Source organism: Apus apus, chromosome 2 (assembly GCF_020740795.1).
Source record: "Apus apus isolate bApuApu2 chromosome 2, bApuApu2.pri.cur, whole genome shotgun sequence".
Classification (NCBI taxonomy): domain Eukaryota; kingdom Metazoa; phylum Chordata; class Aves; order Apodiformes; family Apodidae; genus Apus; species Apus apus.
In genome coordinates, this window is record NC_067283.1 from 122,386,007 (window position 1) to 122,674,364 (window position 288,358).

The window sequence follows — 288,358 nt, forward strand, 5'->3', positions numbered from 1 at the left end:
CCATAGTGGGAGTTTTTTCAAAAGTGACATTGGTATAAGTTTTTACTAAAATATCAAAACCTGCTGTCTAAAACTGGTAGCAAGTGCACAGTGCACAAAAAACACCCCAACAAAAAAATGACAAAAAAGCTGCTTTCTGTTCCCTGTTAGTGCTGAGGACCTTAGCACTGTGCATATAGTATATAAATAAACCACTGTGATCAACACCTGAGAGCTTATAAATGTCTGAAATGTATGGTGACAATTTGCAGAACTTCTGCATTGCTCCCTCATGTCCACTTACAAACTATTTGGATAATCTGGAACCTGTTAGGCAATACCACATACCATTGTTTGCTGGTCTCCTCTAGGCTTGCACAGGGCAATAATAAACACTGCAAGGAATGCTTCAGTTTACATAGGGGAGCGGCTGAGACATGCAGCTCTCCTTCACTTTTTGTGGTGCAAGTGTGCCTGGTAAAATGAGTCGCAATGGAACCTCCTCAGCCACCTGGCAAAGCCATGCCTGCTTTCAGCTACCGGTCTTACATCTTAGTAGTTCCCTGTTTTCACCCAGATTTGCAGTCTCTTTCATTCCATCTGTCTCAGTGTTTGTATTGCTGTAGTTTTATCACTCAGGGTCTGTTTGCTGCGGGAAACCAGGTCTAGAAAACTGCATAAGTTGGGCTCAGTTCACCTCCACTATAACACTATGGATTCCAGAACAGCTGGCGGCCAAATTCCCCTGAAGCTGTTTGCGGCGAGAGGATGGAAATTCCACAGAGCTCTCTGGACCTCATTCAAAACTGACCTGAATGATTGTTACTCATCAGGTGTAACTGATCATTAAAAGACTTTTAAGTGTTTCCAAGCTGTTCCCCAATTTATCACACAGTTTAGATGGGAAGGAAAAAAAAAAAAAAATCAAGTTCCAATTGAAGCAAATGAACAGCAAAAAGAACAGAGAAGTCCTGTTCACCTTCCACCTTCCTCACTTCTTGTTTCTTTCATGCTCTTTTCCCCTTCTGTGCTTTTTCCCATCCATACTCCCTTCACATATCCCTTCCATCATTAATTCCTACAACACCTAAAATGATTTGGAGTCCTATTTCAGTTCTGGTGCTCAGTAGATGTGAGTCCCACTGATTTATGCCAGGGCTGGAATTTGTCCCCATAGCATACCAAATTGCTTCCGCACACATGGGGAATGCCAAAGCAGTGTACAGGCAAACTTTATAACTGCTTTACTACTCATTTACAGTTGGCATGACATTTATACCATTATTGATGTCATTGCTGAGTCTGCACTGTTATTTAAATTTTATCCTGTATGAAGCTATCTGGTTTAGAGCACTAGCAGTGGATACAGAACCTATCCCTTGTAAATTATTGGCTCAGATTCTAATCAAGTCATTAAACTAAACCAACCAAAACTTCCTTCTGTGCTATGCTGTTGCAAAAATGAGGCTGGTCTCACTCTGAGTTCCCAGTACGCATGTGTTAATGCCATGGTTGACTCTAATTAGCACATTTGCTGGCTTTGAAAGCTTCCAAGTCAAGATTTTAAGCAGGCTGAGAGACTGAACTTTTTGTTCTGGCCTCAGGTCACTGCAGGTTGATGAACAAGCAAGTCCTACTTCCGCCTCAGCTATAGCTGCCTTCTGTTTTCTGGGACTAGGAGCCTGGCACCTTCCACAAGCATGTTGTTTTCATAAAAAACATTTAAGTCTAGTCTCATTGCATAATATAGGTATTTTCTCTCTCTTTTTTAGGGAAGTTTTAGAGTTACTAGGGCCTTGGCCTGAGTAGGGATTACAGGATTTTTACCCCTCTGGGATCTTTGTCCTAGATTTCAGTTTTGGCAGGTGGAGCATTCTGTAACCCGTTGACATTTTAGTGGCTAGTTTGTGAGTCAAATATCTTGGTTTATGTTTTTCTTTTTGGTTTGGAAGAGTTTATACGGGTTTTTGAAGTATTTAGGAAAGTTGCATGAGCTTTGTGATTCCACTGCACCTTCCTTGAGCCAAAGATGTTGCTTTCCTCATTGAGAAATCTCACTTCAAAAGAAGATGTGAAGTTTTTAAATTACTGTTTCAGATGGCTTTTATTTTCAAATGTCTGCACCACTCAGAAAACCTGAATTTATCCTGATTTGTGGTACTTCTGATTTATTTTTTTCCTATTTAGAGGGCTCTTTTTTTATTTCCTTTTTTTTTCTTTTTTTTTTTTAACGTGTCCACTTTCTTCACACATGGATACACACACACAGAATAATAATAAAATTTTTAAAAAATTGGAATGACCTCTGGCCTAACTTCAGTTTGAGGAAAGAAAATAAGAATGTAAAAAGATTCTGGATCTCAGCCATTGCAATGAAAAACATCTGTTGAAGCCTTTGCAAACATGAATTTATCTTACCATGGGCATGAGATTACTAATTAAAATTCAGCTTCTTTTTTCTAAGAAGTTATTTTATCTTTATAATCTGAAAAAGGAAAGGTATTACCCTGTTGCACTTTGGTGCTGTTGTAAAGCAGAGATGATAAAATTTTATTCTACTACCTGATGGTGGTCCAGAGAGCTGGATGATCACACACTGCTGGCTCCTTTGCTTTCTCTCTCACTGCTAAATTACATAAAATAGTTTCCTACTGTTGTGTTTCCATGTAAGCAACCAAACATAGTACTATGGAGGAATTGTGGAGTCCCAAATTGCATGAGTGGCTACTGTGACTGTTAATATAAAAGGCGTTTTGAAGCAAATCTGTAAAACTACTATTCATACTTGAACAAACCTATCATATCTGAGGAATGCAATGTCTCCAGAGTTGCAAGGACACCAAATTCTTACAGCCAAGGTTAGTTTTGGCAGTCTGGCTATAGATGTGTATTACGCAGCCCTGCTGGAGTACTGATCTGTTTTGGGATCTGTGGCAGAGTCAGAACTTGCCCTTGCCTGAGTCATAACAGGGGATCTGGAGAGACAGAAGCACCCAGACCTGGAGGGATGTCAGCTGAGCTGGGCAGGGAGCCCTCAGGAGAGGCTTGCTGTAGAGGTCTCCGTGCTCTCTCCCTAAAGAAACTTTGGTGAACAGGGAAAAAAAAAAAAAAGGAAAAGAAAAAAAAAACACAAACAAATGAAAAAAAAACCACCAACAAATGAAAAAAAAAACACCCCAACCAATCAAAAAAAATCACACAAAAAACCCCCCAAAAACCAACAACCATGTTTTCCTGCAAGAGATCTGACCACACAGCTTGCTTCAACATGGAATTTTTGTAGAATTGCACTGATGAAACTCCTCCCTGTGATTTATTTTCCAGGACTTCTGCAGGTTTAATAAGGAAAATGAACTGCGGTGAATGGATGCTCTGTACAGTTCTGTTCAAACAAAAAATCCGTCTCCTATAGAAAATCCCCTCTTCATGCCCCTGTGTTTCAGTTTGGTTTTGTTGGGGTTTTTTAATCCTCCAAGCCCATATCTAATCTAAAGACATTAATCACTCTCCAAGATACAGGAAATTCAATGGATGTGTTATGCTGCCTCAAACGAATCTGGTCATGGATTTACATACCAATATTTGATAGAAATTGTAAATGATGCCTGTTTTTATTGGAGTGAAGTAACGTTTAAGCATAGGTAGTACAGATGATAAACTTGCAACACTAGCGAACTGAAAAACACATGGGACCCTTATGTGTGCCAATTCAAATACAGCTTTATTAAATGCACCTGATTTTAAGCTACCTTTTAGTATTCTATTTAGCAACTTAATGAGAACCAGTTATAGCTTAGTTGGGGCTTTTTCTGTGCTCAGAATTCAGTGAGCTACCCAGCTGACATGCATCTCCATTTAGGCAGACAGCATCAGAAAAATCCAGTGAAAGCCATTACTGTAAGCCAATATAGGACATCTATCTGACCTTCTAAACTAACACATCATTTACACAGTCTGCTGAGAACATCTGAAGCAGAAGCTATCAGTGTTTCCTTGAGACCTTTTAGCATAAAAATTGTTTAATGAATTAAAGACCTCAAACTGTTGACTACAAGGACTCGGGCATTACGACCAGGGAATGGTACCTAGCAGTGTCCATTCTTACATTAACATCTGCAGCCATTGAAATGACCACTTGCTGCTGAAGGCAGGGGAGCAGGCTATTATGGACATGTTATAGAGTCCTCTTTCAGCTGCTGTTTTGCTGAAGTGCCAGGTGCAAAAGATGTGCTCAAAAAGAGACTATAGAAGAGGGTAATGGCCACATCGATTACAAACTGATAATTGCTCACTCACTATTTCCCCAGTATTCAGCCGAGTAGCTGTTTCAGCAATTATTTTCCTGTTCTTTATTTCTGTTAATGGCGTGCCCAATATTGGGGACTGTTTCCCTCTTTCATAGCTTTAACTTGCTATTGAAATCCTGGAAGTGTAATGTATAGCATTAGCTCGAGTGTGTATGATGAATGTAGTCACAAGTTAAGCCCTGGAAGGAATCCACCCTGTAGTTTACATTAGCTGTTAGATGACCTAAAGTTCTCTCCTCTCCCCCATCCCTGTGCAAAGAACTGGTTACGTATTTTGACTTTTCTGATTGTTCTTACGATTTTCTATGTCTGGTGAAAGAGCTGACTGCTTGCCATTTCCCCCATTCACAGTAACCTTATAGTTCTGAGTTCTATTTTCAGATGCACAGGGATGATGGGGGTCACAGAGCACCATACGTCTTTGTTAGCTTAGCTACTGCCTCTGTGGCTGCTGATTTTTATAGGTTAGAATACAACCGTTCAGAAATATATCCCCAAAAGCCTGAAAGCATCTCTTTTTCTTTTTCTATTTTTTTTTTCAATTGAAAATTCTTTTTTTTTTTTTTTTTTTTTTTCTGGCTGATATATTATGAGGAGTGACACCCTTTATGGGAAGTAATCGCTTTTTAAAGATAGGCAAATTACAACCATTCAATTTATTTAGTCATAATTTCTTTTCTCAAGTAAGGAATCTTGGCTTACATAAGGATTTCAAGATCAAATTCAAGTTGACCATATTTTAGTTAGGCTTCAGAAATATAGATTATGGTTTTTTTAAGAAAAATTGGTAGAGATAATTAAATTTCATGGCAGCATATAACAGTTAGCAAAAGAGGCTAAAAAGAAACAAAACCTGCAATTTCCCTTTCTCGGTAAAGAAGAAAGTGAACTATTTGAAGAGGGCAATTATGGAAGTTGAGATCAATATAGCATTAAAAATCAGTTAGGATGAAATGCCAGACGATGAGAGATTATCATATGAATTAGACCTTTCCTAGAAGGAACAATTTTCATAGCACCTGTTAGAAGCTTTCTGTTGTCATTTCAGTGCAGCAAATCTCCTCCTATCAATGAACAAAACCCTCACTTATATCGGGGGGGGGGGGGGGCAGGAAATGCTAGCAGATTCCCTACTGTTGTAAAGAAGTCGGGGAGCAGTGTAACATATAAAGAGCCAGTTAAAATGTGGCAGGTTGCAGGTGGGGAGCTGGAGATGAAACTGATCAAATTATTCTTAATAGATTTCTCTAGAATATGAGGGTCATCACAGCTATCCACAAAGCTGGCAATATTCATGAGCCCAGAGCCGTTTTCTTGATAGCTGCAAGAAGGTTTTGAGTGGCCGTAGCTACAAGCTACCATGCAAAGTTTTGAGAGAAGGATTAGGTTCAGCCAGTGAATTAAGATACTATACAAATCCCCAACAGCAGCTGGAATAAAAGGTTATTCCTTGCCATACAGATTAACAGAACTAAAAGGCAGAATTATCTGGGGTTATTGTCTTTGTGGTTGGAAGCAGGAATGTTGAAACTCAGGAGCACACAGAGTCCATGCTCTGGCCTCGCTTGCTGCCAGTGGATGCTAATTGTTTTGTTTCTAACCTCAGAAACCCAAGGCTAACAAATATGGGGCAAACTAATTGTCTAATCCTGTGTTTCAATGTTATTCGGACACAAACAAAATTTGCTGCTTGAATCAATCATCATTGCTGATGAGCATTATTAAATCTACTCTGGCTGTATCAGAAATGATCAAGTCACCACTGAACAAAGTAAAAGTGTATCCCTTTTCCACTACAAGCAGTCTCAAATGCCTGCTGGCTCTGAAGGCAGGCATATCCCTACCTCCCCGGGGCAGTTTACTTGCTGTTGGCTGATCGGGTGTTAATTGCCCCTTCCATTCTGAAGCCTGCTCTCTGGCAGCAGCTCACAAGCCAGGGAGAAACCAGCAGTCCTTCCTCATCCTTTCCATGTGGTGCTGTACTGAATTGTACAGAAATCCCAATCTGCATTTCCTTGTGAGGAAGAGAGTGTGTACAGAAAGTAGGTAGAATTTTTCTGGTGGTTATTGCACCCAAATACAGGGCAGGGACCACACTCCTTACCTTGGGGCTGCTGTGCCAACATAGTGGGCCTGCATGGCAATGCCATGGCCTGGTCACTGCATTGTCTGAGTGCCCTAATTGGGAATGCCAGGTCCCAGCCATCTAGAAAAGCCTGCTGAAAGCACAGTCACCTGCCCTGGCTTGGAACTGTCCTACCCACCTCCTCGCTAAGAAATGAACTGTAATCACAGCTAGACCGTACAAGGGACTGCTTGAGGTGAGCACTGTATATGGCAATACTTGGGAAGGGTTTTAAGCCCCTTGTCACAGTTACAGCCAGTGCAGGGGATGTTGTTTTGTGTTCCCTGTCCTTCCTGAACTTTTAACATCATTCAATCTCTAGCCATGCTCAAAATGACAGCCACCAAAAAGGGGGGGCAGGGGAATGTTTTCCATTCCTTTTTCTGTCTAAATATGCAAATATACAAATATACTCAAGCTGGGTATAGGCTTTGGAGCTGCTTTCTCTCCTGCTGAGTGACCCCATCATCCCAGCCAAAGTGGTGATCCCCTTGAGTAAAACGTAGATTATTTTGAGGTAAGATAGTTTATTGTGTGACAAATGCCAAAAGAAAGCAAGAAAGCACTTAGACAGTTTTAATGGGCAATGATTTTACCAATGCTCTCAACTTTGAGCTAACATATGGGGTATTATGAAATAAGTCATCCAATTTTATGTACTGACATTTCAAAAATAGAAAACATTTTCACTAGTTTAACCTCTTAATGTTACTGGAGAAGGCCATTCACTTTCCAGTCCACTTCTTGCTGATTTGTAGATATTAAAAAAGAGAAGCCAAAAATAGTTCTTCACTTTGCCAGTGAGATCCACATCAATGCATATCTGTCAGTACTACCCACTTAGCCTGTGGTTCCTCTGCGTAACTCAACAGAGGGTCAGAGCCATTTTGACAGCTCCACAATGGGAGTAAAGATGTGGTGACAGGCAGTGCTGAGGAGCCGGAGATGTCAACACAATCTCCAAATAACCAATGGCCTTGAAAACCAGAACTCTGAGCTGCAGACAGTAAGTTTGTCTAATGCAGGAAAGGCAATCGTGCATGAAACAGGTCCTTTAGACAGAATCAGAGGATACCTAAAGATACTGGGGTGCCCAAGTATTTATGCATCCTATTTATGGCCTGCTGGACTACCCAAAAAGGACTGAAGTCACCTTGCAGCTGACTATCAAACTTTATCCTATCATATTTTCACAAGTGAGAGTTGGGAAGTAGTAATGTTTTTATACTCCTCTAACAAATCCCATCAGAAAATAAATCTAAATTATTTTTTCTCTATTTGTGATTTTCTCCTAGTAAGTATCTGTGGCACTATATTGTGCGTTTTAAGTGGAATAAAATTATTTCATTTAGCCACTGCTTTCTTTCCCAAAGTGCATCATAGCTTGCAAGGAAGATAAAAAAAGGATGATAATTCTTGGTTTATATTTTGCAAGAACAGGGGTGAATATGGCTTAGAGTTAGGTTTGAAATTTATGAATATATGCTTTTGTAATCTGGTATCTACACTTTTGCCATCTATGCTTGTGCAGTCAAATATATAATTAGGATTTTAGATGACACATGTTTAGTTTTCCTGCTATAGCACATACTTGGTTAATCACTTGAGTTAATTGTTCTCTAGCTTCTCAAATGGTGTTCAACAACAATGGGAGTAATTTTGGATTTCCAGAGTTAAAAATGGGAGGTAATGGTAAGTTCATCACATACAATGTGATGCCTATGATTCTGTTAGCAGCTGGTGGTATGGGCAGCGAATACCAAAGCAGCTAGAAAGACTTGGCATGTTGAGGAAACTTTGAAGAAAAGGTTGACATTACTGCTCTCAGGTATGCACTTAATGCCACTTTGTCTGGGCATTATTATTGCTCTATCGACTCACTGTGAAACACCCAATAACAGAAATTTTGTTGCTCCCTGGGTACTCAGACAGTAGATTTAGTTAGAGCTCTTTGTTGAAACTGAGATCTTGTCTTGGTTAATGAATCAGACTATAAGGTATGTAAAATCGTGTGAGGGCATAATTTTGTCATGGTTGCTGCATCTGATGGAGACAGACCTGAAGCCATGGAGTTAGGTGCAAAATTTCTCATCACTACCAAGGGGGAAAGTCCTGCTCCCATTTTGCAAGTGTCCCTTCTTGCCCCCTCCTTGCCATGGCCGTCCACTGCTTCATTTTGACACTAACCTCCATGAGCCAACTCAATTCCCCAAGCTGATAGGAAAGGCAGCAAAACCATGGGCAATTCTTCTCTGGTTTTGGTGAGTCAAATCTCTCTCCTAATGGACTCTGCCACAAAGCAAGTGTGGAAGGAAGGAAGGCAAGAGATGAGGAAGGCGTCATGGCTCAATGCTGGGCCAGCAATTAAATGAATGACTGATGCTCTCTGTTAACCCCCCTCCATCCTCCTGTAGGGAAGGGAGACAGAATAAGGGAGAAGGGAGAGAGACTTATGGGTTGGAAACTATACTACACAGCTTTAATTGAAACAGTGATGGAAAGGGAAATAAGGAAATATATACAAATATACACAAAAGCACTATTGCGTCCCCTCCCTCCCTTCTCCCCCCCCCCCCCCCAGTAAAGCTCACGTCACCACTGAGGCAGCAGGGCAGGCCCTGGAAAAGTGCAAAGGAGAGCAAGCAGGAGGTGATGCCAACTTAACACATGAAACCACACGGAAACATGTGCTGGAGGCAGAGGAGTACCACTATGCAAAACTCTGCCCAGTTTCATTGACCTAAAAAAAGAAGCTCTTAGAAGATATGCCACTGTATTTGGAACACTTTAATAACATAATCTCTTTCGTCAAAAGTTGAATAATTTAGATCTGGGACAAAGCAAAAGGAAGTTTTGTTTAATTCTGCAGACAAGATGTGGTGTTTACTTGAGTGAGGGGTATTTCTATTCATAAAGTATCATATGATTTGCTTCTTACTATGCTATGGACTAAGGCAGCGGTTCTTAAATATTTTTCAATCTATCATATTCCCCTTTTCACCTCCTGACTTAAAGATGGTCCCTAAAAGAGGGTGCAGGGGAAAACTTACGAACTGCATACAGAAAAGCTTAATTGTCCAGCTGACATTCCACAAGTGTGGTGCAGATGTTTCAAATAACATTTATATCCTATGAATGTGCATTGGATAAGCAGCAACTAAGTGCAAAGTCCCAGACAGAGTGATTATATTTATAACCTTATGGCCAAGTCACCAAGTCTTAAAAATACATTTTAGTATTTCAGTCACTGCTAAAAATGCTTTGCTTATGTTCCTATACTATTAGTTATGCACAAAGTGATAATGTGGTGTTTCTTGCCAGGCCCTGTTTTTTAGGTATTAGCAAGACTTCTGTGCAGATATTAAATACTGTGTGATTTTAAGGGTTAAATGTGATGGTTTCAGGTAAATTAGGCTGAAAATCCCTCTACATAGATCTTGTGGGTGGAAAATCAAACTATCATCCACCATAATCTTCACAGAAAACATGCTGGTTCCATTTTTATACAGAGATATTCAGAGAGAAGTTAGACTAGTGCTAAACCCCTCTCAGGTCCTGCCATTTACTTCCTGTCCACATTGCAATCAGGGGTCTGTACATACGATAGAGCTAGAGTTAATCTCACGTCCTGATAGCAGTGCAGTACTGCTGGCAGCAACTAAATAGGCTAAATCCTGGTATCTCAATGCTGTGGTACCATCCCCCTCTCACCAGCAACTTTAAACTTTGGGATTCTGCAGTTGAACCTCCAGCTGTAGTACAGATGTAGCCTCCAATGGGCCTACTTAAAGTCTTGCTCCCACTGTGCCAGTAGCTCTTCCTCAGGGTAGTTGGCACTGCAGTGATATCCTAAGCAAGAAATCCTCAAGATTTACCTTTATACTTTTCAGATCGACACTGTTGGAAAAACCTTGGTTACAGTTCAGAGTCTCTGTGGCATCTCAGCCCCAGCACGGGTGAGGAGCAGGTGCAGAGTCAGCTGTGAGAAGTCACCTGCTACTCTCTGCAGTGGGAATCATGAAGGGTATCCCATTCCAAATCAGGAAGGGTATCCCATTCCTTTTCCCATGTCCCTGCATTTGCTTCTCTGATGTAGTTGAAGAAAATAACCCATAGGCAGAAGGAAAGATGAAACTGAGTAGCTTTTCCTGAGACCATGTTACCTAGCTGATTTAGTGAAGAGAGGGAAAAGACACATTTATTTAAACTTTATTTATTTAAACTTTTAAACTTTTTTTTTTTTTAATAAACTTAATTTATTTATTTAAACCTTCATTATGTGAGAAAAATCACAGCTGAGACGCAGCTCTTTGGGGTCAGAGCCAAAAGAGCCAAAAGAAGCCTCTACAACAAGGCTTCAGCAAGGCCAGGTCATTGCAGTGGGAATTGCTTTTGCCTCCACTTTCCCCTTTATTCAACAGCTTCATACCACTCAGCTGCAACCCCTCAGCGGGGGCTGGCACAGCTGTTTGCCCTCTCCTCACTCCACTCATGGACCTGTAAAGCAGAAGATGCTTTATGCAGGTCTCCAGGGTTATAAATTTTCTGCATTTAGGTAAGCATAACTAAGTCCCTGGTACAGCTTTAAAAACCTATACCTTGCAAATTGCATAGCTGCCAAGTTAGAAAAATTCAGCTGCAAGAAAGGGTTAAACTGCAGACCATCACAGAGATCTATGTCTCTAGGCCTCATTTGGAAGTGTGCAGGGCTCCAGTGCTCTCTTCAAGTGCGTGTCCATCAGACAAACTGCTGGAGGAGGGGAAGCCAGCATTTGCAAAAAATATGACTGCCTGATTGTTATAGGACATAGGATTTTTATGCTTCTCTTTGAGTTTTAAATTCGTTGGAATGTCCAGCTTCTTCATTTTGAGAAATGTTTTCTGACAAGGGCATTGCTGATCCATCTGCCTGCAGCTCTGAATCTTTTAATGGATACTGCTATGATGTGCAGAATAGCTAATGACTCTTCTGTGTGCAGTGATCTTTTAATGAGCAGCAAGGTCCTGAGAAGAATCAAATCATTTCCCCAAAGCAAGAACTTAACTCATGTTGAAATTAAATTAGAAACCCCAAATGAAGATACTGACTAATCTGTATGAATGTTCTGCCTAGGATGGATGACTGTTTGGTCTAAGCATACTTCATTTAACTGCATGACAGCAAAAACTGCAACAGTTGGAGTACTTAAAGTTTAAAGGGGCCGGTATTTCCCAGATTTATTTTTTTTTTCAGAGTCTTGGTCCTTACTAATTAAGGAAGTCCAGCTTTATAGGTGGAGCAATACCAGAAAAATACCAATAAAATTTTTAAAGCTCTTTAAAACATTTTAATACCTTATTTCATGTGGCATATACAGAGTTATGATGGTTTGTAAAGTATTAAGGTTTTTTATTAGTGTTCCATTGGGAAGACGGCATAACTCAATCATTGCTTTGCAACTCATTTAATGCACATCACCACAGCATTTGACTAGCATACTTATCACAGATTTAAGTCAGTAGTATTTGACTCAGCAGCCTATTACACACTTACACAAAGAGAGAATTAGCTACAAACTAATTCAGGGAATTAGTGGTCACTTACAAAACACAGCATACGCACACTGGCTTTTCTCTACATTATGCTATACTATTCCCAAAAGCTTCTAGGCCTCACAGTGTTTTCCCCAAAGAACATGTGGTACAAAACTGTAAAATCAAGTGACTTCTGCATTAACATATTTTTATGAAACAAATTGTAAAACGGATATGGGAGATATAGCATTCATTTTCCCTTCCCTTCCTTCTTCCCCAAAATTGAGAAAGTTTCACTTCAAATAAGTTAAGAAGAAATAGAAGGTTTCCCTTGCAAATGCCTGCTTGTTTCCATGCTTCACATCATCAGACAAACCCAGAGATTGTAAGAGCTCAGTCAGCCTGTCCCCAAAGTGCACAGTGGTGGTGACACTACACATAGTGCACTCATTTCTCAGGTGGTCACTGCTTTTGATTTCCCTCTTACACAGGAGGCTAAGAACAGTGGGAAAAGTGGGGTGACTAACAGAACATTCCAGGTGGCATCTACATGTGTCCAAAAAGAGAAGAGAGGCTGGTCATCCCATGTTACTCTATATGTCATCAGGAGATTAACCATATTTTCCTTGGAATTACAAAAGTCTTGGTTAAAACCCTTCTCTTTTTCGCCATGGGACAGAGATGGCTGTAGTGTAGTGTTATGATATAGCATACTGGTCTTCTATAAGAAAACTGAAGACATGTGTGTACAGCAGTAGAAAAAAAAAAAAAAATGCTTAACAGGGATTGACCAAAGCCCCACGTATTCAAGTGTTAGTGAAACAAGAATTTTAATTTAAATCTGGAGATATTTAAGATGTAAAGCCTATGTCTTCCAGTAATATGATAAAAAATATTTCAAATTATTTCATTAATATTAGTCTGTACCAGTTGTATTTATAGAAGACACACTTCTCAAGGCCACATGTTGCCAAGAAATGAAAATTTGCTTAGTTGACTTTAGAAAAAACAAATTATGTTGTGGAATTTTTTTTTCATGAAAATACGAGAAAATTCTGCTGGTTACATCATTTACCTGAAATCTAGAATACCAGATTAAAAATGCTGTCCAGTTTGAAACAGGGATATAAACAATAGACCAGAGAAATGTGATAGCCACTGGGGTTATGAAACCAGCCTTGCTTTGGCTTGAATGTTTAATTATTTATACAAAATAGAATATTCCCAATAAGAGACCAAAAACTTGGCAACAGAGAATAAGAAAGTGTTATTTCTTGACATTCTTTTGAAAACCTATCTACAACTGGCTGAAGCATATATATTTGAAAATTGCAGAGTTGCAAAAAATTCCAGTTCGTTGAACAAGATCCATCCTCATACAGCTCTGATATGTCAGCTGGATCAATTGTGTACCTTCCCAGAGCTGCAAGAGGTGTCCCCTGACATTATTTGATATTTACTAAACTGGAAAGAAGGCTGTGTATTAATTGAACATATTGTTTGCCATAAAACAGGAGAAGGAGGAAGGAAGAAACAACCTAGCTAATACAGAAAGTTGCAGATTTGGAAAGAGGCAGGAATAGACACAGAAATCAGGCATGTAGATGAATGAGGTTTATAAGAGTCAAAGGGCACTAGGGTGGCTTAGAAGTAGAATAATGATTTTGAAAAACAGAAGAGCTGTAAACATTCAAATTCTGTCTAAGAAATAAATAACCACCAGAGTATATTTTTCTTCTTCATCTCTTAGTAACTAGTCTATAAAAGGCATGATATCCTACTCCATTTCATTCTAGAAGCTGAGGACCCAAATCTACTATAGACTTCTGCCTGCTGGGAAACATTGATATATTATCAGTTTCTCAATTCTCCTTTTTTTTTTTTTTTTTTCCCAAAAAAATGGGAAAAAAACTTGTTACCAAAATAGTTGAAAACAGATAAAATCTTAGGCCAGCTGCTCCAGCCAAAGTGATGATAATCTGAGAAACTTCAGGATTCTCTATCACCAACTATAGTCTTAAACTTCTATGTGACCCATGCCTTATTAAATGACACCTTAATTTGAGAACTTCTAAGTGCTTTGAATACTTGATCACTGAATCTAAATGTTCTTTTAACTTCTTTTAACTTCCTTCTTAAAAAAAAACATCAAAGTGCAAAACATATTTCAAAGAGCCAGTCCTTTATCAGCAGTTAATAGCTCAGTTCTGCTGTGCATACGCGGGCAGAATCCTCATTGAAGTCAGTGTCTAAGTTCAGAGAGTTCCTTTTCACTGTATTGCTCTAAATAAGGATGAAATTGCTGTCCCAGAAAGTATATGGCTCAAATTAAATTGCTACAGCAGTTAGGTTCAAATACTGCAGCACAGGGACTGGTGGGATTTATGACTGGGTGGGTCCATCAAAGCCATATGATCTGGGAAGCTTAGGAAAGCCGGGGTAGATCTGGAAGAAAACTGGGGGGAAAAGGAGAAAAATTGGGTGTCATTGTGATGATTTAGAAGCACTGCGAAGATCACCTTGAACTTAGACTTCCAGAAAGCTTCACATTGTACAGAAGTAGCTACACATACGATATAATCCATGTAAGGCTGAAGCTGTATGGAAATGCTCACTGAAATGTTACTCCAACTCCAGCAAGGCAAGTATTTCCATTTGTTTAACAAGGAACAATAAGGGACCAAGACCTCTGGCCAGCTTTTGGCCCTGAAGACTGACGGGTTTTCATCCTTTTAACAGAGTAGTGAGAGATGCCTGGAAAGGGGAGACGTGTATTTCCTTCTCCTCATCTGTGCTCCACTGGCATGGTTGCCTTGCAGGGAAGCTGGATACAGCTAGAATGTGTAATGCCTCTAGCAGGGAGGATTTAGCTGCAGCCTGCTAAGATGCTACCCCACAAATGCCTGTAGCTACCTACTCTCCTTGTCTGTCGAAAATAGCTTCTTCCCATATTTACTATTTAGATCTGAAGTTATTGGAATAATGATTGGAGGATCAGTCCTAATCCAGCATATTATGTCAAGCACATGGTGAGAGTGATTCAACATACTAGCCCAAGACCATGACGAAAGTGAGTTTTCTGTCCTACATGGGACTGCCAGGTGGACAGATGAGGCACAGCTCTGCTGTAGTTTCTCCCTACAGACTGTTGCCCAAGGCAGCTGCCTGTGCTGCCAGTTCTCTCTCTCTTTGCCCTGGAAATTCCTGGATGGAGGAGGCAGTTTCACCTCCTTTCAGGCAGTAACTCCTAGATAGATTACCTTGCAGGTATTTGATTTGAGAATACTCTGATTTCAAGTGTGTTCCACTCAGCAAATTATATTTAATACCATAATATGAAAGCCATGAAAGTATGGGGACAGATATTTACCTCCATGGTAAGCAATGGGGTTTTTTGCCATTTTACACCATGGAGAGCAATTTGTAAGGAGAATCAAGTCAATTAACACATAAATAAACTCAATTATATGTATAATAATCTAAACTTTATAATCTTTATTAACCTTATCTTTCTTCGTAAATTATGGGGTTTTTTTCAGAAAACACATTTTCTTGTGATATTTTATATTTACTAGAAAGTGAAACTAATGCAAATATCCACTTCTTTTTACCTATCATGTATAATACATCTTTAGTTTTGAAAACTTGTGCTTTTTGTATTCCTCAGTTTGGAAGTACTGCTTTCATAAAGACTACAGCTCAGTTTAGGTTTTCCTTTAGTGCTCTGGTTAAAGGACTGCTTGGGGAAGACAGTAAACACTTGCAGTCAGATGGATTAACCAGGATTTTAACAGTAAATTGCCTCTGGAACTGGCAACATATTGTGCTCTACAGCAGAACACTTTGAGGAAGTTTTTCCACAGTAGCAAAAATATCATCTGTGAATTAGTACCACAGGTACTTCCAAAGTCAATACGAATTACTCTGCTTTTTCCTTCTGAGGAAACATACAACTCCTATCCCACTTCATACACAGTTTCCCAAGTTCAGCACATGTCTTTAGGCATGGAAATGACTGTCCTGGCCTTATTAAGACATTGACACAAATATCCCTGGAGGAGCAAGGAAAAGCTTAAGCATTGAGGTGAGGCTTGGGATTTAAACTTCTGGAGTTCTAAAACGGTCAGCTTCCAGACATTTTCCTGACTTTTAATATCATTAATAGTAGTGCTGGTAACTGCTTTAAACTAAGTGGATTTGGTTGTTTCAACTTGAAGCTGCTCAACTTGAGATGCCAGAAGGGGCCTGGAGCTTATGGAAACACATGCATCTCCTTTTGAATGGTCTAACGCATTTACATACAGCATCACTGAAACACAATTACCTCTAGTACTGACAACAGCAATTAAGAAGTTGCATAAATGAGGACAGACTGGGGAAGAAGCCAAAGATTTATGTATACATACTCAAGGGCAAATAACAGCTCCTATTAAAAGATTCCATGGTACTCTTCATATTCACTGAGACAAGACCTTATTTTTTAAGCCTGCATCTGAATGACCCAAACACAGTAATCATGGATGCGTGTAATTTTTTCCCCCTCCTCCTGCTTGATCTCAAATTTAAATCATAATGCTAAACTTGTGACGTCACTCTCAATCATTTCCACATGGCTTCACTTGTAGGATCAAAAAGAAGGTGAAGCTCTCTTGTGTCAGCAGAAAGCTGATTTGGGGGATGGCAAGATAAGTCAGTGAAATGTCTGGTAATGACAAGAAGTCTTCAAAGACGCCTACAGGTAAAGTACCATTCTTTTTCAGTGAATATTTGTTCTGCCCTAAATTTGCTACACTGCTAGAGGTTCAATTTTAAAGAGGGCACTGCTGGTAAGGAGATCCTGAGTCTTCATATGTTCCTGTTCCTGAACTTAAAATCCAGAGGTGAATTCCAGAAAATAAACCTCAAGAACAAGCAGGGTAAGATAACAGCATGTTGGGTTGCCCAGCTTCATACTTTCAGTTTGTCTGGTACGTTAGTTTTCTAAAGGTGGCATTTTGGCTCTGATCGAATGGAAGGGCAAAGGTTACTGAATGTGAGGCTGTGGCTGCTGGAAAAGAGAACAACCACTACAATGGTGGGGAAAGGCAGGCCACCAGAGCTAAGCACGGAGAGATGTGGGAAACTGGCAAGGAGGAAGAGGGTGTCATTTTCTGAGAAAACAGGAAATGAGCTCTGCATTCAGGCATTTCTATTTATGGTATAAGAATTGCAAATATCACAGGAGATATTTGATACTGAGATGAGGAAATATGTGTCAGGTCTTTTAGTTTTAAGCCTTTGTCTTTGCATGGGCTGCTTTTGTTCAAGGAAACAACAATGGAAAAGAAGGGATTTGGAAAAAAAAAAAAAAAAAAAAAATAAAGGCTTCAGCTGCAGCATTTCCCAAACTATTTTTCCTGTGCCCCCCTCCCAAGTGAACTCTACCATTTGTGACCCTTCACTCCCCATTTCCCCTCTACTCATCCAACATCCAGCACTCTGGGCTACAGGCCACTCATCTCAGCTTGCAGCACTGCCAGTACCCCTAGTGCTCCCACCCTCCTGCCCCCCTTCTTTCCCAGAGGGTGAGTCCTAGTTTGGGAACTGCTGTTTCCACTGGATTTCAGTTCCTGGCAACCTATCTGTAAAATACTTTGACCAAAAGGGAGCTGTTCCCCAGAGACTGTGATGCTAATTCTGCTGTGTGGCGCTGGTGTGAACTCAGGGTAAATCTTCTGGCTGCACACCAGCGTTGTTCTGCTGGGCTTGTCCCCAAACTTGTAAAATGAGAAAACCTGTACAATGCATTTTTTGAGTGTAGTTCCTCGCTCTTCTGCCCCTGAGGTTAACTTCACTGCTTACCAAAAATGTCTCTATGTTCATTTCTGTTATGCTGTGGCCTGAAAAGTTTTTCTTCCTCCAATGGACTTTATCAATTCAGATATTTTTCCTTGAAGTGTCATTAGTTCTATATCTTAAAGGAAAAATCAAGCATTCGTGGGGCAAAAGCCAGTTTTCACTGTTTTTTCTGGAAACGTTCAGGCATAAACAGTGTAATACTTCTGTGCCAAGGTCTTTCCCAGGGCTAGTTCCTTGTCCCTGTTTTTCATTCACACTGGTGGCTCACCAAAGCGACTGACTCGCTTGCCTGACTGAGTAGCTGTACACGTCCTGAAAGCCATTTCCTCATCACTTACAAGGTGGTGACAACAGCAATGCTCAGCACTATTTGTTTATCTGTCCAAATATAGTTTTTGAAGGCTTATTATACTCATTTGACTTCGAAATATCTTGACCCTAGAATACCTATGGTACTTAAAGACCCAAGTCTTTAAATAAATAGAAAATTCCATGGAAATTCTGCTCTTTTATTCAAAGGTTTCTGAGTTACTCAATCATCTCCTCTCTAAACTGGTGTATCCTTCTCCCTGTGTCTGTTTATTATTTCAAGGCTAAAGCATAAGAACTTAAAACACGGAAAAGAATAGTGAGATGCTTTGGGGAGAGTATAGAAGTGAAGGGAAATTATTAGAAGTTGTGACCTCAGTAGTAATGCCAAATATAGGGCACTTACCTGACCCATGCACATTGACTCAGAGAGGGTGATACCAGCATGACAGGCACCCCGTTCCTCACACCACCTTATGTATGAGACCCATTCAGCTTCCCTGCCATCCACCAAAGTTAGGAGAATTGCTAGCTGTCCTCACAGCCCTTGTCATCCAGGGCACCTTACATGCTTCCCCTCTGTGACTGACAGCAGGTGAATAAGGTTTATGAAGGCAGATTTTTAAATGTTTTTGTCTGAAACCCAAGAGCTGCTGCTAGTCACCGGGATTGAGTCCATCATGAACAAAATATGTCACAGTTCCAACCCTGTACACACGAGAGGTTTGCTGTGAGAGGCGGCTGATCTCCCCGCGGGCAGCTGGCGTCGCGGGCTCTGCCCGGCAGAGGATGCAAAGCGGCTCCGCAGGGACCGTGGAGAGGATGTCCATCACAGTTCCTGTCAGGCCAGCACTTGCACTGCTGTGAGTTGTAGGTGATTGCTAAATTTGTTTCTGAGACTGCTTGCAATATAAAAAAAGACAGTGACAGAACTGCCCAGAAATACGATCTGATGTGAAACCGCAGCGGTTTCTACTTTTTAGAAATATTTGGTAATGTGTTTGAACTGGCCACCTGACTATCTTGGGCTGTGACTGATAATCCTTTGATGTCCTTAACTGGTGTCCTTGATACTCTAAATTAGGTATTTTTAGAAGATTTCAATTTTTATTTTTTGATTATGTAATGGATGTATCGCTGGCTATTTTTCATGTCAGTATGATTAAAATACTTAATCCCCCCAGAGAAATTTGCAGCGATTTAAACCACTGTTCGAATTCAGCTTTAAGATTTAGGAGAGAAAAAAGGAAAGTTAATTTAAGAGACAGCAGTTTTCCAAAAGGTTTTTTTCCCTCTCCTAAAACATTGGGACAGATTCTTTGCAGGGGCAAACTCAGTGTAAGTGCTATACTGATATGGGGGGATGTCATAATAAAACTGGGGTGCCCTAGGACTGAGGTCCCAGGCCAGAATAACATTTCTGAGCAGCTGAAGGGACTATAGCAGTGGTGTGCCCTGGCAAGGTGCTGGGGACGATTGAGAGACTGCATCTGCGTGTTCAGGAAGAGACAAAGGGGTCCAGTTCTTAACCTGTGAACGAGACCTGAGGCTTAATTGGAGATGGGAAGAACTCTCAGCAGTGACTGCTGCTTTGGAAACATGATCAGAATTAAATTCCAATTAAACAGTCTGCAGAAAACCCAATATATGAAGGGCCTTTTCTGGGAGGTCTGTAATGTCATTCTGCATGTGGAAGAAGCTCAGAAAATACAGTCTTTGTGTAAAAAAGATGAAATAGTTTAATCAATACATTCTGTTCATAAAGGCATTCTTTCTGTCACCATTACAGCAACTTTCTCCCCATCCCTGACTTGTCACCAATCAATACATGGAGGAACTTACATAGTACAGCTCAGGATCTGACCATAAGTAATCATTTTTTACTTGCTTAGGTGAGGTTCAAATTTAGGCCTATTTTTCTCAAAAGTATTATTGATATCACTTCTTTTTGATAGGTACTCTATTGTTCAATGTGTATCATAAAGGAGTGTGTGTTCCAGGGAGTTTCTGTGGTCTAAACAAAAGTATTTGTGATTATTAATATTTAGAATATAAAATTATGCTCAGTTCTTTTTGTTTGTTTGTTTGTTTCAATTCTCTTCAGATAGATATTGAAATTTCAGAGTCATAAAAGGCTTTCAAGTATATGTGAGTCAGATTTGTCTTTGGAAAGTTATAGACAGTTATTTTCAAATCCCAGGTGCCAGCAAAGAGTGTCTGGCTTATTAGAATGAATTGCTAAGTTATAACTACAGGTGCTAAGTGTCATTACGTCAAAGCGTGAGTGCAGGAAATGAGATCATCCAAAGGTACCACAGGCACTGCAACAGTAAGAACTGGGAACTGCAACTGTATTTATTGCCTGGATTGAAATCTCCCTCTCTGAAAACCATTCATTAACTATTCTGTTGAATGCTGTGAAGGAGACCAGGCTGGGTGGAGGGATACAATGAATTTGGACTGAGTTTTCAATTTAAGTCCACAGTCTGTTCTGTTTCTGATAATCTCTAAATTCTTTTGAAAGAATGATCATTATAAATGTGTTTAATCTGTTTTCAAAACAGACTCTGAAATAGCCATTGTGTATGCACCTTCTGTTTTTATAACTTCTGTGCTTTGATATTGTAATTGATGCAAGTGGGTGCAATTAAATCTTTATTTGGAAACTTGCACCAAAGCAAGTCATTCAGAAAAAGAGCCACCGATGTGCTTTGACTCTGGATTCTCACACATATTTGCACTTACAATCAAAGCTTTTGTTCTGTTAAACTAACAAGGGCTGTTTAGCATAAGAAAGAGTTAACACAAACTGCCTTAGGTTGTGCTAATTTCAGGAATAACACTTGAATGGGAAAAAATCTGCAGGAAACTATGGTGTCCCAATAAAAATGACCAATTATTATTTTGAAAAGTAACTCACCACAAGTGGAAAGGTTGATTGTTAAAAACAGATAATATGCCAACAAGCACTGTCATTCAGTGATCAAATGCCTCTCTCCTGATTTTCTTAAGTTAATGAGACATTCATGAGAGCAGATCAGGTCTTTCACTCAAACTACTTCTAAAATAGTAAACAAATGCCACTACTTTCACTTGTTGGGCTTTTACTTCAGCACGTGAGACAGGCAGGGATCAAGATCTGCAATTAGCTTGTTAGCATGTATTTATTATTAGTGCTGTGACACAGCTATTGATCAGCTATCAGTTTCCTGCCCATGATTCAGATATTGCTGTCTTAAAACTTAGATGGGGATTCATTTGTGGGAAAGGGTATTGTGTAGAATGGTAGGTTTGATTCTTCGCAGTGAAATGTTCTGTCTGCTTGGTCCCACTGCAGGGCCAGGCTGTGAAAGCATGGACCTTAGTTCAGGCTGTCAGCTGAGTCAGGAAAGACTACAGGTCAAAAGCTTTTATTTTTGCTCACAGACTCCCTGCTAAAAAGGAAAATCTTAAATATAATAAAATATGGTGTGTATATATATTTACATATATATAAACTTTTTGTTTTCTCAGAAATTCGACCATTTACCTCCTATGAAACAAACTCACAACAGCACATAGCGGGTGTAGCAAGGTTTGAAAAACCTTACAGCAGGTTTACAAATCTCTTTATTTATTTATCTGGAAAATACCAGACCTTCTTGAGACCCAAAGAAGACAACTTCAAAAGGGCACTCTTTGGCAGAACATGTCTCCAGCACAAGCCAAGGCTATTTATGATGTTCCCATGTCAGGCTATCTTCCTGGCAGGAAAGGTCAGGCTCCTCACGTCTGTCAAGAAAATACGGCAGTGAGACTAACTTCAGTCTAGGTCTATCATGATGATGAAATCTAACTCAGCTCCACTAAAAATGTGCTTGTTTTCTGATGATTACCTCAAGTGATAATTCAGCATCTCAGAGACAGGTCTCATCTCCTGTAGTAGGATAATTGCCCATTAGCCCCTTTCTGTCCCTAGTGCCATCATTCAGTAGATGATGATTGTAAAGCTTCTCCAGTCTGAGTCACCTGGAGTTTGTGTGAGTTCCAAAATTTTAAGATCAGCTTAAGCACATTTAAGAGGAAACTCTCTCTAAATGTAAAATATTTTCTTCCTTCCCTCCCTTGTTTGTACATTTCTGTGCCTTTTCTTCAGTCAGCTCTAACATTTTCATAACTTTGATGAAACCTGATTGAAATTTAGCCATTTAATTAATTAATTGATTAAGTGGTCAGCTAATGTTTATGTAAAGGAGTCAGCAAGAACAAGAAGCAGGATGAGCAGAACAAGGGAAAAGGATGGATTGTCTCTTCCAATAGTTTTTGATGGATGGGAACCTGCCCTCTGAAGCTGTATCATCTGAGTTGGAGTGCAGCTCCTAGCTGCCTCTGAGGAGGCAGGTGTCAGACTGCATGTCAGACCACAGTCCTTAATACAATTCTTTTTCAAAATCTGATTTTTCAGTGTAAAAATGACTCTCTGGTAGCATTCAATTTGAAGAAAATGTTAGAAAAGCCTTTAAAGTGTGGAATGAAAACAAAATTCAAAACTAGTTGCAAAATGGCATTTCTGGTTTTTTTTAGAACCATGGGTACAGCCTTGGGAGAAGACTGAGCCAGCTAGAAAAAATATTCTAAATTCCCTAGGACTGTACAGAAGTGAGAATGGCTCTGCCTTTTATCCTAGTCTAATTAATCAGGTTCCACCTTCCCACTGATCAATACCAGAATAAAGGAAGAGGAAAACTATTTTTCCCTCCCTTCAACCAAATGTGGAATTCAAATAAAAACAAAATAAACCAGCCAGGAAAATATTACAACTTCCTGCTCCGGTCCTTTTAAAATTAAACTTCACTGACACAGTCTTGGAAAAGATTCAGTACCCTAAGTTACCACTGAGAGTAAATAATAATTATATTTGCCATAAGATGAGGTTTGGGGTAAGTGTCAACCTAAGGACAAAAGATGGGACTATCTGATGTGAGTTTCTCTTTGCTGCTTTAGAAGGTTTAGCTAGGACAGAGAAGGAGAAGGAGGAGGAAGAGGAGGAGAAGGAGAAGGAGAAGGAGAAGGAGGAGAAAAAGGAGGAGAAGGAGAAGAGGGAGAAGAGGGTGAAGGAGAAGAGGGAGAGGGAAAAGAGGGAGAGGAGGAAAAGGGAGAGGTAGAAGAGGGGGAGGGAGAGGGGAAGAGGAGGGGGAAGAAGAAGTAGAAGAGGAAGAGGAGAACTGAAGGGCGATTCAGGCCCATGATGGCATCAGGAGCTGCAAAAACTTTTACAGACAGAATTTCTTCTTGCCTCTTTCAGTCCTGCCCCTTTCCTCTCTCTTTTGTCCCTTCCCTTTTAGTGGTCACAGTCTGGGAAGTGCGAAGGCACTGCCTAAGTAGAGACAGGGAGCATGACTCCTGTGTTAAAGGGTAGTGGGAGAGAGCTGTGAGGAAAAGGAGGAAGACATGAGGATGAGGAACAAGATCCTCCTGTGCCACAAGAGTTGAAGAAAAAGTGCAGAAAGGAAGACTGGTAAAAGGTTCAGGAACCTCTTTTCTCACCCACAGCCTTTCAGAAATGCCACAGCCATCAGGCTCTGCTGCCCAATGTCTTTTTTCAGACTCTGTCTTTTGGGAAAACCTCCCTGAAATGCATCAAACCCTGTTAGCACACCTTTTCTGCAAATATTCCCCTAAAAACTTCCCCTTCTTTGAAGATCCCCCAGCTCCTTGCTGCCCAGCTTGCACACCCTCAACCTCTTTTGCTTTCCTGAAATTCAGCTACTGTGTTCTTGTTCCCCAGAGTACCATAATTTTTCCCATAGTTTCTTCCCCAAACCTTGCTACCACTACTACAACACTGAATTTTACATATTCTTTCTTCATTCTTGGCACAACACAAATACATCTAGTCAATACAGCCAAACAACCTGCTGCTCTGTAGGCCCCTCAGTTGGCATCACTCATGCCTGTCTAACCTAGCTCTGCTTGGGAAGAAAAGATGTTTCTCTTTTCTTTATCACTGAAGACCCCCACCAGCATCAATACAGGACCTGCACTTGTTCTTGGGACTTTTTATGCATCCAAAATGATTGTTCTGACCTACAAAGTAATAATGATGTCTTACAGCAACTCTCCACTCCACAATAACGGTTCCCTCTTGGCCTTTTTCAGTATTACATTTCAGCTTTTACTCTTTTACCCTTTTTTCAGTTTTCTCTACAATTATGGTGTGTTTTTTTTTACTGACACAAGATATGAGCCATAGATGTCTTCAGGAGGTGAATTAGAGGTTTTGGCAGTAGTGTCAGGACATTCTGGGCTTTTGGCACCTAGAAATGGAATGACAAGTGGTTTGGTTTGGTGGGATAAGTATATTAATTTTCTTTTTTTTTCCTTAAAGTAGCCAGCTACATTTGAATTGTTATTTAAAGGTCATGTTTATAATCATACTGTTTTATGATGTTTGTAGTTGGTTTTCATTCTATTATATCCTTTATTAAGGCCAAATAACAAGAGTTTAGATGCAGAACTATGTACATATGATCCTATACATAGATATCTTTTATACGTACATGTTTCATATTCAATTCTACGTGTCTGTTGCAGGCCAGTATTGGGGGCTTCCGGCTGTCAGGACAATATCAATATTATCTGTACCTATCTACATATACTTTTTTTAGGGATGTATATTGGCATTTAAATCATCCCCACATGTAGGAGAAGGTACTAGTGGCACCCAAGACAGCATTGGGAAAACTTGTCTCCAGCAAATGCATTCTCCCATACAATGAATACTGCCTTATCATTCTTTCAGTGGTTTGAGGCTGCATTATGACATTAGTATGTGCTTCCCTTAGATGTTGTGACTACATCAAGATTTATGGTCAAGAGGGCCTTGTGTGAGTCTGCCAGATCTTACAGCTGTGTTAGCCTACCTTTTTACTTGTAGATGCTCTAAGTGCCAGTTTCCTTGAGGTTAATTGTCTTAGTAGGTGCAACTCTGTAGTTATTTATATGTAAGAGGCAACCTAAGCATATTGGCCTGTTTTTTCAGTGAGAACAGAATAAGTGAGATTGAAAGGTCCATTCTACCATATAGAAATTGCTTTACAGAGGTATAGCTGGTCCTGCAATATATCTGGTCTTTCTGCTCCCAAATATTCTCATCACTGTGTCCGAGATGGGATCACAGAGGGGTTTCATGAAGTATTTTCCTAAAGTGTTACAGGATTTGTTGATGCTTTGTTATAAAAATAAAAGGACTACAGGGGCTGTTGCTTCCTTGACTTGTTAGGAAAAAATGAATCTGTATGTTATACTATGTGTATTCCCACGCTCTGTCCAGAACAACATCATGAACATAGCTGCTTTTTTTAGGCAAGTGGTACCTTGATTATGTGCAACATAAGAGGCATACTCAAAGAGGGAAATGGTAAGACTGAACCTTCGTAATTAAAGTTCTACTGATTTTTATGAATTTAATCCACAAGTCATTCAAGTCCTTCATTCTTTGTCACTGCAATTTTTTCAGGTTGAAAGTTTTGCATGAGGACAACAAGGAGAATTATTTAAGGAGAAACTTAAAAGATGACCAGTGGTCATCAGTTTACTAATAATTAACATTAAAAGCTATGAGACTTTCTGACTTCTAAATTGTTGGCATTTTTTCAATTTTTGTTAAGTATTGGATGGTTTACCTCAAGTTTTTTTCAGTAATGAAGTTGAACTCTGTCCAAAAATGTGAAGTCAGCACAAGTTCTGAGAGCACATTGCTTGCTGAGTTCTCACACTTTTAAAGCCTTAAAGACTCCATATATACTCTCCCCTTAGTATTTTCCGTACTGCTGAACATGGGATCACCTACCTTGTGTTGACTGGTTAAGTCTGTTGCTTTTCCTGCATTTATTTGCCTCTATTTTCCTACTGTCTGGTGTGTTGAGCTCTTCCCAGACTCACTGATCACTTGTTTACTGTGCTAGAGTTGAAACTCTTGGCCAACTGGCAGCTGAGAAGGGAAGAACCACAGCTTCTCAGTGCATTAAATCGTCATATTAGGCTCTAGCTTGGAAAAACTTTTGCTGGCTTTGTTTTCTTTTTCCCTAAGCATGACATGACAAATATGTGAGGTTTTCGTTTGCTGTTTTTTCACTTCTTTTTTATTTTGGGGTATTTTTTTTAAAGTTTAGCTATGACAAATCTAACCAGCTCTCCTGCTAGGATAAGAAACATGACTTTTTTGTTATTATTGCAGTGGCCTTGCTTGGTATTGAATTACTATGCAACCACTAATAAGGGAGCTACCTTAGAAGAAACAGTGACTGAGGAGAATTAGTATTTGGGGGGGGAATATAAATGAAACAACACAAATTTGGGACTGAAGATCATTGAAACCATTAGTCTTGTTCTGGGGGCAAGTGATAGTGATGACAACAATCTGACAAAAAGTAAACTCCTGTAATGAATTGAGGCAATTCTGAAATTTTGTCTGTCTCACCTGCACTCTATCCCCTTTTCTGGTTGCTCCTCAAGGAAACTACTTTTAGCGTTGCAGACTGGAGATAAATTGTAGTTGGGTATAACTTCAGTGCCATCTGATTTTGTTGCAGGGAAGATGCAGGAGGGCAGTAAATCTTCCTTTAAAACTTGGAGAGGACTAGACTCTTCCATCCCATAACAGCTATGCACAGGCAGGTAAACGTGAGTCCAGAACTGCACTCTTAGTGCATTACTAAGCAGTCCTTTTGTACCTAGTGTATGTATAGGTTCATATTGAGAGGGTACATGTATAAGACCATAAACATTACCCCAGAAAATACAGAAATTGTTCTGGAACACCTGAACTAGCATCTGTACTTCTAGGATACAGAATCCTACATTTTCCTGTACTTGCACTGTATGTAACTCACTGGATCTTTCGCTATTTTTTACGCTAACCTTCACAGAATCACAGAATCACAGAATCCTAGGGGTTGGAAGGGACCTCGAAAGATCATCTAGTCCAACCCCCCTGCCAGAGCAGGATCACCCAGAGCACATCACACAGGAATGCATCCAGGTGGGTCTTGAATGTCTCCAGTGAAGGAGACTCCACAGCCTCTCTGGGGAGCCTGTTCCAGTGCTCTGTCACTCTCACAGTAAAAAAATTTTTCCTGATATTCACATTGAACCTCCTATGCTCCAGTTTGCATCCATTACCCCTTGTCCTATAACTAGACATCACTGAAAAAAGCTTAACTCCATCTTCCTGACACTCACCCTTTACGTATTTGTAAACACCGAAGAGGTCACCCCTCAGTCTCCTTTTCTCCAAGCTAAAGAGACCCAGCTCCCTCAGCCTTTCCCCATAAGGGACATGTTCCACTCCCTTAATCATCTTTGTGGCTCTGTGCTGGACTCTTTCAAGCAGTTCCCTGTCCTTGAACTGAGGGGCCCAGAACTGGACACAATACTCCAGATGCGGCCTCACCAATGCAGAATAGAGGGGGAGGAGAACCTCTCTTGACCTACTAACCACACCCTTTCTAATGCACCCCAGGATGCCATTGGCCTTCTTAGCCACAAGGGCACATTGCTGGCTCATGGTCATCCTCCTGTCTTACCCATATTATAACACAGAATAATATTGTTGGAATGTTATGTTTTAATGAATGGGTTTGAAGAGGAAAAGTCAAAAGAAAGCTATCCCAGTGGATATTTGGTTGCATGTCCTACAAGTTATCTATTTCTTCTTACTCTGGCCAGATTTTGGAGGAAAGAGTTGATCTTTAACTGTGCCATTCAAAGCTCTCCAAGTTCAGTAGGTGCACTCTGAGAGCTCAATGAAGCAATTCAGAGGACTGAAGTGAAGAAATGTCTGGCTCCTAAATCTTCCCTGGCCTTGGGCACTGGCTTTCAGCATGGGAGAATGCACAGAGGTTGCTTGGGAACACTTTTAAAAGACCATGTTCCTGTGGAATTTAGGTGACCACAGGCTAGAAAACAGATGAATAGAGTTTTGCACAGAATATATTTTGGGATTTAGCACCCAAGTTTTACATGAGTCTATGTCTGACTTCAGAATGCCTACACATATGGAGAAAAATAAAATTAACTGCTGGCTTTGGTAGCAGCTGCTGCATACTCAATACTTTTGATCAGACCATTTTTACTTAGGTTCCTGAATACGGATTTATGAGCCAACCTTTAAAAATCTTGGCTGAAGTTCTTAAAAGGTATTAATCTATTTTATACTACCTATGATGAGGCCCAAAACCTACCAATGGATAAATTCTTTAAGAAAGAAATAACAGCTGTACCACACTAAATCATGGATCTTGGCTTGGCAGTCTCCAAAAATGGAAAATAGTAGATGCTTGGGGTAAACTTAAAGAATAGGACAAGCACAGAGTTATACTTGTCCATGATCCTTCCCAGGCACTTCAGGGAATCCCTGTACCAGAACCTCTGTATTTGTTTTTAATTGCTGTGAACAGATTATTTTTTCCATGAACTTGCCCAAACACTTTAATATGTGTAATTTTTTTTCCTTCAATGCATCTTGCAACAAGGAATCAAAAGTCTTCACTGTGTTCCACATGAAGATGTGTATCTTTCTGTGCTTCTTTGAACCTGTCATTTGTCCTAATGTTTAGAAAGAAAAATTTGTTGATAATTCCTTATTTACCTTTACTTTGCAACTCAGGATTTTAGAGGCCTTTTAATCATATCTAAATTACATACCCAAGCTCAACATGAGCCTCTACCTGTGTACATTAAAAGCTAGAATCTGACCATGGACTTGTCTGTGGATCCATAGCTGTGTTCTAGAACTTCTCCTGTTCCTACATAAACTCTTCAAAACCAATTTAATTCTGGGTAGACTTAGAATGATTCAAGGAAATAAAAATAAATAAATTAATTAAAAAAGCAAAATTAAATAAGTAAAAAACAGATTCTATTCAAACTGGCAGCGGAGATAGACTCAGGTTGCTACAGAAACCATGAAAAATCCCGTTTACTTACTTCTGAGAGCTGAAAATGCTGAAGTTGAGAATTACGTGGGGTTCTTGAGCAGAAGTGCACATGTGTGAATGTGTACATATATCCACACAGGCGCACATCAAGAGCATCAGTGCTGGAGGAAAGGTGATGAGTTTTATCAAGGCAATACTAAGTCAAGCTCAGTGTCCTGACTTAAAAGCCCTTGCTGACTAGCATGGAAACTGATTTGAACTAGTAAGTGAGGGGCATGTTAACTATGGGAAGAAAGCAGGAGCGATCATTTCTCAATATCACAATTAACTATAATTATTTTTGCATATTAGGATTGTCTTGAGGCACTTGCATAAATCATTATTCACTTTGTTGCAAGTCTTATCAGAACATGGTCAGTTTGATCTTAGCAGGAGTTCACAAGTTTGAGAGTCAACTTGAGAACCTGTTTTATGATGTATTATTTTAACAGTATTTCAGGTACAGCTCTTCCAGCACAGCTTTCATTTCAACCTTTAAAACATAAAATCTTTGCAGATGCCAGTCTGGATAGAGAAGCAGCCAAAAAGTCTACTATAAACTGTCACAGCAAACTAAATCTGGCTGCAGTCCAAAGAGTAGCAGCTAAATTATCCTGTAACATCAGCCGTAGCTTTATGTTAAACTATGATCATGAGCAATGTTTGAGGACCATTGCTAACACTTTTTTTGAAGATTAAAGTCTGTACTTCAAGTTGTTGAAGAGTCTTTGATGATAAGTGTGTACGTGCGTGTGTCTCTGTGTACGAAACACACAATTAGGGGTCCTTTTAACCGCATCAATTTTACACTATTGTGATCTGACAGACATCAGCAGAGGCATCCCTGACTTACACAGGCATAAAAAAACAGGGAACTGGGCCTGTACATCATACAAATGCTCAGTATCCTGTTTATGTGTAGTTATACACAGATATAATAAACAATATTGGATAAGAATACACACAGCATGAAATAAAATATTTATACAGCACATAACTGTTGGTCATGTTGGTTAGAAGTATCTAGAGTTTAAACCCTGTTGAGTTTGCATCTCATCTCACCAAAGTGAAATACAGCCATCATGAGCTGAGCTGCATTTCAGACAATGGGTCAGTATAAAGGATGATACAGCGTAATTTTGGGAGCTTTTTGATATTCCAGATCTCTGATCACTATACATTTTTAATGCAGACTTACTAACACAATACTACTAAGAAGTACAGCTAAAGAGAAAACAAAAGAGTTTATTAATATCTCCAGGGCTTTCTGAGTGTGTAAGGTTATCCAACCTGTTTACGGACGACAGTCTGCAAGAATAAAACAAAATCAAACAAAGCCCTTGCCCTGAAGACATAACTGGTGATGTTAAGAATCTTCTGATACCCCAGGGACAGTAGTTGCATCCCTACTTCATCACATATTATTGTCAAAAATACTGTTTAGTCATTTATTTATCTGAAATTAGCAGATTAGGAGGCAGTGCTTTAGTGCATACCCAACATCTGTGAAAGCAGTTTCAGTTTAATAGGTTGGAACAGGCACGAGATAATCACTTTGGGGAAGGATTTGAGCAAATGCAATTGTGACTACGTTCTCCTCTTTTTTCTTTCTTCTCCAGATCAGGTCTGAAAACAGCTAACCAGGCACAAACTGCAGCTCTTTAATCTCACTTTTTATGAAGTATTCACTTTGCCACTAGTGATTCAGAAACAGCCTTGTGTAAGGTATTGAAGAACAAGTAAACCAAATCAACACTTCAAGACTCTCATATGGCTTTCGTACAGCTGGGTAGAGCATGTCTTTTCACAATTGCAAACCTTTCCTCAAGTTGGATGTTAACACTTTCAGAGGAACTTTTAGTGCCAAAACACAAAGAAAGCACAACATCTGTCATAATGTGAAATGTAGAATTAATGCAAGTGTCAAGTCAGGCACTTGGTAATGAGGTAAAAACCCTGGAGATCTTAAGTCTCTCTTCCACGCTATCCAGTTACAGGGAAGGGAAAGGAAAGAAGTGTTTCTTTGGCACTTAGCAGCTTTTCTGTGTCCCTTATCTATCCATCCCGGACATCTTCTGTAAATTAGAGTATTTTTCCTGGCAGTGTCCCAGAGAGGGAGGAAGATGTGATAATGCTTGCTTTGTGGCCGAGAGAAACTGAGGTACAGACCAGCCACAGTCCAGACCTGCCGAGGCACTTCCCAAAGCCCTCAGCCCCTACCTCGGGGTGGGCCCCGGGTCCCCAGGGGAAGGGCAGCGACCCTTAAACTTTCGGGCTGCATCCCGCAAGAAAGTCCAAGGGGGCGCGGCGGTGGTGGAAGCGGTGGGGAAAGGGGGAAGCAACAGGCTACTGGCACCGTTGGGGTGTGGGGATCCGGAGCGGAACCCGGTGCCGAGTCTGGTGCGGGATGCCGGGTGCCGAGTCTGGTGCGGGTTGCCCGGTGCCGAGCCCGGCGCGGGGCGGGTGCGCGGCGCGGCGGCCGGCGCTGTCACAGCAAGGCGCAGCGGCAGCAGCAGCCACGGGGTGGGCGGCGAGTGCTGCGCTTGGCACGGCGGGGAGCCCAAGGTTTTACACCGACTCCCGGGAAGAGAGGGCTCGCGGGAGGGACTTGTAGGTTTCTGTGCAGAAGTAGAAATGTTTGTCTTTTGAATCTCCCCTCTTCTCCCCTCCTCGGTTTTCCGCTCTCGGCCGAAATTCCCCCAAGGCTGGAGGCGGCCACGGGGTGATCACGGCACGGTAAGGAGCTGGGATTTTGGGATGCAAATGTCACATTGCAGTGCAAACGACTCCCACATTAGCATTTTATCAGGATCTCAAACTGCATCTTTTATCTCCTTTAGAAAAGCGTCTCTCGGAGGAGATTGCGCTCAATAGACCTGCCATAAAAAGATTGTGCTCTTGTGCTTCTGTGCATCCCACTGTGAGGGGGTCCCAGTGGTCCCTTGGGAATACAAGGAGTTGTGAGAAGTAACACAACTGGCTACCAGACTAATCCACTCCCTCTACCTTCCCGCTAGTACCTCCCCCTTCTGCTCTTTTTTTCAATAGCAGCCCTTGCTCAAAATCTCAGGTTACTTTGCTAAAGAGTTCTCAGCCCTATAGTTTCTGCCCTTGTCTCTGCCTCCAGCTCCTTAAGAGCCACCCAGCCCCAGCGATTGGATTGGGCAGCCCGTCTTGACACACCACTGTGCTGAGTGCTTGAGGACGTGTTTCAACAGATGGTTGGGGTTAGTGTGTGTCATCACACTTGAGTGGGGATTAGGGGAGAGAGGCAGCCTTGCTGGAGCTGTGTGGTCTTCCCTAAGTGTGAGCTGCAAGCGAAAGAAGAGCTACCTAGCTTTGGGGGAGAAGAGGGAAGAATTGTTTCCAGCAGCTCAGAGAGAAAAATAAAGCCCGACACTTTGTTCAGGTAAAGTAAAAGGCACCTCATGCCTCCCTCCCTCTCTCTTTCTTTTTTCCTTCATGGTTTTCAGAGGAATGCTAGCACAGCACACTTGTCAAAGCCAGTTGCTGCTGCCTTATCAATGCTGCTATTGTACGGCTGACAGATAACAGCGAGCGTAGCCTGATGCTTGGCTGTCTTCATAGAGCTAACACTCTTAACGCAGCTAAGGTCACGCTTTTGAAGGTGTAGATTAGAAAATCTCCTCTGGAGCGGTGCATCTGGGCGCCGCGGGTGCCTCCTCTCCCCCTCTCCCGCAGGCATCGCTCTGTGCTCCCGCACACACGTGCTGTGCCCAGACCTCCAGGACGGGGGAAGCGGCAGCCGAATAATGTTGGTTGCTGTTTCTGCGGGTTTTAAATGCCTCCGGGTTTCAAAAGAGCGGTGGAAACTGCGTGGTCGGGCGGGGGGAAGGAACCGCGGCAGAGTATTTCCTAGGTTTTGAAGAGGATGCTTGAGCAGTGGTGCAGCCTGTCTGGGGTTCAGCTGGGAGGCAAACCAGAGTGTTTTGAAAGTGTGTTGGAGATGTCTGTTAAGTTCGAAGACTCCTTTATAGGGACCTGGCTAGCCTTCTGATGATCAGTATAGAGGTGGTTTGGCTTACACATGGGCTTAAAGTTAAGAGAAAATTAGGAAAGTAGGAAAAAGCAGCGTACGATGTAATGCTGCTCTTGCAGCTGCAGCAGAGCAGATGGATGTAATTCATTTGCAGATCTGTTTGTGAAAGTTTTACAAGTCATTGAAAACTAAGTAGCATCACTATAATGGATCATTAAAGTCTCGCTATGTTTGTAGATTCTAAACTAGCAATCTGAAGTGTTAATTAGAAGTAAGCAAAAAAATTATGTTTAGGAAAGGAGGGGCAGAAATGTAATTAGAAATTAGTTATGGAAGTACTCTGCTATAATTTTCATTTAATAGCTCTATTACACTCATTGATGTCTAGAGCAAGGGAAGCCCATCGAATTAGCTGAGAAGTCAGAAATGTTATCACTAATTACAGTATGTTAGCTTACTGGAGAATTAAGATGGTCTCATTTAAATGAACTAGATAGAGAAAGTAGAGGATGGCTCATTTTCCTTTTTAATTTTTTTAAAATATAAAATATTTACTGTATATATATATATATATACTGTCTTCCTGTGCAGAGTGCCACAATGATTTGTTTCTTTCACACCATAACAGATCTTCACACTAACTCTCACATACCTGTGGTGCTTATGAGATATTGGCCTCCTACTTGTGAATGAAATCTAAGTGTCCTCACCGTTTTCAGGTGAGATATTATATAAATAATACTGTGTATAATGTGTTCTGAAATAAAGTCTATTTACTAGACTAAGCAAGGGGATTTATAGCTGCTGCTTTGTAATTTTGGCATTCAACTGTATAACGATGCCCATAAAACCATGGTTCAGGTTGCATATATATGTTTGCCTCAAACCTTTTTTTTTTTTTTTTTTTTTTTTTTTTTTTTTTTTTTAAGCAGGCTATTTGGCCCCTTTGCAGGTTGTTCTCAGCTTGCATTTTCAAACACACTCTTCAGTAAGAATTTGTCTTCAGAAGTGACCCACAGCAATTTTAAACAGAGAATTAACTAAATCCCTAATGTGATTGCATGGCCAGACCGGGTTATTATGTGAATAAATTTGACCATTTGTTTTGTTCTCTCCCAATCTTTCTCATTGTAAAAAGTGATGGAAACCTTTACAAGCTTAAAAATGAAAAACAAACCCAAAGAAAACCCTCAGTGTGACCCTATGTTAAAACTTTGTATATTGGGTTTCTCCTCTTCACTCTTCCCAGTCTGTCCTGTGAGGAACCAAAAGAGCCAGGTTTGGTGCACAGAGCCTTCCAGCAAAGCTAAGGTGCAGCATTGTGAGCTGCACAGCCTGCTGCTGTCACAGCCTGACTGAACTGCAGCCCTCTCTGTGGATATCTTAAGATCACAGATCAGATGATCTATAAGAAAACATCTTTTTCAAGAAGCTGCATAGCTAAATACACATGCCCAGCTTGTTATTGTTTTACTAGGGGGGAAAAAAAAAAAAAAAGAAAGAAAAAAGAAAGAAAATTTTAAAAAAAGAAAAAGAAAAACTAGTTTCTCTAGCAGTGCCAGAAAATCTTGCTGAGAAACTGGGAACAGCAAATCATGTTTTTCCTTCCTTTATAATGATGGGGCTGTTTAAAAGACAATGCCCACAGGGCAGTCCAACTTCTTGTCAAAACGTAATCTACTGTTCCAGATGGTAAACATTCAAAGACATATTTATGGTGACTTCTACATACCTTCCTTTGACATTGGCTTTTTTTTCCCTGAGAGCACTTGTACTGGGTACACACATGAAGTTCCCATTAGCATCCTAGCAGCTGTAAAAGTGTTCAGAACCCACAAAGATGTTCCTCACAGTGAGATAAAAATAATCTGAGGAAAAGATCTGAGACCAATACAAACCTCAATAGATTCACAAGACGCTCAAGGTGAAAAATTCCAGAGGTGCAAAAAGATCCATGAGCTGCTGCTTGAAAGCTGTAATACGTTTTTGTTGTGGCTAATTCATCTTTCCTTGATACGGAATGCTGAACATACCAGGCATGTCTGTACTATCAACTGTGTTTGTGATGTGAGGGAACCTGCACTGCACAAAAGCTGGTGTGTTTCTTTTTCCCTCAGCTAGTGAAGACTAGGTGGGATACTGAGTGTCTTCACAGAGTTGTTTTCAGAGTGTCACCTTTTTCTTTTTTTTCCTCACTGCTCTGAGCAGCTAAACAGAGCCCAGGAAAATGTTTTCCAGCCAGAAAATGTTCTGCCCTGAATTGTCTTAATTATGTGTCAGTTTATTGCTTGTCAGGGGCTTCCTCTTCTTAGCACTTTTGAACGAGGTGGGTGAGCATGTTCCATCATAATATGCAACTTCAATTTCTGCTGCTTGGCACATCTCCTTGGCCTTTCATTGATTTTTGTCTCAATTTCAGAGGGAAAAAAATAATTATGATTGGTGTAATTTCACATTGCAAAATAAAACCCAACAAAACCCTTGGTGAATTTCCAAGTAGTATATAAATACGTCTTCAAAAAGTAGGTTAAATCAGAGGTCATTAGGGAAAAAAATGTATGTAGGCATCCTGAAGGATTCTAGAGATGGCAGGTATCAATGTGAAAATTGTTCTAACAGTTCTCATTCCTGTCAGGAACTGATAAAAACAGTTTATTAAAAATGTTGGTGATGCTGGGGACAGTGTTTCCAAATGTGGAAGCCATTATAAAACCTACACTCAGTGGAAGTTAGACAGCTAGGGAAAAAAATATTTTTTAAAGATTTGCAAATTCTGTTCTGACTAGATCACACTTTATTGCAGACTATTTTGACAGCTTGTAGTTTATTATCTAGCTTTGTTGAACTCAATGTTACGTTTGTTCATGCAGGATCAGGAGTTTGAGCCTTGTGTAATGACAGGACTCATTCTTACCCAGGAGAGGCTGGACACTTGTCACGCATGTCATGGGAGTCATGGGTTCCACGATTTCCTTAGCTTTAGAAAGGGCTTTGGGGGATTTGTGTTTGAGTGGGAAGGCAGACTGATGCAACAACAATTGAGAAAGCTCCTTTCTGAGTGCCTCGAGAGCTGCACTGTTCAACAGAGAACGAGGGTCCCGTGACAACTCTGCAGTGACACAGAAAGAATCCAATTAGTGGCCACTCCTGCTGTTGTTACTAGATCTCTCCTAAAAAATTTCCGTCATTACCACCCTCATTGTAATCCCATCCACGACACTGATAATGGGATCAAGAGTGTGTTTCGGAATGCCTGTTTAAATTTTAACTGCTGTTTTAGGGGATTTTGATTACATTAAATGAGAAGGTACTGAATAGCACAGCTCACAAGAGAGCTACGTGACACACGTCACCCAGTAGTTGTCTTTCTCAGATTTTCCTATCACCTCCATCACAGGTAGAGCTGCTGTAAGGCTGCAGATGGAGTAGATGGCTGGTGGTGTATGTACATTGTGAATACTCCATTGAGTTGCAAATGTGCCTGCACAGCAGTTACCTGTAGACCTTGTCCCTGTGCAGTGACATGTGTGAAAAGCAGAGGGAGAAGTGAATGGGAGACGATACAATCCCCTTTGCTCTGCCCCAGTACTGGCAGAAAGTCAGCCTGCTTCTTCTCCCTTTAATAAGTCCTAAATCATCGCTCTGCTTTCCCAGATGAACCAGCAGCATAAAATTCTTCACTGCCTCCCTCATTTTTTTTTTTGTCTTTCACTTTTTCTTGCTCCAACACTAATTCACCATTTCCATATGATCAGAGTGTTGTTCTTACCAACTAGGGCGCGTTCAGCACTGTCATGTGCTTGTAGAGGACACTCTACCAGCAAGGAAAGACTTCACCAGTGTCACCTCAGAATGCAACACAGTAATATATTAACTGCCAAGCCAGTCACTTTTTAGCTGAATTATTTTAGCATATTTCAGTTATGTCAGCAGATCCCTTCTGAGATCCCCTGCAAGATTTTTGCTTTAGTATTGCTTGTTCATGCTCAAAAGTTATTGTTAACCAGTGAAAGTTAATTCTTTTTAATTTTTGGTATCTTAAGACTTGTATTTTCTGAGATAACTAGTGCTTGTTTAACCTTCTGGTTTATGCATTGCACACAGTAGATCTGGTATCAGTGATTTCCCAGAACTTTAATTCCCACTTTCAGAATCTGCTTAAAAGGTTTGGTAAGCCTTTGTTACTGTGTGTGCTTTGTTAATCCTGGAACTCTGAGCCTCCCCAGCCTTAACCATCAATGGTGATTTGGTTACAGTGAAGCATTTTTGTAATAGTTGACCTTTTCACCCAAGATTTCACCATGACTTTCTTAAAATTTCATTCCTATTTATTTTGTAGTAAAATTTATATTACAATTGACTATAATTCTACATTTAACTTTTTATAGCTCCCTGCAAAGTGGATAGAATTGCTGGAACTCCAGCAAGTTACTCCAGTAACCAAAAGTTACTGATTTTCACCAATTTTATGACAGGCCAGTGTGATGAGACCACCATTATATTCTGGGAGATTTCTAGATCTGTTACCATGGATATCCAGGCTGGTTTGTAGATCAGCACTAGATTACGCAGAGAATATTGAATGGAGTTGCTAAATGGAAACAAAACACAGAAAGTCAATAATTTTATGTTCTAAAAAAAAATATCTCCTGATGCTGAGTTTAATTATGAAACTGCATGTTGCCATTTCTCTGTGATGTGACTCTAACCCGTTGTAGCAAGGAGAAGATCTGCTCCACAGCAGCTGTATTTTTGTGGTGCTTCACAGGAGGTGAACTCTATTTGGAAAGCCCACTGAGAAGATGGGAAAGCCTTTGGCACTAGAGTGCTGGAGAATAAATGTATCAGGGAGCTGAATATAGGGACTGTTTTTCTCAAAAGCATCCATAAAAACAGAATAGTGGTTGGTTCCAGAATTGTAATTGCTATGTGCCAAGATGTTTGTTATTCTAGCATGTGCACTGTTTTGCCTGTTTTCACTTAAAACCAGAAAAATGTGTTACCAAGCCCATAAATGTCTGCAGATCTGCCAATTTTCCTGACTTTTATCACTAGTCTGGTGATATTTGGCTTCTTAGCAAAGCTTAAATTGTTAGAGGCAAGATATAACATGAGAAGTTCAGGTATCTCCCTTCTGTTTCGTTTTTTGGGTTGGTTTGTTGTGGTTTGTTTTTTTTTTAATTAATCCTCCTGGTTGCTGAGGAAGCTGACTTGCGTGCAGCTCCAGAAACATGAAGGAAACTAATGGAAATCCCAAATTTCACTACATAAATGTATACAGCCTTTGTGAATGAGGTGAGTTTGTGTATTTTAAGCCTGGCAACTAAAAAAAAAAACAACTTGTTTTTCCTGAGGTTTACCATAATCAGCTCCCCTCAAAATTTCTGATAATTTGTCTGATAAGTCCCATTTTGTTAAAGAGGTTTTGTTGCAATGGAGGGTGAGGCGCCTTAATTCCACTCAGCTGGTGAAAGAGCTTGCTGCCCTGGAGAAACCCATCCTCGATCCTCCCATTCTCTGCCTCCAGCTGTGTGTTCCCATCTCCTCCCTCATGCCAGGTTTGTCTCTTGGCTCATCTCCTGGCACGCCGAGTGAGCTCACCAGCACAGCAGGAAGCTGAGTAGGCTGCCTGCCTGGTGAGATGATTCAGCTCAACCAGTGGACAGAAGCTTCACACGGTGCAAGGGAAGCAGCTGGAGCTGTTGTCTTGTGGTGAGGGGGGAAAACGTGGCCATCCCTTTAGAGTGACGTGAGCTGTAAGATCACTGCCTGGTGACACTCCACCCTGCAAACCAGGGCACTGAGTGTGTCTGCAGGAGAGGGCGTGATGTTAGACATTTGCAACTGTGCCAGCATTGCCATGAGCAGAGAGCTACATGTGCACACTTTCAATGAATGTTCACCCGTTTTTATGGAGACAGTTGCTGCAGTGTCACTCAGAATATGGAAAGGTTCCATTTACTGTTTCTGACTTTTTACATCAACAAATGGGCTTTGGAGAGAAGCTAATAAAGAGTGTGGGTAGAAAAAAACAAAACAAAACAAAACAAAAACAAAGGTGCCTGCCTAGCTGCTGCTTTAAAAAGGTGAATGAAATTCTGAGGCTGTGATCCAGTTTGCATAGCCAAGATACTCGAGGTGTCCCTGAGTCTTACATACTTATATGGCAGCTACCTAAAGACATGTCCTCTCTCTGATCAATGAAGGTAGTCCCTCAGAAGGCCTCCAGGCATTGTGGTTAGGCAGGCAGGATTTCTTCTTGGAAACCCTCAAAAGCACCTGCCTCTTTCAGTTGCTCATGTAAGGATGGAGTTTACCCTCTTGCTTTACAAGCATTGTTAAGGAGCTTAGACTTGAGGGACTTGATATTATCTTAAGTTTCTTGGTTAGCCCACAGATGAGCAATGCCATGGATAAACATTGTCTGTATTTGAACAGCTGTGATGCAATTCCTACATAGCCCTTTAAGATATATTCTGTACTTTACACAGAAGAAAGCATGAAGCAGGTCTTTCATTGAGCAGCAGGTACTGTGATTCATGTGAAGAGACTAAGATGCTCATTTTAGATTAAATGCAGTTGAGGTGCTGACTGTAGAAATGGAACTGTACTCACCTAAAGTGCCATCCTTTTCAGTGCTGGGTTATGCCAACAAGAAAAGTGCATATTCTTCTTTTTCTAAATTATATAAGTTACTGGAAAATGTTTTAGAAATCACCCACTGCTGTTACCTGAAGGAGTGTCTCAGAGGCTCATGGGACAGATAAAACTGAAGGAGATCAGAGATGGTGGTGGTGCCTGCAAGCACTAAAGCTGTAATGAGGAATAATGGATGATCTTACAAGGGTATGATATTGGACAAAGAATGGGAGACAGACAGAACTGTAAAAGATGCAGTGGTTTTGGATGTAACTGCTAAATCTTTTGCGAATTATCTCCCACTGACTCAGCTGCCTCAGGGCATGCCACTCACAAATTAGAGAACAGCAGTGCAATAATAAACTGAACAAGATGTAAATAATCAACTGAGAATACCTTCTCCCTATTACTTTTTCCAAGGACAACAAAAATGTTAACAATAGTAGATTTTAGAATAATATTTGGGTTTTGGTAACCTGTCAGCAATAGAGAAGTATGCATTAAGCCAATCTTTGTAGTCATTTTTAGCAAAGATTCCCTTGGTGCCATTCCCCACTATTTTGTTGAAGGCAATAGCTGGACTACCCTAATTTCTGAATGTGTGTCTAGTAAAGCCCACATGAATTTACCTTGTTGGGATCTATTTTACACCTAAAGCAAATTTATGAACTGAGACTGTAACACTATCTGCTTGGCCACCATTGTGTGGATTTAGGGAGACCATTACCACAGTTAGATCAATAAAAATGTTCTGAAGTTAACCCAAGTTTATCTGCCAGGCATTCCAGTAGTTTCTTTTATCTCTATATTGGTAGAGGGTTGGCATTTCTTATCTCACTGAAAACTTCAATCCATTGCTGGAATATAGGCTCACAGAGGAAGACTTCCTGGGCTCCACTGCTCTGCAACTCAACTCCTAAGTGCAGCATTCCACTAAGTTAGTCATTTTTTTGTTTCTTTCTGCTTGGTATCCTCTAAAGCATGGATTCTCTGGTGTGAGAAATGGTAAAATGAAGAGTCTTTAAGGGGTATATGGTCAGGGATCATAAAGCTTCAAAAAGATAACAAATGGTTCAACATAGAAAGATGAGCAGCCATCAAAATGTGTTCAAACAGGTAAATTCTTTTTTAGATATTTTCCACCTTATGCAGCTTACATCCAATTTTCTCTTTCACTAAATTGCTCTGCAAACTTTTATCCTCCACAAATTTTGCACCTTTTTGTACCTCAGAACCTTATGGAAGGTTTGATATGCACTATAACCATATCTCAAGAAATAGATCTGCTTCACAGATACTTACTTTATTCTTGGGTACCATGGGTACCTTTAACATAAAAGAGAAACCTATCAAATCCTGTGAATCCATTAGAAAGAAGAATGGTTGCCAACATAGGCTAGAAAAGCCAATTAAAAATAGGGCATGGTTAGCTAGAACTGAGGTCCACACTGTCTTGGGCAAGTGACATGGTGCAACCATATCCTGACCTTGCCCATTTTGAGGAACCCTCTCTACCTTGTATGTAGATCTGGAGAATCCACTGCTCTTTCTGGCAGCTGAGCAGCATGAGCAGTGTGAGAAGACCATGCGTGCTTTGTTTATTGCTCCTTTTGTGTGCTGTGTAAGAATCCTTGATCTTTGTCAGAAACCCAAGGGATTATTGGAGAAAAATATGTGCTGAGGAGCTTGAGAGCATCCCTGTGTGGTGAGTGCACTCTGTGGTCATGTCTACCTCACTGCTGACTTTCTGCTGGTTCTTCCTTTGGGTATTGGTTCAAGATTGCTTTGAATAAAGCTGTTTTCTACATAGACTGCACTGTTTACTGAGGTCTTTGACATGAGCATCATCAGCTCCAGTTAGGATGAGTGATGCTACTGCTCTGACCTGTCTGCTTCACTCCTCTGGTGGATATTGCTAATGGAGCGCATGCTCACACCTCAAGAGCTCCAATGCAGAGCAAATTTTTTTAATTTGCCACAAAAACATTGGACCTTCAGTCAGGTACAGTTCAGATAATGAGTAACAGTGATTTAGCTATTCTACATTTGCTGCAGATGCTGAACTGTGACACCAGTGCTACCATGACAGTGGAAAAGAGACACAGACATGTATCAGTGTATTGAATTTGTATCCTACTACTTTTAGTGGCCAGAACTTCCACTTTCCCCCTGTCTGTAACAGAGGAGTATACTGGGCTTTTCACTTTGGAATTGATCTCAGTGAAGCATGTATTTATGGGTCTGGGTTTTTTTGAAGTCATAACTTACTGTCAATCTGATCTTTAGAAAAAGTGTTGCAGATAGTTTGGATGACAGCCTAACACAGGGCAGAGCAGGTCTCCAAGAATCCCTTACCCCTCTCTTCCAGACAGCTTGCTGAGTCCCATCTGGTATGAAATGAGGAGTCCATGCCTCAGCCCTTATCTTCAAAGTTCTGCATGGGTCACTCATTGTTTGAAGAAGCTCTTTGTCATGATTCATGAATAATTGACATCTACACTTAATAGAAAGAATGTTACCGAGCAATGGAGGATGAAAATTAAGGTGGGCAATAAACTGCCATTCTGACAGCATGGATACATACATCACAAATGAGTCTGAGTAAATAGGCAACTTGTAAAACATACAGAGTATGCACTTGAATCATGACTGATACATCTCCCAAAGGAAAGCAGACACGATTTGGCAAGTGGGGGATGCAAATAAAATACATTCTCTCCCTCTCTCAGTGGTGTTTTAGTGTACTTCTTGCACATATCTATCGATACCTCCACATAAAAATCTGCTCAAAGTATACTTATCTTTTCTTCCAGGAAAAATCCTGAGCTTAGTATGGCACAATCAACATTTCTAGGACTTCCACTATGGATCATATTCTATTGTACAATGCCTATATTTGCTGTAATGGACATGGGGATGTGGTAGTGTTCAAGAAGATGTAATCTGTTTTCTTAGCAGTTTGGAAATTACATACCTAGTGAACTTAATATCAATCTTACTTTTTGTACTGCTGGAAGAAAATTCTTTTTTCTTTAGAAGTTCCATGTAAAACAAAAATTTTCTATATTGTTAAAGCCACATATGTCCTGAGAACTGTTCAGCTTAAAGTATATGTACATGGAAGTACACAGGATGGGTGCCCCATATGATGTAATTTGCAAAGGCAAAAGGTATTATTTTTCTTTTGCTGATTTTTATGTGTCCTTTGTATTTCTTTCCCATTTTTTATAAAGTACCTGAACTGTTTTCCATTTATGCTTTTATCTTTTGATTTTCCTACTTCAAGATCTAGTGTTCAATGCTGTTGAGAAACTGCTTTAAATGAAAGTGTAGAGTGATGTGGTGTAGTTTTAACAAAACCTGAAAGAATGTGAACTTAATCTTTTTTCATAGGAAGTTTTGTTCTGTTCCATCCGGTGCCCTGCTTAAACACATTGGCCTTTTTTGACTTTTTCCTTGATGAAGGTCAAGTGGGAAGTATCTTAGCCGCAGCCTTTCCAGCTTAACCAGAAAGAATTACCCTAGTTCATGTTTACTTTCCCTGCTCTGGGCAATCATCTTTCTTGAACGAAATTTTTAGACTGGATTTTCAGAGAGAAATTAATAGCTTGTGGCAATGATATTAATGTGTTAAGCCTTTCTCTCTCATGTTTCTAATTCTATTTTGCTGGTGATGGTTTTGCTAGTCCTTTGCCAGAAATTAACAAACCTCAGGAGCAAATCTCAGTTTGGTTACTGGGTTTCTCTCAAGCAACTTCTTTATTGACATTAGGAAAAAATGTAAAGCATCCCTCCGTTTGCATTTTATGAACAATGATTACATTGTTTCTGCAAAAACCTAGAAATGTTGTCATGTTTTTCATCTTTACCTGGGCATCTTTTGCCCCTGCTATAGCATACACTGAGTGAGACAGAATGTTCTCATCTAGTGAGGGGGCTATTGCTTCTCCTTGCTGTGCTGGCTTCAAAATGCTTTGTCAGTCTCCCTGTGGAAGTATTTCAGAGAGAGCAGGATCTGTGTTCTCAGGACACTGCTGCTTTTCATGGAAAACTTTGCTGTGGTCTTCAGTTGTCACACTTTTGAGAGAAGAGCTGGATCTGAACTACTCTTTTGCCTTCAGTCCCAGCAGCACCCATTGCACAGTTTTGCAATTCGAGATGTCTTCTTCTTTTTAATCCCACAACAAATTGTGCTCCATGGACCTTTGTTATGAGAGACACTACAATGTGCAGAGACAGTGTGAGAGCTGATTGTGTAGTGAAGAAAGAACCAACCATTCTTTACTCTCAAATTTCATTTTGGTTCTGTTCTCAGTTTAATCAAGCCACTTACTCACCTCATAAAATGCAATCACATAGTTAGCACTGTATTCTTCTATAAATTATTAGAATATGGATGTTCAAGTCAATTCTTTATCCCTCTGCCAAGAATAAGGAAAGTTACCCTTTCCTTCAGGAAGATAAGACAGTCTCAACCTTACAAACTTATTAAATATTTCATATACTCTTAAAATGATCACAGGAAAAATCAGATTGGAAGGGACTCAGGAGGTTTCAGGTCCTGCTTAAGCTAGGCTCAGCTATGAGATCAGATCCAGGGCTTTATCCAGTTGGATCTTGAAAATCCCAGAAGATGGAAAGTGCATAACATTTTGGGAAACTTTCTGTGCTACTTGGCCTTGTCACAGGGAAGAAGCTTGCTTTTATTTGTATCCATCTTAACTGTCTTTTGTTTCAGTTTATGTCCATTATCTCTTGCACTCCAGCCACACAACACAGCCCTGTGAGAGAGCTTGGCTTTATCTCCTTTATAACCTAATTACAGGTATTGGACGGTTGCTGTGAGGTCCCCCCAAAGCCAGCTAATCTCCTGGCTGAACAAACCTAATTTCCACAGATTGTCACTGCAGGTCAAGTGCTCCATCCCTCAACTACTTTGCTGGCTTTCCATTGAACTTTTTCCAGTTTGTCATTGCTGTTCTTGTGCTGTGGGTCCCTCAAGTGGGCACAGTGATCTAGGTGCCATCTCATGAGTTTTGAGCGAAAGGACATGATCGCTTTTCTCAGCTTACTTGCTATATGGCTGTTAATACAGACCAGGATGCTGTTGGCCAGCTGTGCTTCCTGAGGACACCACAGGCTCATGTTTGGTTTGCTATCTAACATGAGCCCCAGGTCCTTCTCTGTAGTGCTGCTTCCCAGCCAGTCCATCACCAATCTGTACATCTGCAAGGGGGTCTTCCTTCCCAGATGCAGGACTAAGCATCTGTCCTCAATGAATTCCATAAGGTTCCTGCTGGCCCTTTTCTCCAGGGTGCCTAGATATCTCTGAATGGAAACCATCTTCAAAGAAATCCACTGCTCCCTTCAGTTTGGTGTCATCCTCAAACGCGACAGTTGCTTATTTTGCTTAAAACACTTGCCTTAAAATTGTCACTTTCATTATTTACTTTGAATTCAGCTTTATTCTTGATTTTTGTCCTGGGTTCTCAGTGGCTCTGAGTAGACTGGATATTTATAAAAATAAGTATATTAAAAACAACCTTCCATTCTAGCTTGCAATCTGTTCCTGAAACATGCAGTTGCTCTTAATTCACCTTTAAACAAATATTTTTAAACAAAAAATCTTTCACAAAAAAATGCAGGACAAATATTTCTCAAAAATACATTCACATGGAATGGTCCTTTTCCTGCTTTTGGCCAGTCTGTCACTGTAGACATCTTTAAGAAGATCTCTTTCCAAAATTCTCTTTCAAACTCAATGGTTTTCTGTGCAGACCGAATAAACATGATGTTGAACACTACAATTTAAAACATACAAGCTAAACCCATGCAAGATTCTTGGTTTGAGCTTAAGCTTAATTTTCAGTTATGGATTTTTATTGTTTTTTCAGAAGTTTGAGAGGATTTTACCTGAACTTTTTGAGTCCTGAAATAGATCACTTTCAAACAACTGCAGTCCACAGTCTCAAGCATTAAAAACAGCCTTTAAAATATTGCATGTCTTTTCATCAGTGGTATTGCTTCCTCTGAGCTCCTTGCTGCTCTGGCAATGCTGACTTCCCTCATTTTCATGTTGCTTGAAGTTCCTGCCATAACTTCATTGTCAGTTCTCAGTAATGGTGGTTCTTATATGTTTCTGTAACTTTAGAACTGCTAATTAAAACAATTCAACTTTAGACCAACATGCATATCTTACTGATGAGTGCATTTCCCATATAAAATTATTCTAAAATTCTATTTGTTGTTGGGCAAGGAGTTAACCAACAGAGCTGGGTTCAAAGCTACCCTAATTTAGTGATTATTCTGGGTAATATAATTTCCCAACAAGGCTGACACTCCAGAAGGGAGAGTCACACTGCAGGATGACCTGGACAGACAGGAAGAGTGGGCTAGCAAAAATCTTATGAAGTTCAACTCGGAGAAGTATAAGGTCTTCCACCTGGAAACATGTAACTCAGGAGCACAGTTCAGACTGGGATCCACCTGGCTGGAGAGCAGCCATGTGGAAAGGGACCTGGGGGTCTTGGCGGATAATAAGCTCAACATGAGTGAACAGTGTGTGGCCAACAGGATGCTGATCTGCATCAATAAGGGCACCAGCAGAAAGTTAAAGAGGTCATCATCCCACTCTGCTTGGTGCTTGTCAGGCCACACCTGGAGTATTATATTCAGTTGTGGTCCCCACGCTACAAGAAGGATGCAGACAGGCTGGAGAGGGTCCAGAGAAGGGCCGCAAGGATGATCAGAGGACTGGAGAACCTGTCATATGAGAAGAGGCTGAGAAAACTGGGCTTGTTCAGCCTTGAGAAAAAAGGCGGCTTCGGGGAGACCTTATTACAATGTTCCAGTGCTTAAAGGGTGGCTACCAAGGAGATGGAGACTCCCTGTTTACAAGGGGTCACATGGAAAAGACAAGGGGTAATGGGCACAAGTTGCTCCTGAGGAGATTCCGATTGGACACAAGAGGTAAATTTTTCACCATGAGGACAATCAAACATTGGAACAGTCTCCCAAGGGAAGTGGTAAATTCCCCCACATAGGACAGTTTTAACTCTCAGCTTGACGGGGTGCTGAGCCACGTCAAATAAACTATAGTATTACCTAGAAAGGTTGGACCAAATGATCCTTAAGGTTCCTTCCAACCTGGCATTCTATGACTCTATGATTCATTTCTACCAACCTCTGGTAGTATTTTAGAAAACATAGTTTTAATTTCTTCTGTCACAGTTGTGGAGTAAAATATCTGAATCTCTTCTTTAGCAAGAAGGTTGTTGGACATGAAAGAGAGATCAACTGCTGACTTGTATATTATGCAACTGATGTGACCGTCAGCATCATTCAGCCAATTCTTGAATATTTGACATGGAATACATATTTCCTGAAGCTCAGTCCACATCTGAGCTATCTTTTTTCAAAGTGCCCCAGTGTGAGGAAATAAAGAGAAAGGAACTTTCAAGGATTTTTATAGGGCTGAGGTAAAGGGGAAAACTTGTTTCAAATAATTATTTGCTTCTTAAAACCTGATTACTGTCCTGCTATTTTGGACCTTTTCACTGAATTGAGCTCCTAGCGAGCATTGGCTGATTCAGTTTTTATCCACCCTTCTTCAATATCCATCATCTTGCAACTTCTCATAGGTAAGCAGTATGTGATAGCAGTTGTCTCCACAAACCTGTATATGTTTCTGTAACTAACAGCTTATCTACAATAGCATTTGTTGACATTTTAAAGTCAGTGCAAACTGACTTCAATACTGATGCATTGAAATTGGCTCAGTATTCCAGACATAAATGTAGCATTAAACCCACACCAACTTTGCAGCTGTGTGTTAAAGGTACTCCAACAGAACAGATGTGTGTGTGGCCACTCTCATCTAGAGGATGTTTCTAATTTCTTTGGCAGTGTTTTTTCAACCACAAGAGCTTTGACCATGGTTGAGCATCTCCTAGAACCTCATCAAGAGAATGAGTTGTCTGTTCTTGATTATATCCCTTGTGGGATAATTTTGACACACAAGCTCTGAGAAGGCAGAGGTTTCCTTTTTGCTAACTACTCTGCTTAGCAGGGCAATGGGACTGAAATATAGTCTTAAACTTCTCACTTGCAGCTTGGAGCCTCAAGACGGACTTTTTTCAGCACTGATCCATGATCTCTGATGGCTTGGAGTGATACCAGAATCACTTCTCCCAGCTGTTGCCCAATTAAACTCCTGGAGATTAGATGTGCTCTTGAAATTAAAGCTTCATAGCATCCCCTCAACTACTTCAACCCATAGCTCAGCATCTTGCTATAAACCGAAGTAGCTATTCTCAAATGTTAGTATGCTCAGCTACAAGCAGGAGGCACTGAGGAGCTCTCCCATCAAGACAGGCTTCCCATTCTGCTGCCTCTGTTAGAGGGTCAGTTACCTTGGGCAGATAAAACGGTATAAAAAATTGAACAGCTGGAAGAATTAACTTCTGAATTTAACAGAGTATGAATTTCCAAAAAACATGCATCAAGGCCTTGAGTTTTGCTGGTGTTTTTGCTATGGTGCTATCCTATATACAGTGATACTGAGGGAAGAATGTCGATACCAATTTTCTGGTTTTTATGCTTCAGGAAAAGCTAACAATGTACAATACAAAAGATGAATGAAAGAAAGTAGACCCAGATTTGTTAAGATCTAAAATATCTTTTACAGCTTAGACCTTTCACAGCCCTTCATAATGCCAGAGAAACTGAAAAGATTTATGTTTTTAAAAAAAGCCTCCTTGGAAGAGGAGAATTATTGTAGCTGAAGCTTGTCTCTGATCTAATTTAGATTTTGTGAACAGGACATGGAAAAAAATTGGTTTAGTAGGAATTAGTTCCACCATCATGTTTCAATAAGAGAAGTGAATATTTGTTCTCTGTGCATGTATGTGCGTGGGAGGCACAACAACAGACTTAATTCCCTGTATCCCTACTGTTAGAATATTTAACTTAGTTTTCACTCTATTTGCCATATTTTACTTCATAAGTTGCTTATTTTTCAGTTCATGATAAGGACACCCATTAATATAACAAATTACAGAGACAAGAGAAAAGTAGTGCAAACACCCAGCCAATCCATGAGAACTTTCACCTCCATCTTTAATCTAGTTATGCCAATGTGGAAAGATAATATTTTAACAAAACAGGATTTTTTTCATGAGAAACGATATTTAATAACACTCTCTATTGTATAATATATTGAGGATGCAAAATGTCTCTAGTTAGACTGACAAGTTACCTTTTGGACTGATAAAAATATATTACAACTGATTACTGAATCAGGATTACTTAAGGATAATGGTGTAGTAGATACAAATTCATTCTATAATTCCTTTAACTTTAGTAAACATATTGAAAAATTTTAGTGTCTATTGTGGTAAGATAAAGCAGAAGTCTTAATTAATCTAAACAAAACAAATATATAGGAAAGTTTTTAACTGTGTTTCCAATTTTAGAAAAATTTCTCATAAATTCACCCTTTTTCTTTTTTTTTTCACATCTTGAATCAGACATGAGCAAATGTGTTTTTTAAGTGTGTTTTCCTCAAAGCACTGAGAAGAATGTTGTGTGAGAATTATCTTTTCCATTCACAGTCATGCTGCTATTTGGTCATATTTCAATCCACTGGAAGAAAAAAAAGAAGATATCAGGACTTGAAAACACAACCCTACTGTTTAAATGGGTCCAAACATCAATGGTGTTGCAACCCTTGACAGAAGGTTGAGCTCAGTTGTGTCTATGGAATGGTTCCACATTACTCACAAAAAATAAAAACCAATGACATTAACAAGATAACACAAATGTATTACTTACAGTAATTTTTATTTCCTTTTCAAGTAAACTTCTGCATTCTCAAAACCAGAGGCAACATTTCCAGCATGTATTCTTCCTTGCCTTGTTCCTTGTCTTCACATCTTTCACTTTCCTACATTGGTTGCTAAATTTTTAAATAAAAGTCATCTTTCTTTGATTCATTGATTGTAATGAATGACATTGTTCTTTATGTTAAGGGGATAAGAAATAGTCAGTTTTCAAGCCATAGTAATTTGTTGTTTTAAGTGCTGAAATAAAGGAAAAGGCTGTTGTATTAAACCTCTGAATTATTTTTCTGTCTAAAGCAACCTTGTCTGTAGTTTGTGTTTCCCACTAAACAAAAGGCTGTATTTAGCTGCTGAAAAAGCAATCTAGTAGAGCAGTAAGGCAAAGGGAGATGCTGATATTTTATCAACTAAGAAAGCTCACAGATAATTTAGAACTTATTATTCCTCATCAAATCACCTCTAAATTTCCTGCTCTACCTCTCCTTTCATGTATTTTGAGTATCAGTTAACATTTAAAGTCTATTTTTGAGCTGCTAGAGTCTCCCAAATACCTAAACTTGATAGACATCCTTTTAAATGCAAATTATTTGTTTTCTTCTCCTGCAATTGCATAGAAGAAACAAGAATACTTTACACCCTGAGGAGTTATAACAGTTTGCATAACAGTAATTTTTTAAGAGAAAGTGCCTGGCAGGTTCAGTCTATCTAAAGCAGATTCTGCCACCTTTTTGCCTTTTCTAAGATCAGTCATGTTTGCTTTCACTTTCCTCAGTGATTAACTCGAAAGGAATAATGATAATGGGAATATGACCCAAGCCTATGCATCTATTCAGTATTGGCACAGTTACCAAATCAAACTTTTTTGGTTAAATCATAGTAAGAAAAACTGCGAGTTAAATGTAAAGTGGCTTGCTATGGCAGAGATAACTTGAATCTTTTCTTTTAGAACATGCTGGTGTTATTGTATTTTTATTCACTTAATGGTCACATTTTTAATTTGGCTTCCTACTTGTGATTTGGAAAGGAGAACTTCCCCTTTGTTCTTTTCAAATGTAAGAATTGTGTCCAGTTTTGTCACTAAATGGCTAACTAAGCACTTGGAGGTAGACTTGAATCTTGCAGTCAGTGTACTTCTACAAGGTAGCAAGAGATTCAGGTGTTAGTCTAATACACTTTTCCAAACAGAGGGTTGAATACTATAGCAATTTTTAATCATAACCATGAAAATCATGATGAAAAATTGAGTAGAGTCTGTTGTATCAGTAAAATAAATATATATATAAATTAGTTAAATTTAATCTAATGGTTTTGCTCATGCCTTTAAAAGTAGTATTTTACACTGCAAAAAGAGAACACTATGAAGTTTTTCTCTGCATTATTTCACTCTGAAATGGGGGCTGGCATAATTTTATGATTGGTGCTGACTTGCCCCTTGCATGTCCAGTACATTGATGATGGAAGTCCTTTTAGCAAGGAATCTTTGGCAGTAAATGATGGAAGCCCTTCAGAAAATAGTCTACTGAGATAATCCCAGTGATTTATGAATATCTAGAAGATGATGCGACCAGCTTTAACCTTCACTGTTTTGCAAATAAAAAGAAATATTGTACTTACTGATCTGCATAGGGTGATCTTATTTATTATTTTTTTTTTTTAGCAATAGATATTTCCATTGTTATGGCAATGCTGTTGCATGAGTGATGAAGTCAGTAATGTTCATAAATTGCTTGCATTTGGTGCCTTTTTACTACTCTGTCTTCTGAGTCTATTACAAGCAAGGCTAACAGCATGGTAACAGTGCCAGGCAGTGGGAGAGCTCAGTGTACACTGGAGCTCTGTTGTGTGTCAATAATGGAGCTGCAGTTCTGAGAAATATTAGGATATATCCTCATTCAGAAATGCTTCTTACAGAGCTTACTGAAGGTAACAAGGTCAGAGGAGAATTGAATACTTACATAAATTGTGATTGCTCAGACTGCTTTGCAGTCATTCCTATAGATGGTCCAGCAAAAAAAAATATTGGATAACTGTAACTGGATTTTCTTGTCCATTGATTGGCATTTGTAAGGTCAGTCACCAAAATGTTTTGCAAGTCATTCTGTTTTCAATGAGTTACAACTTCAGTTATCTTGCACTTGTAACTTGTGTGTAGAGGATTTTTTTAAAAAGGGAGAAATCATGGTGTCCTTCACTGGAATAAAGTTGTTTCTGGGTGAAATGGGAAGCTGCTGTGTAAGGCTGAGTCTGTAGAAAAGTGTGGGTCTACTGTTTTCCTGTTTTCTGAAAGACCTCCCTTCTGGCATGAAATGGAGTACGTAAATTCAGGACTGACTCAGAGACTGAGTGAATCACACACAGCACTGCCTCCAGTCCCTTGGGTCTTCCTTGGAGGCTGTATTTCTTTTGTGAGCTTAAATAAGATCACTGCAGCTCCAGGACTTGGTATTAACACTTCTGGAATGATTCAGAAAACTCTTTATCACAAATATGTCCTGGGTATGGAAAAAGTCCTGCACATAGTAAACCCTATGTTTTATTGATGATGTGTGTTATATAGGAAGGATTTATCTCATTGTCACACATACACCTACACTCCCAAAAATTCCCAAACAATACACCAACCAGCAGTATCTAAACACCTGCTGTTCAAAGGCAGAACAGTAAATACTAATCTTGCATCCCAGCATGCTATCAGCCTTTCTCATTGTGGAACACTGTTAAGTCTCCATCTGTACCACAGGTTGGAAATGTGCTGTGGCAAGGTTCCTGACTAAGGCTGTACTCATAATTTAGATAGTAAATGGACAAAAAAAAAGGACAAAAATGTAATTGCTCCTTCAATTTCTTTAAACACAGCATCATTTAAGGAAAATAATAGGCACTTTTACCTTAGAATAAAATTATGGCTTAATATCCTCTCTAATCTTAAATCATAATGAGCTCATTTGTGCACCTATTGGAAAGTATTGTACTTTCATACGCTCATAAATGTGGAGAAGGGGGATTTGGAAACTTTAACAACAGTAACTACCATTCCCGTATGTCTTACTCTGCTCTGTAATAGACTAGTTTAATGCCCCATACAGTAAATGGGAAGATTCCTGTCTATTCCAGTGCTACTGCATTCACCCTTCTGTTTATCATCCAGTGGCTCATTTCACTGTCAGTCTGCTTCACCATCTGATATTTTTACCTTTTGTATGTGTAGATAAAGAAGTTCCTATAGCAAAGGTTTCACTCCAGTTGGTGCTATTAGGTGATTCTTGACTTTGCGCTGTCACATGTACTTGAAACTAGCATCTCAAGTGTAAGAACAAAGAGATAAAAGAATCATGGGTCTCTTGCAATGAAAGAAAAAGATATTTTAAACAGTGCTTTTGTTTGACACATGCAGTTGGCTTATTGATTGTGAACAAGGATGATTTGAGGATTGCTTTTCAGGCATCTTCCCTTGGTCTGGTTTCCTGTTCTAACCATTGTTTTCTTTATTAGCTTGTTTTCATCTTGATCATTTGTTTTCTTTATTTTCTTTGCCATTACATTCTTGGCCATTAGAAAACACTTTCCTTCCAATAGTTCTTTGCCCAATTTGTTTCCCATAACAACAGTAATAATAGGAAAAAAAAATACTCTTTTTTAAGCATTTTGAGGGCCAAAATCCATCTTTCAGTATTAACATGCAGTCAGCCTTTCAGTGGGATTTGCACTCAAGTAACTAAAACTGAAAAGCTGGCCTGTGTATAACAGCCCACCCCTCTACGTAACTACAAGCAACTGTAACAAAACACAGAAAAATTTAATTTAAGTTTCAAAATTGAGGGAATAATTTGATTAATCATCTTCTAGTGTTTGCATATCTATCCCTTCTTCACATCCTCTCGTACTGTGACTGATAACTAATCTCCCATTGCACCATGTGCTTCAGACTAGGTCTACTTAATACAGCAAGTGAAAAAAAACATCTGTTGTGACTTCTTGGCCTTTCATTACATCACAGATTTTGTTGGGGGAAAAATTGCTGTAACACTCCGCTGCATTCAACCGGCTCCTGTGAGAAAGGACCTGGTGCACTCACCCATCCCTAACACTAGTCACCCAGGAGTTACTGAACTCAGAAGGTTGGCAGGGCATTGCTGGCTCCGATGACACAGTCAAAGGAGGACGTAGGTGGCCATGGGGACAGATTAAGTTGTGTTGAGTGTGATTGATTGTGAGAGTGCTTTTTAAATTCCTAGCCTCTTGGCCAAAGTGATATACATGCCCAGGGTATCCAGACAGAAAGGCAAGACTTTGTTAGTTGCCCTCCCTAACTTTATGTGACATTATTGGTCACCAAAAAAGGTTCAACAGTAGCAAAGAAACCCTTCAGTCTGATTATCCTAGCTATTACAGCATTGCTAAAAAATTTGAATCAGATCAACAAAAAATAAACTATTAAAAGCTGGATAGATCAATATCTCAAAGAAAGAGAGCAAAAAGATCCGTATTAAGTAATATCATTTTTAAAATATTTTTTTTTCCACATCTCCAATTATTTCATACCTGTGTATTTTTATTGCACATTAAGAGTGTTCAATCTAGATTCTGGGCTTAAATTTTCAAGGTGAAATCCTGGAAGACCTATTGGTTTTCACAGCCACTACCAACCTGAAAACCTAACAGCACATTGGTTTATTTTTTGATTTAGTAGGAAGCAGGTTTAACTGAACTTACGGGCTGAAATCTAAATAAGTCTTGCTGGTTTTCTCCTTTTCACCTGCAGAAGCAGCTTCGGGGAGCTACTGCCCTCTGTAGATACTGCACACTACCAGTACAACCTTTTCAAGAAGGTTATACTGTTGATTACTGTTGATAATTAAGAATATTGCAGTAACAATGTACCTTGCTGTAACCTTTCCCTGCTGAAATTTGGGGGCACAGTCCCAGTGAACCCTATGGGACAGCTCAGAAAAAACAAAAGCCATTACTCTATGCAATGTCTTTCTTACTCTGCTGGGATATGTTCCTAGGAATAATATGAAAATAAATGCAAGATTTTTTTCCTTTAAAATATTACTACATTTATTTCTTATAAATCGTTAATACTTTCTATTGGTTTATTTATTACAGTAAAACAAAAGACTGAGCTGAGGAAAACTGGAAAAATAATGACAATAATTCTTTCTTGCATAAGAAAAAGGTAAGATTTAATGGACCATAATATTGCAAATACTTATTTATAGCATAATAATAACAATGAGATATTTTTTTTTAAGTTCCCAAATACTGGCAGCTTTTTAGTTAAACTTATCCAGACCTTCACAATCTTGGCCACCTAAAAGCTGGTGATCTAAAATTCACAATATTTTCTGATTAACTGTGACAATGAGACCACTGCCAGGTACTATATATACCACTCTATTGACCTGTTCTGCATTAGAGAAGCCAGGGTTACATATAATTTTGTAGCAGCATACTAGGGATGCATGTACTTCAGGTTTCTTGATTTACACTATCTCCATCTTGGGTTTGCTGAAGAGAGGGTTCTCTCTTTCTAGCCCCCCTCCTCCCCCCCCACCCCCCCTTTCCATTTCCTGGAAGCTATAAATATCCAAATTTTAGGGGTTTTTTTCTCCATTCTTTTTTTGGTCCCAGGTACCCAGCTGTGCATGAAATAATCCTCCCCATATGAGTTCATTGTTCCTGTTGCTGGTGTCTGTGCAAGTCACCAGAGTTTTCCTAATAAGGTTGGATTTGACCTTTCAGAAGTTCTCAAATGAAGAATCTAACTGCATTCATTACCCTCAAAACAGATAGAATTCCTTGCCACTGCCCTTATAAAACTGTTGTAGGAAACAGTAAAGCATGCTTGTTCCAAAACCAACGTCAAACCCTAGAGCTGTTTAAGTGTGTAAGCATTAGGCAGCCAGACTTTGGCTGGTCCTTCCAGAAGGGTGTGTGTCTGACAGAGAGAGATCCTGAAGAAGGGAAGCAGATAGACTGACTGAGAAGGACACTTCACAACAGAGGACAGTAAAACCTAGAGAGAGGCCCTTTTGACTGATGGGCTGGCTTAAGCAGGAAAACCCTGGCTGGTGGTTTTAGTGCCCTTGTGTCTGAGGTGAGGGTTTCACGATGCATGTGCTGACTGCTGGAGTAGTGGCCTCCAGTTCTGCTCCTTTCTTGTGACAGCACTGGCAGCAGTGTGACAACACAGGGAACCAGATGACAGAGCTGACCCATCTGAGAACTAACCTGTTTACTGGTATGCTTTCAGCTGGCAGGATTAATCCTTGGTCAGATTACTTCTTTCACCTGGCTCCCCTCAACCATGGGCTGGAGAGACACAACCAGGATGGGAGGGAAAGGTGATGTCGCTTCTGTCAGAAGGCAGTGACAAGTGACTAGTGACTAGTTTACTAGTGACAGTGACTAGTTGAGGCTAAGGGAATGTGAAATTACAGCTCATGTCAACAAAATACTTCCTGTGTTCATGAAAATAAATAAAACAGAGGTATTTTTCTGTCAGTGAAACATTATTGTGGCTGGAGTCACCTATGGATCTTGCATCTTAATCATAGCTCAGATCAGAAGAGGAGAAAGTAGGTATGAAATGATAGGCTCTTGCCAAAGGAAGAAGATGAGTGAGGAGTTTAGATTAATATAGTAGATACTGGTAGTTACATTTCAGTTGCCTAAAGACAAAATGGTCTAATTTGTGTTAATTTATACATTATTTTAATATTACCTCATTTTAAAAGAGAACATATAAATGAATGAACAATTATGAAAACCAGGACAAGTCTTTCCAAAACTGAAAATTCTATTAAAATATTACAAATATTCCCAGAAAATACCCTGGTGAGTTACAGAACTTAGTAGTGGACATTTAGCTATTTGAACCATCCATTAGAATCTGAACCTGGAAATGTAAAAGTTTTGTTAACCAAATAGTAAGACTACACTTAAAGATATACATTTCTGTTAAAATTGATAAGAGCTTTCCCACAGCAAATACCAAAGAAAAGCATTTTCATTTGATTTTGACAGCTAAATAAAATATAACTTATTATTCCTGTACAGTTATTTTATAATAATATAAATTATTCTAGTTATTTATTTATTTGTTTTGCTCTTGTAGAGGAACATCTGCCATAAGTTTTCTTGGGTGTATTAAGGCACTGAAAAAGCAGATACACATTGATAGATACTTTAACAATGAACAAAACACAAGGAAGTCAGGTTCCTTAAAAATTAATGTCTGCTCTCTATTGTCTTAATTATTTTAATGATGGCAGCTTGCTGACTTGTAAGCAAGGTAATTAGACATGGAGAAACTTGGATATGCAGGGTGATTCAGCAAAGTAAATAGGAATGGATAAGTTTAGTTTTGCAAACAAATTCTAAATCCAGTATGAGCACAGCTTGTGTTACAACTAGAATGTGTGAATCCTAACAACTATAAGTATTAACGTCTTTTCCTCTTTTTGCAGATTTTGCCCATAAAAAATTCACTAGCAAGACATAAAGACTTCTGTCCCATGCTATGAAAATTAACCAAGGCACATTAACTGCAGAATACCTTCAAAGGTACAAAAATAAAATACTTACTCAGTAATTAATTAAACTAAACAAACCATCAGCATGTGTTACGTAGCCTAAGTATTATGTTAGGTCAATAATTAAGCTGTAGTAAATCTTCTGGAGCTTCTATTCCACCAGACTCTAAAGGCTCAAGACTAACCCAAGGACCCTTAACATTTTAGTGAGCCAGTAAATGATTACACAGATAGCTTCTGAATTGAAAGTTTACTACTATTAACTTTCTGGTTTTTAAAACACCCAGAAATTGTATGTTTTGTGGTTGTTGAATAATATCCTGTGAACAAAATGCATGCCTTTGTTGAGCCTAGGAAGAAGAGTTACAGGGTTGAGTTATGTCAAGATAAAAGTGCACTTTTCCTTCAGGGAAAGTTATACATTAAGCAAAAAGTAATGGTTTGGAATTTCCATTTGTTTATGTGAACATGACAATTATGAAAACTAGAAACTAATCTCACTGCATGCAGCTGGTCATGGTAAAGAAAAGCACTATGCAAGATGTTTTATGCTACTCTGCCAAAGCAATTCCGTAAGATCTGCACTGGTTATGTGCTTTTAAGGCCTGGCTGAATTTTAGATGGAATTAGTAAGTCACAGCAAGTTGTGTGGTAACCTTGTGATGTGGGAGTTATGGCACTAGGCTGAGTATCAAATCATATGTCTTCACAAAGAAAAATATAAAGCCACATGACAAAGCACAGAGCAGGACACTTGAAATGCCTTATTTTTTTTCCCCTCACTTATATTATATTCTATCACCTCATTTACATAAAATATTTCTAGTTAAACAATTTTCAAATACATGGGATTAAATAGCATGTATTTGGCTTTAAAATTTAAATATTACTAGCAATGAGAGACAGCTGGTATACATCAAGTTTATGTCACTTGAAAGTCTTTGTATGGAATTTTGTTTGGAACCAGTTACTATTTGACATGTTAGCTCATAGTTTATTTTAATTACAGAATATTTAAATTACCAGTTATTCAGATAATGTACTGTAACAAGTAGAATTATTATAAGTTATTCAATCTGCATTATTTTCCCTCCAGATGTGTGAGTGCAGATTGGTCCCATATAAAGTACATGATGTTTGCTTAGACAAAATATATCAGGGTATCCAGGCTGTTTGTATCATCAATCTCATAATTATCTTGAGTTCCAGCTTGATGTTCTCTCCCAACTTTATCTACATTTTCCTAGGTTTATCTATATTTTTCTTAGGTTGCTCTTAAAGAGGTTAATTAGAGTAGGGCCAAGAAAATACATCCTTTAGATTTTCACGGAAGTGGAAGTCATGAAATAACAGGATGTAGATGAGTGATCTTGCTTTGGTAGAGTGGGATGATTTGGATTATTATTTGCAGTGCCTTTCAGTTCTATTCAATGAAAAGACAAGTGATTTTTTTTTTGTGTGTGATTTTCCCAGTCTACCAAAGGCTGGAAGCACAAATAATCCTATGAAGGATATTATATTGGAATATTTCCAAGCAATTTCTGCAGATTCAAAGGTTAATTATTTTCATTTTAGAAAAAGTTTGGACATTGTTTATCCAGTCTGAAACTTTAGAGATTCACTCTTTGTTGACTACATCATCTGCTGTTGTAGAGACATTTCTCAAGAAAAAATTATAAAAATAATTTTTCTCTATAGATTTGAGGTCATGGTATCTCACAGAACGAAGCTATAACTGTGAAGTATGTGTACATGCAATTCATATTTGTCAGTATCAGGAATGCCTTCAGAATATTTATTATGAAATAAAGAGTTATCACTTGCACCATGGATAAAATAGTTGGAAAGTGCCCAGAAAAATGAAAAGGTGACTTTTTGACCTGAAGCTTAAAAAACATGTCTCTTATGTATATAATCTCCTAATGACACTCTCAGTACAAAAATTTTTCTGGCACTTTATCTGCTGACATTCCAAAAGGCAACTTCAGTAAATGAAGTCAAATACAACTTAACCCCTGGGGTCAGTCTTTTCATTATTGCACACACACATATCCCAGCCCCAGTTCCAAATAGGCTTTTTGATCCCAGCTCATTTTTGGGAAGAGTAAGATCTTGAAAAACCCATTTCACTTCACCTGAAATGAGCATGATCTTGACACAAGAACCAGAAAGGTTTGCATTACTGCGTTTCACTCCAGGTTACAGGGCTTAGGAGAGTGAATCTCCATGAGGGATCTAGATGTCAAGAATACTGGACTGACTGGTGGTGTCTCCAAGGAAGAAACCTGAGTAGATGGTCAGATGAGTCTCACAGGATAACTCAAAAAAATCCCAACAGGCAGTAGTTTGTTAGAAGAGGCTGGGAAGCTGAGGAACAGAGACATACAGCAAGTACAAAGTAACATTCTTTTACAATTCACTGTATCACACTTCATTTTATTGGATGTACACTGAGGGCACAGTCACTGGTCTATCAGCAGAAGGTATTGCTGAGCATCCTGCTAGAAGGCATATAGTACAGCTATTAGCTTTTGGTAGGGTTCCTCTTTCTGTGCTGTGATATTTCCTTGTTGTCTACACAAGATGCAGACAAGTAATGTTGAATCTGTCATCAGGCAGCCTTTCTCTAGCCAGTATCCTGAAGACAGTTTTCATTTCCTTGTCTAAAGGCTTCTTCTATCTCTCCTGCTAAAAGTTCACAAGGAAATATCTACCAAAAATAGGGAAGTCCCATGGGAAAAATCCTCTAACACAGAGGTACATCTCTGTGTTGCATACACAAAGATTATCTGCTAAGAAGCATGCACTAAACTGCTTCCCTCTGCATCCCTTCCAAGTGGTCTTTGCCATCAGTGACCTTAGTTCTATCTCATTAGTGTATTCCACTTTCTGGAAACGAATGTGATTAATTCTCAACTCTTTTTTTTTTCTCTCATGCTGTCAAGTTTCTCAGTTTACAAAGAGGATTACATAGAAGAGGATTATTAGCTGAAAGATACAGAGTTTCCCCCCTAAATGCATTAGGGCAAATGGGTTTTAACTACAGTAGGTATAGATGATAAAATGAGATATTCCAAGGACACAAAAATGTGTCACTTCATTTCCTCTCTGTTTTGTGACTTTCTGCTCACAGCATGTTACTGATCTGACCTGGTAAATGAGATCCCTTTCCATTTGGTTTTCTTTTCCCCCACCCTCTCACACATAAACCTTTTCTATGTTTTTATATATATACCATTGATTAAGATCCAGAAGGAGCTTTTTACAGCCTGTCAGTACAGCAGAAAGTCTGTGATCTCAGAGTTTTCCATTTAGAAGTTGTGAAAGTGAAGATTCTGGGATTCACTTTTAGTACATCCATAATCTATCACATGTCACTTACACAAAGCAGCAGGCACTTGTTTGCCTTGGTGGTGGCTCATCCCTATTAAATTAGTTCATGCCAGTAGTGCTCCAAAGAGGAAGTACAAGGTTTTTCTCCTTCGTTTCCTCCTGCTACTTATTGGAAGGGGTTCTCAGCTGCTGATTAGGTTGCTTCTTTGGCTTTCTTACTGGTGTGTTTCTCCACACCGCACACCTTAATGAGGAACAGGCGGTCAGCAGTTTGGGGGGCAGTATGTTGAGAGCAAGCTTAGTTGAAAACAGAGGCAGACAAGAGAAATATACATCAAAAAACTTCCTTCCCAGCTTGTGCCAAACTGAAGGCAGGAATTTTTGTGTAAGTGTACTCTTAATACTTCAAGATCAAGCTTTCAAAATGCCAGTCTCTGGATGTATTTATGAACGTTTTCCCACATTTAGGTGGTGTTTATTTCCTGTAAGAGCCAAGTCACTTCCTTCCTATCCAGTATCAGTTGTGCTACAATGTCTTAGTGGAGAACTGGTGATGTGCCAGAGCATCAAAATGAGACACTCGTATTCTGATAAAAATACTTCTAGTATTTCATGTAAGGAATGTTTTTTAAGTGGATTTTGTAAAAGGATATTGTATGTGTCATTATTTCCTCCGCCCCTTCCAAGTATTTCCATTCAGATGGATGTTTAAGAATAATGGAGATTTTTTTCAGCTACACACTTCTACTGCCAGTAACTTGTTCCGGAAGTACCTCATTGTTATTCTTGCAAAAATGCAAAATGTCTTTATTAGGAAGTAGATCTATATCATCATTAAGATTATTATGATATAATCACGGAATGGAAAAAAATGAATACTAGAAAGAAAACTCTTTCCTGGTTTTATGTATTAAGACCAGAATAACAAAAGAAAGCAGCTAAAGCAGAACCATACAAACAAACAGAACTGCCTAATGTAGCATCAGTGGTGAGATACAGCAATGTTAAAATGGTAAATGCTTTTTTACTGAAGTATATGGATAAGACTAACATTTTTTCATGGAGGACTTCCTTGGTCATCTAGAAAAAAATTACATATCTGCAACTGCTTAAATCTACTTGCAGTGAGAAAATAACTTGGACATGTGTTTATAAATGTATATGTGCTATTGACATAGCAAAGAAGCAGCTTGCTGACTTGGGGCCAAGAAATGCTAATGGGAAAATTTTTCAGCATTTATTGTTCCCTTGCAGATTTAGAGATCTAAGAAAACATTTCTTTGCTCGTTGTTGACTCTAGTTGTGGTCATTTTCCCTACCTCAGTCTGTTCCTAGAAAGAAGAAGAAAACGGCCTGCTGTGTCCCATGGAGGCCTGGTAGGTTATCGTCTTAAGAAGCAACCAGATTATAGGCTAGTGAAGTGCAGGGTCTGGCCTAAATAAATATTGAGAATAAGGATTCTACTTCTGGGGAAGAATTCAAACATGTTTTACATTTTACTCCTCACGTAGAAGAAAAATGAGTGGGTTTCCAGGTAGCTTTGTGGTTCTTAATAGATAGGAGTGTGTACAGACAAGAAATGAGGTGTACATGAGAGATTCTCCAAGTCATCACTCCCTTCTCAGCTCCTTTGGTGCCACACTGCAATGAGAAAGCTGGGGCCATAGTTAGTTGGCTTACCCAGTATTTAGAGGAATTTAGTCTCACCTTCTTGTTCCAGTAAAGACTTCCTCTATGACAGCACTACAGTCAGTGCCACAGGGAAAACATTGCCTCATCACCTCACAGGAGAGCTGCAGAAGCAGATAGATGTAAGATTATGGAATGCTTGGATAATGCTGTAATGGGATGTTCATAAATGGTGAAATCTCACGCTTCATGGCTCAACAGCTCTGTATCACACAGTGGGCATGTTTATCTCTAGGAACTGATCCTGGAAGCTGCAGACCATCCTGGTTCCCACTGAAGGCATTCCCAGACCTCTCAGTGATCAGGTCCAGAGATTCTATGGGATTTTGAAATCCTGTGAGATGTAAATTAAGATGACTAAGGCAATAAAATATAACAACCAGTTAACAAAGCAGGTCTTTATAGCCATTAATTCTATATATATAAATAGCTGGAGACATGATTGAATGACAATGTTCAACCATGCAACTAATTGAAAGCAAATAAAGATATGATGACACAGTAATTGTAACTAAATTGAAAACATTCTTCACCAGTGTTTTGACATTCTTATATACACATTTACACTTTTTTTTTTTTTAGATACGAGGTCTTCCCCACAACTTTTCATAATTTAAATAGTACCAAGTTACACAATCATGTGCACTCTACGTTCCTGAATATTTAAAACTATGTACAAGTATTGAAATAATCCAGAATACCATAAGACAACAAAAGAATATAGTTTTCCCAGGGAAACTTGATTTTGAATTTAGGTTGTGATTTAGATACCTTTTTATATATCCTAATTAGTGGCTATGATGCCACGGAAGTAGTGAACTGTGTTTTCAAGGGCTCATGCTTAGGTTACACTTAATTTTCTAGAAAGTTTATATTTGGTGATGCTCAGAACAAACAGAGTAGCTGGCCCTTACACCTCAAGGTACTCAGCTGGATCATGATTAATTTTTAACCTTAAGAAAGAAAAGAAGTATTTTGCAAATATTTTAGGGTGGTAGCGGTGATTTTTATCTTTTTCCCATTACTTGCCTTTTTTTTTATTATTTGCCTGTTACTTGCCTAGCTGCTGCCAAGTGCTATTTTGCTACCTTTTGAATGCATGATCTGTTTCTTGGATGCACTAAAATTTTCTGCCAGGTCTCTGCTGAGAGACTTTCCTCCCAGTCTGAATATTATATCAGACACAGAGCACAGACTGGGATAAAAATAGTGTGAGGTAATGCAGACGTAAAGGTGAAGCATGATGCTGATATGCAACAGCAAGGTCTACCTATTAGCTCTAAGGAAATTAACTGGAATAGGTGTCACAGGGATGCCTATAGGTGTTTTCTGGGGAAAGAAAAAAAAAAAAAAAAAAGGTGATAAGAGAGAGCTGAGTGGGTCTGTCTCATTTCAAGAACATTTCAAATGATGAGCTGTTCTATTTGCTCTTTCAGACTTCTTAAAATTTGAGGTGATTTTTATCAATGTGCAGCTCTGTTGTAAGACTAGCATCATGAGGTTCCTGCGTTGTCGGTGATTCATGATGGTTACAGTGAATGTAGTAATATTATACAGCTTCTGCTGTCTAGCAAGCAAGTTTACAAACATAACTTCTAACTTATATATCACTAGTATAAAAATATACAGGCTACATTAGACATATTCCTTTAGCAAAAAAAAATGCTGGCTACAAGCTTCATAGAGTTACTCATTAGGTCATCACCACTATAATATCTGAACAAGCCATTTACCTCTGGAGGACTGACAGTAATGTAACTAACTGCTGAGTTAATACACAAGGTGACATCAAATCCTTCCTTTTTTAACCTTATTGGCCAGAAAGAGATAACAGGCAGAATAAGAGACTAAACTTTTCTTCCCTTTTTGTCTGTTGGATTAGTTCTGAAGTGTGTTATTCACTAAGCAAAAATTGCTGAATGAGATGGTGTCACAGTAAAAGCTGAATTGTCAGGACAAGACTTTATGTGCATTCTTGATCAGTCCACTGAATATCAACAAACTGCTTCTACAAATCAGAGTTTTAAATACATCTTGAAATGTATGCACCTTCTATCTAAACAACAATAGAAAATATTTTTTGCTCTTATCTTTCACTGTTTTTTTTTCTTTTTGCAGAGTTATGTATTTTCTGTAAGTATAAACAAAAAAATACATTTTCAAGTTACACTGTATGCTTTGCTATACAAAGATAATAAAGGATTTTTTTTCACCCATCATTGAAATGCAACCATTTCAAGGATGTGGAATTTTATTGGTACCAATAAAACTAAGCAAGAATTTAGTGAAGAGTAGAATAACATGTGCTGTTAAAACTTCAAAGAAAAAGTAAGTAGGGTAGAATGCAGCTACTTAATTAAAATATTTTGTATAAGTTTTAGAGATTTTTATTTTAAATAATGGGTATTATCTTTAGCTGTGTGAACTCAAATACTGCTTCTATAAAGGGAGGTGTTTGACCTGCTTCAAGCTATAAAAGAAGATTTGTGATTCTCCTAAGTCCACATGTCCTAGATTAATGTTAGTGTCAAACTGATTCTACGTTAAGCTCATTTAATGTACCTCTGGGCTATAAGATGTTACTTTGCCAGCAGCAAAGGTCATGTTTTCAGGTATTGACAGTGCAAGTAATGACAAGTTGTTTCTGTGTTCGTGTGGATCAGGGTCTTTTTAGCGTTCATTCAATGAATTTGGCAAAGTGTAGCCTCTGCCCAAGAGAGCTCTGTGCCTTTAAGCATACAGCAGAGGGAATTATTAAATCTCCAGCTCTGAAATCTATAGCTTCATTTAGTTCAGACCTCCCAAAGGAATTTTTATACCTTTAGCTAAAAAGCAAACAATTTTGAAACTGACTTAGCCTAGTTAGCAAATTTCATCTAGATCATGTAAAGAAAAGTAATCAGTTATATATTAGGTTTTATTAGGTTTTTTAAGCACATTTTTTGTTTTAATATATTTAGGTGTGGTAGGTCAAACTCACCTTACAACTACAGTTATAAAAAACAATGGTCTCCATGGAACTTTGTAAGCATTGGTCCTAAGCAAGGCAGACTGATCAAACAGCTGAAACTCAGAAGCACAGCTAAAGTTCCTTGCTCCTTCCTGGGTTGTTGAGTGACATAAGCAAGTCATGTGACAATACCAAGATTTACACAATGTTGTGAGTCATCTTGAACAGGTAATCAGAAAATGCATTAAAGGGCAAAGATGGGACCCTGACATTTGGCAAACTTGCACAGTCTATACAAGTCTTCTCCTGAACATTTTAGTTGCAAAAATGCTAAGAAAATTATTTTGTTCTCTAGGGCAAAAGACAGCAAAGGGCATTAATGCTGTGATGCTCTGGGAATAGAATTTGCTAAATATTATCAGACACCTACAAACTGTGTGGCAGATTTTTTTCTCCTAGGTTGCGATTTGAGCAAGGGGAAATGGAAACAGCTTATATGGGATGGGTACCCTAGATACTGTCTCTCACAAAGACATAAACATTGGTCAGGGCTAGAGTCAGGCTTCTCTGAGAAGTAAATACCTGGAACCTGAAATCATGCTCTCAGTGTCAGTGCTTCCTCCTAGACTGTTTATACATTATCAGAAATTGTCATTTGATGAAGTGCAGAAAGTCTCAAGAATGCCAGCACTCAATCCCCACAACAAGTGATCTAACCTGCAGACCCAAGTCCCTTTCCTCCTCCTCTTTCCCAGAGTATGGATCTTGCCTGGAACATCTTTCCCAAGGAGAGATAGACTGAACATTTTGTCACAATTGCTTGTTGACTGAGGAACTCTCCTGGGACTGGAGTGGAGTTCCAGACATGATCAGGATACGAAGGGCCTGAATCTCTGACTTTAAGTTTCCTGGTGGATCCCAAACATCCCATGAATTTTCCATGGTCTATGTGTGCCTCACAAATTGGGCTCCATTGGAGACTTATGCCTGTTTTGCATCTCCCAAACAGCTTTAGCTAAAAAGCAGGATCTTAGGCAATTAGTGCAACAAAGACAGGGTGACAACTGAGCCGACCCAGAAACCTAGCATTATGTCTCCAAGGAACTTTAGGTGTCTGAAGCTGGGCAGCACGATAGGTATGGGTTATTTAAATTGCTCTTCTAAAGTTAAGCTTTTAAATTTATCTGAAAGGACACTAATGTGTTTTGTTGTGTGCTTGTTGAAAAGCACATTGGTTCATGCTATAGTGACCCAAGTATTATTAGAGATTGCTCATTTGTTCTCATATGTGTCCCAGTTCAGAAAGGTGTCCATGCAGGGCTTCAACTGAACCTGATTAGCTTAATCAGCACAGACTTGCGAGTGGCCTTGCCTTTCTTACATCTGTGTCATTTGTTTCACTGCCTCCCTTCTGTCTTTTCCCTCATAACATTTTTCCTTACAAAATTTCTCTAAACACTTCCCCTAACAATTTCTTTTTTACTCTCTTTCCAGTTGCCTTTCTATATTTGTAGAAAGCTGTGGAAGATGTAAAAGTGACAGATAGAATTATCTGAAATATGATCTGAAAATGCAATATAGTTTGTCCCCAAGCTTGTGACAGCAAAATTTGGAATCTGTACAGTTTCCTTAACTTGCTTAGTACTGCTGAGCAGAGGAAGGAAAAAAGGGCACTGTCAAATCCAATGGTATATTAGGCTTTAGGAGAGAGCAAAAAAGTATTATAGGGCAAAATTTTACTAAGCTTTCCCTCACAGTAGCATTGGGTACTCAGGCACATTTTCCCTGAAGAATAAGGAAAAGCAGTAACTATTTTTACTGTTGCAAGTGAAGTCTTGTGTCAGTGTCACTCTTCCAAAGGCAACAGTATTATACTGGCTTATATTGTTAAAATTCGGGATTAAAATTGCTGCTTCTGAACACATCTACTTTTTTCCTTCCAACCATAGATGGCAGGACAGTAAAATGCTTTCTCTACCCTTATGAGGAATTAAGTGTACTAAGTTTTAAATGAGTGTATAAGAAAGGAAAACAATGCAAATATGTTTGTGTGTGTGTGCATGCCTGTAGGTAGATACAGATAAATACAGATATTATATCCTAAAACTGTTTCAAATTTGTGCATTTCAATACATTGGCAGTAAAAGAGGCTAGACAACAGCTGAGAAATTACACCAATTACCTGATCTACTGGGTGGGATTCAAAGACTCATGTAGGTGTTAGTGTGTGGTTATCTTGTCTTCCATTATAGGCAATAGCACTTGAGTTGATACAGCCAGTGGTGCTTGGAGAGCTGCACTTATACATCCAAACAGTTTCCAGGTTCCCCAAACTGTAGAGACTAGATTCCCCTCTATCATGGGAACTTAAACACTTAACTCATGTAGTGACACCAAAATTTTGAGAATTAAATCTAGGTTTCTATAACATGAAGGTGAATCCCACCCAGTGTAATTATTTAAGTAGAGGCAGATGTGTGTGTGAAGTTGTCGCAGATGAGAATGGAAGGTCTTACGGTGGCTTAAAGAATCAACAACAAAAATATCAGGAAAAGGTGATTTTAATATAGATTTATGAAAGTGTGACTTAACAGAATTCAATGGCAAGGTTCACTATTACTTACTATGTAGAAGCGGCATGTAGAGGGTTGGAAATGAATGGGAGTGATTTATATGGGGATTAAGGGAAATTATGTTTACAAGGATAGGGGAGACTGAGTTAGGGAGGGGCTGTAGTGATTTGAATAGGGATCACTGAAAAGAATGAGGAAGACCTTCCCATCGACTCACAGGGTTCAGAGTGGACCCCCTTGCTTTCTAAACTGCTTCTCAGAGAGGAGCCAAGGTGCAGCTGAATCCACTCCTAGTCCCAGACTTGGTCAACTGCTTACAGCTAAGGGGTTTAGATGTAGGGATTTCAGTGTAGTGCTTTAACACATAATCATGGGTGATTTGAAAAGCAGTAAGTTATGATTGCTCCACATTACTATAGTAAATCCCAAAATTAAATTATATTATTTTTAATAACTTAATCAAGAATCAGTTATAATCAATACAGAGTTTAAAGTAAAAATCTAACAAAGTTTCTAAACTAAATTGTGCGCAAGCATACACATACATACACAGAAATATAGTGGTTAACCTGTTAAGATATTAAATATTGGTACCTAACATCACAAAAGAAGTTGCATTCTTCCCTCACCCATTACCCGATGGAGTCATATTATACCAGCACTACATAGTTAGATTTTTCCCTGTATCTAAGTGAAGTGGCCAGCTACTTACTCTTGCAATTGGATGAACTAGCTTCTTCTACAAGACACATGTGATGTAGGTCACAGCTCTGTGCAATCCCAGAGAGCTCCAAGTTGCCTCCCACTCAAGACTAATATTTGTAGGTCCAAGGTGATTGACTTTGGTCATTACTTTTCCATGATAGCCACAATATGGGCTAGGTAATCTTTGGCAACTTTCAGAGTGGGTCTGTGTTTGAGCAGGAGTCTCTAGTACATTCTGAAAGCAGTTTCAGGTATGGTTAGGGAGTGCATAATCACCCCAAATCACTGTATTTGCACTAGCGCAGAAAGGTACCCAATTATCCAGGCTCACTGCTCCAGTAGGCAAGATCAGAAAGTGCCAGGTTGTATCAGCCTACTGTGTTTGCTGTCGAAACAAGAACAGTGTCAGGCCACTGCACTTGTAACTAAAGCAAGAACAATGCTGGTAACGTTGATGTTGCAACGTGGCTCAGTCAACGGGAGGTCTGCACCACCACAGAAGTAAATATGGTGACTGGATCAAAACACCTGTGTTTTTAACACCAATAAATTACATGTATTCCATTATGTGGCCTGCAGGGGTAATTGAAATCCAGTGTATGGCTAACTTACTTTTATGTGTGTTTACCAGTCACAAAAGGGATATATATATTCCTGTATTCTTGAGGCAAGTAACTCTAGAGTATCTTTTTTATGATTAAGATATTCAGTGTGCTAAGTAAGCATTTAGTAATGCTAACTCCCACTAAGCATTACGTAAGTCAATTATACTTACTCATTTCCAATGAAAATATTAAAACCAGAAGTTAGAGAGCTAGTCCTGTAGAGTCTGAATAATTCCAAATAATGATTAATACCATAAAGCAAGAGCACTCATCACCTTCAAAAGTTGTTTAGCACTAAGCAGGGTGGAGTCCTCAGGGGCACGTTCATACCTTGAGAGAGGCTCAGCCTAAAACCTAAGAAGCACCGACAAGTTGTCAAAACAGACCTGAAGTGATTCATAGATTTTTGTGCTTGATCCTGCCCATGAAGCTGAATCTGCTTATATGTAACACAATTCCTTCCCTTAAATAATAAGATTCAGTCTTGGTTATCTGTGCAAAAGAAGTTGCTGACAGCCAAGAAATAAAGAAGGGTTTGAATGTCGTTTAGGCTCAGAGCTCTTAAATTCTTCTGTTTCAACTCTGCCTCGCTATGTATGTTGGTTGTGCACCCATTCAGAAGCAGAACACAGTCAGTGCTTGATTATCCATGTCTTGCCACAGATATTAGCAGAAGCTCAAAGCCACATGAACGTGGCTACACTGCTTCCAGGAGCATCTCAACTCCATAATCTGTGCAGCTGCTTTCGTATTACACAGAGCTGGACTTCACAAGCCTGTATGAATATTTCCTGGCTCCGTGGTAAGCTGGTTCCCTAGGAAACACAGAGGCTCTCAGTAGTGTAAAACTGTACCCAGCTGAGTTTTATAAATTTGGGCTCAATGATGCTCTGCCAAGTCCACAGTGAAGCTGGCATTGATGGCAGCTCTGAGGCTGGCAGGTGTCAAGGAGTGGGAGGAGTGATCAGTTGCTTCTGGACTGTGGTCCATTTTTCTAGAAGATAAATTTGAGGTTTATTAGTGCAGACACAGTGCCACAAAATTTCAGACAGTTTGTTCAGGGTTTTTTAAATTTTAAGTACCAGGAGGAGCTGCACAGACCTGTGATCAATCAGAGAGGTCCATGTGTTTCAAAATCCACTTTGGATATCTATAGATTGAGAGGTTTTTAGTGCTTACTTAGATTTAATAGTATAGATGTTCTTAAGTTGTCAATAAGAAGTATGTATGTAAGGACATATGTTCATCTTTAAACTGTACTTCACATCAGGAGACACTAATGCATCAATACTAGACTGACACTCACACTATGGCCTGAGCAGCTCTGGGAAGCCTGCAACGTGAAATAGCTGTCCAGCACTGATTCTTTCTGTTTCTCCAAACTTTTAACATTCATGCACATTATTTTCTTCATAGGACAGTGAGACACCTATGTTCTAGAGTGAACTTGACAGCCTACCCTCAGACTGATTAAAATCTTAGTGAATAATGATGGCTGTGAAAGTTGTTGCAGTTGAAGCATGCTATTTCCAAACCTTATGGAAGCACTTCCAAACGAAGTTGTTCTTAGCTGCCCTTGATTTTGCCTTGCCAAAAAGCAGAGAATTCTGGAACAACAAAATTTTTGGGTATTCCCAGAGCTTCTTTCTAATTGTATATTCATTTCAATTAGTGCAGTTCAGAAATTATAATGATAACTTTTGTGTAAATTAAATAAGAAATCCTCAAACATGCTGTTAGACAATGGGAAACTGAGATCCATGACAGGATTGGAACATAATTAGAGAAAACGTAACGGGGAAAACATCTTAATGGTGCTGAAGCAAGGGTTTCTATGGGCTGCAAAAAAATTTAATTTCTATAACAATTTATCATCAAGAACCTTCTAAGAGTCTGAATTAATTGAGCCTCACGATTTGAAAAGTAAGTAAGAGCTACATTTGGATTGTTTTATTTATCACTGGAATAGAGTCTGATCCATTTGTGACCAATATAGCCTGGTTGACCCAGACAGTAGCAATCACATACAGCAAGTATTTCTAGATTGTAACTATAGACAAGATTCTGACCCAAACTTCCTAGACATTTAATGTAAACATTGGCAAAATTAAGACATTTCCTAAACTGTGAAGGAAATTGCTGTCAGTATCATCTGTTAAGTGCATCGGGAACTCCCACAAATACAGGTATTTCCAACCATTTCTTGCTATTTGCCTGGGCAAGTCCCTTAATCTTCTCTTATCAAAACAAGGACCAAAGACTTGCCATGTGGAACAGATTCTGAAAGCTCGGTGGAGCCAGAAAAATCTGTTGCCTGTGACCCCAGAGGAAACTTCATTAAGGATATTTGGTAAGACTTCACTTTGGTTGTTTTTCTTTGAGCCTTTCTACTGGAAGTGTTGAATTATTTGAATTATGTCAATAATTGCCTGAGTTTTTCTACATGAGCTAAGTAATTTAAGAAATTACTTATGAAAGCAGTTAATTTCATGAGACTATAAATTAAGCTAATTAATCATCAGTTAATCATGGCCTTGCATCTAGACAAGCAGCAGTATTGCAATGTGCAGGGCCTGGGGGCAGTAAGTAAAAAATACTGTACCACACATTAAGCTTTGGGGGCACTTCTTTTTTTTTTTTTATTTCACTGTGATTGTGCTAGCTTATAGACATACTATTAATTCACTGAAATGTAGAACCCAGTGTATTCTGTACAGCCTCTGCCCTTCCAGTGGTGTAATTCAGATACTGCATTATTCTTCAGCTGAATTTATTCAGCTTGTTGAAAAAAGGAAGTCCAGCCTGCAGGTTCCTGTGCCACAAGCACATTGCCTATTTTCTGTTTCATAAAGTTGCATCTTTCCCTAAAGCTTCAAAAACTTTGAGGGTATCCATCAGGTAAAGTACTCTATCTTCAATTTGTCCCTGTTGCAGAACTGTAATTCAGGAAGGAGGTGATCTGTTGGATACCATACTCAGAACCATTTACTTGTAGATGAAAATCAGTGCTAATCACATAGTCCAGAAACAGGTAACCAGAGCAGCTGTAGTTAGTGGTGCATTTCTGTCCTATAACTCTCCCAGAGTCAAATGTTCTGCAGCAGCTTGCCAACCTCAGTGTGTTTCTATTTCCTAGCCATGCATGCTATACTACCTGACTGCTTATGGGAGAAAATATTTGATACCTACAGTGGGGTTTTAACCAAGCAGAATGGTGACAGTGTTTTTATAACAGAAATATTTAAAAAGCCTTTGTGGTCTCTGCTGTTATTTTCACCTAGGATTTAATTTAAGGGCAGCTCAGTGTGCTTAGCTTTCACATGTCACAGACCTGTGACATGTTCTTTTTTTTGCTGCCAACGTTTCTCTATCCAGGGAGCTTCTTTCAGCTCACCTGAGTGGTCTTCCAGTGCACCTGAGTGAAACTCTTTCAGCTGTTGCTGTGGCTGCTTTCTGCTGTGGTGCTTAAATCTAACTGAATTGTAACAAAATTAACAGGGCTAAAACCAGAGCAGTAACTAGAAATAAAGAAGCTTGACAATATAATATCAGTGTGGACAAATGTACTAATGATAAAACAAAACAGTAAAATCTCACGGCCCGAAAGGCAGCTTCTTTGCTATACCACACTAGTTCTTGTGTGTTACATGCTCAGTTGAAGATCGAAGAAATAATCTCTTTTTCAGGGGATGGTTCAGTTCATTCATACCATAGCCATAGGCAAAATTCCTCAGCATGATGTAGTTTGCTGTGAGAATATTTATGTTCTGAAGTCAAGCTCAAATGTTCAGTCACTTCAGCAGTTTGAACAAACCAATTGTTTAACATTTCAAGTCACTTTTAACAAAGTCCATTTTTACACAAAATTGCTCCTAGTTAATTCTTAAGTTTACTTTGCTAGACCAACAACACTGAACTCTTGCACACCCAAGGAGTAGATGCAGTAATATAACAGTACAATAAGAACACAGTACTATATTTACCTTAAGAAAAATAACTGTATAGGAGGCCCTGCATTAGCAGGGTGTCCAAAGAATCTAAGGTCATTACATGATGTAAATGTATAGTGCTGATACCAGTGATACCTTGCCTGCACACAGTAAGAAGACAACAGGTATTTCTGTAGTTTGGGAGAAGAAACAACTCCTGTGCCTGTCCCCCTCTTCTCCCCTTCAGCCCTGTAAAAGTGAGTACAAGTACAGGATCCTCACCAAAACAGTTACGTGTGTAGTGTGTGGTGAGGGAAGTCTCTCCTGCAGGAGTGGCCTACCAGCTCATGTCCTGGTAAGGAGGCCTGCAGAGCTGAGAAGGGCTGAAATTTCAGCTTTGTGTAGTTCTGTGGCTTCTTAGATGGGTCCCCACCCTTACAGGCGTGATACTAGTTTATTGTAAAGAGAAGAAACATAGAATTACAAACTTGTAATTCTATCAGAATGAAAACCATGCTTCAGAAACATATAGCTGGCTTGGCTCAGTACATAGGAGTGTTCCATTGTACTATCCTTAAAGGGGACACTGGGGAGATGGATTAAATCAAATAAACTAACTAATTACATTATAGCAGTAAGTTGGATAAAAGTATTTGGCTTTGCTTTAGAATATTGTGGAGGCAAATTCCCTGCATGGCTTCACACATAAAGTAGGAAAGACTTTTATTTAATGGGACTTGGCCACAGGAGTTGTACAAAGGATCAGAGCCAGAAATAGCAGTCAGAAAGAAATGATACTTCACACAAAGTGGAGCAGCATTCCCTGAAAACTCTGCCAAATTTCTTAATTTATTTTAATGTTCTTTTTAAGCACTGAATGATACTTTGTTTTAGTGGAGGTAACCTGCCTGAGCTAGCAGACTACATGACACTGAAGTCATATTTTGATTAGCATCAAGATTCTTACATGCCTTAAATCAATTCATTGTGCAAAGGTACAAGAGCCAAAAAAAAGAGTAACACTCAGAATTAATGATGTTTGGTCATCCATTCTCCAATGAGACTGGAAACACAAACGAATGTGGTGCCCTTCTCATTGCATGTCATCAGAACTCTGTCTTCCTCAGAAAAAACACTTTTAGTATTGCCAACTCTCTCTGCTTTACCAGACGTCTCATTTTTGGCATCATATGGCTCTAGGAAAACTTATCTTTCATTTGGAAGAAAAAAATATGTTCTTTAGGACTAAAGATTGCCAAAAAACCTTTCAAAATAAACAACCGTAGAGGCTATGAAGCCAAAAGATAAGCAATATGAACATAGCATTTATCATATTTTTTTTAAATATCATTGTTTTTAAAACAGCTTCTTGATTTATCTTGGGGTTCTAACTCATACCTTTTTTATTTAATACTTGCTGTTGGCAGGAGTGGAGTTCCTTCATTTTTCAGTGGTTCTCCTGATTTCTTCTGTTCAGTAACTTGAACATCTCTGTCATTTTCATCTGCACACATCAAGTTATTTTCTTTAATGCTACTGCTACTAGAATTGAAGAAGAGTGAAGTGAGAGAGAGTGTTGCCAGTAACTTCATAATGGAGCTTAACAAAAATATATTTTGGGAAATTTAATCAGAGTCCTTCATACTGTTTCAGATTGGACCTATTGTGCAGCATGGTTAAATCATTATTATTATTTTATTCCCTCTGCATAATATAACAGCAGTATAGAAATATTTTTGATGTCTAGGATAGCGTATGGCATCACAGGAAAACTAAGGATGTCTTCTAAGCTGACTAAATAAAACCAACAAGAGTCACAGGAGGGAAGGAAGGAGGGAAAACACTTGCTTGCCTGATCTGAAATGTTTGCAAAATCTGCAGCAATTCTCCACCAGTTAAGGACTGAAGTTTCCCTGGTAGACTGATGACCTTTGATGTGATAATTGCTGGTATTCCTGTAACTCTAAAAGAGATCTTGTATAGTAGTGTTAGAAGAAAAGGGGATAAATATTAATGAAGCACTTGCTTTTCATTCAAAACCAGCAGGAGCCAAGCAGTTAAATGCTCCTTTTCATACAATGAAGCAGAATAGTATCTAAGATCTCTATAATATTTTCCACATTACTTACATAACCTTAATCTCTGAGCAGTTTTACAGAGTGTTGTGTATCTCTATGGGTAAGAGCTTGTTCTGTTGTTGAAGAGAGTATTCATTCTTTTAGGTTTTCCTTCTTTTCAAATTTTCATATAAAATTTAATTTTAAGTATTAATTTTACCTTCAGTGTAACACACACATACACACATATTTATGTGGAAGGGTATTCATTTTCCATTATGGTGGCCTTAGAAGACCTCAGAAAACTTTATTCTTCAGGTCAGGCTGGGTAAGGTGTCTCCAAAGAGGAAAAGGTGAAAGGATTATCCTTGTTTTGCTGTCATCCACATCAAAGTTCCTACCCTGTACCTGAATCCAGGTGGATCCTAAGTTACTGCTTTTCAGCACATGGTTATCTGCTTGATAAGACAAAATAGCAGGTAAATGGGCTATAGTTAGTATGCAGTTCAGTTGCTCTCTCACAAGCTGGGTGAAAAGAAAAATGCAGAGTGAAACAGGCACAATGCAGCCCATTGCTTACCACAAAAACTTTCAATCTTATTTTGTAATAGAGAAGTGAGTGTTTTATTTACCTGATGATGTTACTTTCTTCTGGAGTTAGTTGTTGTGTTATTAGTAGATTAAAAGATACTTCGAGTTTACTGAAAGGCTTACCATCTCCAGTCAGATGTTAATTTGCATGTCTGTCATGGCATGGAAAAGATTAAGTATTGGCCTTTTTTCTAGCATGTCAGCCATATTGTGCTGTTATCTTGAAGTATTTCAAAGCCAAATAAAATTGAGATTTTCAGACTGATTAGCTGGTGTGACTGCAAAGGCATTTTTGTATTCAACAGATGCCTTTGTTATAGCAGGCATCATATCTGACCTGCTCCCTAGGTCAATAAAGATGAAGGGCTCTTGATCTGTTGCAGAAGGAACTCATTGTGGCCCACAAATGGGCCTGCTCTCACATGTACACACTGACTGCCAGCCTAGCAACATGCATGTTCTCTTCAAATGATTAATATAGCATCAAATGAGACATACTGTTTCCCTGCAAAACATCCTTGTAAACCTGACTGAAATGGGAAGTTAAATATCAAAGAGCTAACACAAAGAAAGGGAATGATCAAACAACTAGACTATTTTGTGATTTACATGGGTTATTTTGCTGATGATTAAGTAAAGCAAAACCCGCTGAGATGAAGAGTAAGCAATTACACACTGAGGAAACTCTTGTACTTACTGCCTTATTTGTAGTATTCATAGACTGAGAGACCCTTCACAGGGTGATTACTTGCTAATTCCATGTAGCCAACAGCTTTGATGTGCTTACATTAAGTCATTTTCTTGGAGGAAGGTAAAAGGTGGGAAATATTCACTGAATGCATAACCACTGAACATCAGAGAAAGACTGCAGAATTCAGGGAACCTTTGTAAATAAAGAAGGCTGCGTGTTTATTAATGACTGTATCCCGTCTTCAGCTGTCAACACCCTTTTCTAGAGGGATGGTTCATAAGAATAACATGTTAATTGTAGCCACTGGTTATTGCAAGATACAGAATCATTTCCAGAAGTGATAGGGAGAGACTTCACTGTCAGCACAGCTGACAACAACAGCAATAGTTGGCTGTGGAAGTAGAGAAACCTTTTATTACCAGACCACAAAAGTTTCCTTTTACTGAAGTTTCAGTGTGCTACATGTATAGAAAAGACTTGAGAAAATTATACTAAACAAATATTTTCATTAGAAGAGTAATTCCTGGTTCCTTCCATCTGCAATATGACTTCCTTTCTTCCTTTCTAGTAAGAAACCTTTCCTCTATGTTAACAGTCATTTTAAGCACCTCTCGTGCTTCCAGGGCAGGGAAAAGGTGCTTGAGAGAAAATTATGTTCAAATGTCTGTTGATAATGTAAGATAGATTCTAGAGCAACTCTAGGAATGGTGGATAGAAGAGAACATCTTACCTGTGTCTGTGCTGGTAATGAACCAAAACGTCAGCAGGGGTGACTACTGTTCAAATGCCAGCAAGTGCTGTTCCTTGTTGTGAGAACTTTTTTTTTCTGTGAGAGCACATAGTCTATGGACCTTTATGAGGATAGTAACAGTAATCTAACCATGGGATCAGCAATTTAATCTACTTACACAACTGTGTTAACTTACAGTTGTTCAAGACGTGCTGCACTTGCTGCAATTAATGACATGACCAGTTAACAGATGATGCCATGATAGTCCACAATACAGCAGCAAGTAATATGTCATATCTTAGTCCCCACTGGTATTGTCATTACCAAAGCTTGAATGCCCTGAAGATTATGCAATTTAAAGGCATGGTGCAAAGGAGCATTTAAATGTAGAACATCCGATGACTGCATATTTATATATGGTAGAGAACCATAACAGCGATGAAGACTGTGTCATGAACCTGTCCAAAAATTTTGTATTAGTAAATAAACAGCATTAAATATTTTCCAGTTTCCTTACTTAGCTCCTAAAGTAACATGTACCATACATTAATGAAAAAATATAATTTGCCTTATATTCCTATGGTATAGAGCAGTAAGGGAGAGCATGGGTTTACTTCAAACATTGACACAAGTATGGAATTGTTGGTTTATCACTTCTCTTGGTAATTTCTGAGTAGTGTGTGATCAATTTGCAAGAGATTAATTAAGTGTAAAAGAGTCACGGTCCAGTCTAGCTTGATATGTCATTGCCCATAATAAATTACAGAATTATGTTAGTTTTGGAAAGTCCTTCTGGTATAACAGTCCTCAGTAGCAATATAATTGGGTTTTAAGGGAGACCTTGTAATTATGACTGTTGTAATTTAATATTGTAGGGATATATGATATGCACTACATCTTTCATTAAAGTTAGAGCTTTCAAGGATTCCAATTTTTTCATTTCACACTGCAATGAAAATAATAATAATAATTTTTTTAAAGTGCAGCCTTCCACATTTTGTTTTTTTCTTTCCATAACATGAAATTGCAAGGAAATTTCCTTTCAGATTGAAAAGCTAAGGTTTTCCATTTGAGCCTCAAGTCTGGGAGTAAGCAGAAAGCTTAGCCTGGACTCTGATTAGCCAAGTTGATCCTTCTCTTTTAATTTCAACCTCATTTTGTTGATACCAGTGATAATCAATTAGCTAATGCCTTGCACAGTGAACCAAGGAACTTAGGTCAAAGACATTATGTAAGTAAACATGCAAAAATACTGAGTGTGATAAAACACATAGTTTACAAACAGTAAATTACTCAAGTCCATGTCCACAAGTCCTACTCAACAAAATATTTCCATAACATATGGCATAAGGAATAGTTTTTCAGCCATGAGCCTCAGGCAAGTATTAGATTCTAACTTCGTCACATTGTCTAAGAGACGTGTATGATTCACACCAGTCAGTCAGCTGCCTTGGTTTTAAGCAATTTCATGCTAAAAAGAAAATGTATTAGCAAAAGCTCTTTGCTGTTTTGTTTCGGTTATTTGCTTCCTAAAACTGTGTTCCCACTGTGTTCTCACCTGGGAGCTAAAACCTGTATCATTTGACTGTTTGCAGTTGATATATGTTTTGTATAGACAGCTGAACTGGATGTTAACCCGCAGAAGAAAATAAATGTATAACAAATAGACCTCTCTTTATCGTGCTGGTAAAGGCAAGGATTTGTGACATGCTCCGTTCTACTGCAATTTTTGTTTGGATTTTGTTGTTTACACGTTTCCCCCCTGAATTGCCAATTCTGTGGATTTATCCATAAAAAATTCCTGGTGAAATGTACTTGCCCGTTGCAACTTTTAGGGCAACTTTCTACAGTTACAGATAATGAGTTTTGACTCTCATTCATGCTCTTGCTGCCCATGTGTGTATCAGCCATGAAGCATCACCAGCCCTGCCTACCCCTGCTCACACCCTCAGGCCATCATCTCCTTGCCCATGTCCCAAGACCTCACTCCAGCCCTCCAGGGCTCCTCCCACTCTACCCATGGCCCAGGACCCCATTCCAGTTCCCACAGGACTCCCCCTAACTCTGCCAGGCCATGGATCCTGCTGAGCTGAGCCCACCCATGGACCCATGGACCCATGTCCCAGCCCAGCCTGGGCCTGTCCCTGTTCCCAGTGGGGCACGTGAAGCCTGGGGCTGGGACTAACCCCTCTGCCCCCTGGTGCCCTGCCTCTGGCCAGGGGTGGGACAGGACAGGCTGCCAGACCCTGCCTGGCTGCTCCCAGCTGTGGCCCATTGGACCCACACCATGCCCTGAAAATGTGGTTAAAGGTGTTACTTGAAACACAGGAGGATTTCATTTACAGATACATAGAAATTGCATTAGCAAATGAAGGAAACACATGTTAATGTTCAGACACTTCTTTATATCTCTTTCCCAGCTCTATTCCATGAACAGCTGAGTATGTAACTCAATATTGTAATAAAGGCCTAGTTTTGGGAGAGAAAAACATGCAAAGAAATGTGTGAGAGTTTTACAAATAGTTGCAATGTTAAGAGAAAGGCCTCTGACCAGCAGTCAACAGAGCTTTAAACTTAGGAGATAATGGAAATATTATCTGGTGCCAGTATGATAATTTACCTTAACGGATTTTTCATTTCAGATTCTTTCTCTCACTTTATACCCTGAAATGTTTGGCATATTTTTGTCCAAATGTTAATATGCCTATAATCTAAACATACTTTACCAGCTAGGGAAAAGGTAAGTTTCTAGGAGCTTTTAGTAAAACGGAAAAAGAAGAAGGTTAGGTAACCTGATCAGGTGCTGAGCATTGGGTTGTGCTATGTGCTATATGGATGCTGTCATCCCCATCCTGTGAGTCTGGGGGGAGGATTTAGTCTGCTTGAAACCACTGTACCTTTAAAGGAGATGCTAATGAGGGCTAGGAATTACAAATTTTATAAAATTATAAAATTTGTAATTTTAAAATAAAATTTATTTATTTTATTATTATTTTAAAAATTAATAAAAGAACAGACATAGGAAAATGTCTTTTTGATATATCCTCCTTTCAGTAGCTTGGAAGTCGTTTGCACTGCCACTGTGTTGAACACTACCACTATATCAAGTGTTTTCCAAACAGAGTGTGTTTTCCAAACAAAGTATATTTCCAAACATACTTTTCTCTAGATTTTGATTTTCTACTAGATTATGGTTTTCAGATATTCATCAGGACACTAGACACAAATAACAGAGCTTTTTCAGTTTGGAAGTGTTCTATATTAACCTTCATTGTTGAATTCTTCTGCCATGAAGAAAAATGTTTGGGCAGAACATCGGGGAGGTTATGCCACAGATCTCCTTGTAGAGTTTCTCAGAACCTTCTGTCCAATAGATGTTTTCTCATCACTGTAAAACATGGAATGCACCTCTAATTTTGGAGGGAAGTTATCTGGAAACTGTGATAGTCTAAGAAACCTGTGACCCTCAGTCTCGAGGAGTATATGTTACTAAGAGCATATGATCAGAGCTGCCTACAAGAGTAAACCTTATCATGGGTAAGATTCTGCAGGAACCAAAGCTAGTTAATAACTTCATTCCTACTATAGAAAGGCTCTGGGAAATGCATTAATATTTGTGGTGTTAATAGATCATAATTACAACTTCAAGAATGATCTGGTTTTTTAATAAATTTTAAGGTATTAAGAAAAAAAATGGATTTGTAAAATTTATAACTTGCAGAGCTACTTCTGATTAGCTTTTTTCTTTATGAGACTTTTCCTATAAAACTGCTTTTTTGTGGTTATAAACATTCTGTCAAAATTCTTAAATCTAGAAATGAACACATTTTGCAAATGAGATGCCATTGTAAATACAGACTTTGGGAAAACATCATTATTCACTGTCTGCAGCCCTATGTTTAGGATTTTGCAGACTTCTAAGAAACTAAGAAGCAGCCTGAATGATATTTTCAGGAACAATTGGAGCTTGTTGACAGCCCTAAAAATTTGAAATTCCATATTTTAAAGCAATAACTGTTTCACACAGTGAGGCAGAGGATGTAGCATTTAAACTGCCTGCATTTAGACTTCAAAATCAGCCATATGGGACAGAAGAGGTCCCTCTGGAAAAATATTCCTTTAACTCCTGATAAATTACTCATTTTTGCTTGTTTATTTTAAAGGACAACATACACAGGAAAGTATTCATGGCAGATGAATTAGCTCCTATATTATGAGTGTGCAGTGTGGTCAGTGTGAAACATTTACACCACCCAGCTCATCAGAAACCAGTCAGATCATTTGTTTCATTCCAGCTGTGCTCTTTACATTTACATGGGGCCTGGGACAGAGGGGATTTCAAATCTCTCTTTTCTCATATATAAAGTTACACTTCTTCTCCAAATCCTGACTGCTTTAATCAGTCTGTTTTATTGACACACACACAAAAAATCCCCCTAAATTATGTCTAAATTAGTTTTAAGTTCTGCTAAAGCAATGACAACTGAAATAATTAGAAGCCTTGTCCCCATTTCAGAGGACTTTAGTGAGACTTTAACTATAGCAAACCCAGCTTTTTTTAATGACACTATTCATTTCTGGTCCTGAGAATAACACAAAAAGTTAGGAAACAATCAGAGATAGAAAAATTGTGTTTTCAGTCAATCCAACAATTTTTAAATCTTCCCCTATTCACTTATTTTACAAGTGAAATGCCCTGTGAAGTTTTTGTTTCACTTAGGTCACCTCACTTCTCCCTCTTTAAACATTAGCAATACCTCTTTAAACAAATATTACGATGTATTTAACTCAGCTCTTGTTAGCATCCAACAGCTCTGGGTCTTGAATATGGGATAGGCACCAGTAAACTGGGGCAATTTCAGCAGAGGGCCATCAAGATGGTTGGGCTTGGGAGCCCCTTGCCCTTTGTGAAGAGGCTGTAGGAGCCAGGTTGTTCAGTGGAGCAGAGACAGCATTGAGCTAACAGCAAACCCCCAGTGCTTACAGAAAGGTCACTGAGAAGTCAGAGTCCCATTCCTGACAGTCATGCATGGCAGTGGGAAAGAGCCAATGGGCATAAATTGAAACAAAAGATATTCAGACTGGATATAAGGAAAAACAAATTTCACCCTCAGGACAGTCAACCAGTGGAACAGGGCCTCCGAGAATTTGGGCAGTGTCCATCCTTGAGGGTTTTCAAGGCTTAACTTAGTAAAGCCCTGAGCAGCCTGGTCTGACCTCACAGCTGAGCCTGCTAAGTACAAAGAAGTGGATTCTCTGTATGTTGATCTAAGCATTCCTGAATTGGGTCATTGAGACAGTTTATGAGACACCTTTCATGTAAGAACATCTCATCTACATTTTAGGAAAAAAAACATCCAGTAAAACAAGCACTGATGTTTTCCCCACAATAATCACTGTAAAATGAGATGCCTTTCAAATTCGTTCCTACACAGCATGAAGAAAATCACTACAGTTCTGTCTTTTGCCTTTCTATCCAATCTCTGTTCTTTGGGAGTGATTTGTGATACATCCTGGTCCTTCCTATTACTGATCCCTTTGATATTATTCATAAGCTTCTATCTAATGATTACCAATTTCCATTCTGGTCTTTCTGTGCATAATGTCAGGTGCTGAGACATAAGGTTGACTGCTTGCTCCACCACTGTTAGAGAAAGTAATTCAGTATGTGCTGTGTCAGGCATCTTAGTACAATTTTGGCTCATGTGCAGGCTTCCAATTAGCTATCTATAAAGATATTATATACATATATATAATTCATGAAGATTATATAAAATCATAGAATCATAGAATCATAGAACTATCCAGGTTGGAAAAGACCTTGGGATCACCAAGTCCAACCATCATCCTACTCTACAAAGTTCTCCCCTAAACCATATCCACCAACACCACATCCAAACAACCCTTAAACACATCCAGGGGTGGTGACTCAACCACCTCCCTGGGCAGCCTATTACAGTGTCTAACCACTGCCTCTGTGAATTTTTTTTTCCTAATGTCCAGTCTAAACCTACCCTGTTGCAGCTTGAAGCCATTCCCTCTTGTTCTGTCGCTAACTTCCCGTGAAAAGAGGTAGCCTCTCTACAATAACCTTTCAGGTATCTGTAGAGACTGATAAGGTGTCCCCTCAGCCTCCTCTTTCTCAAACTAAACATTCCCAGCTCCTTCAAGCATTCTTCATAAGGTTGATTCTCTAGGCCCTTCACCAGCTTTGTTGCCCTCCTCTGTACTCGCTCCAGCACCTCGATATCTCTCTTAAATTGAGGTGCCCAAAACTGGACGCAATACTCCAGGTGTGGCCTCACCAGTGCTGAGTACAGGGAGAAAAACTTCTTTGAACAAAATGAAACCATTCCAGAAAACAATGTCTCTCCATTGTTAAATAGGAAATGTGTGTAATAAGAATTGCATTGAAAATAAAAAATGTGTGCTTGAATGTATTCAGCCTTGGCTTCCATGCTTTAAACTTGCTCTCTCATCTACAGAAGCCAGGACTGTGAAATTGAAAGTACCTGTATGTGCACTTTAAAGATGAAGGAAGTCTTTCCTCGGGCATTTACACTTGGAAAATGAAGGGGCATTTACATGCACTACCCTTTGAAAATGTTTTCTGAGATAAAGTTATTCACAGAATAATTTCAACAAGTCATTTGAGTCTCTCAGATCTCAGACTGAAGATTATTTTCAAACAGCACTTTGAGAATAGATTTCCAGGACTCAGGCTGAGAGAATTGATATTCCTTGGACAGATAAGCCGAATATAGTATATTCTGTCCTTGAACAAGGAAATTTGACTGTATTTTCAGGCATTTTTTTGATAGGAATAATAATTATCAGATTAAATTCAGTATCCAGATGCTTTGTACATTTTTGCCTTTCCTCATGCTCCAGTGATGGTTAGCTTCTTCTGAAATATTCAGCAAAGGTTTTAAAGCATCCTTGTATCAGGAATTTATTGAAGAGCCTGCAGGAGTTGTTTTAAGGAGGTGAGGAGTCCCATTGAATCCAGCAGTCATATTTCTTTTGCACAGCAGAACACATATATCAGGTTCTAAGTAATGACCTGGATGCCTGATGTGGCAGTAAAATCCATCAGTTATATTCCTTACTCATATTTGCTGCCATTTCTGTGCAAATTTTTTTCACCTGGTAGGACATGGCCATGTGGCGATGACTTTCTGAGTTTCCCATATAGGGTCAGTCTCAGGTCACCCAAGGAGTCTCCCCTAAGTTCATGCAGGTGTGCTTGAGTGGAGACTGCAGGGCAGCAAGGTGATGGAAGGCAAAGGGACTGGGAGGATTACTGTCATAGCAGATGCAAGTCCCCTCCATCTCAAGGCTGGGGCTGTACCTCTTGCCCCCCAGGTAAGGCAGCTTGGGGAACACCAGAGGCCTCCTGATTGAAAAGTGATTAAAATTAAGATTGACAATAGGGGTGATGTGCTTCTCAGAAGTGCTTCAGCTTCTTCATTGACTAGTCTTTATGGAAAAGGATATGAAGCATCTGGATTTTGTAAGAGATTGTTTTGTTTGGTCTGACTGCCTGTTTACTGCTCTGAGTAGGCTGGTTTATTTATAGTACAGGTTTGTCAGGGAGGAACTTATGTAAAAACACATTACTTGGTCTGTCAAGGAGCTTTTACATGTATATTGGTGAAGGTAAAATTTAGACTTTGCCATGACTGGAAAAGCTGCTTGACAAAGAGGAGCAATCTAGTAGAGGTGATCTTGCTTTAAAAAAATGGTACTCAGGACTGGATCCCTTGAGTCTTTTTTAGTAGCCCTATTAAATTTAGTTTGGATGTATGGAGAGTAAAACTTATTTGAACATAATGAGACCACTCTTGAAAACAAATTGATCCTGTGAATAAGTTCACTTTCTGTACCGTACTATAACAGAGTAAGTTTTTTTTTTAATAGCACTTGCAGGAACTGCCTGGCTCTCCTGGTTAGCCAGGGAGTGGCACCTATCTAAATTCCTGGGGTATTCTGAGTAGTCAGTCCTTCTATATTATAGCTAAAAGTACCTCTGAGATCTTCTCCTGGGAGTACAGGTGCTGCTATCTGTTCACATACATACACCTATACAGATTTATACTGACAATTCCTTACACATCAGTCCTTGCATAGACTTCTCTGGACCCCATGAGCTGCTGCTGCTTCTCCTGTGCAGTCAGCAAGAAGAGTGGCCAGGGCAGTGGTGCATTGGCTCAGCTTCCACCCAAGACCACCCACTCACATGATAGCACAACCTCCCCTAGAGTCTCCCTGTGGTAACAGAGGTGTGTTCATATTCAAGTCAATCACAGAATCATAGAGTGGTTAAGGCTGGAAGGGACCTCAAGGATCATTAGGTTCCAACCTCCCTGCCATGAGCAGGGACACCTCACACTAGACCAGGCTGCACAAAGCCTGGCCTCATCCAATCTGGCCTTAAACACCTTCAGGGTGGGGGCAGCCACAACCTCCCTGGGCAACCTTTCAGTACCTTACTACCCTCTTGGTGAAGAACTTTTTCCTGATGTCTAACCTAAATCTCCCCTCTCTCAGTTTAAAACCATTGCCCCTTGTCCCATCACTACCGTCTCTGGTGAGAAGCCCCTCCCCAGCTTTCCTGTAGCCCCTTCAGGCACTGGAAGGCCATTATAAGGTCTCCCCAAAGCCTTTTCTTCAGGCTGAACAGCTCCAACTCACTCAGCCTGTCTTCATAGTAGAGGTGCACCAGCCCTTTGATCATCTTCGTGGCCCTTCTCTGGAGCCCCTCCAGCAGGTTCATATCCATTTATTTAGGAAAAAATACTTTTTAACAAATAAAAAATTCCTCTTTCAAAAAGAGTTGCAGACCTTTGAGAGGAAGTAAACATACTTAGGAAGGAAGCTTCTTAAATTAAAAGAGTTCATTAAGGAGACACGAAAAGCTATGTTCTTGCACAGTTTCTAAAGCCAGTGGACTCAATTAGGAACTTAAAGAAATGTGCAAACTGTGTCACTGCTGTTCACCTCTGTGATATGATCTCCCAACTCAAGACTACTCACTGGATCACTGAATCGTCAGTGTGTTATTGAATGGTATGTTTTTGTAATGCCTCACGCTGCTGAAGTGAGCAGGGATATAGCAAAGATATGTGGTTTTAAAACTGGAATTTTCAAATTACCTTAAATTCCTTCATGCACAGAGGTTACTCTTTATATTTGAAAAATACAGGGAGTCTTTTAGCAATTATATTACCTGGTAGCTGGAAATTCACTCTCTTTAAAGGTAAAAAAATCTGATATCAGAGGCTGGTTTGGAGCTTAGGACACATCTAATTATCTTTCTCAGTCTTAATTATTTAGCAAGTGCTAAGAAACTGCATGTATCATGACACTCATGTTTAATAAGCATATAAATTTAATTGATTTTTTTACCTCTCTTTGAAGCCTAGCAGACACGGAATTCAATTCATTATAACTTCCAATATAACATCAGGTTTTAATAAGCCTCCTGTTTGCTGCACACATGTGCTTAACACTGCCTGGAAACCAAATCAGTAGAGAAAAGGGATTACTTTAGATTACTTTGAAATGTGCATTGTTTGAAATGGCCTCTGGTGACCAGCTTTCATGAATGGCTGATTTTACTTGTGGGGCACATCATCTGGCTCAATTATATCAGGTTCTTTTGTATGACCAGTGCACTTCTTGGCCGTGTTGAAATATGAAATTCTGAAACAAAGTATATCAGATGGTGAGAAATAAATTTAAGTAACTATATTATTTGAAGTTTGTAAGTTAAGAGCAGGCATTTTTATTAATGAAGAATATTTGGGAATTTTCATTTAAAGCTTTCACAGATTTGAAGTTAATATAAAAATATTTTAAAATTTCTTTAATGTTTTGTTCAACTGCATTAGCAGCATTAAAATCAAAGACGTATTTTCCTTTTCTCAAAGGCAGGTCATTCCTCTACAGTTACGTGTTTTTAAAATGTTATTGGAGTTTGTTGCTTTACTCAGACATATGAAGTGTTGGAAACATTTGCCTACTAAGAATATCCCTTAACCTGTATAAAAGTGGGTTAGCAAATGTACATTATATTTTCAAGTCACTGCAGGCTTTTCCATTTCCTGTCTGTAACTGTTTGCAAAATTACAATGTAAAAACATAATATAAGGTTATGATTCTCCCTGCCTGCAGTTACTTTAAATTATAGTTACTTTAAATTAATCTAGCCTGAAGCACTGATGATACACCACTATAATACACACAGTACCTTTGAGAAGGGAACAGATAACTGATTGATTAGTAAAGTGTGTTGGAAATCCAATAGGCAATTATTAGATTAGACCCAGATAGGAACTACATTCTTTGTGTTCACTGTAAATCCTATACTTTACAACTAAGATTAGGGGATTAACCTTTAAGAAGAGATGGTAGGTCTTGCTTTTTCCCAACTTCTGCTGTACTGTAAATGTGTTTCCCATAGCTACAGGCTTGATATTCCCACAGGAAACTGACCTGCAGATTTACGCGGTCGTGCCTCGTAGTCTGAGATTGCAGTGTTTGCCCTTTAAATATAAGATAGAAGTGTAAGATGTGAGAAGAGCATTAACAGTAGGAAACTTGAAAGTCATCTGTCAACAGCTTTTTCCAGTTAAGTGCTTCACTATATGAGTGAAATTAAGAGTTGTTATTGTTGTTGTAGGGTGTTACAACCCTCTAGTCATCAAGGCAATATGATTTAGAGGAGAGATTTAAGACTTCTGAACTGCGGGGTTGCTTTAGTGCAGATGAACATCTCTCCTCCCTGACCTTTTATTGTGTAATTTCAAACCGTTTGCACAATCTTCATGCAGTTACTAATCTCATGAAATTACTAATTGTCTTGAGTCTCTCTCATACACCTCCTATGATTCAGACTGTGTGAGACTTTGAGAGGTCCGTCCACAAACATCAAAGATTCACAGAAGCGGTATGCGAGTGGCTGAGACAACCCCTTTCACTTCCTTGCACCTTGGAGTTTCCATGTATGCAAAACATTTCTGAGTACAGCAGAGTTGCTAGGCGGGCACATTTCACTTCAAAGCAGAGAACTGAAAACTGTAGCCGTAAATCTGACCTATGTAGGTGCGCTAGTGGGTGAAGCCACCTTCAGGTAACATGATACTAATGACACCACCGTTTCTGCCACTCTAGGCAGACTGGTGGGGTTTTTAAATTATGTTGACCAGATGCACTCCAGTGTGACCAATTTGTGAGGTCATACTGGAAATTACAAATTGTTGGCACTAGCAGAATCCCTACTCTGCCTTTTATGAATGACAGAAATTCTTCTTGCTGTCCTTTGCCTTTCTACCTTGCTAGTTATAGAGAGTCTGACTGGAAGGAAACAGATATTACTGGGGTCACATTCCTGTGAAAAATGTACATCAAAGTTAAAACTGTCAAGTCAGCAGGTCATAGGTAAAATACATAGGAAGATTAATGCTCCTCCACTTGGAGTGAAGAAGAGAAGATTATTTTCTTGTGGTGATTGACAACTGAGGTTTTGTTTGCTTGAGAGGCTCTATCCATTTATTTATCTATCAGAGAAACCTGCAAGAAGAAATTATCCAATATTATCTTTCGTATAAAGGAAATGAGGTGACTTATCCCTTGCAATGACAAGACCTTGTGCTTCTTTTGTGTGCTTTTGATATATTCATATGCAAGTTCTTAGCACTTGTCAACAAATCTGAAAAATGTCCTAAGTAGCAAAAAGTTCATTTCTGGACTATATCTCAATTATATACAATATGTCAATTTTTGGAGGCAGGGAAATCTAAGTACAGCGAAATAACCAGTAGGATATGGGATAATAATGAGGAATAAAACACTTAACCACAAAATTGATACTGCATTAGGAGTTTATTGATTTAGGACCCCTGCGGTACCTTGCATTCTCAATTCACTGGCCACATTTATTGCTAATATCAGAGGAACAGAAACCAGGATGCTGGTTCTCAAGATCCAAAGTCACAGTCCATATTATTAGTAGTATTAATATTACTTCTGTTTACTTCATTGTCCAGAGTTGATCCATTTTTGTTTCTAAGACCACTAGAACAGCACGCGTTAGGCTGTGACATTGGATAATATGATGTCCTCAATGTTTATGCTCAAAAAAACCCCACCAACAACTGTGGTGCAGAAAAGACAACGTTGTCTTTCTTTTGATACCACTTGGTCATGAACTGCCAATACGTGGCATCTCATAACCGATGGTATTAGGGACAGACATCTGTCCAGTGTCTTTACTCATAGTCCCAATATTTGATTTCAGATTTACAAACAAGAAAAAAATCTGTTCATGTAAGACAGATTCCCTATGCAAGGAGATTTGAAAGGCACATTTGTAGAATATTAAATATGAAGAACAGCTTTAAAGCTTGTAATGGAGTATTCTTCTAATTATTCAGTGCCCTGTTTCATAAACAAAGTGCATGATTCTGGACTGATTTTTATTGACCAAACACAAAATGGCACTATATGAGTACATAGTAAAAAGACATGAAAACAAAGTGGATTTTCAAATGAGAAATTATCTTTTATGAAAACTGGCTGTCTGTTGTGGTTTTCCAAATTGAGCACTTTCAGCTAATACACTTAAAAATCTTAAATGTTCTTGGCCAAAATTAATATAAATTAATATAAAATCTATGAATAGTTTCAAAAGATACTATTTTACCTTTTGCTTTTCTTCCTAGTCACTGAAAGATATTCAGTGCCCTAGAAATTCAGACCTAGAAATAAAGTGTTCCTGGTTTTTACGCCACATCACATGAAGAGGCACGGTAGCCTGCCTGCACAGTGCCCTGCCAATGTAATTCAAGTTTCATGGGTAATTAACTCTCCATGCCAACAAGTCCTTGAACTTCCTATTATAATACTAGCAGCATAGAAGCAACTAAAGATCCAAGTTTTCTGATTTTATCCCATGAAAGGTGAGTGCAAACTATGAATTTGTGCTACTATGGAGGAAGGAAAAAACAAATAGAATTACTGAAAGAAAAAAGTACATCCAGATAAGGAAAACTATTTTTTTTTAATTTCTCCGGTTTCATTCATTTATGACTTCATTTCAGTTGTTATAGGTATGTTCTATAGGAAAAACATAATTTAAATTTTCCAAATAGCATATATAGAAATTATGATCAACACTTGTTTACTTGTCTGGAAGTAAGTATTTTATAGAAACATCTTGATTTCTGAAGACTGCATTAAAAAGTTATAAGTTTACTTCCCCATGTGAATTGAAAAGGTCCCTGTTTTCTTCTGTTTCTTAACACATATTGCAGTGTCTATAGAGGCACTTGTACAAATATTGCAGCCTTGTCTTCCCTATCAAGCCCATGTTTTGACAGTTTTCTTTACCTCATTTCCTTCTACTACTGGGAAACAGACTGTATTAAAAGTCTTTTTAATAAAGACTTGTCATATGCTAAAATGAAATAGTTATGAACAGCAAAAGGTAGCATTACTGTGCTCTTTTGCAAGAACAATTCAACAAAACTTGAATCATTAGTTTTATATGTGTAGATAAGTCCTGATATTCTCCTTTATACATCAAGGGGAAAAAATTTAGAATTAAAAAATAAACCCTTCATGTTCTTTTTCCTAGACAAGAATTGCCTAAGGTGTCCCTAACTTTCTAAAGCAAAAGGATTTTTTTTAAAAAAACAACTAATACAGTCCAAAGAGGGTGAAATGAAGAAGTCTTGCTAATGGTAATTTGGAGTAGTGTAAATTTTATTAGCACTGAGGTCGAATTGTCAGGAACTTGCAGTTTCGTACTGTGGGGGATTATTCAAACACGTTGGTGCCAATGTTTGCTCAGTGCAGTCAGGATGACTGTGCTTTCTGGGTCAACATTGTCTGAAAAAGTTTGCTGTAGGGTACAACTGAGGTAAGAAACTAAACATTGATTCTCCCTTCACGTAGCCTTTCATGCTTTGTGAGGTGAGTCAAGGTATTGCTATTTAAAGATCAGACGTTTAGAGAAATTGTATTTCTGCTTTTGCACCCAGAGCATGTGGTGTCTGGTGTCTGTCAGAAGAGAGCTGACTTCTCCAGCAACCCCCTTCTTCAGGGCTTTTGTCAGCTTTTATGTGACTTAGAACAAATACATGAAAATTGAAGTATTTTTAAAAGTCAGACCAGACTAATTACAGACTTCCAGTCCACTTATCTGAATGTTGTGTAATCACTGAAATGGCGTTTAACATTAAATGCAAATCCCCTGTATTGGTTTTGCAGTGCTCTGATGTTAGTAGGGGTCTGGAAGGTTTGTTGATGCAGAGACAATGAAAGACAGGATTTCTCTGCAACAGACACTTGGATTTTCCTTTTAAAGACTTTAACACTCTTCTGGTGTAATTACAGCCTGCCAGAGTGTGGAGCGTGAAACTGTTTAGCTCGTGAAGCTTAAAATAAAAGGTGTATGTGAAAACAAGAACACTATCCTTTTCTAGCAATCCATCACCAAAACTCATCCCCTCCTTCTCCTGTGGCTTCTTCCCCTGAAATTTAGAGCACCTTCCTATTAATGCATTTTTAGGTCAGTGATAGGGCCCTTTTTGTGTCTGTGTTCCTCTTACTAAATTATTTCTGCATATTAATCTGTTTGTAGCTAATGTTACTTGTCTGAATATGAAGTCTCAGGTGTGGGTGCACAGGTCTTGGAGATTATGCTCCAGTCTAATTATATGATGTGCACCCCAGTTCCCATGCAGGCTTCCCCTTGAGCAGACCTCTTGAATGTTCTTGGGCTCGAGTGGTTTTGCAGGGGTTTTTTATTGACTGATGTCACCATGCTTTATTCTTAATCCCAAAATAAAAACCAAGTAATTATGTGGCAGGTCAGTACCATGGAGGGAACAGATGTGATTCGAGGTTTTTTCCCACCCTCTTCCTTTTTTGTCCCCAGATATCCCCTCTCTTCCCTTGTGTTACAGGACAGATTCGCAGAGCTTCAGTCAGTAACGCCAAAAATGTTAAAGTGTGAGTGGCTACCTATTCCTCCCCGGGCCAATCCGTCGTTTTCAGTCACAGGTTTAAATCTGCTGCAGCAAAGCCAAGCCTCTGTGCTTGCATCAGGTCTTACAAAAGCAAGGCTGTTTGACTGACAGGCACAGAGAGGGGGTTCTGATAACGTTCTGAGCTGAGTCTGGAAGCACAGTATAGAGGACAAGGCTGTGCCAGAGGTACTGTGCATTATGGATGAGGCACTCAGCTCCATCGCTGATTGATAGAGGGACAGTTACACTCTTTCACAATGCTGGGTAAGATCATCTGGACTGTCACTTAATATGAGCTTTCTTGCTAGTGGAAAGATGACTTTTCACATAGTTTTCCAATGCAGATTGCAAACGACAGCCACGTTTTCCCCTCTGCTTTGAACGATTAAGACGCTCATGCAGGTGAGTTAACCTAAAATAGCTTTATTCCTTGCCAGGTGCCATACACTGGAGTTAACTCTTATTCTCAGAATCTCAGGCTGACTATAACTGTAGGAAAAGCACATGTGTTTGATGATATATATGTCCTTTATCTCGAACAGCCAAGGTACCACCTAGCTGCTGCATAGGTATGGTATTAAATTAAGGAGACGGGCTGAGGAGAACGCAAATTGTTTTACTCTCTTCTTTCAGGACAGAGAAAGAATCTGTAAGGAATATTTCTGGAGACTTTGAAGCACAGCAACAGTGTTGAGGTCTGTAACTGACAAGCCTTCTGCTTTCTTCTTCTTACAGGGCTCCTCCTACAGATGTTCTGAACACGTCTGCATCCCAGCAATTTTTTACTGCACCCAGGTACTGAATATAAGGAACAAGCTGCATAAAAAGAAGCGTAGGGTGTAGGAGAAGGAGGACTGTGAGGAGTACACCAGAAGTCATGCCTATTCAAAATGCAGGCAGTGGCATGACTTGAAGAAAAAATTATTTGGGGAAAACGTAGTTGCAGAATGACTGAGTTTATTCTTAGAAAACAGGAGAATAAAGGTCTTATTCAACAATATGGCTTATAATCATGTTAAATGGTATGTGTCAGGCTTGACTTCCCTAATGTCATCCTTTCACTGTGTTAAACTAGGAGTTTATTTATTGCTTGAACAGAATTTTTTTTTCTCCCTACAGGTCTTGAAAACCAGAGCTCCGACACTTCCGGATCAGTCTTTTCATTGACACACTGGAACTACTATGGAGTCTTCTTGGTTTGCACTCATCTTGGCAATGATTAGTACCGAACTGCTAACAAGTCACTCTTCTACCATCAAATCCCCGAGGTTCAGAGGACGTGTGCAGCAAGAACGAAAAAATATCAGACCAAACATCATCCTTGTTCTCACAGATGATCAAGATGTGGAGCTAGGTAAGAAATAATTATTTGCTACTTCATTTTGTCATGTCTCTTTCAGTAATTTCTGCCAAGCAGAAAGTACTTTAAATTCAGAGAAGGTACAAAGTCAAAATGTGGGACAAGTTTAGAAAATGAGTTAACAAATATTATTTAATAGCATTCTTCACATTTAATTACAGACTTTAGGAAATATATGCTTATCAAAATCCACCATGGAAGGCTTTAATTACCACCATACAAAGTACCTAATAGAACATGTAAGGCCCTACAGGTAAAAAACTAGTATCAAAAGCTCTTTTATACTTTGTGACTTTCTGTTGCATTTAAAAATTTGAGCTTTATGAGATTAACTTTTCCCTCAGTGCTATAGAAGGGAGTATCTATATTCTTCACATACTTGTCACATGTATTTATGGCATCTGACGTTTATGCACACAGACACACTGGTCTGGTTTCAGGACATAAGCTTAATATTTCTATGAATTATTGACATATTTTAAATCCATCTGCTTTAAAGCTATGCTATATGTATAAAAACAGGATAGTTTTGCTTTAACAAGTATACAAAATATCTGAGCACAACCTGGACATTGCAGCCAGAAGTGATTTTCACATATTTTTCTCAGGGACAAAGTTAAAACACTTGGATGATGTTCCAGGAGGCCTTGGAATGCTTTCCATTAAGTAAGTTAGAAAGATATTAATGGTAGTTATGCATATAACGGATTTTTTGGTTCACTGCTCAAAGTGAAAATTCAAGGAGAGAGAGAGGATCATTTTAGGTTACCCCCAAGCAAATATTTTAGGTTTTTTGGGGGGAGATGAGATCAAAAAAGTAAAAAAATGACAAATCAATTTGAAATGAAATCTTGCATTCTTAGTGGGTTTTTTTAATTAAAGAGATGTTTTTTAAAAAAAGTATAGTGAATTTCTAAACAAAATATCAAATGACATTGAAAAATCAAAATGCTTCATTCCAGAAAACTTTTAACAAAATTGTTTATTTGTTCTAAAATTGCATACTTTCTGCCAGAAAGTTGTAGATAAAGAGTGGTTAAGATCTAAAAGCAATTCTTGAGTTGCTAGCATTTTTGTATTTGTCATGACGCAATAATAATTTACATAGCCCTTTAGGATTGTGAGAACATAATTAATAAACTATATTCCATGACTGATAGTGCTTTTTATGTAGCTCTGAGATCAGGCCTCTAGATCTCAGCATGTGTTATCTTTTTTATTTCCCGATCTTTGGAATGTGTGTTCTGTTTAGCAGTGTTAGGTAATGAGTGGTGGTTCTCTTTTTGGCCTAAAATACAGCTGTCACAAAAGGAATGCGTCTCTTTTTGATAGAGTTGTTCTGAAAATTTCATTTAAAGGGTCAAGTTATATCTTTCTTTTTGTGGTCTGAAAGAGCCTACTTTCTCCAGGGCACTGGGGAAGGTAGGTCAGCAGACACATCTCTCTGAACAACGCTACTGACTTGCTGTCTTCAGTCTTGCAAGAGGGTTTTCAAGTGGTGAAAGAGCAGGAAGGATGTGGAAGGTCACTTTGTTCATGTTGTGGAGCTCCTCTCTTTGAAAGCTGCTCTGGATGTTTGCGGGGCACTCTGGCTCCTATTAGTAAGGAGCTGAGCAGCAGCCTGGATGTGTATGCATTCCTGCTGCATTGAATGAAGACACAGGTTTCCCCTTTTCATAGATCATTTCACGGGAAACAGGATTCAGCTCCAAGACTAGCTGTACTGCATTATTCACACTTCTACCAATAAATCATTCTGCTTATCTGAAAAGTAGAGTCATCCTGCTTTCCATGTGTGAATTATCCCCTCACTCTTCAGTGATTCCTGAGGAAAATCCGAGGTTTCCCTAAGGTCAATGGGAAGTAACACTTTCTGCCACAAACAGAAAAAACTTAGGCATTCCTATCCAAAATCACAAGACCAAAAGTCTTTCAATATGGACTATTTGCTATTGTGTTCCCAGCAAGAACATTTCTAAAAGGTCTTCTAAGTGAGTGCTTGAACATAAAAGTATATAAAGTATTTTATAGGCTTCAGTCAGGGTTTGTCTCCAGAACATGCATAAACATTGAACCAAAATATTCAACTGCCTGAGAGTAAATGATATACAGTGGAATTATCCAAAGTAAAACCTGGAAGAGGCAGGGAGCTTGCATTTAATTAGTGCTCAAAGCATAGTAGTATGCTCATCTTCCTATTGATCAGCACCATCCCTCTGAGTTTTGCATTCTGAATGCAAAGAAACTGCAGCAGAGCTACTGTCTCATTTGACTTCCCAGACAAAGCCCACAAATTGCTCGATTATTTCAGTCAGTTCCTTTCTATTCTGGGAGTAATATGGCACAGGGGAAGCATACTACTGACCAGCTAGGGGATGGCAGCTTAAGTGGTATAAAGTAGCCTGGCCCACAGCTCTTCAAGAAACACAGCAAATAGGTGGGAACTGGAAAATGTTGAATTGTGCTTCTGTGCACTATTGTCTTTCAAGATCCTGAGGGTAGAGAAATAATTGCTTAACTCTGAGGCAAGTGAGCATCTTGCTCAAGGCAAAACACAAGCTCCCAAAACTGCCCTACACCCCTCCTGCAGACAACATACTGCTGCTTTTCAGGGCAACGGCCCCAGCTTCCATGGGGTCAGGTCTATGCTCTGTTCATGCATTAGTACAGTTATTTCCAGCTTTTTGTTCACTCTTTGGTCTCTTCCCCTGTCCTTCAAATTGTCTAGCACTTGTACACCTCAGTACCTCAAACCATGACTTCCCAATCTTTCTGATAATCCTCACAGTGAATAATATCTTGCCTAATGTAAGAAAGGAGTCATTCTAACCCAGAGCCCTTTGAGATGACAGAGAAGTGGGAGAAGATTTAAAAAAAAAAAAACAAAAAAAAAAAACCAAACATGTGAGACAATTATTTTTTTTCCTGTACCCTTGTTTACAGCCTAATGCACCACCAGTGAAATCCATATAAACCATCCACTGAGTACTGCAGTGGATGAAAAGATAACAGCATCATCTGGATACACCATATCAGGCACTATTTGCTGGTTTCATTTCCAATCTTCAATAAAACTTTCAAAGCACTAAACATACAAGTAGAAAAAATGGAGATATGCTCTGGGATCTGAAAAAATCCAGCATCTTCCTGGGGCCTTGCATGCAACCCAAATAAAGACAAGGTGGCTTTAGCTGTCCCTTCATAGAGATGCCCACCAGTGACACTGATGGAAAATCCATAGCAATTTGAAGACTTGTTATGGAGCCTTGGTTACCAAACATACTTCTTTATATTTAAGAATAGACTGAGAGGTGATGCTGAACTTCTTGCTTCACAAAACTTGTCAACTTCTGTGTCCAAAGTGGCTGTTCCCAGTTATCTGGTTCCCCTGAGGTGCTCCCCAATTGGTCATGTAGAGCAGGAGTGTCCTGCTGTCAGACAGTGCCTGAGTACATGCCCTGAAGACTCTGGGCCAGATGGTAAAGAGCACAAGCTGTGAGGAAAGCTACAGACAGCAAAGGATTATAACTTATATCAGGAAGTTATATCTCCTACTTGTGTTTTGTTTTCCAAATGAGGAAGTCTCACCTGCTTTGAAGTGCCTATTCCAGAATTTCCAGAGGGGTTAAATCTATTATCAGTGTCAGTAAGTGCATACCTGGAGGAAAAACTTAGTCATAAACAGCAGGTTTGCAAGACCAGAGGGCTGACCAAGCAGAGGAATGAGGAAGCACTCTAACAGCTACTCATTTATAATGCATAGAGGCATGAAAGTGCACATCAGCTCTGCTGCTGTTGCTGTGCATTAGTGTACCTGAACAATGCACTCCTCATCTGAGGACCTACCAGCACTTTACAGCTGAGCTCTCAGCAATAAACTGTGACATTTCAAAAATGGCAGAGCTACGGCAGAAACAAAACCAAACAAAAACTAAAAGAAACAGCCAGCCTGGGGGCTCAGATAAAGTCATGTAGAAGGAGGATGTTGTCTCACTTGACTATTACTCAACAACTCAGTGAAATGCTCCCACTCACACAAATGGAGACCTTTTGCGTTCAGGGTCCTCTCAGTTACTCTTCCATTTCTCTGTATCTCTAAACACATGTGTTTTGCCTGTACTGAGTTCAGGAAAGCACAAAAGCTGATGTTCTGCTGTTGGAAAAGAAGGACTGTGAAAAAGGAGTCTGAAACTATGATGACTTATACTCAGGGTATTACACGTATCTGTAAGACACAGGCTTCGGCACTGCACCAGGAAATGCTGAATATCTAACTGCTTCTTCCTTTTACTTAATCAAACAATTTTTATGCTAAAGATTTCACATTCCATACTATCTCCTTAGCCCAAAAGAAAACAGAGCATGGTTATCCCTAACTAGTAAGACAATTTGTAATTTTTCACTGTTTACACCTTAAACTGAGCCTCCTTGGCAGATTTGTGGTTTTACAGCTATGTCTCTCATGGTTTAAAAACTTTTCTATTATTGATATTTGATTTTCAAGTGACTCAAACAAATGACCAAAAAATCTCTTTTATTGTATCAGAGGGATAAATTAATTTAAATTTAAACCCTCTGCTGTGAACTGTGCAAAATAAATTGTAAAACCAAAGGGGCGAAAAAACCGAAACAAACCAAAACAAACAAAAAACTCTTTTTACCATTAAAAGTGTGCAAGTATTAAAATTCACAATCTTGTTTCCAGGGCACATGCTGATATATCCACAGATCACCTTCACCCTTCAATCTCTGCTCTGTCAGATAACAGAAAGAGCAAAGTTTGACAGCTGTCAGCAGATACTGACAGGCCTTGTCAGGATCTGCTCAGTCTTTCTGCAATCAGAAATCTACAAGCTCTGCCTGTCTCACCTTGTGGTTCATGAAGAGGTTTTGAAGGATTAAAAAAATGTCTTTGTTCTTTAAACTGAATCAATGCAATTTCCTGAGAAAGGTGCTGAATTTTGGCCGTGTTTCTTACATACAGATTTATCCCCAAAAGCTGTTTTTGAGCACAGAGCTTTAGTATCAGAGCCAGACATGCTGATCCTATGTCCAAAGAAACTTTCCTCTAGAAAAACTGTTACTGAATTCTTCCTCTCTCCTCCCCTCATCTCTCACTCCCACCTTTACCCCCTTCCTCTCTCTCTCTGATTACCTGATAAAATGGAAAGAATGGTACCAGATTCATGGGTAATCTCAGCATTTTACATATTTTGCTGGCACATTGACTAATGATGCAGACTGTGTAACATACTGTTTTCCTACAGCCACATTTAAAGAAATATCAACCTATACATTTGATGGCTTTAACATTGTATTTCTAAGCTGGTCTATATCTAAACTTGTTTTGAAATAACTAAGTCTTTCTGGAATCCTGAAAAATATTTTGGTCGTATAATAGAGGTTTAATCTTTCCTCCTAAAAGTCTTTCTACACTACATAGACTGATGTCCAAAGGCAAGCTAATCACCAATACTTTTAATGGAATAATAGCAGTTGATATATTCTAACTATATTCTGCAGCACAGTGATGATCCTTACCTCTTATTGCAGGGTCTTTGCAAGTGATGAATAAGACCAGACGGATCATGGAGAATGGAGGGGCCTCTTTTATCAATGCATTTGTAACCACCCCAATGTGCTGCCCATCACGTTCCTCCATGCTAACTGGGAAATACGTGCACAACCACAACATATACACCAACAACGAAAACTGCTCTTCTCCATCATGGCAGGCCACTCACGAGCCCCGTACCTTCGCCGTGTATCTCAATAACACTGGGTATAGAACAGGTAAGAGACAAATGAACAGTAGCTCTTTCTTTAAAGAGATTGTGGTGAACATCCAGTGGCAGACTTGAATCTGCTGCCTAAAATGAAGCAGCCATTGCCCCAGGTTGGGTTTACAGAGCAGAGGTTTAGAGTTATGAAGAGGGTGGGTAGTACTGCCTGCTGGTCCAGATCCACAGCTAACTGCCATGTAAAGAAACTCACTTGTACCAGGGCAGCATATTTTCACATTTGGATGTCCCAGGTGCAAAATAAACTGCTGGGTAGTTACACCTAGTGCAAAAGAGGTGCATTTTAGTGGCTTTGTGGTTCTGAACTGGCAGTTCCACCCATGATTATGGTCAGTATTATGGCCTGCTTGTGGACAGCTGTGAACAGTTATGGAAGAAGATGTCAGGGCCAGGCTGGGGACTGGTGCCAAAGACCTCACAGGAGGAAAATGCCTGTCATGGAAGTGAAACAAGGCAAATGGTATAATTTAAAATTTGCCATGGGGCCATATTTCATTTGCCTTTTCTGAAAAGGCTGTGCACCAACAAGATTTGATCGTTTTCTTGTAAATTCCTGGTGGCTTTCCGTAGTCAGGCGATACCTTTCCTGTCTACAAAGAACTCTTCTTATACCTCTCATCTGCATTTCAGCTTGATGTAAAACCTGATTCATTTCTGCATCACATAACCCCTAAGATTTGATCTGTGGACACATATGGCCCCAGCCTGACTTCCCCTTTGCAAGGTATAGGACTAGTGCAGGTCGATCAGGGTGCAATTTGTCCAGAAGCATCATTCGACTACAAAGACTCCCCTTCACAGGACCGACAAGGCACAGATCCCTGTGCCAACTGCCTTCCTTAACAATGTAACTGGCAGCAAAGAATTTGTCTCTATCTGTGGTTTAGGCACAAGAATGGATCCCTTTCAAAACACCTAGCAGGCAAATGTCTCCATGCTGTCTGCTTGCCCTAATTCTCTTAACAATGCTGTATCCGATGCCTTAAATGTATCTGCCTGTTTGCCTTCTTTTCTTTACCACACAGACACCTCACTATTTTTTCTTCTGTCTTTCTGTATTTGTAGTTCTGGAGACCATCTGCATCCTGCTTAAAAAGCAAAAGCAGACAAATATTTAACTTCTTTGAGCCTGGTGTTGTGCCTGACACATGCCGGACAGTACTTCAGGGTCCACTAAGTCAGTTGTCATTTGAATGCAGCATTGCTAAACCTGAGTAAGGGTCAGCATCAAGCTGGGTCAGCTTTGGAGGAGGAAAAGAGGGGAGAGAGAATTGACAATTACTGCTAGAAAAGATTTTGAATTTGCCCTGATATATAAGCTTTGTCTCATGGCTTGTGTCTTAAAAATAATTTCTGTTTTATCTATGGCTGCTTCATGTAGGACCTGCCTTTTCTGTTCTTAAAAAAAAAAAGTATCTTTCTGATTTGTAATCTAATATTTGCACAACTAAATGTCTTATTTGTAAATTGTCATTAGCCCTCTCTGCCCTTCTGGAGGTAACCACTCTGCTTTGAGTGTATCTTCTTCACTGCCTTATATTATGAAGGCATGTGGAGATGTCTGTTAAATGCAGGCTTGGCCTTGTTAAATTGAAAGGAAAAAGAGGTCAAAAGAAAAGGAAAAGAAAAAAAAAAATCCCTTTCCAAAGGCAGGAAGAGAGAACATCCATCCAAAAACTGTCAGGGTAGGTGAGTTTTAACAAGGGACAGGAAGGAGAAACAGGAAATGGAAACAAATGAAAATACTTTTATGAAACTCCTATTCTGACCAAGTTACATTGTTTAACCATATAATAATATGGCCTCAAACCATGTATCAATTTACTTCTTGTAATCTGAGACTACTTTCTAATTACCTCACAGTTGTTTTTTGAAGTGACAACTTGATTTAACGGTAGATCTCATCTTTTTCAAGGACAGTGCTGCCTCATTAAAAAGTCATCAGAAGTCCACTAACCAACTAACAATCTACACTTAAGTTTAGTAAAATTGTAATGACTCAAGAATATCTGGGAGTCTAGAATAATTGGGAGTGAAAAAGAGGGAAATGGGGAGAGAGTGGCTACATGCCACATAGTCTAGTCATGACTGCTGATATTGCAGACACTGTGGGTACTTACTCTGGGCATTTATATGTGTTTTGAGAGGAAGTCAAGTATCCTCCTCAATGGGAAACTGAGAGAGAGAAAGAGAAATGAGTGACCCAACACCACTCGCAGTTTGGTGCCTCTCCTGTTAAGGCACTGGTCCAGGGAGCTTCACTCCAGATGAGACAATGTGCCATACCTCTAACCTGGCTCTGTTTAAAATGATGAGGATTTAGCTCTCATTTCATGCTTAGGATCAAGTTGTTATTTAAGCCAGTGGAAGTAAAGGGGTGGAGGAGTGTTTATATAATGTCTTTACTTCTGTTCACCCAAAATAGTTTCCAAAATCTATAAAGCATCCTCTCTCTAAACCTGCCTCAGCCTTAACTAAACCCTCCATACTGCAATTGATCACACATGGACAGACTGCTTATGAGAGCAGTTCTGCTGAAGCCACAAGGAATCCACGCAAGCACAGCAGGTGATTTAAAAAGAGGTCTGAAATGTGCTCTAATAAACTGCAGACATTATTAGAGCCCACTGGGAAAATCTGGCAAAGAACAGAATGTTTTCTTCTTTCCTTTTTCTGCTTTACTCTTCTACTCCTGCTCTACTCTGGTGTGATGCAGTTTTTGCATTCATGGATAAATCCTTTTTTGAAGTTTTATGTCAGTGATAAATCATAGACAGGAATTATGCTGGGTGCTAGCAAGGCAGACAATATTCAGAAACAACACTGCCAAACCAAAATAATTTTTACACCCCATTATCATTTTTTTCAAATGCCAAAATAATTAATTGTTTCAATGTTCACAGTTTTCCTTACTCACAAGCTGTATGCTGATCACAGTAATAAGTCAAGCGCACAGCTTCCCAATTGCTTGAAGTCCCCAAAACTGGTAATATTAAACTAAATTTCATAGGAAATAGCAGAGAAGACACACTAAATAGGTAGAAAGAGAAAACAGAGTGACACTGGAGAGCTTGAGAGAAGTGAGACATAGACTCCAGCTTCCCATATTGGGGAGGAAATCACTGTAATCACTTTCAATTTTGTGAAAACTGTGAGAAAATCTTGAGAGGTTTTCTTTCATCTTGTAGTTTTTAACTTCTGTAGACATCCTTTCAACTATTTAGATTCAGAAATTTTATTCATAAGATTATTAGATGCAGAAATTGGAGGTTTTGCTTTGCACTTTCCAAATGGCTGCTAATTGGCTGTTATTTCAGTCCTCCCTGCAGTACTGTTGATGTCTCTTACTTTCTTTACCCTCTACTGTTCTGTCCCAGCCCTACAGCGTGTAGTCTTGCCTCTCAGATGTGCTCTCCAGTGTTGTCAGTTCACACTGCCATTCACCTATACAAACACAAAGAACCTTGGCTTCCTTGACTAGGAAAGGAGGATTGTGCTAGATCTTAAACCACCAAGCAGTAGCAGAGCATTATCTTAGTATTTGGAACAGAAAGCCAAGACAGCAGCATAGCCAATATGCAGGACACATAAATGCAACAATAATTTTATTGTTAAATAGCTTGTCACACTTTGTATACTGCAGAACTTTACAATTTTTACCTGCTGAAGTTTTATCTCTTTGCAAATATGAAGAGAAACCTAATTTTAAGATTCTCACCCTGACTTAACATGCCTATGCATTCAGAGCCCTTTCTGCTTAGTGTTACTTTGTAGAATTATACCTTCTAATCCACACTCCTCTTAGCCATTCACAGCTGGCACAACTGTGCAGGAGAGAACAGGAGTCTGCCCTGGCTCAGCAACTGCTGACAGCCTCACAGCACCACAGTAAAATCAGGACCAGGCTCTCCCCTTATGGAATCCCACTTGAAAAAACAGAAATCACCAAATCAGGCAATTTTTTTGCTTACATTTTTTAGATTGTCTTTGGGAAGGTGCATTTCCCAATGTTGTTGTGTTTTTTTTTTTCTTGGAACTAATAACCAATAAAAATAATATTCAGGATTCCTGCAAGTGTCCTGATGGCATTCTCAGCCTTTTGTGGGACAAAAATGGTAACACAGCAATGTTAATCAACTTGAACATTAATATCTAAACTCTTGTGTTTGTAAAACTCAGAACTCAAGAAGTGACTGGACATCAAGATGTCACTATCTGGCGTGTTTTGACATTAGTGACAGACTCCTGTACAGCGATGAACAGAAATGGTCACTTGCTTGACATCTAGTTATTATGTTCAACAGTTCACGTCAGCTTCTGATGCGTGTCAGTTGACATCTGTCATTTAGGGGTACATTTTTTAGTGTAGTGACTAAAGAACTAATGAAATACTGAGATGAGAAGAGACTGAAAGCTTAGGAGTAATTTAACTGGGCAGCACTCCCTTCTTACACACAGGGACAAGTTAATCTTTCATAAAGGGAGCAAAAGCTATTTCTCCTGAAGGTGTTTCTTCTGGAGGCAAAGCCAGAGTGTTTCCTGTTCACAGCCTTACAGTACAATTCACTGCCAGCACATGCTATTTTTAATCTGCATCATTTCAGTGACCTAATTTGTATCCTGCCTCATGCACAATTTCAAAACAGAGAGGATGACAGAATGTGATACAGGGATGGGAATAAGTGTACAGGGAGTTAGCCATGGCTTTCAGATTATAAGTGAACATAAGGGAAATGAGAGAGAAAGAATTCAAAGTGTTCAGGTTCTTGATATAGAAAAGGCTGGGGACTATCAAATATAATTTAACTTGTCAATATTTTAAATATTTTAAAATATGCTTCACTTTTCAGAATAAGATTGCACTTTCATTCAACCTAAGAAATTTATTAATAGAAATTAAATATGCTGGATATATTAAAATAGTCCACGAAATATTAAATGTAGAAGAGGGAAAAGGGTGAAAATTGTAACATTCTATGGCATCATGTGAAGTTAAACTTTTTCTGGTTTCTGTCCAGGATCTCATCAAAAGCCACAACATGTTTGCCTATTTACACTTGAAACAGAATTCTGTGCTATTAAATATTGCTCAGAAAACCATACGCTAACAGATTTTTAGCAAGGTTATGCATTTAAGTGCTTCATTCAGGAAACACTTTCAGTGCAACTATTTAATCTCTTGTTCAAGTAGCTGAATGGTCTTTAACTACATAATAACACTTTTTGGAGGGTGAAATTTCCTCAGTTTGAAAAGATAGGCCAGCTCTATCAAGACGCTTTTATCTGCATCTACAAGGATGGGGTTCTCAGATCCCTTCTGCAAAACTCTGCTGCTTTCTTACTGAGTTACGAAGCAGAGTGTGGTTTTTATCGCATATGTGGGAGCGGGAGCAGCTACAGGTTTCAGGTGCCTGCCAAGAGGAGTCCTTTCCAGGGATTGTTGTATCCTCCCTACCATCCAAAAGTGTTTACTCTTCTGCACTTCTGGCTCTCTTCATTCTATTCTGGTAGCCAGAGCAGTTTGTCCTCTTCAGTTTTCTGATCCCATTCTTCTGGCCCTGCAAGACCTCACCTCGGCCTTCACTCTGAGCCTTGTCTCCCAGCCTGTCTGTCCTCAAATCGTTCCCACCATCCTTCCCCTCCTGGCATCCAGTCTTTGACAGACACATCCAGTTCCCACTGCTCACCATTAGCAATCTTCTTTCCCAGTCTGCTCAGCAAATCTGCTTCCCTCACCCTCCTTGCCTTGTCAGTAAGCATCTTTCTCAATTCCATCAGCTTTCTCCTACCTACCAACACCACTCACAGGTGAACAAGGAATAAAGTCCTGAGATGCCCAGATCTCCAGAACATGCAAACTGCACCATTTTTTTTCACAAAGGGGCAAACTTTGGACAGATTTTCACCAGGATGACAAAAGATGCCTGATTGACAGAGTCAAGCATCTACTGTATCTTTGACAGTTTGTTCTTTCAGTGCAGAGCATGGAAGGGCTATCAAATGAAAGCCTGCATAATTTTTTTCAGATGTTGAATGTAATGCCTTTTCCATTACTGCAGTTCTCAAAGATGGCTACTGTTCAGGCTAAGAAGTTTCAAAAAATTCAGCCTGAGGCAGACATTCAGTGTGGAAAATTTCAGTCCAAGTACAAGAAAGTTATAAGCAACTGAAAACAGGGTCTTATAACGAGAAGTGTCAGACAACATCAATACTGGAAAGTGCTACCAGCTTGGCCCATAATACATGCTTTGTTAAAGACATCACCCAGGCTAACGATTGCTATATCAAGTTATAGGCTAATGCCTTTTGCAACTGCTGAGTTATAAAACCTTTAATACTCATTTTGGTTGCAATGGTAAACCTGGCAGCAACTGGGAAATACCCACAAAGCTGGAAAAAACTGAGGTTTTCTGCTGCGGTTAAGTTACAAGACTGGGAACTGTGAAATCTGAATAATATTCTTGGCAGTGCCACAGGCTTCCTGCGTGACTTAGGTCTAGCTGAAGGTTAACCTCTTGGTACCTCAGTTTCCTCATCACATTTTTGGGACAGTGCTTATTTCATTTCCTAGGCAGTGCTGGCATACTGAACTGACTTTCTGCATTTTAATGACGTGATACCCTAATTCTCTGTAATTTTTCAACAGAAGGGAAAAATCAGACTTCTTGTGTTTAAATCTACTGGTTGCATAATGGGATGAAAGCAAGGAGGAATAATCCAGAAGCTGCATTTTTGTTGGGCTCTGTCCCCAGAAGCACAGAATCATTGAGTGTCAGCCTTGAAATGTCATATAAACAGTGTTTTGCAACTCCTGTAAATGGTTTCCTGACTTTGCTAAAGGAAGTGGGCTGTCTACTTAAAGCTCTTGTCTGGGTCACAGTGACTAAACCTTACTGCAGTATGCCTTTCTGAAGGTTTGGGTTTGTTTTAAATCGGAAACATTCCCATAAGCCTCAACAAATAACGAGGTCATAGAACATAATATACTTGCTTTGATCTGTGGCAGTGCAGAGATGTCTCACCAGGAGATGTAGCCCAGTTCACCTGTGCACTAATCCACTAATGCTGACAGGAGTTAGGGGACTAGTTCTATTGTGTAATACTGCAAATGTTAGTCATAAATGCTTGTGGAAAAAAAGTACTGGGAATGAGATTTTGAATCACATTCAGCTATAAATATCCTGTCTTCAAACTCCAGAGATCCCCTGCTTCAAATTCTCCTTGTCTTGCACTAATTGCAACCCCCTGGATCTCCCAGTCTGGTTCAGGACTCCTTTGCTAATTGGCAAAGGGAAAACAAAATCCTATATTAAGGTGTCTGTTCATGTTAGGTAGAAAATTTGTATGTTCTGCAGCCACTCCTGAGACACATAGACATCTGTATAACTGTTTGCTATGCCATGTTCTTGTTTGCATAAACTTAATTGAACATATTCACACAGAATACAATTATTCTGATAAACTAAGCTACTCTATGTGTGATTAAAAAATGTGTCCTGGGAACAGTTAGCAAAACTGCCAGAATGCAGATAAAAACTGTCTTATTAAAATGCAAAAATCAGCATTTATCTTTCCTGTTACCCCTGTGGGGGCCATTACATGTGATAATGAAAAGATGTCCCTTGAAATAGCATTCATTTTTTATGAGGATTTTACCTATTGAGTCATAATCTCCATTTTGTTAATTACAAGCAGAAATAGCTTCCTAAACCCTGTAACTGCTGAGCACAAGTGGCTTCTAAAGCTGAGCATTCCCAGTCAGTACTCAGACTTGGCAAATTCAAATTCAGTGTCAGACTACATCTGAGTTAAGGACGGTGGTTGACTCTGCAAGCCAAGAATGTGAAGATCCAGCATGGACATTTGCATATCATGGTGTCAGCTCCTGGACAGTTCCGTGACACATTCCATAGTGCTTTAGTTGTTCACAATCCTCTGGTTAACAAAAAACAACTAGGACACCCGTCGTGATTACTTGCTAATTATTATTTGGCCCCATGGACCCTTCTGTGCTTCCCTTTTACTCTGGCACTTGTCTTCATCCAGAGTGTGAAGAGCCAGATACTAACTGCTGGCGCTGGGCTCCAGCTCTGAGTCACTTGTCCTGTCCTATACTCAGTGGTTCCCATGGCGAAGGGACTGAACTCTTGTGTTTCTGTAAAAGCCTGGCTTTTCCCTTCATCCATCTAATTACTCATATCCTCCTGAGCTTTTGACCAACTAGCCACTCTTGGGTAAGGCAATTTGGCAAAAATGATCCATTATCACAGCTACTGCTGCATCTACTAGTATTCAGGGCTTTGCAGTGCACTTGACATGGGAACTGCTTTATTCTACAACAGGGGGAAACATCTATTTCTGCAAACTGTCACTCAAGGAGCTGCTTAAAACTGGACAGCTCTGAGATTATTTTTATGATTAAATGCTAAATCATTGCCAACACAAAGGTGAATGGTTCAGACTGTCAATCCGAAGTCTCATAACATACACTGAAATATGGGGTCCAGAGGGCCAACATGGAGCTAACAAAACATTATTAAAGTTAGAAAATTAAGTAATCTAAAGCAAGGAAATTCCAAGATTAATTTTCCCCTGTCAGCTCCAAGACTCTCTTTCCTTTTCTAAATTCACTTTATCTTTCTCATCCTTATGCCCTAGGTCATCTCACCTCTGCATTTTATGCTGGTGACTTTCTCTGCTAATGCCAGAATATCCAGAGAGGAGAGAAAGAGAGAAAGAAGCTGACTGTTCCTTCTTTTAGTGCCAAAACTGAAACTGGGGGCTTTCGCAGGTCCATGAAGGAACACCCTATGGTAGTATTAAACTGAGAAGTAGTAGTCTTTGCTGATCATCTGTGTGCTACAGTTTTTCAGAGCTTGTCCATTTTGAGACAGATTTTCATAGTCACTTCTGTTGTTTACAAAGGCACTACATCAAAACCAAGAGACACTAGAGCTTCTTAGGGAAAAGCTTGCCAATGGCTTTTAAATGGGCAAACCATTTATTTTCCCCTAGCCTTATTCTTGGAAATTGTTGAATGGTTTGGCTAAAATGTTCCACAGAGTAAAATCCAGCCTGAGTCAGATAGTATGGAAAGTATCATCATTAATGATTGAAGTTTGGCAAGACTGTAAATAGCAGAGTTCAGGTCTCAGTATTAGTCAATTATAGGTGGAGCTATCAAACATGATAAATTAGCATAGCTTCCATTTCACAGCTTGAAAGCCTCTGATCTTTGTGGCAGGAAGGTTGGCAGTAGAGTAATTTACAGAGGAGTGCAGGACTTAGAGGTTCACCAAGGTCATGCAGTAGCTGCTGGTGGATCTGGGGTGACATTCAGACTGGCTGACCTCAGATCTTCCCTCTAACCACTGACTGTCCTTGATTTTGCTTGGCTTGGTAGGGCTTCCTTTCTCTCAGTCACATAATTCTCCCATACTTCAGTGTTGTCTTTCCTTGGGTTTCGTACAGTATTTCAGCCTTTTACCCTTACACTTTCCCTGAACATCTGACTTCTTGAGAGCTTAACTTGGTTTGTCTGCCTTAGATGAGAGATATGGTTTCCATTTCAGGAGGCAATGGAGCTGGACACATTCCCTCCCCACAGTCACCCTCTTCACCTCAAGCTTCTTGACTTCTTATTGGCCTCAGGAGAAAAAAGGAGAGAGACTGGGTTGCTTTCTTAGTGGCTGTGGGAGGAAGATCTGGAAGTCTGGTCTAGTGTCTGTACAACTTGTTTATACGTCACATTCCACATGGTATAGCAAAGTAACATTATATATGACTGTAACCTCTGGTTAATGGTATTTGGCAGTTATATGATTCAATTGCACCATATTTATGTTGCCTCAGGAAAGTCTTAATTATGGACATTTTGATTTTTCCACCACTGTCCCCAGGAAGTTCACCATACCCACATCAGTCAGATCTGGATTATTTAAGCCCTTCCACAAGTGTGCCTTTTGGTTATACTGAATGTGTCTAGGTTGAATGTGAGGTTTTCCAAAGTGATTTAATTTCTGAGTAGGAAACAAGTGTGGGGGTTTGTCATCTGTCCTGAAGCCCGGTGGAGGAAGTGAGGCTGGACAGCAGCTCCCTGTGGGCAGCCCTGGCTGGCAGAGCCAGGGCCAGCAGCAAGGGCAGGGGCTGTATACCATAAGGTGTGCCATGAGGTGCGCAGCTACTGCCCAGAGAAGCTCTGTCCTTGGAAAGGAGAGGGTTCTGTTGTTCCCTTCTCTTCAGGGCTGTCTCATTTTGTGAGCACCAGGAGTGCCTTTGTGCTAACTGCTGGGGACATGGGCAGCAGAAATGCTGGCACAGGTGGCCCTCCAGGGGCTTATAAACCTCAAGAAATGAAAAATGGAAACAGTGAAGTTACTCAGATACCCCAGTAACTTGCTGGGACTGAGATGGAGCTAACAAATCCTTGAAACCTCAAGTTCCAGGCCCAATATTGTGTTTTGTCATTGCACTTCCTAGGCAGTGGAAAAGCAGGACAGAGCCAGCCAGTAACTTCTTCATCCAGGCCAAAGACCATAGAAAAGCAGCTAAAGAGCTTCCATACTCATCTGTCCATAGAAGTAATGCAGCTACATTTGCTAAGGTGCTGTGCCAGCATTAATCCTCCCAAAGCCAGTTGGCCAGCTTTTGGGTTCTGTATATCTTTGGCACAAGTGATTCACAGCTCCCAGATAGCTGAGAGCCTGCTGCATGGTGAGATTGTTTTTCTTTCTGCTTCCTTCCAGTGGAATTGGCAGGAGCACCTGCTAACTCTCTTGGGACTGATGGCAAAGGCTGAAAGTTTCAGACTGAGTAGGTTCTGACTCGTCACCTGGAGCTAATGGGAAAAAATCCACATAGTTAGACAGGCCAGGTGGAAGTGCTTGACCTCCCCATCTTTGTGTCTTCACTAATTTGCTTTAGAGAAGCCATAGTAGCAAAGCAGGCAGGAATTCCCTCTTGCTCTACCCAAATGTGGCCCAGTGGGGTGGAGATCTGGACTTGCCAGACCTTTTATCAAACCAGCAAATGTAGCCAGGTTGCCAAGCCTGAACTTCCAAGCCAAACTCAAAAACATCACAGAATTTGCTTAAGATCTCAAGGTGGTTCTCAGATGTTTCCTCTGGGGGCTGAGTTTTATTCATTTTCAAGTGGAAACCGAAAGAAACATACTCATTCAGAAACTGAACCAAAAAAAAAAAATCATGTGAGCACTGGATTCCAAAAGATTAAGAAGAAAACGTAAATTCACAAAGGCTTTTAACTCTCATAAAAACTCTGAAAATAACTTATTTGTATTTCAAATCCTTCTAAGGTATAAACAGAAATTTTTTTATAAAGCAACTTGATTCATTCTAACACATTTTATCTTCATTCATGCATGCTTTTGACTCAGACTAAAAGATTTGGATTGTAAAGCCTCATGTGTGTGTGTGTTCTGTTTTGTTGTGTTTTTTTTTACCTTCACAGCCTTTTTTGGAAAATACCTCAATGAATACAATGGCAGCTACATCCCTCCTGGCTGGAGAGAGTGGATTGGATTAGTGAAGAACTCTCGCTTCTACAATTACACCATTTCTCGCAATGGTAACAAAGAGAAGCATGGATTTGATTATGCAAAGGTATTTCCCAGACACATAAATGCTGCATCATTAATCCATATAAAAATCCCTTTTAGATTATTAAATAAACAGGTGATTGATTGATTGATTGATTGATTGATTAACCTATTGCAACCAATAAATTGAGATGTCATTTTCTCTCCAGGGCATTGCAGATCAATTTCCGTGTAAGAGTATTAATTGCACAAAGGATGAAAATTTCTAAGGGCTCTTCAGTGCAGCCTGGTTATTCCTCCCTACCTCCGTTCCTCTCCCTGCTAAAAGGGATGGTTTGGTGGCAGAAGCAAATAGTAAATAAAGACCGTTCCCCAAAATAACTGTGCCCCTTGTGCTACTGAACTTCAAAGGTAGCTGGATATTGTCAATGACTACCAACGTAACAAACTTCAGTTAAAGCTGTTCTCCATTACACAGTGCACCCACACAAAAAATAAAGGGCTGCACGCCTGGTGTGTCAGACTCTGAATATGACTATGAGGATAGATAAGCACAAGAACACAGCCTTTGGAAAACCTCAGAGCTTGTTTGTGCTCTTGACAAAGTTTGGAAAGTATGCCAAAGTGACCTGCCCACTGCCGTGAAGTTTCTCGGAAAGACTTAGGAGTGCAGACTGCAGACTTTCCAGCCTACAGAAAGGAATGTGGAATTTCCTCCGACTAGCCCATGGAAGATGATACAAACATTGCAGCTGTGGTTTCTGACCCATGTAATGAAATTTTATTGGAAGCCTACGATGCCTGTTTCTGATTTCCCCACCCACAGAAATTACATTATATAAATCATATATTTATATAGAGTAAAAAAAAAAAAAATAATAATAAAAGAAAGAATACTGGTTATACATTCCTTACACACCCTGTGTATGTATCTAGAATAAACAGGCAAATAGGAGGGGAGTGGATGCTTTGGGAGAGCAGTCATACAGGCACTTCACTTTAACAGGCCACAAACCAGAAATTATTACAATGTTACTGTCTCTCTCTAATTACACCAAAGGTTGTACACCAAAAGGTTGCTCTCTGTCTCTGTCTTTTCCACATCCCTGCAAGGACGGTAGCAGCCAGGGCTGCCATGTGTGCTCCCAGCGTGCTACAAGAGACGGAAAGGGGCCAGGGGGGCACAGGGAGCGGACAAGTGAGGAGGTCACAGCTGGTTGGCTTGTCCTAACACCAACATGCGACACAGACCTTGTCCCTCAGGCTCTGCTTTTGCAGCTGTTCAGGGCCTCGAATCCACAACATATGATTAGTCATGCCTGGAAGTGCTTGAAATTGCAAACATTGTCTCAGCACTTTCTCAATGAAGCTCGCACTAGACCTCCAGGCCAACAGTGAATGCTCCAAGGTGGCAGGTGGTTTAATTTAAGTTTTCATCTTTTTTTCTGAGTTCCATTTCCTCCCTTCCTCATGCAGGCTTCCATTTGCCACCTTGGCTGTGGGTTAAGCCAGTTTATTAGCGAGTCGCAACCTTAATCTCAGCAGCTGCACTGCTGAAAGTTGCACAATTAAATGAACAGAGCCTGCAGGAATTCAACTGCTCCCTGCATTCACATTTGCAATTTCTTTGATAAAGATTTTTGCAATCTGTTGCCTCTTGTAGCATTCTTCCTCTTTGTGCATATGCAAAAATATACTCTGAACAAAGAGCATGCAAGAAATGTTTATGTAAACAGAAAATCAACATCAATGATTTCTTGCAGCTAGAAGCGATTACTTTGTGAAAACTTTTTATTAGTGAAATTCAAGAAACATATCTTTGTCAGTATAGTCTCTCATTTTAAATGTTACTTAGCATTTCATTACAAAATCTGGCAGTCATATTTACTTATTGCCTTCTATTGTATCTCGTTTGCAAAATATTGCCTCATTTTATGTGGCATTGCCTGCTTAAGAAAGTAATTACTGCACAGTCTCCCCTGCACTCCTTCAAATCATACATCTCTTAGATGATATGTTTTTACTTTCTGATCTGAGCTTTAATGAGGACTTGAAAATAACATAATAACATGATAGTATGTGATCTAATTAATCATGCACTTTGTAACTTTTGCTTTGTGTTAATCATATGTTGCAGGACTACTTCACAGACCTGATCACTAATGAGAGCATTAATTACTTCAGAATGTCTAAGAGGATATATCCGCATAGGCCCATAATGATGGTCATCAGCCACGCTGCGCCCCACGGCCCTGAGGATTCAGCACCGCAGTTCTCAGAGCTCTACCCCAATGCTTCACAGCATATGTAAGTCAAAACCATAAGCTGCCAGATCTGCTCCCTTCTATCTGCTTCTTGTGAGGTTGTTTTTGTTTGGTTTTGGTTTTTTTTTATGGAGATATTGCAGGAACGGACTACTCAAAGATAAGAAACTCACAGTAAGCAGTGAATGTTTGCTTGTTTCTTTTGCCGTTCTTACTCCTTGTGGGGAGAAGAGTGACAGCTCTGACCATTATTAAAGCAGAGAGAAGCTCTTTTCCTCCTGGGAAGTTGTGGGAGATTAAAAGGTCAGTATTTGGCTTTGTAAGGGCAGCTTCTTACAATACCCTGAAAATATGTAGACACAGGTCAGGATCTGTTGGAAAGATATTACTTCCTTCGTCTTCCTTTCAGATATGCGCTTCCTGGGCTCTAACTAACCAAATGCATCAAGAGAAAAAACACTCTTTTGTAGCTCTTGAGAGCACCGGATTTGTTTATAGACTAGACACTGGCAGATTCCCAAAATAGCCTATTAGATTGCATTTTTAAACAACTTGCTTAATCTTTTCTGGTGATTATACTATAATAATAATAATTTTTAAAAAATAGAAAAAAAACCCTCTTCTTTGTAGAACTGAAGCCAGCTCTAGGGAAAAATCTGAATATAACTTTGGATTTCACATCTTGCTTCTTACCTTGAATATTCTGGGTCCTTTTCCTCTTAGTGAGCTGTTAGGGAAGCTTTTCATCTCCCTTCTGTCTACTCTGGGCATATGGACCACTCTTCCCGTTCATGTTTAACCAGTGTCTTTGCACCTCCTCCCACTCAGAAAAAAAAAACTTAATAAAATGTTTTAGCTGGATTGTACATTAATTTGGCCTCTGAAAATGAGGAGGTATAAGCTTCACCACACTGTGGAAAAGCTCTATGGTCTACAAATTGCATTTTGGACACTGCAGTGGTTGACATGCAAGGATGTGTTTGGTAGTTACATTAACTAGTTTCAAATTGGAAAAGTAACAGTTGCTGCATAAACTGATCATTACTTGGCGCCAGGAAGAGATCTGCTGTTCATGGCACATGGTTAAACATTTATTAGTTTCTATTTTTTTGTCCTCTTACTTGCTGCTACTTTCTAGATGTGCCACTTTCCCTGACCTTACATTTTTAGCTATATTTTTTTAATCCTACATTCTCAACAAACCCACATTTCTGACACTAGACTTTACAAGTTATGCAAACCAATCAGCAATGTTTCATAGTTATTTAGATATCCAAGGTAATTCCTACCTGTATGCAGAAGTGATGAGATTGTTATTTCAGCTTGTAAATATTAACTTGAAAAGGTAGCTGGTTCTGAAGTAAACATCCTGAAGAACTGTTATAGCATTATTGTGTCCTAAATGTAAAATATGATAGACTTAAAAACATGGAAACTGTCATATGGCATTGTATGAAAGATGTTTCTACTTCAGTATCTGGAATTACGTGCTTCAGAAGGAATCAGCAGGGAATGCTGAGGGGACAAAAAAAAAAAAAAAAAACCAAACACAAAAAAAAGCCAACAAAAAAAAAACCACAAAAAAGTTCCTTTTCCCTTTATCCAGCTTCTGAAAAATCACTAGTTAAAGTGTACAGACCACTGTGCCTCATCCCCTTTACATTGGTTTAATCTCTTTTTGAACCGCAGTGCCAGCCCTACCATCCTCCAGCCACCAGTTCCACAGTGTCACCCAGTGTCACATAGTGTCAGGGCCAAATAACACACTTTTTTTCTTCTAAACACAGAGCTTGCCTATGCCACTGGTGTCCCCTACTTCCCATCCTGTGAGGAATAATGAATAGTCACTACATCATCCATTTAATGGACCTCTCCCATGTCTTCTTTCAATCATCCCTTTTCATAGCAAGAGAGTGATACCTATTTGTTCTTGCTGTGTTCAACAGATTGCTTCCCATTTAGTGGCACAGATTGCCTGGCCCCAGGCAAGCCATCCTGTTTGCTGGGGGACTATTCATCATAGAGGAGGACAGGATTCAAACTGCTTCCTCTTCGCTGTGGGGATGGTGTCTGGAAGAAAAGCACTGAATCATTGTATCTCACCCAACCTCTCCTCAGGCCAAAGCAACTCATTTTAAGCTCCATGCTCACTGTCTTCTGATAAAAGAGTGCTTGTAGGAATTTGAGCTGGTTTATCATGTTCCTGACACTTTGTACTGTGTGGTGTTTTCAGCCTACTTATTTTCTATCTTGTGCTGCTAGAGCAAATGTGTTTACATAATCTCCAAAATTTTAAACACCTCTCCACCTTATACAGGCTACACATCATTTGCAAAGAACTAAGATCCTAGCTGTTTAATTGTAGGCTTAGTTTCCTTTTATTACTTGTGTAAATTCATTTTTATTTGTGTGGACTCCTGAGGTCTAAATACCTTGCTCTGCTAGGCTACTTGTGAAATAACCCAGAACATGAGACTCAGCTGTGCTTCCTCTTGTCTTCTGGTGTTGTGGATTTCTTGGCAGCCTTCTTGCAAAGAGTTTTTTTCTCTGGTGACCTCAAGAGATCTTTGCTGAGTTGTTTTGTGTTTCTTGTTGCACTGACTGCATGTGTTAGAGTTTGGTCTGCAGACTAAGAAAAGAGACAAATGGAAGATAAACTGCCAATCTGGGTGGCTGAAGCCTCCAAAAAGCTGATTTCTCTAGCAAAAATAATAGCAACATGCTCTAAAATATGTAAGAAGTTCAGTTCTCACAAAAATATTTGGTGTTCCCTGTGAAAATAGCACCAGAACAAGAAAATCCCTCCTGCCAAGGTTTATGTAATTTGAACATTTAACCCTTAGGTTTTCTTCCTTGGTGGTCAAGGAGCATTTGAATCTCTTTCTTTCTGACCTTGGGTGACAGCCATCTGACCTTGGATTTTGTTTTTAAAAATGTAGTTGCTATATCATGTTACTGTAACACCTACCTCCAACAAAGAAGGGAAACCAGGTCAAAAGCTGCTTGCTAGCTTTACAAACTGAGATGGAAGGTTATACCTACAAACCAAGGATTAAGATAGCCTGTCAACCACATGTGAGGGGAAGTTTTGCTTAGAAGGACAGTAGCTGAAGTAGTCTTAAATTATGTGACATTTCTTTGCTGATAAAGTGCCTGACATTTGATTGGAATGTTGCCTTTCTGAATTCCAAAAAAACACAAACCAAAAGTTTGTTTAGAAGATTTCCATTTGCACATATGAAGAGGGGAGCAGCTGAGGCAGGAGACTCCAGTTCAGAAAGACTTCTGCCCTCAAAGAATTTCTGAAAATACATCATACTAAGGCATGTATTCTAGCTATGCCCAGAAGTAATTTCTGTGGAAGTAAATGGAACTGGACAAGATGCACTAGATGAAAGGAGCACATAGATCTTTGCTGTGGTAATGAGCATCATCTGTTGGGGAGTGGGGTTGCTAGACCTTTAAAAATGTTGTTCTTAAATATGACATTATGACACAAGAGAAGGCTCTCTAGGTGTCCCTGGAAGCCATTACAGGGGAGAAAATCTTTCCATCTGAAAGCTGAGCAGGAAAGTTCTGACTCAAAGGATGCTCTACTGAAAGCCTGAATACTCAGTTACGCTCAGGGCCACTGACACTTTAGCTTCCCTTCACCTTCCAAAGGGAACCAGTCTTAGGAGAACTGTGAACCAGACCTAAGATGTTTATAAGCTGTAAAGTAAACAAACATTAGAAACAAAAATCTGCAGGAAGCAGGTGTATTGAAGAATATAAAACCAAGAAATCTGAAACACTGCTCTCTGGGCTGAGTAAAAGATCCTTGGGCTCGCAGGGAGACTGACGACCAAATTTTATGGTTACCTGAAAACAATCCCATTGCAGGTTAAGTATCTTAGGAGGACCAGCTAGAAATGGTGTCTGGGAAAAATTTGAAAGCTTCCCAAAGTATTGTTAGAAAAGGTAAATGGTATGAAGGGCAGAGTTTATATTTCCACTTAAATATAGTATGCAAGGTACTGAATGACCAGGTATGGTGGTAGCAGTGTGTTTACAGTAGTGAAGCATGAAAAGCAACACTGTTGCACCTCTCAATCCCCAGTGCAGCCTGAGCTGTGAATGTGGGATGTGAGATGGCTGTATTCAAGGTGCCTCCTAGTCACTGAGGCTGAGTCTCAAACATCTGCCAGTTACAACGGTATTTCTTGTAATGTGGGCACTTACCCACTAGAGTGGGATTATATATTTGAATCAGTAGTAAATCTTGACATGTCAGTGTGTCTTGCCACTGCTGGCCTGAGGCTTGCTTGCTTGGACTCTTAACTTAAATGATTAAAATTATCACACACACGAGTGTGACTTTAAGAAGGACTAGAAGAAATAGTGTGATATAGAAATAATGTAAGATTCTAGTTACACAATTAAGTTCTGCAGCAGCAACAAACATTTTTTACTAAAATAAAAAGATGTTATTTTTAACAGGTAACAACTTTTTTTCTTCTTTATTCTGAAATAAAGCTGTTGGGTTACACTTCAGGAGGGAAACTTTCTTACCTCATGTATATATAACTGACCATGCCACTCGTCTTGTTTTTTTAACTTTTAATCTTGTCCAGAACCTAGGCTTCCTGCTTTCCAAGAACAATGTCTAAACCTGGAAGTCTGTTTCCCTGGAAACAAAAGATTAGCTTCCTTTATTTATTTACATTTTTTTCTAAAGAAACATGATCACTTATCCAATGTTTGCTAATCATATTTCAAAGAATAATATAAGTGTTAATTTTGTACAGAAACTATTCAGTTTTCACAATTAGTTTTGCCATAGGTATTGTTTTAAAATGTTGTTGACCTTCAATTTTTTCAAATGAAAATGTTCCTGGAGTATATAAGTACTGTATTATTTTCACTAACTGGAGAAGTCCCAATCCAAACAGAAGATTAACCAAACACTTCTGGGATAAAAACCTCTGAGAACTCCATGGGATTGTTCACAACTAATATTTTTCAGTGGTATTTTTTTGAACATAATTTTTCTTTGTTGGATAAAAACCGGAGGGAATTAGAAGACTGTAAATAGCAGCAAATGCAGATATTTAGTACGATCAATTGAACAAATGTTTGTAAACGTGATTGTTTCTTTCTAGGTTAACCCATCTGAAACATAAATGTATATATTTAGATCAAATGTTTTGAAAACAAATGTCAATGCACTGAATTCTGAGAGCTCTTAAAACATGATGTGCTCTGCTCTATTTCTTTTTCCACACAGATACCACAACTGTGTAAACAGCATTAGCCAAGCTGAATCTCCCATTCTTTTCTTAACCTGTAAAGTTAAGTTTTACAGTAACAACTTGCAGAAGGGCTTTATCCCACCCATTTCTTTGAATAAGACACAAAAAGTAGTTCAGTTGCTAGTAGAAGATAGTGTAATTTATTTCTGAATTATTTACTATTTGAGGACCTCATTTCAATAGTGCTCAAGCACCCATTCTTCTGGATTGCTGGGTTTTTTTCCTTCTTGTCCAACTTAAAGTTACCCTGGTACTTTAAAAGCCAAATAAGATGCATTCTCTATTTTGAAACTGAAATTTAAATACTCAAATATAGTAAGTATGTTATCAGTATGAGTAATTAAAACGTGTGATATGCAATGCTAATTGTTGATGTAACTGAAGGTTACTGAGGACTTTCGGATTCAGGCCGCAAAGCTGAATACTGATATAATTCCTTTCCTCTTAACATAACTTTAAATATCTTTTTGAACCAATGCCTACAGTTAAGCGATGGATTTCACAGTGAACCTTTCTTTAAAGAGAAAACTGCACTAGTGCTTATAGATGTTTACTCCTTCCATAATCTACAGAACACTTATCACCACTCTGTGCTCTCCTGCTGCAGTTTAACAGGTGGTAAACAGAGAGTGAATGCAATTTCCATGATGTAGCAGGAACCAAACAATGCACATTGAAGCAGAGATATTAAATGCTAGCAGAACCCAAACCACAAGTCATTCCTTCCCTGAGGAGACTGCAGTCTAAAGCTAGAGAAGATGAATACTGATTTACCTTTTCCCTTTTTTTTTCTTTTATTTTTTTAAAATGTGCACATAAAATAGGATGATTTGTCTGTAAAATTATTCACATAGGTGAATGAGAACAAAAATCTCAGAGTGAATTATCTTTCTCATTCTGGGAACGCGTTTATGGGAAAGTGCCTGACTGTGTTCAGCAGTGTTATTGTTAAGTATCTGGGAATTTCTGTTACTTAAACTACAGGTATCAATTTGAAATTTTATAAACCTGTGTCCTGTCCAGTGCCAGAACAGACCTGTCACGTAGTGCCAAGAAGTCACTGTTTAGTAAGTTCTGCATAATATGTGTTGGATAAATGCAAGTGAGCAACTGAGTGATCCAGATTTGCCCAAGCTAGCATAGCTCACAAGAATGAAAAATACGATACCATTTTATTAGAGTAATCGTATGCTCTCTCTACAGATTTAATAATATTAAATCTACAGATTTAATATTCATGTAGTATGGTGTTGGTCAGTTTAGAACTTACCTACATGAAGGGGAACACTCTTTCATTTTATCTATTCTTGTAACATGTAAAATGAACTCTCAGTAATTCTCTGGGCACACACTCATAAGCTTAAGCGCTTTACCATTTGCTGATGAACTAACAAGAATGACCTTGAAATCAGAAACTGCTCCTTACTGCACTCTGGGGCAGCACCTGAGCTGTTTGGGGGTAGCCCAGCAAAGACTGATTGGCAGGTGATCCATGGACAACCTGAAAATTATGGGGTAGATGGCACTGCTTGCTGATCATGGATCAACAAATGTGCTCAAGACAGGATAGCCTCCATGATAGAGAAGAGGCAACAGAAGATGTGATATACATCTTCAACCTTGTGTTCCCAGTGCTAAGAGATATCGAGGAAATGTAGATGTTGGTGTTACTTTACAGCAGAACATGTCAATACAGGCCAAAGCTGTTCCCAAAAGTGGAAGAATAGAAACAGTGACAGACTGTGCCATGATGATTTTCAAGGGCTTATAACAGCTGAACATTTAGTTGATATCTCCTACAGCTTCAAGGAAAAAAAGTTGTGATAAACAGTTATCACTGACAGGGATGAAGAAATTCGGAAAGGTTTTTAGAAACTAACAATATTCTCCCCAGAATTCACCTCTGTTGCATTTGTTTGGGGATTTTTTTACCCCCCAAAAAAGGTAGAGAGATCTGACGACAGTGTCAGGTCTTGTGTCTTACAAAAAGTGCTGTTCTGGTGGATTTCTCCACGACACGGGAGGGGTATGCAGGGAACACAGACAAACGGGTTTTTTACTTCCTTTCTGTCTCTTCCCTAGTACTCTTTCCCCTACCCTTGGGACCCCAATTTCACATTTCTCCATCAGTCACTAGCCTTGGGTACTTCACAGAATGTCTGTTCCTTAAATTGTCTGGGAGGAAAATTCTGCTCACTCTCAACCTACTGCATTTCTCACCCAGAAAATTCAACGTGCATTTGGAAAGTGTCTGTGAAAGGTTTTAACCACCCTGCTAAACCCTTGAGTGCTGCTTTTGAAGACTATCCATTATGTGGAGGAGGCTTCTGACAATGGCCTGGGAATGTGAGTCCTGAGGCTGCTTCAGCAGCTGGCTCTCCTTCCTGGCACAGCAGCAGGCTGTCACGGCGTGGCCGGCTGAGCACCGCTCACAGTCACCTCATCTCTCCGTGGCGGGGGCACTCAGGAGTCTGCTGAAAAAAAGCAGGGCTTTGCTGGAAAGTGCTGATTTGTCAAAACTGAGCTCTTTCATGGGAAAGCATCTCATTTGACAAACTTCCAAAGAAATGGGAAAGTTTGCACTGGCAGCATCCTTCTTATCTGTCAATGTGCCTAATACCCGATAGGTGACCAATGCTCCTAAGACTTGCTTCTTCAAGGTCGAGGGCTCCATCAGTCCATCTGCCAGGGCTGCTGGTTAGCCAACAACCTGCAGGACTGCACTTCTGGGTATAGTTTCTTTAATTTTGTGGTAGTATAAAAGTTTCTTTTAAAAGAAAGTCAGATTTCTACCATGGGAAATGTCAAAATTTTGACTTTCTAACTTTAAATATAAAAATGTTCAGCAGAAAAGGATTTTTACCTTATGTTTGTCTTTGCAAACCTTTCCATATTTCTTAGGAAGGAAATATGGAGATGTTTGCAAATCCTGTGATATCATTGCCCCACTTATTTCTTTCCCTTGATGCTAACGGTTAAGCAGGTTAGTCAGAACTAGCTGTATGTACTAGAGACAAACATACTTCTCAAATCCTGCCTAAATTCTAAAAAATAGTCCCCAATTAAAATGTGGGCTCCAATAATTTACTGCAACTGACTATCAATTTATTACATTGTCCATGCAGCCTATTTCTATCCTCTGAATATATAGTTACAGATTATACGTACTATAACTGATACAGTAAAATCAGCTACTTCCACCATCCTGTGATCACATCCAACAGAGTCAAAACAACAAAAGCTAAATGGAGGAGTGGTCGAAGTGTGACTTTATCAGTGACAATGTCCTGATATTGTTCAGTGCTACCTTTTATGAAAGGACAAATACACAAAAATGTTTCTGTGGGGAAAGCTTACATTTTAGTAATGCACACGTTTAAATTATCAGTAATTAAACAGTAAATTAATGCTGAATTGTGGTTTTGTTAAATACTGAAAAGAGAACCATGGAAATTAAATTAATCTAATGACAGAACAGTGTTTTCCCCTTTTCTATTTATTTTTCAAAGGTAATGCTGCAATATATGTATCCTGTACTGCAGTGTATTAAAAAAGGGGAAAAAATAAAACCCAGAGAACTTCACAAAGACAGCAAAGCCTAGATCCTTAAAGCCTGGATTCTGCAAGCGTTAGAGAAGGAACGTGATCATACATAGGACAAACCATTATGGGGCATGGGTTTTGTATAATTTGTCTTCACCTTTTAGTTATCATGTATGCTGGGTATAAAAAGAGGATTGAATGGAAAACTTTTGTACTGTGCATATCCTACAGCAAATTTACCTGGCGTATTTTATGCAGTATCTTTTCTTCAGAGGTGATATACTTGTGACAGTATTCTTGTTTCTTACATGATATCCTTCAAAAAATCACTGTCTATGGATAGAACAGCTCTCTTAAATTTTTCCTTTGATGTTTGCATGAAGTCCTAAAGCACCATTATTTGCTTCAGTAGGACCTCTGTCTTAATACTAGTTCATCTTAATACTAGTATGAATAGCAGTATTAGTTCAATATTGTCATAGTTCTTGTGCTGGTAATGCACTCTGCTTTGTATTCACACACAAAAAAATACCACCTCAGCAGTATTCAGTGCATAAATAAATGTTATTTGCAGACTTTGTACATCTACCACGTCAATGGATGTCACTGGGACATAGCTCAGATGAGGGCCAAGGGCAAGTGATGGAGTCTGAACATGGGTCTGGAGTCAACCATGCAGTCCTTTCTCTGCTTTCTCCTTCAAGACCACAGCAGGGATCTGTATCAGTGCTGACCTTGTTCCCAGGCAGCCCCAGGGAGTTGTACTCAGGGTCCTGCATGTACCTTTGGTGATGGGAAGGGGAAACAAAGTCAGTGCTTTTGCTCTTTGGGGTATATTGAAGACTGGTAACACTGGTGTTACTGTTCTTATCTTAGTACCAAGTACTAAATTTCTTTATCCCACAGGAAAATAGTTTTCTTGTGAGTTTCGTTGAACTTGTGCTAATAAAAGGTAATTTCCCTATTGGTAACATCAGGGAAATTTACATTAACATTAAGGGGAAGTTGTCATCTTTGATCTCTGATTTTCTTCATTTTTCTATTTATCTTTATAGAATGCCCTATTCAGATGAGCATTTTTAATTAATACAGGTTATTTTGAGAAATATGTTTTGTAGTATGCCAAATATTATCTGGTAGTGGTCTAGATCAGAAAACATGTGGTTTAAAAATGTTGAGGAAGTAATGTATGAAGCAATGAAGCTTGGAAAACAGAAAGGATATCTGTGATATTTTGCATTAGGAATACCAGCTACTACATGGAATGTTTGGTTCTATTGTTTGTTGGCTATTCCTGTGTTAGAGGAGTTCCCACCTTTCCCTGATGCCTGTGATGCTGCACTTTTCAGACCCTTTCTTTTCCTCCCAGAACTCCCAGCTATAACTATGCACCAAACATGGATAAACACTGGATCATGCAGTACACGGGGCCCATGCTGCCTATCCACATGGAGTTTACAAACGTCCTGCAGCGCAAAAGACTTCAGACCTTGATGTCAGTTGACGACTCCATGGAAAGAGTGAGTTCAGGAAACTACTGTGAATAAAATCTTATTATTCAATTGCAAAATTAAACCAATTGTTTCTTTACCTTCATCAGCCATAGCCTGGGGAAAGCCCTTGGGCTACAAATAATCACTTCACATCTCCTCAGTAGAAGTGAATTCCATTTATTTTCTTTGCAACACAGTGCCAAGCTCTTCTTTCAATTGCTGGGTGAATAAAATGATGATTTATTTAAAAGCGAAAAGTCACTGGACTGATAGAGAGCCTGGTATTAACTGAGATACATCACTTGCATGAACACATGGGTAGACAGAGTTCACACATGACAACTTCTAGTCATTTCACACACTCCACAGTTCATCCTTCAGCTGAAATCTGGGAACTGGAAATCACAGCAACTCAGGTGTCAGTCTGCTGGTGTTTGTAGAAGTTAGGCCATGCAGTGTACAGCTTATTATAGGTAATGTGATACATGAACTATTAGGTGTACTCTGCATGACTTTTTGTTAAAGAATCAAGCACCATGACCAAAGATCTTCCCCCAGAGAGATTTCTTCAAACTTTAATAAAAATTTACAGCCTTTTCCCAAGCCCACAACTGTAAGGAATGAGAAAGTTGTAGACTAACACAGTAAATCAAATCTGAGTACTGTGTGCCCTAAAGCTGTAGCAGACTTTTTTCCCAAGCTGTGTCTGAGTATACAATGACTCTTGGACATATTAATGCACTATATTAGTATTAACATATTTTGTTATTTTAATTTTATGGACATAGTTTTTCCCTCTGTCAAATAGGAAATTGAAGTTGTAAGCTGAATTTTTAAACAGCACAGAAAAGATGAGATGTGAAAATGTCTGTCCCCAGAATGTCTGTTTTAACAACTTGATCATGTCATGTTTGCTTCTGTGTGTCTAAGGGAGTAAAATGATAATTATGCATGATTATGCACAAAACATGTTTTGCTACATTTAATTCAGAGTTTTTCTGATGCTGTATTGCAGTTATACCAAATGCTTACGGAGATGGGTGAACTGGAGAACACCTACATTATTTACACTGCTGACCATGGTTACCATATCGGGCAGTTCGGACTGGTCAAGGGGAAGTCAATGCCATATGACTTTGATATTCGAGTTCCTTTCTTTATTCGTGGTCCAAGTGTAGAGCCGGGATCAGTGTACGTTCTCTTACATATCAAGCACAGCTGTTGAACCTAAGTAAAATGTTTCTAAGAGCATGTAATTATCACTCTGACTAGTTCCATTTCATAAAAGATGTCCTATTATCATAGGGAATGAGCCTCATAAAGAGGCATGTCTTCATTTTGTATTATTAATGAGTTATAATGCAGATGAGAAAGTCATATAATGTGTAGTCCTGTAGGGTTAGGCTTTGAGTTTGGTTTTTTAAAAGTAGGCAATCATCTGTGCTTCTGGTTTAGCAGAGTGGATGGTGAAATACCCTCATTGTCAATGAGATAAGAATATTGGCTACTGCACCTCCTTGTTTTATTGTGCTTCGCTTTTTCTTCGTGATGACAGTCTACAGTACTGGCCTGTCATCCTTAGAATTGTAGCCTTCAAGGGAGATTTTCTAAACTTAGCACTTCTGTAGAGCTTTACATCTTCAAAGCCCTGATAAACATTAATTACCATTCTATTTCCAAGAAAATGTGAAAACTCACGTATTGAACAGATGACAGCTATGACCTTTTCTGTTGAATTGCAGAGTGCCTCAGATAGTTCTCAATATTGATCTTGCTCCAACAATTCTGGATATAGCAGGACTTGACACACCTCCAGATATGGATGGCAAATCTGTCCTAAAGCTTCTGGACTTGGAGAGACCAGGCAACAGGTGGGTCCCAGCTTATTTCTTTTTAGCCAGTTCAGAAGCAAACACATAAGTAAATCAACAACTGAGTGGAAAAAGATTCTGTGAAAATGAGCTGTGTCATGCCAACAACCACAGCTTTCACACTTGAAGAGTCTCTTAAGTAGCGCATCTATAAAAACGCAGGTATATATAAGTGGAGAGGTGTTTTTTTAAAAATAAATTGTTAACACTAGCAGTGCTATATATAGGTGCCAGCAGTAAACATTATTATTTTGTTCTCAGGTTTCGAACAAACAAGAAGACTAAAATTTGGCGTGACACGTTTCTGGTGGAAAGAGGGTAATTATTAGGGGTGAGAGAGTTTTGGGAGACCCTGCCTTCTGGGAACACTCTTGTACATGTTTTTCTTTCTGCGCCCTCCTCTTCGTTTTAATGGTCACTGAAGTAGTAAATTTTGCAAGCAAACTTACAGGCCTGACTCGTTTCCTGGTTTCCTACCACTGGCTGTCCAAGCTGCAGTTCTCCCAGACCCCTACCTCTCAAGAAATGTGAAGGCACACTTTTCTGGAGACTCCTAGCCTGTATTTCTTCTTTTTCTAACATTGTACTTGTGACCACTTATGTCATCTTCTGACTCATTTTCTTTCCAAATCTCTGTTTAAAATCCAGCTGCACAGAATCCACCTATCAACTGTTTGTTATTGTGTTTTTTTCCAGCATATGTTGGAAGCATTCTTCATCTTTCTTCTAGCTAAAAAAAAAATAATATGTAAATGAGATTTAAGACTATAACTGCTCCTCCTTTCACTGCAACCTCTTTACACCCTCTTGCCTTACCAATTACTGCTGTGAAAATTTTCTCTCATAAAAAATTTACAGGAAGGTCCTTGTAGCACTTAGTGGCTTTACAGATTATGGAAATCTTGTGTCATTTAGTACAAAACAGGGCATATCAGACACATTGTAATATAGAACATACAAACAAGCTAGTGCTGAATGAGTACTGAAGCCCTTTAGTCTGTTCAGCTGGGCTTTTCAGCCAGGCAAGTACTGCTTCAGTGTGTTTTGTTTTGTGAAAGAATACACATTTATGTGAGAATGGTGCTGAACTGTGTCAGATAGACATATTTCAGCTGCTCTTATTTCTGTTTGGGTAATTTCCAGCAAATCACCTGAGTCTTTTTTTTATTATTATTATTTTTATTTACTGTGTGACCTACACTGAAGGTCTGTAACAAAAGTGTGGGGATTTTTTCCCTAAGAAGACATTAAATCTTCAACTAGTTTTGCTATTCAACTTTATTTTTCTTAAAGTAAATTTCTACGCAAGAAGGAGGAACCCAACACAAACACTCAGCAGTCCAATCAACTACCAAAATATGAGAGAGTGAAAGAGTTATGCCAACAAGCAAGATACCAGACAGCCTGTGAGCAACCAGGACAGGTAAGCCACCAACAACTGCGGTCTTCCATGCATCACAAGGAAATACCTGTTTTTCACTATGGGTCAAAAGAATTTGAAGAATATGGCATTTGGAAGACAGCTAAAAGTACATTGTTCTGAATCTCTTAATGACAAAGAAAATCAGGCACAAATTACCCTAAGCAATGGTTCAATTTAAGGTGCTGGAGGGCTAGTCCTTAGTTTGCTTTCTCAGTACAGGGTTTATGGTAAAAATCCCATGCTCAAATATAATATGACCACTTTTTCTTTGGTTCAGTGTATGACTAAATATGCAAGATAATTCAGCAGTAATTATGAATAAGGGAGACAGCCTTTTTGATCAGTGAAAGCTTGTACTCATAGGGCTAATTCAGAATTACTGAAGCAAATTGGTTTGTCCTCTGGTTACATATTATTTTATATGCTGGAATGAGCAACTGGATGATACATTTGGTAATCATCATGCTTTGTTATTTATTGGAACAACTTCAATAGAAGGGTTACCTGCTAAGAAACACTCGTTGATTAAGGTCACTGTAAGGAATCAGACACTGATAGCCATATCCAAAGTTGTTCTTGAACTTATACTTGGTTTTCCCATAGCTTTAATAATTGCAGTACAATACCTGACTGATACAAAGGTCTAACTGGATGTTCACAAAACCAGAAGTTACTGCACCCCTGACTAGTACGCTTACACCTACAACTCTGTAGTGTGTACACCGGGAGGCACCCAAATTAAGAAACAGTTAATCTGACCCTAAATTCTCTTCAACCCATTCTGAATTATTGGTTTATCTACAGTACATATGAAGATGAATTTACTGGGGAGATGTGGAAGGGATCTGTATGCCCTCCTACTGACACCACCTCCAGCCAGGCACATGCTGGGGGCGCCAGGCAGTGTCTCACACCCTCCCTGCCATACTCCTCCTCCATCCCCATCCCCACACACCTCCCCAGAGGAGTGTGAGGCGATTTCTCCCAGGCAGGCGCTTGTGCCTTTCCCTTAGATGTTTGCTCAGACTGCTGCAGTCAGCTGTAGGCCTGGTGCCGAAATATGGGAAAGCTGTTTGGAACAGGAGCATAAAGCCTCACTGTGTTCTTCCATCTGCAGCCACCCAGGGTGCTTCGCCCAGGGCAGGTAAAGCTGCAAAATGGAGGGTGCTGGGAAGAGAGGGCTCACTCGGGGAAGTTCTCCCTCCCTACCTTTTCTCTTCTCATTCATTAGAGCAGTGTTACAGTAAATCTTGGTTAATCCCAGATCGGATTGGAATATGTTTTGGCTGGCACATCCTCGGTCAGGTCCTCTGCCACAGCTCTCACCTCACACATGCTCCTTAAACGTGGCCACTTTTGAAGGGATATACACAATATCACAGTCTCACCCAAGGGCAAAGTTTTCAGGAGTTCAAACACTGCCATTGTAAACAGAGATTAAATTTGAAAAGCTGAACATTTTTATAAAAACTAAAGGAGATCTGTTGAGTCATTTAGACTGTTAGACGCTAAAATGTTTAGTTTTAAAATACCAAAATGTTTTATTTGCAATTATTTCTTATACTTCTTAGCTCTTATGCCAAAATTTAGGTTTGGAATAATGTTACTTTTCCACATGTAAATAGAAAAGGTTAAGTGTCCTGACTAGGTATCACACCTGGAGCAGTAGGAAGCATTGTTCCCAGACCTATTCGCAAGTCCACTGCCATATACTCGTCTTTCCATCCCATATCAGTCAGTCCTGTTTGATCAAACGGTTTGATCAGAGGGAGAAGACCTCGAGCCAGCAAGGAGCTGGCTTCAATAGTGTCTCTCCCACCTATGAACTCCCATTGACATCCTTTAAATGCCAAATATACATCAGCCCAACAGAGTCCAGCAGCCATCCTTCACAGCTGGATGAAAGACAGGGCTAAACTGACATTTCAATAGCAATTTTCAAAACTAGCCATCAGTGTATTTAAATTATTTTCTTAAACAAAGAGACCAAAGTTGCCCCTGTCACTTCTAGCATCCTGGGGGCTTCTTGCAGGGATGCTGAAGTTAAATGTGCCAACAGAAACCTCCTGTCAGACAGAGAAAGGGCTGTTACCCTCTTGGGGATGGGCAATATATGCTTACAAGGGAAGTCAACATACAATAGGAAAGGTGTGAATTTAAAGACCAGCATTGGAAATAACATGAACATCAGCAAGACATTGCAGTGTGAAGTGTCTGTGGGGTTTTTCAGTGTAGAAAAGATATTATAGAAAATTGAAAGTTAATAAGCCAAATAATTTTACTTTAGCCCAAATGGCTGCTCATGTGCAATATGAGGCATCATAGTTTAATATGAAGTTCCTCAGCAGATTTCCCATAGTCATTGTGCATCTTCTGGAAAAGAGAAAGAGGAAATATTGTTATGTGGTTTTTAAGGTTTTTTTATCTTTTAAGTTTGTTTTATCTTTTGAGATTAGTACCTTTAATTTAAATTACATGGGTGCAAATACAGAAAGAATCCTCATTTTCATTTTGGTGGTTTATAATGCTTCCTACATTTACTTTAGTCAGTTGCAGTTAACATCACTTACATTAAAATAACCTTCACAGAATGAACAATTGATGACTCATTTTTAAATAAATTATTGGTCTATAGGAAGTTGCTGCTAAATGTCTGGAACTAAGAACAAGCATTTGGTGCATTAATATACCAGTGTACTACCTAGTATAGTTAGAGCTTGTTCTTCATTTTAATTTACTTCAGTTAATATCCATTTTGTTTGAAATGAAGAACAAATTCGGAAGTTGAAAAAGAAGGAAAGTTGGTTTTCCTGTATTAAAATGAGGTGTGATCCTGAGACCCACTTGTTCCAAGATCTCCAAGGATATGGTACTCAGGAAAGTAATTGCTTCAGCTTGTTTTTGTACTTAATAAGCAATGCCTACATTTAAAAATAAATAAATAAATAAAGACATAAGTACATAAATAAATAAAAAATAACCTGGCATAGTAATGACTTTTATTAATTAAAAATTTCATCACCATTTTTTATGCCCAATGTCCATCCAAAAGTAGGTAAACACCAAAAAAAAAAAAAATACACAGGAAAAAAAATTAAACATCTATAAATTACTATAATTATTCAATATTTTTTTTAGTTTCTAAATGACTGCCAAAATAGAGATAAGAACTTTAGATTATAGAGTACATTTAGCTGCAAATCAGTAGGCCTTACTGGTTACCAAAAAACCCCTTTTGTTTCCATACAAAAAAACAGTTATAAAATGAGTATGCAAAATTAAGTCAAACTATTTTCATCATTCTTTTTAATTATTTTTTTTTTTTAGCACTATTGACAGGCTGCATCCCTTTCATTGCAGAGCACTCGCCTTGCTATTTCCTCACAATCCTCTTGATGTGAGGATAGTTTCCAAAAGTTCATGCATCTCCTTGAGAAAGTTTCAGAAATTAGATGTGCACAACTGCATGGATATGTGAGCTTTGGAATTAGTTATGTGCAGCCAGTGATTAACACAGGTCAGCAGTGAGCCCTTGTGGTGGAGAGGAATGTGCCAGTTGAGCTGCATGAGTGAGAGCACAGCTAACAGGTCATGGAAAGCTTCTCCCCGGTGCTTGTGGACTGCAGCTGGAGAGCTGCATTTGGGTTGGAACCACCATTAGCTGAGGAGCTTTGGCAAGCTGGAGCAAGTCCAGCGGAGGACCTCAGAGGTGGTCAGGAACTATTTAGGAAGAGCAGAGGTTTGTTTATCCAGGGGAACAGAAGGCAAAGGGAGAATCTAATTGCTTCCTTCAACTACCTAATGCATAATTGAAGAGAAGACAGACCCAGGCACTTCTTGGAGGTGCACAGAAGAAGGCCTATCAGCAACAGACAAGTGGCAGCAAGGGACAGTCTGACAAGTGTGTAGAAAAAAATGTTGCTGTTAGAGTGATAAAGCACTGGAGCCAAAAGAAGTTGTGAAGGTCCATCCAGGGATGCTTTCAAAACCTAATAATGTTGTTCCTGCTTTGAGGAGGAGGTTGGACTAAATGACCTCCAGATGTTCCTTCCAGCAGTTGCACATGCTCTTAATTTTTTTGCTTGCTTTATACGTGGACTCAAGGATTTCTTGTTTCCTTCCTCTCCTCAGCTTCATAACTTGGAAAGTGCTGCTAATTTTGTCCATCTTGTAAGCGAGTTATGGATCACCTGCCCATCTCATATTTGGATACAAACTAGATTTGGGCTCCCACCCTGACCCAGCTCTTGCCCTGCAGTCGCCCACAGCACAGCCGGTCCCACCACATCCAGGCCAGATTCAGTGTCCTCTGCAAAGCAGCAGTGGGGTGGACTTTCTACTCAGCTTTGGGGTTTGAGAGAGGCAGAGGCTTCTTTTGCAGTCCCTCTTTCACATTCAGAGTGCTGTAAGAAATTGTGATGGGAACTAGAGGTTTCTTTTGTAGTTTATATGCCAAAATTGTCACCAGTGTATGTGATGTAACTTAGTGAGGTCACCTGATTGAGCCCAGTTGGCTTAGCAGTGATGACTGATGGGGTTTAGCACTTAAATAATTTGCAGGGGGTTTTATATTTCGTTGATACATATTCGTCCTCTCAGCTTTACTGTAACAAAGGTACAAGGTACAGAAATATCTATCCATCTGCTGCATTGCTATCCTTGCTGTTGTTTAAAGCAATCATTGAGAAACTTTAATTAAGACTTTGTTAATTTTCCAATAGAGCAGAAATAATAGCATATGAATAAATATTTCTCTGGACTAATACAACCGTATCAAGACACAAATCTCCTCTCAGATTTCCTCTGAAATAACCTGAGATCAAAATATATGTTAGTTGAGGAGGTTTAGAGGCAAGCTGCTCTTAAATCCTTTGGCAGGTTATTTTTGTTGAACTCACTCCATCTTCTCACCCCTGAAATTCTGGATAGTTATCAAATATCAAATAAAAGCATGTTAGCTGTGTTTTCATTTATATTTTTTCTTTCTCTCTTCCCTTACCTAAATATGCAATTAATTAGTTGAGCTAATTCATGAGTATTTATTCTTTTTCTCTCCACCAGTCTGCCTCATAGGAACTTCCTGAGGCGTAATTTTGATTTCTGGGACTTAACACTGTTTCCCAGAGAGCAGTTACCTTTTGAGGCCTTGTGACTGATAGCCTGGGTGTCTCCAGTGCACTATTCAATCCATTACTTATAATCAGTACTAAATTCAGAGACAAACATCCATTTTTATCCTCTTACAAAAATTACACAAACCACAAACTAGTTTTAAAGGTTTCCCAACAGGGGGGGAAAAAAAGCCACCCTCTCAAAACGAGGACTGTGAGGCTTTGTGTTTAAAATTTCAACTCTTAGGTTGGATGACTCAGCAACAAACCCAGACACAGGTCTGTTTATTTTATGGGCATACATCTTCTACCATCTGCTCAGCACTACCTGCCAGTTTAGGAACAGCAAAGGTCTGAAGCTTGTAAAGATCTGTAGCCTGCTGCCAGCTCCAATGAGCACTGACAGTGAGCAGAACAGAAAAATGTGTTGTGCTGCCCAGGTTTGTATGACATGCCGGCCCATGAACTCAAATAGAGCTAGGCAGGTATAATGCCATAGCCCCTAACCTTCCTGGTGCTCATTTTTTCATTAGCTTTGGAGATGCAGAATTTTATGTTTCCTCCTGAGGAAGTGGATCCCAAAACCACCCCAAAGAAATAATGTTCTGTTTTGAGATTATGCCTGAAGACTGTACAGTGAGATTTCAGTTAGATTAAGTCTCAATGTATTTTACAGTGATTTAAGGCTTTACAGGTGGTCACTTGAGGCATGTTACTGAATCCAAGCACCAGCTCTGTGGTAAATGTGCAAGGTTCTTCTGGCTCTCATCCAACAAGCATGTTGTGTAGTCTGTACATACCTCTTATTTCTCACGTACTTTCTACCACTTAAATATCTAGCATAAGAATTTAATTTTATTGTTCATGTTCATATTTATCACATTATCATATCAGCATTCAGTTGAAAGCATAACTATCTGTAATGCTAAAAGAGCACTTGCCATCAATCAGCTTACAGATAATATTGTAAAGGAAATTAGAATGGGGCTTGTTAGGTGTAGTCTGGTTTGGCTCAAGTATCTATGTTCTCATAAAATAAATATCACAGACTATACATTTGTAAAGGTCAGCTTTATGACCAGCTGCAGAGTACGAATAAAAACACATAAGCCAGTAAGAGCTGGCCAGAAGTGTCAGATGGCTGCACAACAACTGACAGCCAGACTCTGGGCACCCACTAAAACCCAACTAAAATTATCATGTGGTTTATAAACATCACTCACAGATCATCCCAGTTGTCAAAAGGCCTCCTGATGCCTGCAGAAGCTAAAAGGCACAGGTGATCAACCTGTTTTACCAGAATGCCTGTTTCTTTGCCACCTGTCCACTGTTACCACCTTTTCTTAATAATAATTCAGCAGAGCATTTTTGCACAGGCTTAACTAGAAGCATAGGTGTTTCGGACCAGTCCTGTAGTTAAAACTAAGTACATACTTCAGTGCTTTAATGAGCAACTCTTACAGATATTGCTCTCTTTAGACACTGCAGAGTCATCACTCATAGTTGACAGAAACATGCTTGCAACACTGTTGCTCAAGAATTCATAGGAATTACCAGAAAATATATTATCCCTTGTTAAAATGTCACCCTGTTTGCGAATTAAAACCAAATAAGAAGATAAGTCCTTTTATCTCTGAAAATAATCCTTCAAAATGTGGTATTTCATATTTCAGCCTAAATATTTCATATTTCAGCCTAAATATTTAAGTTTCCTATTAAACAGAGGCAGCTCTTTCCAGATTTTTCAATTCTTCAAATTTAAGCAATTCTTAATCTGAAGTACCAGCTATATTGTGGATAAAATCCAGAGATATTCCGGTCTGGGCAGATCACTGATTTCTCTGGTTTAATATCTTTCAATTCACAACTGTGTTCAGCATTTTTATCACTATCTTATCAGTGTTTCCTAATAGAAAGACTTTTTGGGAGAATGGCAACTTAAAAAGCAATTTTACACAAAAATATTTGGACAGAAAACATAGATTATACAAGAATAATTTTAGCACTTTCTGTAGTACTCCTTTGAGGTTCTCTTTTTGAAGTTTCCATTTTAAAATATCCAGTGAAACATGGCATAAACTAACTCCTCTTCAAATTAAATGTATATGACCCAGTAGTAACTGATTATTATTGGTATTGCTATTTGTAACTGAAAGGCTACATTTACCATTTTTATTGGCTCATACATGTTTGCACCTGAGAGTGGACATTTATTGGATAATAGCAGCAGTCTGTTGATATTGTGTTGTAACTCCAGACAAGCTAATAGATTTGGTAAAGAATGTTATGGAGGTGAAATCTTTTATGTGTCCAACTAAGTGCCTACACTTCTAGAGCTGACAATGCAGTCCATGCATTTTTTTATGAACTACAACTGCTACAACTGTGACATTTAAAATCAATATTGTCTATACATCAAGAATGTGAAATTGTGTCATCTGTAACCTTCCTATGCTATTTTATCTTTCTTCCACTTCTTAAAAGCTGTGAAGTAGCTCAAAATTTTAAATTTCCATACAGTTATGTCTGCTATACTGTGAATAATTTCTTAATTCTTTTTTTCCCCTCCAGTTATGACCCTGTGCATTTAACTGAATGTATTTCTGTCATACATTACTCCTCTATTACACCAGTTCTTAATAGGACAAATTGCTTCCCTGTCTGTTGAACTACTGACCATTGCATTTTTCAGGAACATTTTCTCAGGGAGTAAGGCTGTATATAAAAAAACATCTTTGAATACATCCACATCAGTAGACTCTGGAGCTGTGCATGATTCAATAGGAGGTGGTCCAGTTATGAGGGACTGGTACAAAAATAGGGATCTGTCCCTATGGGCAGTGTCAACACTGTTCTAAAATTAAATAAGATACTTTTGTTCCACAAAAATGCAGCAATACCTGCCAGGGTATCTCTGTGAAAAAGCTATGCTCACATGCAATGTTCAAATACTGGTGAGATGCAACAGCAGAGATTAATATTTCCAGGAGCATTTAGGAGCCTCATTCAGAACCAGGGTTCATGACTGCTCTGAAGGAATGTGAAGAGAATACGGCCTTGGCCTGTAAAGATTTCTCAGCATCCAGGTCCAGTTCAGCAGAAACAAATTGCTGCTGCTCTGTACTATTTACTGTAGCTAACTAATTACAAGGCACTTTTCAATGCATTATGTGACGTGATCTCTTTGAATGGCACAGAGAAAACAATACCAGGATTCAGTTCTTATCGAGGTAGCACAGCCCTAAACCAGGCTCCCTTACTGGTAGCATCACAGCAGCTCCCCTGACACTCACCTACGTCTGACTACTGCTAGTAGAGGAAAATGGTACACACATACACAGCCCACGATAGTATTTTCATCTAAATTGTTTTCAAATCTAGATCATACGGTTTGAAACAGGAAAAAAGGGAAATGAGATATTGAAGACATGTATAAATTCATGAAGTCTTCCTTTCCATGCCTTATCTTAACATTCCCTAGGCCAAGCAATAATATTTCAAGTCAACCATGCATTACCAAAATGAAAAAGCACCTGTAAAAATATTGTCTCCATGTTATATTTCAGATTGCATGTGTTTCAGGGTTTCATAGCTTTGTGATAAAATCTGACAAGATTTGTAACACTGAAGTGTCTGCTGCAAATATTGGGCAATTACATTTCTTGGAAACCCTTTGCTCACCTACTCTTAAGATATTTTTCATGAATTGTCTAATTAATTTGCCTTCTTTATGAGGGGGCAGGAACTCTCTCAAAGCTGTCACAGTCTATCAGATAAACCAAGTTGTTTTGAAATCCTACTTAAGTGGATATTTACAGTGCAGCACATCACAATGATTCATCCTAAATGTATACTTTTATACCTTGATTATATTCAGTAATTAAAGAGACTTACTTGATTTTAAGGCACTGGTACAAACTGATTAATATCAGGAAGCTGACACCCAAGGTAGTTATCAAGTCATTTGCTATTGTCTTGCTCATGTAGCTCTAAGTCACCACTGGAACCTTGCCAGCAGCAGCCAAAGCCACCAAGTACAAACAATACCCTTTTAACCAGGTCATTTGCCTTTGAAATTACTTTATAAGGGCAGACTCCTACCCCCAAAAGAAAATACATCTTGCTAATGACATCATCCTCTGAAAAGCTCCTGTTGCAGCGTGTTTGCCTCCCCACTGAGGAACAGGCACATGTACTTTTGTGTTTGAAATTCATCTTTGGAAGAAATTAAAACAGCTTGATCTCCCAAATGATAGAGTAGAGTAGCGTAGCATAGCTTAGTATAGAGTGGAGTAGGAAAGGATAGGATAGGATAGGATAGGATAGGATAGGATAGGATAGGATAGGACAGAATTAGAACAGAATAGACTGTTTCAATTGGAAGGGACCTACAGTAATCACCTAGTCCAATTCTCTGATCACTTCAGGGCTGGCAAAAAATTAAAGCATGCCATTAAGGGCATTGTCCAAATGCATCTTAAACACTGGCAGGCTTGGGGCATCAATGACCTCTCTAGGAAACCTGTTCCAGTGTCTGACCAGCCTCTCATTACAAAAATGCTTCCTAATGTCCAGTCCAAACCTCCCTGACATAGCTTTGAACCAGTTCCACACATCCTATTGCTGGATCCCAAGAAGAGCTCAGGACCTCTCTCTCCCCTCCTCAAGAAGCTGCAGAGAGCAATAAGGTTGACCTTCAGCCTCCTTTTTTCCAAACTAGAAGCCCAAAGTCCGCAGCTGCTCCTCATAGGATGCTCAATCTATTTACATCTATATTTCTCCTACTTTGTCTCTTTAATTTGCTGCCAGGGGTAGGGAGTGATCTGGAAGAGCTGGCAGACAGCACAGGCAGAGCCAGCCAGGGCCCCAAGTGCATGTGCAGAACAGACTCTGCTTCAGTTTGGGGCAGCTGAAAGCCAGCAAAGCCCCTCACAGTGGCATAGTCCCACCAGGTTTCAGGTAGGGGGTTTCAGGACTCCATTGCTGTGGGGAGTATTAAGGTTCCTCTTCCATGTTTCCATGTTTCTTCCCCTCTGAAGTTAAATTGAGGGAGAAGGAACACTGGAAGTGGGGAGCTGAGGTGAGAGGGAAGTCATTGCTGGAGGGTGGGTGATGAAATGAAATGAAAGAAAGAAAAGATGAGCTAACGACAGGAAAAAAACCTGACACAGGTTAAGTTTCACAACTTGACTGAAATGATACAACAGCTTGTTGCAGTCAAATGGCAGGATCCTTCTTTTCCTCTCCCATCAGTTGTGGCTGGTTGTGGTTTTTTTTATTCTGAGTCTTTTCTACTGAGGGAGAAAATAAATCAGCACAGAGTTCATGTCTGCATGCAGACAGAAGCAGGGACCATCCCATATTCCTATGGCAACAGTTAATAGTTGAATCAGCTTAGGTGTCTTGTGAAACATTGCTATAAAAAGGAAAACATCAGGAAATAATAATTTTAAAAAATACACAAAAAAATCACCATACACAAATTAAAATATAATGAAGACATATTTAGTCTGTGTATGTGCCAGTATTTTTAAATTGATGGAGAAATGGGAATCCAGAAACCAAAGGAAGAAAATAAAGGAGGGGAAGGGGCAATGCATCAGACAGAATTTTCTTTTATGTGCATTAATGCATTTTATAGATCTGAAGACAAGCAGAAGGACCATTATGACTTACTGCATAATGCATGCTCAGTGCCGAATTATGTTGGCATGGGCAGGGATTCAGGAAAGTTAGTCTAAAATTTCCATCTTGGAAACATCTTTATAATGACACTTAGAACACTAACATTAAAAAAAAATAAAATAAAATTTTAAAAAAGAGGAACTGAATCACATTAAACCCCTGTTTTAAGTATAGAACTGCTATTGGCTTGTAGTAGACACAGAGAGTCTTGTTTCAATGTTAGTCATAATACTGTTAAAAATTATCCAAATGGCTATTGAAGCCACTCATGGAACCTCCTGCTATAATTAGTGTTAGACAGAGAATACTTATTTTACTTTAAAATGAGGCTTTTGAGACTCATTAAAAACTCGTGCCATATGCTTATAAAAGTAACTTGTACCAAATAAACACAGGAAATACAGTAGTGCAGTCAGTACTTATCCTGTAACAATCTTTTCTTGCTGCACATGCTATTGCAGAATAAAACCCTGCAAAGTGTTATAGCTCTCAGACACCATTAATTGTCACCTTGTCACTTGTAGGTGTAGGTTTACACTGAAAGTCTGGACACAAATGTAATTTCTCTTGCAGCGATCAGGCATGTGCAATTCTATTACACATGGTTTACCATTTTGGGATCAAAGTCATTCCAATCCCCAGGCAAGGTCTCTGAGCATGGGATCCATCTTTTAGCTCAGCTCATGTGTTAGGCTAAAGAGTGTTCTCATGGTTCTGTGGTTCAGAACCACATCAGCTCACTCCTCAAGTTATCAGGTCAGCAAAACTATCTGAAGCTGTTTTCTTTCTTTATTCTTGAGTCAGCTTGACAGCACCCCCGAAACTCTCCAGAGAAGCCATTAGTCAATGGAAGAAACTTACTGAAATGTGTGTGCTCTGATATTAACGTCCATTTTAAATATTAAGCTGGGGATTCCATTAGGACCAACATCCACCTGTCTTCCTATTATTCATGAGGCAAGAGAAAGTGACGCTCTTCAGTCACAGGGATGAAAAAAGAGCACATTATAGGGAAACTTAGCTGAAACTGCAACTAAAAGGTTCCAGTAACCAATAGCATTGATGACTTTTGTTTTCTACGTTATTCAACCACACTTAGTTGCTTTTTATGCAGCCTCTGGTCATCATGTCTTAAAGATGTACAAGTGAACAAAACTCATTGACATTTATAATGGTATTCAAATTATAAATAAGTATAAGTATTTTTAGTTCTCCCTATTGTTATTTGGACTACAACTGATTTAAAATCTTCATAGGCTCCTTAGCTTGTGTAGGGTGTTATGAGTGTCACCTATAACCTAGCAGCCATATATGGCAAGCTTAGTGCATGAGCAAAGGAGGTCTGATCCATCAACACTTACCCATGTTCTTTTAAAAATTACATTTAGCATTTTAAGACAGTTCAATGTGGAAAGGAAATTGAAGTCCCAGTTGCTTTTGAATTTGAAATGTGAAGGCAGTGGAATCCACTGGAAAAATCCACCTGAAATTGTCCATCTGGTTCAGTGATGTTGATAATCAAGTCAGACAGATACTGTGCAGACAAGCTGGGAACAACTCTGTTTTCTCTCATTCTCCCATACTTGCTCTGATATTCAGCACGTGTAGGATGCCTTTTACAGGTATTCCTTTCAGGCTGCACCTTTTTCTCCCAGGTCTGATGCAAATCTCAAAACTTAGGTACCCAAAGGTGTTTATCCAAGCTAATGTTTTGTTTACTACCCCTAAGGTTCTTCTCCTCCCTTGCACCTGCTGGGTATAGAGAGGTTGGCTGGGAGTACCAAGCTTTCAAACATTCCTTTTCTGACATAAAATATCAAGACCCAGGAAAGTTTGCAGGTCTGGTGACATGGTTTGCAGGGACAGGTCGTAATTCTGACCACTGGCAAAAAAATAAATTACATGTTGTTAGTGGTTTATGTGTTGTCCTATAAATCACATCTGCAATTTGTCCTTCTCTTCGCCAAGGAACCCTACAGCTAAACCAGTTCTTCTTCATCTGGGGGGATTTTTTCTTTTCCCCTGAATCATGTTAGAAATTCCAAGTCACAGAACAAAGAAACAAAGTTTGTTTTTTCAAAGAAAAAAAAAAACCAGCAGTTGGTGAAAACAGCCCTGACAGCTGCACTCTGTGGCTCAGTAAATTAAGACTTTTTATTTGCTCCTTTTGGAGATGTGTTTAGTCTAGATACTCTTGATTTATATATCTTTCTTGGCTGAGTCTTTTTCTTTTTTAATACAGATTTTCAGTGATTTCTTTCAAGCTTATGTTTGCCTAGCATATTGAGAAGAATGTGAGTGAATTTAGTCCCTTAAAATGTTTCCCTTCTCAGTTTGTTATTCAAGGGATTGCTTAATTTTAAAAGAAATTTACCTGTCTTGTTTTACAACCCACTTGGAAGTAGCAGGGGTTTGGAGGGCTGCAGGGAAATCATCTTCATTTCTCTCTCTCACAGAAGTGGCAGTGCACCGAGGATGCTTCTGGCAAACTTCGGATCCACAAGTGTAAGGCATCTAGTGACATACTTGCCATCAGGAAAAGGACCCGCAGCATCCACTCCCGGGGATACAACAGTAAAGACAAAGACTGCAACTGCGGAGACACTGATTACAGAAAGAGCAGGACCCAAAGAAAAAGTCAAAGGCAGTTCTTGAGAAACCCTAATGCGCAAAGTAAGTGGTACCTGATCTCTTGGGCTCTGAGCAGGGAGAAAAGGCTAGCAGAGCGTTGGCTTGCCAGCCTACTCCTGCTTTTACCTCCGTGGCTGAGGAACATCTCTAATTGGCAGTCAGGTTGTACGTAATTGCCCCTGTAATAACAACAGTGACAATATTTATCCTATGGATGGCAGTGAGGAGCAGCCTTCAGGCTGCGCGGGTGGTGGCAGCGGCGGCGGCGGTGACGATGCTCTGGTGCCACCTATCGCGTTGCTCGGACGCCACAAGGCGGTGACATCTGCCACTCAGGCAGTGCCGGTTTTTGCTAAGACGGGCAGCGCTAGTGCTTTCTTGCGTCGCGACCGCCGTGTTCTCACGCCGTTCGGGGCCAGCCCAAAGCTTTGGTCTCCATGAGGCCCCGCAGGGCTGTGCCTGCTCTCGGCTCTCATTCCTCGGCAGGTGCGTCCCGGGGTCCCCGCAGGGACACGCGTGGGATTGCAGTGTCCTCTAGTGGAGCGTGGGCCGCAGTGAATGGTGCAGCAGTATTTAGCTATGTTTCTGCTAGCGGTTTCTACGAAAACAAGCCATTCCTTTAAATGAAACAAATATTTTCATCTCTCTGCCCAGCAACGAAAGTGAAGTTCTGTAGTTATCACAATATAAGCAGACCTGGACTTCAGACTTTGTCCAAGACCAGGCTGTTTTCTCCTGCTGTCTATCTAGAATACTAGACTGGAGAATGAAATAAAGAAGCATCTTTAGAAGAAGAAGATAGTGAAGTCGTATGAGAAATGAAAAAGTTAGAAGATACTGCACAGATGCCTACGAAATCAGAAAATAATGTCAGTATAAATAAAAATATTTCCTGATTTAAAGCCTCCCTCACTCTGGATGTGAATAAGCATCCTTGGTATTCTTTGTACATTCAAACACAATATTGTCTGTTTTGACTTGTTTCTTTATTCAGACTAGTGCTGCCTTGATATAATTTATTCCACTTGTTTAGTATGATCTAAGGAACTTTACAGTGTGTACAAGCAAACCTCTGCTGAAAAGTCTACATCACAGGCTGCCAGAGTGATTCTCAAACTGAGGAATGTTCCCCTAAGAGATAGTTTCAAAGGGAAATACCGCGTTGTGTACCTGGGAAAGTGGATTTGCCAGCACAGCAGCAAAGGGTGAATGGGGGTTATAAGTAGGGGAGGAGTGACTTGTGGAGAGAAAGCGGGCAAGTATGGAAAGCATCTGAAACAAGCATTAGAAAAAGTCCATTTGTTATTATTTTCTTCTTTACAACTTTCTTATTCCTCTTGCCTTGTCCTCCTTCTCCCAATCTGCCTTAACACTCATACGAGTAGAGCAGAGAAAGACACACGATGAAGAGACATTGTTAAGGCAATGACTAGCTCAGGCCTCAGTCTCTAGTTGACACTTCAATAAGATGCTTTTATATTCCAGAGTCTTTCAGTGACTTTATTAATACGTAGTATTGTCAGAGACTACTGCAGTGCCAGCAATTGTCCCTTCTGACCCAATGAATCTTATCTTTCTGCATTATTTTTTTAAAGGGTGATATGGTTATAAATCAGAAGGATGCTTTGAAACTAGAGTTTTACTCTTAACAGACTGGACTTGAAGCCTTTTTTCACCAGACAGCAGGCAATCACTGAAATGGTTCAGAAGGATAGAGTGGCTTGAATGAAGCATTGAGCAGGGCTCACTATCTACACTTTTGAAAGATTCTTGTGGGAAAGGTTCAGTGTGAGTCTCAAAGATACTGACATACAAACTGCAATAGAACAGATGCTACCTGCCAGAGGCAGTACTTTCTCACAGCTCCCATTTTATCCTACTGCATGAGTTATTATTAACTGTTAGGTGACAAAGGTGTGCTCAGCACCAATGTAACAAATGGAAATGCCCTACAGCTGATTTTGACAAGCTGAAATACATATTCCTAGGGTTCTGTGTGTGTGGTTTTGCTAGACAGAGTATGCTTTGGTGTGCTACTGACTTTGAGTTTTACCAGCCTGATTTGGGACAAGTCCATTTAGCAAAAGAATTAAAAAGTGTAACGTCTTCCAGATTGAGACCAATTTTCATACATAACATCAAAAAACCCTCAAAGAGTTAATTGTCTTAGTTAATCTGAATCATATACGTGGCTGCACATGCAAAACTCCAAGACAGTAACTAAAAGAGCTGTAACCCTACTAAGCTCAGAGCTTTCAGCAGGTAAAAGTGGCACAATAATTCTCACTGTAGCTTTATAATGCAGCAAGTTTTCAGTGGTCTATGATTTATACACATAGATATGGATGATCTGTGTGTCAAGGTATATATACATATATATATATATATACATACACACACACATTGATGTATGATGAATTATTGCCCTTTTAGTGCTTACATTTAAAAAGAAAAATGTGTTATCTTTTTAAAAAGTCCTTTTTATTCTAAAGCATAAGCCCAACTTATGGCATATGCCAGTTTACAGTTGGTGACCTTGTTACACAGTACTGAATGGTTTAATTTTCTGAAGTGGGCTTTAATCCCCTGGTGTCTGATTTTTTGAGTGTCTCTTTCTAGATATCTGATTTCTGAGATAACAACTTTATTCGGAGATGGCCAGACTAGCATGAAATGCCAACCTTGAAGCAATCAAAATTGCATGCTACTCGTGAAAGTGTGAGCCCCAGCATAACAAAAAATATCATTAAAAAAGTACCTGTAAAGCCACTGAAAAAAATAAGCTGAACAGCATCGCTCATCATGGCATGGGTCATGTAGATGTGTGTATGCAACTGGGACTGTTTCTTTCTTCTGCTTCAGAATACAAACCCAGATTTGTTCACACTCGCCAAACCCGGTCCTTGTCTGTGGAATTTGAAGGTGAAATATATGACATAAATCTGGAAGAGGAAGAACTGCAGGTGTTAAAGACCAAAAGTATCGCCAAGCGCCATAATGCTGAAAAAGAGGAAGAGGCAGAGGAAACTGTTAGTGATGCAATGGTTGCTGATGGCACTGATTCTATAGGTCAACCCAACTCTGTCAGAGTCACACACAAGTACGGTTGCTCTTTCTGTTTGTTTTTCTTAAAAGTAAATAATTTTCTAATTGCATCTCTCTGTGTCAATTTTTAATTATTTTATTGCCACAATTTTCAAGAACTTAAAACTATCCTTGTAGACTTTTGATAAATGTGAGTTGTACTTGTTAGCAGGTAGAATCATTTAACTTTATTATGTGTATTTTAAAGGGAGGCATGTCATTCAGGTTTTATTTTTGAGGAGGAGTAGGCATCTCCAGGGGGATATTCATCCTCCACATCAAAGCATGCATCCTATGATGGATTAATCACCCTGTGGAACTGACATGCCTGCTATTCATTATGAAGCCTAGGCTAGCAACTTAGCAAAGAGGCCTGAGTTTGAGGGGACTGAAATCCCACTCTAAATGAGGACAGATTAGATCAGTTATATCATCTTTCTTAAGATACATTAGACCTGTTTATCCCTCAAGAGACCTGCAATCATTCTTCCATCCTGGAAGATGCTTAGACTTCAGTTTTTAGCCCTACACTGAGCCTGAATGAGAAAGCAAAAATCTGAAAAATATTTAAAGTTTTAAAAATCTCTTATGATTGATCTGAAAAGCCAGGCAGACATGGGCAATAAAAATCTTTCTTTTTTTTTTTTTTTTTTTTTTTGTGTTTAAAACATAAATAGCATTTCTCTTTTTTCCTTCTTTTTTTCTAATTTAATATCAAGGAAAACATAAAAGTTAATTTTTAATAAGGAAAAATTATTGGGGTTTGCATTTATAATTTCCAACCATGGCATTAATAAAGCCTTAAATAACTTTCTGGAAAAGTTTTTATTTCTTCATAATGCATTTTGAATTCTACAGAACACAGTGTTGCTTTCAGAATTCTCTGAGTGAATTAAAAAACATAATGGGATTACATGGGAGGAGATAAACATCTAAGTCTCCCTTTCTGCTACTCCTATCAAAAATTAGAAGAAGGGTTCTGATGAAACAGGACCCAAGAAAGGTTGTGTCTATGAAACTGGAATATTTCCATAATAAAAGAATTTCTATTTGCCAGCATGGAGACTTTGAAAGTCCAGCCTGTAGTCTAGTGGATTTTCTATAACAGCCCTCAACCTGGGCCTTTGATGTGTTGTCTTTTTTTCTCTTGGTAGATATATTTTCTCAAACACTTGTCAACATATTTTTGTAGTTGCATCTTTCTTTAACTTGAGTGTTCTGTTGGCTTTTTTTTTTTTTTCAACCACTTATTTGAACTCCTTGCTCCAACTTTTATTATAGATTATATTGATCTTCAGCCCATTGACTTTATGTTCTGGTTCTGACTAATTTGCATACTTGGAACATGAGTTTCACTCATTTGGCAAGAGCAGTATATTTCTCAGCAGCTGGTGGTTTAATAAGCAATACCATGGTTGGCTAACAAACATGGCTTTGCATTCTGAGCAGATTTTTAAGTTTCAGTTTCAATTCCGATTGAATTAAGAAGCTCCAAGATGGGATTGCCATTGCATTTTTGCTTAGCAGGCACAGAGCATCTGTCATAGATGACAATTTATTTCTCTTTATTTTGCAGACAAAATAGATTGAAGCTATTCTTAATATTGCTGAGTCAACATGAGAAGACCTTGTAGACTTTATTTATTTCTTAATAGAGTATAACAAAGGATTGATTAGGAATAATAGAAGAGAGAGAGAGGAAATAGGTAGGCAATTGGGAAACCACTGACCTTCTTTTCCCTGTTTCTTAAACCCGTGTCTACAGATGTTTTATTCTTCCAAATGACACTATTCACTGTGAGAGAGAGCTGTACCAATCTGCCAGAGCCTGGAAGGACCACAAGGCTTACATTGACAAGGAGGTAAGAGTTATTTTAAAATCTCAGTTACACCTTTTCACTGCTACCTTTTCAAAAGAATAATTCAGATTCGGAAATATTCTCTGCAGATTGAAGCTCTCCAAGACAAAATTAAGAATTTGAGGGAAGTTAGAGGACACTTAAAAAGAAGAAAACCAGATGAATGTGATTGTAGTAAACAGAGGTAAGACAGATGACACTCCACATTGAAAGCTACACTGATTGCTAATGTCTACAGATTTTCCAAGTGTTTTGAGGTGGAAAAGAGAGAACATAAACTTTATTTATAACTATTGTAGGTACTAATTTTAGTTAGATCCTTTTAATAAAAAAATGTGAATCAAAAAAAGATAAATGTTAAAATTTTAAGTTTAAATGTGTTTGCATTCTACTAATATATTTGAACCCAGACGTGGTTTTGCTGTAATCTAGCATAGGACCACTCACACAGATATAACTTCTTTAAATGAAGTGAAAATCTTAACTCATTCTGTGTAGTTCCTTAAAAAAATGTCAAAGATGGGATGCTTCTAGTGTGGTATTTTGTTGAAAACAGTTTCATGACTTGATTCCTAATAATTTTCCCTGTAGCTACTACAACAAAGAGAAAGGGGTAAAGGCCCAAGAGAAACTCAAGAGCCACCTTCATCCCTTCAAGTAAGTTTTGTATTATCCTCTCACTCTGTCAGCTGGCTTTTTAGTGACTGAAGAAAAATAACTGGGGGGTTGGGATTTTTGTTGTGGAGAGGGAAAGGGAGGAGGTGAGGGAAAGAAAAGGTCACATATAGCAACCTCTCACAAGGAACCTTCAGTCGTTTTGGACAGACTTGTGAAAGTATGGAGAACATTTTTTAAATCTATCGATAGAAAATGGATTAAACTAATCATTTCACAAGCTGACTGAGCTCACAATTATTTAAAAGATCCAGTTAAACCTAAATGCCATAGTGTATCATTCCTTATGCTTACTGAGGATAACACCTTGTCATACTGGGGTGGAAGCTGAGCTACAAGATGGGTATATTCTCATACACTCATCTTTAAAAAACCCAGACAGATGTCAAAACTGCTATTGTTGTTGTTAACCAAACAGAGACTGTTCTCTGTCAGCCATGACCAACTTTCTCTCTGGACAGAGAAGCAGCACAGGAAGTGGATGGCAAACTGCAGCTGTTCAAGGAGAACAGGAGGAGGAAGAAGGAAAGGAAGGGCAAAAGGCGCCAGAAGAAAGGAGATGAGTGTAGCCTTCCTGGACTGACATGTTTTACTCATGACAACAACCACTGGCAAACAGCACCATTCTGGAACTGTAAGTCTTATGTATCCACACAGACATGACCTAGGTTGTCCTCTGCTGTGTTACAGACTTTCCACTTTAGGCAATCAGAGCATTACTTTTAAGAACTGGCACTTAGTAATGCTACTGCTGCCGTTATTCTGAAGTATGAAGGAAGAATGTCACTTCAGCATGCTTGTAATTGTTGTATTACTTATATGAAATTATCACAAGAGGCTCCATTCTAAACACTGCACAAGCAAAAATGAGAGTTGGCCTCTAACTCGTAGGCTTTTGAAACAAGCCAGTGAGATTTTTGTCATCTCTTGGAGACAAAAAAGACCAAATATTTCATAGGAATTCTAATTCGGTTCCTGGTTATTAATAAAAATGTTAGTCTTCCAATTGTTATAAACACTTTTTGGGACTTGACTTTTAATTTTGTCACAAAATTCAGCAAATAAAGGTCTATTTTAATTTTACCATTGTGGTTTCAAAATGTATAAAACAACTTATATTACTATGAAGAAAACACAGATAATTTCCTTTGCAAATTCTTCCCATAATTCCCATTTTTTATATTCTAAAAGAGTTCAAAAGTCACCACTGTGTAACACTCACTTTAAGATAGAAAAATATACTTAGAAAATATTATAAATTCTTTTAAACTTCAGGATAGATAAACATCCTATCAAGGCATGCTTCAACCCTTCTTGGTATTCAGCAAAACATCAACTTTCTCATTTGTGGTGGTGAAGGTAGAAAATTGATTGAAAACTGTACTTTCAAAAACTTCAAGATCAAATTATGATTAAGATACAACATGTTTGAGTTGAAACAGAAAATTTGCCAAGAGCAATTTTTCATCTGGAGAAAGATATTGTCTCCTAGTGGTAACATGTTCTGATTGCACTAGAACATTTGCTAACACACTTCTTAAAATATAAGATGTTCCTAAAGTAATTTGTATGCATGATTTTTGTTTTAAAAACAATTAAATTGGCCTATTACTTTTAAATTGTGGAGTAACAAACAGTTATGAAAAGAGTTCTCATATTGCTGTGCATTCTGGCAATGATCCAGCGACAAGGCATGGAGTAAAAAATGTCCCTTTGACACTGTCCATTAACTTTAAGAAGAGTCAATGTACTGATTCACAGTAAACAGACAAAAAGGTCCAATACCATAACTATTTTTCCAAAGTTTGTTCAAAACATTGATACCATTACAGCTAGCCACAGTACTAATAACTAATCTAGATAAATCTAAATAAAAATCTAAGAATTAAAGAGGCATTATTCTACAGCAAAATTTTGTTCGCACTTTCTTTGAAAATTTAGAGAGATACCATTCTTACAGCTTATTCTGCTTGCAGAACAAGGTTATAAACAAGATATACTCAGGTCATCTCTATGGCTGTATCCATCACTGTGACACCTGGATTCAGATGACTTCAGTCTGGAATGGAAACCCATACTAGGTTTCACAGAATCATAGAATCATCCTGGTTGGAAGGGACCTTGAAGTTCATCAAGTCCAACCATAACCTAAATCCCCCACTGTAAATTTGCCTGTTCAGTGCTTAAATCATGTCTCTAAGCACTATATCTATTTCTTTTAAACACTTCCAGGGATGGTGACTCCACCACCTCTCTGGGCAGCCTGTTCCACTAGCCAACTGCTCTTTCAGCAAAGAAATTATTTCTAATATCCAGTCTAAACCTCCCCTGGCACAGTTTCAGGCCATTTCCTCTCGTCCTGTCATTATCCACTTGGGAGAAAAGGCCAACTGCCACCACCCTGCAACCTCCTTTCAGGTAGTTGTAGGGAGCAACGAGGTCTCCCCTCAGCCTCCTCTTCTTTAAACTAAACAATCCCAGTTCCCTCAGGCTCTCCTCATAGGACTTATTTTCCAGACCTTTCACCAGTTTTCCAGGTTGAAAAGTGAAAACAAAATGTAATTCAGTTACACTGTTTGGGATTGTCCTACAAAGGCTTGACTGAACAATTCGATTTCTCTCATTTGTGATTCAAATAAATGAAATGAGAGATTGCAGTTCAAAATAATACTTAAGTGGCAAACTCAAGCCCGTAAGGGAGAGCTGCTTAAAATGGGGCATAGGATTATCCACTGGTCTTCCCACCTTGCTTCATCCATCTTTCCCGCATTCAAGATGCCAGGCAAAATGCCTGCTTGCAAACCCGTCTCTCTAGTGCCTAATTTCTCTTGCTTGCCTCATCCCTACACACTGCTTCGTGCTTTCTTGACTGCTGTATCATTTCCATCTCACTCTTATATTGACTAACATTGTGACCTTCTTCTGAAGTGCTTACAATCCTGAAATTTTCTGTTGTATTTGCATTACAGAGGGTCTACTTGGTTAAGGGGGTAACAGTATCAAATATAGCAAGGAGTCGCAATGAATTAGTTTAGATCAAGTTTTGTGTAGTTTAGTTTTTTCTAAAGTCTCAATTCTGCTCAATCTTAATGAACTGTATATAACTGACAACAGAATATGGCTCATTAACAATAGAATTCACTATTTTCTGTTTTCATTAAGTGTATGTGAAAAATACATTAGCAACATTTATTCTGGTTTAGATGACAATTCAACATTATTCAAATATAAGGGCTTTTTTCAGTTGCTCTAGAATTTAAGCACATGAAAACCTACAGAGGTTTCACTAGATGTAGAAGGAACAAGGATATTATTTTTTACTAAAAACTAATCACTTCTTTCTTTAATTACAGTGGGCTCTTTCTGTGCTTGCACAAGCTCGAATAACAACACTTACTGGTGTTTGCGAACAGTTAATGACACCCACAATTTTCTCTTTTGTGAGTTTGCAACTGGCTTCTTGGAATATTTTGATATGAACACTGACCCCTACCAGGTAAGCCCTTTTCCCTGTTACAAAATGTTGTTCACCAGACTCCTCTAGGTAGTCTTTTTTTTTTTTTTTTTTTAATTTCTGTTAACAAGTATTTTTCCCCTCCATTCCTCTTTTGTGTCAGCTGACAAATACAGTACACACGGTGGAAAGAGGCATTTTGAATCAATTACACATACAGCTAATGGAACTGCGAAGCTGTCAAGGTTTTAAGCAGTGCAATCCGAGGCCAAAGGGACTTGAAACAGGTACAGGAAAAACAGAAGTGTCTATTTCCATTTTGTTCATTTTTCTTTATCTGCCTAAGTAGTAACTGTATCCATGAAATGTCACTCTCCTAAGTGTTGCTCTGAATAGTTTGGAATGATCCGCATACACCATCCTGTGCAACCACACGACCGGGAAGCTTCTTTGCAAGTTGGCAAAGGTTATTCTGGACGGATAGTGATGGCAAACATCAACATTTGACAGAAATGCTGCAGAAAGGTTATTATGTTATTTGAGCTAAGTAGTAACAAACATACGCAGATCTTCCTACTCATAACTCTTCTCTCTGTTTCAGGGTTTATTTGGTTAGCTTTTGCCTCTCAATAGGTGCACCATTAAATCTCGTGTTTATTCCAATTGCTGTCTGCCTATAAGAACAACTTCAGGCTCTAAACCACAACTGAAACTTCACATTACAAACTTCCTATCAGCAGTAGTCTCCTTCATTTTCTGAAGAAAGCAAATTTCTTTACAAGAGTTTCTGAGTATAGAAATAGCGAGTATTTTTACTTCATAACTCTGGAATTTAATTATATTTGGTTGATTGAATACTGTGATTTTTTATTTTTTTTTTTACAGGGATATTCCCTTCTACATAATTTGTGAAGTTGCATCTTTGTATCTCCTTCTTCAGCTACAAATATTTCTCTTTTTTTACAATATCTAATTGTTTGGGGGTTTTATTATTTTTGAAAAACTGTGGTTTTTCAGTTCTTTTATATAAAACTTCCAGGAAATCTTTGTTGGACTGCAGCTCTGTCTTTATTTAACACAGTACATTTCTTTTTAGGAATTAGATGCTGTGCATGGAAAACTACATTGTGAATGGTTTTACAAGTTCTAAACACTAACAAAAGTTACTCTTGTATTTTCCTATATCAGGAAATAAAGATGGAGGAAGCTATGATCCACACAGGTATCCACACTTTTTTATTCTCCTCAGCAGCTTCTTTCCAAATAATTGCATGACTCCAGTCCATTTCAACTAATGTCTGTATCCTGCCATGCTGCACACAGCATAGCTTTTGATGCATGCATTTTCTAACTACCCTACACTGAACGTGGCCATGTTTTTTAGATGTACCATTCTGCATTTAACATAGCTTGTTGTCATAGCAAGACTTCATACAGCTCATATCTCATGCCTGTGTTTTGCAGATGTTTACCCAGGGGAAATGACACAAAAAAAATCACCTCTTTTGGGTTGTTTTCCTATTATTGGGTTGGGGTTTTTTCTGGTTTTATTTAGGAAGTTTGTATGGCTGCTTTTTAAAGAGAATGTGCCTAAAAACCTTTATGAGGAAAATGTATCCAAAGAGCCTAATCAAACCTATAGAAGTAAAGTAAAATCTTCCCACTGGCTTTAGAAAATGCTGGCAGATGCTGCTTTAAGCAAAAGCTGTGCTTGTTGTGGGCAGTGTGTGCCCAGAAGCCATCAGGAGACAGTTCAATGTAAGTGTGGCAGAAAGAGGAGGCTTCTTTGGGCTGGGGAGGCCAATACTTTCAGAACAGATCCCACAAGCATTAAATGAATGTCTTTAAAAGGTTTAAACAGTTGAACTGATGATAGGTATCGGGTGAGGTTCTTTTATACCTAATGCTTGAATGTGAGGAATACATGACAGATTGCTGTTTGGAGCAGTATATCTATCTGTTTGCAAGTATACTTATACCTACATGTTTATCATGCAGAACCCAGTTACTCCTGGTGGAGGAACCAGTCAAACATAAAGCAAAACCCTGAAAAGATTAAAAAAAAACCTCAGGTCTTAACAGTGCCACACTTGCTATTCGTTGAGGGATACTTTTACTCAGGGTGAAAACCAGATTAAAGTCTACCAAGTGTCATTTAGACTTCATAACTTTGCACAGTATATAAGTTCAAAACATTTGAATCTCCATGCACTTTGATGGAGTAGCACCTGATATACATTGTTTACCTGAGAAATAAACTGAGTCTAAGAAGTACACAAGTCAAATAAAACTTTTTTTCACAGGATCTTCTGAAAATAATCTTGTCATTAGCTCCCAGCAGCCAGGGAACAATTAAGATGAAGTATTTAAATGTTTTATAGATCTGCAATTTAAGCAGCTTATTTTTCCTTGCAGCAAATTTTGTATTTTCTCACTTGAGCCATTTTGGCATCTAGGAGGATGATAAGCTTTTGTTTGGTTACATCCCAGTTGTTTCCATTGCTTGTTAACAGCCTGGTGGGAACTGATTACTAGAATGATAGACAGTAATCCCTGTAATTATGCTTCTAAATCTTTCATTAGAAGACATCTTTGTAGAGTTCCTCATTTTAACTACCGATCTAACAGAAACAGCATTTTTGAATGGTAGGATTGCAAGAAATACACAGGATTTATCTTTATTTCATATCTTGCTACACTGTTTAGTAATGAAAACATATTAATTTCTGATACCAAGTCAATAAACATCATGCTACTGGGATAAATAGCAATTATAATATAACACAAATGATATCGCTTTGTGTCGTACTCCAGATACCAAGCTTTTTAACAAATGCGAAAGCCTGGGTTCAGCATTTTGGTTCAAGCCACATCTTGGTGGAAAAGTTTTTCTTTTCAAAAAAAGAAAAGAAAAAAGAAATAATTAACAAAGACAATTTATCAGGAATCACTACAACAAACTCTTAGAGGATTCGTTTCTTGAGTCCTTCAGAGGAATAAGAAAGGAAAAGCCCTGTGCTGCCAGGTCATCAGAACTAGTCCTTAGGCTTCCTTCAGATCATTTAGTTTCTTCACTCAGACCTGTTTCCAGTTCAAAATACCCTGTGTTAGTACAGCACTACCTGTTTTTCAAGTACAATACTGGGACAACAGGCCTGTATGGAAACAGCCAGTATAGTGCTGTCTCCTTAAGGCACAGAGAGAGAGTGTTAGCAGGGAGCAACTTGTGTCACCTGTGTCCTTTGATGGACAGTACATGACTCTGCAGAAGTGGCTGATAACAGGATGTGGGAATTGCACACTCCTCTCTCCAGTCCTGCTTGTCTGAAGTTTTTCAAAGCCACCACGGAGATGTTTGTGCTGGCTTGTATTTAGTCTCAGTGGAGATATATCCAAATCTCTTACTAGTTTTGAGACAACAGAGCCATAGATGGCATCACGGAACTCAAGGATATGATAACTGGAAAGCAAAGCTTCGCTAAAAAAAAAAAAAAAACACAACAACAAACAGCAACAATTTTTCTCTTTTTGGGCCTATAATATAGCTGAGAAATCCCGAAATATCGATTGAGGAAACCACTGCTGTGCTGTTACTCAAATGTAACTCATCTCCACCTTCCTGTTTCACACCTATTTCTGACAGGGGAAAACCTTTTCTTTCCTCTCTCTTTCCCCCTTGTATACTTCAATTTCAGTGGGAAACTTTTCATGCTTCCTGCCAAGTTGTGGAATTAAGCTGTGAGCTGACTTGCTCAGTCAGCCACAATGCAGTCAGCTGTAGGACCTTAAGAATTTGCTTTCCTGTTTAACATGTATGAATACAAGTTACCTCTGTCCCAAGTGGTTAAACTTGTTGGGTTTTTTTGCTTGACATGAAGATCACAGAACAATTCTCAGTGCCTTCCCAGCTGTGAAACTCCTCTAAGACTGTAGAAACAGTGTCAAATTCAGAGGGGAAAAAATAGATCTAGCGTGAAGGGTCCTGTAGACTCGGTCTTTGAGCTGGTTTGAAGTCACACAACAAACTCCTTGCAGATCTAACATCTCTGCAGCACGGCCCCATTGTCCTGCTGCAGAGAACCCTACTCTTCTCCTCTTTGCGGGTCCTCAGGTGTCCCCACTGCCAAACCTGCCACATGGCTTGTTCAGCTGTCCCACTGCATCCACTGGCTCCTCTGGGCCCAAAGGCATCTTTTTGGCCCCTGCTTTGGCTCCCATTACCCTGGTCCATCCCCCGACCTGTTAACAATCAAACAGCAGGACTCCTGTTTCTGTTTCTGCCATGAAGTACCAAACCACTTGGGCCACTGACTGTTCCTACAGCAGTTGTTTGGTTTTTTTTATTATATAGGATCTGATTTGGCAAAGAAGGGGGAAAAAAAAAAAAAGAAAAAAAAAAGAAAGAAACTATCAATATAAATAGTAACAGAGCAAAATTTAAATATTGTCACATTTGCAGTGTGGTTACTATTTTACAGGGTTTGGCAACTAAATTCTTTAAAAGTGCATCCCTCCCTAAGATGTTTTCTAGGGCTCTTTATGCCACTAAGCACTGGAATAGTAAGATTTCTTTCTTGAAACTTCTGTAGTATTTAATTTTTTTTGTTTCAGGAAACAAATTATCCACAATTTGACTTATGAAGATGGCTCTCCTGTGGCCATGATCTCATTAGTTCACTTTAATTATTTCATTTCTCTTGACTATTTCAGGAAAAGAAAGAAGGACACTTTGTCATAGCTGTCCTACCAAATAAAAAACATTTCTAGAACCTGCTTTAAAAAAATAAGATACTTAAATTTGAAGTTGTCAAATATTTACAGCTGTTGTATTAAGTGAAAGAGCAAATACTGAGGTGTTTCCAAGGGAAGTGGTGGGCGCAGAATAAGGCCCCTCATAATCAGGAAATCTCATGTTTTTTTCTTACCATAATGGTATTTTTATGACCTCCCATATGATACACTAAGCATTGCAGAAATTATTTCCACAGTGAAATCCCAAGCTAGTAAAGAAGCAAAGAATATAAGCATTGATAGATATAAGTTGTATCTTCTGTTTTACTTGAATAATGAGAAAGGGCAAATGAAAATACAAACAAATGAATGGAGAATCCACTGAAGAGGTGAAGGGCGCAATATAGATAAATTTGTGTTCTTAGTTCATGCTGTTGGGCATTAGACACTTGAACTTCCAAGGTATTTGCTGCTAGCCTACTTGCCTGTACAATTTTCAGACAGTAAGTCCTCTTAGTGAACTAAGGACTAAATAATGCCTACAGCATCATTTAAAAGAGTAAAATTTTCACTTTTCCTGGCAGGCTTTTGCATTACCTGATTTCATTTTCCTTGTAGTCCACTCAGTTGATAAAATCTTTGGACTGAATACAGCCTGTGCAGTGAATTAAACGAAACAGTGGTGTTCAGTGTTGCTTGTCAATATATAATGGACTTCACACTACAGTTGATAATCTGCAGTCACTGTAGTGACTTCTAAAAATCTTTTGGAAATAGGGTTCCTTCATGTCTGTACTTTTTCTGGCCATGATCAATATAAAATGCAGCTTTACTGCTAAATATAGGCTCATAACCATGCCCTTTAGTCACTTTTTATTTGATAAAGCTGTTACACACTTAATTTTGAAGTTCTTTTTTTTAAAAACAAAACAAAACAAAAGCCTTTAGAAGTTTCTGTATCTATGTATATTTTAACACTTTTTTAGAGTGATACAGTCCTATAAATTCATCACACCAAGTTTTTAGTTTTTATTTCTCCTAATTGTTCCATGTTTACTAGGTAAATATTAAAAAATACCTTTGGTTATCAATTATATAACAAATATTATTTATTATTGCATTATCATTAACAATATTATTGTCTATTCTTTATTATTTATATTATTTTTTATTATTAATATGTCTTATTATGTATAAAATACATATAATAAATAAAGCCTGGCTGGTTATTTTGCAGACCATATGTCTCAAGGTACCCAGAAACCAAATTCCTGTGGGCATTGTTGAAGTTCAGGTCACTAATGGCTCAGTCCTGTCCTTTATACTTAACAATTGTTTGTTTATTGTGTATTTTGTATGGAGTGTTCAGGACAAGCAAATGGATTATTCATGTATTGAAGCAACTTTCCTGCTTTGAAATATTAGATAACATGTGACTGTCATCACAAAGCCCCATTAGACCTTTTTTTTTTTTTTTTAAACTCTTTCCACGGATGTAGCAGAAGACAGGGGTTTTCTTGGTATGTGTTTAGCAGGAGCTGTGAACACACCTGAGGCCAGAACCATTGATCTGATGACAGAAGATGTGGAGCATCTTACATTTTGAGCTGCATATGTTATGAATAGTGGTGCTTTCAAGCAAAGTGGAGTGGGAACACACGTGGAAGCTTTGCTTGCACTATTAAGCTGTTGCTCACCATTAGGCTTTATTCTTTCTTCCAACAGAGGACAGTTATGGGATGGATGGGAAGGCTAGCCTGCCCTATTTCACTGGTGACATCGACTGGCAAGGACTGGAAGACTTGTACAGTGTGAATGAAAGTGTGTATGAATACAGATACAACTATAGACTTAGTCTGGCTGACTGGACTAATTACTTGAAGGATGTAGATAGAATGTTTGCACTGCTGAACAGTTACTACCAGCAAAATAAAACAGACAAGGCTAACACTGCCCAAAGCAATGAGGATGGGGATGAATCATCCACAGCCTTTACCTTGATGGAAATGACTTCTGCTGACGGATCGAGCGGCCTGCCTGCAGAAGAGCTGCAGCTGATTGTGCCAACAGACTTCACAGCCCTCGCTTTGAGCACAGTGAATTTCAGTCAGGAAGGGAAACTTGAATTAAACAATGATATTCCTGAGAAAAGTCGTTTGAATGACGCACACTGGAGAAATAATCATCAAGCTGAAAAATGGACGGAGGATAAAGAATCAGACCGTTTTGATATGGACTTCAGTGGAAACGGTTTGATAGAGTTGGAGTCCAGGCATAACTTCATGCTACAACCCATCAGCGTTCCTCAAAAAGACACTCATCAGGACAGTGACACTGTGGAAGATATATTTGAAGATCAAATATATCTTCCCATGAGGTCTGATGAACCCCTTGTTCATCAGGCTGTAAATGTATCCATTAGGGATTCACCTATTGGTACCCAGAAAACAGGAACTTTCTTTAAAAAAACAGAACAGAGTCTTGCAGGGGAAACTTCACAAATCCTCAATGTAGAAGGCAGTGCCTCAGCTCCTCCACTCTCCTTGGGTTAAACCAAGTGGTAAACCATTAAATAAGTTCACCTTTTCCTTAGTAGCAAACTAATGTAAGTAATTTTGAAAAAAGACATTCCATGTTTAATGTAGGTATGTTTTGCAGCTAAATTGAGCCCAGTTCAGTATTTGTGTGTATTTTTTTTTATTCACACACACATACTTTCACAGTATTTCACCACACTGGGAAGCAAGTTTCCCAGTTTTTAACAAAAAGAAACAGTGTTAACTTTCAAATGCAGTAGCACAGTCTCTGAAACCTAAAAGTTATTTCTTCGAAGAGGATATTCAAATTCCTTTCTGTTTCCAAATGGTCCCACCATGAGTGAATGTTTCAGTCCACCCAATCTGTCTGCATAATCTCTTTTTCATAAATTATTTTAACCACTGGAAATTCCTGATGTCACACTTTTAAGTAAAATGCACTTTTAAAATCTGTTTGCCATGCCATTTTTTAATCGAATACCTTGACTGTTCTTACTTTGCTCACTGTCTCATGTAATTGTGAAACCAACGAATAGATTGACCGGAAAGAGTTAACCAGCATAAATTGTGGAAACAGACGCTTTGAATATTATTTTAGCAAAAATATTGCATGTTTTTGTTACATTGATTAAATTTACTCTCAGAAAGGTATGGCTAATGATTGTTAACTGTAGGATTTGTTTAAATTGGAGTGTTTCCCTATGCGTTGATATTGTCAGTATTAAAAATTCATGAGGTTTTTTGACTTTTTTTCTCTGATACTGGTAGAAAGGTTTACATCAATACATATATTCTTTTGTCTCCACATCTGATTTTTATTATCCTGAACAATATCTTGAAAGCATTATTATAATTTTGAGACTTAAATTCTTCTTGTTTTGAACAGGCATTAAAGGGAATGATAAAAGCATGTTAGACTTTTATCATAGATACAAAAGGCATATTGAGGTAAAAAATTGTAGATTAGATAATTTTTGTTGTATTCTAAATTCTTTCTTGAACTTTACCAAATATGAAATTTTATAAAGTATAATACAAAAATGATATTGAAAATCTGTATTACTCAAAACTAAAAATCTGTATTACTCTAAACGTAGTATCTTCCCTTGCTTTTTTATAAATTTCCAAATAATTAGCACAACAACAACAGAGAATTACCTCAAACAGATGTAATTCCACAATATCCAGTTCACGGGTGTGTTTCCTATCTGTTCCATGTTATTTAGTGTAGTGGGTGTTTTTCGGCTATTGCAAGCACTGCAGGTTAAACTTACGTTCATGGCATTGTATTTGAAGTTGAAACTTTTTTAAAAGGAGATTCTTTTAGTAGGATTTCAATAATTTTAAGAAGCAGTCTCCTTGATGGACTCTGTAAATATGTTAAATTACTAGCTCTCTATGTGTCATGGGCTGATTGATAGAAAAACATATTTATGGTCATGAATGATGCTATTTGTACATAGGTTTTAAGTTACTAGGATACAGACTGTGTTTTTAAATCTTGTATAATATTTCTGTGACACTTTTATAGTACAATTCTGGCTTCGGGAAAGTCTAGAAGCAATATTTCTTGAAATAAAAAATGTTTTACTTTACCTGATTTGGAGAGGTTCAGATGATCCAGTTTTCCTTCTAATTAAGATTTATTTTAAAAACTATGTTAACAGTTTCAGTTTTAAGAATCCATCCATATTTAAAGCAATGGGTAACGAAATAACACACTACACTCTGTTAGTTATTAATTATTCCTGGAGATGTAAATAATATATATTTTTTGTTTAAGACAGGTTGTGATTTTTTTTTTTAATTCCCAATTAATCCAATCCTCTTTTCCTTGAAGTCAAAGCACTGAGCTGCACAACCAGCAGTTCCCAAAAGTAAGGCAATGTTACTTGGTGCCATCCCCTGCTTTGCTTCTTTCCCTCCATCCTGCAAAGCTCTCTGTGACAGCAGAGTAGCAGACCACAGGGCTTTATGAGAGTGGACCTCAGATCTCTAGTCAGAAGGCGTGTCTCCTCACACAGGAGTCATCACAAAAGAGAATTTGGGTTTCAAGGTAAACGCTCTTGTACCTGCATGTTACACTTGCTCAGTGGCCTCTATATAATATCAGCTTCATAGCCAAAATCAGCCTCTGAAGCTATGCTTTTCTTTCTTCTACACAGTCCTTGGACACCGATGCTTCTGCAGACATAAAGTTAAGGTGTTTGTGAGAATCAGGAAAGGGGATTGATGGTTAATCTAAGCGTTCAAAAATCACTCGTCGCAATGATAGATAGACCCCTGAGAGATGCCTACTCCTGGAAAGCACATTAGCAAACACAGAATGTATTTCAAAACAGGATGCCAGCAAGTTTTGTTGAATCGAGGTCACATACAACTACCTCTCCTATCTGTGTGCAGGGAATTATCCAGTACCAACCATTTTCATTCCATTTTGAAAGTGCATTTCATAACAAGAAACAAGGAAGATGCTTTCTTCTCTCTGTACAGATAGAGAAGTGAATGGTGCAATAGTGTAGTCCACACATTCACCCATTTGTTCTTCTTCCGGAACTTCCAGGACTTTCATTACCAAGGACACTGCCAGAACAGTGCCAACTATCAGAAGTTTAGTGCCCTATCTTCTAAACTACATAGGAGCCTTTTTAGGCAGCTTTTTTATAGGAGTGTAGAAGAAAAAAAGTACAAGGGGCTCATTCTGTAGCTAATGGGCCCAGGGAGAGATTATCTCTGATCCTTGCTCTCTGGGAACATACAACAAATATAAAAACAAAGCAAAAGAAAGAGGCAAAAGCTGTCATATCCCTAAGTAGGTGTCCTAAGCAACATGTTGCTACCCTAATATATTTTGCATTTCTATCTGTACAGCACTTCTTGTCCCATAGCTGAGGCAGTTGAGTCAATAAGAAGCCATGGTGGGACTGCCAGGAAGCTCTTACAGGCATCAAGCAGTTTCAGGCTCAGGAGCAAAATGAATGCCTAAATCTGACTTTGTGGGCAAATGCTGCCCACAGCAGGCCAGGGGAGGGCCAAGAGGAGGATCTTATAAGCTTTTTTGATCTGCAAAATAGTGACAGGTGTGTCTTTTTTGAAAGGCTGTACATAGTTACCTAATTTCTTAGGAGGGCCTGGAGCTGGACAGGTGTATCTTTAAGACTTGACTTCCATGATCCCTGAATTTATATCAAGTGCCACATATATATATGGACGGAATATTTCTTTGGCCAATTTTGTCATCTGTCTAGTCCGTTCCTCCCTCCGCTCCTCCAGTCCTCTTACGGGAGGATTGCAGGTAAGACTCTTCTGCTCCTTTAGAGTCTGAAGCAGCAGATTCAACAAGCAGTCAAGTGTCCTTGATCTCTCAGCAGTAACTATAAACATTTAGGCATTATCAGTCCACTAGCTGGCAAACTTGCTGTTAGTTTCAGCAAATGTGCTGCTTAAAAGAGGGTTCACTGAAGAAAAGAAAATTAGTAAAAAGAAAATTGGCTTCATCCTGGCTCAGATCAGGACAGACCTGCACATCTCTGGAAGGTGTCAATGTTATATTAAATACTTCCTCTTGGATTTCAAAGGAGGCAGCCAGTACTGCCCTCACACCCTTGGACCGTGTGACACACTTTCTGAGACCAACTTAAAGCCCTTAACAAAAGCAAAGATGGGTAATGCTTCATTTCCAGAATTTCATGCATGAGTTAGTTGCTTTATAGGTAGGTAAATCATCTTGGTCCTGAAGTGTTAAAGCACACAAACAGCTTTAAAAAAAAATAATTAATGCTCTTGTGTAACATTTGGGTCATGGCATCGTTCTGGAGTTCAGGTTTATGCAACAGCTGAGTGAAGGACTTTTCAGAGTGCAAGTCTGGGCATAGACAGCCACCTCCCTACCCACCAAAATCCCTCTGCCTACTTTGGCAGTCACTGAAGCACAGGGTAATGTCTATGTGGTGAAAGAGCTGGGCTGACAGCTGGGGCTGACTGAGCTGTAGCAGCCCTGTTCAGGGGTGACTCACTTAGGTCTGGTCTTGAGGCCTGAGCACCTGTGGGCTATTGGTGATCAGGAGGTGTGATCCTGTAATAAAATTTCCTCCCTTTGTTTCAGCAAAAGGCAATCCAGTTGATGTGCTCCAACACATTTTTCAATGAGAACTGATGTGCAGTAAGTGGGGTACAAGTCAGAGAGTCATTTCAAAAACATACATTGCACATGAAGACATGCAATCAGAGTCCCAGTCACCTCAGAGCTGCCAGGTGTAATTTCACTCCTGCTCCAGCAGTGGATGTCAGTACAGAGCCACACAGCAATGCCTCTGTCTGGCCCCTTCACCACCCTGCTGTGCTTCCAATCCATCAAGGTAGCTCATTTATTCAGTTTTCAATGAGCAATCATATCCTTGATGTGCTAGAAATCTACTTATGTTAATTTCATCATCAGCACATTCCTTAGTTTAACAGTTCATTTTCGACACTGGTGACATTTAGGGGGATCTGCAAGATGCTTTTTTGTGCCATTCAGTGTATTGGAAATGAAAACAGTTAAGTCTTATTTTTAATTTGGGTCTCAGAGATTATCTGACCCCCCCGCCCGATTTCTCTGCTGCCATGAAACAGTAGCTCCTCCTTGGTTACCTTCATCCACTGAAGCTGCACTGCTGGCAGAGGACTCGAATCTGGTAGGTGCTGTGCACACCACCATGGTTTCTGACTGTGGTCTGAAATCAAATGCAGATACCTCAGAAAGACAAGCCAGGTCCTGAATCAACATGAATTCATCTGCCCAGTGGCAGCAAAGTTTTGTTCAGTCACTGCTCGGGTGCAGGGGCTCAGAGAATTCACACAATGCCAAGCAGTGAGGAAGTTTCATATGAACAAGGCACAGCTCATCCAGCCATAAAACATGCACCACACATCAAAACACTTTTGAGTAAAAAGGCTCAATAATGAACATGCCTAGAAAAACATATTTAACTTCAACCTGCCGATCTTTAAACCTTGAAGGAACAGGCTGCCTTGAGACAGAATTTCCATCCATCTATACTTGCACATAAAAGTGAGTTCAAAGAGTAAAAACTTTTCCAAAACCAAAATTAGTACGAACAAGGTCACATTCACACTGCTATACCAGGCTAGCCCCATCTACATTATGTAGCACCTAGCCCTGGGTCTCCCCTTGGCTCTGTGCTGACATCCCTGTGGACTCAAAATATAATTTCCATTTGTTTCCATTTTAAAAGTCTGTGGTAATACAAGACCTGCGTTGCAATCACTAGAGCTCCAATGGTGGTTGCATGAGGACACAGGGGTCTCTGGTGCACTAAGCCTGTGGTTTTGGGTGGCTGCAGGAACAGAGGGAACAAAACCACTTCTGACATGTGCGAGCCTTTCCCCACAAACCACATGGAGGTCCAAATCAGAGCCAAGGAGCGAACTAAGCACTAAGCAGTGCTGACCCAGTCCTTAGGTTCACACTCTGGCTCTCGTTTATGGAGCAGCACAGATGTATTTTTTTTTCCAACTGTCTATATTTCAAAAAAATTTGCACTTCTTAGCATACAACTAAAATCAAAGTTAATCTTAGAGGAAAATGCAGAATGTAACAGTTCATTTCTGCATGATCAATACCTAGTTGTGATTCAGTCGTCACTGAATTCAGTGGAAAGACCAAAACACTTCATCACCCAATCCGGAATGATCGCATGGATACCCACATTCCTTTTTGTCACTTTCTTATTGTTAGAAATAAAACACACATGATATGCTATTTTTTATTTCCAAATATCAAGTATTGAAGAGTTTGCTCTGTAAACACATGTTTACAACAGATGCTGACAATAGATTTCATTAAATGATGTGTTACACAGCTTTAAAATTATTCTAAGCTCTGCTGAGAAATAAATATCAATTTAAAAACCCCGTAGAGGAGCCTAACGAATGCAAAACAAACCGCATAAACCAATTAGTTTCTTTTTACCACAGCATAGCACCCACACACTCATACGGTCAGACACACTCTACAAATTCCCTTAATACTCTACACATTTGCTTAATCATGAGTTTTTAAAAACTAAACAGTTACAGGCCATGTGCCCACTCCATGCCCGTAACATCCTACCCAGACTGTTCCTGTTCTGCTTTAATCATTTGGTAGAGGTACGCACTGCAGCCAAAGGCAAAACTCCCAATTGCTCAACTGGGGAAGAGCCAGACTTATTTGAGAAAAGCCTTCACTCAGTGGATCTCACTGACTTCAAATCCCTTTTTTTTTTTTTTTTTTTTTTTGTACTGAAACTCAGTTCTGGGCGATTCTGTACATTGTTTTGGTCTGTTTTTTGAAATTTCCCTCCATGTTTTCAAATATGGAATTTCTTCAAGGGGTAAAATTTCTGACCTATCAGTCAGAGGTGTGCCTCTCAGTGCTATTTAGGATACAGATGCCTCTTCTGCATGAGTAGGCTAGGCAGAATAACGTGAAATAATTACTTTTCAAAATTTAAAATGGAAGGGAAAAAATTTGTCTTCAAGATTTTAAAACCAAAACCCTCTGTTTTAAATCGTAGCTCACTTCAAAGTTTATCAGATTTGGCTTTTCCTATTGTTAGAGCTAGAGCCTGCTCTTAGTCTACCCTCTCTTTCTGCTATTCCATAGAAAAGCATCAGCATTTCAGATCTGAACCCTTAACTTCATTTAAACTCTTACTCATGTTGCCCGATTAAGAGATCCCAGAATTTAGACCACTGTTTCTTGTCATCACTACAAAACTTATTTTCAGCTTCTGCTTAAGCAAAGTCACTAAATAAAGTAACATGCTACAGCAGGATGAACACATCCCACATGAGACTTCTGTGGCCTGTAGAGCTTTTACCTCAGCTATTAGTGTTGGCTATTCTATCCTGCCTCCTGAAATTACTTTCCCACAGCTGAGCTAGGTAGGAATTGGCCCACCAGGAATTACAAACACTGTCTTTGCTGGAGCAGTCTAGACTTCAAGAACAAAAACATATGCAGTTGCATCGACATGCCTTGAATATAATATTTAAGTCATAGTGAATACATCTGAAAATACTTCAGTACCTATTAGCACCACAGTGTTGTTTAGTCATTTGTCCAAAGATTATCAAGCTGGCTCATCTTTCCTTGAAGTGAACAATGTTCTGGATGCTTTTTGTAGCCCTTCATGAATTCCACAGCTTTTTACCTATTCTGTACCATGAACAGAATATTGTTACAGGATAACATTGTGACAACCAGTTTGAAACAGAAAAAAAATAGAAAATACAGTACATACAACAGATAATGTAATAATTAGAAGAGTAGAATGGAACCCGAATAAGAATCTATTTCGTAACACTTGAAATGTTTGGAGCTACTTTGAACTTGAAGAGCTAGGTCTGTGTTTAAAAGGCTGTATTAAGTTGAAAGAAAATAGCTTATCTGACAAATCGGAGGGACCCGGATGCTAAAAAACAGTTATTAATTGTAGTTAATGTAATGGATACAGCTACAGGATATGGACAGTGTTAGCTCTCATCTTTATGTCATAGATTCTGTAGAAAGGGTAGGGAAAACATCCCTCTGAGGACCATGTAAGCTTCCAAACCTTTGGCCACATAATAACATGTATTAGTGATGTTCAGCATAAAGAATCATCATGTGGACCCTGGCCATACCTAGTCTCCATCCTGAAAGCTTCAAATCTCTATTCTGCAACAATGTTCACACATACTCTTTTTGAACTGTTATTTGTAAAGCAAGATGTAATAAGAAAAAAAAAGAAAGCCCTAAGAATTAATCTACCACCATAATGTCAACTGTTCCTCTTCTAAGCACCCTGAACAATAAAAATGTCTACAAAATCAAGTCCAATGTGTGAAGAACCTGAAATATGTTGATACAGGTTTAATCTACACGGGGCAAACATTCTGTCCAAAGTAATGCCAATTCAGATTGCAGGCTGGGTAAATCTCTGTTACCAGGTCTTTTATGCCCCTGGAAAACAATCACAAGCTGGATGGTTTCAGCAGGGGGAACCCAGACACTGCAGCATGGCATTTCCTTTGTCATCATAAAATATACTTATTATACATATATATTTTAGGGACACATGGTTTACTGGCAGACTTAGCTATGTACTAGGTTGACAGTTGGACTTGATGATCTTAAAGCTTTTTTCCAACCAAAACAATTCTATGATTATATAAAAGACACATTATTGAGAAAACAGAAAAACATAAACTTGTTCAGAAAGTATTTTGTCTCTGATCTGAAAACAGTAGTAGCAACCAGTGAACAGAGTATAAAAGCTAAGCAAGCTCCTGGTATCACTTTGTTCATGCTTGCTTGCTCAAGTGCCTGCTTGTTAACGTCCAGCCCAAGGTACCGGCCCTGCTCTTCAGCCTCACCATTGGAGTGATGAGGCTGAGAATTTGGCTCCAAAATAGCAGCAAGACACTTTGGACCAATTTATCATCAGTTTTATATCAATATAACACCACAAAGAGCTGCGGTATTACATTCACAGAAAGTGTAGTAAGGCAGAAATACTTCAGGCATTTGGGGGGAAAACCTGCAAGGGTCAGTACAGAAGGTGCTGATCCCTCTCCCAGCCAAGTTGTCTGGAGTTAAGGCAGCTCTCTGCCCCGTTTCTGCAGGATGCTGAAAATTTGTCATCTGAATCTCTAGGTCCAAATTCTGTGAAAGGGCACAATCTAAACCTACAGCATTACTTCAGCAATTTCACTGGCTTTACGGTCAGAAAGATGCCCTCATTTAATCTATCTTCCCACATAATGGATAGGTTTTCAGCCAGAAATTACTAGTATAAGTGAATTGCAGGAAGAGCTAAAATGTCCACTTCTGAGCATGTCCACAAAATATTTTTAATTTTAATTATATTTGAAAGTGAAAGCTTTCCTACATTGCCAGATATGTAAGTAGTCACACGTGAATACCACAGAAGAGTACTTGAATGCTACTTAGTGCTATTCTGGTTACAATGATCACTGAATCCATGGGGAAGAAACCTCAGCATGGAAATTACTCTTTGGGTGAAGGAACTTCTTTTTGAATGCACATAGGATTCAGTCCAATACTTACATACATACATAATGTTTCAGTGCATTACTTAAGTATACACACTTGCGCACATATTTCAGTCTCCTGATGGATCAGAGCCATAATGAATGGTTAATGTTATGAATTAATAAGCTATATAGGAGGAAATTTGTGCCCCCACTTCAGTTACAGAACAGTAAGTTCTGAGGAACTGCATGTGACTACATGCACTTTTAAAGATACAATGGCTGGCCTAAGAACATAAAGTTTCTAATCAAATATAAATTGCACTATAATATTCAATGTGTTTCTTGCAGCTGCTCACACTGTACTGAAAGGATATAAAATGCCACCAGTTCCAAATGATACCAGTATGTTCATGGGAAAGAGGGGGGACTAAAACCACAGGCCTTTTGCCTAGAAATGGAAATACGGAGAGTCCCAGTCTCCAGATACTTCAGCCCTCAAAAGCACTACAAATCATGCACCCAAGCCCATGGCTAAACCCTTTCTGAATGGTTCTCCTTTTTCAGGAAACAAGGATGGATGGGAGCTAAGCAGGGATGATTACCTGTTTAGTCAAGTCCATATATTTGGGCCACTTCTTCTCTCATGTCCCTCAATCTAAATCAGGAATAAGTGGTGTGAGAGGAAATTAAGTCTGTCCTTGAGATGGCATGATGGCACTTCGTGGACTTGTAGTTAGTCACTGGGTGTCATTGCTCCATATTAACCCTGGCTGGTTAAATGCAGGTAGAAGCCTTGAGTTTGCTACTGATCGCAGCTTATGGGTGAGCAGGATCCTTGCTTTGCCTTTGCTTTTACTCACTGCTATCCAGCCTTTAGTGTTTGGGGGTGGAGAGGGAAGATGTCAGATATTAAAAGTTAATTAAATTTTATAGTCTATGGTGAGAGGATTTCACAGGAAGACAGCTCGGCCACCTGGTGATAAATAAAGCTCCTTTTTTCTTCTTGTGAGTCAGTTTAGCACCACACGTTGATCGTGACTACTGCTAAGGATGGACACAATTTCTCTGGCAATTCTGTCTCCTTCAGCAATGACAACCTCAGAAAAAAGTGTTTGTTCAGCACGTCTCAGTCTGTATTTCAGTCATTGCTGACAATGTTGGAATTGAGTTCTTTAAGAAGTTAATGTGTATCCCCTGTGTGCCTTTATTGGCTTAGTTTAGACTGTTATAGCTTACTCACAAAAAAACTTCCTACAGGAATCAATCAAAACTGCTTGGATCTTCTTTCTTGCAGTGGATGCTGATTCAATTAAGTGATTTTGTAGCAATATATTCATACTGTCAAAATTGTCTATATCCAAAACCAGTAACATATTTTCAGAAAAGTAATGATCTGTTTTTTTGTTTTGCATATAATTTTGAAAGGTAAATTAAAAGGCTATTGAAAGTACATTCCAGTTTCTCAAACATTTCAAAAAAAATCAATATTTTTAGAAATTGAAGTGTCAGGATTTCCTAAAAAACAGGTGTTTTCCATTCCAACAAGCTCTGAATGCCCACAAAATTAGCTGTTGCAGATGGGTAAGTTCTATCACTCATTCTTAGCATCAGTGTCAGCTCCTGACAATCTTACAAGCCAATCTGCTCTGCCTTGTTATTTGCATGGAACAGAAGTGCACACCAGTGATGAAATACGACAGATCAGGATAGATGATTCATCTCTAGCCTTTTACAATTTCCTAAATGCTCTATTTCTGAGGTATCCAAAAAGATTGTCACTTTTCACCTCACCCTGTGATGATTAAAATGGGCAAGTGATTAAAATGAATGAGTGACGGGCTGCAATTACACTTCTATTACAATGTTCTATTACATTGCCTCTATTTTTGCCATGATAGGAATTTCTTGGTGCAGGAAGCATTTAAGACTGGAGCAAAAAGAAACATTTTTATCATCTATTCTGACCTCCTACGGCAAAAAAAAATACACATACCAAATGCCTCTGAACCAAGGAAATTTATTTCTTGGGATGTAGAAGCTAACATGTCCGGTGGTGCACGCTGATCGAGGACATGCTGGCCTCCAAAAAGTTATTACTGTGTACAGAATAGAAGGAGGTGGTTTACATAATATTCCTCTACACTGTACTTTGGGATAGAAACATCTGAGTTTGCAGACAAAGTGAAAATCTTTACAAGCCACATAAATGGATTGAGAGATTCTGAAATAAGCAGCCATCTTTTCAAGAAGGGGAACCAACCTTGTGGGTAGTCCCATGTGCTGGTCAAGAAGTGCCAGGAAATGAGGTAAGGCAGCAGGCAAAGGAAGAGCAGGAAATCTACTCTTCCCAGGACAACTCAGTGGATACCAAGGACAGTATTGCCTTCAATTTCAAAGGCTTAGTTCTGTATAATGTTTGATCAATTTACATTAAGTAACAATTCTGGGAACAAGGGCAAGGTCTTGCACCTGGAAGAACATAACCCAGCAGTGCAGCACAGACTAGGATCCACCTGGCTGGAGAGTAGGTCTATGGAAAGAGACCTGGGGATCCTGATGGACAACAAGCTCAATATGAGTGATCAGTGTGCTGCAGCAGCAGAGAAAGGCAACGGGATGCTGGGCTGCATCGACCAGGGCATCACTAACAAAGAACACAAAGTCATCATCCCGCTCTATTCAGCCCTTGTCAGGCCACACCTGCAATACTGTATTCAGTTCTGGTCCCCTCTATACAAAAAAAATGTGGACAGGCTGGAGAGGGTCCAGAGAAGGGCCACAGCGATGATCAAAGGACTGGGCAGCCTGACATACAAGGAAAAGCTGAGAGAACTGGGTTTGTTCGGTCTCAAGAAAATAACTGATCGTCATGTTCCAGTACTTAAAGGGTGGCTATCAAGAAGATGGAGACTCCCTTTTTAGAAGGAGTCACATGGAATAGACTAGGGGTAATCGGTGCAAGTTACTCCCAGGGAGATCCCAATTAGACATCAGAAGAAAATGTTTCACTATGAGAACAGTCAGACATTGGTATAGTCTCCCCAGGAAAGTGGTAGATTCCCCAGAACTGGACACTTTTAAAGACTGAGCTTGACAAGGCGATGGGTCATCTCCTCTAAACTCTGTTCCTACCTAGAAAGGTTGGACCAGATGATCGTTGATGTCCCTTCCAACTTGGTATCCTATGATTCTATGATATTATAAATTAAACCAGGAATAACCCTGCTCAAAAATTGGTAGAAGTTCTGCTCTTTCCTACTTACTTGCTCTCTACATGGCAAAATTCAAACCTGTCACAGAGTACTCCTAAGAGTGCTTTTAATTTCCTAAACTTCTAAGACTTTTCCCACAGGGCAAAATACAGCCTCAGCTTCCTAGCGTCCACCTGAAATTATTCTCTGTGCTTTGAGATACCACTCATACACAGTAAGCATGGCACTACTATTTCTTCCAGAGCAAGAAATGAAATGCCAAGTACACTTGATTAGAAAGTCTCAGCATCTCCTGGGGATAAAACATACTACAGTAATTTGGAATAAGCAAAGGCCACATCATGTTCTGTGGGTCCATGCTTGCAGACAACTTCTATTCTTAGCTCTTCCCCTGGAAGGGCAAATGAGAAATGACGACTCACCCTTTGCCTTCCACAGAAGCTTCCAATGAAGAAGACAAGTGGAAAGTTGGCCACGTGTGGGACAAACCATACAACTAGGACCTCCACACTTGTTCCACCAGTCTACCCAACACTGGCCAGTGGGAGAGGCAAAACTGGGGCAGAAAGGACAGGAACCTGAGGTCTAAGCCAGCACCCCCTCCCCAGGTGTCCTCAGTGGTGGGAGAACAGCACCCTGGCAGGGCCAGGAGTGGAGGGAAAAGCCCCATATCAAGTACTGTGGTGGGCAGGCTGCTTGCAGCCCACTTGAAGGCTTCTCTGCCCCTTCCTGCAGCAGTCAGCCTGAACCCTGTGCCATCACTGGCTGCCAGGGGTCCACTGGGTCCCAGGGGGCTACTCAGACATGGAATGAGGCCATTTGCCCTCCCTGATTTTTTCACTGAAGCTGAACTAGACTGGCATGCATTTCTGAAGGACAGCCAAGCTCTTCCTATCAAGCTACAATGGGTTATTTTTTTCTTCAGAAAAAGTATGGACTTGGCGCTAGAAACAGCCATCCAAATAGCATTACAGAAATATGCAGATATCCACTCCAGGATGTGTCTAAGATTCCTACATCTTAATGTTATTGTAAATTAATACTGAAGTTTTTTACTCCAAGCATTATACTTCCCTAGCCTATGTACTTTTTGAAGAATGACTGCTGCCCATCAAATTAAAATTAATGCACATTTTGAGAGGATAAAGATATTATGACTCGACATCAGCAAACATTACCTGATGCATAACTTCTGTATGGCTTAGCATGTTATTAACAGTACCTTAAACCTTATGTTCTTTTTTAATGTAATGTTTATGTCTGAAAATAGTCCCTTTCAAATTCAGTTGCAGTAGTGTCTTTAAAAGCAAACTTTAAACTTAATTTGCTGCACATACAATTATCCAAATAAGTTGCATAGTTTCAACAAGTTCAGTTGTGCTTTGTAGCAGAACTCACAGTAATTACTCATCTCTTAAAAATACAGTTTGCAGATATGAAGCTGATGATACATGTGAGCATTTTTGTGACATTTAAACATCAATGATATGAGTTTTGTCACTCTTCCACTGACTTCTGCTGTTCATAATACCTCAACCTTACATCAATATTAGATCAGAGCGTGGACATTTAATGGACACATCTGAAATAAGTACAAACACAATTTTTAAAACTCCGTTGTCAGGAGGGGAGAGATAAGAACTTAGGGTGGTTTGAGGTATCCAGCCCTCAGGAATATACTATGGTTGTTTGCATTAAGCTTTGTTGGTTTTATCATGTGTTACATATTTAGATTAAAAATAGAAGGCACAGGTGTTTTACAAGGCGCCGTAATTAAGTCAACCAACAAAACTAAATATTACATTACCAAGCCAGGGGCCTATATCTCAGCAGTGACTTCTTCCAATGCATTTTCATTTGAGGAATTTATTGCTTCTGAAAAAGGGCCAGGGTATGTCTGTGCTATGCAGTTCATTCCTTGTGCCACACCAATGTCTCCTTGGGAACTGAAGGTAGGGCAGGATCTAGTTCGTGCATAGTTTTGTTGGGGTCCAGCTTGGCCAACCATCTCACTCACAGTGTTCACCGGTGAAGCCCTCCATCTCTGTCTCTGCAATTGTTCTTCTTTACACTTAATGGAATACCAGGCCAGGAAAATAAAAAAGAATCCCACAAACTTGAGAGCAGCTGCCAACCCAAAGTAGACAAAGCGAAATGACGTGACATCGTATTCCCAACAAGATCCTTGTACGCCGCAATCCTGTTGCCAAAGCATGCACGTGGTGTCAATAACAGCCCCAAAATAAATGGGAGTAGGAATGTAAGCTGAAATAAAAACAGCAACATAAACAATATGTGTTAACACATTGGGGAAAACTGCTAAAGAAACTATATGCCTTAGCCAAACAGTGTAGGTCAACAATTTTTGAGATTCCTCCACCACTGTTCTGACATGAAATGTAAAACATGGAAAACTGGTCAGCCAACCTTCCCACCAAAGCTACTTAATCCAGACATGAAACCAGAAATGGGAAAGATTCAAACAAAGGAAACAATGCAGCAGCGACCTTGCAACAGGTACTGCTTCAATCTGCCATCCCCAGACAGCTCTCCCTCAACTACATGTCCTCCGGAAGAAAATCAAATGTTGCTCTTAGGAAATAAAATAAGGGAGAGGAACAAAATACAATGTTACCCTCAGAGTGTTACTTGTTGAACATCCATTGCCCATGGGCTTTGAAAGGGCAGGTATTGCTGCTTTAGATTAAGGAGAGAAAACCCCAAAGACCACAAAATCTTTCTCTTACTGAAGACAGATGATAGCAGTGAAACCACTGCAACTGCTAATTTTCTTTAAAATAGATATTCCTCAGATACATACTTCAGTTTTTTAAGGCTGCTAAAATTGAATGCTCCTGTTTTCTCCAGAAATACACCACCTTTAAGACAAGTCAGAAACATGCTTCCTCAAGGAAAACTTCCAGATGCAGCTACACAGGCTTCTACTTTTTCTCTTAGAATACTCCTTGCTTGCTCTAGTCACATGTTTCATAATAGCTGAACACCTGGAGTGTACTTTATAGGCAAAATTTTAGAACTTGAAGAGCTTGAAATAAACTACTTTATGGAATAGAGACTTTTAGCATGTACCCTTTTTGCTTTGAAACATTTGAAATTAGACATTAAGTAACCATTGCTTCATATTCTAAATATTCAAAAATACATTATTGCTGAAACCAATAAAAATCTACTTCTGAAGAAGAACAAATCCTTATAATATTTAGTAACTTAATTTTTAAATAAAGCTTGAAACTGAAAAAGTATCTCTTTCTGGAAAAAAATTGTTCTAGAAAGTCAGTAAAAAAAAAATAAAGTACATTCTCAGCTACAACATTTTCAGAAGCTATTAACTGTACGTTCTTAATACAATTAGTTAGGCAATTTGTTACAGATTTAGGGAATTTTAGTATTTTTATGGTTCATTTAAGCTGAATGTGGTGATCCTTTATGGAAATGCTGAGTAACTGTAAGACTTACCAAGAGTCCGTAATAACACAAACTGCATTCCTAGTGCAAAGGGCCTCTCCCCATCTTCGACAGACCTAAGAGGTGAAAAGTAACTCCTCTGAAGAAACAAGTCATAAAAGACCATCACAGTGATATATTCTGGCTCTATGTCTTGGCTTTTTTTCTGAGCTTTAAAAAAATCTTTGTCTAAATTTCTTTCATTTAGCTTCTAATATTGTTAACTCTTATTGCTAGGAAAAATACAGCCCATCTCTGCTGTCCCTGTTTAATCAAAATATCAATCACACCTTTTAACCTTTCTTTACCTGTGTAGGGCCTAAAGAATTTGATCCAAATGCATTAAGGGAATTTAGAGAATTCATTCAAAACGTTTATCACTTCTCATGGTAGTTTCCTGTTATTTCGTATAATGTCTTGTCTTATTTTCTTGATCTTTTCCAGATAAATTGGAATTAATGGAGAGTTATGTTGCTGAAAGCTGGACTCAGCTTCTGAATATAACAGATCTCTGTGTAGCATAAGCACTTTGGAGGTACTTTAGGAAAAATAACAGTAGAAACCTCTAAATAGTCTATTTAAAGACACTTCCTTTTCAATACAAGTAATATGAGATTTTTTTCCACTGGTTACATAGGAAAAATGTCAAGTTTTCGAAATACTAAATGCAAAGTAATGGTATTCCACAATGCAACTACAATTTTAGTTAACCACAAATTTTCTTCTGATTTAAAAAAGTTTAACCTAAAGGTCTGAATTAAGATAGACATCTTCTAATAACATTGAAATATAAGATAAAACCACATAAAAAGACTGTAGTCAAAAGGGTACAGCTCTAAAATCAAGGTTTTGAAATCAAGTACTCACTCAGAAATTGAGAAATTGGACAACCAGCTTGAGTTACAAATCTGACTGATGCACCATGCACAATATATGGTTTGGGACAGTGGGTGTCACTGTTCAACTGTGTGGGACATCCTTTTTTTTATTAAACACTACAAAATACTGCTGGAGATATATCTCTTATGCATCTCACTGTTGTGAGGCTCACTGCAATATTATTGTTCACTGGTTGTACTTCACTTTTGCATAATTGCAGTACTATGACAATGGCTGTATTATTATCATTGTCATTATTATTATTATTATTGTTATTGTTGCTATTATTATTATACAGGTGGAAAACCTGGAGAGAGAAGTAACGTCAGAAGACTCTGACCTATTACAGTGCTGTGCACACAGTAGTTGAGCTTCAGCTGCATGAGCAACTGGAATTCTGATGTGCCCACTCCCGAGAACTTGGCTTCACAGTTTTAAGAGTGATCTTTGCACCCATTTTGCAGATCTTTCGAAAAGCATACTGTAAGACAAATTCCACCACATGACACAGTACAAGGCCTCCACATGTCAGCAGCAGGCTCGTGCATAACCCTCAGCCACTTGAGCAGAGAAAATGACAGCAAGAGACTGCACATCCTTGATGGGGATGAGACACAAATGCCTGCCAGAGGGTTTCAGTGATGTGCTTATAGTGGAGCTTAAGGAGAGCAAAGCCAAGTTCTGATCTGCCTCATGTTTTCTCAGGCTCCATGATCTATTACAAAGCTTGGCAATTATTATTTTTATACGAGGCTAATTGTGAACAGCAGAACATCAGTGGTCTCAGAATATCAGAGTGAATATACAAAGGCAACACTACCAGGAGAAAATCCCACTTTTTTGGTAGGACCATTCTCAGCAGAAGGAAAAGGTACAACAGTGGTTTTGAAAAGCTCAATTTGGAGAGAGATTTTACTCAAAACCAGGTCAAAAGGTGTCTCTATGTTATCAATTAATGCAGCTCAAGAGAAGCAGATTTACACAGCTGAACAGCTTATGCTAAGGACCTGATACATACACCACAAGCATTTCAGGTTTTGTAGGGATTTACTTCGACTCTAGATAAACTCTAACCTGGTCCCAGGGACTGAATACCTGTTTGCATCTGGATCATTTGGGGTGTGCTTCTGAAGAGCGTTGCAAATGCTGGAACAGGCTTCCCAGAGAGGTGGTCGATGCCCCAAGCCTGTCAGTGTTTAGACAATGCCCTTAACAGCATGCTTTGACTTTTGGTCAGCCTGAAGTGGTCAGGCAGCTGGACTAGATTATCATTGTAGGTACCTTCTAAATTAACTATGCTATGTTATGCTGTTCTATTTTTTTCTATCATCCAGCTCATCTCTGTCTGAAAGGAACTTACTTCTTGAACTCTGAGAGCTCTTCAGCTTCAGATTCCAAACTGAATTGACATATTTAAACCACTCTCTTTGTCCTTCAGTTACCAGTAGAGAAAATACCTATGGATGTGCTTTGTAAATCCTAGTAAATGATTACCTCATTTTCTTCTAATTCTTCCCCCTCCTCTTTCAACAACACCAACATACATGATACAAATACATATTTACTTTAGCCGTAGACCATATTCTGTTTTTTCAGCTCACTTCTCTTTAAAAATCCCGTTGAAGGTCACTTACAGAAGCTGTATTTTAAATGGACACAGATGTTACAGGGACTGGTAATATTTATAAGAGCAGATGGCAGAGATGGGAAAAGCCAATCCAAAAACCTGGACACTTTTTTTCAAATGGACAAATAAATGACACCACATTTCCCTACAAAGATTGTGCTGTTCTCTGTCCTTAAATGACAACAGTCAAAACACAATACTACAGTACAAGGTCAAAACTCTTGTGAAGAAAAAAAGTGAAGAATCAAAAACAGGCATGTGGCAGGAACGAACAATTTTAAGAAGAAGAAAAGGATAATTTTAAATATTAACTTCTTTCCATTTAAAAATCCAAACCACTGATCTAAGAAGGCTGAAAATTTATTCAGGAGTGATTATTTTCTTACACAATGCTTTTACTCGATCTCTCTTTATAGTGCCTGGAAATTTCTGGGCATTTCATGTTTCCTCAAGTGGATTATCATGTTACATACTCTACATACACACACGTTCCACCCTCTCCATGTCACCCCTATTCTATTCACTTTTTCAGGATATGTAACCTTGAAGGCATTTGGCTGCATTGGCCCAGCCTCTTCTGACACACGCACCGGTGACACTGGGCATGGCAAAAAAAACCCACAACTGAGTTCTCACCTGAGTGTCACTATGATTGCTGACGGCTGGGCACATGCTGTTATAAGGGTAACAATGAAGAGAAAGATCAGGAAGGGGATAAGTGTGTTGCACGTTCGATCACACTTCCCAGACACAGCGTAGCCATTCTCATTCAGATAGGTTTTGACAATCACCAGCCGGAGCTGACTGCGCTGGCCCACTGTCGGCGGAGTGATCACCTGGCGGCTTTGGACACAGGCACACTCTGTGTAATTTCTTACCTGGGAAAGCAAGTAAGAACATTTCCACATAAAAAACCTGTGTGAGAAAGATACTGTGCAGAGATATGGTATGACAGAGTCCCATTGTACTTCCTAATCAAGAATCTTTCTCTCTAGGATCATATACTCCAAGTAAACATGAAGTTACCACTCCAAGTATTTTTAAAGCTGGCCAGGACTGTCCATGATGAGATTGCCTTTCCGTTATCTCATTTTGATTGAGTTTTTAAAAAAATCCGGAATATTTTTAGAAAATTCTGCCAAAACAATTCAATCACTTCTCTAGAGGAAGTCCGGAGAAAAAGATTGTTTCTATTGTTTCATAAAAACTGGGAGGAAACATTGTTTAAGCAGCACTGACAATGTCATGTTCTGGAATCTGGTGGACTGCTGACTTTCACGAGATGTCTCCTGTCATCTCAATGGAAGTCTACCCAGATTCAGCTAAAAAGCTGCACTTCAAGCCTGGAGCCCAGGTCTTTTCAGTTGGACAGGGGTGTGTATATGGATGGAATGTGGACAGGAGAAAAAACAGAGAACAGTTATGAGAATGAAGCACTGATGCTGTTATCTCTATTTTGTAGCTAGGTAACTGAAACAGATCAAAGATTTCACAAATGTGGGTGAATAATTTTGAGACTGTCCGGATCCCTTTTTTCAGAACATTTTCCATCATATACAACTTAATATAATCTAAATGTAACTTTTCATGCCTTCAGATACAGATTTAGGCACTCAATGCTTCTACAAATCACACTTCTGGCTATTGTTTATGTCTATCACCCAGAATATGAAGAATACAAGATAAATGAGCAACTGGGAGAAGTTTTGTTTAAGTGACTTGCCCCACATCACTTAGAAACAAAGGCAATGACTGAACACAGTTTCCCAAAGAACCAATCCACTACCAGATATCACATTTCTTCCTACAGGCCTTCATCTTAATCTTGTTTTTGCTTCCAAATGCAAATGACAAACAGGCATCCTACAGAAAATAGTTCTCTTTACTACACAATCTTGTTTCATCACCAGAGAAAACAGTCTGTGTATTAAATGAGACAGACAAGACACAACAGAAATGCTTGAGTATAGGAATATATATAAACCAGGTATGAGCTGTATAGTGGCATCCTTTTCTCCTACTTCCAATTTTTAAATGGTTAATCTTGAAAACACTGTATGTTATAAACTTAAATCTGACTGTTATGGGTTAGAAACATCTTGTGTGTCACACAGTGGCAAAGGCTTGTATGTGTTGCCTTGAAAAGTACTCTACATAAAGCATTACTTAATGAGAAATGCATTTTCCTACCAATGTCAGTCCCATTCTATCCACCATTAGCAATCAAGTTAAAAAACAAGGCCATGAAGGATCTTTTCTTAAATCACAGGAGGAGATAGTATGTTTTACTTCCACATACTTCCAAAGTATCTCCATACTTAAATGAATTAATAGTGCCAGTTTGACATCCAGTGAAATGTAGCAAGGATCAAACCTACGTCTTAATCCAGCAAAGTACAAAACAGATTTGTTTAGACACTGAAAGCAAACCACAGACTTTCATCACAGGCTTTTCAAATTGGGCCAAAGCATTTTTTTTCTAAAAACCAGCAAGATACTCAAAAAACCCACCAAACCTATAAAGGAAATTAATCTGTTCTCAGCAGCATCTAAGTACGAACCTGCATTTTCAGACCACTATCCAGTCAACCTGAAAAAGGACAGCACTGGATCTAACATTGTCCTACTTCACAGGCTGGGGCTCAGGGCTGCAAATCAGGAAACTGGTACATTATAATCAATCTCTCTGGAAAGCACAACCAAGTCCTGAGAAAACCAATGTTTACATTACTTCCTGTCTTTCTTAATTATCCTTTTATAAAGGACAGTTCTGTAACAGAGGAATTTAGGAGTTCATTTTTTGTATAAAACAAGAACAACCATAATGCTCTGTTGATGTTTAGTTCAGATTCTGCTTTTCAAGTATTTTCTTGTGCTCAGTCCTGGAAACTGCCAGATTTCCACCGCGTGATTTTACAAGCGAAATGCTCTTCTGCAGTCCAGCATAACTGAAAGACTGGGCTGTAACAGGAAATGTATTTCCAGAAAAAAAGTGGATTATTATCATCCTTTAAAGTCTGGTTATTTCAGTTCAGTAACAATCACTTCATTTAGCCTGGAAAAGGTTTAGATAAAGGCTATGAGAATGGCCAAACTATTTTATAAGAGCAGAATACATGGGCAGTCTTTACCTAGCCATGCAAGCAGAAGACCCATCAATGCACTGATGCAGGTGCAACAGCTATTTATGAGAAATTATGAGACTGATTCAAACACCAATGACTTTACACAGGCCATAACTAAATTTAAACAGGAGTTTAAAATACTTCCAACTACCTGAAGAGTAAAGTTCTTCCTTCCACTCAGAGAGGGCACTAAAAAAAATCCCAAACTGCTTTTTAGGCTAACACTGATGAGCTTGTAGAAATGTAGTATGATATGGCTGCCTATGTTAGCAGAAAACTGATTGAGATGACACTAACTCAAGGTTCCTTTTCTGAGGCCAGCAGAAACAACAGACATCCAGGGCACTGCCATCAAGGACTTCAGAGGCTGTACTGGAAACAACAGCCCTTCCTACCCCATGGCACTTCACACTCACTTGGTTGGAAGATTCACTTGGTACAACCAAACTTGTGCATCAAATTTCTTCATAACTGGAAGGAAGCGACATGGGACTATGCAATAGTAGCATTGCCAGCCTTTCAAAACATGAAGACTCATCATGAGTCAGCTGCAGAGCAACTTCTCTGAAGCTTAGAGGAAGGATGTTTGTGCTGGAAACAGAGCAGTCTTCGATCTGCATCAGTCCCGAGGGGCTACTTGAAACCATACAACCCGTCTGTGGGTGGGTGAAGCACTTACCCCTGTGCTATGGTTTCCACCATTGATGCAGCCAGCTAGGCAAGGACTAAAATATGTTATTCCATCTGATCCACAGACAGGCTCGTACTCATGAATCTTGCATCCACAGTTAACATTACAGCTCCCAGTCAGATTCCTGTGGGCCATGGCAAGAGTGGGACTGAAGAAAGGAAAGAGAACATGCTAGTAGAGCAAGCACAGAACTAATGTAACAATCAATGTGAACTAGTAAGTATCTCTTCCTATATACCAGCAACTGTTCAGAAAACTTAAATGTTTGTACTATTTATACGTATATATGAAATCTACAGGAAGATCTCCAAATCTGGAGCAGTACTGTGTTTTTACTAAATGTCTGTAAAGGAATCACTACTCTGCTTACCTGGACCATTGCCCAAAATCTTGCTGAAGTCCAGCATTCTGAGTTCTCCCCAGAAAGGTTTGATGGTATGCTCAGAAGGAACTAAAGGGAATTTCAAAGCTGAAGAACACACACACACCAAAAAGCAGGCACTGTTGTTCCAAATAGGTAGTTGAACAGCTCTCAATTGCCTCAGCAGAGAACTGCATTAACTCTTCACTGGCAAGCGCCATGCCAGCCTGGGCACGTCCTCACCACGGGATGAATATGCAAAGAGACCCCAAACAAGGCAGCAGCTCATGGCACTTATCTAAGCTCCGTCACTCACGTAACATGGCCTAAATGAAGCACTGCAGAGACAGCTCCAGGTCTATCCGGATACACTATCTCCTCCAGCTAAAACCCCTGCATGGCACATCCAGGCTCCATGAGGAGAAAGCAGACATGCGGAAGCAGTTTTGATCACCCCAAATGGCACTGCCTTGCTAAGAGTACCAAAGCAAGACAAACTCCTAAGAGAGACTCAATACCTGATATCCTGAGCTGCCAAGATGCAGCCTGTACAAACCACTGAGAGTGCCAGTGTGGAACTCAGGGCTGGAATTGAGATTTTATGAACATATAATACCACTGTGGCTCTACTCTACTATACCATTTGTACCATTGCAGCTCAATCCTGAAGTGACAAAGGCCCTAGCAATATTAGCATCCATGTCTGTGAGATCACAGACTCTTCATCAGAATATGATAGAACAAAAAAAAAACCACTGATCAAGGGGTGCTTTTTGCTACCAGTGGAAATAAATCAATTCTGGTTAAAACTTACCACCGGTTGTCATTGTCACATGTTTTGACTCAGGTTGTCTACCTTATGGAGTCACCAAATCAACCAGCTCCTGTCTTACATACCATATCACTTCAGACCTGTCCAAAACAACTCCCAGGTCACTTTAAAATGCCCAACTTTAGGCTGAAACCCTGGAGGAGACACTCAGCTACTCCTGTTCTGAAGGAAAGACCAAGGTGACACTGGACTTTTAATATTCCTGGGTAGGGCGAGGGCTTGGAGTACAAAACAAAGGAGGAAAAGAGTTAGCAGGCACAAAGGCAACCTCACTGAAAGAAAAGAGTAGTAAAAACCCCTATACAACTGTATATACAAATTCTGATTATAGAGAAAAAGAGTTAAAAGAAAAATGTTTCTTCCCAAATTAAAAACAAACTGGTATAACTGGATGTCAACCTCTATAATCTAGAAGCTCCTAATTAATGAGGAATTAGTTGATGACCATATCATACTTTCCTGACAAATAACTGGTCTGAAAAGTCACTGACTTTTAATGGACATTTTTTCTTGACAACAGACAAATTTGTAAACAGCTACTACACTTGTCTTTGACCCTTTCAGTTACTGGGATTGCTCAGATGAGTTTTGTAGCATTGATTTTTTTCCTTGGCTGGCTAAAGACTAATTGAAAATGGTTTTTTTTAATGCAAATTTTCTGTGAAAACCTTAGAAATACTTTAAAATGGCTGTTGAAACAAGGGCTGTCTCTTCACCAGTCTCTAACAGTAGCGATAAGAATATGAATAGGGAAAAGCAAGAACAAGGCAAGTAACTTCCTCCAGAAAACTATTCTCTTGGCCTCTAATGACTCTCAGACCAAAATACTTTCTGAGTCTGATGTGAATTTTTAGTTAATAAACCCTAACTTTTTTTCCCCTGCACTTCTCAAATGAATACCATTTTTTTTTCATCTACAATATGCAGCATCAAGGATTTTTTGACAGTCCACAGCCTGTTACATGAGCTGTTGTTTGTTTTACATCTGGCTTTTACTAGATTTATCTGACAGCCCCCACTTCTGCTCCTTTGCTCATAAATTTTGAACTCATGTAGGCTCCTGAAAAAATAAACTTCAGGTGTTCCTATGGCCAACATAAAAATATTTGCAAACGCTAGTAAAATCTTGTAGTTGCAATTAAATAAACGACATCTAATATTAACTAATCTAATCACATCTAGTATTTCCTGAAGGCATTACACCAGAAAGTACCTGCAAGTACAGGCATAAAATATTAGCTTTTATCCATGCTATTACTGAATGTGCTAGATCAGGTACCTAAAAGCAAATAACTATTACACATCTATTTTTAGACACACTTCTTAATATAAGTTATTTTATGCTATCATTACGTAGCCAAACTATAAAAAACATGAGCTTTTAAACAGCCCATATTATATTTATGCCTATTTTTACTACACTTGCCATGCTCTCTGTCTTGTTTCAGGCTGCAAAATTAATTTAATAAGTGGAAAAGCAGAGTCTGCAGTGTGGTTTATTTCTAGATCAATTTTCTGCATCTTACTTGGAATTTCATCCGGGTTTAAAATACAGCAATATTAATGCATCAAGCCAATGGAAAAGTTACCTGAACGACCTTATTCAAACCAATTTATTTCCAAGTGACAGGGTTGGCTGAGGTTGGGAGCCTAGCTCTTATTTCGTAAATACCTTTCTGTCTAAAGAAATCACAGTTCCTGAATTCTGCATCCGCACTCCTCCACTGCATAAGGCAATTCCAGCCACTGAAAACTGAAAAGTAGCTGATATCAACATTCTCACCTGAAGCTTCTCCTGTAGGTCAGGAAAACCCCATTTTATTATGCTTTTAGGTTTTGCAATCTATAGTTTCCTGTGACACTTAAATAGCTTTCTTTTTCTGGATTTTAATCTTAAACGTAAATATTATTTTCTGTCATAGCTGCACTCTAGGCTTCTAAAACAGGGGAGGTTCCAGACGACTGGAGGCTTGCTAATGTGATGCCCATCTACAAGAAGGGCTGGATTCAGGGAACTACAGGCCTGTCAGCCTGATCTCAGTACCAAGGAAGAATGTGGAGTGACTCATCTTGAGTGCGCTCACATGGCATGTGCAGGACAGCTGCAGGATCAGATCCAGACAGCATGGGTTCATGAAAGCCTGGTCCTGTTTGACCAACCTGATCTCCTTCTATGACCAGATGACCCACGTAGCAGATATGGGAAATGTGGATGTTGTCTACCTGAACTTCAGTAAAGCCTTTGACACTGTCTACCACAGCATTATCCTAGAGAAGCTGGTGGCTCATGACTTAGACAGGTGGACTCTTGTCTGGGTAAAAAAAATGGCTGGATGGCCAGGGCCAAAGAGTTGTGATGAATGCAGTTAAATCCAGTTGGCTGACGGTCATAAATGGTGTTCCCCAGGGCTCAGTTTTGGGGACAGTCTTGTTTAATATTTTTATCGGTGATCTGGATGAGAGGATTGAGTGCTCAATCAGTGAGTTTTCAGACAACACCAAGTTGGGCAGGAGTGTTGATCTGCTTGAAGATAGGAAGGCTCTGCAGAGAGACCTGGACAGGCTGGATCAATGGCCTGAGGTCAATTGTATGAAGTTCAAAAAGGCTAAATGCACCTAGATCAGAACCCCATGCACCACTACAGGCTTGGAGAAGAGTGGCTGGAAAGCTGCCCAGCAGAAAAGGACCTGGAAATGCTGATTGACAGCCAGCTAAATAAGAGCCAGCAGTGTGCCCAAGTCGCCAAGAAGACCAACTGCATCCTGGCCTGTATCAGTAATAGAAGGACTAAGGAAGTGATTGTACCCCTGTACTCATCACTGGTGAGGCTGCACCTCAAATACCATGTTCTGTTTTGGGCCTCTCACTACAAGAAGGACATTGAGGTGCTGGAGCATGTCCAGAGAAGAGCAACAAAGCTGGTGAAGGGTCTAGAGAACTAGTGATATGAGGAGTGGTTGAGGGAATGGGGATTGTTTAGTTTGGAGAAGAGTAGGCTGAGGGGAGACCGCACTGCTGTCTCCAACAACCTGAAAGGAGGCTCTAGCAACACAGGGGTTGGTCTCCTCTCTCACATAACAGGTAGTAGGATGAGAGAAAATGGTCTCAAGTTGCGCCAGGGGAGATTTAGATTGGATATTAGGAAAAAATTCTTCACTGAAAGAGTGGTCAAGCACTGGAACAGGTTGACCAGGAAGTGGTGGAGTCACCATCCCTGAAGGTGTTCAAAAATATGTAGACGTGGCATTTCAGGACATGGCTTAGTTGGTATAGTGGTTTTGGGTTGAAAAACGGACTTGATGATTTTAGAGGTCTTTTCCAGCCTTAATGATTCCATGATTCTATGACTCTAAATGCTATTTTGTGTGTCTCAATATCCATACGTTAGGCACTGCAATACTCAGTACTGTGATACACAAGTTTTTCTGAAGACAGAAGGCCAGTTTCAAACAATGTTCTTTATGGGTTGTAATTTGCAATATCTAAGCCTTTTCAGTCCTTCCAGGTGCCAAAGTCAGACAGGGAAGTTCTGTACAGAAAAAAAACAGCTGTCACTTCTAAAATCTCCCAAAACTCAGAACGTGGAAGGGAGGGTCTGACCTCCCTCCAAAGATTTTTTGGTTGGCAACTTGGCCAGCGAAGATGAGATGGGAGCCAAGAGTGACAGAAAGACCAGATAAGAATTGGGTCCAGAGACAATGGGCACACAATGACACAGGCCCTGATCTCCAGCTTTCTTCACAACAGCTCTTATCAGTGACAGAGCTGACCCTGGACTTGGCCAGCTTAACTCTTTAACTCAGGTGACCAAGCTCCTAGAAGTGAGCGGACACACTCTGCACCCTGACACTGTACAGGAATACAAGTCCCACTGCAGACAACTTAGTGAGTTCCTACACACAGAGCACAAAGTTTCCCCTTTGTCCTGAAAGCCTTCTCCAAAAACACGGTACTTCATGGACTTGTAAGAGATCTCTTCTCAATTTAAGAAGGAAGCTTCTTCTTCATCATTTCTGCAGTTGCTTGAGGTGGGAACATGGGTTCCAGGTCCTCCTTAATCAGAAGGGATTCAAATCTACATCTCCCTGAAGCAGACTTGTGGCCTCTCCTTCTCTGGAGACATTCAAAACCTATCTAGACATATTCCTGTGTGATCAACTTTAGGTGATCCTGGTCTAGCAGGAGGTTTGGACTAGATAAACTTCCAATCCTGGTATCTCCATGATGGTGTTCTCATCAGCAAGCTCCAGAATGGCACTTTCCATCCTTCCTGCTGAAGCTGAACATGATCCTGTTCATATCTCCTCATCAATGACTCTTTACTGATGCATCTATAAGCAAAAATTTGAAGCAGGGATCAGGACAAAAGCCATTTCTTCCATGGGAAATATACCTTCAGAGGTTTTAAAGCTATGTTCTTCTCTTGGTTACTCTTTTTTCTTCTTCTGTTTCTCTATCAATTCATCATTTTTTTCTCTGTTCTCTTGCTTAGTATCCACCATTCATTTGTGCAGTGATTATAATGTTCCTGGGGACTTCAGGAGTACAGGATCAGATTCTTTCTGATTAAAATGCTGGTAGAGGCTACCACCCATAAGGTCAGCAACTCACCTCCTTTTGTAACAATCAATTTCCTGATTTCCTAGCAAAAAACCCACTATCTGGCAGTTCTTCTCCACAGTAACTGTTAAACATAGTGGCCAATGCTAATAAAGTGGTTATCAGTGGGAAACACACACACATCCCTTATGCATTTGGCCATATTTCAAAAGCTTTCTTCCCACCTTTGAGTCACAGTAGCTTAACCACTTGTATGTGGCTCCCTAAAACTACACAAGAGTCTACATTTGGTCACTTGGAGAACTTTGGTCAAAATACAAACAATAGGCTATTTAACTTCAGTAGTCCTTGAGAACAGGTAACTATACTAATCCCTGAGATCGAAGAGTCCATAATATGCTTAATCGGGATTGTAGAAAGAATTAATGTATTTCAAACATGTCCCAAAGTCATTCTTCACTCACTGCACTCCTCTACCTTCTCCACAGTGGCCACAGTGGCAGACCACTTAGTTTAGGTCAGAAGACAAGACCATGCAGCCGATTGCCTGCATGGTTTTGTGATGGAGAAAAATGGTGCTTCCTGAATGCAGTTTTGGGTGATTTTTATTTTTTTTTCTCCTCACGAGTTTTATCCCAGTGGTACCAGAACCCTTTGGTGTGTCATTAGCTTAGTTTAAAAGGTTACTGTGAATACTCCATGTGCCACCTTTCAGCAGTGTTTCACAGACCATAGTCACTCTGGCCTCAGTCCAGAGGGGCAAAACTTCCAGATCTTTTCCAAAGGGGTTAGATCTGCCTAGCTCCATGACACAAGGCTGCCCCTCCTTCCTCTTCCTGGCTGATACTTTTACAGCAGCTGACATGTTTTTCACAAGTGGAAGTGAAGTGTCCTCCATTCCATCATTTACCTAGTAGTCCACTGATTAGATATGAAAATGCAGCTTTCAAAGAATACAGAAGTAATCTATGCAAGGTTGCATGTGATTCAACCTTGAAGAGGAGGTTGAAGAGGGGAGGTTAAATGTAAAGGCCTTTTCCAGACTGGAATATATGTATGAAAATCCCTAACTCCATATGAAGAATGTGCCCTTTGCCTTCTCACACCTGCATGGTAAGAGCACCAGGAGGCACCCATACTATCATTGCATGTGGTCTGTGTGCAGTCCAATCCAGAAGACCTGAATTCTGAAAACAAATGCCAGTTTGAACCCTGCAGAATTTGCAAATCCAGATAGATTTTAAACATGAACTAAGCACTGAGCTCTGTTGGGACATGAGTATTTACACATGTGCCAAAAGCAAAAATTTTGCCTTGGGAATTCTGTTGGTATGCATAACCTCTCCACACTGGGCACTCCAGCACGATATTGAATTAACTGTGCTGCCTTGTCTGCCCTGCTCTCAGTATTACTCAATGGTGCCACGGAGAGGCCACTGCTGTTTAAAACTAGCTCAAGTATCTCTGCTCTAAGCAGATCAGTAGATATCCAGGGAATTTTAGCACCTGCTCAGCCAGGCAGTAGCCCAACAGGAATCTCAATTGGGTTTATGGCTGCACCCCCAAGACCCTGTACATGTGCTCACAGGCTGTCAAGGTTCCTGTTCTTTGCTTGCCTTCACAACTGTAATGCATGGGCAGAGTAAGGTAAACAACTAGCTTCAGACTCACTGCATCCCAGCTATCCCATGACCACAAGGTATGTTCTGCTCCTGTCTTCTGAACATATCACTCTACACACAGAGACTGTCACCCATGTCATCTCTCACCTCATCTCCTGTCATTAGTGACAATAAGCACTATGACTGCTGTTTAGTGGCTTCCACTTGACTGATTTTTAATGTACTTACATACCACTATTTGCGTCTGCTGAATATGCTTGTCTTTCCAGCTGGGTACTTTTGCAGCCAATCAAATGTTACTAAGTAGTTCTTAAATATTTATTGAGTGTCTACTGATCACACAAATCAGGTTCACAAATTTAGCTCTTGGAGCTGTTTTATAGTTTATGGTCTAGTTGGATGTTAACCAAAGCATTTCTGAGTGTTTTCTTTCTTGCACCATAAACAAACACGGCACAGTTTTAGAAACATGTTGTGGCTTGAGCAGGAAATTAAATATCCAGGACTGATATTCATTCTGTTGCCTTCTCAGCTATCAGCTGAAACTTGTCTTATAACACACTGGATTCCAAAAAGCAATATGCAGCAACACATCACATAGCAACAGGCGGACTTTTCCAGTAATCCCCCAACAGAATCTCTTCTCTGATGGAAAACACCAAATCATCAAAACAATCCTCAGGAACATACTGACTTCAGCAGCACGGTGACAGAAGTTTTTCACAGCAACAAGAGAGGCAGCATTTTTGGAGTTTTGCACGCTCCTCATCAGGCTGCTGAGCTGGATGACTCAGATGCCTCACTGCCTGGGGCAAGCAGGGGCTCCCCAGCCTGTCTGGGAGACCCTCATGCCCACACCCCAGCTGCCAGCAGGGCTCTGCCAACCTGCATCTGGACAGGTCTGCAGACAGCCCAGGCTACAAGAAAAGGCACAGCTCAGGCTCCCCTCTCCAACCTCTGCCACCCTGTGAAAGACATTCTTCTGACCTCTTAATCCCTCCATTACGTGAAAACCTTCTCAGCAGCAGATGGGTTATGTTGCTCCACAGGCAGAAGAGCCCACTCTCCCACTCCCTCTACTTATGTAGATCACTCAATTCAGCTGCATAGCTGAACATTACCATGACACAGAGGTTGGGAAATCAGATTAAAAACAAAGGTGAATGAAATCAACCGTGCAAGACATTAGAAGAATGAAACTCGAAACTGAACTGAGACCACTGTGATAATCTAAATCTTAGGGGGCACTTTTTTCTTGGCCCCAGAAGAAGTCTCAAGTGTACAGATACATAGAGCAAATCTGCTCAAATTAATCACAAGCTACTGCAAGCTGTGTCTTTCCAGCATTCATCACTTTTTGTACCTCAGCAAATCACTGTAGGGTTTATTTGGGGGATTTTTTTTTATTGTTTATAGCAAACGTCTTGCACACAAAAAGGTATTTTTCTCATCCTTTCAAGAACAGGGAGTCACTACTGGGATGGGTGCTGTTTAACATCTTTGTCAGCAACGTGGACAGTGGGATCAAGCAAACCCTCAGCAAGTTTGCTGATGACACCAAGCTGTGTGGTGTGGTTGACACACTGGAGGGAAAAGATGCCATCCAGAAGGACCTTGATAGGCTTGAGAGGTGGGCCCAGGCCAACCTCATGAAGTTCAATAAGGCTAAGTGCAAGGTCCTACGCCTGAGTGGGGACAATCCCAAGCACAAATACAGGCAGGGGGGGAATGGATTGAGAACAACCTTGAGCAGAAGGACCTGGGTGTAAGCTCAACATGAGCCAGCAATGTGCACTTGCAGCCCAGAAAGCCAACTGTGTCCTGGGCTGCATCAAAAGAAGCGTAGCCAGCAGGCCAAGGGGAGGTGATTCTACCCCTCTACTCCACGCTTGTGAGACCCCACCTGGAGTACTCTGTCCACTTCAGGAGCCCTTAACACAGGAAGGACATAGAGCTCTTGAAGCAAGTCCAGAGGAGGGCCATAAAGATGATCATAGGGGTAGAGCACCTCTCCCGTGGGGACAGCCTGAGAGAATTGGGACTGTCCAACGTGGAGAACAGAAGGCTCTGTGGAGACCTTATAGAGGCCTTCCAGTGCCTGAATGGGCCTACAAGAAAGCCAAGGAGGAACTTTTTACCAGGGTGTGTAGTGACAGGAGGAGGGGTGATGGGTTTAAGCTGGAAGAGGGAAGATGTATGTTAGACATTAGAAAGAAATTTGTTAGTGTGAGGGTGATGAGACACTGGCACATGTTGCCCAAGGAAGTTGTGGATGCCCCCACCCTGGAAGTGTTCAAGGCCAGGTTGGACAGGGCTCTGAGCAACCTGATCTAGTGGGGGGTGACCCTGTCCATGCAGGGGGGTTGAAACTAGATGATCTTTAAGGTCTCTTCCAACCCGAACCATTCTATGATTCTATGATTCTAAGATGTGATACACAAAATAATCTATTAGCTCTGTTTCCAAAAGCTTGTTATCAAACACTTGTAAGAGATTAATGCTTTCATCTTTATTACCTTCATGGTTCACTCATTGTTCCCTTCTCTTTCAGTTACAGGAAACTAATGAAGGATTAAAAAAATTCAGATGTTGGGGATGCGAAATCTCTACTGACACATATCTATGTAACCCCATTTTCATTACACATGATCTACCATATAACATATACTGTAACAGACTTTTATGAACACTTTTCCCAGGAGGGGATCATTTTTACTCAAATATGTGTATTTTTGCTGCCTTCAGACAGTGGGAAGCTTCCATATTGCCACAAAGGAAAATAGAGCACCGATCCCTGAATTACTGCACAGCACATTACAGATTTACCTGCATCAGCCTGAAGGAGCAGGCTTTTATGGAAATTGCACCAAAGCTAGTATGTCCTGCTTGTGAGCTGCCCTGTGGTAAAAGCAGCTTAGTCTCAATACACCCACTGCTGTAGACACAGGGAATGCAAGTGAAACAGCTGCCCCACTTTTTTCAGTGGATACAGATGCTGTCAATTTGCAACACAGCTTCACCTGAGCTGCCAAGGACACCCAGCATGCATAAGCACACTACCAGAAACCTGCTTCAAACAGTGTTTCCTGAACTATTCTTTCAAATACAAACAAGGACACTGCTTCTTTCATTACTGATTCAACTGCAAGTTTGCTAAATGTGTGTACTAGGACAAAGCCCAGAATCCCATCTGACAAATTGTATTTGTTCACTTATTGGAGAGACTGTTCTGTGACTCCATGATAGGATGCTGGCAAAGCTAATAAAGAAGAGACCTCTATTAGATGTTACTAATGATAAAAGAGACTCTTGTTTCTAACTTTTTTTTTCTAAACCCTGTTGTCCTCTCCAAATATTATGCTGTGGGAGGCTTGTGGTACAGGAAGAGGGTCTATCCTTTTTTCCAATATGTGTGCACTGACTGCCAGCACAACGGGGTTTTCAGTCCAAGCCTGGGTATCTGAAATAACAGGTTAACTCATCATGCTGGCAGTCAATGCATACACATTGGAAAAAAAAGGTGGACCCTCTTCCCATGAGGCTACAGTCTGAACAAACAGTGCCTGACTATATTTTGGTAACATCTAAACAAAGAATTTGTTGGCACATGGTCTACATGACCAAGGAAACACAGAGGAAAGACGCTAACCCCTCACCACATTGTTTCTGTAATCTCAATATTAGGCTATATGATAAAAAGGATTATCTTAATTTGATAGCAGTAATTTTTATTTGGTATTGAAGGACATTCTGGATGGCAGAAATCTGCAGTCTCCTTGTTGGCAAGCAGCTGGAATTGCAGCAATGATGCAATTTTTGTGTAGCTATCTAACAAGGAACCCTCTCATTGTGTTAGCTGGATTTCTTCTTTGTTGTTATTGTTCTGATCCAATTAGTCATTGCTTTCAAGCTAAGTGATCCAACTGGCTCACTGGACTAAAAGACATAAAAGGATAACAGAAACCCAAACTGGTGGTATAAGAGGAAGGATAGATTTATTTTTTTTTGTATGTGAAGTGCCTCAGTAAGTCAATTGCACGCTTTAACTAAACCTTAATTGCACCAAAATAACAGAAAGCAAACAAAAAGGGTCTGTTTTGATTCATTACATACCAGAAAAGTGAGAGATGGAACTCAACTAATCCAAGAATCTGTCACTATGAATAAGCTCCCCGTGGAGCCTGCTTTAGTTGCCTTATACCACAAAACACAGAAAAGACAGGTCTGCAATCAACCTAAGCAGCTGATCTCTGCTGCTTCCCCTTTATTCAGCACTTGTGAGGCAACATCTGCACTGCTGGTCCAGTTCTGGGCTCCCCAAGAAAAGAGAAACACGGACATACCTGGAAAGAATCCAGCTAAGGGCCATTAAGGTTCTAAAGGGACTGAAGCATCTCTCCTCTCAGGAAAAGCTGGGAGAGCTGGGACTATCCAGCCTGGGGAAGAGAAGGCTCAGGGAGATCTCATCAACGTATCCAAGTACCTGAATGGAGGGTGTAACAAGGACAGAGCCAGGCACTTTTCAGTGGTGCCCAGTGACAGCACCAGAGGCAACAGGCACAAACTGAAACCCAGGAGGTTCCCTCTAAATGTCAGGAAACACTTTTTCACTATGAAGGTGATTGAGAACTGGCAAAGGTTGCCCAGGGAGGCTGTGGAGTCTCCATTCTTGAAGATAGTCTAAAGCTGTCTGGACAAAGAAACAATTCACTGTTTCCGGACTTCACATTCAGATGCTGGATATGGTGCAAGAGAAGGGATCCCGTATCATTATTTGACATAAGGCTGCTTACACTGTGTTCAAATATCAAGCATGCCTTCAGAGACAAGGCTGGGGCATGGAACAAGGGGTTCTAAAATGCTGAGATGTATAATACAGAGATGTCCTTGACCTTCCTGATAACAGAATTGCTGATGACACACAGCAACAGCAAAACTGCTTGTGCCCAACATAAAACAGCAGAAAATCCTTGCAAATGTATTCTAATCTGTGCATGCCTCCATTCTCTCACAGCTGGTGCAGTCTAAAAAAACTGAGTTATGAAACACACTGAATTATGAAATATCATTGCCTACTTTGCTGAGTAGTGGTATGCACATACTTCTGTTTACTAAAACCCAGCTTATCCTTCTTCTCTGTACTCATGTACGGATCAGTTCATAACAATAACCAAAAAAAAAAAAAAAAAGGCAAAGAAAAAATCCCAACAACACCCTACTTTTTAAATGTAAAGGAAAGAGTAAAACTGAAGTGTTTACCTAGAGGAGATTCTCCTGCAGCATGTGTCTACACTGCTCAGTCTCTGGACTACTGCCAGCACAGGTAGCTCAGACATAAGACCTGGAATAGCCCTGTTAAGGTACAGCATCAGGCAAGACATTTACTCTGAACCAAGTAGCTGTACTGTTCCTCCTATCCAATCTATCCTGTTGAACTGTCTTTGGTATTCATATGCTGCACTGTTTCATGAACAATGATTGACAATGAGCATTAAGAGAATTATTATCATGTTAGATATTCAAGATTATTGTAGTAGTGCTTCTTTATTACCATTTGATAATAAATTCAGATTTGATCTTTGCATGAAAGAAATCCTACAGGGCTGAGGCTGCAGACTCCTGCTCTGTGACTAGTTAAAAGATAGCTTGCTGAAGGAAAAAAAAATCAGTCATAGGAAAATTGGCTTCATTCTGGCTAAAACCAGGACAATCTCTTTTCTCAATAAGAATAATTAGATGAAGGTGATAAAGACGTAATGCTACTGCAGACTTTCAGAACAGGTGTGAATAGATGCCTGTTTCAATTCATGCTGTGTATTTACTGCAAATGTTATTGCTTACTGAAAAAAAAAATAAAATTAGGTAGTCTTAAAATTTCAGTGTGAAGGTTATGTGTTACAAAGTAATAGTTTGCCTTGTCTTCAGTTTAGAAGTAGATTTAAATTAAAAGGAACTTTTTCATCAACAGAAAACTACAGCCTTCTCATTAGCCAGGCAGGGACATTCTGACTTGCCACACAGTTCAGCTGGTTGCTATCTGAAATTTATGTTTTAATTCCTAATAATTTTAATTTCTTCATCTACACCCACAGCCTGTCACAAACATCAGTAGGAGGTGGACAATAAAAACATTCCACCCCCTTCCCATCCCTGTTCCCTCCTTCTTCAGCCCACTATGCTCTGAGGAGGATATATCACTATGGTACTCCACTCTACAGTCACAGCCCCTCAGCATCCAGCTTTAACTCTAGGTATTAATACAAAGGAGTAAACCAGCTTTCCATGAGCTCATGACTTTCACTTGCTGGTTCTCCTTGCTCTAGGTTTAGGGTTTGACAGCAATGTAGTAACACCCAGCAACATGCAACACAAAATAATCTCTGTATAAACAGTGCCTATTTTCTTCCTCCCTTGCTTCCAATTTTTCCTCTCCTTTTTTTCACTTGTCTTACTCACTGCCGCACTGTAGTTGTGTTTTTCCCCACTTGATCATCTCTTTCCTGCTCTGCACTTCTTGTACGCTGTCTTCCAAACTTCAAAATACGAAAAAATAAAAGCTCATGATCAAGCTTCTGAGGAATGAAACACCTCCTCACAACTTTTCCGTATTGTCTTCCTTCCTCTTTTTTTTAAAATGCCCTTTGATGTATTTCTTAATGTCACAGCCTAAATTACTCACTCCTAATACCTTCCTACATCCACACCTTTTTTTTTTCAATATACCTTTAAGGTTTATTATCTAGTCTCTGATTTGCTGATGATCCAGCAAGCACTGGACTGCATTCATACAACTAGAAAGGGGTTCAGAAGCAGCACACACCACTAGTGTTGGTCGCACATGTCCAACTGATTCCTCTAAAATAGGGACTGCAAACCTAAGACATTATTAATAGATAAACCTATTCAGAAACAATCTTTATAATCCCTTCAGTATTTTCACGAGCAGACAACATTTTGAAACACCAACTAAACCCTGAGCAATACACTGAGGATTTTATTCTTATTGTCCCATAAAAATCACTCAAGTCCATTCTAATGCATCTTCGCACCCCTCAAAAAGCTGAGTTATTACATAAGCTTCATTATAAACTAGATGTAAAACCGAAGGACCACATAGTAACAGTGTGTGTTTATATCACAATACTCCCTGTATTTCATTTGAACATGTGGCTTCTTCAATACACCAGCCATCAGCATTTTTTCATTTCTTTATCAGGCTTATTGGAAAAAGCTGGTTTTGCAATAGAGGATTCCAAGCTACTTACCCAGTCGTGTAAGGTATATTTATTCCCCCTAGATTAATGCTTTCACATCCAACAATGAAGAGAGTTGAAAAGCAGAGAAGAGACACACCACTGCAGATCATAGCCAACTTTGCAGACTCTCTCGCACCGAGTTTCAGTTTTTTTATAATGTAGCCACCTAGGACAATACCAACACCAGCACTGGGGACAATAATCACACCTGCCAGAAAGAAAATCGAGCAACATTAAAACATGACCTATAGAAATGGTATAAAACATAAATATTAGTTTCATTCCCTAATTAGATGACTACAAATGCTGCACTAAGATCTCTATTGTCTGATTCTCTGCTAGCAAACTGAGTCAGACTTTTCAAACCTCTGGAGTGTTGTCAAAGAATTAATAAAAGCCTCCTTATGATATTACCAGGAGCCAAAGGGCTATAAGAGAACTATTGTACTTACAAGCAGAAACATCGCTTTGTATTTATTTTGGAATAGGGAGAAGGGATACACATTGCTCCAGTTTAACTACTGCAAATTTGAAGAAATCCAGATTTGAACACAAACCTTCCTCTTCCTACTCTCATTATTAATTCCAGTGAAGCACAAGTGCTAACCTCAGGCAGAACCCCACAGGCCTTCCCATCTGGGAGAGCACATGTGAGCCTGGCTCACATGCAAGTGGCTGCCTTCTAGATACTTTACTGAAGTTGAGTAGCCCTTTCCTACCTCAGCAGCCCTGTTTACCTCAGCACAGTCATATGGAGTGTAAACTGATCAAACACAATTAAAGAAATCAAGATACCATAATTAGTATTAGGGTAAGTTTAAGACACAAGCTACGCACATGAAATTTCTGCCACTCTGCTGCTACAGTTACAAGGTGGCAGCTCAGAAACATGTTGCCAGGCTGCCCTCAATTCCCAGGACCTGAGGTGGTGGTGGCAGTGAATGTCTTGCATTTCTCCGCTTCTCTTGGTTTTTGCTTCTCACTCACATGTGAGAAGGTCTTTAAATAAGTTCTTTGCTAATAAAGACGCATTCCATGTAAATACGGAATTTGAAAAACTTTTGGCAACTGCATCAAGGGAGAAGGAGCTAAATGTTATAATCCAAATTCCTACAGATGTTGGTCATCTTTTTGAAGATGGCAGTAAGACTATATCTTGCAAATACCTCAAACATTAGTGCAAAGCACTCTTATTCTCTGCTAATTTGTCTAAAGGTGAAGGGGACATAATTATCAAAATGTTGAGATTGTGAAAGTAAAAATAACAGGTAAAAACAGTTGCTGCTTTAATTTTACTGCCATCACCGATGGGATTATAAAATAAAATGTCATTTCATGAAAAAGATTCTTAATAATATTCCTTCACAGACTCAAAACCAGTTTTTCTCCCAAGAGCAAAATTTAAATGTGTAAGTCCTTCTAGGAGAATTAAATTATTTTCACAAAGTTCAAAGCTGTTATCTCTCTCAAGCTGTTCTATTTCTCATTTTCAATGACTCAATATGAACGAGGGAAAGAAATAATGCAAATCCTTTCACTCACACTGAAAATGGTCTCTCTTGGTGAAAATGGTAACTCAGCCATCTCAAGTCTACCAGGTCTGCCCTGCTCTATGAAATCTGTGTCAGAAAGGCACACATCCACGCCAAAGCCTGCAATGCCTTCTAAAACAGGTCTGTCAAGTGAATCAAATGCCATGGACAAATTCTGAAGCTACATTAATTACAGGAACTAAAGATCTACCCAAGGTATGGGCTTACTGATGATAAATTAATCTCAGTATTTTGTTCTTCTTGCTTCCACCTTATAGCTTAGCTTTGAGTTCTTTACCCCTTCTGGATATGAATTTATCTTTTCTTTCTTGTCCTCTTGAGGGCACAGTTATTGGAAAAGCCTCCCACTGAGAATCCATGTGCCTGTGTCTTGTCAAAACTGAGTATGTAAATATTTTGTGAGGCATGAGGTTAGTGGTTTTCCCATCAGTGAGTTACCCTGCACTGCTGTTTTCATCCATCTTCTGCCACACCATGAAGATCACAACACTAACAATGAGGAGAAGAACACAAGCTAATTGCCTGCCAAGGCTTCCTTCTTGTTCTAGAAGGTGGAAAGGCAAAGGCAAGCCTACAAAGAAGAGGTATAAAGACAACTTCCTCCGTGCAAAGTGGAGACAAGCATGAAAAAATTCTCTCTCTGGAAGAACCTAGAAGGGCAGGAGCAGATTTGGTTGTTTGCAGAGAAGGCAGCAGAGAGAAGTGCTCATTCCCTTCTATGTGTCAGAAAGCTTGACAGGTCCCTTTGCCCTAAGTACAAACTCTTCATCTCTATGCCCCTCTCTTTCTGCAGGGGATGTGAAATCAGAACTGATGTACTGTCAAAGAAACTCAGCTACTACAGTGAACTTCCAGGAGAGCTTCCAGGGCAAAGCAAAGCATGTACATCTAATCAGGACATGTATTCTTCTTTTTCAAAGGCATTTAGAGGAATAAAGCTTAAGATCTGATACTAAGCTGTTGCGTTGCACTCTCCTTCATTTTATAACAACAGTTTGGCTTACAGGAATGGTGTGTGTGCCAAATACAGTGCTCGGAGGCAATATCAGCTTTCAGTCAGCAATTTTCAAGCTTTGTCCTTTTTGATGTTGTCAGGATGCTGCGGCACTTGAGGCTTTCCACAGCAGCAAAGGATGATTTTAACAGCTCCTAATGGTCTGGGAACAAAAAACTGCTAAGTGGGCTACAAAGGAAATACTGTGGAGATCTTCAAACCAATTCTGTATGAGAGACATGTATTTTTTCTAGAACTACTAGAGAGTAGATCCAATGGGTTTACGATCATTTTAGCAGAAGTTACCAGAGTGGTGCTTTATAATACAAAGTGTGCAGTTCTTTCCATTACAAATTATTTTGTCACACTCTTTTTCACAAGTAAATCTGCTGGCAAAGCACCTTAAATTTTAACCTAGATTTGTCTAAGATCAAAACCAAATTTTAATTTTGTAACCAAAAGCCAAAGTTCTTTTTTTTTTTTTGGACTTGAGGAAGCCTGGAGGCTGAATGCCATCTGCTCTACACATGGAAAACAAAACTCTAAACAAGACAAGAGTGCAGCACAAGCTGCACAAGTGCAAGACACAAAGTTTGGCACATGGCATTTCTGCTGATGATTGATGCCAGGTTTGTTTAAAAATAGAAATAAACTGAGACTTAATTAAAGAATTCCTGCTCATGAACTGAGATCAAAAATAACCCATAAAAAACTGTTATCAGTTACATAAAGAGATGCAGCAAGCACATGTATTCAGTTGGCAATGTACATATGAACTATAGATATAGTAATATAAATAACATGTAAGTTCTCCTTTTGCTAACCAGAAGTTTGTAAATTATACGTCTTTTACTAGATTAGTCAGTAGTAACCTAATACAGAATTTCCAAGTTTCCATTTCCCATTTTTCCTACAAAATGAATTTATAAAATTAACAGCATATGTTGAATTGAATGCTAAATTTGGGAGCTGGAATTGTGGAACCAGTGTTCACTTGTCCATATTGTACATCCAGCTTGAGCTATTTCTTCTTCTTCTTCTGCTTTGTTATAATAGTCTTCATCAATCAATTTGTAACACAGAAAACAACATATGTTAATATCTTCATACCCTAGATAGGGTCATGTCTTCTTTTCCTCCTTCAGTGTACCAACTGTTGAATATTTTGTTTGGCAAGAATGTTTCTCATAAGAATGAAGTGAGTTATGGAGTAGCAATCAGGGTAATTTGACGTTGGGAGAGAACTCTTGATTTAGCAACTGGTAAGGTATAGAGCCTGTACGTGATGTATGGTATGGAATAAGGGGTGGAATGTCCTGGTTTGAGCCAGGATAAAGTCAGTTTTTCTTTTGCTGATTTTTTTTATTTCAGTGAGCTTTCTTCAACTAGCAACTGCGTGTTCTGCTAGGTTGATAAGACACTGGAATGTTTTTGTAATTGCTGAGCTCTCAAGGTCGTGCCTTTCCTCTGCCGGCTCAGACACTACGGGGGGATTTGTGGCCCCCCCCGTGGGAGGCTGGGTTAGACGAACAGCAAAACTGGCCAGAGATATTCCATTCCATATATCTACGTAGGCTCGGGGGAAGGTCGGAGATGACAGAAGAAAACTTCCTTCCTTCCTGCTTTGCTCTCTCACCGCTTCGCTTTGCCTCTGTCTGCTTTCCTTCTTCTGTCTTTTTCTCTCTCTTTTGTTCATGGCCGGCGTCTGGGAAAACACCATCTGCCCATCGTCGTCGACCCATCGACCTCAAGCCCTCCTGACCCTCGTAACTCTCTGCCTTTCTCCAGGAGCAGCTTCGGGATTCCTCGGAATTGTCTCATCTGAGGGAAGTGCTGTGGGAGTTGCTGGGGGTGGGGGGAGGCAAGAGGTTTCTACCACACCTTTGTATAATCACTATATATATATATATATACACACTCTTATATCACGTATTAGTATTACAAATAAAGTTGCACGGTTCAGTTTTCAATCCAGCCAAGTCTCTCTCTCTTTTTTTTCCCTCTCCTTCCCTACCTGGGTGGGAGGGGGAGGGGATCGAGAGCATTGTTGTCAAACTGAGTCAAACGTTGACACCATCACAACCCATTACAGCAAAACTCTTATGCATGCATAGCTACCCTAAGCATCAGATAGAATCACAGTCCCATCAATCAATGTTTCCTCCTTATATACAGAACACAGGGATTTCATGCCCTGAAGAAAATCTCACCCCAGCAAGCTCTCAAACAGAAGTCACCACATGGTGCTTCTCTGATCTTTCCCCTCCACACTCTAGAAAGACTCCTCGCTTTTCTTCCAGCCATTGCAGGTAACAAATTATTCCCATGTGAGATGTCTGTGCCTTTTTCTCTCTTTCTTCTACTACTTTTTGTCTTCTCCTTGATTGATGCCCCATACTTCGCTCTTGTTCCCACAACTCACTCTCCATTCCACCACTACTTCTCAGGCACAGTATCTGGAAGTATGGAGGAACAAATAACTAACCTGCCTAACAATTATCCACTATTCTATATGGGAAGCACTATGGAGAAGTCAAAAAGATGCAGCCAGGAGAGAAGGGAGATGATCTGTATGACATGGGACCCAATTTTGCAAAATATTTTGGTCCCTTTCCCTAGGGAATTTCCTATCTCTCCCTCCTGCAGAGCAGTTTCAAGCTTACATGTTGTGGTTTGTAGCTCTGTTAGAAGTTGGACCAGCAGTAGGGGAAGTACAACACCTGCAAAAGAGGGGTCTCAGACCTGAAATAACAGGTGGGAGAGGATTTAGGGACCTCTCCTGATTAGAATAGATCATTATGTGTTCAATAAGTAAATAAGGATAAAACCACCAGCCTGGGGCGGGGAGATAACTGAAGGATGGGACAGATGAACAACACTTCACTGGGGAAAAGAGAAGATAAGGATATTTTAAAGATCAAAGACCAAGTAAAATTCACATAAAGTAAGAACAGCTTTAAAATATCTTCTAAGGCACACAAACCTCAGTAATGCCTGTGGGTTTTCTAGATTGCTTTTGTTGTGTTTTTCCTCCCTGAAGACCATTAACACATAAAAAAATCTCTGGGCTTATGTAGAAAAACCTAGCCCTTTAACAATATAAAAGGGTTCATATTTTACTAAACACTTCTAGTAAACATCAAAGAACAGCCGGAATATCTAACCAAATACTCAGAGTTGAATCCTAACACTTGTTCAAACAAGCAGGTTTTTGGTTCATTCCTACATTGATTCATTTCATCATTCAAAGAACACCAACCCTGTCAATGTTACACTAAGTGGCAATGCCTTACCAGTGTAGATGCTGGCATTGGAAGCTGGGATGCCAAACTGTGACTCGATGAACTTGGGAATGAAGGTAATAAAAGCTGTGACAATGGCACTCTCAGCTGTGTATGACAAACTCACAAAAAGGAATGTCATGTTGCTTAAGATCCTGACAGCTGCTCTTGGAAGCTCTATAAAATAACAAAAGTGACAAGCGAAATGTTATAAATAATGAGAAACAAAATCAAACTGAAACAAAACCAACTGATTTTCTTTGAGATGGACTGGCAATAATGGCTTGCTAGCATCTGGATACATTTGCTAGGCGGAAGGGACAGTACATATTTGGGACTGCAACCTCTGCTATCTGCTCTTACCTATTTCACTGCATCGCCCCCAGGCTGCAGTCCCACTTTTCACACACATACCGGAGGTCTGTTTTAACAAAACCATCTGAAGAAATAGTGTCGACATAGCAACGTTTTAAAGGAAAGAAAAATAGAAATATAGTGTAGTGCTTTTGGAATTAATCTCATGTCTTATTTTGACAACTCCTGCGAGATAACACATATCACACTGCCAAACTGACAGTCCTGAGTTTTGTACTCCACAGGAGGAAAACAGGTCACATACTTCCCCTGTAACTTTCTACTTCAAGGACCACTCCTGGGAAGTTGGGATAATAATACTAGAATTTGAAAAGGGAAACAAAAATTTTTAATTAAACATTTTTCTACAAGATTTAAAAGTATTTACAATAGATGAAAACAAAATATATTGAAAAAATCGTATCAACAATATCAATGAATCTCAACATACCTTACATACAACTCATTTAGTATTCTCAAAAGGGATAAATCAATCAAAAGTGAGAGCACATCATTAACTTAAATTGAAGAAGTATTCATAAATGTTGCAATTATCCTTAAATCAAGTACCAAAATCCCATCAGCACTGTAGTAAAAAGAAACACTTAAATACTTTTAATTCAGTCCTGTAGTGATGTTAAATTATCTTCACAAGGTAATGACCACTCTACTCAAGACTAACATTTTTCAGATCAGATGCCATCAATTTAAACATATTTTTTTTCCCTGGGGTTTCTACCAAGATCAGATTTTCTGTTTAAGTATTATAACCTGGTATGGTTTGGGTTTTTTCATTTGCTTTTCACTTGGTACAGATATTGAACACTGCTTGAAGCTCACTGAATTCAACAACCAGAGCGTTCATTTAGAAATACTACATGTTGAGTAAGAACAACTGAGTGAGAATTTTATTGATGTTACAAGTTGTCAAGTAAAAAATCTGTCTTACTTTCTCCATCGACTCCAGTAGGTTATCTGTGTAGTTATATTTGTGTAAACAGAATTTAGACTCTCGTCATGTCTAAACTTGTCAGGCTGCAAATTACCACATAAGTTGTCAGACTGCATCCAGTCTTAGCTTATGCCAGTCGTCAAAATTTGTACTGAATTTGTTATGAGTACAGAGTTTATAAATTTAATGCAGTCAAATGCTCTTGTGCTGCCTCTATGAAGAAACATATTAAATGTTAAATGCAAAAATAAGTGGAAATAAGTAATGAAAAAATCATATTAAGAAGCACACATTTGAAACTTAAGTGTTTTTTACCACCTACAGCTTTTTCAAAATGTGACAGTTTGCAACAGAGAAACAGAAATAAACACGATATAGGAGTATGAGACCATACAGTATCAACATGAATATATGGGAACTGCAACGAAACTTCATTATAGTAGCAAGTACAAAGACAAAATTCTATCAGTATTTATTGGCAAATATGGTGCATGTTCAAAATCAAGTTGATGAAAATTTTTCTTGGTCCAAATGAAATAAAGAGAGAAAAAGATGAAAGATCTGCAATACCATCAGATGTCAGCCCTCAAACCTCCTCAGCTTTGGCTTTGTGTCTATTTTTGGGTTGGGTTGAGTTAGCTTGGGGGCTTAGATGCAAAAAGAAACCAAATGGCCAGAGCCAAGATGCTCTAAACCAGCTTTTGCAAAGCCTCTCATGAAGACAGACAATGCGGTTTAAGAAACCAGCCACCACAGGACTGCAGCAGGGCAGGATTTCCTTGGAGACAAAGTGCAGGACTGAGTGCTTCTCCCCCTGTAACCAGAGCAAGTGGTTATGAGGATGCTGCTGCCACTGTGAGAAAGAAGTCAGGAAACAGAAAGAGGAAAAATACCAGGGTCAGTCCTACAGGAAACAGCTCTTTGGTGGCAGATGCTCACCTGTGCTGTAAACTGTCATAAGACAGTAACTTTGTGAAGACCGGACACCACAAAGAGAAACAGCATAAGTACTCTTTGCAGAAATGGATTCAAAGTCTTTGGCTAAGGGCTGAGTTCAAGCTATTTGGTAATCTGTTATTTTAAAGAGCCTGGTCCAAATATCATAACAGCTGGTAAAGTTTAGATCTTCTTGGTAAAACTCAGCTTCAGGAAAATGTCTGGTTTTGAATTTTTTATTTAAAGATACTGAAGAATTAATTAGGTAAAGAACTTCAGAGCTAACAACTATTTTGTTATTGTGTTTGGATGGAGAGCTGTACTTTCTGTTGACTCCTACTTATATCTCATTTGAGCTCTCAGTCTAAAGATGATTATTAATTTCAAAATAATTAGTATTTTCAAATTGGATTCCTATGGCTAAATATATAAAACTCCATGTCTTGAAATAAGGATAAGTTCTCTTATACACATGTGAAAGATTCTTCTAGGAACAGCTCTGCTGATTACTGTAATTTTTGTCATGAAATAGAACAGATTATTCCTTCATGCTGCACTAATACATGCCACCTGGAGCAGTTGAGGGTTGAAGCTCTTTATGACTTATAAAAAGCAAGTGTCTGGCATACAAGGAAAAGCTGCTATATAGTAAGAAATTTGCAATTAAAATACATATTCAGAACTGGTTTTTCCCTGATTTCCTCCTATGATTATAGTCAAATCCTGTCTTACACTGCTGAATTTAAAAACATGTAGTAGGAAGACACTAGAAGCAACTAATATCTTTCAATCACACTAATTCTAGCGAAATGTAAGAACACAAAAAAAGCTTAAGGATCCTTTGCACTCCATAATCAATCAGTCATTTAAAACACTTCCACGTCCCATTATTTTGTGTGACTAGCCACAGGCCTAGGCTTTGATTTCAAGGCCATTATTAAACCTGTCAGGTTCTGATTTTTAACAGGTCTTCCAAAAACATCTCTTGCTTTTGCAAATGTGCATCAGAAACAAGCCTATGAGAAGCTGCAGTTTCCCCCATTCTGTTATTTGAACAAATAATTCTCTATTGATTACATTTCTGAAACTGAATCAATCTTTCAGTACGGCTGCAAACATGTTTACTCTTCTATGTAGTAATTAAAATCTTTTAGCATCCTCTTTTTTTTTTCTTTTTTTTTTTTTTTAAATAACCTAATTCCTCAGAATAGAAATGAACATTTTTAGTCACTCACAACTACTTCAAATGTATTCTGCATAGAGCTAATCACTAAATTCCAGAATAATACCATTCAAACAATCTCGTTCAACTCAATTCCTCAAGCATTTTCAATACATGCCTTAAGCACCTGGGTGGTGGCCAGACAGCCCCTAATATCCCATAAAGAGCAGGGAGGCTAGGAGCAAGCTTGATCTGATTGTTACTCTTGTTAACTTGATCTAGAGCAGCTCCTCAGGGCTCCAGCTAACACTGCCCATCACTGCATAGGGCCATGCCAAGCTTTTCTACTTCAAGCTCTTCAAGATGGCCTAAGAAAGGGTGAGGGCAGATTAGATCACTAAAATTTAGGTAATATACACATGAGTTTTCTTTACACTGGTCCTTCATCCAATTGCACAGTAAGTTTCATCATTACAATTTCCATGGCACAAAACCCTAAGGGTATGCATGTCATAATGAAAACAGTGGTTTTTGTCTGCTCAGGTTAATGATTCATATGCATGTATGGGATTGAACTGTGGCTTCCTCATCATAAATCTCCTCTAGTTCATGTTATCTGCACTACCTCTACTTCTCCCAATAAATTACATACAATTTTCTTATTTCAGTGACCTATTCAATGTTTTATTTAATACTTTTGATACCTGCATCAGAAACCATCTCCCTTTCACTTTGCTTACTTGCAACATAAAGAGGAAAAGACTGAATTCCAAGCCCTTGCATCTCAAAACAAGAAAAAAAGCAAAGATACTGCTGTATTTTTATCTGATCCCAGCTCTACCATGGGCCAAAATAAAACTCAGCTCACTGAAGTTGGAGGTTTGCAGCTGGAGCCAGTTTTGGTTTATACCTTTGACCTATATTAGCAGCAACCCCGGCTCTCTCCCCTCATGCTTTTTCAATTATTTTTCATTCAAGTAGAGAACTAACTTATGTGAAATTAGCAAAAGTTACACACAGCAAGACAAGAATAACTGTCAGGCTTCCCAGGTAAGAAAACACCAAACCAAAAGATGTTAACAGTTTCTTTCCTGAGACTTTCCTCACCAAAGTTGCACATATTTTACAGATTTAATGGCACTGACCTCTGTCACAGCAGACTACAACATCACTGATACTTATTAGTACAGAACAGAAGATGTGACCTACTCAATCATCAGTTTTCTGGCTACTGCCTAAGTGGGATTTCTGCCCATTAAGCTATAAAAAGATGAAGCCCTGATATTCAATGAGAAGTATAAAATGCATATTGCATCTCAGAAGAAGCAATGCTAAATGACTTAGACACACGCAATCCTTTTTTTCCTTCCCATTATAAATGAAATTGCCTCAACTGAGAAGCTTGAGGCATGATCTCATTCCATAAAGCCCACTTAAACTTGAAAAATAATTAAATGAGAGTGCATTCCTGCTGCAGGCCCTCTGTGCTAGAGTAAACGACACCTAATGGGAAAGCTGTTATCAGCTTATAGCAAAATACTTTTCTCTGTGTTACCTCAGCTTGCTTGGTATGCTTCTGACACGTGAAATACAATGCTGCTCTGCACTGTTCCACGCAGTGAAGTTTCTCCTCTAAAGAAAATGAAAAGCTGTTGTATATAAGAAGCTCTAATTTGGTGGCCTCACCAATATCTTAATATAGGATTTTGTAGATGGTATATTACACATTTAGGCAGATACATATTAAAATAATACATGCCAAAATGAGATAAACAGTTCTCATTTCTGTGAAAAAACGCATAGGGGAAACATTCTCATAGAGTATACTTGTTTTCTGTGTATGTGCTGTGCCTGTAGTGACACAACATGACCTGGAAGGTGAAATTATGTACACAGAGAACCAACATCAGCATACTCATCCCGAAGCAGCGTTTGTCTAAATCCCTGTATCTTTTCCAGGCACACCTACAGGATGTAGCAGTCCTTCTGCTGTGACCTTGCCTGTGATGATTAGGAAGGAGCCCAGCGAAGTCTGAAATCCCCTTTTCCACCTCCCCAGGATAATGAGAAAACCAGCAGGTTTGAAGGCCAAAAAAAACCCCACAACTCACTTTATGGATTTAGGAGAAAGTATTTTGTAACTGGACTCACAAACATGGGGAACAGAGTCTCCAAAAAAGAAGCAGACAGCATGCTCTTCTTGCTTCTTCACCAGTTTTTTAGCTACTTTGCAAACAAAGGGAGAACATGGTTCAGAAAGATCTGATATTGCAGCTTTACCTTGCTTAATCTGTGCCTTGGTTAAGATGATGTTTTGTAATCTCATTGGGCTATCGCAAAATGGCACAATCAGCATTTGTATCACAGAATCCAAGGAGGACACAACAGCACTGACAGCACAACAACATTAAGGCACATTAATTCTTGTCCTGTACTACTCAGTATTAGGACAATAGTAAGCCTACATTGTTAACTCTAAATGTATATGCTTCATATAAAATAATTTTTAACAACACTACCCTTCTTCCCATGGCATTTCAGAAATGATTACTACTTACTGCTAGCTTTCACACTAATGGTTTGCTTCTTGAATAAAATAAAAATCTCTATTACTTGTCAATATTTTGATCTCTTCTTGCTTTAAAATCAGCACAGATTTCATTTGTCCTAACCTTCTGAAAATAAATAGCTTGTGGTACAGAAACAGTTAGGAAAGGCATATGAAACAAATTATCTTTCTCAATAAAATTAATCAAATGCATGAATGTAATTGAACTCTTTTTCACTGAATTTTTTTCACTTGTTTCACTTGTATGTTACAAGAGCACTTTATTCTGTGAAGGGTAGCTTAAAGTAAGTATGACAGTTACAAACTGTAAAGTGCACAAATAAGTCTGGTAAAAGAGGTCCTATTACACCCATATAATCCTAGATGACCCTGTATACAAAATGTAAAGCATTTAAAAATTAAAAACAAACTTCACCTTTAACATTCTTTCCAAATCCCATAGAGGCAGGAACTGCACTGTCTGCTTGCATTTTGCTATTTGTTTTCTCTTTCATGACTTCATCATCACTTGAAACATCAGAGTTCATCTTCTTTTTCTTTTTCTTCTTTTTATGTCGAGGAGGGAGCTTTTTTGGAAACGTAAACATGGGAAATATCACAAGGAGCATTGCAATGGCACAAAGGAGAAATCCACTCCACCTAACACCAGGACACAAGAGAAGAAATTAAAGCCAACACATTACATAAAATTAAAAAAAAATTAAGTTGTTATTACAGGCTGTACTGGCTGGAAAGACATATTTGCAAAACATGGAACACTGACATTAAGAGTAAAGGACTGATGTGGGGGAGAGCCTTCACTTTTAATTAATAAACCTTTCATTAGAAGATGTTTCTGTTGGTTTGTCTACTGACAAAGGTATTTTATGCAGAACCCACAAAATATTATTAAATGGTGTCAGCTTTGAGTTCCGGTAAATTTTCACTTTTGGTAATTACTCAGTACTGAGTGTTGAAAAGTAGGGCAGAAGGTTGGACTTGATGATCTTGAAGGTCTTTTCCAACCTTGATGATTCCATGATTCTATGACACAGATACTCACTTTTACTTTGCATTTCTTGGATAATTCCCAGTAAGGTAATACAGTATTCCTCTGGAGAGCATGAAAAAAGTTACCCAAAATGTCCAGGTGGATATATCAGGGCTAAACCTGTTCTTCTTTCCTGTGCCTACTCTCACTGTCCTGACTGTCCAATCCTCTCCCTTCCCAATCAAAACTCCCAAAGCCTGACTGTAAACCACTGGTGTGTTGCAGTTCACACCAGAATTTATACCTAAAACTCTGCAACTCTGTACTGAGAACAAAACCTGAAATATGCCTCCACAAAGAATTTCTTCTTCTTTCCCTCTTATAAGAACAGGATATAGACAACCTTGCCATGATCCCTTGGCTCGCATGGAATGACTCAGGAAATATCCCCAAGAGGGGGCAATGTATTGGAATGTCAGAAAAGTGTCCTTTAGGCTGCAGGCATACAGTTATCCTCTCTAAGGCCAAGAAGTTTAATGAACTTTACCACAAAAACACAGATAGGCAAAAGAGCCTAACTAGAAAGTACTCTAGAGTTAACCTTTTTCAGTCAGGAGGCTGTTTGCAGAGTATCAAATAACATAATTTCTCCTCTAAGCTCATCTTGCAAGGAAAGACTACAGGGAAACATGGATAAACTCATATAGATGTTTCAGTAAAGAAGGCCAACCTCAGAATTCACCCACAGAGTTCTTCCCAGGTACTGAAAATGCAATTCTTACTATATAATAATCTAATTGTACTGAGTTTACATGGCAAGATTTTGGAACAAAGGTGGGGGCTGCAGTGGTGCATCTGTGAGAAGACACCACGAGCTGCCTTCATTTCAGACAGAGCCAGCTCCAGACAGCTCCATAGGAGATCCACCACTGCTCACAGCTGAGCCCATCAGCGATGCCGGTGGCACCTCTGTGGTAACTTGTTTAAGAGTAAAAAACACTGCACAGCAGCTGTGTGAGGAGAGTGAGAAAATATGAGAGAAAGAGCCCTGCAGAGACCAAGGTGAGAGCAGGAGGGGGAGGAGGTGCTTCAGGTGCTGGAGCAGAAAGTCCCCAGGCATGCCCAGGATTAGGCCATGGTACTGTAGGTCATTCCCCTGCAGCCCCTGGAGGAGGACCACGGTGGAGCAGATATCCACCCTGGAGAGTGTGCGCTGGAGCAGGCTCCTGGCAGGAACTATGGCCTGTGGAGAGAAGCCCACACAGACCCGGTTTTCTGGCAGGACCTGTGACATGTGGAGGACCCACACTGGAGCAGTTCGTACCAGAAAGCCTGCACCCCGTGGAAAGGACCCATGCTGGAGCAGTTAATGAAAGACTGCCTTCCACAGGAGGGACCTCGTGCTGATGCAGGGGAACAGTGTGAGGAGTCCTCCCCCTGAGGATGAAGGAGCAGCAGAGACAAAGTGTTATCAACTGACCAAAACCCGCACTCCCTGTCCCCCAGCACCGCTCAGGGCGGGGGAGGTAGAAGAGTCAGGAGTGAAGCTGAGACTTGGAAGAAGGAAGGGATAGGTGGAAAGCATTTGTAATTTTGTAATGTATTGGTAATAAGTTAATTACTTAAATTAACTTCCCTAAGTCAAGTCTGTTTTGCCCATGAGAGCAAGCAGTGAGTGTTTTCATGTCCTTCCACAACCCTTTCATCATATTTTCCTCCCCTGTCCTGCTCAGGAGGGAGAGTGAGAAAGCAGGTTGGTGGGCATGCAGCAACCAGCCACAGTCAACCCACCACACTAATCTACACTAGTGTTTGGAAGTTTCAGTGACATCAATGACATTACTGCAGTATCATACCATGTCAATGAAAGACTGAAGCTCTTTGCTTTCAAATCAGTTTACAGAACTGTGGTTTGACTGTGGTTACCATGGACCTCCATGGGCTGCAGGGGGACAGCCTGCTTCACCATGGTCTTCACCCTGGGCTGCAGGGAAATCTCTGCTCCAGCACTAGGAGCACCTCCTCCCCCTCCTTCCTCACTGACTGTGGTGTTGCTGTCACAAATTCTCACTCCTCTCTTTGCCTGCAGTTGCACAGCTTTTTCCCCTTCTTAAATACGTTAGCACAAAGGTGCTACCACCACTGCTAATGGGTTTGGCCTTGGCCAGCAGTGGGTCCACCTTGGAGCTGGCTGGCATTGGCTCCATCAAACACAGTGGAAGCTTCTAGCAGTTCCTCACAGAAGTCACCACTGTAGCCCCACTGCTACCAAAACCTTCCCACACAAACCCAATACAAGATCTTTTTTTTTTTTTTGTACATCCTTTACACTTAAAAAAAAAGAAAGCTACAACAGGAAGCTACTAATTATATATTTGCTTGTATTGAGCAGACAGGTTTGCTTGTGCAAGAAACAAAAAAATTTGACCTCGTATTTGTAATGTGGAGATATTGCAAACTGTATGTTTAAATTAAGGTAAATTCATATGCACATGTAATGTTTTCTATGGTAAATGGTTATGCACCAAACAGCCACGTGTAACACCATTTCTGTTACAAAGATTGCACCGGAAGCTTTTGTGAGGCAAATCTCAGTGAACCCAAGTTTTTACTAGTTTGGACATTATGTAAACAGAAAATCCTCCATTCATTTTAGCTGATAACATACATGGATTAGAAAGCAGAATTTTAGCAGGATTAGTCAGCACTATCAGATAGGGAATAAATCCGAAGACTTTGTAAAAACGTAGTAGCCTCCCTTTGAGGATCTCAAAGGCAGAAGCTGCAAAGACAGTGATTGAAGAAACAGACGGTGGCAATAATACACAGAAAACTGAAACCACCCCCTCAGCAGGAAACAGCAAAGGAGACAGGGGTCTGTGATGTAGCATGAGATGAAATTCAAATCCAAAGGGACCATTATGGTCGTATACTGAGTGCTGGAGATGTCACCAGTGTAGCACTGGATGCAATTATCTGCACTGTTTACACTTCACATCTTCCTGGAGAAATATCAAGTAATTGGAAAACAGACAAAAGACAGTATGAAAAAAAAATACGGAAACCTACAACAGGAAATGAGAGGTCAGAACAGGATCTGTATTAATTAAAAAGTCCTTGATTTTTCTGTCTTCTAAAGTCAAAGAAAATATGTATGAGAATACCTCAAAGACATCTGCACAAGCCCTAGGACCCCAAATGAAAGCAATTAAAGCAAAAGAAAGGACCAGACATTGCTGGAGGAATTCCTTTAAACTTCTTGTGTGGAATGCCGATGAAAGGCTACACTCAAAGATCCAAGTATTAAAAAGATTCAGGGCTAGGCCAAACACTCAGAAATATTTCAGCAAAAGGAAATTTGATTCAAAGCACCTGACAGACCGCCAGGGGCTACCCTACAACTAATGAGATCCCAGTATAACACATTAACAGTTCTCAAAGACATCAGCATGACGGATAATTTCTAAAATATATCCCTACAGTTACCACATCAGAATAAAAAGCGGGTTTAAACATCTGATGGGCTGGCATAGACAGCTGGCCTATAATTTAGCCCAGAGCACCTATAGAAAGCCCAGGTGTGCAAAATCCAGGAGCACAAATCTAAGTTCTGTGAAACTCAAGGAAGAATCAGACCAGAAATAACCCTGAAAAATAATCACTTATTTTGTTTATCAGGTTTCACAAGAGATAAACCAAGTTACCTGTCCTGCATATATGCAATATCCCTCTTAGAAAATAACACCTTCAGTAAAAAGTAGGCTTTACTGTAATTTTTGTTGCCACAAATCATAGTTGCTGTGTTTACTATTTTGTCTGTAATCAATACCTACTTTAATAATGGAATTTTTTCACTGGGTCCCTGCAATAAGTCATGTTAGAAACCTTACAGCTGCAATAAAGGAAAGATGAGAATCAAAGACACTAATTCACTTCAAAGGAGACAAGGCTGAGAAATCTCAAATATGACTGCTCATTAACTTATCTCAGCTGCACCCTACTTTTAAAAAGTGTGTCAGCTGAAGTAAGTGCTAGACTACTCTTATATTTCAAATTGTTAGATTACACAAATAAAAAGAAGCTTGGCTATGTGACACTTCCCTCCAAGGAGAAAATGTCACAGTCCCAGAAAACAGATTTCAGTAGAATGAAGTCTGCACTTCCAGAACTCTGCAAATAGGCAGTTAGTGAGCAGCAGGGGACAAAGGACCAACCCTGACACCAAAACAGTCTCCATTTTAATGGGTAGACAAAGATTCAGAAAGAGAAAAGTGAATGAGGTGTAGATGCTATGAACACCACCAAACTTTCATGAGAGGCCATCAGTTTGTGAAACAAATTATTAGAGAACTGATAGCAGGGGATACTTTTTGGAAACTTTTGAATAAAAAATTGAGAGCACCAAAAATGAAGAAGTAATACAAGGACACCTGGAACACCCTTGAGGGAAAGCCAGTCACTACAGATTTAATCAACATGATGGGAAAAGGAAACGGAATGACTTCTACTTTTCTATGCTGGATAGAATACAGATCCTCTGCTGAGATCCTACTAGTTTTAATTATATAAATATATTTATGGGTCAGTTCACTACTCCTGTTGCAAAGTACTTAGCAGATGCTGACTACCAGTTCTGACATGTCCTTAAAGACACATGAAATGAAAGAGTTTTAAAAAGAATATATAATATTTTGTTCTGAATTCTAATCTGTTATTCAAGAACAGTCAAAGCACATTCTTAACACTGCAGCACACTCACAGGACAAATCTTTTCTGTGAGGTAAGTCAGTATATACATGAGAGCACAAAGTCATTAATCCCAAGGTCACAGGTTAACTGAACACTTGCATTTGCCTTTCTCTCACTGAAAATTCAGCTGGAAAGTCCTGTGCAGAACTGCTCTTGGAGTAAGTAAGACAAATAAAGCAGTGATAAATCTTCAAAGGCTTAAGAACACCCCAAAGAGAGAATTTTTCACATCAAACTGTCAGGAGAGATCACTGCAGGACAAACAGAAATGGATAGAGTGTGGCTGCAATGGCGCAGTGACAAACACTACTCCAGTGCACAAGGACTGGCACTGCACCCTACACCTAGAAAGTAGAGGTCTCCTCCTGGGATAATGGACATAAGTCTCTTCTGGGCTTCCACGAAAATTTCAAGGCAGATTTATGAATTAGCTGAGAAAAGCCAATTACAACCTCCTCAAGACCTGCTTCCTCAAAAAGCATTTCCAAGGAGGTCACATATCAAAGATTGCCCAAAGACATCAGCTAATGATTATGGCTGTTACATCTCAGCACTGCTGGAAGCCCACCATTTACTAGACAATAACATGACGATTTACATCATCTGCTGCCTAAACACGAGCCATGACCCTGAGAAACAAGACCGGAAAGGCCATGTTCTGACCCCATTCTATGTCCTTCTCTTAGACCAGAGTAAACAAAATCTCCCATTTTCTCATCTGGGCAGCAGAGTTCAGCGTTCCGTGTTGCCTTCAAACCAAAGAAGGGTGCTGCCACCCTGCTACCACCTTCCAGCAGGAAGGGCTTGGCCCTAGGCAGCAGTGATCCTCAATGGCCTCCTGCAACACAGATATTCTGTCCTGCCATCCCTGTCCTGAGTACTGTCACTGTCAGGAGTCAGACACAGTCTTGCAGCAGCCCAAAAGCAGGTTTTCCATGCAATGTGCCCATGTGCTGCTGTGGTTCCCTCTCTGTCACAGCATAGTGTGTAGTGATCAACAGAAATCTCCTCTTCCTTGGCCTCCTTCTACAACCTTAAACAAACTCTCATGGGATATGAGTTCCCAACCTGTCTTAATTCCCTATCAGCAACTTAAGAAAATAGTTTTGAAAAATGTTTGTTCCTTACCAGTTTCCAATGAATCGGGGATCACTCTGGTCAATATAAACAGTTGTCCTAGGATCAACATAGAAACCAATAAGAAGTCCTCCTAGCAAGTATCCAGCTGCAGGACCAAGTGCTCCCATTACATACATGATGGCTGAGAAAATAAAAGGTCAGAGTAATACATCAATAAAACGAAATTTATAAATAAAACCCAAAAGTAAGAGATCCTTCTTAAAGCAGAGAGTTTTCTACCCTAAAGCCTCCAGAGCCCTTTTTTGCAACCTTCAAAGGCAGTAGCTTCTGCTTAGGTAACATATTGGTAAGAAAATTAATGCTTTCTGTATACCTTCAGTCAAATTATGCATAGAAGTATATATTATTTGGTGTTTTGGATGGAAATTCTACTTAAATTTGACAGTATTTTTCATATTTTGCAACATTTCCTTTGAATCAAAATAAAATTTAATACATAAATAGAAAAACTGTAAGGTAAGCAAGCAGAAATGCAAAGGATAAAAATTGTGTAATAGACCAAAGAACAAAGTAAAATATTCCAACTTAGCATCAGACTAATACTGGATTTAAAACAATGATCAAAGTGTCTTGCTTCTGGGTTCTAAAAAGGCAACTCCGGTTTAAAAAGTAAAAACAAAGGCATATAATGCTCGGTGCATTTCGTATCCTCTGTGTGCACACACATGTCACCACACAGAGCATATCACTGGACAAGGAGGAACATTTCTGAAAGACCCCGTTATTCAAATCTTGGCAGCACATCACCATAGTACAACTGTTCATTTCATACATGTATAAGGCAAGCAGAATTTGACCTTTATTCTGTTTTCAGTGAAAGTTTAGAATTTGAAAAATCCTGCAAAAGCTACAGTGCATTCTGGAGATTTTATATACGTGCGTGTATATATATAGTGTGTGACTGAGTGCATTCTCAGCAAGTGTGCAAGTTTGCCAACTGTGTGGTGTGGTCAACACACTGGAGGGAAGGGAGGCCATCCAAAGGGACACTGACAGGTTTGAGAGATGGGCCAGCAATGTGCACTTGCAGCCCAGAAAGCCAAGTGCACCCTGAGCTGCATCAAAAGAAGCATGGCCAGCAGGTCAGGGGGGATGATTCTGCCCCTCTACTCTGATCTCATGAGACCCCACCTGGAGTACTTTGTCCAGTTCAGTAGCCCCCAACATAAGAAGGACATGGAGCTGTTGGAGTGAGTCCAGATGAGGATCACGAAGATGATCAAAGGGCTGGAACACCTCTCCCATGGAGACAGGCTGAGAGATGGAGCTATTCAGCCTGGAGAAGAGAAGGCTCCGTGAAGACCTTATAGTGGCCTTCCAGTACCTTAAGGGGCATACAAAAAGCTGGGTAAGAACTTTTTATAAGGGCTTATAGTGATAGGACAAGCAGGGATGGTTTTAAGCTGAAAGAGACTGGATTTAGGTTAGACATCAGGAAGAAATTCTTTTCTATGAGCGTGGTGAGACAATGGAACAGGTTGCCCAAAAGAGTTGTGGATGCCCCTCCTATGTATTTGTATTTATATGTATTTTTTAATATATCTTTATATATGCATGTTTTTTCCCTGACAGAAGAGTATGGCAATTTTAGTAGATTTTGCAAGATTCTTTTTAGTGATGAAGAAGTATAATACTTTATATATGTAGATTTCAAATGTTCACTCCAAAACTTAACTGTCATCAGCATAAAAGATACAGAAGATATACTCCCTATAGTCATGGAGTAGAATGGAAAGACCAGGAGTATAATTTAGTTCATTAAAGCAACAACTCAGTGTCCTACCTGCTGAGCAACACTAATCCTGAAAGAACAGCATAAGGGAGAATACAAACAACGAAGAAAACACTAGTGAAATATTTGTGCTTATAGATTACCTGTCTGCAATCTGAGGAGTGAGCTTTAACAGACATGGCAAGATGAACTTTATATAAGTCTGTCTGTCTCTTTATATGTCAGGAGATTTAGGGGCTGCACGAAAAAAGAGACAATTACAGAAGTTTCTGTCTGGGATTCTGTAAGCAGAAGCACCACCATGCTATGGTAACACAGCATCCTCTCTAGTCCTGCTGCAGCACATTTCCTTGGAAAGCTGAGCTATGTTGTCACTAGAGAATAAGCAGCAGGATGTTTCTCTAGGGTACACAGCAGGTTTCAGCTTCCCCATAGAACAAAGCTGACGGGCAGAGGTCTCAATGGGGAACGTGCCTCAGCTCTCCCCTATTCCTCTCATGTCCCAGCACGGTAGATGGGATATCAAGGGATAAACATAAAGCAGCTTTCAAAGGGACATTGCTCTCATTCATAAAGGTGTATTTACCTCACACTGTCTAAATTCGCCCATACAGAAGGTACCCAAAAAAAAATATAAGGTTTAACGAGCCTTCTGAGGCTGAGGACACAAAACTGAGAGGAGTTGTGAGCAGAAGTCAGGCAGACTTCTCAAAAGCTTTTAAGTCAGGAAATCAGTTCACTTCCTTCTTTTCTTCATAAACACACAATGAGGCCTATCTATACATGCTTTAGGGTTTTTTCTTTAATGTGGTTATTTGCTCAGAAAAAAAACAATGCTTTGAGCATTACTGCAGTTCAGATAAGAACGTACAGATCAAATCTTTAAATAATTTCCTTTCAATACGCATTAGTATCACCATGACTTTAAAAGTCTCTTCACATCCAGTGCTCCACACATAACAATAAAAGAGCAGCAAAACTATTCTAGTGGCCTCCCTTGATCTTTCTACAGAATATATTATGACTATTTCCACAAACAGATGCTACAGATACAGGAGACAAATTTATAGAGAAGCATAACCAAAGCATAATCATATATGTCTACCATGCAAACTAAAACAAATGGTCCAGCCTATGACTTCATTAAAAATGCTGACAGTTTAATTATATACAAATACATCCAGTGACTTGCCAATGTCAGAAGAAAACTGTTATATTTTTATTTTTGTCTTACAGATTTATTACTAATACATCATTTGGAACAAATTAGGTATCATTCCCTGGCTTAAACAGCTAAACAGCTTTATGCTTTGTATTCTCCATTTTTGGTCTTATTTTAAAACACTACTATCATTTTCACAGGATTCAATTTTAATGTCACAAAAAAAACAGGAAAATAAACCCAAACAAAATCAGCTAAAATAGGTTGCCTATCCCAAAGTCTGCTTCTCATACACACTGTCACTGCAGTGCTGCCCAAGTCACTTGCTATGCTGCAGAGCCACAGCACCTAGCAAACAACTCATCTTCAATTAAAATTTCACAGGATTCATCACTTGTTTTTAGGTTACAGGTGAGTGCATCCAATCCAAGACCCTAAAACAATGAAAATACCAAAGAAGAAAGGCTTGCACTTGTATCATGTTATTTCATTCTTAGAGATACTCAGCTTAAGAAAAGATTGCCCAATGAAAAACTACTCCAGTGCTTAAAATGGAGCCTTTATTTCTTTATTCTTAAAAACTGAGAACTGTGGAAGTAGAAACTCAAGGGGCAACTGGATACTGAAAAGAAAGATACTCTGACATTCTTTCCATGGACTAAGAGGCGCTAGTCCCCTCAATAAATGCTTTTTAAAAACAGAAGTGTCGACAACTGCTTAAATGCATTAATATGACAGCAATGAAAACTGTCCTTAAATTTAGGGGATTTTTCCACACACAGAAAATTTTGATCTGGCAATGCACTGTTACTGAAATTTAGCTCTCTGACAGATGGATGTGGTACTTGTGCTGACACAGTAAGAATGTCCAAAGATGAACTGCTCTTGGCTGTTGTTTTCTGAACAACAGTTCTCAAAGAAAGCTCCACATTTTATCTTCAAGCTTTTCAAGTCTCCTTCAGTACATTGTATGATAAACATCAGACAACTTAACATACCACAAGAAGGTCACTAGCTGTGAGTTTCCTAAACCCTGACTTTCCAAAAGAGCATGTTGCTTGAAGACATTTTCTTTTGTGAATACCTTTTAACTATTGGGATTAGGCAGAGACACTGTAAATACCTATTGTGTGACTCCTCAGACCCTTCTGAATTTTTTATCTGTCAGCATCCCTAAGTTACCTTCAATGAAACGTAAGCATAATGTTCATTTCCACAAAAAAAATTACCTACTATATAACCACTGACCTGAATCCTAGGCAAACTACTACTCCAAATTATTTTCAAAGCCTGTAGTATCCCAAATCCAAGAAATAACTAGATAGATAATTCCATTCTCTTATTTCCCATTCATCCAAAGGCTGAAAGCTAAATCCGAGGTAGTGAAGTCATCACTCACACTAGTAGGATCCTGTAAGTTAGTGGGGCTACGCTCACAAGGCAGGCAGGATTTGGCACTCCTGTCCTTTTCCTCAGTGATTTTCCTAATCCTAAGAGGACACTGATGCTGTTGGCTGTCTTTAAGACATACTGGAGCAGCCTCTTGATTCATAGCCATTCCTTCCGTTAAGTCATGTCAAATGGGAATATCTCACCTCTGTCTTTTAATTGCTTGGATTTGTTTTTTTTAATGGTTTGGCAGTTGGAAGGCACATACACATTTAGTTTTCAGTGGGGACTATCCCCAGGTACAGACTCTGTCAATCTCAAGTTCTTAAAACTCATTTTAATTTCTTTAATATTACTTCTAACTGAACTGGAGTAAGGCTGAGTCGTCCATTTGCATCTCATCCCCTTTTCTCTAGGTTATCGTAACTGAAAAATACCAAGCAGTGAAAGCTAAAATTTGGCCTTCGAGCAGTCCTCACCAGGTAGATTAATGAATAATCAAATGAAAGAAAGGGAACAAAATCTTTTGCAATCTTGTGAATTTAAATTTGCAATTAAGAAGCCCAGGTCCATAGCTACAAGACTAGCAGAACCTGGCCCTGAAAAATATTTCCGAATATTTGTATCCGTCCTAATTTTATACCATGTTCAAGCAGTACAACAGCATAAGCAGGCAGGAATGTATCATTCAGGTCTTCTTGTTTCTTTTTGCTGGGACAACTTTCTTCTTGGACGAAAAGCAAGAGAAGAGCCTGGTGTATGCCATCATGTATCATCAGGAAGAACCAGGAATAAATACCAGTTCCTTAGCAAAGCCTATGAACATTAAACACCTAATGTCTATGGATCTGGGTTTACTAGCTATTGTGCACAAACCAGGTAATGGCACACATAAATATGATTTTCAGAGGCACATCTGACACACATTTTGTGTACTTTTCATTATCCAAAACTAGATATTTTGTGCCTGGGAAAGAAACTGTGAGGAAGAAATGGAGATAGACCAAATACATACTGAAAGGAAAGGTTAGGTGCTAATGGTCAAAGAATTTCTATATATAGTCACTTATACTTTGTCCCACCACAAGACAACGGAACGAAGAAGTAAAGGGGGAAATTATTTTAATCATGTTCTCTCAGAATGAACTTCCTTTCAAAAATTGGTTTCTGCCTAGGAGGCACAGGTTAATTATTGAAAATGTCGGTGATCATTTTTTCCTTGACTACCTCTCATGAATAGATTGCAAAAAAAAAGGGCAAGCCAAACAGCATTTTTTCTTGTTTTCTTTGTAAATTTCACTTACATTTTCATATTTCACCCGAAACAACAGGAATTACAGTTCATTACTCATATCTGACTGAAAATCTGCCTGTAAGCAAAAGAACATTATTCCAGTAATTTGCAGATGACCCTGTTAGTTATATTAACATGTACTGAGTTGCTAAATAAGTTATTTTTCTACATTCAAAAAGGCTGAAAGCTGCAATAGTCTCAAATAAATAAATAAATAGGCAAAGTGAAATGCAGAGCCATATAGCTACATTTGAAAGCATATTGAAAATATTATTATAGGTCAAAGAGTAAGAAAAACATTCCCATCCATGTGTAACAGTTATAAATAGCAGAGGCTATTAATTTTGGCTATAGGACAAAAACATCATTCTATGAACACTTCCAAAGTTTCAAAATTTGCTCTTTATTCTCATAGGAACAAACGCGGTTTGGGCCTTTTCATGAAATTAGAATTATGCTGAAGTGTTTGTTTCTGGAAAAAAAACCTTGAGCTTTGGGTTCTGGGTAGGGGCGTCTCATTCTCTGTCTCTCCATAGTGGGATCCTAAGACAGACATAAGAGTTCATTCAACTCCATATTCTGCTTGGAGACAGCAGTTTTTTGCTGCAGCACCAAAATTAATTATTTCAACATTCAAACACAGTTTTCTTATCAATGACAGATGGATAATGAAAACGACTGGCTTCCTCTGCCTTCTCCACCCCTGTCCACAACAGAAAAGCTTTTGGTTTTGATGCAACAGCAAAATGGTTTTAATGGCTCTTTGCACAACTTCCACTAGGGCAGGAGAAGTAAAATCACCTAGAAGGAAATGGTGCTTAGCCAGATCTTCAATAATCAGGTTTCAATAGCCAGGTCTTAAATTGGTATTATCTGAGTAACAGGTGTTGCAGGGAACCCAGGCCATGACAAACCTGACCATGGACCACATGACTTTAGTATCAGCAAAGCAGAAGAAACTTCTGGATATCTCTGTGGCAACAGCAAATACCAGGACCACTGCGAACTTCTAGGCCCTGATTTGAGTTCATTGAACCAAAAGACTCCTGGGATTTAATACCCTGAATTAAAGAAGAAATAACCTTCAGTTAGGGAGTTATTTTCACCCTTTTGTAAACATGCCAGCCTATGGAGAAATGCCAGCAAGAAATGCTGCAGCACCTCCTTCCTTCTCGCAGTTTAAGCGCTAACGGATGCCCCATAGAGAAACAAATTGTGCCCAAATGACCCTGGCACTCTTGTTACAGACCCATGAAACAAGACACAGAAGCAGGGAGCTGCTGCTGCTGATCCCTGAAAAGGCCCTGCTAAACCAAACAGATCAGGGACTGTGAATTGTCAAGAGCTATACAAGAAATTCACCAAAAAAATGGAACAGGTTGCCAAGGGAAGTTGTGGATGCCCCACCCCTTAAGTGTTCAAGGCCAGGGTGGATGGGACTTGGAGCAACCTGGTCTAGTGGGAGGTGTCCCTGCCCATGGCAGGGGGGTTGGAACTAGTTGATCTTTAATGTTCCTTCCAACCCAAACCATTCTATGACTCTATGAAAATGAAATTGAGATCTCAGAGAGTCATGGGAGAAAGAGAAGAATACAGTTTTATAAGAAACCAAAAGGAAGGAAATTCATACATATTTTTGCTTTGGACAGAAAACCACCAGAGATGCCATTTGTTAGTAAAAAACGAATTCTATTAATACATATGATTGCTTAGACAGATTGCTTAGACCCTTTAGTTAGGGTCCTGAAAGAAAGAATGTAAGTCTCACAGGGAAAAGCAGATATTGTCAAGTAAAGTCAATAATAAATTAAAAATTATGAAAATATTTTGGTCTGACATTTTTAGATAATATGTTTTACATGGTTTGGTTTGGTATTGTCTATGTGTCAAATAAAAAGAACTTGATTTTTTTAAATGCTAACCTGTATTTCTACACAAAGGTCAAACTAATGCTATTTAAGTTAAATATTTCAACTTTATAAAAAGTAAATGTTTCTACATGAAAAAATATTAAATCTATATATCCCAAAAATCAATATTTAATTGAATCCTAATTTGCCAGAGCAAAATCATTAGAATACCTTTATCAGTGCTACTAAATGGCAGTTTAAACATCAACTGTAGCATTGAAAAGGTAATTACTCTTACAAAAGGTTCTCCTTAATGGTAACATTATAATCAAATTTTCCTTCATTTTTAACATATAAATTGTCACTGTGATTTAAGGTTCCATTTGCAGCTCATTCTCAGTCACAGTAAGATATGTTAACATGTTAATAAAATCTAGAAGTACTACTGACTTGCAGCATTAGCATTTCCAAGAAGAAATTACTTATATGACATGGACCCTTCCAAGATATTTCAAAACATACATGGTTGATTTACATAAACTGAAAAATTTTAAATCAGCTATAGTTACTTTCACTAATTAGATACTGTAATTATTCAGCTGACATGTTTTGGGGAAATTGTCCAATATACTTTCATTTAGTCTGCATTGTTTTTAAATAAAGACTGTTCATTCTGTTTCCTTTTCTCTTCTGTAAGCAGAATTAGACATGACAGCTTTGTTTCTCAACTACTTATATTAGCAGATTATTGAGCATATTGTTAATCTCCAATAGTAAAAGATGCTTTCACATTTAGGAAACAGAAATGAAAAATACGGTGGCTAGAGGCTACGTACAAACGACTTTCAGCCAACTTTATGCACATTTTCATAACAGTAACTTTTTCTAAGAGGATAATTAACTGCATTATATTCCAAAGGATGTAGTAGACTCTCTGTAACAGTGAGTGGTTCGTTTTAAGGCAAATGGTTTTATACAAATAAAGCTTTGCATAGAGATAACACTGTAATGAAACCTGATTCTACACAGATGCCAGAGTAAATTAACATAACAGCCCTTTCTGGCCCAATAAAACACAAAATTATCCCACAAACTCTGTTGTTTTCTATCACGCGGTGTATCTTGTAGAAACAGTCATCATTCCTTGCAAAGAAATATGCCAAGAGACAAACATCTTCACCTTTTGTTACTGACCATGCTGCCTGGAGACATCTCCAGGTACAAGAAAGACCAGAGCTGGCCCTGTGCCCTTTACATAATTTATCAGTGTATTAGTTGAGCATTTAGCAGAGGTAACCTCAGAATGTGTGGCCTTGGTACCAGCTGTGACAGCGAGGGAATCTCCAGGCTGTCCTGAGCCATCGTGGGGCAATCCTCTCTGTGAGGCTGACCCTGAGAGCACTGAAGAGCAAGAACTACCCAGGAAAACAGGAGATGGTACTGATGCCTGAACACAGAAAAACTGCCCAGCCAGGCTTAGGAGATAAGGTATTACATACCAATGAAAATAAAATATATTTTATCACTGAGATTTTGCTTACTCAAGCAATACAGTGACTCTTTTCTTACAGTGTCATTGTCCATTTACATCCCTTCTCATAGGGAACTTTTTTTTATGTTATCTACAGTAGGAAAATTCAATTGGAAGATTATGCTTAAGTACACAATCCGCAAACTGTCACAGCTTTCAATCAGTTCACCACAAGCGAGTTCTTTGTTGAAACTTTAGGTTATGTTTATAAATAAAATTAAATTTGAGCCCTAAATTTCACTGAAATTCAATGGAAGTTGGGTCCCTCGATTTCCTTGTGCTCCTTGGAAAATCTTAACCTCAGTTAACAAATTATTCTGACCAAGACAGATTGACAGGGAAGTCCTCAAAGAATAATACTGGATTTACTTGGTATAACCATGACTGCAAGTATTAACAGTGGTCTCTGCTGCTGCCAGGGCTTTTCCAAGTCAAATGAAAATCAATCTGGCATCTTTTCACTCTATGGGAGTTTTTTCAACATATGACAGAAGAGAGCTATCTTCACACAGTGCTGGAACCTTAACTACATTTTCAGATTCATACTGATAAATTGCCAAAAAAACAAAGAGGAAGCACACAGGTCACAGGCAGAGAAAGAGAGTAAAAATTACAATCACCAGAAACTGTAAACATCTAGCACTCCTTCTGTTCTGAGCTGATGAACCATTCCCAACACCTTCAAAGAGCAAATATAAAGCATGTAACACATTTTCATATTGCATGTTACACTTAACTGCAATTTGAATCCATTGTACTGGTAATTTTAGCAAACTATATTGTCATGAGATTAATCTATGACAGTACAGTTTGACTCTCAATATAGCACTCATAAACACATCCCTGAAGTTGCAGTGAAAGCCTTAGTTTTGTCTCTTGTAAAAAAAAATAAACTATATGAGTGTTAAAATAATAAAATGTGAGAACACTAGAACTCTTACAATAAATTCCGTAAATAAAAATACAATCTACAATAAAACATTTCCCTTAAGAACACAAATCTCTCTGGTTACCACAATCCCTTGAATTAAAATGTTATATGAAATATCTATAACATGCTTAGATCCATATTTTTTTATTATTACACAGATAACTGTACCTGACAAATTCCTATCCTTAATCTAAATCGCATGTCTACAATCAATTTTTAAAAACATCCACAGATTACAAGTCTACTTTGGCCATCAGTGCTCACACTACATTCAGACCACAAATGGCTCAGGCAAAACAGAACAAGTTAAAAAAGGGTTTTTGCAGAACTCTGGAGAAACGCAGATGTTCATCTACTGTTACCTCTTTTACAGGCGAAGTGCTTCAGCTGTTTTATAAAGTACATGATGGTAACACCCATACACAGAATACAGGAATCAAACATTAGGATTTACCTCTTGCCATAATTTCCTCTCTCCTCAATCCAGCAGCTCACCTGTTACATCACTGAGGTCACCGTATGTTGTACTGGAATGACATGCCCTTGCCTACAGGCCGATTCTAGCCCCTATAACTGTGCAGACCCTTGCCAAAAATGTCACATCTGCCCCATCTGTGCCCCCAAACAGCACAGCTACTACTGCTTTGCTCACTGCTTTGCCAAGATCTTCTGAGCCAGCAACATACCTACAGAACCAAGACTCTTGCTGGATCAAGCGCAGTTAACTTGCCATCTGCTAACTCATATAATAAACCACTCATGTTCCTTTCAAAACCGATAAATGATAGTAACACAGCATTATGCTTATCAAACACTAAAACTGTTGGGGAAACTTAGCAACTACAAGATCAAAACACTCCAGTGAAACACTGAGATAAGAGAGCAGAACCAGACATTTGTTCTTAGCAAATATAGCTGAATAACCAAATTAAAGTATTACTTGCCAGTTTCACACATGTGAAACAATGTGTAGAAAACTCTAACAGGGGGCTTCTCCTTTTCCACAGGAGAAGCATTTCAGAGGTGCCAGTCCGGACTCTTTATCTTTGGGATATTTAGCTGGCAGCTGATGGACACTGCATTCCCTAGTCTTTTTTGGGAAGTCATCCGTCCCTTAATTTCAGCTGTACCTTGTAAGTGTCCAGAAAGAGAATATTTTGTTTAACAGTATATTTTATTATTTATTTTAGTTTTCATAAAAGCACAGAAAATACTTAACGTTTAAATCATAGAGCTGGCTCAGCAGATAAACTAAAAAATAAACCATTTGCATTGGCCTAAAAAACAAAAGTAAAAAGCTTGGATCACACTATGTTCTCCTTCACATTGATATAAGAAAAAAAAAATAATCCACAGAAACGAATAAAATGTCTTCAGATTGATACGGGAATAAGAAAATTAGAAAATGGCTTTCTCTCCTTATTGTCCAGTTTCAGGAACATCCTGAAGACTTTCAGGTGGAAAACAGGAATGTTGATTTGGGCAACAACTATTTACCAACTCCTTATTCAGTAAGCTGACCCGAGTCATACACTTCACGTGCAGTCTTTACTGTTGATATTTTATTCCACTCAAAACAAAAGAAAAATAGAAGGCTTCCATTTCTGACGAGATTTTGTCTGGGAAACAAACATTTACAACAATTCTAAAATATTGTAGCTATCACTATTGACTGGTCTGTTTGTTTTCCTCTCCAACTGCAGACTTCCCCGAAGTCCTCCTGCCAGTCACCTGTATCACAGCTCTTCCACGCTTCAGGCTGTGGCTGTCACCATGTAAAAAAATACAATTTCAAATATATGTGTTGGAAAAGATGTAAAGGAAGGTCTAACAGTTAAGTTTTAATCTTAAAGAATGAACACTATTACTTCTCCTGCATTTCAAATTAATAAATGAAATTAAATGAAACAAAACTACTGTACAGACACTTCGGCATTAATTTATTTTCTTCTGGTTTTCATAAACAAGAAGGAAATGTTTGAGATAAGGGAGAACAAGGTGAGTTTAGCAGCATCCTGAGGCAATATCTGCTTGTCTGTGCAAGATGCTGGGAGAAAAACTATTGCAGAGGAAAGCAAGGCAGCATGCCTATTATGGGGGGTGACAAATGGCTATAATTATTTTTTTTATGTTATTATTTATCTTAAATATCAAATATTGCATTAAACGTAACAGGTTTATACATTTCGCTACTATTCTACACAAGCACCACAGTAATGCATAATGTGTTCCTATTAACTACAACATTACCTTGAAAATTTCTATTTACAAGTGTGTAATAGAAGCGTATCAATGGATAATGTACTGTTGCCTACAGAGAGCCTCAAACATGCACAATAACACGGGAAAAAACCTGCAGAGAAAATATTCCAATGAAAAATGTCCAATGAGGAAGTCATAATTCCAAATAAGCTATTAAAGAGAAAGCCTCTCTTCCAAAATACTAAAAATATATGAGCTACTTAGCTAAACACTCCTCGTTCCATGAGAGTCTATGACTCAAGGAGCCAAAGTTTCAGGCAGTTATTAAAAGCTGAGATGTTTGCTGCAGCTGCTTCTCTTCTGGCCGCCAGAGAAGGCACGGCAGGCAGCCTGCGGGTCAGCCATGGGCAAGCTACAGGATGGCGTGGATCTGGGGATGAAGCTGGCCCTGCCAGTGGTGGCAAGGGTGTTGGTTAATGTCACAGCAGCAGGAGATCCAACCCACGCTGCAGTCACAAAATCCTTGAACGGAGGGAAGCAGCAGCAGCAGCAGGCACCTACCCCCAAGGGAAAGAAGCCTGGCAGTGGGAGCCCTCCCCCAGGCAGCACAGCCATCACCCCCACAGGAAAATACAGCTGCAGGCTGGCAAAAACCAAGGGACAAGGAAAATAGCTTCCATATCTGATTCAGGTTAACACTAACCCTTCTTTTGACATCATATTCACAGCGTATCAATGCTATTACGGGTATACAAAAGCCCGTAATCCAGAATTCCGCTCCTTTGGTTAAATTACTAGATCTGTAAACTGTTACCATGGTACTAAAAACATTCAGTCCCAGATGACTAAGGAAATGAAGTGCTACACACCTAAAAATCCCTCAGAATAAGAAAATCCAAATGGTTTTGTTCAGCTTTTTTCTTGTGACAAAAACCATCATCAAACATTGTGACTCTAATCCAACGCTTTTTATTTATTCCTTGGAGAAAGGAATTACCTTGGCCTGCAACTGTTGGACCATACAGCTACGTGCAATACGAATGCTTTAATGACACAGTACCTGCAAAATCATAGAATCACAGAACCATTTTGGTCGGAGAAGACCTTTAAGTTAGACACTGAGTCCAACCATTAAAATCTGAATGTATGTAGAAAAAGGCAATCAGCATAATACAACAATATAATAAACGCAATGTGATACGGAAGCTCGCTCCCAAAATCACAGAATCACAGAATCGTTCTGGTTGGATAAGACTTTTAAGATCTAAGTCCTAACCAAACCACAACCTAACTCTGCTAACCATTAACCCAATGCTACCAAATCCAGTGCCTAAACCATATTCCCAAACACCACATAAACACACTCAGGGATGGTGATTCAATCACTTCCCTGGGCAGCCTATTCAAGTGTTTGATAACCCTTTCAGTGAAGAAGTCTTCTAATATGCACCACCTCCCATGGTGTAACTTGAGGCTGTTTCCTCTCGTCCTATCACTTGTTACTGGGGAGAAGAGACGGAACTCCATCTCACAACTTCAAGGAGTTGTAGAAAAATTGAACAATGCAGTTGTTTGTATGGATAAGCACTGGTAGAAGAGGTGACATAGGGTTAGTTAAACACGGGTGATCTCTAAGCAAAACTGAAAAGCCTGCCAAAGGCCCCCTGCCGTTCTCCAAACTGTCTGTGATTACAACTCAAACTGGATTATATTAGTGCTCCTGCACACAGAGGAAATCATCACAGAGATCATCCTTTTATTAGTGCACACTTCTGAAACCCATCAGGGAACCACTTTACAAAATGGCAAAACAGGTAAGCCTAAAGGCACAGAGCAGGTATTCTCAGTGGGAGCAAATGGAAAAAATTGTACTCTCCAGGCTACTGGAGTCTAAATACATCTTGAATGACATACTGCATGAAAACAGGAGAAAGAAAAGTTCACAGAGTGTGGTCTTCAAACCAAATGGGATGTTACTTGTATTTGCCACCCAGGAATGAATGGAATTTGAAATGAATTGTAAGAACTAAGAATTGAAGAGCAAAAATGCATCTCAAAATGTCAAGCTATGCAAGTAAGTATACACTGATGGCTAAACATTTTTCCATCAAAAGTACTTTTGTCATCAAACTCAGATTAATAAAAGTGACACCTGTGCCTAAACTGTTTTCACGATGGAAAATAGAACCTTTTATTTTTCCCTAACTGGTTTGGCAACTTAAGAATTTTTTATTAAACAACATGTATTTTTATTATTTTAGATCACTTAAATAAATTTGGTACAAATATCCCAAAATGACTTGTTACCTGTTTAAAAATGAAAAATTTTTACAGGTTGGACCCTGATCCCATTCAACATGAGGTGCACCTCATTATCTTCTGGGGGAATGTGAATGTGCCTATAGTACCTTGTGATTTATTAACTTATCTGTAAAGCTTTTCTGAATCTAAAGCTCATTAGATGCCAGGCTTGAGAACCACAAGACCAAGGCAGCAGTAACCTTTCATGGTTCTGGCCTTCATAAGCACAAAAGCATTAGTATTAATTAAATGCCTCCAGACCTTCCTTGCTGCTCTGACTGCACTTGCTGTAGAGCTAATTGCTTCTCTCCTCCAGTACACACTTATTGTGCTTGCCCTGCTGCAAAGCAGCCAACTTCATGTTTTCCAAATGGGATGAACAGCCTGCAGATAGTAACTCTGATTGCTTCAGATCTTTTCAGGGTGCCTCATACAACAGTTGAAACGTTCAGTGCAGACTAAGTGATCTTACCACTTTTCTTCATCTGAATTTTTTGTATTAGGAAATGAATTATAAATTGAATTATAAAACTCAAAATCTTTGTGACCTTTCTAAAGCAAGTGCATCAATTTGAAAGATTAATAGAAAGACCTTGACTGCAGATGACATCACAATTGTGAAACATTAACATGTGCAGCTGGAGAGAAGAACTTAGGAAATAGGAAATTCAAGAAGTACTGTGGAATCTAGGGAGATACAAATGACAAGTATGTTTATCAAAAAAACTACTCTAAACTGATGACACTGACTTGTGCTCTATTATAACTTGCCTCACAATCCCACATAAGAGGATTACTGTCTATTTTGGCACTATGTATAACAAGAGTATACAGCACATCACCAAGGGGTTGTACGAAGAGGCTGCCTCATATCATTACACCCACACATATATTCCTCAAATCTCCCACATCAGAAAACCACCAGCTGTCAGTTCCCTGAGCTCCACACCATTTTGTAACTCATGAATTTGAGGAGAGGGAGGCAAAAATGTCAACAAGTCTTTTGTTTTCAATTTAATAGGAGTGCAATACAGCCCAAATTAAGGGCAAAATTGTTGTATCATTTTTCAGTCCTCTTCATACAAAAATAACCACAGCGATCCTCATACTCCCATAGCCTGATTCAGTAGAAAAGCAGCAGACAGAAGTCCTAAGAGCATCCAGGGCCTCTCTGACACAGTCACACGGATTGTGCTACCATCCCTTCTAATGCTCTGCTACTAATTCTTCTAATATCTCCGGACAGGTCACGCAAACTGGAATTAATCCAGCACCAGAAGACTTGCTTAGCTCAGCAGTTGTACTTTGGAGAAATCCTACTCCTCAGACCAAAAAATAACTGATCTGAGCATCTTATTCAACTAGACAAGGGAAATTCATCACATTCCTAATACACCACCAATTTTTTTCCAGTCAGGCACATTTAAAACAAAAAGCAGCTGGGTCATAGTGTAGGATGCTCATTTGCTAATATAAACCTCATGGCTAACAAACTCTGCTATCATGACTATTCAGCAGTCCTCTCACCATCTGCACCAGTCACCTCCTACAGGAAAGTGGTCAACTTTGACCCAACAGTTAGCAAAAGATTTAAGTATGCCAGCTTGGGCAAGCAGTGAGATGTCATTTCTCATGTATCTTTAAACTGTGACATGATGGAACCCTTCTTCAGCCTTTGTAATACACAATACACCTCTGAAAATCAAAACATGGGGGTTTCCTGTATCCAAGGTTTCTGACTCATCAGGTTTAAAAGCTCATCTCAAGTCCTTTCCATGGCTGGCCTGGCAAATACTAGTCAATCAGTTTTACCTCAGTTGTCATAAAGTCATTCTTGTAATTATCACAAATGCATGGCTGAAGTAGCCCTACCCACTCTTTATTTTGCCTTTCAGGGTGCAATGCCTTCTTGCTCTGTGCCCTACTTGCTTCTGAATGTCCAAACCTGGAGTTTATTGAGTTTGAGCTCCAGCTTTGGACACTCATAACCCATAAACTCAGTAAGTATAAGCAGTGTCCTAATCAAACCAAAAATCAGTTACTAGCAACTATCAAATACAGCAAGGAGCAAGCACTAACAAAGAAAGGTCTTTTTTTATAGAATCCGCGAATGTACTGGGTTGCAAGAGACCTCTGAAGGTCATCTAGTCCAACCCTACCTTCAGTAAGCAGGGACATCTTCAAACAGACCAGATTGCTCAGAGCCCCATCAAGCCTGACCTTCATTGTCTCCAGGGACAGGGCCTCCACCACCTCTCTGTTCCAGTGATTGGTAACTCTCATATTTAAGAACTTTTTCCTAATATCCAACCTAAATCTACCCTTTTTTAGCTTAAAACCATTACCCCTTGTACTATTGTTACACGCCCTTGTGAACAAGTCTTCCCCAGCCTTCTTATAGGCCCCTTTCAGGTATTGGAAGGTCGCTATAAGGTCCCCCCCAGAGCCTTCCCTTCTCCAGGCTGAACAACCCCAACTCCCTTAGCCTGTCTTCCTAAGAGAGGTGCTCCAGCCCTCTGATCATTTTTGTGGCCTGCATAAGCTCAGGCACAGAGGCATGCCTAACTGCAGGCAGTGCTTTTTCAGGAGGGCTCATCATCCTTCTCTCAGAGCTTTTGGAAAAGCCATGGGAGTAAACATATGGACACAAATTCCTACTTTGCTTCTGCAACCAAAGGAATTCACACCAACCAGCTATATCTTTGCCATTATAGTCACTGTTCCATTAAAATATTCAGTCACTGAGATTAACAAATATAAAGACTTCCACATTTCAAGAAAGTGCAATTGCTCCTTAGGAACTATAATTTAGAGTTCAGCTCTTCCTTCAATCTTCAATTTGGTCCTCAGCTATGCTTTGAAAAATTATTTATGGTATAGCATTACATGACAGTGCTGCAGAGCTGAGTTCAGAACCTTTTTACTCTCTTTATATAAACTGGTCTAATATTCCTCCAGTTACACAACACAGGTGTTGCAACAATCTAACACCCACTTGTTTCAGATGACCCCAAAATCTCACTTCCTGCCCTCAGTCACACTAATAACAGAAGAAACTTAATTTTCTGAAATTCCTGTTTTAGGCCAATTATATAACTTCCCAGATAAATGCCTGGATTTGTGTACATCAGCACTACCACACTGCAGACTCTAAAGCTCTTGTGTTCTCTCTATTCCCCCATGACTATAAAATTTCCTAAGGGATCCCCTCACTATTCCTGTCAGTCAACAGCTGTATTAAATCAAGTTAATATAAATTGCCCATCATGTTTACAGAAATTACAAACTCTAATATTACATAGTGGTCTTAGGCACATTTTTTACTTTTTGAAATGGGAGGGTTATTACTGAAGCTACTTGTGCTCCAGAGGGTTACTCTCTCTGTTAAACGTCTTCTTCCCTCACTGGGATGAAGTAACAAACAAATGTAAATTCAGACTAAAAATCACAAAGGGGCAAACTAATTTGTTACTACTTCTTAAATTCCAGCTACTGAAATGGCAGGGACTGATGGGCAGGGAGGAGATGCATGCCAAGTAGTAAATACTGAGCTGAAGGGAAGACAAGCGAGAGCAGAAGCAAAGCAAATATGTTCTCTCCAAAGCTCCCTGGCCTTGCTGGGGGCTTTCCAGAAATTCAGCAACACTTAGAGCAGCATCTTCAGCCCATTCCATGGACTCCATCTAGAACTGGCCCCAGCAGATGCCCCCTGGTCCAGAGCCCCTTCTGGGTCTGCCCCCCACTTCAGACCACACCAGAGAGGCACTGCCCACCCCACACCACTGGCACTAAACTTCTCCTTCTCCTTCACCACTCCTGGTTTTTCTTCAGCTGAAAAATCCCACCTAACCAGTATACTCATAGCATTCTGCTCATGAATTTCACATGGTTTTGACCTCTGAGTGGATGCCTTTGATAGAAAAGGTAGCATTTTCAGTTGTCTTTCACATAGTAAAATCTACCGAGTCAATAGCTCAGCTGAACACAGCAATTTCTCTTTAAGTACACAGAAAGCTTAACAAACAGCAACATCAGATATTATCTGAGTAGCTCCTTTATATATTTTTAGATATAAATGAGGCTTGCTTAACACATTTTGTTTGAGTAATTACAGGTTAGCAGCCACCACAGTGTCCTCACAACTTTTTCATTATCTACTTTGGTTTAGCTACAAAAACACGTTTCTTAAAATGACTTCTGGGGTGGTCAAGTATTTAATCTAACCAGGGACTGAAAAAAAGTGGGAAATAAGCTGTCATTGGGAGCACTTGACTTCAGGAGCCCACCAACACCTTTGTGCTGTGAACACATCTGTCACAAACCCTGGGGTAAGCTACAACTTGAGCATGAAACAGCAAGTATCATGCCCTGGCTAGCAAAGCACCTATCAAAATATATGCTCTGCATTTATATGGATAATCTAAAATATTCTAACTGTAGAGGATAGTTTAATCCAGAAAGGAAAGGATACAACCACACGAGAATACATTCAGCATCAATTAGAACAAGCTGACTGAAAACAGACAAATATGGAAAGTAGTTGCTAATTTTCAAAAGCTTACCAAATTCAGATAACTGAAGAGCTGGAAGCTGGTTTCAGAGCAGCACTGGATTTTAAGAAAATCAAATGCTGAAGCACTCTTGAGGATTTCATTCCAATTCTATATGAATCAATAATAAAAGGCACATAGAGTGGTAACAGTCAGATTGAGGTCCTACTGTGCATGGTGAAAGGCAAAATATCAGTATACTCGAGGATAAAAATGGGAGCAACCAAAACAATATCCCAGCAAGCTAATTAAAAGAAAGTAAGCTGCTGAAAAAGAACCAGTATTGAAAAATGGAGAAGAGAATCAAAGAACAATAGCACAGGAGTGTATGACGAGGGAACATGCAGGACTACTTTGCAAGTACCTCATGCAATGCAGTTCATGTTTATTTTCTTTGAATAATTTACCTATCTGCTTGTTCTAATTACAAGTAAAAATACACTCCTTTTTTTTCAATTGCATCTCCTCCAAACTCACCATGAGCCTAGTCAAAAAAGCAGTTCATACCAGAGTACGATGTTTTTCACTGCTGTGCCTTTGCTGCCAAGCAAGCTATTTACCTACATAAGAATTAGTGCTTTTAGATTATCAGGTGTAACAGTAGCATAAAATAGCACTTAAATTCCTGTGTTCACACTTCCTGATTTCTCAAGTAAGAACAAATTGACCATGACAGAAAAGATGGAAGAAAGGGAAAATACTCAGGTTTTTTAGCTCTCCTGTTAACACCGTGAAGAGCGTCTGAATTTCTGGCCTTGTGACAGCACAACAGATGCCCAAACTCCCAACTGCTCTGAGGCAAAGCAGGACACAGCCCATATTTTTCTATGCTACTGGACACTGACATATTCTTTCCCATCATGGGAAATGTCCCGTTTTCTTTCTGGGCACCTGGAAGGAGTTGGGGTATGGATCTAGCTGACTCAAGCAAAATTAGCTTGCATGCAACTGCAGAGTCATCTGCTGCCATACACTTTGTCAGCTGCAGCCCATGTGCCCAAATAGTCCAAATGAGTCACAGAAAAAGCACTGCAGTGCTGGCATAAAAGCATGCACAACAGGACTCTGAAGGCAAGCAGAGTTGTCTCCTAACTACTCCCTGCATCCTCTGCAGCTGCTGAGGGGGGTGTAGCAGAGGCTCACTTGGACTTTGAGATGGAATTTGGACAGTTCTGGTGAAGATTCACAGGAAGGCAGGTGATCGGCTTGCCCTGTCCTCAGAGTCCACGTGGCACTGTCCCATCCATCAGCAGCTCAAGACAGACCTAACACTCACTTTAACACCTACAGTCAACAGAAACAAATGCTAGAGGGGAGCAATTGAAGTATGTGCCATTTTTGCATAGTAACTTCTCAACTGTTTTCTAAAGAAATGGGAAATGCAGCAAAAACAACTAAAGAGCAAAACTGTGTCCATGCTTCCCAAGCAAGGAAGGTTTTTAAAGTGCTATCAGGATGAAACAGACTTACAATGGGATTAAAAAGAGTGTGAGACTAAAGAGTTTAATATGATTCAGTTACTTTTCTGCTCTGTTAAAAACCATAAATGAAATCACTTCATCCAATATTAAAAATTTAAAGATGCTGGCCTTCAGGATGAACCCACAGGTTGAACCTAGTTTATATAATTGCCCATGTTCCCTGAACAGCCCAGACAGAATACATATCTGGAATGATGATAGAAAGAAATCTGCTCTCCTCTCTTTTGACTGCATAAGCACTTTTCATGACATTTAAGCCCACCCAGGTGCAGCAGACACTGAATGAGAGTTAAGGGAAAAGGCAGGAAACACAAAGCATCTCTAATCCGCTTGCAACAGGAGTAGTTACATCAATCCTTTACCAAATAGCCAGGGTATCCAGCAGACAGCTAAAGTTTCCAGCCCCAGGGTAATCAGACACTAGATCCCAAGCCTTCAGTTCCTGGGAGGAGGTACAAACAAGCTGCTACTTAAAAGCCACTTTCTCATCTAAGTTTCCAGGCTTCCCCAGGGACTGTGGCAGGTTCAGACACTTGTCTGCCCAAACCAGCCCCGCAGCAGAGCTTGCCAGAGAAGAAAGGAGCTGCTCTCCCAGAAATCACAATTCCCAAGCATTAGCAGGTGAAAAGGCTACTGTCAGCCTCAGCAGCAAAATTTTAAGTATTTTGACAAGTGCTAAGTAAGTAAAACAACTGGGCCTGGGACTTCAGTGAGTTTCAGACCCCTGGCTGCTACCCAATTTTTATCCTGTAATGTAAAGGGAAAGAGACAATCAGGGAAGCATGTGTCGAAGCCTCTTCTTGCTCCTAAGCAGCATAAAGCACATTTTGCCAGTCACTTCAAATGATGCTTTTTTGTCAATGCAGCTGCTTGTGGACGATGACATAGCTAATGGCAAGGACACAACGGAGAGATCCAGAAAGCATCCCTTAGGGATATGACACTGGCAAGGCAAGTTAAGGTATACCACTCACGACAGTAAATCCTGCAGGCAGAAGCTTCAGAGGAAAAGCTGCCCCCACCTTTCATTGAATTCACTTTACACATACTGCTTACATGGTCAAAGAACCCCACTTTCTCTAAATGCCTAAGATAATTATACCTAAATTATACTGTGAAAAGAAAAAAAATACTAGCCCACCTATAGAGCAGGAGAGTAAGGTAGAGAATAAAAGTAAAGTTGATCCTTCTATTTTCTCAGCTATAGGAAAGGGCAATAGAACTGAATAAAGCTACTATAAATAATTACTAGGAACCGTGTCTGCTGCCTGATCAGCATTTTAACAAAGATGTTACAGATATGCCAGAAATGTCAATACCGAACCCTCTGTGTGCTAAATCATCCATGCGGGAAAACAGCATAATCCATATGCACCAGCAGACCTGCAGTCACTTCACCTGCATCCCAAGATGTTCTATCTATGCCCAGGAGAGAGCACAGTATGTTCAGCTTGCAGCTAGATCTGCCCAGCTGAGTGTGCAAAAGCAAGCACAGGTTTGTACAGAAGACTGCTGATAGGACAAGTCTTAAGTGTTACCCCACCTATAAACCAAGATACAGCTTTCACTCAGATAAACTAAAATCCTGTATTTGAGAAATAAGCTTAGCATGCTTTTTTTTACCAGGGAAATACAACAAGCAATAAAAAATGCTCATTAACATTGTTGTGAGTTTTAGTTTTTGCCTAATTTTTTGATTCACAAAATACTCCCTCCTCATGGGCATGTTGTAAAAATAAATGTACTGTGCCTGTAGGGTTTAACAAGTGTAGGGATCAATGCTGAGAAAACCCTGTAGGAAACTAGCTTTTTCAGATACCGGGTAGCAGGAAACGTATTCAATGTAAACCACAAGTGGTCATAGGCTGAACAATGACAATAAAATGAAATGCTGGTCAGCCATTTCACTGCCTCCAGATGGTCCCTGCTCTTAAGCTAGAAAGTTGATCCTGCCTTAAAAAACCTCAGTGATTTTGCAGCATACATACACATACCCAATGCTCTCAGCAGGCTCCAGCTCTTGTCCTCCAGCGGCATCCATAACCCCAGAAGTGGCCAGATCAAGACAAATAAATCCCAGCAGCCCAGAATTCCAGCGCTTCCCATGCCAACTTCCAGGTAAGGGTACATTATAGAGACACAGCTCATTTGGCAGCTGGACTCTGCCTTGGGGCCCAGCAGGCAGAGGTCATGGCTTTCTGATAGAGTATGTGAAACTACTCCTGCCCTCTCCTTCCAGGTGGGACAGAGATAAACGGGTGGATTTAACTAGAAATACAATAAATACAATCAACACATACAGCTTTTGGGGAAGTCTGTAAAAGGTTTCACTGAGGGGTACAAAAAGCATCCAGCTGTAAAACACTGGTAAGAAGGTCATTTCCCAGTAGAGTACAGTCACAGTGAAATGGTTCACCTAATGCTAGAAACAGCAACCCACAAATGATCCTCATTAAAACAATGCCAGTGTCCAGAATATTTTTGAAACTAGTCTAAACATTTATTCTCTTTCCAGGTTAAGAAAGGATTTTACTTCCCTGGCTCTCAAGCCACTATCTGTACCAAAACAATTTACACAGGTTTATCCAATTTTTCAGCTCTTATCTCATGAAAGCATTATCTTCGTATTTTGTAATTACAGTTTGTTCCCAAAACTATGGAGAGTCTGCATAAAATTAAACTGGCTTAGACCCTTTTCTTATCTCACATCTTATCAGTGTACACCATTCTGGAAACTGAAATAAATTCATACACTAGTCATTTTTGGGGATACCAGTGAAAGCCACTCCTGAATGCTCAAATATTTTCATTAATATAGTATTTCTTAAAACCTAACATTGACTTTATACACATGAATTTTCAAATTAAATTCCTTTTCTATTACAATACTCACTTACCAAAGAAGCAAAATTTTTTTTAATTATTCAGGTACTGTAATGCCAGTAATAAAACTGCCCTTTCCAGGTGCCACTGTTAATTTTCAGGAATTGCTTTTGAAATTCATGGTACAATCACAAGGTAAACTCACATTCAAGACAAAGTATTTGATCCCTACCAAAAAAAAAAAAAAAACCCCACACAAAAAAAAAAAACACAAACACCACAGTATTTAGAAAAAACAGAGTCTTTAAAGTGGTAGAAATAGCATCAAGAGGACAAAACAAGACTTGCAAAGTCCAGTTTGACTCCAAATAAATGGCAATTAAATTAGCTAATTTAATAATTAAAAGGAGAACCTGCATATATTGGGCAGCGGATGACAGATATGCTACAGTACAGCAGAAAACAGAAGGGAGAGACTTCAGGAGTGGACAATGACAATTTAGCGACTGCTGACTTCTTACAGAAAGTGTTTAACTTCCGTTCTGGATTATCTGTGATTAAGGAAGATGGCTCTTATATTTCATAGGCACCTGTTACAATCACTTGTTTCCAAGTCTTATGTCATACATTCTCTCAAAGTTAGCATCAGGACATCAAAGCACCACCACAGTTACGGGGTAGGAGGACCCAGAGGTGGCACTGCCTTCACAAGGAAGAAACATCCCACAGAAGAGTGAGCTCGCACATTGCTATGCACGAAGCCCAAATACACATCCCTGCTTGGCACCTTTGTCCTACTAAAAATGACATACCACCTTGTGAACTGGCACCCTGCCACCCTGACAGATGGACTTCAGTGTAGGCAGCCAAGAGACTATGTATAAGCATCAAATATGTTTTTTGAGAGCAGGACTTCCAGCCAGGAATGTTAAAACAGCTGTCCGCATTGAGCTTGCATGCCTACACTTAAGAGGATATGCTATTGCCACTCGAGCCCTGAGCTGGATTAACTTCAAAAATAAATAAAATAGCTTCCACAGCCACATAAGGTGAGTTTTTGCAGAATCAGGATTAGTGATACTCAGGGTGGCTTTACTGACCTACGATGAGTGGGGACACTCGCAGGGTGGAATAGTTCTTCAGTTCTGCAGTTCGGTGGAACTTTTATCATGTGCGTGCTGGTAAACAAGTGTTTCTCGTAAGAACACTCATTTGTAAATGTTATGTTTCTATGGACAAAAAAACATCGAATGTAATACCAGCATGATATAAACAAACACATCAGTGAGCTTCCACTTCATGCTAGAGAATACTTGGTTTTTTTTAGTTAACTATTCTCAAACACCTATGCCTGAGTGACTCAAGTCTCTTTCACCAGGCTCTCTTCTCTTCAAAACCTCTCAGCTCCCATGGCCGTCTCTGAGACTCTTCTGTTAGCTCACGTCTACATGCAGACATGCAATTTATGTTTTTACAAAGCTTGCCCCAGGAATAAAACCATACTGCCCTGAGAAGCAGGCATTGTGTAATGCAAGATGCGTGATGGCTGGCCTGCAGAGCCATGCCCTGGCTACCTCTAGCCCATCCCTGCACTAGGCTGGGCTGGCTGCCACTGACGAACCCCTCTCTTCAAGGACACGAAACATTCCAGACCTCTGAGAAACTCCAAAAACCATGTTTGCTCACACTGACGTATCAAACAATGGTCTTTTTTCCCACTTAAGTCAGTTTTTATCCCTGAAAAAAGGCATTGGCATAAGTCTAAAGAGTGGTAAACGATCAACTTGAACAAGTTAAAAAAGTGTCCTCAGAATTTCACACTATTTGAAAAAAATACCAAGATTTCCAAAGGGAAGCAACATTGCTTCTAGTCCTGGGTAGCTTAAAGAGTGACAGGAGATGATGGTACACTTTACTCAATGCTTAAACATGCTTTGTATTCATTTTAATTCTTCTCCCTGTGGACACAGTCAAATCACAGGCATAAATTTTTCAGGTACACTTTAACTGGGCACCTCTCTTTACTTTTGAGTATCACTGTATATTAACTTCAACTCCACGAGGGTGTTCCCAGTATAGATCAAAGCTGCTCTGACTGGTGGCAGGGTTGCATACAATCTTCAAACAGCTGTCTTTTACCTTTGTTAATTTTAAGACTGGTCTTTCCCGCAATTAAAAGTTACCCGAGTCACTTTATTACAATTTCCTGTGCTAGAAGGAATTCAATGGCAGGCATCATTTCTCCTACACAGCGAGGATTTCCGACTACTGACCTTGCCTCCCCTTCAGTGAAGACTTCCTCCTCTTGCACCATTCATCTCTTTTACCCTTCATTCCTCAGCTAGAGCCCTTCCATTTCTCTTTATTCCCTACTTTTGAGGACAGTATTAAATAATTAATTTCCAAAAGTTTCAGCCCCCTCTCTGCTCCTCAAAACTGCAGTTACTAACCTCTGCAACAAGGTGCTTTGCTTTTTCATACTGTCAATAAAGTTGTTTCAAGGTTAATCTAAATTTCCATACCAATTAACCTTTCTCAGAGGGCAGGAAGAGAGGGAAAACATTTTGTCAAATATTTCATCAGGCAAATTAGCAATGGCTGTGAAAACAATAGAAAAAAACACAGATAATATCTCTCTCCTTCTGAAAACCCACAGTGCCTCAGGTTTTCTCAAGACCCTGCATATAGACTGGGCATGGCTTTCAAACGGTTCAGTGAACAGTCAAATTTCTGAAGAACAGGTCAAAAGGAATAAAAATACTGATCCAGAGAGCTACCTTTGTTTAATAAAGTCATTACACACACATCTTGAGTATAGTCCTTTCATGTATGTCTACTTTACATGGAATTACTATCTCCACAGTTACTATAAAGCCAAAGTAAGTTGTACTGCAAATGCTAATGCTGAGCATTCAAAACCCTTGGCAGCTCTCTCAGCCCTGTAAGTGCCTCTCCTTATTTGAAAAGAATTTGAAGGAGTACGTGAGGTTCATTTCTTACAGAATCATGTAAGATACTAACGCACAGTCAGAGAGCAGCCAATCTTCTTATGCATTACACAAACTATCAAAAATGTACTGTGTTCAGTATTACGTTCAAAGTCAAAAAAGTTTAGTTCCCAGTTATCTGAGAAACTCCTTTCTTCTTTCATACGAACCACCATCAGAAACATGTCTGCAACTGCTGAAAGCCGAGTGCCAGACGGGACTCTCATTTTGTTGTGTCCCTTTAACTCTTATAACCACTCTTAACCCTAAAGGTTTCACTTGCTGTTTTATCAAAGTATTTTTAACTATTTCTAGTTTAGCTACGACAGCTACAATTAATTGCTAGTTGAAGATAAATTTATGCTGGAAGAGTAAAATGAAGCATGCGAAAATCTCTCAAGGTGCTTATAGAACATTAACATTATAGACACAGCCTCTAGGCTAGAGAAATGCTGACCAAAGTCCAGAAATATATAGCTTCTGCATTAGCAAAAAGAAACTTGAAGGGGGACAGCAAACTTTAATATTGCTTTCTGAAAAAGTCACTGTCTAATGCCAACTGCTGAGAAGCATCAGAGACTCGGATCCTCTCTGCTGTCCTGTTTGCCACGCAGGAACGCGTGAGTACGGCTGCTTTTACACACACTACTTTAGCTCCACCTGTTACTGCTGTTCACCACCCCACAAAACATTTTAAAATAGAAAAGCGTGGCAATTTTCTTCAAAAATTCACTTCAGAAGGAAAGCTTAGCACAGACGTTGTTCAGAAAGAGCAAGGCAAAAGTACCTGTGACTAGTTTCTCAGAGATCTGAGGTTCAGCCTTCAAAGCACCCTGGTACCGAGATGCCTTACCTAGGTAAAGCGAGGCGTTTTCCTTCTTGACGTTGTCGTCTAGGTAGGTTGGTCCCAATGTATAGATGGGTGTCGAGCCCATGCCAATAAGGATTTGGGCACAAATGAATAAAGCTACATAGACAGAGTGGTCGTTTCCGCCGGAGTCCTTGACACAGGCTGGCGAGTCCCACTGCTCTTTGGCGGTGCCATTGCCAGTCACACACAAGCCCTCGTTACTGACTGAGGAGTTCAATTCCTGGATCTGGTATGGCGGAGAGATGAAATGAGGTAACGCGAAGAGTGCAGCCCCCAGGGCAATGAAAAACCCCCCTACAGCCAGCCAGAGCGGCCTCCGTCCACGCCCTCCAAAGTAGCTGATGAAGACCACCACCACCAGGCTCCCGATGTCGAAGCAGCTGACCAGTAGCCCCGACTCCGAGCTCTTGAGGCTGTACCTCCGCTCGATGGTGGTGATGACGCTGCTCAGGTAGCCGGAGACCATGAGGGACTGGATGAAGGTCAGGAAGCACATGCACACCAAGAAGAAGCGGGAGTCCGCCAGCACAGTCCGCAGGCACGCTCTGCCGGGGGGTCCCGCCAGCAGCAGCGGCGGCAGCAGAGGACCCGGGGTCACCCCTGGGATGGGCGCCACCGGCGGCCAGCTCTCCGTCCTCGGGGGGAAGATGCCGCCGCCGGCGACGGGTCGGGCGGACCCGGCGGCGGCGCCCCCGCCCTGCCCGTCCTCGACAGCCGGTCCCGCGGCGGGGCTCGGCGGGCCGCCGCCCCCCCCGGCCGCCAGGGGGGAGCCGAGCGCGGCCCCGCGGCCCGGCGGCACCGCCCCGCCGAGCGCGGTCAGGCTGCGGCACCGCGGCGCCTCCGCCCGGCCCCCCGCTGCCGGGCGCTCCGCCCCGGGGCACCGCTGCGCCGGGGTCCCCGCTGAGGCCATGCTGGGTCCGGCCGCGGCGTCAGAGGAGTCCGGCCGGCTCCATCGCCGGCGTGCGTCGAGCGTGCTGAGGGGCCCGGCGGGAGCGCAGCATTGCGGGGAGGGGAGGAGGGAGGAGAGGGGGGTGGCCCTAGCCGCGGCCGCCGGCCTCCCCGCCGCACGTGTCAGCCAAAGTCCTTTGTGACTCCATCCTCCCTCAGTCTCGCTCAAGGGGCAGCCTGCCCGCCGGGGCGTCCCCGCTGCCGGCGGCTCCTGCTCCCCACCGCCGCCGCATGCCCGCGGCGCCGCGCTCAGCAGCCGCCGGCAGGAGCCCTGCGGACAGCCCGGCCGCCGCAGCGGAGAGCCGCCCGCCGCCGCTCCGCCGCCCGCATCCCCTCTCCGCGCCGCCGAGGCTGGTGACAGAGCTCCGGGGGGTGCTGCCGATCTGCGGGTCGGAGAGCAAGCACAGGAGGTCAGCGAGCCCGACCCCAACAGCACCCGCCCCGCCGCCCCTGCCTCTGCCCGCCCGTCCCCGGGGTCTGCCTTCAGCTCTGGGAACGCCCACCGCTCCCACGGGAGGGAGAGCCACGGAAGCGCCCAGGGGACTGCGTCCTTGGGGACAGCACAAGGTTTTACGTAAGAGCAGGGGCGCACGTACGGGACCGTGGGCCTCGGCCAGAGAGCGACCCTTTCAGTTGGCGCCGGATGCGACAGCCAAAGGTCGCCGTGCCAAACCTTTGATTTTCCAGCCTAAAAATACACACGCTGAAATAAATACTCCGCTAAAACTCGGCGGCCTGGGGAGCTGCAACGAGCGGAGTAACGGGGAACAAAGCCGATGCCAAGGAGCGGCGGCGGGCGTCCCAGGAGCCGACACCCCGGGGCCGACCTCGCCGGCCCTGCTCGCCCGGGTTCCTCCCCGTGCCCTCGCACACGCGGGACCACCGAGCGCCGCCCTGCCCTGCCCTGCCTGCCCCGGTAGTCAATCACACGTTTTCCCTCCTTTGTCCGCTTTGTCTCCCCGCCGAGTTCTGCTCAGCGCGGCCGTGCGGAGGGCCGGGAGGGGGAGTCAGCGGCAGCCCGGGCAACCGCGCCCCACGGCTGCTCTCCCCCCACCCCGGGCTGGTGGGCAAGGGGCAGGGCGGGGGGGCCGGCGGGGCGCGCCGGGCTCCCTCCTCCCGGCCGTAGCGGAGAAAAAAGATGGGGCTACTCACCGTGCCTGCGGCCCGGGGGAGCGGCCGGCGGCCGAGCCAGGGAGTCAGTCGAGCTCTGCACCCACTCCCCGCCCGTCACCCAACGCCGGGTCCCCCTCGGCCGCCTCCGCCTCCCCGGGCAGCGCGGCGGAGCGCAGGCGCGCCCGCCGCCGTCCCTCGCTGCCGCCGGGCAGGGGCGCCGCCGGGGCGGGCGGTGCCGCCGGGCAGTCGGGTCCCCTCGTCGCCGGGCGGGGAACGGCTCCCGCAGCCCCCACCACCTGCACCGACAGGGCAGAGCGGCAGCCCGAGTGTGGCCGAAGAGGGGGTATCGGCCCCACCACGTCACATTCCCTCCCAACAGTTTACGGAGACCGGTGGAGGGGCAGGCGGTGCCAGGGGCTGGACGGTGCTTTTGCTCTCCTCTGGAGCTGCCCAGCGTTGCAACTCGGAGCCCGTGGCTGAGAAAGTCAGCAGAGCGCTCCGAAGTGTAGGGCACAGTTGTCTTCTAGGATGCTCCGCGGCGTTGCAGCGTGTTTAGTGAAAAGTCTTTAAATGTTCGGAAAGCGATACCTCAATTACATCGTCTGCTGAAAAGCGAAAAGAAGGAACAAAGGGATTTATTGTTTTAATAGAAAGCACGGACACCTGATGATCCATTTTGTCCAGGCTCGTCTCCAGCGCGAGCCGCCTCCAGGCAAAAAACCTGGGAAAAGTAGTTTGGATTTTACTTCTCACAGAGTTTCTTCTTAATCCCCTTTTCTCCATTTGTGTTGTGTACTAAAATAACTCTAGATACTCCTGCAAAGTATTAATTTGTTGTGGTTTGGTAAGAGGACAAGCTTATGTGGTATTTCTCTATTTGCCCTAAGTTTTACACTAAAATAATGAGAAGGAATTTGTCAAAGAAATAAAATACCCTACACATTTCTGAATATCTAGTGTTTTTCTGGCTGGATAGATAATTTACCTTTGATTTGTGTCCCCTCCTCAGAAAAAAAAAAACAACCAACCAAACAAAAAAACCTCACCCCATTTGTTTACTTATTTGTGATCTTGAGCATTAAAAAAGTTTCATATAATAAAATTTGCAGTTTTTATCGAGCCTGTGCTTTGTGCCTTTTTGGCATGCAAACGGCTCAAACCCTACACAGCCAAAACAATACTTTTCTTTCCCTAGGGTTTCACCACATTTCTTTTGTAGATAAATACCTCAATTTCAGTTTATTATTCTCTTCCATCCAGGTGGGTTTTTAAGTGTCTTTGAAAAACTCATCCCAATAATTCTGCATCTCAATTATTCTATCTACATAAGATACCTAACCCTTTTTCTTCTATCTCATCATCCCTCAGCTTGTTTTTACTGTAGCTCCTCGCTTTTTTTTCCTCTTTCAGTGTCAGCACCTCATGGCCACAGCTTCCTTCTTGCTGACTCTGGCACTCAGCTCAGCCTTCAGTAAGCTGATTCAGATCATTGAGGTGAAAGGAAACCAATCCAAGGGAAAGAAACTTTTTTTGCTGGTTTTATAAGCTGGATCACTTAACCAAGGATGAGAGCACAAGAGCTTTAAAAAAGAGAGAGAAGGGAAGAGAAGAGAAGAGAAGAGAAGAGAAGAGAAGAGAAGAGAAGAGAAGAGAAGAGAAGAGAAGAGAAGAGAAGAGAAGAGAAGAGAAGAGAAGAGAAGAGAAGAGAAGAGAGAAGAGAAGAGAAGAGAAGAGAAGAGAAGAGAAGAGAAGAGAAGAGAAGAGAAGAGAAGAGAAGAGAAGAGAAGAGAAGAGAAGAGAAGAGAAGAGAAGAGAAGAGAAGAGAAGAGAAGAGGTCGATGGGGAAAAGGTAAGAGAGGATAGCTCATTTCAACAAGGACAAATTCTTAGTTCAACTTGGTCATCTCTCTGAGCCATACCTGAGAACGTACGTATCATAGCTGGTAGGCAGTAACCCATTAAACTTCAGTAACTTCATTGCACTTGAACTTGTGTATCAACCAATAACTGCAGTTTGTAAGCTTTGTGGATCATACATTTATACATCATCTTTGGAATCTTGTTCTGTGACCAGGATTCCTAGCCATTATTGTATAAAAACAATAATAATTTTTCATGAGATCGCAGAATAACAGCAGGTATTGCAAAAGCATTTTCCAGGCCCATGGGAAAATATAAGGATGCAGCATTCCAAACCTTCACAGCAGTTGCAAACAGTACAGCTGGCAAAGAGATGCAACTTCAGTTCTTTCAACAGTGGCAAATCTATCAGATAAAAATGTCTTTTGGACTAGGTGAAAATGTTTGTATTAGGAAGTTACTCCAGCTGACAACAGCCACCAAAACACCCAACTTTGCTGCTTACTTTTGGCTCTGAATACTTAAATAATAGGTTGACTGAGCAAATAGAGTACTTCTAGTCTGCAGTGGGCATGAGCATAGAGTGCCAAGTGATAAATGGGAAATCAGTATTAGTTTCTTCACTGGACAGGTTGATTACAAAGGTGCAATGATGGTACCCAAATTCACAATAAAATATAAATGTATAAGATTTATTATGCATACTTTCTGCTTTTAAGGTTTCACTGCAGTGATTTTAAAATATACAGTATTCCTTTAAGCACAAAGCAATCATTTGGTGTTGCAGAGCTGTCTGTTTATGGCTACAACTGCAAAAGAGCATCCTTCCCATTTTGCTAGACTAAGAACATGGCTGGTGTATCTGTGTTAGTGAAAGACATTAAGTCAGGACTAGTTGGAGACAGATCCTTCATCTTAACTGCCTACCTAAGTTCCCAGCTGACAACCACCTTCCCATGTGGACTAACCTGCTGTGGTGGTGAGCACTCTTGGCTGCTGCTCTTTGAGGAACACAACATCTTGGCAGAGAGATGGTAACCGTCAGCGGAAGGGGAGAGCTGTACCTTAGCTCAGGTTGGCTTCATCTCATGAGCTGTATCAGCTTCTGAGGAGAAGGTAACAGCTACAAAGGCACCATCTTTTTAAGATCCCACTTGAGTTGTGCTGGATCTGGGGCTTTGCATGTACTCACTAGTTCAGGGAGGCGTGTCACCCAGCAAGGTGCCTCAGCATGGGCTGTTTCAGGACACTAAGAGAGGGAAGGACTCAGCTGAAAGGCAACGTGAGTTGATGGTTCTGATTTTCCTTCAGTATTTCACATTTCCAGCCAGGTTTTCCACTCAATGCTATGCCACAAGTGCAATAAATCAGCACACTTGTCTTCCTTCCCCTGTTTCCTAACACTGCTGCCATTTTTGAGCAACATCTGCTTTTCATTCCCAGCCCAATATTAATAAAGCAATAAGCAAAACAGGATGTGCATTAGGATGCTAATGGGCTTTAGGTCCTTCTGGAGCATAAGCATTGGGAAGCATGAAGTGAAGGGACAAATAACTTCACTCCTTAGGGACCCTCAGCAAACTAGTGTCTTAATGAACTCCCAAGGGCAGCTCGGTGCTGGGAGAGAGGAGCTCATTATTTTTATTTGGCATGTCAGAGAGAGCAGATCCTAAACCAAAGCGCTCATTTAGTACAAGAAATAAGCTTAACCACACTCAGATACTGTTCAGATAAATCCACCTTAATGTTTGTTGGTCTCCAGAGAGGAGCTAACTACAGTTTCATGAATAAAATCAGGAAACCATGAATGTGAGGGAGATGCAAGGCAGTAGAAGAGTGGAAGAAAAGAGAAAGACATTCTCAAAAATAATGGTTAAGCTTAGAGGTGACAGCTATCAGCATTAAAACTATACATATCAGAGAGGAAAAGGCTACCTCTTCTTGCTAAGGTCGTTCTTCTACATTATAGCCTGCCTTGTGCCATGTGTTCCCATCCAGGGAGCAGCCTTATGATCCACAGTGGAGCCAGGGTAGAGGATGCTTTGGGTCCAGCTGCCCATCCAGTGATCATCCAGCACAGAGAGGTGGTGAGGTAGGCTTGCACCTGTGTGAGGGCCCAGACAGAAGAAGCAGGTAAAAAGGCTACCTGTAAAGGATAGCACAGAAAAGGCTCTGACATGCATTGCCCATCTTAGGGCTGGACCTGGCACTATGGCTTCGCTTATAAATATGGGCTCTGCTTTGATTGTCTAGTAGCAGGATAAAATTCATGCCACCTGTAAGAGTCATAGTGATGATTCTGTAGGGTTTATGGGTTTGTTTTAGAAGATGCCAAGTCTCAAGAGGTAAGTTGTAGTTAATCTACTTGGGATAATTTTAACAGTTCTGTTCAAAATTAGACCTTCCTTCTCAGGCAAGAGCCCAATGTTAAAGTGTACTTGCCTGAAAAAGCTAGTCGAGCATCTTAAAAATGGGACTGACTCTCAGTTATTTATGTCTGTCTCCTAAGCAAGTACACACAGAAAAACTCTTATTCTGAAATACAAGTTTGAGCATAAAATCTTTCCGTTAGTTTTAGACATAAAGAGTATAAAGATTAAAACACAAGACAAACTAGAAGATGATTAATAGAAGAAACAAGGAGAAACTAAAGCACATTTTCTACATGCCATTAACCTCTGGAAATCATACTGATAAATGCTAAGTGACAAACTAGGAGGCGGGTGCTCCAATTCCCAACCCTGCAACATGTCAGACTGTGCTAGGAATTTGTCTAGTGGGGCAGAGGGAGGGGGGAGGATGCAGGGAGGTTTCAGAGTCAGCCAAGGACCTCTGTATCGAAAGACTCTTAGGTCTGAGGAGAGCCATGAGGGTTTCGTCTGTCCCTGCTCTGGGGAGAGGATCAAGCCGCTTCCTCTGGAGCTGGCCTGGAGCCCCTCACTAAGGCAATGCAGGATGCCAAGGCTCCAGGCAGCTTTGAGCCACGGCTCATCCTGCAGCACAGTGGTGCAAGTACTGCATTCTAGTCTGAAGCATGGAATATCTAAAGGCAGATAATCCACCAGCTAATCATCAAAGGTATTTTTTTCCAGGTCATTTACTAGTAAGATATACCAGGTTATTAAACACTGGGATACTTTGTTAAGAATGTATACATGGCTACCTAGCAGTAATGAGATGCCTTGAATGCAAAGGCACATTTAGTGCTTATAATTGTTTCCTAAGAAGATCCATACCTCTGGTTTTAAGCCTTCTTTTGCATACTGCCACAGCAGTACCAGGCATTAAGTAGACATGAGATACACCGTCTACAGGGGAAAGGATGAAGGGAGTTGTACTGTAATATTTCATTTTACTCTTTATGTCCATATATTTTACCTTGAAGTCCCAGTTCCTCTGGTACATCCTGCTCTTAAAATTATACAGGCATTCATCTGAAACTGTGGAAGCATCATCTGAACCCAGGATGAAAGCTGTGAACAAAGACTAAAACAGATTTCTCTCTCACGCTCATTCACAGAGATCTCATTTCTCAGCACCTGCCCCTTTATTTCAATGTCACCTTTCAGTGGCCTTTTAGCAAGGATTCTGTATTCATGTATAAGCTTATGCATCTATATTTGGTTAATGTATGCATTATGACCTTAACCATCTTTAAACATTATTCTCCTTTCTACATTTACATGCCTTTAAATTTGGTAGTTTTAAATGTTACATGACAAAAGTCATAATACTTTGAAATAACAGTTTGAATGTTTGAATTATTTGCCCATGTCCAAATTCAAAATTCCATATTAAAATAGAACATTTGTTCATTGTTTTTTGTCCCCACCTGATCATAAATTTCTTTCAGGGGAAACACACTGACAAAATCACAAAGTATCAGTGCCACAATAGAAGAAACATGGAAGAATGCTGTAGAGTAAAAGTATTCTCTCCCAAAGTCAGTACACAGGAACATAAAAATGTCTGGGAATTCCTGGGTTAGCATCCCCTGATCCCAGTTACCACAACATGATGGGATTTCAGTCTACAGTGAGCCACAGCATGCCCTGACCACAAACATAATCAACTGCAAAATGGATGGGGTTTAGTACAAAACACTGCAAAATCCCACAAAATCTATAATGCACCATTAAACAGAGAGCAAGGAAAAAAAATCAATTTAATTGTCAGATTCCAAGTAAATCTACTGTGTGTCTAGAGGTAGACACATCAACTACATCTTTCTGGGCTGTGCTCATGTCTGATTTGGTGCTCCAAGGTGTCACCCCAGCCAGTCACCTCAGGAGTCAGAAATGCCTGGAAACAGCACTTGTGCCTTCACACAAAGGAAAAGATCATCTGTCTGGGGAAAGTGCATGTCATTCAGAACCAATACCTTTAGATAATATTATGAACAAGGTTAATTACTGAGTAGCAATAAAGTAACTGAATGGTGATGAATATAGAAAAGGGTAGCATGCACTAAGAGTAACCCAAGAAGGAGTCATGAGAATAGACTCATGAAATACATTGCTACCTAAATGTCATTTAACATAATTGGTTCAGCAAATCTGAGAATATTAAAAATGTTCTTCAATTGCCAATACAGAAGCTAGCTTCCTCCTCTTTCAATAAACCTGAAAAGTGAGAAAACTGCAGAAATTAGGAAAATTACAGTCTGATCTAAATCCAGAAGTCTTCTACTCCCTGCCTCTGGAATGGTAAAGCCATTTGAAAGCCCTGTCACTACTGTATGTTTCCAGCACTTAAACCAAATCCCCTACCTACGGTATGAAAATCAGAAAAGAATGTGGTGAGCTATTTACAATTATTTGGTCTGCAGCAATACAGTGTAAAAAGCAGAGATACAAAAAAGGCAGCCAGGAAAGTACCTGGTAAATATGCACCAATGTTCAAAACAGATTTAGGCCAGATATGAGAACAGGTTATCATTGTTTTTTAGGACAAATATTTTGCCCAGCATGTCATATTTTACAGCCTCAGGGTCCCTACACAAATAAAACTTGCAGATCTCTCAGAGGAATGCATGCAAAATTATCCTGAAGTTATGTATTTATTATTATAAAGCTGAAAAAAAGAACCAAAGGAAATGCTGCAAGAGGAACCACAGGCTAAAACATTATTCACCCTCCATCCTTGAAAATGTGTTTTTAATGTGGGCACTCTGATGGCTTATTTCAGCAAGCAGTAGCCTCTGCAGTTTCTAACCCAAGAAAGCTTCCAAGTATGGCAGTCATGGAGGCTTATATATGAAATCCAATGCTAAACTTAAACTATTGCAGCCTCCCACTCCATGCTAAAGACCACTCTACTGTTGTCCTGAGCTCTCTGTGGCTCAAATTCTTAAGTTACAGGACAAAGCATGTGAGTCCCTGCATTCAGGAAAATTCTGTTGGATTTGTTCTACCCCTAAGACTGAGATCAGCTGTCCAGCTGCCACCGAGGATGAACACTGAATTTAATCTGATATTCATCAGTCAGGCAGGGCCTGGGGAAACTTGCTGCACTGGAGCTGAAGAGAGAGGCAGCAGAGCAGAGATGCAGCAACCATTGAGAGCTGGTGGGACCTGCACACAGTGGGGTTGGTGTTTCTAGTGCTTCCTGGGTGTCACCAGGGACAGGTGGAGATACATTGGTCTTGGAGGATACTTTCTGAAAGGGGAAAAAGCAAGCCAGCCCCATTTTTTCTCCAATTATTTTCCTGCTTCAGTCTCCTACTGCAGGCTCTGCTGCTACTTCCAGATGTGATCTAGGTACCTCATTGCTGTCCAAAACAGGAAGGTGATTGTTGAATTCCTTCTTTAAATGGTAATATTCTGTATCAGCTAAGTCACTGGCCTGTGCAGCTCTTCAGCTCAAGGTCACAGATACCTGTAAGATAATTATTGCCATGAAATTTGGGGAAAGGCCTTTACTTATTTTAGCTTTAGTTAGCAGATTAAATCACAGGAGAAAGATGGGAAATTTTCATTAAAAATACCAGGTAGAACAGAGCAAGGCATTGCCAGAAGTGGAACTGCAAGGGGGACTGAGGGACTGCAATTGTCTCTTCTGCAAATGCAGTTTCCACTCTGATGAGGAGGGGGTAGGCTCTATCTGCTCCTTTCCTCCACTCACTTCACCTGGAAACTGGGTCCTGGCTGGGACACTATATAAGGAAGTATTTCTTTACCAAGAGGCTGGTGAAACACTGGAACAGGCTTTCTAGAGAGGTGGTCAATGCCCCAAGCCTGCCAGTGTTTGAGGCATTTGGCCAATGCTTTTATCAGCATGCTTTAACATTTGGTCAGCCCTGAAGTGCTCAGGCAGTTGGATGAGATTATCATTGTATGTCCCTTCCAACTAAACTATTCTGCCCTATTCTGTTCTGTTCTAAAAGTCATCTCATCTGTTATACCTGTAATCAATAAAACAACCTGCAAAAAAGTTAGAGGTGGAGCAGTGTGATGGAAGCAAAGTGTTGACCTAAGTGTGCCCTGGAGCATGAGCAAAAGTCAGGCACTATAGTCCTAATTTCACCCAGATTATAATCTCTTCATATTTAAAAATTTAAAAAATATATATGACAACATACAATTTTTGTATTAATTGTTATTTATTATTAAATATCTGTGGGACCATTAAGACCTGGGTATTGTGTAATGCTCAAGAACACACTGTGGAATGTGGCCTCATGGCTCTTACATGTCTTGAAGTTACACTCAATATCACTGGGACTGCTGCTCCCATTGACAGCAGGAGCAAAGCTTGAATTTCTTATTGTCTTTACTATTCCTCAAAAACCCTTCTGGTCCATAGGGACAGACCTTGTGTTTGTACAAGAAATGCTGTGGTTTGTTCACTTTCAACATGCAACATTACAACATTGGGGAAGAACAACACGATGTCCCAGTATAGGTTGGGGGCTGACCTGCTGGAGAGTAGTGTAGGTGAAAGAGACCTGGGGGTCCTGGTAGACAGGAGGATGACCATGAGCCAGCAATGTGCCCTTGTGGCCAAGAAGGCCAATGACATCCTGGGGTGCATTAGAAAGGGTGTGGTTAGTCGGTCAAGAGAGGTTCTCCTCCCCCTCTATTCTGCATTGGTGAGGCCGCATCTGGAGTATTGTGTCCAGTTCTGGGCCCCTCAGTTCAAGAAGGACAGGGAACTGCTGGAAAGAGTCCAGCGCAGAGCCACTAAGATGATTAAGGGAGTGGAACATCTCCCTTATGAGGAAAGGTTGAGGGAGCTGGGTCTCTTTAGCTTGGAGAAAAGGAGGCTGAGGGGTGACCTCATCAATGTTTACAAATATGTAAGGGGTGAGTGCCAGGGAGATGGAGTTAGGCTCTTCTCAGTGATGACCAGTGATAGGACAAGGGGTAATGGGTGTAAATTGGAGCACAGGAGGTTCAAGGTGAATATCCGAAAAAATTTTTTACTGTAAGAGTGACAGAGCACTGGAACAGGCTGCCCAGGGAGGTTGTGGAGTCTCCTTCACTGGAGACATTCAAAACCCACCTGGATGCGTTCCTATGTGATGTACTCTAGGTGACCCTGCTCTGGCAGGGGGGTTGGACTAGATGATCTTTCGAGGTCCCTTCCAACCCCTAGGATTCTATGATTCTATGATTACCTGCTGTGAAATAAATGAAATTACTTTACATATAAAATGAGTATATAAAATTAATCCTAAATAGTTTTAAAAGGAAATCCTGCCCAGAATGATGCTCATAAAGCAGATTTTCACTCAGATGTTTTTAGTCTAACATTGTTGTCCCTGCAGCTATTCTTTTTGCCTTCCGTGCCATGACACTGCTGCATCTGAAATGTCAGAAAATGGATTTCCTATCTGTCACCTAAAGGAAGAGTTGATCCCAGCATCAGGACAAGACAAAGTAAGTAAAGCTGCAAGAGCAGTGTTAGCAGGCTTCTTTAAGTATTAAAAAGCCTTCTAAGAAACACAAATATTACTAAGGAAAATGAAAGAGAAGAGCAGTAAAATCTATTACTTACGTACACACGTGTGCACACAGGCACACAGGGACTACATTCACAGTAGTAGTAAGTGGAAAGAGTTAAACTAAAGACTAAACAAAAGCATGTGAATTCAGTGGAGCTGTATAAAACCACTGGAGGAGGCAATGCAAGCTGCAGTAGGCATTTCAACTCTCTCCTTATATGGTGCCCTTGTACTGCTCATCATGTGAGCAGAAATTCCCACTGACAGTGTTGGTTTGTGTTCTGTGAATTAGAAGATGGGGGAAGTAGGGACTGCAACAAGGAGAGTTTTTAAGTGTTAGTTACACCAAATAAATTCAATTCTCTCCAAAGTCAAAAGGTAAAATCCTTGCCCCACGAAAGTCAATGGTAAAATTTTCATTGCCAGGCACTTCTATTCCAAGTTATTGCCACCTGCAACCCATTTACTGTCTTCTGAGAAACAACCTACAGACACCTCAAACCTCTTTAAGAGTGTCTTTGTCTCTATTCCTATGGAATCCTGAATACCTGGGGAAAAAACATGTGGTGCAGTCTTCTCAAAGAAGAACAGGCAAGGGAAGTGGGAGTGACAGTCCCATCCTCTCAAACATGACCTCCAGTTGGTGCCTCTGAAGAAGTTAGTGCCAGCAAAGCACTTAATCCAACAGTCTCAAGCCATCAACCCCCCACCCCCTGAACCCCAAACATGGCCTTGCCTCACTCTTTCCTGCTAACAAGGGCCAGGGCACAGAAGGCTGATGCCAGAGCGTATGTGCTGACCACCACTCAGGGTGCCTGTCCCCCATGGCAGGTCCTACAAGAGAGACAAGCAGTGGTGGACAGCCCGTCTCAGAAGATGTGTTTTCCAGCAGGACCTTGTTAAGAGGGACCTAGTGCTGATCTTCCCCCATCCCTCTGCAGGCCTTGGGTCAGCAGTTATGTTTCAGCAGCAAGCATATCATTCAAACAGGAAGAGAAATGTCTTCTTGCATATATCCTGCTTTCCTACCTTGCACCCATAAAAAGGGAGGACAAGAAAAGTCCCTAGCTTTCAAATAGTCCTTCTTGGAAGACCAAGAACAATTTTGGATCAGAGGACACAATATTATGCCCATCATTCACAATCTAATGACAATGTTCAGCATCAGCTTTTAAATGTCAAGGTCATTTGTGGTATTTCTATTTTGAGTAAAATGGCTCTTGCTGTTTCCATGGTTTCACCTGAAATATGTACTAAGCCTCATTGTTAAAAACCTTGAAACCCAACTATTCTAATAAAAAAATAGGCATCCTCGGCATCCTCTTCTGTAGGTAGTTAATTTGAATTTAAATACAAAGCAATTTGTATTTACCTTGGATGGGTTTATGGATCTCTACATTGCATTTGTGAGAAAAACAGATGTTTGGATTATCCAAATTACCTTTCTTTTTCACATATTGCACAATTATAGCTGTAATTATTTGTACAGCATAGACTGTGTCTGAAGTAGAAAGATTAGCTTTATTGTTTACTACACATAATGAAATACCAGCTTTTTAAAATAAACTATTGAGAAAACATAATAGCTTGCAGTCATAATGAAAATGCAAAATAAACATAATACTCTTTAGAGAGAGATTTTAAAAGGTTAGCATTGCTTCAGATTATACTCTATATGTTCACAATCCACTGTGGAAATCCTAACTGTTATTAGAACTGCTACATTTTCCAGGACAAAATAGTCATTTTCCCATGATTGCTGTTACTACTTAATAACTATTAATCATAAACAGAATGCTGGAAGGAGGCTGAAGAATGACTCAGATGAATAAGACAAGGAATATTTTAATGAATTTTAAAACCTCAAAATGCAAAATTAAAACTGTGGATACTGAAAGACAGAAAATTTCCATATTAAGGCCTTCAGCACAATTTGTGTTGAGCTGCTTGTTTCAGAATATTAATCTTTGCAATATTACTGGCATAAACACTGTGTTTTGTCACCAAAATGAGATCACAGAGATGTAGCTCCACTGATGTAGATAAGATTGGAGCAGACCCAGTCTAGCAAGAAAGCTTTGTCTCATTAATTGGACAGCATTACAGCCCGATTTTAAGCAGAATATAGAATATAATAAAATATCGAGCCAGGTGATTATTTAAATCTGTCCTCCTTTCTTCCTTCCTTACTTCCTTTCTTTGTTTTAAAATATATCTACTAGTAGACTGTCATGAGCTGAAGCAGTCATCATCCACATTATATCAGTCTGTGGTATTTTTCTCATTTGCTAGTTACTCTTGCAGCAGCAGAAGACACAGAAAATGTAAGTACATAGAGGAAAATTGCCATTTTATCTCTGCTAAATTATCGTTTCATGTTGTAGAAAGTCTGTTCATTTCCTCCTTATCAGGCCAAGAGATTTTCAAAGCAGTGAATGGAATCCAACTCACTTAAATGTAGTTGTCTAATATGTGGCCATCCATTGCTGGGTTCATGGGCTCTATATTCAACAGATGCAGTGAGAGGGCAGTGGTTTCCCTCTAGATATCTTTTATTCTTTACTTCATATACATAAAGGGAATAGCTGGTTAATCCAATGTGAAAATGCTTGGAATGTCTCTAAAATGAAGTACATCTCAACAATTTTGCTTAGTGTCAGCAGGATTTTCATGGAATCATGGAATGTCTTGGGTTGGAAGGGACTTATAAAGGTCATTTAGTCCAGCCCCCCTACAATAAGCAGGGACATCTCCAACCAGACCAGATTACCCAGAGCCCCATCAAGCCTGACCTTTTCTTTTCTTTTCTTTTCTTTTCTTTTCTTTTCTTTTCTTTTCTTTTCTTTTCTTTTCTTTTCTTTTCTTTTCTTTTCTTTTCTTTTCTTTTCTTTTCTTTTCTTTTCTTTTCTTTTCTTTTCTTTTCTTTTCTCTTCTCTTCTCTTCTCTTCTCTTCTCTTCTCTTCTCTTCTCTTCTCTTCTCTTCTCTTCTCTTCTCTTCTCTTCTCTTCTCTTCTCTTCTCTTCTCTTCTCTTCTCTTCTCTCTTTCTTTTTAAAGCTCTTGTGCTCTTATCCTAGGTGAAGTGATCCAGCTTATAAAACCAGCAAAAAATGTTTATTCTCTTGGATTGGTTTCCTGTCACCTCAATGATCTGAATCAGCTTACTGAGGGCTGAGCTGAGTGCCAGAGGCACTTCCCTTCCATCTTTCCCACATCTGTGCGATGCTCAAGTTTCAAGAAAAGAAGTTCCACAGAAAAGCAACATTTTCTTTTTCTTTCTCTTTGTCTTTCTCTTTTTCTTTCTCTTTTAAACATGCAAGTTCTGTTATATCCTTTCTTGTATCCCTAGACATGAGAGAAATGCTTGAATTATAAAGTATTCCCAGCACGTAAGACACTTCAGATTCCTCAGGTTTAATAGTTTTAATAGCTGAGGTGTTAGTGGCTCTAAAATGCTATCTACAGTGCTCTTAAAATAAGAGAAATCACTGAAAGCTGCTCTATCTTGGTCATCCAAGTAAAAGCATAGAAAGCTACACCCAGTTAAGACTATGGGAATAGTATGAATGTTTCATAGACTGACCTACCTTAGACAAGGTTACATATGGGCCAAGGTGCTTAGAATTTCCACACCCCTCCCCCCTTGTTTTTTCCCCACTCTTCAGCTGCAAAAAGCTCTTTCAGCTTTTTCTTAAAGCTCAGGAGATGCACAGCACAGCAGTATAAAACCTTGTCTCTTTTGTTAGTTTTGCAAAAGGTCATGCATTGTGTTCTTTTGATCAGAATTGCTGGCCCTTGGAGAAAGAGATTTTCTACAGTCACTTAATCTTATCTTGCCTGCAAAATAAAATCTGTGCAGTCAGGAGTTTCAGTCAAGAGTTTATGAGGAGAGCTTCAAAGTGCTGGAGACAGAGAAGAATTTCAGATAGCTCTCAGCTATACTGAGCCTTTTCTCTTCCCAAAAAGAAGACCATACAGTTGGTGCTCTTCTGCCAATTCAGTGAGTGGAGAGGAAGCACAGATTTTTAATCAGCTGTGTTAGAACTTAGGCAAGTCTCTGTTGTTGCTTTTTAGCATTAAAGAATATAAATATTTTAAAATAGATTTTTAATGGATTACATTACAGTATTTTTTTTAAATGTTGATATTTTCCATCTGGAGGACCTAAATGTAGGTGTCTAGGCATAGTCTAAGTGTAGAATTTCCTGCTGTAGTCACTGAAGATAAAATACTTGATTCACTTGCCAGGTATAGATGTCAAGTACTATCAGAGATGTTGCAGGACACCTGGGTGCACTGCACAAAAGTGACAGATGTGACATGAGCTATAGAGGAGACCCATGCCTTTCCAAACTTCAGCAGAAGATCAAGAAGCTCCTCCGCAGTCTGCTGTTTAGGGTGACTTGAAGAGCTCACAGCAGTGAGCAGTCTGATAGCTGCAGCAGTTAGGTTTCCACTCAGTCGAACAAAGTTTAGACACCTAATTCTCATGTTGTTACCTGCATTGAGGTACCTAAATTTAAGTGTCTGTGATCTGGTGCTGAATCTCACCATGGGTGTGCAAATGACAACGCAGTTATTGGGAACTGTAGAGACAGCAGTGAATGTGTTGTGCAGCAGGTAACACTGATATTCCAGGGAACAGTAATTTCCAGAATCAGGCATCACCTGGAATCAGTTGATGGATAAGGTCCCACTCCAGCAAAGTATTTACCATTAGGAATGCAACAAGTTTTTGTTTTATTCAGTAAAGCACTGCAGCATATTCTGGGAATTTAACATGCATTTAACAGGTCTGCTGATTCAGGACTCAAGCTCAGTCTATATACACAAGATGACCTACTTTAAATCTTGTGCTTGTGTCCAAAGCTTTGCAACTCCTGCGTACCCTGCACAATCTCAGTGGAAATTTAAAAAAAAAAAAAAAAATCAGCTTCATCTAAGTGGATTTTTGAACACAACCATAAGATAAATATGAAATCACATCAGCATCATGCTCAAGTGCTCACAGTAGCTGCCAGTTTGCTGACATACATCAGCTGGTGAAATTGCCTTTGCCTAAGCAAGACAGGGGATTTGTCTTCAAGTGCATGGCCTTAGTTCTGCAATGCATGTGTGAATCAGGAACATATCTTTGAATAGAGATTATTTGAAAGCTGAATTTTATTTTAAGAAGCTTGCAGACCATAACTGATTGGCAAAAGAGATAAGAAATGTGTCTTCCCAAGAGAAGGGTGTTTTGGAAGCTATGAAATAGGCTTTCACAACTCAATTTATGGGCTTAAAGAAGAATTTATCTGCTGCATGCTTCTGTAGCCAACTGGGTCTTCGTAATAAAAATATTCCTTTATTCTCAGTTCAACCAGAAGTTCATGACTCTGAACTTAGATAAAGCTCAGATCTCTTCACTCCCAGGGCTGGACTGAAAGATTACAAAAAGAAATGCTCGTGTTGTTACAGAAGAACCAATTTCTGGTATACAAAATATGCCAAGGAAAAAAATATTTAACCTTAGTACAACTCCTTATCAGAGCTGGAAGGATCCTTTTCTTGAATAGATTCTGTAGACCTGTCTGAGGTCTTAGGCCTGTTTTACTCAGTCAGGATCTTTGTAATTAGCTTCAACTTGGGGGAGAAAAAAATGGCATAATTCAAGTAGACAAATTTTATTTAATGTGGAAAAAAAAAATCTATCCCTTAGCAAAACTACATAGCAAAATTGCCAACCTCCCAAATGAAATAGGGAAATTTCTGTTGCTTTTTAAACTAAAGCCAAGCTTAGGTTAATTTGGTCTGGTTTCTCCAGCTGTCATTTTTTTTCTACATTCAGCCGAGCAATGTGTGCCAAATGCATTTTCAATTAATAAAATCTTTGTCAAGAAGTTTTGCTGGTATGTCCACTGAAATGACTAGAGGCTGCTGATCTGTTCACCTTGTTGGTGTGCTCCTAAGCCTGGTTTTGCCCAAACCCACCTGCTGAGACTTGGTAGGACACACACAGTTTTGTAGCATAAGTGGGCTCTGTATGTCCTTGAGAGATTCCACCACCCTGCCCCCTCCTTTCACCCTGTAGAACCAATGCAGACTGGTGCTGGAAGAGTGCTTCTCCCTCATCAAGCATAAAGACAGAAAAGCTGTGAAGTCAGCACTTTCCAGTGCATCTGCATTTGCATTAAGTGTTGCACCTCTGACTATTTTACAGGTTGAAGTAGGCAGCTCTGTTCCAGCTCTTTGGACTTCATCTTCCCTCCCGTATAACGGGTAGAGGATGCTGGCCATCCTTTTTTAAATATCCTGACTGTTATATCTATGTATCCCTGTACTAAAAGCACACATCAGTCTGAAGACCACTTTTGCCACCCTGCTCCTCTAACCTTTCAACAGTTCCTCCCTCTTCTGTTGACCTCCTGGTTATGGGGTCCACTCTATATATCTGCCCTCCTCTCCCTTGCCCTTCTCAAACCCTTTTCCTTTCCATTTTCATTTTCCAGTAGGACTTTTGCTTTCCAGCTCAGTGCCACTGTGGTACAGGGGTCTGACCCACAACTCCCCTTCTCACCACAGCTCCTGATCCCTCCTAACCGCAGAGATGCATTCTGACCCTGCTCCCTACTGCCTTCCTCCTTGCTGGGACCACCACAACTACTGCCCCACTGACACTAGGGTCTTAACCCAATATCACAATTGTGACCTTACAGCAGCAAAGTGGTCTCCCCAGTTTTCCCCAGATATTTGGTAAAGGGCCAGAACCTGAGACAGGCATGACCCATGCAGCTGTGTGCACTCTAGAGCCTGTCCTGAAATCTGCTGCTAAATGAAAGGAGTGAATTCTTTAAATGTTTTCTTGTCATGCAATCTTCCTTCCCAGAGGCATCCTAGTTGTCTGGGGTTTGGGTTTTTCCCCCATTAAGAAATAATTCATTTAATTTACCTATTTCAGTGAAACATCATGGTGTTTCTCAGATCTTACTATTATTCAAAACCAGGAACTCCATAGCATGAGCACAATCATCAGTACAATTTTGCACTACATTGCTATGTTAAATAAGTAAAACACTGTTAATAAAAGACAGAAATGCATTACCAATTTAAGTGCAAAAGTACAAAAGCACTTGATGAAAAGATAGAAATAACAGGACCCTAACATTGGTAGTATCCAGTAAGGTTCACATACCTAATGGGAACTTGTTACTCATGCTGTGCTGTCTACTGTACTTGATTAAAACCTGGTTGTGTGGCTATGGATCTGGCATTTTCAAGCCAAATCTTTCAGCAGTGTGAAAAAAATAGGCTCCCCATGTAAGCTAGCTGACAGTCTGATCCAAACTGGACCTACAAAAACATTAACAAGTCTCTGAAGCAGTAGAAGATACTTGGAATTCATCCCTGTTACTATTAGTAGCCGATCTATTTAAGGAAAGATGGACAAAGTATGATGAAGAGGTTAAAAATAAGTTCAAAGCCTTGTGTGCTTGGCCACTCTGCTTTCTGTCCCTGTTATCTAATGTGTTGACCTCAGAAGGAACCTTTGATTTAATTAGAAGTACCAATCTGGGATTCATGCACTTACATAACAAAGCACCTTGGGAAAGAATTAAAAGAAGACCTTTTTACCAAGAATACTCTCCTCAAATATTAATTATTCATGTTTGTAATAATTACAGCATGAAACTGCCCAGCTAGCCAGCTCACAGCTATGCATGTGTTGAATTACAATGGTTGCAGACCAAAACCTGTGTAGTGCTGATCATACTGCATAAATACTATGGATTTCCTTTAGCTTTCATTCTTTGCTGTTATAATTAAACTTACTCTCTTTTCTAAAATATATTATGGCCATCATTTGTTTTTTTTGTTGGTTTTTTTTTACAGCCAGTTGATCTCCCATCTAGCCAGAAAATTAAAACTGTTTTAGCTGCTATTTTTAAATCTCTGTGTTCAAATGAGGTTTTGTGTTGTGTGTTGTTTTTTTTTAAACTCACATCTGGCGCTTAAAAAAAAAAAAAAAAAAGGCAAAGGCTATCGTTCATTTCAGTGGATTTATCTTAAATCCTGGCAGGTTGGCTTGACACGTTTTTGCAGAACACATAGGACATTTGAGATTAAAGTTACTCCTTGTAACCATGTCATTAGCATCGTAGCAGTGTGCAGGCACTGATTATGTTCTCTCTGCCTCGCTCCCACACCTCTAATCTCAGAGATGACCTGATTTATATCACTAGTTTTACATGGGCCTGTGTATATCGGAATGCAGGAGAGGGGAAAGGGTTGGGATTCCCTGAAAATAAACTCAGCTGGCAAAGAGATTAATTAACTTATAAATGCATTTTTGCCTGTTGCTGAACGTGCAGAGTTTCATCCATTTAAGGAACATAGGCCTAAATCCAGACACTGAGACTGCTTAGGAAGGGAGAAGAGAGAAACAGATGAAGCAGTATTCCAAATGGATCCATTGCCAGAATAGCAATTTAAATGATTTGGGGGTCTTCTGGGAGGGAGGGAGAAGAATAAATTAGGAGGTACATCTCAGAGTGATCATTTGTAGTAGTTGATGCATGAAAATAATGGGTTTGCTTCCAAGTATCTCTCATTATAGGTAACTCTGAAAAACCTGATGTACCCTTAAAAGCATTCCCAAAGTAGGTGCAATCAGTCATCAATGGCAGAGGTTTATGTAATCTTACATTTACAGTGAGGAAAACAATTTATGGAGGAGCATAAACATGAGGCATGAGGGCTCTCAGGCCTTTGTCAAAGGATTCCCAGCAAACAACTGAGCTGACATGGGGATTAACCACTTTATAAGTGTACTTGTATGCTTCTGAGCATGAAGAATTTTACCCATTTGATGAATCCAGGTATAAATTCAGATTCTTCTAAGCTTGAAAATACAGATCAACATTTATCCCCATCAAGACCATTTTCTGCACTTTTATAAAAGGCTTCTGCTGAAGCGTCAAATACACAAGACTGGGTTTAAAAACAGTCTTTTGGGAATTACATTCACACATAATAGGGGAAACAGCCAGACAGGTGTAGGGTATTCCCTGGGAGGCATGTGCCAGACTGTGGGTGGATGAGATGTGTGGATGCCAGACCTCTTTGGTCATGGAGACCTCAATCAGTGGGGAGCCATGGCTGGGCAGGCAGAGTATCCATGGGCCTCAGCTGGGCTGCTGGGAGCTCACCTGACTCCCACATCTGGCTCTGCTTCCCTCCTCTGAGTGAAGACAAGACATTTATAGCATGTATAGGCATTTATAGCTCTAAACTGTATTTTAGACACCATGAGGTTGGCCCAGGAGCACACCTGGCTGTAGACCTTGAAGGCTCTGCTTGGTCAGCCAAGGTGCACCTTCCAAACTTGTGGAGGAGAGAAGGGATATATCCTTTCCTATGGCCCCAGGACTCAGGCAGTAGCTGTGCCTGGAGCAAGCACACTATCCTTAATTGGTGATTTCTTACAGTGACAGGGCAGTACAAGTCATCATACCAAAAATACTGAGGTTATTCTCAGGTTTTTTGACCTATAAATATCTAGCAGTAAAATCTTCTTAAATTCCCAATAGTCCAAAGCAGAATGACTTCTCAAGAGATGATTCAGATAGATCTCTAACTCAGGTACTTAGAATAATTTCCAGTGCCTCTAAATCAGATCAAAACTACCTTAAAATTAACATAAGGTTAGGAAGAATTGAGTGTGACCCCAAACTTTATCAAAACCAACTAAATTATCCAGGCTGAGATTGTGGGAGAAATCATCCCGTCCTTGTCAGCCAGAAAAATGTGATGATTGTATTGCTATAAAGCCTTTCTCTAAATAAAAGATGTCAAGCTTATTTTTGTACTTGTTACTGTTGCATGTCTGGTGTGTCATATTAAATATGTGGAAAATTCCTTCTTAAGAGAAACTTAAAAAAAGGAAGGAAAAAGCAAGATGACTTTAGATGTGATACAATGAATAAGCAAAAAGAAGAAATTCAGGAGGAGTCCAGGTAACAATCCCATTCAAATACTTTGTCATGTGTCCATAGCCAAGGGTTTTTTCCAAGACACCCTTCCTATATAAATGTGAATATAAAGATATTATATAGTCCCTGGAGGGTAATAGAAGAGACACACAAGACAGTATAATGATCACTTCAAAAATCTATTCTACATTTAAGTGGATTTAAGGTTGAAAGCATTTGTCAATAATTCAAGGGTAAAATACATTAAGGAACTACTGTAATTATCCAAAGCTAAAGCAATATAAACTGGGAAACTTAGAATCATGGAACTGATTATAAGAAACACAGCCACACAATCATCAGGATTTTTTGATTTCTGTATAATACTATCACAGGGCAGAGTTAAGGCTGGCTGACTGCCTCTGTTGTGCCTGCTCTATCTATCTATATGTATGTTGATTATTTGAAATGTAAAAATGTATATTTGAATGTAGTTATTTGCTGACCCTGGCGCCTCTCTACCAAGAGGCATTTGGCCCCTCCAGGAAAGCAGCACAGGGACTGTCAGAACACAAATGAGGTTATTCCCCCATCCGTGCACACATAAACAACATACTTCAGTGAATTAGAGCAAGAAAGATTAAATTAAAAGACAACCCCTGGCTCCTGACAGCTGTGTCTCCCTTCCCTCCCACACAGCCCGGAATAGCACATCTTGTGAGTTTGAAAACAGCCTAGAAGAAACTGATCTGTATGTAAAATTGTGGAAAACAAGCTGAAAGGGATCTCAGGAGTCCTATTACTCTATGACTACACCCTAACTCCATGCAATGACTCTCTAGTAGAGTGTTGTCAAGGATAGCAGCAAAAGGGATCCAGTATTTAGAGGAAATCACTGTTTCTTCTTATTGTTAATGCTTTGTCTTCACAGCTACAGCTAGACCTGTGAAGTAATAAATGTTCACTTAGGCAAAAATACCCTTTAAATATAAAGAAGTGAAGAAGCACTCTAGGAAAAGTGCTGAAACTACAGATGACATAATCAAATTAAATAAAACCTGTGCTGTGGGCATTAGTCACCCATTCTGCATCTGCCCAGGCTGTTCAAAATTACAGGGAATGCCTCTGGCACACTGGCATTAGAAAATAATTGTGATTCCACTTTTGACTCACATTTTTAGCAGTGCTGCTGATGGCAAGCATTGAGTCAGATGATCTCCATACCCTCAAAGAAATCTGAACAGCTGCAAAAAAAGGGAGAAATAAGACAGCTTTCTGCTCTGCCCACCACCACTCACTCAATGTGCACCCCAAATCAAGGCAGATTAGTTCTTACAATTCATGTTTCCTTCCTAGAGAATATACTGCCAGATCAGATCAAACCAAAGACACAAAAATTCTCCACCTGAAGTGCAGCGTCATTCAACCAGCACTGACAAAGACTGTCCCTGCAAACAGCAGCTGTTTGCCTCATCCAGAGCATACAGCTGATGGCAAAACAGAAACAGGAGGTACAAAAACTGAAAACCATCCACTCTGTTTAGTCTGTGGCTGCACAGTTATCAGGCTTTTAAAAAATATTCTGGATGGTTCCCTCTCCACTATTTTTACCTGGGATCTTGTAACAATTGCTCTGCAGCAGGTTGTCAAAATACTTTATTCTTTCAGAGCTATCTGCCTTCCACCTCCTTGCTGCTTGCCAAAGACCACTGCCTGATGCCTGCCAAGGAAAGCTTCCCTCTCAAGAGTGAGTACCTAACCTCACCAGTCCCCAAGTCACCCTAGCAGCCTGATAAAGGATGTTTTTTGCCTTGCCCCTCTCACTGCCCCAAGTAGCTACCTAGCTAGCAGGAAGCTTAGAAAAGGCCAGTTTGGCTGTACATTTGCTGCACCTACCACGTTTGTTATATTAATTTGAGAACATCTTTACTGATACATGTTCTTCTAGCAACACACTAAATCAAACCTATATTAAGGCAATGATCTAAGTACAGGGCTGCAAAACTGGATGTTGAGATACAAAGACATTAAGCAATCAAATGGATTATGACTTTCTAGCTAATATTTTGACTTCATCTCTGGCTCTTGGCAAGCCACAGTCGTAGTAGTAGACAGATCCCTGGCCAGCAAGTTCCTTGATTTTGGTTTGTTTCATTGTATTCCTCCTAACTTAGGAACACAGTGAGTACAAAAAAGCATGAAAATAAATCTCAAAATCCTTCTGGTCCTTTGGAAAGGGGAATGCAGTCTAGATGCATTTGTGTCTTCTTCCTTTCTTGTCTTCTGCTCAGGGAGTTTGTTGTGTGTGTTGATAAGACTGGAAATGAAGCAAAGTTTTCCTACTAAATCAGGAAGTATAAGTAATGCTTACCATCTACTGTCTGTCCTAGGAAAGGATTCTTGATACTTCATTGTGCTTCTTACACTAGTTCATTAATCAGAGCTCTTTATTGTGTTATAGAACATCAGAAAACATGTGTTTGCCTGAGCTTCACTCACTGGGCTTTCCCACCACAGTGGCACTCCACTTTAAGTTTCAGAGAAATGGTTATCAGGATAAAGGAAACTATGTACATTGTAAGACTTCTTGTACAAAAAGGAAAACTGTAGAGCTGGAGCCAGATATAGAACTATATATGTTAATCAATGCCTCAAAAGAATGTTGCTCTGCTTTCTAGGTAGTTATATCACAAGGGTGGATTTTTGGTTCCACTGAAGTTAAAATAATTTGTATGAAGAATTCAGCTGGAGAGAAGGTGTAGTTACAGCCCCGCCTGTGACTGTTATGTAGCATGGTATATACAAAGTGCTGGGCACAGTACCACAGCTGAGCATCTCCATGGTCACTGCTGGGGCTGAAGCCTGTCCTATTGGTATGTATGGTGCACCCTCATATTGACTGCATTAGCAACAAACCATTCCAGCTAAGCTTGACCGACACTTTCTTTTGCAAGTCCCATGTGCAATCCTTTATACATTTACATAAAGGGCATGTATAAACATTATCTGTACAAGATTTTCTATTTAATTCAGAACAAAAATTAAACAAATCTAAAAAATCAATGTCACTGGCAATAAAACATCCTGATGCCGGAAGTTTAAATAGCAACTGAGAGTATGGAACTAAGACTAGATTTAAGTTACCTAAAAGATGAACTTGCATGGTTGGCTTCAAAGATGGGTTCATTTGATTTGAAGAATGGTATTGCTGCCAATTTATCCTCCAAAAAGAGGCAGCTTGATTGTCATTACAAGCAAGAATTCAAGAGAGTATAGTAAAGCTTTGCTCCTGAGCTCCTATCACAGCTACAGTCACAGTGCAGGGTAGCCTGATGTTGCTCCTATTATGCAAAACAGGAGTTCAGGGACTGGGCAGGAACAGCAGATACAGGTCTGAGTCTGACTCATGCTGTGCTCAAAGCAGTGACACTCTCCCCTTTAAGTCTGGTGATGAAAAATTGCATTTGTACTGGTCACAAGTAACAATCAAAATTACAATTCAAAAATATTCCTTAGCCTTAGACTGTCAGGTGGTGCAAACTTGGCTAAGATTATAGGAGCTATGTCAACCAATTAAGCTGTAAATCTGCTCCTTCAACTATCAGTAGCCCAAATACTGAGTAAACACAGAAACTATATTAATACCCAGTGGTAACATTCAGATATGCAGAGGAAGAGCTGGGTGAGTCCAGCTGCAGCCAGTTTTCTCCTCTCTGTAACCTCTCTAAAATCCTCTAATTGCAGTTCTGCTACACATGGTTGTGAAAGTTGACCCCATGCCCTTTGCTATTGCTGCACTGTTTAATCCCACAGCCTCGCCTCCAAGAACCAAGGAAAATAGTTAAAAAGAGGCCCTATCTAATGCAGACATTAAGAGTATTTATTAGTCATGCATTGTCTAATGGGCAGTGCACTTTGCCAGTGCCACAGAGATGCTCCTAGAAAAGTAACATGGCTGAGGGTATGAGCTGCTGTCTTTTCCAATAACAGCATTTGAGATGAGATGTTCCTTCAGTGGCCAGGAAATGGTTAGTAGCTGTGCATCCTCTTTGTGCTAGGCTGCAGGTATGCTAGAAGAGCTTGTAAGACTGATTCAGTGAGTGGCATCCTCAGGGACGATGCCTTCCAGAAGGCATTCACTTGAACTGTGATAATAAAGAAGGACACCAATAGGCCAGTAGTGTTTTATCCTGAACCTGTTCTAAAGACACAGAGTAACCAAGTAGAAAAGAATTAACAGCTGAAAATAACACAAACATACAACTAGCAAGTTTCAAATTGGGAATATTCTCTATTAACTGCATGTCCTGCTAGTAGATTCAAAGTCCACGGGCCAGAAGCTACACAGGTGGAGTTGAACCACCTACAGCTCTGAGGTAGGTTTGCCTGATCAGGTTTGATGGATTATCTGTGCTCTCTTTTCTGTATGTGTTTAAACTCTAAGAAATGGGATGTACGTGATGTGACCATGAGACCTCATGCCCTGCAAGGCCTGTATGTGCCTCCCTTGCTTACTCTTTCCCATCCCTGCTCTGCCAGTTGTTCATTTAGCTTTTCCCCATGCAAACTCCAATTTCAGACCTGCAGACACTCACCCAGAGTGTCTGTCTCTAGCAAACTCTGAGCCAAGGGTCCACAGATGCATTTACTGGGGACATGGGGGTGCCCAACTTTATCCCTTTCTCTTAGTGGTCAGCTAACATGAGCCTCCGCTAGGAAAAAGCAACTGTTCTGTGTTTTTAAGCCATTGCTAATATCAGAATCTACCACTTTTATACCAGTAAAAGTTGTTTCTCAGACTTCTGAACAGAGTTAGTCCCAATGTTTATTCCAGGTTACATAGCAGCCCTTTGTGGTGCTCTGTCATGTTTCATCTATCACATAACACAGGGTTATCTAACTATAATGGATAAACCAGGCTGAAAGGTGGCATGTTAATAGATCTGCTATAACCCCAGGATTCATTGGTCTGCCCTGCATGATGTGATGCTGCCTAGGGATGGTCAAACCAGATATGTCAGCAAATGTCACCTACATTCATAGCAGGGCTTTCTACCTATGCTTATTTATCCTAGTACTCAGAGGAAAAACAGCTCCCAAATTCCCTACAAAGAAAGACATAAGTATGGAAGAGATTTTAGAGGTGTTTTTTCAGATCTGGGGAGGCCAGGATGTTACAGTAGTAACACAATTAATGCTCCTAGAACAGATTCCTTAAGGATCACCTGTAGGAGGAAGACGATGAAGGATCTTTGTCTTTGGGCCAGATCCAGCACCACCAGAACCAAAAGAAATCTCCTGTTCAATGAAGTCTAAATTAAGCCCTCCGGCCCTGAGAAGCAGCTGCTCTGAGAATTATGCTAGGTCATGCCTAGAGACCAAGCACCGCAGTCCTGGGGATTACTGAATATTTTATGATTCAGTTATTAAAACCCATGTGTATCAGACATCTGTGAGTTTGGGTATCTGTAACAGTGCCTGTTCCTGGAGAACTGAGGGAGAATATTAGCAAAAATGATATTTCAGGACTGCAGGAGTCTGCCTCCAATAAACCAGTACTTCAGTGCGGCAAAAGACTTTGCTGGATGCTCTTGTTGCTGTCACTTGGGTGTGAGGCTGTCTCACACTCTGCTGCAGTAAATAGCCATAGTGGATTATTCAAGGCAAGCTGCCCTGTGGATGTCCCCCAGCTCCTGGGGACAGATCAGGACAGGGCTGACACCTGAGAACAACCACCTCCTCCCAGGCTTATGTGGGGGAACAGAGAGTCATGGGGACATAGGGCCAAGGACTTCTGGGTTCTGGGTCTGAAGCAGAAGGAAAAATCTTCTAGAAGGACACTGGCTGCAGGGAGCTGGCACAGCAAGGGCAGGTTTTAAGAGGCAGCTCAGGGTACAATTGTGATTTCAGCAGTCAGTTTGTCCAAACTGAGTCAAGCTATTCCCAACACAACTTTGGAGGTATTACCATTAAACAACTGCTGGATAACAAGCTACTTTAAAATTAGCATCAACAATAGCACAGTTTAATAGCATTTCTTCGAAACAATAGGCCAAGCAGCCAAATAATTGTTGATTACTTTTTAATGATTGCTAAAGCCTACTATGATATGAAAGTCCAATGAGGTCATTGTTTCTCAGACTCTTAATGAGAATAGCAATGGCTACTTGATTAATTCTAGTCCTAATCTAGCTTATCCAAGCTGAATAGTAAAGAAGATTTGGGAACTGAAGTCTGTATTTACCAAGAAAAAAAAAAATTTAAAAAAAATTGTACAACCTATAATTACAACAGCTGATTAAATTCTACTGGTTTAGTCTTTGTACCTCTTATATCAATGTTTTCTAAGATTTTACATGTAGATGGAAGTAGTCAAAGGCCTTATGCATATACGAGCTGAAAGTACACAGCAGCAGTATATTTCTTTCTCAAGTTTCTCTGACTTCTTTCCCAAGTTAAATCACTGAAAACAGAAATCTTTGGGATAAATACCACAAGAACAACTATGAACAGAACTAGTAGCAGTTTCACTCTCTCTGTACACCAACATGGAAGAGAAAATGAAAGTTGCTTCCCATGCACATACAGAACAAGCCAGTCTCACATTGCCATCAGACTCCATGCCACCTCCAGACAAAGGGCACATTGGTGTGTGCTGCCCAGTGTGTCTAGGGGCTACCCAGGATGGAGGCTCACAGCACAGAGGGAGCCAACAGCTTCCCTGCACCTCCCAATGTGTAGGAAAAGTCCCTGTCCCACCTCAGCAAGGGAAGGCAAATCTACATCGGGACCCTGCTAACTCCAGATGCAGGAGTGGTGTGGAGGAACATGGGCTGGTTTCACACCAGTGTGAGAAGCGGTTGTGTGGTGGTGTGCTTCAGTCACTAAACTTGTGGGTAAAAAATCACTGAATGCCCATTTTAATTAAACTGTATTTTGAAGGTCAACCATTATAGTTCCTGTGTGCAAGTCCTGCGTGTCAAAGCTCATCTTCTATAAAGCAGCCCCTTAGTGACCTCCCTTGGTACTGGTAACTATCCTCACACAAGTTCCCCAGCTGTTCGGCTGCCTGAGACAAGGCAGATAGCTCATCCATCTGGATGCCATCTGCCTCACAGGAGTTCCAAGTCTTTCTAGTGAGGGCTGAAGAAACCCCATTACAAGCTGTGATGTGGAGAACCCACACAGACAAAGAAAATCCATCTGTAATCTCTGCAAGGACACCTTGTCCTAAACCTGTTTTGCAGCAAGCAGAGTTACACTGACCCATGGAGCCTTACCCCGTGTTTGCACTGATACAAGGAGCTCTGTATTTTTTGTGTGGCTCAGTGTGTGCATCTCTGCCTGATGGCAGGATGCTCACTTTGAAGTAGGGCCTGGTCTGCCTCACAGCTGACAGGCAGAAACATTTGTCCATTTGTCAGATGGAAAAAGCAACAGTAAGCCTCTCTTGTCATCTCTAAGGAGGCAAGGAGGTAGTGTGTGCCCTTAATTATAGCCTTCAGACTGAATCTTTACCTGGGAAGCAGAAAGCAGGAGCATCTACTTGTAAGTCACTCTTAAAATGGTTCTGTATGGGCGTTTAAATAGACAAAAAACAAACAGCAAGAATAAACTAGGAAATATAGATATGCTGCACATCTTACTCACTGTAGCACATGTTTCATTGTGCATCAGATATGCAAGAGCCACATGGAAAGGGTTTCCAGCAAAACATGCCTCTCTGAACTGGCATTTGACATCTCACACTGCGATGCCTCTCACCACATCATGCCGGACTGGGACAGCCCTGGCCACCCTGCACAGCACAAGTACTGGCCTAAAGTCTCAGCCTGACCCAGCAAGGAGAGGAGACAATAAGGGGGAAATCTATGTGTTTGGGAAGTGTGTGTATTTTCAGCTGACTGCATTAAGGAAAGTGAAATGTTCTCAAAGGTTATTTTTAAAGCTTGTTTTCATTAAAATAAAAACCTCTGTGATCTTTTAAAGGGCAGCGGTAGTGTGGTAGACAGGACTGGTCAATAACTGCAAAGACAAAACAGAGGCTCTTTAAATGCTATGAATCATTTAAATCAACATTAAAAAATAGCATTATAGCAACACTTCCTACTTCTAGAAATATTGAGGAGGAAACTTAAAGTGCAGTTAACTCTCTGCTGTATTGTAATCAGGGGCCTGGTTCTCCTGACAGAGGAATTGATCAAAATTTTGCCAGTACTTTCTGCAGGCTTTGCAATCCCTGCACACTGGAGTCACTCCCTGGCTTTGTCAGACAGCCTGGAGAGGATCTAATTCACCTGATTCAATCCATCTATAAGCTGCAGCCTAAGCCTGTTTTGTGAAATTCTTTGTCAGTCAGTGGAAAGAAATAGGCACTTGAGGAAGGCAGTTCATCTTACTTTAGAAACACAGTTTCAGGTAGGATGACACATCCTCTGGTGGTGCTTACCTGCCTCTGTCTGTAGGATCTAGGTGCTCCACCTGACTTCTAAGGGAGAGATGAACTAGGGGAGATGAGACCCTTCCCTTCCCTTGTTAACCTTGAAAAATTGAGGCATCATAGGCACAAATGGACAGCTACAGTGCCCAGCTAGACAAATCATACCTCAGGACCGTCTTACTCTGGTCACTCCTGTGTCAGACCTGGGGTAGGCCCAAAAGCTGACTCACCAGGAGAACTATTCCAAGATGCCTACAGAGCCTTCTCTTCTATGGTTTCTGTCTTCTTGGCTGGATTCCAACCTTCGTATCAGGGCACTCGTTCGCAAAGTCCCTCACTGAAATATAGTACCTTCCAGAAGAACAGAGACACTAGATGATTTACTGGTTCCCTTGTCTAAGCCAAAACCAAAATGATTGTTTTGGTGTTAAAAAGTGCCAATATCTTTTTCTTAACAAAGTGGCCTTCTCTGAATTTGGATCTTATGTGTGATTAATGTCAACACTCTAATTGCTGACTGAGGCATCTCTTCATCTCCCATCACCCAAAAGTTCTTCCTGTTTATGGGTTCCCTGTGAAAGTTCACAGTGTAGCTTTCTCGTGCTCAGGCTTCCTAGACATCACCTGTCTTCACAGACTTTGAGATCACTACCTGGCCAAGATCAGGATGGGATTCAAAAGCTGCTAGGGACAACATGAGGGAAACATGGATACACACAGGATGTCTAAAGGAAATTCTGTCTCAACAGAAAAAATCTGAAATGCTGCTCTGTAAACATGCAAATGAAATAAATGTACTGAATTTGTTGGGGTTTTTTACAAGACCATTGCTCAATGGTCTCAAAAATGTAAATAATCTAACATAATTTTGTGAAATCAAGTATGTGGTTTTCAGATGGAGACGGGAAAGATCTGAGCAGTCTTCTTCCAATTCTACCTTCTATGCTACTATTTTGTCTGAATTTCTTTTTCAGATTGAATGCTATGTTTCCACACAAGCCACGCAATCCACTCCAAGCAAAAAGGCCATGACTCACAGGACCATCTCTACAATTATTCTGTAGCTGGTCTCAGTCAAATGCCAACATGGCACAGCAGGGACACAGAAACATGATTTACCCAGCACTTGGTATCCAGATTTACAGCAGAGCTGACTTACTTACGAGCAAAGACAGCAAGTCAGAAAAAAAGATGCTGAATATGCCGCAAGGAGTCATGTCTCTTTACAGTGTATCGTCCTTTATCTGATCTCAGAACTAAATGTATATATCTGCCTCACAATTTTCACTCTTTGCCAGCTCATGCATATGCCCAGAGCCTATTTCAATGTTTTCATCACACATACATTACATATGAATGGGCAAATTATTCAATACCATTGTTGTTTATAACTAAAGTTTATAGCAAGATTGGGAAAAGGTGTTTTTTCTTGTAAAACCTTCCCCTTTCTGTTCTTAGGTGGTAGATGACTTCCATTACTCTGATCTTTAACTAAGTCTTAATTACGTTGACAGCTCTTATCAACATATTACACTATTGAACTATTATTTCATTTGCTCTAAACATAAATATCGCTGAGTTTCCAAAATATGAGCACTTTTGCATATTTGAGTGTGCACTGTGGAGCAAGGCAGGTTAGGAGGAAAAGAACAACCCCAATATTCTGCTCTATTGCAGAAAGTGCTGGTGTCCTTTCATCCCTTCTTTCTGCTGACTGGTAAGAAGCAATGATAACCCTCTTTAAACTGATTGGAAAGCTGATTGTATTGCATTAAATATAACCTTCCTACCTCAGCTGCAGTTGTACCTGCAGCTAAATACTTGAACAATCTGTCCTACATTGACTAAGAAAATGAAGACATGAAAAGACATGTTGACAAAATCAGCAGCTGCTCTTAGTGGGGCCATTTGATTGCAATCACTGACTGTTCTTGATACATGTGCAAATCCTGGCATTTTCAGTACTACAAACACCATTCAGGAATATGTACCAGACACATTTCTAGCTCTTATTGTATTTTGCCATTTATTAGATCTAGTGTGTTGGGCATCTGATCCAGAAGTTTGGTTTCAGAAGTCAGAAACACATGAGTGAGACCAGCTTACTCATGCCAGAAGCAATGGCCACCACAGATGGGAGACCTGCCATGATGCCACCCCACTGGGAATGACACAGAAGCCTCCTTCTGCTGGCTGGGGAAATCTCTGTCAGTAAAATTTCTGCCATTCTCTGTCCACTGCAAGCATACTTTTACAACTAGTATCAGCTCTATGGTTTTTTTCTAATGTTCATTTTTCATTCCTGAGCAGGATGTTGAATTGTCAACTTCCTTGTGAAAAATCTCACGTGTCATTGACAAACTGCTTGAAGAAATGTTTTCAGACTCATTTTCTGTTTAAAAGGGCCTCTTAGACATTCAAAACCCATTAATAAGGTTGCTCCAACCTATTGTGTTTCCCATACCTGAGTCCTTTTCATCGGCTGCAAATACAAGACCTCTTGACTTCATCCGTGATTTGGGGGGGATGCGAAATTGCAAGTCAGTACTACCCAGTAGCACACAACTGCCACAGATCAAGAAATCTGAGTGTATGTAGGAACACGATTTGCCAGAACAGTCATCCCAGCACTTGCAGGAAAAACTGTTATCTAAGGTTAGAAAGACCTAAGCAGAAGGCACAGGGATGAGCTATATGATTGAAAGAGCAGTGGCAAGAGGCTAGGCAAACCTCCAAAACACTGGCATCATCACACATGTCTGTAGGCCTCCTGCTTGTTCAGGGCACTGCACAACATCAAGTGTTGAATATATTTTTGTCTAGGCTGTTGAAAAAAAAAAATGGCAGTTCAACCCCTCAAGAACCAAGACCCTGATGAACAACACAAGAAATCCTTTCTGAAACCAGAACCAGAGGAGCCCTGGTAGCTAGGAGAGTTGTAATAGCCCTGAGTTTTTAAGACTTGTGGTATATGTACTGATATGAATTTCCACAAAGTGATCCCCCTTCCAGGTGACACTCATCTATTGTTAACTGAGCAGATGTAGCTGCAGCACAATCACCGAGGAGATGCAAAAAGTACTGGATTTAAACCCTGTGGGATTTTAGTCACAATTTGGTTAAGTCATACTTTGTGCAGGACCTGCAGCCCACCTCAGCTGGATGGTGAGAAAGTCTTGGCCACTCCAACCCCCCAGCCAAGGAGCTGGTGAAAGACCTTAGTAATAGCAGGGCAACCACCCTCTGTGAGTGGCAGGAACCTCAGCATCTCCTGCCAGCATCTGGGTGGCACTGGCTGTCCAAATGCAATAGTGGAAGAAATCCTACATTTGGTCCCTAGGAGAAAATGTTCTTCTTCAGTTACTTGCAGAATGGCTTGAGTCCAAAGCAAACATGACTGTTGTACTTGAGCTCTGTTTCCAAGCTTTCCTGTCTTCTTGCAGTGATAAAAAGCTGTCATTTTTTTTCACCAAACATTTAAATTATTATATATAGTCCAAAAGTGAGACACAAACCAGAAATTCATCTTCATTCATCCAGACTGGCATATTGTACAGTATGCAATGACAAGTTATTTCCATAGGATGTTCCCTCCCCTCCCCTTTTTTTTTCCCTTTTTTTTTTTTTTTTATACAGATACAAGAAAAAATGGGAATTTGGGAAACAGTATGAGCTATGATGGGCTCTGCTGCATTTGGGGACAAGCTTCCATATGAACTGTGCATATCAAATGCAATCATAGTCTTGAAAAAGGAGAGTACACTTAGCTTTCTTCAGCCCAGTTCTAGGGGACAGACAAGGGAATGGCCAGGAACAAACTGACCTCAAGTGTCAATTAATAACTTAGTTTTTTTAATTATGTCAATGTTGCTGTCATTTTTCCTAATTTGAATCATAGAATGGTTTGAGTTGGAAGGGACCTTAAAAATCATCTAGTTTGAACCCCCCTGCATGGGCAGGGACACCTCCCACTAGATCAGGCTGCTCAGGGCCCCATCCAACCTGGTCTTGAACACTTCCCAAGATGGGGCTTCCACAACTTCGCTGGGCAACCTGTTCCAGTGTCTCACCACCCTAACAATAAAGAATTTCATCCTATTATCTAACCTAAATCTCCCCTCTTACAGTTTTGATCCACTACCTCTTGTCCTATCACTACAAGCGCTTGTAAAAAGCCCCTCCCCAGCTTTCCTGTAGGCCCCTTCAAGTACTGGAAGGTCGCTCTGAGGTCTCCCCAGAGCCTTCTCTTCTCCAGGCTGAACAAATCAAACTCTCTCAGCCTGTCTTTATAGGAGAGGTGCTCCAGCCCTCACATCATCTTTGTGGCCCTCCCCTGGAACTTTCTCAAGTCTCTTGTAACTTGTAAGTCTCAAGATTTGATTTTATTTATTAATACTCATCTCTTGAAATCAAGCAAACACAGCATTCTGACTTTTTTTTTCTTCTTCTTCTTTTTATGTAAGTACAACATTTTCTCCCATTAAAAGTTTAGGGAATTTTTTCTGGAGGAGTACCCGAGGAAACTTGCTTAAAAACAGAAGACAGGGGAAGGAAAAACCCCGCTGTTTATAATTGTCAACGTCCTGATCGGTCGCCGCCTCCCGCAGTTCCCGCAGAGGCCTCCGCAGGACCGCACTTGACACGGCTTGGGTTTTGCGGCTGCTGACAGCCGTGCCACCCCGGGTGCTGGCTGCAGCCTGACCTCCCGCGGGAAGAGGGTGATTTCCACTTTTGGCCAGGAGAGGGCAATATTCCGTCACCTGAAGCACCCGAAGGTCACCCTGACTCCTCACAGGCCAGAAATTTCCTGGGAAATAAAGGGCTGAGGTGACGTTTTACAGCAATATAACATGGTATTTCTGCTCCCTTTTATACTATATTGTATTTCGCTGCTTAATATAGCTCGGGAGGGTGTCCTGTCAGAGCCCTGCTCACCAGAAGACCTCTCAGCCTCCCGGCTAGAAGCCTGCTGAAGCCCTGTTGAAGGGTGAAAGTGCAGCAATTTATCCTCAGAGAGCAGGACTTAATTTAAAGCATATATGCAAATACAGTTTAAGATAGGCAGAAACAAGCAAATGCATTTATTTTAGGGTTCTGAAAGTACAGAGAAAGGGAAACTGTAGAGAAGTTCAGCTCTCACGCTGCTGCACTAGCTTTGCAGACCTGCATGTGCGTGATGTGGTGACTGTTTGCATGCAGGCAGCCCGCTTTCACCTCCATCCTCCCCACCTCTCCTTTCTGCCCCTTGCTCTTTCTATCTGCCATTTCCAAACAGTGTGTTCCACTGGACTTCCTGGTAGACATAGACTCTGGGACTATCTGCCTCTATGTCTCCCTCTGCATCCAGTTTAAGCAGTTTTAGCAGAGTCACGCTCTGCTTCCCTGCTTTCCCTGTGAACTTCATACCTGTGGACAAACAAGAAGTTTATTGCTACATGCCCCTCCTGCCTCTTTTTCTCCCTCCCTTCTTCAAAGTTTTGAGAGAAATATCTCCGTCACCCACGCTGAAGAACAGGCTCTGAACAATAAAGCCACCCTGTGGGGGGAACCTCTTAAAGGTTTTTCTCACACCTGCCAGGGAGTATCAATGCACCATTTTATAAGAAGTTATGGCAGCTCTGAAAATCTCCATTCCTGGAACTAGGCAAGTGTGTAAAGAAATTTCTAGTCCTGTTCTCAATGTTCCTCCTGTGCCATGAGGATCAAGGGGAGGTTGCCACGGTGGAACCAGAGATCAGGAAGGGAAGGCATAGTACAGAGAAGTGCCACCAGCCACATCCAAGCATTTCTTTGGAAGCACCTCATATTCACAAAACTTTTGCCAAATTTGGGGCAAGCCTCCTGGCAGACTGCCAGGGTTTCAGTCTAACATTCACCCACTGCAGATGATCTTTATCAAGATCACTCCAGGGCAGTGCAGACAGACAGCATCCTCCAAACAATTTACTGGTTTCAGTCTGCCTAATTTTTTTATATCAAAAAGTCACATCTTGCACAATTATTTTCATAATTTGACATTTCCTACAGAAATGTGGCTTTCTGACTAACTAAAAGCAAAATACTGTGGCTAGATTCTTCTAAAAAATGTTTTGTATGACCTTTAGTTGTCCTGAATAGCAAAAGACCAAGTAGCCTACTCTTGCAGAAACACTGTACACCATAACAGTCGTGGCTTGAGTAATTAGCAGCTTGTGTGCTTCAAAGAGTGGAAAAGAGCTTTACAAACACTGAATAGTGAAGCACATCAGTTCTTCTGCCTGATACAGCCTGGGAAAAGGAATACTCATCTGATACAGCACAGAAATGCACTTCTGGAGAGCACACCAACTGCCCACTGGTTTAAGAAAAAGACAAAAAATTACTATGAGCCCTGAAAATTAGGAGGGACTTCAGTTAGTCCAAACACATGTAGTTGGACCTAGATGAACCCAAGAACCTGCTTACTTGCATCCCATCAGTTTGACCAAAGAAGTCATTGTGCAATAGTGGTTCACATGGGGGAGAACTGCCTATCATGTCACCAGCTGCCACAACATCTCAGCAAACATACAGGGTCTAGCAAGGCCCAGCCCTGCTAAGCCATGAGTTCTCATGTGGTCACAGCACAGGCAATAAGGCTGTTGCCCAGAACTTGGGAAACGTTTTCTTGATCATAGTACTTGCCATGGAATAGTGCCACAGAATTTAAACTGTCATTGAAGTCAGGTCACACTGTCATCAGTTATCCTGTTGTCCTTCCCGTACTCAGAGGAATGCCTTCATAGGCAGCAAAGATGTTGCCATATTATGCATTTGGACCTGCATAAAAAAGGAGTCGAGCAGTGTGGGCTAGTTATAAACCATGTTAATAGACATATTGGCATATATCCTTGACAAGGCTGGAACTACCAGAAAATTCAAAGTAATCTCAACAAAGTCTGGTCTTACCACGTACATGTAAGGAGGGTAGGAAAGCTCTCAACAGGAACGTGACAAAATTCTCATGACAACACATCTGGAGTAGAGTGCCTGAGAGGAGACCTCACTTGGAAATGGTGCTGTTACAGCCAAGTGCTGATTCTAAGTATTGAAGGGCGAACTGTCTGCTGGTCAGTCTGGTAGACAAGCCCACACATCTTTTGTTTACCCTTTATCATTTCACCTGAAGCAATTTATAGGTTCCTGGATTCATGCTGCCATTACACAGCCATATTAAAATGTTCAGTCTGTCAATGAGAAAAACACCATAATTAGTAGGCAGAGCTAGTAAGCTGTTCTCTCATTCATTTTTTGCTTCCTTTTTCTTAGGAACAGGAGGCATAGTACAATTGCAGTGCCCATGCATCTATCAGTCCTCTTACTTCTAGTGATATCTGAACTTCTGGTCAATTGTACTTATAACTGAGAGAAATAAAGGCCACAAAGATTTACAGTGCTGCAGTTTGCCCATGAACTGCAGTGTGACTAGAGAGAAGACACCTCAGCCAATGCTCCCGCAGAGGAAAGGCAGCTCCCAGCCAGGCCAGCGAGCACAGGCTCAGTGCAGCACCAGCGTGGAGAGGAATGAGAGTGGATGTAGAAGATTGGGAGATCCAGGTCACACCTCCATTGGAAAGCCAGCTTGGAGTTATTTACGAAACTTCACTTTATGCCTTTGGCTAATACAATTTACACAATTTCATCATTTTCTTGTGTTTTACTTTCCTTATCCTGACATCCAGCACCTGACTTTATTGAGTTTTATCTCCTAGTGCAATAAACCTTTATTAAATTTACTGGAATCATGCAAGTTAAGTTTGCCTAAAATACCTCAACTCCACCATCTTTCTTACTATTTTGAGGCTGGTTTATGCCTTTATATGAACAATAAGTTAGCCAGCCAAATCAACACAGCCATGTGTGACTCAGTGGAATACTGAGTATTTTCAGGGCTTTGAAAGACAAATATACCATTTTGTATACAACGTAAATTACTCCTTAGCACTGCTAATTGCTGTTGTTCTGGTTGGAGATACTTGCATTTTCCTATCTACACATTCAGAACTGGAATACAATTAGTTTTCTTCAAATGGTTCTAGAATTTCAAGTCAGCCAAAGCAAATATAAAAACCTGGTACCCTGCCCACAGCTCACTGGATGATGTAGGGCCTCGGTTGTCGTTTATTGCCATGAAGTGTTTGGCTATCGGGAGCTCCCATTACTCCTTCTGTGCATCATGACTCTTCCTTAAGGCTGTGCAGTGTCCACTTTGAGGGACCTGCTAAAGATTAAATGAGAGTTTACTTGTGACAGGGAAGCTATAGTCAGAACCTGCAAAGTGGGATGTAGCTGAAAGCAAATTGGTTAGCTGATAATAGACAGACTATTATGCTGTGGAATACTGAGGACAAAAAAACTCCCAGAAAAATTAATTAGAATTAAAGTAGTTTTCTGCAAAGTTGGGATAATATTGAAACTTTTGCAATTATAGGCTTATATTTCAAAGCAAATTGACCCAAATCAATGAAAATCAAGTCCTTGTTTTTTTTTTCCTTTTTCCTAACATTTTCTGCATACTTATCAATAAACATGTAAAATTACTGGTTTATCATGACACAATATGCATGACAGCTAATAAATTATTTCACAGATTGAAAAAAATATCTTTATGAAAGGTCCTGCTGTACTGGCTTGCAGGAGCCAGGAAAGTGCTAACTTCAATCACACAGAGCCATTGACTGGTGTTGTGGTCAGATCACTTGAACTTCTTGATCTTCAGTCATCCCAGCTGGGGGTGTATTAAATGCATGTTCCCTGGAAAATGAGAGGGTAGGTTCATGCATCAATGTGTGTTTTACCACCTATAGGTTGTTGTTCTCCTCCTCCCCCTTCAGTTTGTAGTTTCTGGTTTCCTAAAGTGTTATGCAGAATCCTGTGCAAGTGATGTTTTACATTTCCTGAACCTTTTGTATCCTTGAAGTTTGAGAAATTACATAGTATTTGCTTTCTTGGATTTCTAAAGACATTTCAGGCTTGTCTTTTATCTAGATCATTTTATGGCCCATTAATTGAATAGATAATGTTTCTCCACCAAGTCTGAATGGTCATTTAACATTTTCAGCATGATTACAACATGAACACAGTGTATTTTCAACCAGAAGTCTGAAAATCTATTTTAAACTTTTAACAACCAACAAGTGAGCCAGCCTTTGACAGCTGTTGTTCTTGATAGATATAAATATTTCTGCTGATATTTAAGCAGATGAAATAGATTTTTTTGTTAAAATGGCATGGCCTTTAATACCATGGTTGAAAATTCTGAACAGGAAAGGGATGCATGAACTACTGTTTTAATAAGACAGAATAAAATCCCTCAAAGGCCTAGCCACTAGCTCCCATGAAACGTAGAGAAAGTTGTTATATGCTAATCAATAAAATGTGTTTTCAAAGAAAAAATCTAGAGACAATACACAGTTCAATGTGTTGAGCTGCACACAACCCTTCCAGACAGACATGGATGGAAAGCTAAAATCATCTTGATCAACTAGGTGGACGTTTGTGTTTGGCATCTGTAAGACTTCTTGGCTTTTGAGGAAACAGAAGGAAAACTAGGCCTAGAGGTTCAAAAAGTCTGCAGGTCTATCATTAGACCTTTGGCTAATAATCAGCTTTTCTAAAGTTAATGACATTGTGTACATTCCAAAGTATTGCTTCTATGGACAATCTTTGCACCTGAGTTGGTGTAATTTGCTGTGGATCTTTAACTTCTTAATTTTTAGTAGCTACTTGTGTGGAGGATAATTTTAATGAGATTGCATTGCGAGGGAAGAAGGGAGTTGGTCATTCATATATAAATACCTGTAATTAACAGTTAACAGGTACTTTAAGTCTTCAGTGGCCACATTCAAGAACTACAGCCTGATAGTACAGCAGATTATAGTCCATTTTACAATTTTAAGGGGTGAAAACTTAAGGGTGTGTTTTGAAAGACTGTGTGCTCTCTTGGTAAATAACAAGTAACTACACTCCATTTCCAGCATTAGTCCATATTTGTTGCAGTTCAAGTAGAAGAGGTCATAGTTGTGTACTCACATGTTACTCCTCCTTATGATACAGTTGTTCCACTGACTGCTTCTGAATTCACACTAAGTTGTTTATTAAACCCACCACTTAGAGCATGCAACTCCTATTTCTCTTCCTGCCTTATAACAAACAAACAACAGGGCAAAACAAGGAAGAAACCTCATAACACACACAATGTTATTTTCTCATTCATGAACTGCAGATGCTAATATAGAGTCTAGATTCTCTGTGAAATGAGACGAGTAAATCACTGAGTTATGCCAAGAGGTGTCTGACCTGCCAAAAGATAATTCCATAGACTTATAATCTTATAGTGAGAACGAGGGAACTCAAAAGAGCTAATCATCTTTTAAAGTAACCTCTGATCATCTTCAAACTACTGCAGACCCAAAAAGGGATTTAAAAAGGGTATCTATCTCCTGCACATTTATCTTTGAGTAGCACAAATACAAAAGTAATATCTCAAGAGAGTATTTGCCTTACATGATCAGAAAACTTTAATATAGTAAAAAGACTTTTAACTGGCACAAAATACCCAGAAGACTACCTGTTAATTAGAGCCTTATGTAGTACTTTCTTCTCTGAAAATATTATTTACCTCCCAAAAGACAGGAAAGTATCATCTTTTTAAAACAGTAGTGTGACTGCTTGCTCACATTGGAAGATGTGCAGTCCATCCTTGAACTATGAGCCCACCAAAGGAACTGTCTCCCCCATGATTCTTACTCCAAACATGAGACCATGAGTAGCAAGCAGTAGAAGGACAGTTCGGATTGTTGCAGCAACAACTGCCTGATCATAACCTGGGACAGATTCTTTCTGAATGGATCCTCAGTAGGTACCAGATTTCATGTGACATTTAATGTCCAGGTGATTAAGGAATTCAGCATTCAACACAAAGTAAGTTAATGCCTATAATAATCCTTTTAGAAATGTAATTTCAAGAATGTAATCACTGAATAAACTGAAAGACTGACTATGTCCTAGATCTTTTATACTATCAAATTGTGCCATTTTCTTTCTAGGAATCCCTTGAGCATCTAAGCATCCACTGGGCAATAAATAACAAAGGCTTAATGTAGAATGTAACATCATGTCATGTACAGCAATGTAGTGTTATTGCTGTTTTTTATTGTTGTTATTATTGTTGTTGTTATCAGAAGAAGAAGAAGAAGTAACAAAGGTATGACAGAGACTTAATGGGGTGTCACTTGCCTGAAAAGGCATGGCTGTGTCCAAAGGGCAAGCAGATAGATGTTTCTAGGGGAAGTCAAAGAAAGGACTATTACGGTGGAAGGAAGAGGGTAAAAAAAAACATTAATGGACGCCTACATCAGCTGTTCAAGCATAGAAAATGGAATACATCTTCCTTCACTTATATTGTGTGATTTGGGGTAAAATTAAGACTCAGGCAATAGTAGGAATCACAAAAGGCAGTCAAAGTAGGAGTCACTGAACATCCAGAGACATATATACAGCTGCGTGCATATTTTCCTTCTGCTCATTGCTCTAGTTGTCTATTCTACTCCTCTTTCTTTCCCTCCCTCATTTTCTTTCCCTCTACTTTCCTTCCCCCAGCCAATGTAACTAACAATGTTTGCTGTCATCCCACAGCTCACTGAGCTGTCTCGTGATTTCCTTTTCCTCCCTGTGCACTTATCTCATTCATTTGCATTGAAAGGTCTCTGGGACAAGAGACACTCAAATATTGTGTTTTCCCAGCAACTTTAGGCCATCTCTGGTTCCTGAACTGATTTAGAAGGTGCTAATCTACTCACTGTAAAAGACACGGAGTATCTTAACCAATAGCACTTTTAAAATAGGTTATAGCCGCTCACTGCTGAGTTTGAGACAAAAAAAACACAATTTACTTATTGTGATATTCATGATAATACTTGCAATGCACCTTTTTAAATGCCAAAATAAAACAGACTCTTCCTCAGCATTTCTTAAATACACATCTCAATGGATTTTATTATTTTTTTTCTATTTTTGCAATGGACATAGAAGATGGAAGCCTTTGTAGGGAAATACTATTTGTGTTATGAAATTGAACTCCTCTGATTTCATTAAGCATGTTAACAATCTGTCTCTAAGCACTTTCTCAAAAATTAAATAGATAGATGATTTTTTGGTAATGGGGTAAAGGCTTCCACCTGAACATAAAGGTTTTGGTGGAAGAAAAACTTTGAGACAAGTCAGAACAAACCTACTGAGAACTTGGAGGGAGCTTGTGGCTTCCTAGTGAACATCCAGTGAGCTCCTGGTCCGGGTGGGAGCAGGAAGACCCTACTGTAAGCAGGTAGAATAAAATTAGAGGTGAGCAGCAGATAAAATATTTGAGAGAGACACAATCTGAGATAAGTGATTAAAGAATAAAAATCCTCCCATTAAGAATGGGAAACAAAAATATATGAGCTCAAATACATCTTTCTTGCTAAGGTTAAGTCTTTGCTGCTGATTGCATGGTGGCTGCAGCATTCAGAGACATTTGCCTTTAAACTAACCCGCGCAGATGTTGATATTCCTGTAGTCCAGCAGGAGCCACCAAATACCCAGGACAACACTGAGTTCACCATTCATTCATTACACCAGTGATCTAAGCTAATGTATCACTGAGTTCCCCGTTCATTTGTTACACCAGTCTAAGCTAACGAAGTTATCTATAGCTAAGAGATTTTACAAACCATGATTATGTCCTGGAGACTTTCCAAACTGGCTTTGCCGGCAAAGAAAACAGGTTACCTCTACTATACATCTAATTTATCCTACCAGAATTGTTGTGTTTATGTGAATGGGATTTAAAACGGGATTTAAAATCTTGTCTCTTACTGCAGGAGCGAGAGTAGGAAATCTTGATCCTCAATTTAGACTACTGCTGTAGATGAACTTCTGCAGTTTTAGTTGTGTTTACCTTAACCAAACTAACAAGCTCAAGCTTGCCTGTCGGATTATCCCCAACCTGTGAATGGTAAAGTGAACATTTCCCAGAAAACAATGTATTAGGAGAAATCAATGAAGACCTTGTGAAGTGCAGTATATTAGTACCTATGGATACAAAATTCCATACTGGGATTTTGCGTATTTTGCTTCGTCATAAAAATGTGACATAAGCCGCAGCTCTCTATACTTCGTATATGCACACTCCCCTTTATATTTAAAATACGTTAATGTTGTATATAATTGTATCCCTATATAATTTTTCCACCACATCTTCTAATTCCTAGGAGCTAGACGTAAGTAAGCCTGCGCGATCAAAAATTTGTCTCACTGATATTTATACAGCTTTGAAAGCAAGGATTTTTTAAAGGCATGTAAATAAGTATATTGTGTGAAGCTGGACCATACCACAAGCTTTATGATTAAATAATTTGTGTTGTGTCCTTATTTGAATTTCCATATTTACTTAACAAAAGGTTTTTCTGCGGCTTTGCAGTCCATATTTACATAGATCCATCAAAGATGGCATAGTTAGACGCAGGATGTAGTTGAAACCAGACAATAGCACAGCAGGGTTAAGGTATTGGGCTGCAGCTAAAGTGTTTTGTTAGGAAGATCTGATAACTGCTTAGACTTTTCGCTAAAATAAAGACCCTAACAACAGTGGGAATTCAACAGGGTAATCACACTTAATGCAGACTGTTTAGAGCAATTAGAGGTGATTGGCAGCGTCTTAAAGCCCTTGAACAGAAACAACATGTAAAAAGAACTGACCTCAATTGGATTTCAGCTTCGTTGCCAGTTTCAGTCCAATGCATTATATCAGCTGGTTTAATGCACGTAATAGTAAAGTATTTTTAATTGGTCTTGTGGCTGTAAAATATTGTTCCTGAGACTTCGTCTGTCATGGAAATATCAAAAAGCCTAATGTGATACGCAGCCGTATCACTAGATTGTAAATAAAAGATTTGCACTTGTCAAGGGATAAATCTCTCTTCCTTGATGTCCATGAGGTATTTATCAATGAACGGATCAGGAATGCCGCGGGGAAGGCGCGGAGACAGTGACAAATGATCCAATAACAGAATGGACTGCAAAGTGTGCTTTTAATGCAAACTCAGAGTTTGTGAAGGCTCATTTTCAAACAACTGCACTTGTGCCCATAAATAGCACACAGAAGAGATATTTAAACTATAGTGGATGCAATACTCTGAGGTAAATCTATGCAGACATTCTGAAGTCTCCATGAGGTAAGGCTGACTTTTTATTTCCCAAGTATTTAGCTCATGGCTCTAAGTGAAACTAGCTAATGTAATGAGTCACCAGGGCAGTTGCACACAGCTTATGAGCCTTGGCAGGATATATTTCTGTGTCTTTGGACCTAAATTTTCTAAGGCTCGACACCCATAGCAAACACCAAACACTGAGTTGCAGTCTGTCCTGGGGTGAAAAGCTGTTTGAAATTATAAAGACAAGCTTATCCAGCCAGAGACAGGTTATGGCCAGAAATAAACCATCTACCTGGAACAGTTTAAATTATGGTGATCCAGGTCAACATTGCCATACTTGCATCTGAAATGCCACTCTAGAGCAGTTGTCAGCTCCTAAATTTCTACAGTGCAGAACTTGGGTTGTTTGAAAATTGAAAGTTTTATCTGGAGGGGCAGTAACTTCTGAAATAATTCTGTCGTTGTCACTTTTGAATCTCAAATCCTACCCCAATTTTGTATGTATTTTATATGTTCATATTATTTATATTTCTAGAATGCTTTTGTGTTGGTAGAAAGAAGTCTCATGTTGGTCTGACAGTCTGTTCTCAAAACCAATGATCTCTATTAGTTTATTTTTAGCACTGTAGCAATATGTAGCAATATGTCTGTAGCTATGGATGTTGGAGTAGTTGTGAAGAGAAGGAAGAGCAATCAGTCTACCATGACAGTCACCCCATCCATTGCTTTTTGGTCTCCAGGGGTTGGGGACAGTGCTACTCCTCAGCTGGATATACTGCTTTGGTAGCAGAATGTATGCAATATAACTAATGCTTTTAGACAACTTCAAAATAATGACCAAAGGTAATAAAAGGTAATAAAACTGCCAGTTTGAAGGCAGAGAGGGGTGGGTATATACCAAGGGCCTTCACCTGAATAAAATCTGCATATAATGGAGCTGTGCCCACAGACTTTATATTAGGACAGATAGCAAAGAAAGCTGCTGGTTTAACTTCCTAATCAGGGACCTAAGTTTTATCAGTAGTCATAATAATCCTGTCTACACAAGGGTGGGAATTGCCTCAATTGAGCCACCCAGCAGATGAGCTTCTGGTCTGACTTACTTACCTGGTCTCCCTCCGTGGCTGGTGGAGACAGAATAGGCACCTTTGCAGAGATATTCCTCCCACCCCAAGAAGGTGTGTAAACCAGGTGAGACAAGAGGATGTTCACAGCGACTATCTGCAAGAAGGACATATCTGATTAACTCATCTCAGGCATTTAGCTTGCAGTGATTAAAGTTTAGATGAATGTTTGCTCAAGATGTCTGACACAGTCCAGGGATCAGTAGAATTGGGCCTGTCTACAGTGAAAGAATCTGCCCTTCCAGGCTAGTGAATATCCCACTCAAGCAGATTCCTCCTCTTTCTGCTTCAGCTACAGATGCTGAAAAGCCTTTCCTCTGCTTTCAGATCCAGTAGGACTGGAGTTTTCTTTTGCAATTGTGCACAAACCTCTCTGCATACACATGGGTGGCTCCTGAGCCATTTGCTTGTCCTGCTTTGTTCCTTACCGGTCATAAATCACATGTATCATATCTCTGTTTATGCATCTATTTCACCACTAACTGAACAGATGAATGACATTTTTTGTGGTTTCTCTCTTAGGATAAATAATGTTCAACTACTTTACTATATAAGAGACCAGAAAAAATGAAATTAAATTAATCTCCCAAAAGCAACCTCTCAAAAATGAAGATAAATCATCATTTTAGTTGCTTGGCTAGTAGGCTTTGACCTAAGCCTTTGCTAGGCTTGAGGCTTTTTGCTACACAAGCAGCTTTGTTTTAAGTTTTGGTTCATTATTTTTAAAACATTAGCTTGAGACAGAGTATTGTGGTTACTTAGAATGTTAGTTAATTAAGAAAACGTTAAATTAACAACCTTTCCTTTGCCATGGGGAGCACACAGCCAGAGGATACCGAGTTTTATTAACTCTCATAATGTTAGTGCTGATTGCATCCAAATGTTGGATCCATTATTTGTCAGTCCCCAAATAACCACCTAGAGAAGCAAATGGATCAGAGATTAACTGATCATTGCAAGGTTCTCTCCTTCCAGCCACAGTTCTGCTACTGTGCCATGTGTATGTGCAGAATAGGAGAGTCAAGGTGTTTTGAAACGAGGTTTCTGCCAATGTATTACTCTCTTTTTGCCTGGCTTCTCCAGACTGGGACATTACTGCAGCCTTTCAGCAGCTGCCAAATTCTGTTTAAAAACAAACAAACAAACAAACAACAAACCACTGGTCTCAAGCAAGAATTTTCTAACAAAAGTTTTGGGTTGCTTTGTTTTGTTTTTTAAACTTCATGCTAATATGTGGAGATGGAGACATTACCTGAGAATATACCCCCCTCCAGGAGATTCTCACCAGGAAAGAACCCTCCAGCACAGGAATTTGGAGAGACATCTACACTGCAGACTAGGGAATAGATCAGTGATTAGGACACTTGGCTGGGATGGTGAAGACCTATTCTTCCTCTGCCCCAGCTTTGCACTAGCCTTGGGCTACCGCAGGAGGAAGAGAACTTTTCTTCTCCAACGGATTTCCACTTTGGATAAATAAACAATAGCTTACTGGGTGACAAAATCTGTATTATTTTGCAATACAGGTGAATTTATCATATTGAAAAATATTTTCTCAAACATACAGTTGCTGTCCCATAGCTTCTAGGCAGGTTTTTCCACAAGTTCCCTCTTGACTGCACCATCCATGAGTGACATCTGTCTGGCTCCATGTTTATGGGTGAGACAGACAGAATACTAAGTCTACAGTAACATGGAACAAAAACATTTCTGCTCCCTAAGTTGACTCTTTGTGAGGGATCCGAGAAGTGTCAGTAGCAGCACAAAAGAAGCAGGGCACAACCAGGAATGAAGGAACAAACGCAGAATGCAGGAAAAAACTGCTGGGTTTGGTGGCAGGTAGCCATTAGTTTGTGTACATTAAATGATGAAGTCACATCTTCACATCTCCTCTTCTCCTGTATGACTCCTTTTTGGGGGAAAGGGATTGGGTTATGATTTTCTTTATTATTTTAAAAATACTTGCTCCACCTCACTGAGGAAAAGAAGGCTGGGAAGAAACATTGCTTAGCAATTTTCCAGCCGGGAGATTTTGGGGGATTTTATTCAGTTTTTATTACAGGCAGCCCTGAGCAGGAAAGCAGAGTGGCAAATCCCTGTGAAGATGCATTGGTTTGGTATCAGATGTATTTTCTAACCTGCAAAGACCAGGTAACCCTGCAAGCTCTAAAACTGACGCAAATTTAGAGAAAGCAGGTGAAAGAAATTACTTCCACCCTGCATTTCTGTCAGATAATGGTGAATTTTCAGGAATTTGCTTCCTTTCCCACATCAGACCTAGCCATCTCTGTTGTTTACATGTTGACCCACCCTTTGATTCAACTCTGTGGTGAGCCAGCTCTGCAGCCAAGACTTGCAGATTCAAGGAAAGTCTGTCTCACCTTTCTACAGTTAAACAGAAATTTAGTATTTTCTACCCTTTAAACTGTCCAGAAAGTGGATTTGTTTGTTTATTTGTTTGTTTAGCTTATGTTCAAAGGAAATTCGAGAAGCAGAACCGGTTGAGGGGAAGAAAAAAATGTTTTTAGATTTTATTTTTCAATTATGAACTCACCAGTCAACATTTCCTAGTTCTTTAACTGAACACTGGTTAAAATTATGTTGAAGCGGTTCAGCACTTCAGATATGAAGAACTGAAATGCTCAGTTTCAAGATACGCTGCGATACTAAAATAAGCAATGAAATGTGTACAGTTTTAAAAAATTACGCACAAAACCCTCAGAGTAAGGTAAGTACAAACACTGGAAATTATAGTGCTTTGCACTGTATTCCAACAACACAAAAATCTCAACTCCTGCAAAATTCTGGCAACAGAGATAAACATTTCCCCATGCTGCTAAGAACTGATCAACCTGATACTAAAATTTCTGAATTATCTTATATTTAAACTTTTTAGGAGCCCACTTCTGAATGTTTTTTGCCATTTCACCAAACAACTGCAGTTTAGCATTGGCAATGTGAACGGAACATACTCTGTGCCAGTTTTGAAATCCAGCTTAGTGGGTTCATTCAGCTGATAAGGTAAACCCCCAATAGCAATGGTAACTTGTGACCTAACAGTGATCAGTATAAGTGCTCATGGCTCCACATCACTGAAGGGTAGATGATGTGCCAGTGTAAGATATGCCTCCTCTTCTCCATTAATTTCAATTCCTACTCAATAGTACGCTGATCTAATGCAGCTGCTTCTGGGCACGTGCTCTGCACCACGCTGGAAAACAAGAAAAAATAAACAAATGAAAAAGAGCTTTAAAATATAATTTGAAAACACCCATAAACCAACAACATGGCGTATATCAGCAACAGGAATGCTATAGAAGGCAAGACAAAGGGGATGAATGTGGTTGGTGTAATGAACTTTGTGTTTGCTTATTCTCAAGAGGCTCAGCAAAGCTTCCACTTAATACAGCAAGCCAACCTCTCCTTAAAATAGTTGATGTTACTTAATATTAACACTCAAAGCCATCTGTAGCATGGAAACCTGCATGTATTTTATACCAGGCAAATCCTCCAGGGTAGCCTTGTTTTGTTAAAATGGATAGAGAAGCAGGTTAAAGGGTCTGAAGATAAATAATAAATGAGTGACAGCTCAAGACCACAATTAGGCCAAGGTTAATAAGCATCAATTCCTAAGGATAAGGGACTTCTCTTTAAAAGTAACCACCACATAATAAATGTCCTACTACAGCCTTAATGGATAAACTCACTTGGTATTACAAGAAGAGTTGATTACAAAAGATGAAAAAGGTTATACATAGGAGAAGCATAAATAAAAGTCAGATGACCAGCTTTACCTTTCATGAAGTGGGCTGGTGGAGTTCCGTTTGCCCTCTCCACTGTACACTCTTCCAGTGCACCCAGAGAATGCTACAAACAATTACAAGACATATCTGCAAATATTTTCATCCTGTGCTTTTCCCCTTGCATTTCCTCAGCACCAGCCTTGCAATCATGCACATTGGGAAAAAATACCAGAGAATTTGCCTGTCCTCTTGTCACACAATCTTAATCTTGAAGAAGGGATCTGCCAGGCATAACTGGCTTTGT

General features: G+C 39.9%; 2 protein-coding genes across 7 annotated transcripts; one reads left to right on the forward strand and one right to left on the reverse strand.

Moving 5' to 3' along the window:
* The first annotated feature begins 32,226 nt into the window (after positions 1-32,226).
* On the forward strand, positions 32,227-158,086 carry SULF1 (sulfatase 1). Of its 6 annotated transcripts, XM_051609340.1 has the most exons (24): positions 32,227-32,439; positions 33,659-33,749; positions 54,618-54,687; positions 56,981-57,077; positions 92,670-92,729; positions 93,054-93,288; positions 98,848-99,087; positions 110,565-110,716; positions 112,790-112,959; positions 123,120-123,270; positions 124,259-124,434; positions 124,986-125,114; positions 125,376-125,432; positions 126,408-126,537; positions 139,790-140,006; positions 142,827-143,064; positions 144,814-144,910; positions 144,997-145,091; positions 145,499-145,564; positions 146,044-146,216; positions 148,936-149,078; positions 149,200-149,323; positions 150,225-150,258; positions 155,493-156,036. In XM_051609340.1, the coding sequence occupies exons 6-24, from the start codon at positions 93,117-93,119 to the stop codon at positions 155,521-155,523; spliced, it is 2,595 nt and encodes an 864-aa protein (XP_051465300.1). In that variant the 5' UTR covers positions 32,227-32,439; positions 33,659-33,749; positions 54,618-54,687; positions 56,981-57,077; positions 92,670-92,729; positions 93,054-93,116; the 3' UTR covers positions 155,524-156,036. The 6 variants fall into 6 exon arrangements, with proteins under 6 accessions (XP_051465300.1, XP_051465306.1, XP_051465305.1 ...); XM_051609346.1 differs by lacking the exon at positions 150,225-150,258 and having other exon boundaries at positions 155,493-158,086; XM_051609345.1 differs by lacking the exon at positions 125,376-125,432 and having other exon boundaries at positions 155,493-155,612.
* Positions 158,087-167,325: 9,239 nt separating this feature from the next.
* On the reverse strand, positions 167,326-240,918 carry SLCO5A1 (solute carrier organic anion transporter family member 5A1). Its single transcript, XM_051609347.1, has 10 exons — positions 240,824-240,918; positions 238,706-240,054; positions 211,608-211,740; positions 205,176-205,399; positions 198,800-198,964; positions 192,969-193,167; positions 178,316-178,475; positions 175,148-175,389; positions 172,018-172,082; positions 167,326-170,805 (listed from the first exon to the last, which is right to left on the reverse strand). The coding sequence occupies exons 2-10, from the start codon at positions 239,631-239,633 to the stop codon at positions 170,360-170,362; spliced, it is 2,562 nt and encodes an 853-aa protein (XP_051465307.1). The 5' UTR covers positions 239,634-240,054; positions 240,824-240,918; the 3' UTR covers positions 167,326-170,359.
* Between the last annotated feature and the right edge of the window lie 47,440 nt (positions 240,919-288,358).

Bases quoted from the DNA above. Each gene is read 5' to 3' on its own strand.
- SULF1 (XM_051609346.1), top strand. From the start codon at position 93,117: ATGGAGTCTTCTTGGTTTGCACTCATCTTGGCAATGATTAGTACCGAA. The intron at 145,565-146,043 runs GTAAGTTTTGTA...CTCTCTGGACAG, and splicing joins AGCCACCTTCATCCCTTCAA to AGAAGCAGCACAGGAAGTGG. The intron at 146,217-148,935 runs GTAAGTCTTATG...CTTTAATTACAG, and splicing joins AACAGCACCATTCTGGAACT to TGGGCTCTTTCTGTGCTTGC.
- SLCO5A1 (XM_051609347.1), bottom strand. From the start codon at position 239,633: ATGGCCTCAGCGGGGACCCCGGCGCAGCGGTGCCCCGGGGCGGAGCGC. The intron at 178,476-192,968 runs GTAAGTAGCTTG...TCCTTTCTTCAG, and splicing joins AATATACCTTACACGACTGG to TCCCACTCTTGCCATGGCCC. The intron at 175,390-178,315 runs GTAAGTGCTTCA...TTGCTTTCCCAG, and splicing joins GTGGAAACCATAGCACAGGG to GTAAGAAATTACACAGAGTG.